At 38.5% G+C, this 288,358-nt stretch overlaps 2 protein-coding genes and 1 pseudogene across 4 annotated transcripts; 1 reads left to right on the forward strand and 2 right to left on the reverse strand.

The window, feature by feature from the left end:
- The first annotated feature begins 44,166 nt into the window (after positions 1-44,166).
- Positions 44,167-182,387, forward strand: PHIP (pleckstrin homology domain interacting protein). Of its 3 annotated transcripts, none has more exons than XM_056108720.1 (40): positions 44,167-44,221; positions 44,364-44,422; positions 44,546-44,575; positions 44,764-44,823; positions 64,248-64,398; positions 64,492-64,590; positions 78,764-78,924; positions 97,763-97,984; positions 98,240-98,340; positions 101,503-101,573; positions 103,257-103,357; positions 103,445-103,485; positions 104,348-104,446; positions 105,201-105,354; positions 105,854-105,988; positions 117,873-118,001; positions 119,452-119,677; positions 122,622-122,759; positions 124,507-124,690; positions 127,832-127,949; positions 131,891-132,031; positions 135,865-135,941; positions 138,721-138,949; positions 142,519-142,638; positions 146,067-146,174; positions 147,459-147,583; positions 147,710-147,792; positions 151,518-151,629; positions 151,813-151,874; positions 155,136-155,291; positions 158,271-158,391; positions 160,776-160,901; positions 165,176-165,245; positions 165,570-165,620; positions 165,856-166,005; positions 172,652-172,804; positions 173,633-173,796; positions 174,242-174,501; positions 175,181-175,378; positions 177,146-182,387. In XM_056108720.1, the coding sequence occupies exons 1-40, from the start codon at positions 44,182-44,184 to the stop codon at positions 177,778-177,780; spliced, it is 5,460 nt and encodes a 1,819-aa protein (XP_055964695.1). In that variant the 5' UTR covers positions 44,167-44,181; the 3' UTR covers positions 177,781-182,387. The 3 variants fall into 3 exon arrangements, with proteins under 3 accessions (XP_055964695.1, XP_055964704.1, XP_055964708.1); XM_056108729.1 differs by having other exon boundaries at positions 127,835-127,949; XM_056108733.1 differs by lacking the exons at positions 174,242-174,501; positions 175,181-175,378; positions 177,146-182,387 and adding an exon at positions 173,902-173,972.
- Positions 60,770-61,467, reverse strand: LOC130019297 (glyceraldehyde-3-phosphate dehydrogenase-like; annotated as a pseudogene).
- A 16,709-nt stretch (positions 182,388-199,096) lies between the features above and the next one.
- On the reverse strand, positions 199,097-206,690 carry IRAK1BP1 (interleukin 1 receptor associated kinase 1 binding protein 1). The gene is made up of 4 exons (XM_056109919.1): positions 206,373-206,690; positions 201,952-202,017; positions 199,664-199,794; positions 199,097-199,562 (listed from the first exon to the last, which is right to left on the reverse strand). Exons 1-4 carry the CDS (start codon positions 206,688-206,690, stop codon positions 199,292-199,294), a joined length of 786 nt encoding a protein of 261 aa, XP_055965894.1. The 3' UTR covers positions 199,097-199,291.
- Positions 206,691-288,358: the final 81,668 nt, after the last annotated feature.

Here is a 288,358-nt window from a genome sequence, read left to right on the forward strand (position 1 = left end):
CTTGTTCCACGTCACATTTCTTGCTCCCTTATCAAAGATTTAAGATATTTATTAAATTTAGAGAAAAGTAAATGAATAGTTGCGCGGCCACAGGCCGCGCGCTCCCGGGAGCTTGTTGTGATAATCTCTGGATCCTGGCCTTTGTTGGGGTTACACGGCAGTTGGAGGGTGTAACTGTCTAGTTACTGACAGGTCCAGTCCCAAACCGTGCAGGCTTGGAGATCTCAGCCCCGGGTCCCACACACCTGGGTTCCTCTGCCAGTGTTGTTATGTCTGAGGCTTATCCAAGTGTGTGGAGAGTGGCACCAGTAAGGCCTTGGTTGGGGCCTGCAGGTCTTCAGCTGTTGGGCCCTGGCGAGGATAGTCAGACACAGGGTAGGAGACTCTGCCTTGTGCTCTCCCGGGAGCTTGTTGTGATAATCTCTGGATCCTGGCCTTTGTTGGGGTTACACGGCAGTTGGAGGGTGTAACTGTCTAGTTACTGACAGGTCCAGTCCCAAACCGTGCAGGCTTGGAGCTCTCAACGGAACCACCATCTCCGAATGCAACAGTTATATATACCTAGGTCGAGAAATCAACATGATGAATGACCTGGCACCTGAGTTGCGCAGGAGGAAGAGAGCGGCTTGGAATGCCTTCAAGAGCATTGAAGAAATAACTAAAAGGACAAAGAACCTCCAGCTACGAGCACATCTCTTTGATTTCACTATTCTTCCTGCATTAACATATGCCTCAGAGACCTGGACCCTACGAAAACAGGATGAGAACGCTATTCGGGTCTCTCAAAGAGGAATCGAAAGAACTATGCTTGGAATATCACGATTCACTCAAATGAGAGATAGAATCCGGAGTTCTGATCTTCGTCAACGCTCAAGAATCAGGGACGCTGTCTCATTTGCCAAAACATCAAAAATCAGATGGGCTGGACACGTAATGAGGTTTACAGACAACCGCTGGACTAGAGCCATTACTGATTGGATTCCACGAGACATCAAAAGATCACGTGGACGCCCACCTATAAGATGGTCAGACTTCTTCGTCAAGACCCTAAATGATCGGTTTGAGGCTCTACATGTTCCTAAAACGAACAGATACCATTGGGCTACGCTAGCACGCAACCGGGATGAATGGAGACGTTACTGGCACCCGCTCGAATAAATCGATGAATAACGGGGATTAAGTGATTAAGTGATTAAGTGATTATCAAAGATTAGATGTTCATACATTTGGGGTTGCGTAAAGGGATATTCCATCCTGTTCCATTGGTCTGCACCTCTGCCTTTGTTCCAGTACCATGCTGTTTTAATTGTTACCACTTTGTAGTAGAGTTTGAGGTTGGGGAGGGTGATGCCTCCCATTGTCTATTTCCCAAGAATTGCTTTAGCTATTTGTGGGCATTTGTTGTTCCATATGAATTTCAGGAGTGCTTGGTCCGTTTCTTTGAAGAATTTCATGGGCATCCTTAGGTGAACATATTTCTGATCTTTCCAGTGCTAACTTATGTAAATAAAATATTGTTGAAATTGAGGGACTCTACGAAGCTTACCTTGCATTCAACCAGTCGAGGTTTGATTCGTAAACCTCGTACGGTCTCTTGAGCCCCACCAGGAGTGATCTCTGAGCACAGAGTTAGGAATAAGCCTTGAACACAACCAGTGTGACAAAAAACAAACACACACACACACACACAAATATTTCTGAAATCTTATGATCCATTTGCTGAATTTGTGGGTGTGGAGTGAAAGTACAATTATATTTTATATGCATAGTTAATAATTTCATGACTTTACTGAATAAGAAAAAGTGAAATATTTTACTATCCCCATCAATCATTCAAAAGATCATACTCTGATTATTTGTTATTATGATAATAATTTTTATAAAGATCAAGTATGAGTAACCTAAAAAAAAAAAAAGAACTGAAGCTGTTTCTAAGGGCATAACATTTAGAAACAGCATATGGTTCTTGTAGTCAAGAATAAGTTCCTTAAATTAGCCAAAGACATTCGCAGAGAAATGATTTAAAGGAAATAGGACCATGGACAAGAAGAAAAAATTTTCATCTCTCTTTATACTTTCTCATTTTTTTTTGCCTGATTGAATGTAACTCTCATTTTACATGCAGTTATAGATGTAAAACTTTCTCTCATTTGAGTGAAACGTGATATTCCAAGCATAGCTCTTTCTATTCTTCTTTGGGAGACCTGAATGGCGTTCTCATCTTGTTTGCGTAGGGCCCAGGTCTCTGAGGCATATGTTAATGCAGGAAGAACAGTGGAATCAAAGAGATGTGCCCGGAGCCGGAGGTTCTTCTTCCTCTTAGCTATTTCTTCGACGTTTTGAAGGCGTTCCAAGCCACTCTCTTCCTCCTGCGCAGCTCGGGTGCCAAGTCATTTGTCATGTTGACTTCTCGACCTAGGTACACATAGCTGTTGCATTCGGAGATGGTCGTTCCATTGAGAGCGAATGGGGCGTCAGGAACAAGGCTGTTTCTCATAAACATTGTCTTCGTAAGATTCAGCTGTAGTCCTACCTTTCCACACTCACGGTCAAAGTCGGCCAGCATTTGTGCCGCTTGGCTGATGTTTGGTGTTATTAAAACAATGTCATCAGCAAAGCGGAGGTGGTGTAATTGCCGACCATCTATCTTCACTCCCATTCCTTCCCATTCCAGTCGTCGCATGATGTTCTCAAGGGTGGCACTGAAGAGTTTTGGTGAAATGGTATCACCCTGCCGCACCCCTCTCTTGACATCAACGATCACTTCTTTGTAGAATGGTGAGATCCTGGTAGTGAATCCGCAATACAGCTCACGGAGGATCCTGATGTATTGGGCTTGAATGCCCTGATTGGCTAGGGCTTCAATGACCGCTTCCGTCTCAACAGAATCAAAGGCCTTCTTTAAATCAATGAACGTTAAGCAGAGCGGCATCTTGAACTCCCGAGAAACCTCAATGAGCTTGGTTACCGTGTGGATATGGTCGATGGTGCTGAATCCTTTGCGGAACCCTGCTTGCTCGCATGGTTGTCCTTCATCTAGTGTTCTGCCGATCCTATTCAGGATGACTCGAGTGAACAGCTTGTAGATGACAGACAATAGGCAGATCGGGCGATAGTTGCCAATGTCATGGATGTCTCCCTTCTTGAACAGTAGTATGGTCCTGCTGGTTTTCCATTGGGACGGAACCTTGCATTCAGACAGGTAGCGAGTGAAGAGCCGAGCCAGTGTATTGATGAGTACTGACGGCAGGTTCTTCAGGTGTTCTGGTCTGACCTTGTCTGGGCCGGGTGCTGTTTGTTTCTTTACCGACGAAATGGCGTGTCGGATTTCGGAGGGGAGAACGTTGGGAACAACATACCCATCCTGTGGAATTTGGTATGTCGGCAAGTGGACATGGCTATCGAAGAGATTTGAGTAGAAGTCATGGATAATCTTCTCCATTGCCGTTCTGGAGGATGTGATGGATCCATCAGGACGTCGGAGGGCAGTCATCTTGGTCTTATAGTTGGCGAAGGACAGGCGGGCCTTACGAATACTTTTCCCGGCTTCTGCCGCATCTACCAGTACTTCTGCTCTTCTCTCTTTGAGGTCTTCCTTGATCGCATCTCTGCACTGCTTTGCAAGCTCGGACGTTAGCTTGCGGTTGCCTGAGGCATGCGCCAAACCACGCTGGCGAATTAGCTCAAGAGTTTTCGAAGATAGGCGACTTTTTGTGGCTATCTCTCTCTTGGCGTTCCTCGCACATTCATGGAGGTGCTGAACCAGTCGATCGTATTCCTCGTCAATGTTGTCAACAATGGCATCTTCCCATGTTGCCGCAATAGTACCAAAGAGTTCCCAGTTGGTGGTCATTCTGGGAGTTCTCTTTTTGAACTTTGCAGCCCTTTCTCCCCGCTCTGTGAAGTAGAATTTTGCATGAAGGAGACGGTGGTCCGATCTCGTTCGAAATTTTGGGACAACAGCGACATCGGTCAGGCAAAACCGTCGATTGAATATGATGTGGTCTATTTCGTTGTGGAATCGTCCACCGGGAGACTCCCATGTCCATCGTTTAGATTCTGCTTTCTGGAACTGTGAGTTACCATGGATGGTCTTGGTCGACATGATGAACTCTGAAAGTCTCTCACCCTGTTCGTTCCATTCTAGGCCATGGGTCCCGATGTGAAGTTCTTCAGCTGATCTTCTCGGTCCTATCTTGGCATTAAAATCACCCACAATGATCTTGTAGAAGGTGTGGTCTTCTTTATAGAAGGGCTATGCTTGGAATATCACGTTTCACTCAAATGAGAGAAAGAATCCGGAGTTCTGAGATCCGTCGACGATCAAGGATCGGGGACGCTGTCTCATTTGCCAAGGTGTCGAAAATCAGATGGGCTGGTCACTTAATGAGATTTAAAGACGACCGTTGGACTAGAGCTGTTACTGATTGGATTCCACGGGATGTCAAGAGACCGCGTGGCCGCCCACCTACCAGATGGTCAGACTTCTTCGTCAAGATCATGAATGATCGGTTTGAGGCCCTTCATGTTCCCGGAGCGAACAGATGCCATTGGGCTACACTAGCACGCGACAGGGACAAATGGAGACGTTACTGGCGCCCGCTCGAGCAAATCGACGACTAACGGGAAGTTAAGTGATTAAGTGATAGATGTAAAAATAAAACAAGTGGTTGTCTCATGATGCAAGGTTTTTAAATGCACTCACATTTTAGTTACTATTTTACAATTTATAAAAAATAGTGTATACCGTATCATAATATGTAAAAAGTAAAGTAAAGGCCCTCCCGTTGATCATCGATTTGCTCGAGCGGGCCCAGTAACGTCTCCATTGGAGACTTTGTTGTTACTGTGTCTGGCATATCGAATATGTCCCGGGGAGCTTGCCAGGCTCTGCCATGCGGGCGATATACTCTCGGTAGCTTACCAGGCTCTCCGAGAGGGGCGAAGGAATCGAACTCGGGTCGGCCATGTTGGCTGCGTGCAAGGCAAAAGCCCTACCGCTGTGCTATCGCTCCAGCCCTATCATAATATGTAAAAATTGCATAAATTTGTTCAATTGCTATTAACTGGATACCTTCCTTGTGCCTGTGTTAGGTCCTAAATTACAACATGTACTCTCAATTTACCATTATAATCTAATTATACAAAAGATAGCTTTAATCTGAATCTGTTGAGCTGTTGCATTCTCTAATCTCATTTTTTTTACTTTCAAGAATACTTTATTCAGCTAAGTTATCATTCCTATTTGAACCAATGACTCAGAACTTCATGGACAAGCATCTTTTCAGTATACAGAACAACTGTGAAGAATTTTACCTGCTGAAAATTCATCAGTGACATTTTGTGTTAATCGAATGAAATCCAAACTGATTACTTTGTCTTATTTATTTAGTTCTTATTCAGTCCTATGTTATTATGCCTCTACCTCTCTAATCTCAGATCTTACATTTGTCTTGCTGCTTCCTGTTTTAGGATTTTATGTCTTTTCTCTTTTTATATATGGTCTTTAGGAACATTTTCTCTGCTGTCTGGCTTTTTATCTGTCTCTGTCTCTGTCTCTATTTCTCTCCCTCTCCTTTCTCTCTGTCACTCTCTCTTTCTCTCTCTCTCTGTCTCTCTCTCTCACACACACACACGTGCATACACAAGCACACACATTCACACAGTATAACATGCTCTTCATACTTCAAGTTAAATATCACCTCCCAAAATCCACATATGAAATAAATTACTTTGATATGTTCTCTTATTACTTATTATTTTGTTCATTGAAGTTATTACAAATGTACGTTTTCATTTTATTGCATACTTTACTATATATGGTATAAAACCATTTACAGCAGCTTTCCAACTACACTCCACTTCTCTCATACAACCTCTCCATGTTAGTATCTCCAAACAATACTACATGTGTTACAATTCATGAATCAAGACTGACAATTACAACATAGTCACCCAAAGTACATTGTTTATATTTAGGATTCACTCATGGGTTCTACATATTTCTTCATTTATCATGTTCTGTTTCTTCCATTAAATTACATATGCTAGGAAGGCAGTGATATTAAGCAGTGTCATACTAGACCATGGCAGGTATTAATGAATATTGTAGAATGAACGAGTAGATAATGAATAAAACAATTAGTAAATATCTGCAGACCAGACTTTATACAAGCACATGACTGTCCTAATGCTAGATACAGACTCTGAAAAAAGGTTGAACATAACGGAATAGAATTTTCAGTATGATCTTTCAGCAGAAGTGAAACAATGTAAGCTGGCAGAGCTTTTATTTCCCAGACAATTTTATTCATTGTACTCAGTAAAATAAAAGTAAAAAAGAAGGTCCATCATGACCACACCCTATAATACACAAGAGATGAAGTAGCCTTAGCTCTGTACTAAGTACTACACGTAGGCTGGGGTAATTACTTGATTTGGGGAAGAACAAGCTATTTCTTAAGTGATTTAAGTAGAATAGCTGACTAGTCTCATTCTCTTCACAAATATAATAATTACCTAATGTTTCTGAGTAGTTATCATGTGATTTATAGAAAAAGAAATCATTTTTTCATCAGTCTAGCTAGAGGTTAAACAATTTTCTCATTTTTAAAAGAATTATTTCTTTATTTTATATTTTTAAATATTTTCTCTTTTCTCTTATTATTTTTGCTCTTAACTATTATTTTCTTCTTTATTGTTTTGAATGAAATTTATTCTTCCTAGTTTAAGATATCAATTTTGAAACTTTTCCCTTTTTTGATGGTTAGTTTCAATTTGATGATTTGCACTTTTTTTTCTTTTTCTCTGGTTGCTTTTGAATTAATGTACTATTCTTTTTCTCCATCAGTGGCTTGTACTTATGATTTTAAATAATTTTAGAGGATTTCCTGAAGGTTTACATTGTCCACTTAAACTTACCATAAGTTTTCCTTATATTATGCTTCATTTGTATAGTGTAAGAAATTTGCAACTTGCTTAGAATTCCTTCTTTCTTCCTTTTATTTCCATCACTCTTTACATATTATATACCACAATGCAATACATTTTGTGTCTATTTTGGGTCTAACTGTCAATTTAAAATTTAAAATAGGGTGTATCTTTTAAATTTACTATTAACTTTTCTGGAACTTTAAATTCTTGTCATAGATAAATGTTTCTGCATAATATTTTCTCCTGCATTAATAACTTTCCTTAACAATTCTTATAGCACAAGTCTCTTGGTAAAACTTTATTTTTTTCTAGGGATAAAATTTTAATTTTATTTTTTGAACGTCTTTAAGTTTTGAAGGTCTTATTTTCTGGATTTAAAATCCCAGGTAGATAGGATGTTTTTTCGATAGTTTAAGGATGTCTTTTATTTCTTCAGCCTTACATAGTTTCTAATGAAATTTTTTATTTTTTATTATTTGTAGTCCTCTGAATAATACATGATTTTTATTGTTAGCCCCCCAAATTATTTTTCATTTTGGCCTTTTAAAATTTTTTATTAAAGATCCATGATTTATGAAATTACTGATAGTTGGGTTTTAGGAATACAATAATTCAAAACCAATCCCTCCACAACTATCAACTTCTCCCTACTGGTATTCCCCAAATCTCTCCCAACTGCACCCCTCCAGCCCTGCTACTGCACCAATGCCTATCAATTTGACAAGCATATAACAGTTCAGTGGTTGCACTGAGATCTCATGTTTTCAGTTATGTTGAAACTGTGTTTTGTCCATAAGGCTATACCTCTCAGTTATATCACTAAATAAGATGTAAGGAGTTCTCAATTTGTATACTTTAGGACTATTTTTTTCTTAAATTTTTATTAGTGAAACACCATGAGGTATACAGTTGTAGACTTACAAATTTTTGTGCTTGGGTTTCAGTTATACAATGATCGAATACCCATCCCTCCACCAGTGCCCATTCCCCACCACCACCAGTCCCAGTATCCCTCCCTTCCCCCATCTACCCACCCCACCCTACCTCTGTGGCAGGGCATTCCCTTTTGTTATCTTTCTCCTTTTGAGTGCAGTGGTTTGCAACAGAGACATTGAGTGGCAATCTTGTTCAGTCTATAGTCTACTTTCATCACGCATTTCACTTTAGGACTGTTTTATATACCCTGAGATTTTGATATCTTTGTCTTCTTTAACTAATTATGACCATTATCTTTCCAAGCTGTATTTTCCCCGTTATTACAATTTTTCCCCTTTTTCAATTTCAATTGCATGTTTGTTAGACTACTTTTATATTGCAACACAGTTTGGGGATGCTCTGAGGTTTTCTTTGCTGTTGTTTTCACTTTTTTCTGTGTTTTAATCTAGTTAGTTTTTTTATTCAATTCTTTGTTTGATGTTGTTGTTGTTGTTGTCACATTCCTCAGTGCTCAGGACTTCCTCCTGGTTCTGCACACAGGAATCACTCCTGGAAGGTTTGGGGAACCATATGGAGTACCAGAGATTGATCTCGCAGCTGACACAGGCAAGTGCTCTGCCCACTGTACTATCTCTCCAGCCTGCATTCAAATATTTTCAAGTTCACAGATTTTTACTGTATCAAGGGAAATGAGAGACATCTAAGACCTTTTTATCCAAATTGCTTTATTATTTTGAGTATTTTCTTAGTATATTTTGGTGGGTATTTTTCTCTGCTAATAGTCTTCAAGTGTCTATATATGTTGCCCACATATTCAAGTACAAGCTTAATTTATTATTAATTTATAAAATTAATTTATTATTAATTAAAATTTTTTTCTGCCAGATTTTCAACCTCTACATCATCTCTAAATCAGATCCTGTAATTGCTTTCTGTTCTGACAGTCAATTGACTTATATTTCTATGTATCTGGTGATTTTTACTGAACATGAAACAGTCTATGCTCTATGGTAGAAAAGGAGTTAGGTATTATTTATATGTGGAATTAAGCATGCCTCTTGTAGACTCTGAGCTTCGGATGTTGTTGAATCAATTTAGACAGAAGTTGAACTGGGTTTTGCTTTTGTTTATTCTGATTACAATTATCCACAGTTTCGATTTCCTCTAGCTTGGCTAAAGGTTTCCAAACTTATTTGGCCTACCTTTCGCTTTTTCATGAAAGAAATGCCATTCATGCATCCGCCCCTGGAAAGCCACCTTCTTTAAGTGAACAAACTGAAAGTGCCCACAAATCGTACCACCTTCCACCTCCTGTACCATTCCAGTATCCTCACCCCCCATCGCCCCTCAGGAGAGCTGTCAGGACTTTGGGAAACCTCTCAGTCCTCCGTTGTAGTTAGGGATGGGAGTGCCGTGCTGGGTATTCCCCACCACCACTGCCACTGTGTTCTTGACAGAGCCTTTACCTTTGCTGTGCAACTATGCCACACTGAAGATCTTTCTCTGCAATCTTACCCTCCACCCAGTGATAGCCTACTGTTCAGGCCTTTATCTCCGGGTAAGGGTCAGAAAGGTTCTGTTATCTGGTCCAACTTAGTCTTATCTGGAATTTTCTCTGTGTGTTTTTAGACATTATGCTGCCCCTTCTCCTAGCAGCAGCCAAACTTCACTTTGCGTGTTTAAAGGGTCTTGTCCCAGGGTTCTCTTCCTCTCCTCTCCCAACAATAGAAGACCTCTAGTCAAACGGAGTTAGTCTGTGTCTAAAATAACTGGCAGTAGTACTTGCACTGTATTCTCGAAAAACCAGAAAGTATTCTTTTGGAGCTCCAAGGAAGTTGTTGCTTATTTAATGTTAGGTTGTTTTTAATTGTCTCACAAGTTATTAATTTTCCAATTCATCGATTTTTGTGCTCCAATTTTGATCGTTTCTATTGTTAAGTCATCAAGTTCACCAATTTTTTTTTCTATCTTCAGTGTGTAATGTTGCTCATCTCATTGGGTTGCTTTTCATTTCACATCATGTACTTTTTCTTGGGGGTGGTAGAGAAGGCAGGGGGACTTTCAAGCTTGCATGCTCAAGGATTGTAATATTCAACCAACCAGGCTGGATGGTTCAATGCAAGGGCCTGGAGATACAGTGTTGCTCAGGTCAGCAATGCTTAGAGACACCAGAAACATCCAGTGGTGGCTGGAAATCACCAGGGTCAGATATGGTGGCGCTCAGGGACCTTCAGGACTGCTTATCAGCAGTACTGGGTGGGACCACACAGTCTCGAGAATTGCAACTGGGAGTCTAAAATATACAAGGCAGGAGCCTCTGACCTCTGATCTAGCTCCCCCAGATCATGCATTTTTCATACCTAAAGTAAAAGTAAAGTAAAGGCCCTCCCGTTGATCGTATATTTGCTCGAGCGGGCCCAGTGACGTCTCCATTGGAGACTTTGTTGTTACTGTGTCTGGCATATCGAATACTCTCAGTAGCTTGCCGGGCTCTCCGAGAGGGGCGGAGGAATCGAACTCGGGTCGGCCATGTTGGCCGCATGCAAGGCAGACGCCCTACCCGCTGTGCTATCGCTCCAGCCCTAGGGATACATTTTTAAAAATACTTTCTATTTTTCTAATCTTTATAAACATGCTTTCCCCTACCTTCTTAAACAGAATGATCTTTTTTTGGGGGGGGGGTCACACCCGGTGATGCTCAGGGGTTACTCCTGGCTCATGCACTCAGGAATTACTCCTGGTGGTGCTCGGAGGACCATATGGGATGCTGGGAATCGAACCTGGGTCGGCCATGTTGGCTGCGTGCAAGGCAAACGCCCTACCCGCTGTGCTATCGCTCCAGCCCCATTAAACAGAATGATCATTTTTAACATCCTCTTTAGCTATTTATATTATTTGTCTTATCACTGGGTCTGTATTTCTTTAATTTTTCTTCTGGTTATGACTTGCACTTTTACACTTTCTATGCTTGGGAATATTTGATTAATATTGAAATTATTAATTTTCCTTTTGGGGGTTAGGGGGTGGGAGAGGGCTCATTCAGCTGTGCTCAGGCATGAAGCCAACCAGGATTCACATATGGTCCCTCGAGTACCACCAAGAGTGATTCATGAGTGCAGAGCAAGGAGTAAACCCTGAGCATCACCAGATGTGATTCCCCACACACACCCAGAAGAGACCTAACTCTTCTATTTCTATGGCACCTAATTTTTCTAAATTATTTTTGCTTTTCATTTTGGTTATTTTGGGCCACATCCAGTGGTGTTCCCGGCTTCTTCCTGCTCTGTGCTCAGGGCTCACTCCTGGTGGACTTCGGGGACATATGGGGTGTTGAGAATCAAACCTGGGTTTGCCATATGTAAGGTAAGCACCCTACCCCCTTCATTGCTCCTAAATTTAATTGTTAAATGTTAGATCTCCAGCTCCATTGCTCCTAATTTTAATGGTTAAATGTTAGATTGAATTTTAAGTACACAATTAAATTTTGATATGCTTTGTTACTTAAGTCCCTTTGATTCAATATTCTTTGGATGTTTGTTTTTAAACTTTGTGAAACATATTTGAAATACAATGTCTAAGCTAATATGTCTTTTTATAGAAGTATTATCCTCCTGAGAATTCTACTAAATTCCCCTGTATTAAGAGGTTGTTACACTCTGGCTAGTTGGAACATATACTAAAGTTCGCCTGTTTGAGTCCAAGAGTTGTTAGCTTAATTTTTCTTGTAAGTTTTTGTCTTCAACCCAAGCACCTCATTTATTGAAGATCGATGTCCAGTCTCAAGACTTGAGGAGTATCTCTAAACTCACATTTTAGTATTTGATTTTAGAAATCCTAGTTTTCTTCATCTTTCTGAATTCCAATATTTGTCTCTTCAACTGAGCAGGACAGCCAGGTTTTATGTGCTTTTCTCTAAGTTTGCTAGGACTTGGAAATTCATTCCAGAGGGTAAACTGGGACAAAGAAAGAGTCCACTTAATCTCTTTTCTCTAGAGTCAATTGCACTGACTACTGTTTAAATGCATAAAACTTGTTTTGTTCACTTTCTAATTATATGAAGCAAGAAGATAAATATACTCTTATTTACTCTGTCACATCTAGAAGTGAATGTAACCAACTCAGGATTTTTAGGAATAGATAACATGGTAAACTTTATGAGTTAGTTACTTTGAGTGAGAAAGAAAATACTCAGCTGAAAGAAAATTAGACTGAAGGACAACTGAGATTAAGATGCTGATAGCCCCAGCAGTGAACATCAAGAGTATAACTTCTTAGTAGTAGACATTGGCATTCTTATCTAAGAAATCAATAGGTATAATAAATAGAGCAGTAGGGTATAGTGACTGATTGAACCTGGAAAAAATCAAATGAGACAAACTCAACCATTTCAAATATATATTAAACATTTCTTGAATGACTTAAAAATGTAAATCAGATAGAGTACCAGGTCTAAATTAATTTTTGAAATTATAAATATAATTATGAAACAGCACAGAGGCTGCCATAATGAAAGTACAAGCAGGGTGCTGAATTACACAATATCAGAGCGATAGAGCCTGGAGCAATAGTATGGTGGGTAAGTCACTTGCCTTGCACACAACCAATCTGGGTTCAATCCTTGGCATCCCATGTGGTTACCAGAGCACCTTTAGGAGTGATCCTCGAGCAAAGACCCAGGAGTAAGTCCCGAGCACCAACATGAGTGGGCCAAAACAAGCTAAAATGGAGCAATAACAGCAAAGAGAAATAAAAGAAGTTCCATCTGGATAGTTCTTGAAAGGTAAGTGGAGATGTTTCTGGCAGATATGGTAAAAGACATTCTAGTCAAAGAATAATCAAAAGCACAGTAGTTTCTAAGAACAGATAGTTTCACTGTCAAAAGAATATGTTGGATATTAAAAAAGCAGAGGATTTGGGCCAAGTCAGCAATGCTCAGGATTTGGGTCTGTGCTCCCAAGCACATTTGTAGTACTGGGGATCAAACCAGGCCTGAGTGTGAGTATAAGTCTCACTCCCTGTACTATCTCTTGGCACCACTCAAGTTCTTTGGAGCATATTTGCAAGTGCAAATGAGTTTCTTTGATAAGCTTTCTTTTCTCCTCCTCCTCCTCCTCCTCCATTTTTTAGTTTTGTTTTGTTCTGTTTTCTTATTATCTTATTATATTATTATGACATCTTATTATCTCATTCCTACTTGGACAAACTCGCAGGCTACCGAATGTAACCTGCCCACACAGCAGAGTCTGGCAAACTACCCGTGGCGTACCCAATATGTCAAATACCAGTAACAATGATGGGTCTTATTCTCCTAAAGAGCCTTGAATATAGCACTTTCTTAAAAATCTCAGGGTTGGGATGAAGGAGACATTACTGGGGCCTGCTCGAGGCAATCGACGAATAACAGGATGGTCATGATTCGTGAAAAAAGCATATATACCGAAAAATAACATTTTAAAGGCAAGATACTTTCATTGCATCTGCAAGGAATTCCCACCCGCCCCCCCCCCCCAAATATATAGATCTATCATGGGAAATCAGTAAATAGGTTTTGATGATGCCATGATACTAAGAGTAGATTTGGCCATAAGTTTTATAGAGGAGATAAAATCAATATTTCTACCTCTTTCCCATTCAGGAACAACAAATACAATTACTCTAAAGTGTCTGCATTCATGTACCAAGATAATGTTCAAACAATCCATACACTTTAAATGAAATAGAAATAAATATTTGATGTAGTTCTGAGAAATAAAGAACATTTCATGTCAACCACCTTTATTTTTAAATTCCCTTCCTATAATCAAGTTCCACTGTTTGTCATTGCTGCGCATCAAAATAGTAGGTTTTTTTCCCCTTATTTCCTCTAAATCCCTAAGAAACTTAGTAGTATTCCTTCTTACTATCGTTTAGGGATTCTAATGCTAATTTTGATTCCATCTAAAACTGTTTTTTATTTGGTATCCCCCTTCTCAAATGTGTTTGTTTTCTTGCCATCCTCAAATGTGTTTGTTTTCTTGTCAAGATGCTCTGTTTGATCCCTCTCCAGAAAATAAAACTTCCCATCAGTTGTTTGGTCATAGAAAGATCCTAACTTGCAGTGCAGAGTGGTAAAAGTGTCTGTGAGTGTGAAGTTGCTCCTCAAACAAACCTTCCAGGGTCTGTCACTGCCCAGCATTTACTTCCTCTTCAAGAGGTGCCAGACACCAAGGGGAGCTGTCATTCCTGAGGAATCACAGGTGGGGGTGGGGTGGGATCATCGGTGGGATCCCAGTGTAAATCAGCTATAGTTCTCCTGCTCTTCTGGGTCTCAAAAGTTAGTCTCCATTCTTTCCTCTTTTCAGCTTCTGAGGTTCTAGTGCTATGGCTTTATTCTTTTTTGCTTTGTTCCTATAGTTCAATTTTAAAAATTCATTTAATATCATTTTAACCTTTGCAAGTCGAATGACTTTCTGAACCTTTAAAAGTAAGTATTGTGGAGCAAAATTTAAATATGTGTAGAAAAACAACTATTGCAGTACTTTAATTTCTCGAATGCTATAGGAGTTAGGTACGCTAACTACTATAATGCCAGATTTTCCCACTTAGCATGTTTCAAAGTCTTCACAAGTTTAAGCAATGTGTGAACTTTGTTTTTGTTATATCAGGGACATATGGAATTTTCTCATAATACATGTGCCAATTTAATTCTCCTTTTACCTTAGCATGGCAAAAGTGACATTTATTTTACATTATCCAACTAGTAATAAACACTACAATCAAGGGTTACCAGATTAAGAATGACTTTTAGATGATATGTTTAGCTAAATAGGTCAAATAAAAAAATGTAGAGTAGGAAGAAAACTCAAGGTGAAAATAATATTAAACTGGCAAGAGAGAAAAAAAATCTTGCAGTCTGGAAAAGTATAGGAACTTTATTTACTGAATATTAAAGAGTACAAAATCAGAATCAGCACTGTCCTATTAAAAGACCAGTCAAGGAAGCTATCCGACCACTACCTTAGCTTCTATAGGGACTGTGTGAAATTATTTGATGGTTGTCATTGATTTTATTATAATTATTGCTCACTTTAGCATAGCTTCAAATCTTGACATCTTCCAATGTATTCCCACTGTCATAATTTTTATTAGCTTATATATTGGGGACAGGAGACTGCGCTGTTCTCTTCTGGGAGCTGGGTTTTATAGTCTCTGGGTCTTGGCTGTTGATGGGATTACATGGCACCAGGGGGCCAGTTGGTGGGTGTGACCCCCGCCTACTGGAAGATGGAGGATCTGGGTGAAGGATGTTCAGCCCCGATCGGAACAGGCTTGGAGATCTCAGCCTTGGGACCCGCATGCCTTTGTTCCTCTGCCGGTACCTTCATGCATGTGGACAGTGGTCTTAGCATGGTGGTGGCTGGTTCTGGAGGTCTTCGGCAGCCGGAGCCCGGTCGGAGGCGGGGGCGGGCACCAACTGGCCCCCTGGAGCCGTGTAATCCCATCAATGGCCAAGACCCAGAGACTATAAAATCCAGCTCCCGGAAGCGCGCATGACATCTTATTATCTCATTCTTACTTTGGACAACCTGGCAGGCTACCGAATGCAACCTTCCCACATGAGAGAGTCTGGCAAACTCCCCGTGGCATACCCAATATGCCAAATACCAGTAACAATGATGGGTCTCATTCTCCTAACTTTGAAAGAGCCTTGAATATGGCACTTTTTAAAAAATCTCAGGGCTAGGATGAAGGAGACGTTACTGGGGCCTGCTTGAGGCAATCGACAAACAACAGGATGGTCGTGATCGTAATATATTGGGGAGAGGGTAAACAATGTAGGCAATCAGACCAGAGCCTCACATATACAAGGCAGGATAAAGACTCAGCACTGAGCCCCATCTCAGATTCCACAGTCACAATATTTAAAAGTGTTACAGAAAAACAGAAGGAAGCTTTGAGGACTCAGACTGATATGTAAAGTAGAAAAGGAAGAATTTGAAATAAACTACATTTTTTCCTCTATGGTAAAATGTCTAATTAATATGTCTAAAGTTAAAATATCGGGGGCTGGAGCGATAGCACAGCGGGTAGGGCATTTGCCTTGCACGCGGCAGACCCGGATTCGATTCCCAGCATCCCAGGTGGTCCCCTGAGCACTGCCAGAAGTAATTCCTGAGTGCAGAGCCAGGAGTAACCCCTGTGCATTGCCGGGTGTGACCCAAAAAGGAAAAATAAAATAAAATAAAATAGAGTTTACCCAAACAGTGAGTGCAGGGAAAACAATGATCCCACAACGTACTTAGAAATTATGTCAAATCTTAAGATACTAAGGATGTCAGGGTTTGAGTCACCATGATATTATCTATAACTGAAAATTAGAGACTTAGATATTAGTTGTTCAGAAGATGTGTTCTTCAAAGTCAGTTAGAATGAGAGAAACAGACTCAGAATGATCTCTCTCATATGTGGGATATAAAGAATGTTCAAAGGGGGCTATTAAATGCTCAAAGGCAATAGGATTGAAGAGCAGAATTGATCTTCAGTAGGAAGCATAGTACTGGGGTGGGGGCATAAGTTAGAGGAAGTTGTGGAGAAGACAATGGTGAAAGGGAAAATGAATGTCACAAGGCTGACCAGGGTTGGAAGGAAGGAAGGGACATGGTTGGAGGGTAGGGGACACTGGTGAAGGGACAGGTATTGGAACACTTTACCCGGAAACTCTATCCTGAGTATCTTTGTGACTTTGTAACTCAACTTGATTCAATTTTTAAAAAGAGTTAAAAATAGAGCTACTCTCTATAGACCGAACACGATTGCCACCCAATGTCTCTTCTGCAGACCACAGCACCCAAAAGGAGAGATAGAACAAAAGGGGCAGAGTGGGATGGGGGATGGGGGGTAGGAGGGATACTGGGATTGGTGGGGGTGGAGAATGGGCACTGGTGGTGGGATGGGTACTCGATCATTGCATAACTGAAACCCAAGCACAACAACTTGTAAGTCTACAACTGTACCTCATGGTGTTTCACTAATAAAACAAAAAAATATAATTGAAATTATTTTTGATAATAAAAATAAAAAGGAACTTAAAGTAGTCACCACAAGTCCTAAACAAAATAGAGCTACTCTCCATATGGCTTTTTTGCTATAAGGAAAAATCTAAGTGACTATATAGAGGAAAGAATATTATTGGAAAGTTAAATTAAATTTTGTTTAATATATTTTACCCCCTTGACAATTTCTGTTATTAGAGGAGATCTCTCAAAATTGTTTCAAGTAGTGAAGCACCTTGGGTATGATCCTTGACATCACAAAAATAGGAGCCAGAGCAATAATACAGTGGGGAGGGCACTTGCCTGGCATGAGGCCCCCCCAGCTTCAATCATTGGCATTCCATAGGGTCCCTAGAGTCCCATCAGGACAGACTCCTGAGCACCTCCAGATGTGACCCAAAAATGCGAAAAAAAAAAAAATTACCAGGAGTGACATTACAAAAATAAAAGGTTGTAGTTTATGGTTACAACTGAGGGATCTGTATTTTTTTTCTTTGCTTCTCACATATTGCTCTTTCTAGGTTAAAGGTCTTTTATCCATGCATTTCAAACAAATGTGGCTAGATTAAATACACTCTGGTCCTTTATTCTCTAAGACTTTTAGGACATGGTTAGTTAATACACATTGTAGCTTGAAGGTTCTCTAAGATTTTACTACTATATTTAAATTTTTCATCTTTTTGAGGGGTTGAGCAGATCATCAACCATAAGCAAGGTACTTGCCCCACTTCTGGATTATTCTATTCTCAGTGATGCATATTATCTCCTAACTCCACCAGGAGTGAGACCCTAAACATAGAGCCAGGCATACGCCCTGAGCACTGTTGGGTGTGACCCACAAATCCAAAAATTTTAATAAAAAATTTACCTTTTAAAAAAATTCTTTAAGGTATTTATTGAGAGGTTTCTAGGAGGAAGTCTATAAAAACATTTTTGATGATTTTTTTTTTTTTTGCTTTTTGGGTCATACCCGGGGATGCTCAGGGGTTACTCCTGGCTTTGCATTCAGGAATCACTCCTGGCGGTGCTTGGGGGACCATATGGGATGCTGGGAATCGAACCCGGGTCAGCCGCATGCAAAGCAAACGCCCTACCTGCTGTGCTATTGCTCCAGCCCCCTTGATGATTCTTTTTAAACGGTCACAAAGATTAGTATTTAATAAGGATTTAAATAAGAAATCTTCAATTTAAAAATATTGAATGACCTGGCTTAAAAATATTAAATTACACTTTGAGGCCATTGAGAGTTGAGATGGGAACATCATTATTAAGATAGATAGTAAATACAGCAAGCCATATATTGTTACTAAAGTATATCAATTGACTTGACCTTTGCTTTCTTGTGATGTCAGTTGACCTGACTAAGAACTTTGGGAGTAATCTTTGCCTATGAATTGCAATAGTATTGCATTTTGCATATTAAAATCTCTCATTTAATTGAATGGTATAACTAAAATTTGTATTTTATATCAATAATATACAACTTCTGTGGATCTTTTCTATTTCTGTGATATGAATAAGCATGTCAGGATATATTAATATCAATATTACTTTAATATTTTAAGTAATTGAATGTCTTTATCAGAACCCCAGTAAAAAAAAAGCAGTGTGGAATAAGTGTAGCTTGACACTAAGTGATCATATTTAGTTCCTTTATTATCTACTTAAATTTCCACAGAGATGGATCCTAAAATAGTTTCCTTATCACTCTTATCACTTATTACAACTTATCAGATATTACAACTTGTCACTTTTACCACCTGTGCTACCAGCTGTCTACATTGTTCAAGGGAAGCCACATATAAGAATGGCCAGACTTTATCACATTTACTACTGCTATTGTCCATAGATTAATATTAGAATAATTTCCTACAATCATATGCTACTTTTGAAGTTACACTTTTTGGCATGAAGTTTGGTTTTTTGTTGAATACTGACACATCAATGTTGCATTGATCAATGATCATTTCTACGTGGGGAGAAAAAGACAGTACCCAAAATAATGGGTGGGCTGGAAAATTTTAAGTAAAACTTTAGAGATATTCATAAGGGATGGGCTTTCATAAGACTTGCTGTTCTTAAAGTCGCTCTTATAAACATAAAAAAATGCAGTTCTTACTTTTAAAAAAAGTAGAAAAACTCAGACTCACTACTCTGTAAAATAACTGGCAAGTCACACACATCCCTAAGTATAAATAATGCAGGAAAATACTTCAGTAATAATAAATACCTCCCTATTAAAATATTTTTATTTTGATATATTACTGACTTCATTGTGGAAGGAACTTTTTATAAATAGATATCGTTTCATTCTGGACTGATGAGATAAAAAGGCAAAGTGTCAAAAGGACAAATGTGAAAATGGCATGAAAAGCAAATAATATGAAAAAATCATGGAAATATTTTGAATGATGAATTTATCATCATCATTCTTTTCATCAACAAAGCATTTCCACGAATGAAAAGTAAAATCAAACCACCGGAAGTTCTAGATAAATTGGTGAAACTTGGTAAGAATTACTTAAAAATAAGTTGGTGGGCAGCCTGAAAGATAGTACAGCAGGAGGGTTCCTGCCTTCTACACAGGTGTCCTGAATTTGATTTCCAGAACCAGATGTGGCCTTCTGAACCCACCAGACATGATTTCTGAGTACAGAACCAGGAGAAAGCCCTAAACATAGTCAGGAGTCGCCCCCAAACAAAATAAAAGCAAACAAACAAACAAACAAAATGAGGTGGACCTTTTCATTGACAGAAACTGTGTTAGTGACTCTGGTTTGTTAGTAATGATAGAAATAATAACACTTTTCCTTATGTAAATTATGATGAATGAAGTGTAGAATGATTAAAATTACTGATCTAATTTAGAAATACAGTTCTACTTCAGTGGAAGAAGAAAAGTAGACAGATATGTTTTACATGAAAAACAAATGTGACTTAAAAATCAATTAAGTCTTGATATATAATATAATCAGTCTTATCAAATGGGCTCTATGATTTAGTATGGTAAATTTTACATTAACAATTAACACTTTTTTGTTTTTACATGAAAAACTGACCAGGCAAGTGGCTAAGTTTATTTTTTAGTGCCAGCTTTCTAGAAATATTTTACATTCTTAAATAAAAACTCCAGCTGAATACATATATTTATGATTTTATGACTTTTAGAAAAGAGGAAAAATAAAAACCAGATATAGTAGTTATATTTTTAAGGCCCCCAAAGACCTGGTTGTCCTTAATGTTAAACTGTCAGCTATAATTTGGGATCACGTGTATCACTGGTCATCCCATTGCTCATCCATCTGCTTGAGCAGGTAACGGTAACTACTCCATTCATCCCTGTCGCGAGCTAGTATAGCCCAATGGTATCTGCTCACTCCAGGAACATGAAGAGGCTCAAACTGCTCTTTTAGGGTCTTTTTTTTTTTTTTTGCTTTCTGGGTCACACCCCGCAATGCACAGGGGTTACTCCTGGCTCATGCACTCAGGAATTACTCCTAGCGGTGCTCAGGGGACCATATGGGATGCTGGTGATCGAACCCTGGTCGGCCACGTACAAGGCAAACACCCTACCCACTGTGCTATCACTCCAGCCCCATCGTTTAGGGTCTTGACAAAGAAGTCTGACCATTTTGTAGATGGGCTGCCAGGCGTTCTTTTGATGTCCCGTGGAATCCAGTTGGTAACAGCTCTAGTCCAGCCGTCGTGTTTGAATCGCATTACGTGTCCAGTCCATCTGATTTTCGATGCCTTGGAAAATGAGACAGTGTCCCTGATTCTCGATCATTGATGGAGGTCGGAACTCCAGATTCCTTCTCTCACTTGGGTGAGACGTGATATTCCGAGCATAGCTCTTTCAATTTCTCTTTGGCAGACCCGAATAGCATTCCCATCCTGTTTTTGTAGGGCCCAGGTCTCTGAGGCGTATGTTAATGCAGGAAGAAAAGATGTGCCCAGAGCCGGAGGTTCTTCCTCCTCTTAACATCTTCTTTGACATTCTTGAAGGTGTTCCATGCCGCACTCTTCCTCCTGCGCAACTCAGGTGCCAGGTCGTTCATTATGTTGAGTTCTCAACCTAGGTACACATAACTGTTGCATTCAGAGATGTTTGTTCCATTGAGAGTGAATGGAATGTCAGGGACTATTCCGTTTCTCAAGAACATTGTCTTCATGAGATTCAGCTGCAGTTCAACCTTTCCACATTCACAGTCGAAGTTGGCCAGCATTTGAGCCACTTGGCTAATGTTTGATGTTATTAGAATGATGCCATCAGTGAAGCAGAGGTGGTGTAGTTGCTGACTGTCTATCTTCACACTCCCATTTCTTCCCATTCCAGTCATCGCATGATGTTCTCGAGGATGGCACTGAAGAGTTTTAGTGAAATGGTATCACCCTACCAAAACCCTCTCTTTACGTTGATGATCACTTCCCTGTAGAATGGTGAGATCCTGGTGGTGAGTCTGTAAGACAGCTCGCAGAGGATCCTGATGTACTGAGTTTGAACACCCTGTTTGGCTAGGGCTTCGATGACCACTTCAGTCTCAATAGAATCAAAGGATTCAGCGCAATAGATCGTATCTACATGGTGACCAAACTCACTGAGGTTTCGCAAAAGCTCATGATGCCACTCTGTCTAACGTTCATTGATTGATTTGATTAATTTGGGATATTGCAGGAAATTCTTGGGATATGGCAAGTCACTTGAATAATCTATATTTCTAATTTGTATGCAAGGATATTTTTTAATGGGTCAATCACTGCACAATATCTGATAATAGGACTTTGTTCTTTTGCTCTGTTTTGCAAAGTTCTGTATGAAGAAATTGTCTATTTTTTGAGGTTTGAAATCTCTTTTGAAGCATAAAGTAAAAGCCATACATAGATTTCTTGTACAGAAAATATGAATATGATCACAAACACCTATGTACAATTTCAAGATGTTTACAGATTATTCAATGATTCTGTGTACTTAATCCCAGATGAATAAATAATTTTATAATGTCAATGAGTTAGGAAGTAGCTGTGTATCATTGAAGTTTATATAACTTCCATGATGTGATATTATTGCATGTCAATATGTAGAATGTTTGCTAGAAGAGCAAGGAGAAGAGTTTTGCCCATGGTAAATGCTAAAAGGATAAATCAGCACATGAAGGAATGAATAGTCCTTCTGCATTAGAGCATCTATCATCAATGACATCTCCAAAGAAGTCAAACCTAAAATTTGTCTGATGTTCATATTTTAGTTCTTGAATTTATGGTACATTTGATGATGAATGTCTTACTTAAGTAATTATAGAAAAATTCCTATTTTTTTCTATTCTAAATGACTAACAAATACATCTTTATGATGTTCTAACCCCAGTGGCAGAAAAAAATGAATTATAGCTACTTTACAAGCTTTTCTGCAATGAATAGTGAAGTGGTGAAGAAGAATTAGGCACTGCAGCTATATCTCTTTCTTAGATTCTTTCTACAATTAGGGGATGTATTCATCATATAAAGTCTACTGTCAAATTGATCCCAATAACTTATACTAAAAACCTTTTTAATGTTGATGGGTGAAAATTATATGAGTCATGCATCAACATGAACACAGCAGTGAAAATAACTTTTTACCCTTAGGGAAAAAAATCACATTTTTTTAGAGTGTCAGTCTTAAAATATTAATAAAGAAACAGAGTGAGAAATATAAGCTAATAAAATTTGAGTGATATAAACATTTCATTTTATTTTTATAACAGTTTTTATTGAGGTTCCAGGATTTACAATATTCTTAGCTTTACTTTTCATAGATACATCATTCTAACACAAACCCTTAACTCAAGAGCCCACTTCCTTCCACCAGTGTCCCAAGGGCTTCTCACTATCTTCTTGTAAGGTTAGTTCTATAGACAAAATTTTCAATTTGATGACTTTGACCATTTGTTATTCCTATTACATTTACATTTATTGGAACAATAGCACAGCGGTAGGGCGTTTGCCTTGCATGCAGCCAGCCTGGCTGAGCAGGGTTCGATTTCTCCGCCCCTCTCGGAGAGCCCGGCAAGCTACCGAGAGTATCTCGCCCGCACGGCAAAGCCTGGCAAGCTATCCGTGACGTATTCAATATGCCAAACACAGTAACAACAAGTCTCAAAATGGAGACTTTACTGGGCCCGCTCAAGCAAATGGATGAACAATGGGAGGACAGTACTACCATGCTACAGTTTGAGATAAAAATTTTTAAAAGTGTAAAAGTTGAGACTAGAGAGATAGTACAGTAGTAAGGTGTTTGCTTTGCCCAGGTTTGATCCCTGGCACTGCATATAGTCCCTAGTCCCCTGGGCCCCACTAGGAGTGATCCCTGAGTGCAGAACCAGAGTAAGCCCTGAACAAAGCCGGCAAGGTACCCAAGAACAAAAAAAAATTAAAACTTTTTAAAAGTTGAAGAATGAATTTTGATTCCATACAAGATGAAATAGCAGGTATTGAATTTAATCTCCTGCCTGAAACAATGTTTTAATGAATAAAACACATAAATGGTTGGTTTCTAAGAAACAAGACATCAGGAAATGCATAGTAGTTATCCTAAGAAACAGGTGACAAACTCGATGAGAACCAGAATTGTCTTAGCTTACTGCTACAAAGTGTTCCTAGGCAGAAAGTGAAGGCTAAGTGGTCTCTCTGAGCTTTGGAAGCATGCATAGCTGAAGGAAAGGAGGTGAAGGTCACTGGAGTTTGCAGAACATGCAGGAAAGAATGTATAAAAGGATATCATCCATGTACTAACAAAATTCATGCAAGAAAAAAAGATTATTTTAATAGCTGAATAGCAATTGAATTAACTTCATCTTTAGTTAAAATTATTTCTGAAGAGGATATACCAAAGTCCTTATGATTCCATGGTGAATTCTAACAAGTGTTTAATAATATAAAAGCATTTCAAAACTTCCGCAAGAATATTAAGATAAAAAAATTATTCCCAATTTTATTCTGGAGCTAGCTTACAAAAACCAGGTACAAAAACCTGACCAACACTTTTTAGAGAGAAAACTACAGCCTAAAATTATCGTAAATATAGATGCCAAATTTTTTTGTTCTTTTTGGGTCACACCTTGCGATGCACAGGGGTTTCTCCTGGCTCTGCACTCAGGAGTTACTCCTGGTGGTGCTCAGGGGATCATATGGGATGCTGGGAATTGAACCCAGGTCGGCTGTGTGCAAGGCAAACGCCCTACCCGCTGTGCTATCTCTCCAGCCCCTAGATGCCAAAATTTCAATTGAATTTTTTATAAAGTAGATTCCAAGTGAAGCTCTCCTCAGGAATGCAAGGTTGGTTTACCATTTTAAAATCTATCAATTTAGGGGCTGGAGCGATAGTACAATGGGGAGGGCATTTGCCTTACATGTGGCCAACCCGGATTCAATCCCCAGCATCCCGTATGGTTTCCCAAGTACCGTCAGGAGTAATTCCTGAGCACAGAGAGAGCCAGGAGGAACTCCTGCGCATCACTGGGTGTGACCCCCCCCCCAAAAAAAATCTATCAATTTAATTAATCAGACTAGAAAAGAAAACTATCCACTAGTGCAGAAAATACTTTACATTGAATACAATTTACATCCATTTTTGGTTTTGGACCGCTCCTGGCTGGAATCATTCCTGGTGGGTTGGGGGTGGGGGGCAGAACCCGGGACGCCCAGTGCAAGGCAAGCATCTGACTCGCTGCATTACCGACTCGCTGCATTACCGCTCCGGCCCTCAAAGGCTAATTTTTTTTGCTTTTTGGGTCACACCCAGCAATGCACAGGGGTTACTCCTGGCTTTGCACTCAGGAATTCCTCCTGGTGGTGCTCGGGAGACCATATGGGATGCTGGGAATCGAACCCGGGTCGACCACGTGCAAGGCAAACGCCCTCCCCGATGTGCTATCGCTCCCGCCCTTTACATCGATTTTTGATAAAAACTCACAGCACTTAGGTGTTGGGCATGTAGTACTATAAGTACAAACAATAATATTGGTGCTGATACAGCAGGAATGGAAGGGTGGATGTCAGGTGAATTTAGTCAGTTTAAATCTCGCCCGTCATAAGATATCCAATCAAAATAGATAATGGGATAACTGGGGTGGGGTCTAACAACAGATAAAAGGAATCCCAAGCTAGACTCTCTTTTTTATACTCACATCATCAACTGCAGGCTCATGTAGGGCTTCTGTGCCCACACAGACTGTTGAACACAGGCAAGACTCAGAGGCCTGTACTAGCAGCAAAATCAGGCAGGGCAGGGTTCAAACACCCAGACAATGACAAGCTATTGATCACAGGAGTCTCACCCACAAGCATGGCCAGAGGCTAGCAGAGGGCGTGAGATAGGAATTTGGAAGTTGGACACTGTTTGGAGTATTGTGAGACAGGACGAGTGACTTATATGGATAAAAGGAAATGCCTGGACACTGGGGAAGGACCCAAACTTACCTATCCGAACTATAATAAACTTAACTTCTTAGGTATCTGAGTTTCAGATGCAAAAATTTCAAACAATTCTCAAGAATTTGGAACTGTACAAGAAAATCCACCTCCATGGTATCAGTACTGTTATAAAATAAAACATAGTATTTTAATTAAAGGAAGAAACAAAGCAAGGGAACAGACAAAGCCAAATGAAACCACCTGCATTTGGGTTACGCGACTGAGATTAACAAAGGGAAGGGTGTGGGGTTTTTTCTGTGTTCACTGCAACACTGTTCACAATAGCCAAAATCTGGAAAGAACCCAAGTGTCCAAGCACAGTTGATTGGATAAAGATACAAGGGTGTATGTACACACACACACACACCTACACACACACACACACACACACACAGATATACTACTTGTCTTTAAGAAAATGGAAGTATGCAATTCGCCGCTATTGTGGGGAGCTTGGTAAGGCGGGGAGCAAGGAAGGAGGAAAACTCAAGAAAAGAGTTTCTTCCACCTCTTTACTCAAGCCACTTCAACTACCAGCACTCAGGGAAACACCTGGTTTGGGTTCAGTACCCGTGAAGTTGTCTGTAAGCACCTACACCACACAGACATTCAAAGTCCTCCAGCCCTACAATGCAGAGACCAACATTGCACCTGGAGTCCATTTGTTCTGGGATATGACCTCTTTAAAAAAAAATCCCTGCCACCCAATTACTCTGGGAACCATGGACTCAGGCTGGAGCAAGAAATTGCTTGTTAGGAAAGGAAAGTCAGTTCTAACCTTGGCACAAGTATTTTGGGTTCGTTGCCTTTCGTCCCAGAAAAGTATTTCGGAAGAAGGGGAAATAGTGAAGCAAGATAGTTTTTATTGAAAGAAAAACACTTAGATATATTTGAGGGGGGAGAAGGAAAAGAAATAAAATCTTCAAGAGAGAACATGAACTTGAAGAGCAAGTAAAGAGACAGAAAAGTAAGCCAGTTATGTGTTCAAGGAAGAATGCAGGCTTGAGAAGGCAAGCACCAGATGGTTTTCAGGAGGGTTTATACAATTCCTCCAAATGAGATTTTGGGTTTTTTTTTTTAGTTTTCTTATACATGTAAATTAATCTGGGGACTTTCATAGGGAAAGCCTTGCACTATTGATAAATTTTACATAATTGCATCCTTGCCTTGTTGATAGTCTTTTCATAATTGCATGGATTCTTCTGCAGCTTCTTCTTCTCAGGGATCAATCATTCTTGGAAGGTTTGGGGGGTGATGCCTGAGATTGAAGTTGGGTCGGCCACTTGCAAGGCAACATTGATGGTGGATATAGTAATACCATACCCTAAAACATGAACAAATATAGTCTTCTAAAAAAAAAAAGTGTAAAATGTTCACTACCTTAAAAAAAAATTCAGCAAGCTAAAAAGTGTTCCACTATCTGTTAAAGAACATTTATGAAAAACCGACAGCTAACATCAGACTTCATAATGAAAGATAAAACGTTTTTCACCTAATGTCAGAATAAGGCAAATATATAAGCTCTCATTGTTTTTTTACTGGAAGTTAAGGAAATAAAGAGAAAAACAAAGAAGAGAGAATAAAAGGCATAGAGATTATTAGAGAGTAAAACTGCCTTTTACTCACGTTACTCACAGGTAACATGGTTTCTTAGCTGGAAAATATTGTAGAATCACATAAAAGCTACTAAAACAATGATTTGGAAAACTAGAAAATAGATCAATTTATAAAAGTATGTGAAATACTCCATTAAATTGTTACACTGAAATATATTAGAAAAAAATTTTGATTTGAATATATGAAGTACAGCCAGTAGAATTATCAAAATTAGCAGCAAAAATGAGGAAACTTTCATCTTGATAGTATATCAACTAGATAGATATATATAAAATATTTATTAATATAAAATATAGTCAGTATAGTTATATTTGCCTATGAATACTATATTTGTTATTTTATAAGCTACTATTGAGTTTTTATATCCTATTTGTAGTTTCACTTTTCTCTGTTACCCCTAAATTATGACAACATAATAACTAGGGGAAACAAATGAGCAGAATTTAATTTATTGTGGATCATGTTTATGGAACATTTTATTACTGAGGAGAGGCATCATTTTGTATGCTGGAACTACACAACACTCCAATTCTAAAGATTACTTCAGGGATGGGGAACGTGCACCCTGAAGACCCCACAAGACCTGTGAAATCATGTGATCTGGTCCTGCTGCATGAGGCAGACGTTTCTTGCTGACTTTCAGACACCTAACTATCTGTGTTGTATGGCCCAGCATGAATGATGTAATATTACATGAATGATGCAATAAATACATGAATTGATTTAATAAATATCCAAATGGCATTCAGAATATCCACCTTTGTATGACTCATTACCACTGGAAAAGTGAGAAATAAGGAATTGTTCTCTATGAACTTTGTTATAATCACATTTCCAGAGAAATGGAAGACTAAGTAAACCCGAACTTTAAAACTAAAGGAAACATGGGCAACAGTGTTAATGACTGAAAATGATTATGCTCAAAACATGCCTATAAATTTCATAAAGCTTTCTCAAAGACCCATTTCAGACCTAGGAATTATATGACCCCTTTGCTTTATATATATAAACATATGTATGTGTATACACATATATGTATATATGCTTCAGATTTATTCTCATAGTCTGTGATTTCCTTTCTTTCTTGATGATTTCTCTTGATGAACAGGAGTTAGATAAAATTGAATTTATATTGTATATCATAGTATTTTCTGTGCATGAATTTCTTGCTTCTTCATTTTTTATGAAGACATCTCCTACATTAAGTTTACATCTTTCTTTTATATGTATATTTAATAACCTCTAGAAAATAATTTTTTATTCAAAAATATCTTCAGGCCAGCACCATTTATTGTGGATGACTTCTTTCCTCCATTGAATTCTTGGCACCAGTGTTGACAGTCTCGTGACTATATGTGTAGGTCTATTTTCTGGGTTCTCTTTTATACACTGACTTAGTGTTAACTTTGTGATCAATTTTTAAATAAGTCTCTCAATTTTTATTTTATTCTTTATTGGTTTTGGGCTGGAACGATAGCACAGTGGGTAGGGCATTTGCCTTGCACGCGGTCAACCTGGCCAACCCAGGTTCCATTCCTCCACCGTTCTCGGAGAGGCCAGCAAGCCACCGGAGAGTACCTCGCCCACAGGGCAAAACCTGGCAAGCTACCCATGATGAATTCGATATGCCAAACACAGTAACAAGTTTCACAATGGAGACGTTACTGGGCCCGCTTGAGCAAATTGATGTACAACGGGAGGACAGTGACAGTGATTGATGTCTTAAATACTATAGGTTTTTAGTACTTTTGCACATTTTAGAATAGACTCATTAATTTCTTTCTAGTCTACACAGCAATTAGAATGTACAATCTCAGACCCCTGAAAACATAAAAGATGGTCAAGGATGTGGAGTAATACTCTCATTTTCTGCTGTTGGGAATGCAAAATAGATCAGTCACTTTGGCAGAGTTTGAAGGGTCTTTATGAAACTAAACATACACTAACTCTATGATCCAACAATTGTGCCATTAGACACTTATGTAAAGAGTTTTTTTAAAAAAAATCCTACACATGGATGTTCATAAGCATGGCTATTGCTAAAATTTGAAGGCAAATAAATGCCTTTTCGTAGGTGAGTGCACAAACGGAGTGATATATCCCAATAATGAATATTATTCAGAGATTGAAAAAAAAAGAGTCACCAAACCAAAATGTCATGGAGAAAACTTAAATGCACAGAACCAAAAGAAATAAATCAATCTTAAAAAATCTATATGTTACATGAATTCAATTATTGATAGTCTTAAAAAGGAAAACCGATGGCACTGTAATATGATCAGTGGTTGATAGGGCCTGGAGACGGTGGAATAAGGAATGAATAGGGGGAAAACTGAGTATATTTAAATAGTTTCGCTTCATGTTCTCATGCGCCGTGTCAGTGCTAATCATACATGTTTACTTTGTTGCTCTGTCACAATGGGTCATCTTCAGATCCATATAACACATTAGAAATTCCCATCTAATTTAAATTCTTGATAACTGTTTTTGTGGTATAAGGTCCCAAGACTTAATTGCCGACATACATAAAAGTTCCAAGGATCTGCAGGTAATATTTCCAGTAGACCACGATTGTTCATCACCGCTCATCATCCACCTGTAAAAACTGCACAAGTATTCTTTAAAAGGTTTGTTTACACAGATTGATATCTGGCTACAAGATAGATCTTAAACCACCTGGAATGATTACCTGTTGTGTCTTATTTTATAGGGTAATTATTTCAATCAATTCACAATGTGACCTCAGAAACTATCTAAAACAAGCAGGGCTGGCTTTAGTCTTTCTTTTATTTTGTTTAATTTTATTTATTTATTTTTATTAGTGAAATACAATGAGGTACAGTTGTAGACTTACAAATTTTTGTGCTTGGGTTTCAATTATACAATGTATGAGTACCCATCCCTCCACCAGTGCTCATTTTCCACCACCACGGATCTCAGTATCCCTCCCATCCCCCAAACCCTATCCCACCCTGCCTCCCACTGTGGCAGGGCATTCCCTTTTGTTCTCTCTCTCCTTTTGGGTGCTGTGGTTTGCAAAAGAGGCAGTGAGTGGAAAAAACCTGAGTGCCCGAGAACAGATGACTGGTTAAAGAAACTTTGGTACATCTACACAATGGATTACTATGTAGCTGTTAGAAAAGATGAAGTCATGAAATTTACATACAAGTGCTACTACATGGAAAGTATCATGCTAAGTGAAATGAGTCAGAAAGAGATGGTCAGAGATAGAAAGATTGCATCCATCTGGGGAACATAAGGTAACAAAATAGGAGACTAACACCCAAGAATAGCCGAGATAAGTACTAGGAGGTTTATTCCATGGCTTGGAGGCCAGCCACACATGCTAGGGGAAAAGGCAGATCAGATAGAGAAGGGAGCACCAAATAAAGGGTGTTGGCTTTAGTCTTTCACTGGCAGTAGTGTATAGTTTAGTGAGCACGGGAAGGCAACATGACTTACTCATGGTAGCCTCTACCCATTAGCCCTGTTGCACCTATGATTCTTCATTGGGTTGTATGACAATTTCATTAGTACTGCAGTGCTCTGTGAGTCAGCTTTCAGAAATACACTGACAATGCATGTGCATGGAGAATTCTAGGCTAGGGCTCTCAGTGTGTGAGAAGACAAATATACATCCATATGCCACTGGCAAATATATTGCTGCTGTGTTTATCTTTTAAATGGCATGACAAATAGAATTATACCATGTGACAATTACATGAGAAAAGCTTATGAAACAGTTTTGAGTCTAAAAAAAATACAACAACAACCAAAAAACCAATGAGATGTGACTACTATGTGGTTAAATATGGTATAACAACATGGAATATATATGCAATCACTTTTATTTATGCATGTGGACAATACTTCTTTAAGAAATTCATGACCTACATAAAGAAGGTATCTCCAGAATAGTAGTGTTGGTCTAAATTCTCTCTGCACCCAAATTTAGTGCTAATTTTATCAGTTCATATTATCATGAACACTTCTGCAAGTAAATTTGCTTAGATAGTGTGAAAAAATTAGTAATTATGTCATCAGTGTTGTTCCTCATATGGGATATTGCAAAGTTAAAGAAATATGTTATCAAGATCACTACAGATATAGGTAGTTTGGAATTAGCCTATCTTGACTTATATATTCCCTCTTCTCTCAAAGACGTAAAACTCTCTTCAAAAGACACACTGAAAGGAGAACTTAGAATAAATATTGCAAATGCCTAAATGATTGAGATTTGGTTATGTGAAAGAGGAAAATTAGAAAGCCATTTTTAGTCTCATTATTATAGCATCATCAGCATTCTTTTCTTGAAAGCAATGTCAAGAAACCTCCATAGACAGACAATATAGTCCCTATGGTATTACCTACCAAAAATCAACAAAATTATTCTGAAACATCTGTTATTTTATTAAATTTACATTTTATGAATTTTAAGATCTTTTGTTTGAGATCTTTTGAACCAAAATTACTTCCCTGTCTTCTACTGGAAATAACAAATATTCTTTGAGGATGTGGTAGTAGCATATGCAAAATTTAGGGTTTGATGTGTCCTAAATTGCTGCTTCTTAAGCTTTAAAAGGTGATTACAGAACACAAAATTACCATTCCAGTATTTTTGAGAAAAAATACATTTTTTAAATCTGAGGGAACAATAAAAAACATCAAAATTAAGTATTATTCTGCAAGAGAATTTTCTGGATGGAGTTTGGGCACATGTACTAAGTTTAGGGAGACTAGAGAATTAAGTGAAATAGATAAAACATAAGATATCTGACTCTAGACCAAAAAGAACTTAATGGAGTAAGAAAGGAAAGAAGGGAAAGTTCTCAAGGACATTTTTGAGACAACTGAGAAAAGTTTACAGGTATTACATATTGACACATAATTAATATGAATTTAATGGTGTTTATGGTAAAGGTAATGTATCAAGATTAGTAATTGATACAAAACTAGTAATGTATCAAGATCCTGCAATTCTTCCTCTTGTGATACCTGTTTTGAAATATTCAAGGGCTAATCAGAGCAACAAAACACTTATTGATTCTTGCATTGTAGAGTATGATGAATAGTTTTATATTCATTTTATCTACCTTTATTCTATTTAATCACATATCTATTTTGGGTTTTGAAAGGCTTTAATATTTAGTCCATTTTCTGGCATTCAGCTTTCCATATCTTTATGTCATTCTTATTGCCTTTCTTTAGAAGACTTTCTAGCCTTATTGTCTTAAGTCTTTGTTGAGGTACAGTGATTATTAAGATCAAATTTTACATGTTTTCTGCTCTTCCTGTAACATTCTGCATTAATTTTTGGCATGAAGATTTTCAGGATAATCTTTTATAGAAAATAATCTAAAATGACTATAGATCCCTATATGGCAATTCATCTTAGGATTCTGCTGTGCTTGGCCCTTTTCTCCCCAATAAGTATAGCTTATTGTCAAAAGAAAATTAATAACTTTTAATTGACATTTGCATTTTATATCATGCTTTATTGTTTGCCATTGAAATAATTTATATTTTCCAATAGTCCCCTTATACTTTATATAGACACTGTGGTTTACAAACTTGCTCATGGTTTTTGTTACTGGCATTCAATATTCCAAATCCAATCCCAACACTATGCCTTACCATTTTCTCCAATTTTCCCAACCACCCCGAAAGCCTGCCCCCATAGCAGACCTTCAATAATTTATTTAATATTGCTTGTTATAAATAATTTGCTAAGATAATGATAAAAAATGTCTCCTTAGAATGAAGTTAGTGAAGAATGTTGTATCTCACCTTGAAGTCATTAAGGCCTTGTATAAGAGGATACTAAAATATTGTTACATGGTAAGCCTCGTGTTTATATTTTGTTAACCGAGATTGCTTGCCTACTATTATATCCCATTCAATCTGGCGTGCTGCTACCAATTTATCAGGGTTGTAGAGTTTGAGGTGGTGCACAACCATGAATGTGGCCTTGTGCTCTAGAAAGTTCAAAATTTTTAATGGGGTGATAAAGCTGGAGTTAGATTTTTTTAACTGGATGTTGGCTTTGGGGTTTATGTGTGACTGTTGGGGCTTCCAGAAGTACAGGGAGATGGTGGGAGAGGTAGCCCATCCCAACTCCGTGAAAGCCTGGGGATTTCAGTCACTAAACCCACATACCAGAGTTTTTCAACAGATTAATCTCTGAAGGAGGCTTGTCCTGAGCAATGGTTGGCTGCTTGGCATCCGGTAGAATCTTCTGGAACTTGTTGATCTCTTTTGAGGTTTATTTATGAGCCTCTCTTATAATGCTTTAAAACATGAAATTTTGCAGATTCCACAGCTGACTTTATGGCCGACAATAATCAGCATAATTTCTTCTGAAACTCATTGAATTTTTTTTCCTACGCTACTTTTAAATTCTTCACTAAAGTTTGCTCATGTATAAACATTATATGAAGCAAAACAATAACATTATATGAATTTGGACATGTGCTATGTTTTAAGTACATAATTACTCGTGTATATCTAGGTATATCTATTTGGATATAAAAAAATATCAAATGACAGTGTGACTCGAAAGAAGAATGCGTGGTAGAATTGTAATAAAAAGAACATGGGCTTTGGTTTTAGATGATATTCCCCGAACACCAGTTCTGATCTATAATGGGTTCTAACCATAGTTGAACCAAAGGGTTTTTTCTAGGCTGGTTATAAAAAAAATAGCTCTTACTTAAAGTATGTAGATAGTCAATATTAAATCTCCATTTCTTATTTCTCCCGAGAAAGTATAAAACTAGTAAGATTGAAGATTGACTGTAACAGTCCAGAAACACCTTTTCAACTTCAATACCATCTTTGTAAAAAAATCTAGTTTAATGACTTAAGAAAAGTTATTCATACCAACTTACCCACACCTCTTCATGTGGGCTTATGAGGATAAATGAGCTAGTATTAAAACACTCGGAATAGTGCCTGACATATATTAAGTACATAATAATAGTCTATAATAGAAAACAACATATTATCTCATTCAACCCTTGCAATTACCACAGTGAGTTAGGGAGAATCATATTTACATATAATCTGTTGGCAAATAATTACCAGCAAGCTAAATTAATTTGCCCAATAACACTATAAAAAAATGAAACCTCCAAATTTGGATTTTATTCTTGTCTATGTAATCAACTACTCAAATATTTCTGGGCCAGATAAATAGTACAAGTGGGTAGGGTGCTTATCTTAGATGAGGTTGTCTGGGTTTGATCCTCAGCACTCCATATGGTCCCCAAAATTCTGCCAGGAGTGATCCCTGAACACAGAGTCAGGAGAACCCCTAAGCACTGCCTGATGTGACCCCAAAACAAAAATATCAAAGGAAGTTTCTCATTTCTTTCCAAGCCAAAATCATGTTGACTGCTCTTATTAAATTATTTGCCTTTAATACTTCAGCTAATTTACTCTCACAAATAGCCACAGAAAGATCTCAGGGTTGATTAAAATTTGGAAAGGGGAATGTTGTCTTAAATGAATCATTTAACCTCTCCGAAAAGGGAGTTAGATGAGATAATCTCTAGGAACCTGTTCAACTCTAATATCCTTTGATCATGTGTGTAGTTATGAATATAAAGATCCAGATTCTCTTTCACTTGTTTTAGGGGTCCTGATGATGTACCATTCCATTTATCTGATAGTCTATTTACCTTTGTGTTATTCCTTATTCTTTAGGAATATGATATCATACAGAGATTTAAAATTCATAAAAGAAAAAAATGTATTAAAATGACATGTCAAAGTCAAGGGCAAATTCAAATTTAAGGGAAGGAGGGAAAATTTGAAGTTATCTACTTAGCTAGACTTCCTTATTTAAACCATTATTTTGGTGCTCTGTGATTTTTTTCTGGTGACAAAATTCCTTGATTTTTATTCAAATAATACTCTAGTGGGAATACTGAAGAAGAAAAAATCCAATTTAATGTCAGCTGATATTGTGATATTTCTTTTATGTACAAAATGTAATTTTGTACATAAAATTTTCTTTCAGTTGAAGAACTATCAATGGCTACACGTGCAGCTGTTAATCCCGAAAATATGTTAAAATGTAGTCATTAATGGGATTTACCTCAATGTACCTCCAGAAATTACTACAGTTTGGAAAATTCACAGGAAAAAACACTAAACCTGGTTATCCTGTATGTATTCTGGATTATTGCATATACTGGGATACAGAAATTCAAATTTCAGACTGTCCTAATAATATTTCTTAGTGAGTCCAAACATTTGATAACTGTGCTCCAACAGAGACAATAAGAAGGAACTCCAGAAGCACAAAGTCTGAACACATGGCCTCTTATTTGTTTGCTTGATCGTTTTCTGGGAGAAGCATGCATGGTTTGTAAAAGTAATGATGTCTTGGCGGTGTCTTAAAAAGTGCACAATAATTCGATGTAGAGACGAAGATTTCAGAAAGAGGGATAAGCATGTGCAAATAAAAAAAAGACTCTTAGAAAAATTTTCCTGTAGGATGAGTTAAAAGTACTTATGGTCCAAGTGAGTAAAGTTTGGGGAAGTCAAAGTGGGCAGATTATAAGGAACCTCACTCAGAGACTAGGGATTGAGCAACATTAAAGGGGTTTGAACAGTTGTGTGATTACTATGATTTGTGGGCAGTTCATATTTTTTATTGTAAGAGAACTTCTCAAAAAGGGATTCTTATGCCTTTGTACAGTGAATCAATCTCTAGGGCTTAATACAGTGCCGAGAACGTGATAGATTTTATATAAGTGCTAAATAGATGAGGCAATAAATAAACAAATCAATACATCAATGAAAGAACTAAGCTAGTTAGCATTTTCTATAGACTATAAACCAAATTATTTACAGAGGTAAGAATGGGACTGACTTTAAATATTTAGTAAACAGAAGTAGTTAGAGATTGTCCACATGTGGTTAATGATAAGTACTGGCAATCGTGTACCTAGAGTATCATATTTTTCTCTTTGAATATTTTCAGAACAATGATGTTTCCCAGATAAAGGTTTTAGAAATTGCTCCTGAGTTAAGGATACTTAATTTCTGGATTCAAAATGTCAATGTGAAGGATAAATATCTTAATTAAAAAATAAACTTTTAGGGAATGCTTTATTTTTAATAAAGAAAATAAACAGAAAGGGAAAACTTTGAACACTATAACATTTCTTGAGTCTTAATGCAACTCTTACCTCTGTTTTTGAAAAATTTCAATTTTTCTGACCACCTACTTGTGGGCAGAAAAGTTCTTGATTCAAACCTCTTATAATTTACATTACAGATCTACATTAATTTATTAAATATTTACTTATTTCTTTGAAATATGGAAATACTACCCTTCAAAAGAATATTTTAGAAAAAAATGCTTTCACATTAATCTAGATCACATTCAATTATTTCACAAAAAATTTGTTTCTGTATGCTTACTAAAAACTTGTTCAAATTTATTGGTTTGCATTTATAACATGTATCTATATAGAGAGTATTTAAAGAAATTAGGGTGAGAGAGAAATATAGACTATATATGTAAGCGTATCATTGTTTCAGAGAAAGTTTTATAGTTAAACTTGAATAGTATGTAGCCACTGATTCATCTCTCTTGCAGCTCGTTCAATAAATTGATATTGCTGCTAAATTAGGCTTTAATAATTGATAATTTCCGGAAATTCACCAAAATGAAACTTTCACTTTCCAAATGTAGTCTTTTGAGGAGGTTTCAGCTGCTACAGATTAGGCTTCCCAACTGCAATCAGTCTCTAGTGAACTGAGCATTTGCACATGTTGGGTTAAAGTGCACAGTGAAGGCCAAACTTTCAGCCAGTGTTTTAATGGTTTCTTCAGCTGATGCATGAAAAGAAAGCAAAAAGGCTGCAATGTGGATACCATGGAAGTGGGAACGCCATGTTGAAGAAAGGGAAAGTTATTAAAGGTTAGTGTGGGTCCTTTTTTTTTTTTTATCAATTCAGATAATTTCATCTAGAAAAGAAGCATTGCTGGGGCCAGAGAGATAGTACAGAGGTTAGATATTATAGAGGAATTTTCTTTACATCTGGCTGACTCTGATTTGATCCCCAGCAACACCAGGAGTGAGTGATCTCTGAGCACAGAGCCAGGAGTAAGCCCTGGGTGCTGCAGGGTTTGGGCCCACCTCTTCACAGCCACACAAAGCTTCGCAGTAATAGTTTAGAACTTATGATGGAAGCTGTTAGTCATTTTCTTTTTAATATTTTAAAAATAAATTTCTATAAAAATATTCTTTTAGTGATAAAAAAAAAACGGCCGCATGGGAAATGATCTGATAGGGTAAATTACTTTAGTAAGTATTGTTAAGAATTCTGTGCTAAGAGATCTTAGGGGGAAAACATCATTACCGTGCTACTGAAATTTTCATTGTGTGTCCAACAAGAATTCTTCTAAAAATATTTTTGGGTTATTTTGTGGTTAAAACTTAAAAGAGCTTCCCATCTTTGTATCTCAAGAGGTTAACCTAAGCAAGTGGTCTGACGTCACTGTCATAGACTGGAAACTTTAAAAGTAAGACTGAAAGATGCGTTAGTTTACTCTGAAATTAATCATTTTTGTTTTGAGGCCACACTTGACAGTCTCAGGGCTTACTCCCAGCTGTGCTCCAGGGATGAAACCGTGTCAGTTACATTTAAGGCAGAAGTATGATAACTTCTGCACTCTCTCTGGGGCACTTCAAAATTAATTTAACCAATCAGTAAGAGCTCAATAAATTATAAATCAGATTTAGCACGATGCTGATGCATATGTATATACACAGTATATATGGATATATGTACTACATATATGTAGTATCACAAACAGAAATACTGCTTTGCATCATTTCCTATGGAAGGAAGAAGCTACTCCCCCCCTTTTTTTAAATATCAGTCATGTACAGTTTTTTTTGTGTGTGTAATAAGCTGAAAATAACATATTACTATTGCTTCAGTCTTAACTATAAGAAACAAAATAGATTTATCTTTGTATTTCTAGAACTCTTAGGATATAGAATATATTTGGATTAAATTTCGTAATTCCCATATGATTTACCTGTGAAAACTATAGTTTCAGTGATGAAGAAGAAAAATCTTATATAGACATTGAAAAAAGGGAAATATAGGAAGACCAGAGAAAGATGAAAATCTCATACATACACCAAAAAAAATAAAAATTGAAAACACCGAATGACAAGAACAAGTATAAAGGTATGAAGTATAAAGTATTCAAACTAGAGAGGAGGACAGCAAGGCACAAAGGTGATGTTACTTCCTCAAGATATCATTTATTAAATATTCCTAAGAAAGATGATCCCTGATGATGTTTCTTGATGTAACTTTTGGTAGCTGTTCAGAGGAAATAACCCATGTCCTGACCACGAGATTATATTTTTAAAGTCCAGTTTTTCTAAAAAGCATTGTCCGTAAGTTTTGATGAGCATTTAAAAGATCCACTCTCACCATTTCATCTGCATTTAAGTTTTTTTACGTTTAAATATAAGCATAAAATTTATTACCGCAATGGGATATGTAATCTGAACATCCAATTATAAGCTTCTCTGAAATTCTGAAGACATCTCAGTTGACAGATCCATGTGCTATCAGTTTTATTTTAAATTTTGTAACAATGTAATAGAATATACTGTATGAATTAGTGAGGGAGTCACAATTTCAACAAATAACATTTATAAGTCAAGGTGATCTTCAATAAGTATATACATAAGAAAAACAAAGGCGATTTACATCTGTGGTCATACAACTAAGACAACTTCCCTACTGGAGTTCAGAAAATGGATTGCCATTTTTGATTAAGACATTTTGAATGTAAATTGGCTGCATCCTGATCTTTGAGTTTGGTCTCACTTTCCTATATTTCTTAGTCTACTATTTTAATCTCAAGTCAGATATGTGGGCACTCTGAAAATCAGATGACATTCTTTTCACCAACTATTTGGTGTTCTTGATTCTATTTTTATAACGTAGAGATTTCTAACTTGTCAGATAAACCTCCTTTTTTCTTCCCCCATGAATAAAATATTTTTCCCTTGGGGTTCTCAAAGTTGAAGAATTCAGGCACATGTAAAGGCAAGCAACTACATAACTCCTCTCCTCAAATTCCATCTTAAAATCACACCGATAATCACATGCTTTGTAGTACTGAACCACCAGCAACTTTCAAGTCTCTGCATCCCTGCCCTTCCCTGGTATCTACCTACTCTTCTTCCACAGTTCTTGTTCAGTGGAGCCCACTGCTGATGCACCAGATATCTTCATAGGATAGACCCCGCCTACAGAGTTCTCCTTTAAGTTTCCTGCCATCTGGAACAGCTTTTTCGACTTCATCCCACTGCGCTGCCCCAAAATCTTGGGGGAATATGTTCTAAAATCGTTTTTTTTTTCCCTTTAATCTTTGTAATTGTACTGTTGGTAGTGATGTTTTAAAAAATGCTGAAATCCAGGCAGACATGCATTTCTTGTGCAAACTAAACCATATAAAAATAATTTAACTGGTGGGATTATTTGATTTGTAGTGGGAAAAAAATGAGTAGTAAATTACTAGTGATCTTTAAATAGATGAGACTACTTAATTGTGGCTAACCAGTTATTATTTTGCTACAGATTAAAGAAACTATGCTCTAATTTAAATAAAAATTTCTCAGTGAGATGTGAACAGAGGCAATGCAAATTGTTAAATAATGGGTTGACTTGTTGAAGTTGCTTATCTGTTTTTTCCTGTAGCAGCAAAATAGCATAACCGTTCCTTTATTTTTCATACGTATTTAACCTTAGTGAAGAAAAAAAGAAATGTATATTGAGAAAGCAAAAGCAGACAAAGACAAAAACATACAACATTGTAAAGCAAGCCAAAATAGGAATGGGATGGGTATGTTAAAACAAGATTCTTGACAGCTGCATTTTTTTATTAGTGCAGATGAGCATTAGAAGTGATTTTTTTTTTACTTTTACATTTCTACACTTTATAGGGTAAAGTTTTTTCTATTAAAAGAAGCCTAACATCAAAATAACACCAAGATTTAACATGATTAAAAAAACTGTATGAAGACTTTTAAGATATACGATTCTAGTATTTTGCCATACTAGCAGAGAAAAACATTCATAAATGTGGTGAAATTTTTTAATTTATAACTGTCATCTCATTTTGTTCAAAAAAGATACTTGAATGGCAGGATCTGATTATTTCATTTGAACGATAGTCTAACAAGACCAACATAAACCCTTAAGTTTTATTTCATGTGGAGCCCAGGTTGAATTTTACAGAAACTTTAACATTTCAAGAAAATGTAAAAGAAAAAATGTAAAAAGAAAAATTCGTATTTTTCTTGAAAGGGTTACAGAAAATACTAGCTGTTGACTTTCCAAACGTTTACTATTTTTGTGAGCTTTCTTATCTAACACTGATGGAACTCTTTTCATATTTCTATTGGCACTTTATTTTTAAATAAAGTCCATAGAAAGGTGTAAGTAAACAGAAAGGGATGTAAATGAAAACTCCCCTATCCTTACATGCAAACATTAGCTGAGAAAACTGCCTTGGCACTTAACATTACAGATTGCAAAAAGATTTTCTTTCTATTTGATGTGTCATTTGTATACATATGCTCAATACCTAACTTAATAAACACCAGGGTTCATTTGTTAGCCAGGATCTGAAATGTTCTAACGTTTAAAGATAATAAAATGTTACATATAATAGATAAAGAAATCAGTATAATTTAACACCTATTTTAAAAAGAACCTTGAATTTTCAGTAGCTGATCTATATTTTCTCATAACCGTATGATGGTTATGAAATTTGTTCAATGGCAGAAGTTAAAACGATCTGCAATGTGGTCTTTAAGAAGCAGCCAGCATTGTCAAAGGTTAGTCAAAATGACAGGAGCATCGTGTTCAGAAAACTTGGCAAATTTTCCTGAAAAAAAAATGTGAAGAGCTCAGCACTAGTAGGATAACTGAAAAGCTTTTGTAGCTCTTAAAGAGTAAGCACACATAATATAATCATACTAGCCTTCCATGTTTACACAACTCTCAAGAAATATACATAGAAAATTTTACCAAGAGTAGTTTTATACCCCATGTAACAATTTGTTTTATTTCCCTTCACAGGATAAACTACTAGTAAGAAAAAGACTGAAAGGAAACGTTCCAAAGCAAAGATTTCAATTGCAGTCGTCCTATTTTAGAATCTTTATTGATAGAACATCATGATGATGCCAAATATCACAATTATTCGAAGAATCGAATACTTTCAAGAGTTAAAATAGAAAACATCTGTCATAAAAGGAAATAAGAATTCGGGTGGAGGAAAGCTACGAAACGCACAGAAGCATGCAAAAAAACGAGTCCCTTCACCTAGGCCAGGATGGAATGACTGTGCCTAAAAATGCAAATATTTTCAGCATTTGGAGGACAGCCATTTCCATAAATAAAGTTACTCCTGATAACTAGGCTACAAATAGGACGAGTCCCAGTCACATCTCGTTTCCATCTGATTAGGACTGTGTCATATAAAAGGCTATTTTTTTTTAATATCCTAGCATTCCAAAGAGTATATCATGAGGCTTTATTTCTTTATTTCCTCGTGATGTCCCCCGATTTCTGGAGGCTTGAGGGTCGGGTATGACACCGGTGCAGCCTTGCAGGGCAGCCCAAGGCAGCAGCAGCAGCAAAAGCAGCAGCAGCAACAAAGTATTTCCCAGAAGGAATGTGAGCAGCTAGCGAGCTAGCGAGCTAGGAGCTAGGGGGGTCCCAGGCTGGAGGAAACAAATCCACGAAACCACAATTCCCCTGCTCGGTCCTTTTCCTGCAAATAACCTCTTTAGACAACATCCATAAAAGAAAGCGAACCGTCTGAAAATTTTAAGCATCTTTTGTTGCATGGTAACAAAAGAATGACTATCCTTAATGCTCCTTAAAAAAAAAATGCAGTCCTGATAAAAAAAAAAAGAAAAGAAGAAGAAAAGGAATCCAACTCTCCGGTCTCTTTTGGAAAGTGCTTAGATCATCTGGAGATAAATATCACTTGGTGTCCTTGTTTTCTAACAAATGGCTTTCCCCCCCATTGTTTCCATTAATTTCACCCATATTCGTTCTTTTTTTTTTTTCTTAAAAAAAAAAAACAACAAACAAGGCCCTTCGCCTCATCAGCACAACGCTTTAGCATATTAAACCGGTCATTACATACCAATCTACTAAAAGATTTAATTTTTTTTCCCCCTCTCTTTTCGGCAGTTTTCAAGAAGTCTTCCCGTGATTAACTGCAAACAAGAAAATGGTTTACACCTCGAATTAGAAGCCATTAATTAGCATGACGACGAAGTCAACTGCAAGACACACAGACAATTCAAATTATTTCATCGCCAACCCTCTTGGCTAAACTGTCGCCTACTCCTCTCTCTCTCTCTCAATATCCTTCGGTGGGTTATCGATCTGCCAGCCAATTACCTCCAGACCAGTTAAGAGATTAAATATGAGCATGCTTTCCTTTCTCTCGGGTTTGCATTAATTCCTTCTGCTCAACACTTTAACAACAACAACAAAAAAAAAGCTTTAAGGTTCTTGCATCCCAAATCCCTCATTAGCCCTCATTAAGCCTTTTCGTAATCAGGAAAGGAGGAAGAAGAAGAAGAAGAAGAGGGAAAAAAAGAGAGAGTATCTTCAATACAGATCAGGAGTTCGCTTCGCCCATATAATCATCATCATCATCATCATCATCACAATCGGGGTAGTAGGAATAAGGCATTCAAAAATGCACGCTCGAGGCGCTGGCAGCAATCAAAGCTCGGTGCAGAGACGTGGCTCCCAGCAAATAACGGGCTGGCCAGGCACAAGGGCTTCACAAAAAAAAAAAAAAAAGGCGCCCCGACCTCCCTCTCGGTCGCGATCCACGCCGCGCTAGGTCGAGCAGACCCACACCCAGACCCTCGGGCACACGGGCTTGCAGGAGAGAGACTCGCCCCGCTGCCCCTCCGCAGCAGCCCGGAGAGGATCAACGCAGGCACATGGCAAAGCGAGACCGAGCGGGAGCAAACACGCTGCTCATTCAACTCGGGCCCGGGGCAGAGCGATGCCGAGTTTGCAGAGTGTTCTCGGCGCATGTGTCTGTGTGTGTGTGTGCGCGCGCGCGTTGAGAGTGAGTGAGTGAGTGAGTGAGTGAGACCCGCCGTGGAGGCATTTCCCTCCTCTCTCTCTCTCTCTCTCGCTCTCTGGGCAGTTTTGGCTTCATTTGTTTCCGATGCCTGCGACACCGAAGAAAACTAACTTGCACCGCGGCCCCAGCCAGCGCCGCCTGAATAGCGCGAGAGCCTGTGTGCTGCGGCCCCGTGTGCGTCAGATCCCTCCGCGGGGCCGGGCCCCGCCCCCTCCGTCCCTCCCTCCCTCCCTCCCTCCTCCTCCTCCTCCTCCTCCTCGTCCCTCCTCCCTCCTCCCTCCCCCGAGCGGCCTCCACAGAGAAAGCGCCTGCACCCACCGCGCGCGCCGACATCTTCTCCGGCTGCAAATCAATAAACTAAGTCGCGCCTCCGCGGGCCCGAGCGGTCGCGGCTGGGTTTAGGGGCTTGGGGGGTGGGGGTGGGGGTTGGAAAAGTCCGGCCGCCCCGGGTTGCGGAAGGAAAAGGCGCGAGATTCCAGGCACTTTTTTTTTTTTAAATATTTTTTTTTTCTTCCTTCTTTTTCCCCCTCTCCACCTCCCGGCGCCGGCGGGCGGGAGCGCGCGGGCTGGGCCACGGCGCCAGGGGGTATAGCCGAGCCCGAGCCCGGGGCCGCGAAGGCGGCGGCGGCCGGACGGACTCCTTTCTGCGGCGGAGGGATCCGCGGCGGAAGAGGCGGCGGAGGAGGCGGCGGCGGCCGTAGCGGCGGCGGCGGCCGTAGCCGTCGCCGTCGCCGTAGCGGCTGCCTGGCCTGAGAGTTGTTGTTTCCTCCTCCTCCTCCTCCTCCTCCTCCTCCTCCACCTCCTCCTCCTCCTCCTCTTCCTCCGCCTCCGCCTCCACCGCCACCGCCGCCGCGGCTTGAATGGTGGAGCCCGGGCTCGGCTCGCCAGCCACACAGTGACAGCTCCCGGGCGGGCGAGCGGGCGAGCGGGCGGGCGGGCGGGCGGCGGCGCCGCCTGGTCCTTCCCCCGCTGGCCTCGGGCGGGCTGGCGGGCGTCCCCCCCGCCGAGCGAGCGGCCCCCCGAGTGACCCCGAGCCATGGCTTGCGAGAGGAAGGGCCTCTCGGAGCTGCGATCGGGTAAGTCGGGGGGCTGAGGGGGGCGGCGAGCCCGACCCCCGCCCGCGCCCCCCCCACGCACCTCCCGGGCCGGCCGCTCAGCCTCTCTCTCTGTGTGTCTCTCTTCTCCTCTTTTTTTCCCCCCTTCTTCTCTCCCGCGCAGAGCTCTACTTCCTCATCGCCCGCTTTCTGGAGGATGGACCGTGTCAGCAGGCGGCTCAGGTACGCGGCGGCGGCGCGCGGGCGCTCGCGGCCGGGCGGCCGGGCGGGCGGGCGGGCGTGGGGGGAGGGCGGCGGCGGCGGCGGCCCCGGAGCTCAGCCCGGCCCGCTTTGTTGTTGTTGCAGGTGCTGATCCGCGAGGTGGCCGAGAAGGAGGTGAGGGCGGCGGCGGCGGCGGCGGCGGCGAACGGGCGGGCGGGCGCGTGCGGCCTCGGCGCGGGCGCTTCTGGGCCGCGGCGGCCGGGGAAGGGGGGGGGAGGGCCCGGCGGGGGCGGCCGGGCGGGCCCGGGGCTTGGGGGGGGTCCCGACTTCACTGGGTGTCGTTTGCTCCCCCTCCACGGCAGCTGCTGCCCCGGCGCACCGACTGGACGGGCAAGGAGCACCCCCGGACCTACCAGAATCTGGTGAGCTGTGCCCCGCGCCGCCGAGCCAAGAAACTTTTCTTTCCTTTTTTTTTTTTTTTTTTCCCCTTTCCCTACCCGAGTCGAATAAAAATTGAATTTCCCGCAATTTTTTTTTTTTTTTGAGAGACCAAAAAAAAAAAAAAAAGCTTGGCCCTAGAGCATGATCGCGGCAAAAGGCTGGGTGGGTGGGTGGGTGGATGGGGGGGGAGGGTGGGCGCGGGGGCTCCGGGGTGGGGGCGTGCAGGGGGTGCAGGGGGCAGTGGCCCGGGCGGCGGGCACCCCGGGGCGGCCGCCGGTTTCTCGGCGAGGTTGGGTTCGTGTGCGAGAAATACAGATACGTCATGAGTGTTGTGCAGTGCTCAGGCCCCGAGGAGGAGGGGCCGGCGCGCGCGGCCGCGTGCGGGCGCGGGCCCGGGAGCGGGAGCGGGCGCGGGCGCGGGCGCGCGCGCCAGGCGGCAGCGCGGGGACACGGGGGCGCGCTCGCTGCTGCTCCCGGCTCGCGGCGGCGGGCGCTGGCTTGGCTGGGCTCGGCTCGGCTCGGCTCGGCTCCGCCGGCTCTCTGGCTGCACACAATAGCGGGCGACTCACTGCTCCGAGGGGCATTAGCATTTCCCGGACTGGCTCTGGGAAGGCTGCTGGCCCTTTGCGGGAGAAGATGGAGATTTTTTTTCTTAGCCGATCTTCTTTTTTTTTTTTTTTTTAATTTTCCTCGACGTTCCGAACTCGGTGGGATTTTTGTTGTTGTTGTTGGAGAGGTGCAAGCATCTGATGGGAGTTGACCTGCCCTGTGTCTTGCTTTTAGCAGACATGCTTGCAGACGTGCAAAAGGAGCTTGTGACGTCCTTATTTTTAAAAAAAAAAATTTTTTTTTTTGATTGATGCCAGTCTCCCCCTGTTGAAGTAGTATAGGAAGGAGGAGGTCACTGCAGTTTTCTTGGCCTCTGTATCTGCCCTGGGACGGAGTGTCCGGTAAAGTTCTCCAGTTTTAGATCTAGATGCATTTTTCTTTTTCTTTTTTTTTTTTTTTTTGTCCCGTGACTTGGAGGATTTCGTGTGTCTGAATTTTGTGGGAGTTTTTCAGAGAGTTTCGTTTCTCAAAAGTTGGCTTGCTGTGAAGTGGACCCATCCCAGGCTGTGCATGAAAACGTCAGGGACCTTGGCTTTGGGAGCTGTCTCTTATCCCCACTGCAAGAACATGGGTCCTGGGGATGTGTGTGTTGGGCACTAAAATAGTCCACCCCCCCCCCCCCCCCCCCCCCCCCCCCCCCCCCGCCCAGGGCGGATCAAGCCTTTGAAAGCTGCGCGGTGCATCGGGTTCCCGAGACACGTTTGCAGTTGATGGTTTTTTTTTTTCCAGAGTCGACTACTGGTGAACGTTAACTTCACCATGGCTTCTGCAACGGTTAGGGAGTTTGAGTTCACGTAGAGTTGCGTGTCTTCTGGGATAGAGAACAGCCAACATTATCAGCGTTGTATGTAGTCTCGTGATTTAGTGTCGGGGCTGGAAAGCGCACACAGCTGTTGAATAAGCGAGGGTACTTTGTTCCAGTGAATGAAACGGAGACTGAAACTGGGTTTTCCTCCCTTGGTTAGTGTTCAAGTAGTTGTTCCGGCTGGTTTTACCAGGGAGTGGAGCTTGAAGTAAACTCCAAGAGAGAGTAACGGAATTGTGTGTTTACTTCCATAAATATTGGACAGCACCTTCAAGCATTTTCATTGTGGATTTGCGTGTGTTCTTTGCAAAACATAAATAAGAGTTCTGTTTTTAAAATTAGGCAGATTTAACAAAACTTGCTCTTGCATCTTGTGCAAATCTGAACCTCAAGTCTGAATTGCTGTGTTTTCTTAACTTTCAGGCTATTGGTAAGACATTTTCAAGTGAAGCAGCTAATGCCTTCTTGTCAAGTTAGGGAAATACAGTTTATTTTTTCTACTAACAGCAGACAATGTTGATTTTTAATTTTTGAGAGGGGGTTTCTCATACTACATTGTGGATAATCTTTATGACATTTGAAAATCCACCGATTTTACACAGGTATTGTTTTCCTAGGAATATTTTTTTCCTTTTTAAGTTAGCTGTAGAAATCATTTTGGAACACCAAATATCTAGCACATTCTTTTTTAGTATTAACATCTTGGAATTTTATATCTAGGTGAGCATATGTGAAGATCCCTTGTGTTCTTTATTTGGCTAGTGTACTCTTAGGACTTTAAAACGGTGAGTTTTAAAAGTTTTGCCTCGCTGCCTGCCTATCAAATAGAATATTGTTGTCGAGAAGCCAAAGTATTAAATGTTTGTGATTTCAGTATTGTCTACCTCTGTGTGGAAATTTGTGGCTATGTTAACGGAAAGGATTGAGTAATATAAGTGGATTTTTATTAGTAAGTTAGATTGAACTCTCCCCAAAACCTCAAATCGCAACTATTCTGGATGGGAGATGTTTTTGCTTGTGTGCTGCAAAATAGGCCTAGGTCAACGTTTTCAGTGAGCTTAAAGAGCCTGAGTTTTGACCAAGAGGAAAATGGGATTTTAAGATAAGATTAAAAAGTTCATAGGTTAAAATATTATTCAAAGAGATTCCTTCATTTTCAGATGCATGGTTAACACTGTGCAACATGATTGTGAATATTACCAGTCTACCTTCGGATTTAAAACATTTTAAACAGTGAGTGGTATATGAAACGGAATTTGCAAGAAGTGAAGGGCACTGTTCTTTTTGCTGGGGAGGAGTGGAGGGCAGGCAGGAGGCTCCAGTGTAGTTCAGTCATATACACATATACTTTGATGTTGGGGTCGGGGAAACTCCCCTAGCAGTGCTTAGAGTTGGGGTCACTTGTCTTGGTACTGGACCTAGTGGTATGGACTGTCAATTTAGTGCTCAGAGAGGCAGTGTCCTGTTGCTCGGGGCCATCCAGGTGGTGCCAAACAGGTGGTCGGATGCTGGGGATCCAACCTCGAACCTTGTTCAGTATGCGCCATCCTTCTGAGAGAACCAGTGTTAAGTGTTCCTGAAATGATGCTACTTTACTAGAAGTCTTTTTATCCGGGTAAAATGATTGGGAATCAGAAGATGTGGATTGTGGTCTTAATATATCTTAACCTGTAGGTTACCCTGGACAAGTCTTGGAATTTCTCTGGCTTCTGTTGCCTCATTTGTAAAAGAAATGAATGAAAAATTTTCTAACATGAGAATCTCACTTTAAATTAGAAATATCAGTGCACTGTTCTAAGAACTCAACTGCTCTAATCTTGGAGTTTGATATAAAAAAAAGTAGATTTAAAGAAATCATGAATATTAGAAAATTTGCATAGATTTTCCTTAATGCTATTCTTATAGTGTAATTTTTTTATGTGAAGATAAAAGGTTTTTTGAGAAGCTACATCACAGACTGTGCCTTTATTCTAATTAGCATGTGATTGATTCACTGTTAACAGTTTTCATCAATAAAATCTGAGATGATTAGGAACCATTGAAAGGATTTACTTTAAGGTTTATATCTTTATGTGTTTAATTTAGAGTATGGTGACTAATGTTAGGTATCAAGTGGAAGAGAGAAGTTTTAAGAAAAAGATGAAACATGTTTTTGAAATAGAGATTCCCATTCTAAGTGAGTGAGAAGGTATCAAGTGTAGGAGAGAAGTTTTAAGAAAAAGTGAAACATGTTTTTGAAGCAGAGAGTCCCATCCTAAAGATATGTTTTCAAAACTTACCCCGTATAATTTTGATTAGCGCAGTGGCACATAATGAAATATATGTGTGGCAGTTTACTACTGTCTTTTTCTCATGGAGCAACAGTGAAAAACAAAGGTTTTCTTGGTAGTCTCTAAAGCCAGGATTTTACTACTTCGTAATTTTTATAATTCATAGTAAAATGTTAGATGAGAAGGGGATAATACTTGTTGAAGGCCTGAAATGGGCAAAACTCCATTCTTTACAAAATTTGAGGTATTCCCAAACTTTTAAAATAAAAGACATAATTTTGCATAATTGTAAAATGTCTTAAACACCTAGGGAGAACCGTATTTAAGAACTGTTCAGAATAATGCCAAGAGAACAAGAATCTGTTTCTCAGACTATAACATGGGCTAATATGGCTCCTACTTGGTAAGATTCTGTGATTGAAAGGTACACTCAAGTTTTATAGAAAGGGTTTTGTTTGCTGTTGGGACTTTAGGAATCATAGTAAAAGTTTATATTCTTGTAGTGTATTAAAGTTAAGAAAGGCAGTTTTATTCCAAAAATAAGTATCAGTACTTTTCTGAACATAGGCAGCCACAGTATTAAAAAGTCACTTTAAAACTTCAGGAGATATCATCCTTATTAATTGCTTTGTATGTTCAGGATGAGATAAATAAGCTCAAGAGAAAGCATAATGAATATCAGGTTCTAAGCGTTGAGGGGAGAGTGCTAGACAAGTTTTGTCAAACTGTATAGTGATTAAGAGAGGTTGTGTAGCAGTTAACATTTAGAAATGTTTGAGTGGTTAAAATATAAAGAATGAAATCTCTGGTGTTCAGGTGACACTTAGGAATATCTAACGAGAGCTTAGATATCTGGCTTTTGCACCAGGAGTTGTGATTTAAAAAACAAAAAAAAAGTCCATACATGAGTTGTGTTATTTTGGGGAGTTGGTACAGTTTCTAGATTCTGTCAGTCTGGACCAGGAAGGTGGCTCAGGTGGCTGGTGCAGATGCTATGCATGTGGGAGACCTGGGTAAGATCTCTGGCACTTTATGGGACCCCTAAGAATGGCAGGAAACGCCCCCTGAGCCAGGCTTAGTTCCTGGGCACCGTAGGGTGTGGCCCCCCCACACACACCCTGCTCCCGAAAGATAGGTTTTAAGCAGAATTTACTAGTGATTTGGAAAAATTAGTCCTTAGATGAACTTTAGGCCAAATGTATGTCAACTTTTTGATCATTTTCAGAATTTTTTTGTGAGGTAGGCCACAGTTCTTCTATCTTTTGCTTAGAAAATTTTTAAGCCACTGCAGCTGTTCTTTCTTTTTCTAAATTTTGTGGTCGTCTGACACATCACAATAGGAGTTCGGTAAATAAAATTGTATTCTGCACAGATTATTCTTGACAAGCAATGGCAAACAGATTAGTTTCTTAGTGTCAGTTCTTTCAGAAATCTGGACAAATGCTTAGTACTAAGCTAAGTGACTTTTGTTGGTAGTACTAAGCATATCCATTTAGAATTACTTCCTATTTTAATGTACTTCTTAGTGGCTTCAGGGAAGTCAAACATTAAAATTAGTACTAGGGGAAAAGGCAATCTTTAAAGAATATTTAAATTTCTTTTGTATTTCTATCTAGAAATAGCTAGGCACCTGAAAGGTGAATAATACATATTGAGGTTAAAGTTAATTTAATTTTAAATAAAGTTTATATTGTGGGTTGTATTGGTGAAAAATTAATTACTCTGAAACGTAAGTGCATTTGGGATATATGTAATATTTGAACATATAAGTATTTGAGCAAAGTTCTATTTTTTTTTCTTTATGAAATTTGAGTAGGGTGACTAGATTGTTAGTATAATTGTTTAATTCTTAAATTATTCAAGAATTTTCCATCTCTAAGTTAATAGATAAGAACTTTTGAACTATCACAGATTGAATTTTAAATATCTTTTCTTTTTTAGTTGTAGGGCATATGTTGTTCCACTTGAACCAGGCTCCCTGTTCTACATTTGAATTCTGTTTACTTTTGGATTTTTGGGCCCTACCTGCCTTTGCTCAGGACTTATTCCTGGCGCTGTGCCTCTCAGGGATCACTCCTGGTGGGCATGAGGACCACATGGGATGCCAGTGATTGAACTTGGGCATCAAGACAAATGCCCTACCCCTTGTACTATTGCTCTGGCCCCTACATTTGAGTTCCAAACTCTTACCTTACTACCTTGTATTTAAAATGTTCCTTATTACCTAAAATTAGTTTAGCAAATGTGAATTAATTTAAATAAAACTTCAAAATTTGTAGTTTTTAAAAGTTAAGCTTTCCATTTTGTTGCAGTTTTTTTATAGAGCCCCCTTTGTAGTTTATAGAGACCTTAATTCTGGATAGTATTTTCCTAGAAGAATATATTCAGATTGTGAAGAATGAAGTTTAAAAGTGGTATTATAATGGGGCTGGAGTGATAGCACAGCAGGTAGAGCGTTTGCCTCGCAAGCGGCTGACCCGGGTTCGATTCCCAGCATCCCATGTGGTCCCCTGAGCATTGCTGGGTGTGACCCCAAAAGCAAAATAATAATAATAAAAAAATAAAAGTGGTATTACAAAAAAATTGTATGAATAATTGTATTGGTAATACTCGGTTGACCTAAATTCTGGTATGGTTGACTAAATTGTAAATATAAAACGATTGGGCGAATTTATTTACATTTAAGAGCAAAAAGTGAATCTAGGTTAATTCATTGTTTAGTAGACTGTTCATTTTATTACATCGCTAATTACAAAGAAAAGGATAAGCATGTACTCTTTTGATCATAGTTTATACAATTATTTTTTCAACTTTTATTTCAGCATTGTGCCTTATAGTACTGTTAATAACAGTATTTCAGGCATACACTATTTTAAGTTCATACGTACCACCAGTGTCATTGTCCTGCTATCAGTGTACCAAGCTATCTCTTAAGCACCCCTTTTTCCTTCAGACTGCTCCTTCATTTTATTTTTTTAATGAAACACAAGCTCAATTTAATTTCTATAGTACATATAATTTTTTCTATATCTGTGAGTTTATACAAACTTTTATGCATGTGACTTGAAAAACAATCATGGATTCTGTTAAGTTAAAATCATAAAGCAGGTATGGCAATGGTAAGGGAGCTTAAAATTTTATAGGAAAACTAATATAACGAAATATTTTAAAATAGAAGGGATGTAGAGATAGTTCAGAGGACTTGTGCATTTTCCTTCTATGCTGGAGGCCTGGGTTTGATTCCCAGTACCATAGTGACAGTTTTTTAAAAAGAAAAAAAAAAGGTAACAATAAACTTTGAATCAGAAGATTCCAAGTATTAAACTTTAAATATTTGGCTTTGCGTTTAGAAAGTAATCTCTTCTACTTTCTAAATGTATATAGCTTTGGACAATAAGCTTGAAGCTCAGTTTTCTTTACCTGCAAAAAGGGGGGAAACTTAACTTTCTTGTGAAAGTTAAAAATATTGAGAACACTTGGCAAAGAAAGCACTTTGTATTTTCTTATGTAGAGAAGTTATTTAGATTAAGAAAGGTACAGAAAATATAAACTTCAAAGATTAAAGACATAATTTAATGATAACAGTTACAGACGTTTGTCAGTTGTAAGAATTTTAGGAACATAGCTTTAATAATAGGAATTATTAAGTGGTTAAATAGTGAACAATTATTTTAATTGGGTTATTTCTTTATATTGGTGGGGGTGGCACCCACATGGGCTTATTCCTGGCTCTGTATTCAGGGTTCACTCCCGGTGGCAAGTGGGGAACTGTATGAAATGCTTTGGATCTCGCCCAGGTTGGACTCATGCAAGGCAAGTGTCCTGCTCACTGTGCCCTAACTCTAGGCTCTAACTTGGTGATTTTTTTTAAGTTGATTATTTTGTTTATGTTAAAATAATAAAAGTAGAACCTTTATTTCATTAAACTCAACTTTTGGATGCAAAAGTAGGGAACTCGAGAAGTAGAGTAACTGATTTAGATATAACTGAAAACAGATATGAAAAAAGGTGACATTTAAGTTTTTAATTTTTGTTTTCGGGCCACTCCCAGTGAGGCTCTGCACTCAAGGGATCACTCCTTGTAATGCTTAAGGAACCATATGGGATAGTGGGGATTGAATCCGGGTGAACTCCTTGCAAGGCAAAATGCTCTCCCTGCTGTAGTATTGCTCTGGTCCCCCCAAAATTGACATTTTAAAACCAATTGTATACAAGTTAGAGGTATGAAGTAGTCAAATTGGATCATTCTTATTCCAGAAATTAGGTGGCTTTTACTTTCATTGGTATTTAATATTTGTTTAGAAGGGCAATTCTTTTTAGATCTTTACAGATAAATCTGCTGGAGCTATAGCACAGCTGGTAGAGTTCGATTCCTCTGTCCCTCTCCGAGAGCCTGGCAAGCTACGGATAGTATCCCACCCACAGGGCAGAGCCTGGCAAGCTCCCTGTGGTGTATTCGATATGCCAAAAACAGTAACAAGTCTCACAATGGAGACCTTACTGGTGCCTGCTTGAGCAAATCGATGAACAACGAGAGGACAGTGCTACAGTGCTACTGATAAATCAGAATGACTATATTGATCTTGCATTGCTTTGAAAAGATTATTTTAAAAAGAGATATATATATATATATTTAGATCTAGAAAAGTTTTTTCAGTATTAAAAGTCAACAGGTGATATGTAACGTGGAGTAAAAATAACTGCAAGCTCTTATGTCAAATACTGTCACTATCATCCAAGGTCATGATTATTGATTGTAGTCCAGTCTTTGCATGAGGACATGGAGATGAGTAAATTTCTATCCTAACCTCAGCAAGCTTAAACCTAGACTAGTTGCCTTTATTTTTTATTTATTTTTATTTTTTTGCCTTTAGATACTTTAAATTCATTATGAACATTGTTGCAATCCATTTTGCCTCAACAATGATAAAAATAAAATTATTTTTAAAGTTGAAAATTTAATAATTGTGTGTATTGGAATAGTGACTTCCTGTTTATAGTTACACTGATAACACTTTATAACAATACCTTCCAGTCATAATGGCAATTTTTTTTTTTTATTTTGCTTTTTGGGTCATGACTGGCGATGCACAGGAGTTACTCCTGGTTCGTGCACTCAGGAATTACTCCTGGCGGTGCTTGGGAGACCATATGGGATGCTGGGAATCAAACCTGGGTCGGCTGTGTGCAAGGAAAACACCCTACCTGCTCTGCTATTGCTCCAGTCCCAATAATGGCAATTTTTTTCTTGACTGGCAAGTACTGGTCTATACTGAAGTAGCAACCAAGCAAATACAAAAGTCGCAGAAAAACAAAGTGCTCGACTCTTTATTCTTTCCTTGCTGCAGTTCACTTTCTCAGATGATATTGCTGTTGAAATCACAATTGATGATTCTAAAATTATATGTGCAGTCTGAGAAAGGAATGATGAAGGTTTATGGTTTGGCTCAGAATGGACAAAGGATCAGAATTCCCTGTTTCACATGATTATGTTGTTTCTGCTTCTGACAAGTAGTGAGAACTAAGGATTGTTACTTAGATTGGGAGGGTAAACTGATGCTGCTGTTAAATTGTGCAGGAAACCTATTTTTATGGTGTCCTCAAACCTAAAACTATGTTTTTAAAGAGTAATTTGAAAACACGTGTATATAAAATGCATGTCTATAAAATACGGTGCCTCCGCCAAAGTCTAAAATATTTGTTGAACCATACAGAAAATGTTTGCTGATCTTTGTTAATATGTTATTTACAAGAAATATAGCTTTGTTGAGTTGAGATTCTAACCATTAATTACAGTTAACCAAATTACTGTTACCATATTTTACCAGTTGTTACCAATTACTGTTACCATACCAAATGTTTCTCAGTTGGGTTTGAAGAAATGGGGATATGAAAAGATTGAGAAATCTCTGAATAACCAACTGATCAGGGATTGAGTGAATCACAATTTGGACAGTATCAGTACTGCATCCATAAAGTGTATTCATGTATACGCTTGAATATGTCTGAATATTCATACTGGTAGGAGAGGAAATTAGCTCTTCATCCAAAAGGCTGTGGATTTTAAAAAGTTGAATACCGCTGATATACTTGCATTTTTCCCTTTTATGTGCTATTGAGATCAAACCCTGTCCCTCATACAAGGAAAGCATGTGCTCTGCTGTGAGCTACATTTCAAGTCCAAATGTGCATTTTTAAATTCTTAATTTTCACTTATAAAGTATTAGCTTTTTAGTTTTATGTTGATACTTTGCTTCTAATTTTGAAGCTTTTAAAATGTTGACCTTACTGATATTGAGAAGAGTAGGGTAGATTGCAGTGGATTTCTTTCACCAATTTGGGAGAGAGTATTGAAGGGTCCTCACTGTATTGTAATTTTATGTATCTTTTTTTGCTCTTCTGTCCTGAGATTGTTGTTCTTCCTATACCAGCACGAATTTCGCTTTGTGCTAGACTGTTTAATTGTGAAAGTGAAGGTTAGAGCTTTTCTCTTGGAGTCTGTTTAATGCTTGTGTAGAAAATTGTTCGAAATACTTAGTTTAATAGTTTACTTATCCATTGATAAACATTTGAGACCATTGGTAATTTGCAGAGCAATATGATCGAGTGCTTTGGAGTTAGCCTGTATTGGTTTAGCACTCCTCTCTTCCATCTTCTAGAAGCGTGTGCTTTTGGAAAGTTTGTTTTATCTCTTTGAGCCGTAATGTTTTTTTTCTTTCCCTGTTGGATACCCAGAATTAGGGCAGTCAGGATTGCCTCTGTCTGTCTATGGCACTGAGCCATACCAAAGTAACATCCGTGCTCAGGCACTTGGGACCCTTTCTTGGTGGGAATCCTCATTAGCAGAGCTGAGAGGATTGCCTTAACTGGGATTTGAACTTGAACTTGCATTTGTCACCCACTTCAAGCCACTCAGCCACCTTCCATGCTCTCTTATCCCGGGGAGCACTAGCAGCAGAGTTGTCCTGATGAACCCAGCATATGCAGTGGCACTCGAGTTTGAACTCCTGACCCTGCGCTTCTCAGGCAACTGCTTTAAGCCTTTGAGCCATCTGGCCATCGCCTCCCTAGCCGCCCTAGCCGCAATTCCTTATGGGAATAATAATGTTACACGTAAAGTCTTTAGGGGCCAAGTCGTAGTACAGGGGGTAGGACATTTGCCTTATATTCAGCCAACCTGGGTTAAATTTCTGGCTGCCTGTGAGGTCCTCTGAACCACACCAGAAGTGAGTGCTGCGCACAGCTAGTGCTCGCAAAGCTCTGCGCTCTGAGCACTGTTGGGTGTTGCCTTCAAACCAAAACAGGGACAGTGACTCAAGATTTTACATGTAAAATTTGCCACATTTATCTTAAGGTCTAGCTAATACATGTATTTGTTTTGTTAGAGTTCCAAGTACTTCAGAACCCATTTTAAAAAATGTGTTAAGTACCTGAAGAGCTTGAAAGTAGCTCTTTCTGGTCAAGGAAAGTAATAAGGATATTAGGATTGAGGATGTCAGGTTTTGTCTTTTCCCCCCCAGATAATAGTATACAGGCAGTCACTCAGAATCCAAATACAAACATTTTGGATCATGAATTTTATGATATAGTTTCAGCCGTTCCTTTTAATTCCTGGTCAATAAAGTGAATTCAGATGAAAAAGCTGCATTTTATTAAAGGCACTGAAGGTCTTACTAATATGAAAATATGTACAGTCGTGAGGTACTCTTGTTTTTGCTTTTGGGGCACACTGAGTGATGCTCGAGATTCACTTCTGGCTCTGTGGTCAGAGCTCACTCCTGGTGGGCTTGAGGGACCCTGTAGGGTGCCGGGGACTGAACCCTGGCCATGTGCAAGGCAAATGCCTCCCTGCTGTGTAACTGCTCCGACCCCCATGAACTATTCTTTTGATTTTTAATTTAAAATTATTTCATGTTTAAAGTATTGGCCATAGGGACTGGCACCACATGTATCTTTCAGTCCAGTACTGCTGGGCAGACTCTAGTGTGTTAGCACCCCAGCTCTGAGTGCTCAGTGCTCAGGTAGGGCACTGAACCCTCAAGCCTTAACCACTTCCAAGTATCATTGAAAGTGTTCTTCATATTTCATTAAAAAAAAAAACGACCAATGTATGACATGGATTAATAGTCATGAAGAATACCAGGGAAAAATCATTTTTTAAAAAAATAAGTGGTGTGTGTAAGAACAGAGTGTTGGAAGTAAAAAGAGATGACAGAATAGTGAAGAAAAGCATGAAACTGCTGATATACTTTCAAATGTGTGATCTTGAGTAAGAGAAATTCTGAAATTGTGTATCCAAGATAATGGACTAAATAGGATAAAAGAAAACTAAAGAAGCTTTGTTGCAGGGAAGATCTAAGTACAAAGAATAGCCTGGGTAAAAAGGATAAGAGAAAATGTGTATAGTATGTATACCGCATAGGTAGCATGTGTACCACATGGGAAAAGGCCTGATAGGAGAGAGCCCAGGGCAGAGAGCTTTTATAGAACTTTTATAAAAACTTCCATAGCTGAGTTTTGGATGCTGGAGGGTCTAGCACTAGGAATATGCCAGATGAAATAGGAATGAACCGTGAATGAACATACATACATTAGAAGACTCATAGATTAGGTTAAGCATGTAGAAAAAAATAGGAAAAGTGAGGTGAGCCTCTGAATGTTAATTAGTAGGGCTAACTTGATCAGATGTTTCGAAATGCATATTTAATTTAGAAAATAGCTTTGAATGTGTAGAAGATACAAGTGAATGTGGGATGGTTGCTGTTTATTGCAAAGATAATTTGAAATTAGAGGTAAATGGATGTGAGGGTAGAAAGAAGAATCTCTGGTGAGTTCTGGGCCTCTGGGAATGAGGTAAGAAGGAGGAAAGGACATAGTGAAAGTATGTGACTTTGACTGGCTTATGGATGGTGCTGGCAGTAACCAAGGTGTGGGGCATTTTGTTAGCTGTGAGGATCATGAGTTCAGTTTCGTATTGAGTTGAGGCGTTGGGACTTAAGACTAAGCTGTGAACATAACTTGAGTATCATTGACAAGGGAGTTGTCCAGAGTAATTAGAGTATGGGCATAAGGTCTGGAACTGGGTTCCTAAAGCTCATATAATTTCACCATTTAATGGCAAGAAAAGGAAAGTTTAGAATTTTCTGCATATTTTTATATATTAAACTAATGACTTAAACACTTAAATCTTAATTATCACATGGGCTGTTAATTTTACAGATAAAGGATATTTACTCTCCTATCATCTTATGTAAGATATAGGCAAGTAAATCAGTAATTTCATATAGGGTAGGGGCTTATGAACGCCTTGGGCAGGGCAAGATTGTACTAGGGTTTTAGGGCAGAAGAGGAATCTTTCTTAGTCTAAGTAATCAAAAGATAGTAAGTCAGATGGATGTAAGTACCATAGGGACCTGGAGGGAGGGTGGTTTAAGGTAAAGGGACATACTGAAGGAGTATTATATGCTTTCGAAACAAAATCCGATAAAAAAGTGACAGAGTTGGTATAACCGACCATGCAGTGAAACTTAGATTGAGACTTGAGAGGTAGGTGGGTAAATAAAAAATTTCAGAGGAATACACTTTTATAAATTCTCAAAGCAGGAGGAGTGCAACCACAGAAAGTAATTTTTTGTAGCTGTAACATGGAAATTAAATTTGAAAGCTTGAAAATAGACTAAATCAAAGATAATTAAGTCCAATAAAGTAGATCTATATTGTCTTAAAAGGTGCAGATATTTTTAATAAAGATTTCCAGGTTCAGTACCTAAATGTGTTTTGCAAGGAAACTTTAAAATAGTACCATAATTAAGTTAATAAGTAATGAGCTTTATTAAAGTAAAATTTCCAAAAGAAAATTTGATCAATTTAAACAAAATTATGAGAATAATTATATACAAGTTGAGAACTGGAAGAGACTCTAAATATGCTACTCCTTTTTTTTTTAAAGTTTTATTTATATTTCGAGGGCCTCCCAAGTGCTCTGGCCAAGCAGGCCTGAGGTTCAATTCCTTGGTTGGGTGGTATTGTAGGCCATGAGGCTTACACCCAGCAGTGTTTGGGAGATGATATGTAGTGCCAGGGTTTTAACCTGGGTCACTGACTGCCGAGCTATGACTGTGTTCCTTGGTTTCATTTTAAGTAAATTATTTTGGGAAAAATTAAAGTTTAAATACAATTGAAGGGGGCTGAAGCAATAGCACAGTGGGTAGGGCATTTGCCTTGCACGCGCTGACCTGAGTTCGATTCCCAGCATCCCATATGGCCTGAGCACCGCCAGGAGTAATTCCTGAGTGCAGAGCCAGGAATAGCACCTGTGCATTGCCGGGTGTGACCCAAAAAGCAAAAAAAAAAAAAAGAAAAAGAAAAAATGCAATAGAAAATTTTTATATTTTGCAAACCTTTTTCTACCTTTTTTTCTTCCTTTAAAAAGTTAAGTTTTGAGTGAAGTAGCACTGTAATACTGTCCTCCCCTTGTTCATCGATTTGCTCGAGCAGGCACCAATAATGTCTCCATTGTGAGACTTGTTACTGTTTTTGGCATATCAAATACGCCATGGGGAGCTTCCCAGGCTCTGCAGTGTGGGCGGGATACTCTCCTAGCTTGCTGGGCTCTCAGAGAGGGATGGAGGAATCAAACGAGGTGGGCTCTCAGAGGGACCGAGGAACCTGGGTCGGCCGCGTGCAAGGCCCGCTGTGCTATTGCTCCAACCTTTTACTAAGTAAATAAGTAAAAGGTTATTTTGACTCGAGATGAACTTAGAATTTCATTTTACATTTGAGTGAAGTAGGTGAAATTATTAGGGAACAACAGCCTATGGTTAAATTAGTTTGGGGAAGGTGTTGTATCTTAAGCAGAATTTAATAGAATTATCTCAGGATTGTTTATATTTAACAGTGTGTTTTGTAAATCTTGAAACTGATGGTGGTAGCATGTGTATGTTAGAAACTCTTCCGTGAAATATTAAATTCTGCCTGTATTTTCTGACCATCTATTGAATGCCAGATTCTGTTGTTTTAAAATATCAAAATGTGACACAATGATCTGAGTTGTCTACATGGTTATTCTTCATTAACCTAGTTAAGTTACCTTAAAGAAATAATCACTGATGATCTTATGCCATTAGAGTCATTAGAGTGAAGCAGATACTGCAACATGGAATGAAGTGATTAAACTGCTTACTTTCCCCCAAATTAATCTTACAAGTAAAGCTGCTGTCGGTAAAAAAATAGCAGTTTCTTTATATGAACTTTGATCTTCGTAATTGGCTCTAAAAATTAAATCAGAAACATAACATACCTAAATAAATTCATATTCTTTGTGGAAATAGGTATTAAATTTTTTTTGGTGGGACTTTTTATTTCTGACTTAGTATGACAGATTCTGTCTGTTGCTGCATTCATTCTGTGACATGTATCGTGTCTTTTCTGGAAAACGATAGTCAGGGAAGAGAATGAAAATAGTACGTTTTATTTGCTCCCGTTTTCTTCAGAATACTGTTTAGATATTATATACTAAACAACTTCAGGATGGATTTTTAAAAAGTAGCACATCATAGTTTGGTTTTAGAGTCCAGCATAATTAAGCAGTATTTTTGAAATTATTCCCAAAGTGTTCAAATTTTGTGTTGTATATAGTCAAAAATTGTTTTAGGGTTAGAGAGATAGTTACAGTAGATAGGACATTTGCCTTACACACAGCTGACCCAGGTTCAGTCCCTTGCATGCATATAGCATCCCATCCTGTCACCTCATCTCCCTCTCTGAGTACAGAGCCAGGAGTAAGTCCTGAAAGCCGCTGGTGTGGCCTCAATGCCTGACTCTCCTGAGCCCTTCCCCATAATAATCTTTGAATTAGCAGTTGGAATTTAGCTTTTCTCTTAAGATTTTGGCAAATTGCAAAATCAGCATAGATGTTATATACATGTTTTAAAATTCTGTAATGATAATACAAGCTCCAAGCTCTGATTCTTAAAAATTTTAGAAGCATTTAAATGTATATTTGATATATAACTTTATATCATCTGATATATAATTACATCAGAGTTAAATATTTGATTAGGGAAGTTTTTATTTTTATTTGGGGGATGGTGCAGTATACTTTATTGATGGTACATGACAAGATAGGGCTTCCTAAGTAAGGCCTCCTTCAGGGGTTTTAGGAAGGAAACTACTGGGTCATGAGATTTTCAGCATGTTGAAAGAGTTGGGGAAGGATTCCTCAGTTCCCGAAACCCTTATTTTTTATGGCGCTGGTGGTCCTGGGGGCATGTACACCCTGGAAGACAAGTGGATCATCAGGCTCATGATCCTCTTGCTGTAGGGAAACTCACTGCTTGACATAGTGGTCTTGCTAGCCCTGGCATTGAAGGTGGAGGAGTGGGTGTTACTGTTAACGTTACAGGAAACAGTCTGGTGCTCATTGTAGCCCAGGATACCATTGAGGGACACGTATGATGCCTGTTTTACCATCTTCATGACATATTTGATAGCTTTTTCCATTCTGCAGGTCAGATCCATGACTGGCATATTGAGTGTGGGGATGTGAAAGGCCATGCTTGCCAGCTTCCTGTTCACCTCCAGAATGACCTTACCGATAGCCTTGGCAGTGCCAGTGGCAAAGAGATGATGTTCTGAATCACCCCTTGGCCATCGTGCCAGTTTCCATGGTCTTCTGGATAACAGTGATGATGTGGACTCTGGTCATGATCCTATCCATGATGTCAGAGTTGCAGATGACTTTGGCTATGGAGGTTGAGCAGTTGGTACATAAGTTGTCGTTGACAATTTTGAGGGAGTTGTACTTCTCCTCGTTCATGCCTACCACAAACATGGGGGTGTTGGCAGAAGGGACAGAGCTAACTAACGATCCTTTTGGCCCCACCCTTCAAGTGAGCCCCAGCTTTCTCCATTGTAGTGAGGACATCAGTGGACTCTGTCATTTATCACCAGTGTCATCCCTTAGCTTTTGGCAGAATCTTGTTCCTTGTAGACAGACTTTTTGTTCTTGACTTTGACTGAATGAGCTTGGTTTGGATGAACTTGTACTGGAACATGTAGACTGTGTTGTTGAAGTCAAGAGAAGGGAAGTTGATGGCCACAGTTACCATTTTGCCAGTTGATGGTGTTTCTGGTACCAGGAGCCCAATATAGGAAAATCCCTTCACTCTGACCTTTATTTTTGTGTCTCAGGGATATGGTTGGTGCTGTGTATGCACTGTAGCACTGTCCTGTTGTTCATCGATATGCCCAAGCAGGCACCAGTAACGTCTCTATTGTGAGACCTGTTCCTGTGTTTGGCATATCGAATACATCACAGGTAGCTTGCCAGGCTCTGCCGTGTAGGCGAGATACTCTTGGTAGCTTGCCAGGCTCTCTGAGAGGGACGGAAGAATCGAATCTGGGTCGACTGCATGCAGGGCAAACACCCTCCCCGCTGTGCTATCACTCCAGCCAGTGCTGTGTAAGAGTCTTCTAAAATTTTTTTTAGCATTTTATTGTTTTTAAATTTTCCCTCTAATTGAGAATACTTGGTTGGTAGGCTAGAGAGAGAACGTAGAGGGTTGCATACAGCCAGCCCTGGTTCAGTTCTGGCACCACAGATTGTCCCTGAGCACCACCAGGAGTCACTCCTGAGGCCAGACCTAGGCATAGCCTCTGAGCCCTGAGAGGTCATGGCCCTAAACCCTCTGAACCCTCCCCGTAGAAAAGCAAAACAAACAATAGGCAGGAGGAAGCAACTGCTTGTGTTTATGCACAGCCACATATGCACACAATACTTTTTACTCTGTTTCATTGTTTAAAGATAAGCTGATTTGGCCACATGCTAATTAAATTGGTTGCGACTGACTTAATAAATGGGGCATGTATTAGTATTTCTACCAACTTTTATTTCATGACCCTAATGTTGCAGGATGCCCTATAGGTAGTAGTCATTCAACAAATATTTACACATATATTCTGTATCACAAGTTAAATTAAGTCTGCATCTGTTCATTCGTTACTTGGCTTGCCATATCCTTAACATACAAAAAAAGGCAGATTGATTAATGCCAATGTGGCACAACTTTAGCGGAGTTCCTTTTCTCTTAAAACTGACGTGTGGGAGATAGCTGAAGGGAATAGAGCCTGTGCTTTGCCTTGTGCAAAGTACCTGTTTCAGTCCCCAGCACCACGTGCCCACCCTCACTCCCAGACCTGCACCACTGGTTGTAGCCTGCTCCCAGTAGTGCTGCAGCATTAAATTCTCTGCACACACAACTGGGCCAAGTATTGACATGTATGTGCCTTGGCACTACTGGAAAATCTCTATATATAGCTTAACTAGGATAAATGTATATATATTATACATATATATTGCCATATCTGGCAGTGTTCAGGGGTCACTCTTAGCACAGTGTCTTTTTTTTGTTTGTTTAGTTTTTTTTACTGGATGAGGTGGGACTCCTGGGTGCTCAGGAGACTTAAGCTGTTTCACAAATGCCCTGTGATCTTGAAATCATCTCATACAAAGTGATATCACTGCTTAAAGGGGAATTATACTGCATACACCAAATAAAATCTTATCCTATTCATGCAACTTAGTTATGTTGCACTATGAATACGTCTAAAAGCTAATCACTATTCAGACTGAAGCCTCATATGTATTTACATGTAATTCCCACCTCATCTAGGACTAAGACTCAACTTACCTAGATCAGTGGTCTTCAGCTCACCATGCTGTCCATGCTGTAGGTGTAGAAAGAATGTAAACTACTGTTCTGCTGCCTTGGGTTTACTGCCAGTTTGTGGACATTAAGCAGTACAGGTGTTGGTCCTCACATGTGAAAGGGGTGAAGTATACTGATGTTGATCAGTTTTTCCCAAAGTGGGTGATTCTATCTATCCCTCTGGAATGGGTCTGGAGATTATTAGTAGCTTCGGATACTCTGTGTGTGTGTGTGTGTGTGTTTGGGTGTAGATGTGGGGGATGGGAGGTGTGTTTGTTCCCGTATTTTTATTCTTCTGTATTTGGGGGTCACACCCAGTGGTACTCGGGAAGCTCCTGGCAGGATGGGGGTGGGTATGTATGGGTGAGGGGAGTGGTGGGGAAGGCGGGCACACAGGGTGCTGGAGACTGAAACCAGGTTGACAGAAACTGGGTTGGCTGCAGTGCAGGCCACATACCCACTGTATTATTGCTCCAGCCTGTTACTTTAAAAGAGGAAGATTTTTTAAGGCCTGAAGAGTGATTATTTTTTCCTGAAAAGGGAGTAGGCCACATAAGCTTGGGAACCTCTGCTTTAGTTATTCATAATGCTGAGAATCATAATTTGATTAAATTTTGTTGGAGAGCGTTATAATCTGACTTGGGTCTTGGGAGGTGACTGCAAGTGATAAAGCACCTGCTCACATTCAAGGTCCTGAGTTTGCGCACATTAGGGGCCATGCAGGTAGTGTCAGGGATTAACTTGGACCCCTTCGGGGTAAAACCTACTTCTTAGCTGTTTGAGCGATTTACGCAGCTCTTGTATTAATTCTTAACATTTTTCCTTAGTGGATTAAAATGATGTTTGGGGTAACTATTTCATTGTTTGAATAAAGTAATTTCACAGAATGAAAGGCAAATCATTCAAGAACTGATTAGTAGAACAAAATACTATTTTTTAAAAAATGCTTTATTTACTATATGGGATTATGTCACTTGAGCAAATATTTTCTTTTTTCTAACCCCCCAAAATAGGTGAAGTATTACAGACATTTAGCACCTGATCATTTGCTGCAAATATGTCATCGATTAGGACCGCTTCTTGAACAAGAAATTCCCCAGAGTGTTCCTGGAGTACAAACTTTGTTAGGAGCTGGAAGGCAGTCCTTGCTTCGCACAAATAAAAGTATGAAAACTTCTAAATGGAATGTAGACTCTTTTTCACACTTTTTGTCTTTATGTCCAGTCTTCGTATTCATAACACACTTTTGTTTAATAGGTTGCAAACATGTTGTGTGGAAAGGATCTGCTCTTGCTGCATTACATTGTGGAAGGCCACCTGAGTCACCAATTAACTATGGTAGCCCACCTAGCATTGGTGAGTTGTTTGAATTCTTTTCCATGTTGTTAACCTTTCCCAAAGTGCTTCAGAAAATACAAATGGTTTTAGTTACATGAAATTAAAAAGTCATATTGTGCACACTATCATTTGAGGGAAAAAACTCAAAATTTCATTGTATGCATTTGCCTTATTGCCCAGTTAAAATTTTCATTTTATTTTTTTGTGTTTTAGGCTGTACTTGCGATGCTCAAAAGTTAATCCTGACTACATTTAGGATCCACTTTTGACATTGCTCAGTGAACCATGTGGGATGCTGGGGATTAAACCCCTGTTGGCTGCATGCAAAGCAAGCGCCTTAACCCCCTGTACTCTTTATCACTCAAGGCCCCCCCCCTCAAATTTTATTTTTTAAATTTTATTTGAGGCACCTTGATCTATAGCAAGTTTAATTATGGGATTTCATGTATACAGCATTCCAACACTACAGACTCAGATTGTTTGGTTAATCCTAATAGTAAAGAAGTCATTATGTATAATTCTGTATGTATTATACATAATGCAGGTTAATTAGTTGTTGGCAGGTTGATTCTAGTGCATCTGTTAAAATGTGTATCATTTACAGTGATGAGAAACAAAAATACTTGGTTACATATTTTTAAAGCTTTGTGCATTTTACTGCCTTTAAAATTTCACTGTTTTCTTGTCCCACCTTGCCTTTAAAATTTTAAAGAGGGAAAATTGATGTTGGTAGATCTTACTCTTGAAATGCCTTCCAGTCTTACACCTATACTGCCAGCAGACCATCTACCTGAATCCTTATAACATCACCCAAATTAGTTTTCTAGTGTAAGATTTATTATTTGATTTAATGTTTTTTTTTTTATTGGAATTGAAAAGTCTTCATTTTTTAGAAGTATGTTTTCTTTGGAATTGTAATTTAACATATGCTGTCCTATTTTTATCTTTATTATAATCTCTTTTTTAGTATTACGGGTTTGTTTTGGGGTATTTCATACCTTTCTTGTGTGTATCTCGTGTGTATTCTGGATTATTTTGAACTCTTTTCCTGAGTAATCTTTAGTTATATTTTGTGATGTGTCCACACAAATATCACCCATACAAAAATCATTTATGAATTGCATGTGGGAAGGGGGTGTGCTTGGCGGAGTGACTAAGGACCTATTCTGGATAATACTTTATCTGATGGTGTTGCTCAGGTTTGGGCTAGCCTTCTCTGCTGTGTGCTGCTGGGCCCAGATTTGGTGGTCATTCAGCTCTTGGTGTCGGAGGCCTGTAGTCTACCCTTTTAAACTTTTGCCCAATCCCTTTTTTTATTTTAACTTATAGTTATTCTGGTTCTTGGCCGTTGATGGGATTACACGGCGCCAGGGGGCCAGGTGGTGGGTGTGACCCCCGCCTACTGGAATTTGGAGGATCTGGGTGGAAGATGCTCGACTCCAATTCGAGTAGGCTTGGAGGTCTCGGCCCCGGAACCCGCGTGACTTTGTCCCTCTGCCACTACCTTCATGTGTGCGGAGAGTGGTCTCAGCATGGCGGTGGCTGGTCCTGGAGGTCTTCTGCTGCCGGAGCCCTGGTTGGGGCGGGGAGGAAAGCTCAACCCGCTCCCCTCCAAGGGACCCCGGCGAGGAACAGCCAGGCGCAGGGGCAGGAGACGGCCAAGACTCAGAGACTATAAAATCCAGCTCCCGGACGAGACCAGTGCAGTCTCAGAGGTCCTCAACTTAGCCGCCTCTTTGGAGAAAAAAAAACAACAGAGTTGTTGTGCTTCCTCTTCCTCTCTCCCAGAAATCTACTTTCTTTGGGTGCACCAACAGAAGTTCTGTCTACACCTCATTCTCCAACTGCCCCTCTGCTGCCTCTCATTTCAGTGTTCCCTCACCCCCAGGAGTGGTTTTGCCTACAATGGGTAACACAAGTAACACTGGACAGAATTATACTTCTAGCTTTTCACTGAAAATATGTTCATTTACCTTGTTTTTTTCTGAAGAATAGTTAGCTCCTGAAGGGTTTTATTTTATTTCTTTTTATTTATTTTCTTTTTTTTGAAGAATAAAATGTAGTTTATTCTTACTCAGAATTAGACATACAGAGTCTTACTCAATTCTAAGTATCAGTAAATATTAAATGAACAGGCAGTAGGTTACTGATAAAATTGTAAACTGAAACAAATTTAGAATGAAATGATACCTACATTTTCAGTTATCACTGGTTTTTTTTCCTTCACTTCAGATTTCCCCTGTTTCTACAACTCTCTCAGTTCTTGTTTTGCCTTCTAAGAACAGGTAATGCAGAGATACAGTATCTGAGTTAAGCTGCTTGTCTTGCATCTAGCTGACCCATTTTGATCCCCATCTTCTCCTGATCCCTGGAGTACAGAGCTGGAAATAGTCTCTGAACACCACCACGTGTGTCCCAAATCACAGGCTTCAGGCCCCAGCCTCAGCCCCACCCCAAATAAAAAAAAAAGAAAAAAGAAAAAAGGTAGTAATGAGTGAATGACTCCAAAGATGTGTTTGTATTTCCTCCAACTCCTGGGGCAAGTAAAGCCGAAGTATGAAAGACATTATGTATGTATTTTTTTCCTTTGCTTATTTTTTTAAAAAATTATAAATGACGTTAAAGATAGGGGAAACTGACAATTTCCTTAGTCTAGTTTAGATTGTTGCTCTTGTGTATGTGTTCCATTTTCTTTTGTCAGTAGATTAACTTTGGTTTTAGGGGTTAAGTGTGATGAGAGAGAAGTATCCCTTTCCCCTTTGTCATGTGTCTGGCAAGCAGTTCCAGTGACAATTAGGAAGCACTGGTTTTTATTCATTTCTCTCTATAATTTGGATCATGTGTATTTCCAGATTGATTAATGGGTTTTATGTTGATTTCATATGTATGTATTTGAAGTGAAGCAAGTAAACTTTTTCTACATAAAGTCTGACTTATTACCAGTTTGGACCTGAATCTTGAGCATTTTCCTAAACATACTAACTGGGCAGTTCATAATCAGCTGCATAGATCCTTAATGTAAACAGAGCAGCAGTTTATTCAATTCTTTAAGGAAGAAGGATGCAGAAGAGACATGACCTCAAGGAAATAAACACTCGAAAAGCTTTTAGGGGGGAGGGGCAGGTTGTATGTAGTTAGGTCATACCCAGTGTTGCCCAGGGCTTAATCCTGGCTCTCTGTTCAGAGATTACATCTGGTAGTGCTCAGGGGGTAGTATGTAATATTGAGGATTCAGTCGGGGTTGGCTGCATGTAAGGCAAGCGCCTTAACCCCTGTGCCATCTCTTGGAACCTAGACTCAAAAATCTTTAAAAAACCCCTGTGCCATCTCTTGGAACCTAGACTCAAAAATCTTTAAAAAAAAGACAAGATTGTTCAGTAAGATTTACTTTTGCAGCATATGTGCATTTGATTGTTTAAGAGCAGTTTAGATGCTAATGTATAATGTCTTTGCATTTACAACACATTGTAAAGAGGAAACTAAAAATTAGTAGAGGTAGTAATTTGTTCAGTTATTTACCTGATTATTTTGTTTTTGATCTTACGCACTTTGTATCACATCCAGTACCTTTTTTTGCCTTTGCTGCAATTGCTTATGCCCTAGTCTTCTACCACCTGTACCATTTATTGATTTGAGTACAGGAGTCTTTGAATTTGAAGTTTTTGTGTACTGTCAGATAACATACTTCCATTGAATGAGAGCATTAAATGATTTGAGGAAGCTTTACGAATCTAATTGGCAAACTGATATTGTTTCCTGAAATGAAATTTTGTCTTTTGGGTCCAGATTTCTTTTGAAATACTAGCTTTTGCTTCAGTTTAATGTCTTACATATTTCTCACTATAATAAAGAGATAAAACTGCAATTATTATGTAGTTTATTAATCTCTTTTTCATTAAAAATCCCTTCATTTTATATCTAAAATGTAAAATGCCTGACATAACTAAGAAAGAACTCTGTAGTCTGAGTCCTAACTTCTCATTGTCTTTTGTTTTACATGTTACCCTCTCTGCCCTGTGTATTAATAGTATGCTACATGTTCAGGTTTGGATGTTTTGTCTTTCTAGCCTCAGACCAGCATACATGCCCTTCTCTCATCTCTCCAGCCTTCTCTGGCTACTGATTTTTCAGGTCTTAGTTTAAATGTCAGCTTTCCAAAGACATCAGCCCGACGTCATGATAATCCACCCCCCTATGTTTAGGATTCTTTGCCATGTATTTCAGGAATTTCTGTACTTCAGTATTGTCTTTCTCTCATGTCTTTCCTCTAGGCTGTAATTTTTCTTAATGTAAGAAATATCTGTCTTGTCTTTTTTTCTGTACATCATTTAGCCCATATTTGGTGCATACAGGTTCTCTTCTAGTAAAGTCCACTCAAAGTAATTTTTTTTTTAAAAAAAATTCCTCTTAAAATTACTAAAAAATGTTTACTACTTTAGGCTCAAAATAATGTCAGTGTCTCTTCTGTTTGAAGAAGCATCATCTAGTTACCAGGAAAGAGGAGGCATAATACAAATGTCGTGATTGTGTAATTCTTGTAAATTATCATGCTCTTGTCTTTTTTTTAATTGTCTCTTGTTAGGTCCTTGGTTCATGAAACTTTTGCATAATTCTTAGGAATTAGCACTATTTTCAGTATTTGATTTCATTTATTTGAGTTTGTTATCAGACTTTTGTTTTTGTGACGTAAAACCGTAAAAAACAGTATTTTTCAACAGGAAGTATAAACAAACATCAGCCATAAATCTGTAGATATTTGGAGATTTAGTTACTCTTCACCCTAATCTGTTGAAGTGAGGGATGTGCTCATGGAAGTTGTGATTGCAGTGATTGTTTCCTTTTGTTCTTCTACTCTGTCTTGCTCTCCAACCCCCCCCCCCTTTTCCCTGTGGATGTAAAAAATATGATTACAAGATTACCTTTGAAAGTTACAGACCTGTTAAAAATTGGAACTTTTATTGTTACAGTGATTTGTTTTGTTCAGTATCTAATTACTGGTACAGGATAATATGGAGACTAACTGGTATTATAGAAATTAACCAACCTTGTGTTAAATCATTTCTCAAATTATATCTGGCCCTCAAGTTACACATATTTGGTTGTTCATATTCTACTAATAGCAGTAAACTCAGAATTGGGGTAACTGTCTCTTAAGGGAATTACATGTTAAAAGTTCCTCTTTATACAGTCCTGTTAAAATTGGACATGAACTACACCTTTTGGCCTTATTTCTCTTAAAGTCTCTAAAAATAAGATTCAGGAGAAAAACTGACAGTTCTTTATCGCTTTTGTATCATCAAAGCAGAGGTGACTTCTTTGTGAAATACCAATTTAGTGTCATATAGAGTGGTTATTTTCTATGTATAGTGTATATATACTTTATTCTGCAGTCTCAGGATTTTTATATAATTAAATATATTTGAATTGTGTGCAGTCTTAGTCCTTGGGCCTACTTTTCTTAATCTTTGTATTGAAAATAATTTCTTCAGATCATTTAGATTACCTTAATGTTAATTTCTTGAGGCAGACTGAGCTATACTTTAATTAAAATTTTAATCTGAGTGAATAATATATGCTTAGTGGAGAAAGCTTGGAAAAGCAGGAAGATCTGAAATCGTTCTCACTGATTATTTTTTCTGAACAACTTTGCAAATTCCCTTTAGTCATTTTTCCTGACATTTGTGTACTTGAGCGGCAGCATGTGTTAAGAATGCACTCTTTGGAATTAGACCTATTAAGATCTAGATTCTGGAAAAGTTACTTTTTATCCTTCAGGTTTTTTTTTTTCTTTTTTTGATAAGAAGTGTCTCTCAGCGTCCTCTTCAAGCCCATGTTCTTCCTTGGGGATGTATCTTGCTTGTCTCTGTTTCTTGGTTTACTTTTACTGTGTTTCCTCTTGCACACCTTATTTCTTGTCTTCTCTTTTCACCCCTCCCTCCCTCCCTCCCTCCCTTCCCCTCCCCTCCCCTCTGAGGCTTGAAGAACAAGCTTCTCACATCTTTCTAAGCACATTTCATTCAATAAATACTACCTTGCTTAAAAAAAAAAAAGGTTTGTCTTTCATTGCAGGTGGTGGTGATACCCACTTTATAAAGATGATGAGGATTAAGTTAGATTTTATGTAAAGTGCCTTGAATAGTCTCTAGAATGTAACAAAGTATTTAATTAGTACCTGCCACTATTTTCAAAACCTGCCAACCTCCATGATAGTGTTTTATTGCCTTGTTTCCTACCAGTCTTTTTGGTAAGAACCTCTCAAACATCAACCATGGTATTTTTCTACTCTTTCTTTATAGCCTTTTATTTATTTATTTACTTATTCGGTGTTTGATGCCTCAGTTTACTACATAGTTTTTCAAAGTGGGTGATACCACCTACAGAGGGCCCTGAAACAATTCAGGGTGTTGCTAGTAACGTTGGGTACAGTTAGGGGCCCCTTTCTATTTACTTATAGGAGGTACTAGAGGGATGGTGACTGAATTTTTTCCTGAAAATTCAGGGGACATGTGACTCGATAAGTTTGAGAACCTCTGCTTTAGTATAACTTTTAGAAAATGACATAATTATTTCTGATGTCTACCTACAGTCATACCTCCTTTTCTATACACTTAAAAGTAAATATTATTTTGCACCTTAAGTATTTTATACCTACCACATATTAGATTTGTCTATTAGTAATCACTAGTGTAATTTTGAAACAGTTCTTTAGAGTAGGGATAAACAAAGTCATGTTTATAGAACGGTCACGGTCCTCCCGTTGATCATCGATTTGCTCGAGCGGGCCCAGTAACGTGTCCATTGGAGACTTTGTTGTTACTGTGTTTGGCATATCGAACACGTCTCGGGGAGCTTGGGGGCTTGTCAGGCTCTGCCGTGCGGGCGAGGTACTCTCGGTAGCTTGCTGGGCTCTCTGAGAGGGGCGGAGGAATCGAACCCGGGTTGGCCATGTTGGCCGCTTATAAGGCAAACGCCCTACTGCTGTGCTATAGAAATGGTTCTAATTATCTGGTCACTGATTATACTAATTATTGATAAAAGTGAGTGATATCTTATCTGAAGGGGTAGATAATTTCAAATATTTTTCATATGGTCTTACATGTTTATCACTTTGTAATTTCATAAATTTTCAAATTCTTGTAATTTTGAGTTGCTAAGCTTACTTTTGGAAGATCTCTATTAATAATGAAGAGGAAATGTTTGTACTGATGACTCAGAATTCATTTGTCTTTTGGAAAATCTTTAAATTTTTTTCTATTGCTTGAGGTGAGGTACTGTGATTTACAGTATTGTTAATGAGGTTTTATGTGTACATTATTCCAGCACCACACCCACTACCAGTATACCCACCACCCTCCACCAAAGTCCCTTTAACCACCCCCAGTTGCCCAAAACCTAGTTCTGTGGATCAGTTCTCCCACTGTGTTGCCTTTTTTCTCTTTGCTCTTACCTTGCCTGTATCTTTATGGCCCACCTATGTGAGATCATTCTATATCTTTTTCCTTCTAATTGACTTAACTCAGCATGGTGTCCTATTGTTCCACCAGCAAATTGCATAATCTTTGTCCTTTGTAAGAGCTGCATAGTAGAATTCACTCGCTTTGTTATTTTAATTTAGTTACTATCTTTGTGGTTATTTATTATAATTGAGAAGTACAGTGGTACTTTTACTTTCAATGCCACTGGGAGTTTTCCAAGCGTTTCCTTTGTCCCAAACCACAGAATAAAATTAGTCAAAATCTTGTAAAATGAATTTTATAAATATTCTCTTAAATAATGTTGTGAAATGCTCATGATGATGATTCTTTCTTGCCTACACATTTCTTAGTCAAGAAAGGGTCTACGTTATACTGAGTGATCTTCTGAATTATATCTTTTTTTTTCTTCTGATTTTATTAATATCACAGAATTTGATTCTTTAGGTTTTGGTAAGTAAAAAAACCTAATGCTTTTCCAGCAGGGTTTTCTAATTATGAGACCCTCTAGTTCAGAATTTAAAAATAACATCTATAAATGTATAGGTTTCATAACCTTTTTATTGAGGTATCAGGGAACATCTTATTTACATCAGAACAGACATTACCGGCATTGCATAACGTGTTGTATGTTCTTAGTATCTTTTTAAAAAGTATGAAATTACAAACTCAAACTAAATATAGATTTTCCTCATTGAGTTTTTTTTTAAGCACTTAATTTTCATCTTAATTAGTTGTAGTTGTGCTTTGTGTTTTCTTGTCTTCTTTCCAAAGTATTAGCAGAGATAAATAATCCAAAATGTTTCAGAAGAAGTTGACAGTTCTACTGCCTTGATTTTCGATTTCTAGGGTTTTATGTATTTTTTAATGTAAAAATACAATTATAAGGTTTTTCCGTTGCCTCTTTTGGGTTTTGTTTTGTCTTTGTATATTTTTGATTCTTAGCTGGTAAGTGCTCAGGGATTTCCCCCTCGCTGTGTTCAGGGTCCAGCACCACTTACAGGACCAAATGAGGTTTCCAGGATCAAATTGGGATTGGCTGTGTACAAGGCACCTTAACCGCATACTATTTATCTGCCCCCTGTCAGGTTACTCTTACTCTCAAAAATAAAATTGTTAAGTCTTTTGTGTCATCTCTCCATTTTTCTCCATGAAACTTGGTTGAAATACTATGGATTTATATAGTGAAAAAAAATTTTTATTGTAATCATCTGTGTTGAAAATTTGGGTCCAGCTATAGGAAGAAAGCACCATGTCACTGAATAGAAAGATTTTCTATGCTCATCATCATGAGCATTTTCTGTGATTGCAAATAAAAATGTATTTTGAATAAGTTGATTTGAAATTATGGTACTGACAACAAACATGTGTTCCACTGACCTAGTAAAGTAATAGCTAATGTGATCAAACTTTAATGGGGAGAAAAAACAAGTATAAAGATAGAAGCCAAATGAGTGAATATTTGTGGAGAATGATCTCTTAAGATATTTTATATATATAAACGCCAGATATATTAAGGAGTTAAGTAAGAAACTTAAACTGCAAAAGTGGAAAAAAATGTGGGAGTCGGAGTGATAGTACAGGAGATGGGTCTCTTTCTTTCATGTGGCTGACCTGATTCTATCCCTGGTACGCCACATGGTCCCTGAATCCCACTGGAAGTGATGACTGAGCATAGAGCTGTGTGAATAATAATCTTGGAGCAGAGTCAGGTCTGTCCCAGAAACCAAGGGAAAAAAGGGGGGGGGATGCATGTAGATATTTATTGTACTGTTCGCTGATTGGAGGATTCTTTAAAGCAGTAAAGGAAATCATGAAGGAAAACAATATTAATAAAATTTACTGAGATGTCAAAGCATTATATGAAAGTGTATTGTGAAAAAAATTTCCAGCAATATAATAAAGAAATTAAAGTTGAGTGAAACTAATTTGCTTACTATCTCTACCATGTCAGTATGAACATAAATGTCAGTTGAATTTAAAAACGTAGATCCCGGGGCTGGAGCAATAGCACAGCGGGTAGGGCATTTGCCTTGCACGAAGCTGATCCGGGTTCGATTCCCAGCATCCTATATGGTCCCCTGAGCACTGCCAGGGTTAATTAATTCCTGAGTGCAGAGCCAGGAGTAACCCTTGTGCATCGCTGTGTGTGACCCAAAAAGCAATCAGCCAGTCAATCAATAAAAAACCGTAGAACCCTTATGATGCTGTGCACATTAAGGAATACATCATGTTTCAAAGTATGTATAAAAATTTTCTTATGATGTATATGAGAAAGATTGCTTTAGTTGATGCTGTTTTCTACATTGGATGCAAATTAGTATTATTATTTGACAAATAAAACAATCCTTGAAAAATGACTGTATGTGAACTAGAGAAAGGTGACCTGTAGGTGAATACGATGTATCATATTTAGATTAGTAGTAGATAAGAAATTATTGACTAAATAGTGAAAAGATACACTCAGCAGTATTTGGGAAATGCGAATGAAAACTACAATGAAGGACTGGAGAGCTAGCATGAGGGTTTGGGACCCCCATTCAGTTGCTAGCCTCCCAAGCACCATCGGCACCCCAAAAAACAAAAGCTTCTGGTATTTTGCTCAGCTCCTGTTACTCTGGTGGTCAGTGCTTCTATTGAGTTTTTCATACTGCCTGCGTTGCTCTTCATTTCTGCTTGTCGTTTCCTTATTTTGGCTCTCATATTTTCTTGGTTTGCTGACTGCCTGTGCCATCGCTTCTTTGAGTTAATCAGACACCCTTAATCATCCTCACCATGGTGTCACTGAAGTCATTGAGGATATACTAGACTTCTACTTGTTTTCCCATTGTTTGCTGTGTTTCTGCTGTGCTGAGGGTGAATCTTTGCAGGAATCCCCATGAGGTTCTCGGAGGAGTGAGGCTGGGAATTGCTCTTTTCCTTCCTGCCTCTCTTCACCTAGTGGTAGGAAGTATAACTGAGCAGTGTAAAATCTGATGAAACACTATGAAAATATCACATAGAGAACTTACTCCTTGTGATGCCATATCTTTAACAGTTCTTGTTCTGGTTTAGTATAAAAGTTCCTGTCATTCTAGAGACGTTTTCTTTTTCTTCAAAAATAAAATTAGTCTCTTCATTTCTTTACAGTGTGAATATTTGTCTTTGCCATAGAGCAGACTTAGTCGAATATCTTGTATATCTTATTATTAACTAAAATTAATTTATTTAAAAACTATACTTGGTTATGGGACATGAATATGAGGGAATGTCTGCCCATTAGGATCTTAAGTTAGCATCTGGTAGTGGAGATAAAAATATATAAGTGATAGGCTAAATTAACATGTGATACTGAAAGGGAATCATAGAGCTTGTCTCATGATTCTGTTACTAAAGTCATTATGTGAGGATTTACTGAGCTGTGGTGCTAGTTGAGCCTTCTGTGCTGTTGTTACTGCTGATTGAGCTCAGTGGGCCTCCATGTAACTTTCTTGTCTTAATTTCCTTTTGTTCTGCTGGGCTGTTGGTACTGTGAAATTGGAGATGTTACTCAAGGAGCTGTGGACCTGGGCCTTCCAGCAGGGTGGGAGTTTCTTTCCAAAGAAAGCTCTAGAGATCTGTGCCTGGAGACTGGCCTACCTGGGTCAGCTCAGCTGCAGACTCTGTCCTATCTGTTGTGAAGCTGGGTTGTTCATATGCCAATGGAAGTCTTGTGTAGGTGGCTCTTCCCAGCCAGAGAAGACTCCAGAGATCTGACCTGGAGACTGGCCTACTTGGGTTGGTTCTCTGCAGTGTCTACTTAATATTGTTTTCAATAATGAAGAATTATTCTTTGGTCTTCATTTGGACGGGCTGGAGTGATAGCACAGCGGTAGGGCGTTCGCCTTACAAGCGGCCAACATGGCCGACCCAGGTTCGATTCCTCCGCCCCTCTCAGAGAGCCCGGCAAGCTACCGAGAGTATTCGATATGCCAGACACAGTAACAACAAAGTCTCCAATGGAGACGTTACTGGGCCCACTCGAGCAAATCGACGATCAACGGGAGGGCCTTTACCTTCATTTGGACATCATTTGAAATATCAGACTTAAGAGTACTCAAGAATTGTTGGTTGACACAAAGTAGAAGTTACTGCCTCCTTTTTGTGTGTCTGTGAGGAGTTAAGAGTGTGATTGGCTCTGCAGTACTTAGGGCTTACGCCTGGCTGGGTATTAAGTGCTCAGGGCTGACTCCTGGCTGTGTACTCAGGAAATCTTATGCTGAGGTTGCTTTGAACCAGGTCCATTATATGCAAAACAGGCTAGTGCCTTAAAGGCATTTCTTTAGTCCCTGGTCCAATTTTAAGTACCCTTTAATTTATCTCATAGATTTTTTTTTTTTTGACTTTTTGGGTCACACCCGGTGATGCTCAGGGCTGACTCCTGGCTCTGCACTCAGGAATCACTCCTGGCGGTGCTCAGGGGACCAAACGGGATGTTGGGAATCAAACCCGGGTCGACTGCGTGCAAGGCAGATGCTCTACCGGCTGTGCTATCGCTCTAGCCCCTCAGATATTTTTGAAAAAAAAAAAAGAAAGAAATATATATATCATTCAAAATGATTATTATTTTTAGAGCACTAGCTGTAGAGTAAGGAGGTCTGAATTTTAATCCTAGATTTATGCCTTACATTGTGATTTTTATTAAATTATTTTTTAGCAATAAATATATGTGGTAGACAGTTTAGACTTTAAGCTTGAGGCTGTTAGCCCCCCTGACTCCACGCTTTTCTCTCTTTATTTTTATCTTGTTCGTTAGTTTCTGGGCCACACCTAGCTCTGTTATGAGCGATCACTCCTCATGGTGCTCAGGGGACCATATGGGGTTCTTGGATCCATCCCAGTTCACTGTGTGCAAGGCAAGCACCTTGCCCGCTATACTATTGCTCCAGCCTTCTCTCTCTCTCTCTCTCTCTCTCTGCTCTCCTTCCTCCCTCCATCCTTTCTTCCCTCCCTCGCTCCTTTTGGGGACTGGTTTGCAATACAGGTACTAAGAGGTCATCATGTTTGTGCAGGGCATTCAGTATTTTTATCAGAAAGGCACAGCTGGAGGTTTTTTAGCTGGCTGTTGGCTTTGGAGTGTGAACATGACTGCTGGCTCTTTGGGAAGTACAGGGAGGTTGGGGGGGAGGGGGAGATTGCCTATGGAAGCCTGTAGATTTCAGCCACAAAATCCACATATATGAATTTTCAGCAGATTAATATTTCAGTGAGGTATGTCCTGAGATGGTGGAATCTGGCTGGAGCATGGTGGCAATTTTGGATTGTGGAAGCAAGTGGCTGCTGTGGCTGTATTTGGGCAGACACCAGGCTAACACCTCCTTCTTCCCCTCCTCCCCCATCTACCCCAGTCTGTTCGTCTTCTATAGGTCCAAGATTAACTGCAGCTTTTGATCTCTTTTGAGACATATTTATGCATTTCTGAAGCAAGGCAGATAAATGAGCTTATATGGCCGAGCCAGATGTGTTTTGTGAGTGTGACTCCCACATGTCTAACTTTAAGCAGTTTAATTTCTTTGGAAACTAAGTCCTGAGTAGTTGGAATCCTGTCAGGGAAACAGCAGTGATTTTGGGGTATCAGGAAGTCTGGAGGCACCATCAGGCAGCTGGTGCATTTACCCTGTGGGCCCAGGTTAACCTGCTAGCATTACTGCAACCCCTAGACTCCAGAAGTAGAGGCAGCAGGGGCCTTGGCAGGGACCAGGACCAGGTCCAGAGCTGCTACCGTTCTCCGTCTTGGCACTGCACCAACAGGGCCTGAGCTCATCCTGGGTCTACAGTTAGTTGGCGCTCAGGGAAGTATTCTTCCACAGTACGTTGAGGATAGCGTGGCGTGTTGCAGGGAAAAGAAGTTGCAGGTCTGCCCTGGTGGTGTCTGAGCCATGGGTGCGACAGTGGCTTTTAGTCCTGGCACAGCTTCTGCAAGTTTCTGGGGCCATTCAGCTGCACAAGCCACTCTTGCTCATGGTGGAAGCTTGGGGCACCACAGCAATTCCAGGTGCCAATCTGGCCTTGAAAAGTGCCTTTTAAAAGAATTGTCACTTAACATTTATTCCTGCAAATTACGTAGTGGCTGTGCCCTTGTGCGCCCCAGTTCAACATTCCAAGAGCCACCACTGCTCCAACTGTCTTGGTCACCTGCATCCGCACTGCTGCTATCTTCCAGAATGATCATTTCTAACTCCTATTGTCGTGCTGGTCCCTTCTCTTTCCTAACTATCCTAATATCCAAGACCAGAAAAAAACAGGGGCCAAAGGGACTGGTCAATGATTGGAAGTAGGTGGAGGCAGTTAATTTTAAATTTTATTTTTAATTTTTAGGGTTTGGGGCCATACCCAGTGGGTACTCTAAACTCCGGCATCAGTCCCTGCCTGAGGGGACTTTAGAGAGTGCCTGGGACTGAATCCTGGGTCGGCTGGGTGCAAGACGAGCACCCTACCTGTTGTACTATCTCTCTAGCACCTACATTGTGGTTTTTATACAGGTTCTTTAACTGAATTTTCTTGTATGATGAATGAGGAAAACTGCCTAGCTTAGGTAAAATAAGGTGTTCTTATTGATCAGAAGATGTTTAGCTAGTAGTTATATGTAGGAGAATTTTTAAATTTTTGCTAACAAATGAGAAATTGGTACATGTACATTGTTGAAAGATGACAAGGAAATTAATTTCTGCATTATAATTTTTTATCCTTTTTCTTGGTAGCTGATACTTTGTTTTCAAGGAAGTTGAATGGGAAATACAGGCTTGAGAGACTTGTCCCAACTGCAGTATATCAGCACATGAAAATGCATAAAAGAATTCTAGGACACTTATCATCTGTGTACTGTGTAACTTTTGATCGAACTGGCAGACGGATATTTACTGTAAGTAGCTTTTAAAATCTTAATTCATATATGATACATTGCATATAGTAGAACATGTAACCAAATTAATGTTTGTTCTTTTAATAACAAATTAAAAATTAAGGCAAAACAGTTGATTATAACAAAAGATTTTACTTTGGAAAGAGCTTTGTCCTAATTTGGAAAGTTCCTGGAAGACATGTATGTAGCCTTGTAACAGTTAATATAGCAGGAGTTATTGTAGTTTTCACATATTATATTAAATACAGAATATTTTTCACCAAACAGTGTGACGTGAGAAACCATTCTTAATAATAATTTTAAAGCCAAGTATTTTGAAAATTTGTTCAGCCAATTTTAGGGTATTGTAGGGTATTATTAAATGTCTTGACATTAACTATATGGTTATGGAAAAATTATGGAAATTTCGCATTAAGTAGTGGTAGAGGTGCTGGAGTGATAGATAGCACAGTGGGTAGGGCTTTGGCCTTGCACGCGACTGACCCGGGTTTGATCCCCAGCATCCCATATGGTTCCCCGAGCACTGCCAGGAGTAATTCCTGATCACAGAGCCAGGAGTCACCCCTGTGCATCAATGGGTGTGACCCAAAAAGAAAAAAAATGTGGTAGGAAGTTTTGAGCATATCACTCTTTCTTACTTACTCAAGTCCTCAGCATCTCCTTCTACTGGTATCTGATGTATTCTTCTTGAGCTTACTTTTTTATTAATATAAAGATATAATAGCATTCACTATTGTTAATGTTAGGAAACATTTTTATTTTAATATGCTTTGACTTTCATATCCTCTAGCGTAATACTACACAGTTTTGGTTGTATTTAAATAATGGTCTGTGAGCTGAAGGTATGCATTCATTCACAAGATTGTAAATTTTATTCAGATTTTTAAGAAAGTGGGGCATGGAACTGACAGTTCTTATTCTTGTCATTGAAGAAAGCAGCTGCTAATTTTGTTTTACATTCTGACAATTAGAAATTCCTCTTTTAAGTAAATAAGCTTGTAAACAGTTTTTAAATTTACTTTTCTATCTGTATACTCAGTTATCTGTAGAACACCAAACAGTGTGATGTGAGAAACCATTTATTTTTCCTCTTAGTGATTTTTTTTATTTATTTTTTTTTCTTTTTTCCCCCTTTATTTTTTTTTACAGTTGTAGATTTACAATTTTTTGTGCTTTGGTTTCAATTATACAATGATCAGATACCCATCCCTCCACCAGTGCCCATTTTCCACCACCATGGATAATATCCCTCCCACCCCCATCCCCCCATCCCCCCTGTCTCTGTGGCAGGGCAATCCCCTGTGTTCTCTCTCTCCTTTTGGGTGTTGTGGTCTGTAAAAGAGGCATTGAGTGGCAAACATGTTCAGTCCATAGTCTACTTTCGACATGCATCTCCCCTCCTGGGAGGATCCTCCAAACATCCTGTATTTGGTGCTCCCTTCTCTATCTGAACTGCCCTTTCCTCTAGGATACCCGGCTGGCCTCTAAGTTATGGAGTAATCCTCCTGGTGCTGATCTCAGCTATTCTTGGGTATTAATCTCATACTTTGTTACTTTATATCCCCCAGATGAATGCAATCTTTCTATGTCTATCCCTCTCTTTCTGACTCATTTCGCTTAGCATGATACTTTCCATATTGTACCACTTGTATATAAATTTCATGACTTCATCTTTTCTAACAGCTACATAGTACTCCATTGTGTAGATGTACCAAAGTTTCTTTAACCAGTCATCTGTTCTTGGGCATTCAGGTTTCTTCCAGTTTCTGGCTATTGTAAAGAGTGCTGCAATGAACAAACAAGTGCAGATGTCACTTCGACTATACATTTTTGCCTCTCTGGGATATATTCCCAGGAGTGGTATTGCTGGGTCAAATGGGAGCTCAATTTCTAATTTTTTGAGAATCGTCCATACTGTTTTCCAGAAGGGCTGAACCAGTGGACATTCCCACCAACAGTGGAGAAACCATTCTTAAACATAACTTTTAACTGACTTGAATTCATTCTAAGCATTTGTAGACCTTTAATATTCTCCCCTCTCACCTTTTCATTTATTTTCATAATATTCTCCCCTTTCACCTTCTTATATATTCCCATTGATCTTTATGAGGCAAAATAAAAGAATTTTTAAAATACTTTATTGAGAGGTTACTGCATTTTGAGAGTAGTGAATAGACCTATTTGCTTAAGTGCTTGATAGCCCATTAATAGTCTTTATTTCTCAAATATTGAAATTTATTTACATTTAGCCATTTCAGATTTATTACACTAACATTCAGATTCAACTCTCAAATAAGTTTAGGATTTCAGTTAAAAAAAATTCTTTCAAATGTGGTCACCGTCCTCCCGTTGTTCATCGATTTGCTCGAGCGGGCCCAGTAACGTCTCCATTGGAGACTTTGTTGTTACTGTGTTTGGCATATTGAATACATCACGGGGAGCTTGCCAGGCTCTGCCAGGCTCTCTGAGAGGGGCGGAGGAATCAAACTTGGGTCAGCCCTGTTGGCTGCGTGCAAGGCAAACGCCCTACCACTGTGCTAATGTGGTAGTAAACCGAAATAATGAGAAAAGACTTGGTGCTTTCTACTTTATTTTGGGTCAGTATAGTTAACTCACCCTGAACTAAGAAATATATAAAAAAAAAATTAAAAAAAATGAAATATATGAGGTCAGAGAATAGCTAGATGTACTGAGTATATGATTTGTTTACTGGAATCCTGGTTTAATTCCCTGCACTGTATAGTTTTCTAAGAACCTGAAGAAGGGATCTTCAAGCACCATCGAGTTTGACCCCCAAACCAAAAGTAAATAAATATGTTATGCAGTTTTTATGTTTTTTGTAAGAATTGCTTTTTTTTTTTTAAATAATAGGGATAACGGTAAGCTTCTGTTGTTCTTAAAACATTGTGGTTTGATTTAAATTGAATGTGTAATCTCAGATGTTTGAGGGAAAATACTATTGATGTAGGAATTTAGTTGAATCGTAGATATGAGTTAGAAAAGCAACACTCTTGAAGAAGGAATTAGGAAATTTTTGACCTTTAAGTGAATTAAATTTCAAAATTTTTGTGAATTAAAATTGATTCCACCCATGCTTACTCAGTTGTTTGTTTATTAAAGCAGAGTAGAGTGTGGAGGGGAATATATGGCTTATAAGCTATAGATAACTGTCTTTTTGTTGATGCTTTTGTTTTGGGTTGGTTTCTCTGTTGGTGGTGGTGGTTGGGGAAGGGAGTTGGTAAAGTTCTAGGGAATAAACCCAGGACCTCAGACAGCATGTGAGTTGCAGCTGTGATTATTTCCTGTTTGCCAGGGACTGAGGGGGATGGGATATAATTCTGCTTAAGTGAAGAAGAAGCTATTTTAGATCATTTTTTTTGGTTGTCAACATAAACAGAAGGAACTTGTCACTGTACTTTTCTTGGTGGTCTTGTCAGAAGTCTTTAAAGTAGGTGTCATAATTCATTACTTACTCCAAATTCATAGTCTCCCACTTTTTTTGTTGTTGCTCAAGCCCAGCCATGCTTTGGAACAATGGTGGTGTTTGGGGGGACATGAGGTGCTGGGAATTGAACTCAGGGCATACAATACATTGCTCATGTGGGCTGCCATTTTGAACCTCTAGTCCTCATTTCTAGTTTCTAAAGGTGATTTTCAGATACACATTTTGACATGTTACTTTGTGATAAATTCATAGATAAGCAAGCACTGTTCTTTAATTTTTCCTTGTATTGTCATCAGAGGTTTCAATAGAATACATAATTTCTTTCTGTCTTTTTTTTTTTTTTTTTTTTTTTTTTTTGCTGTTTTGAGTCACACCCTGCAATGCTCAGAGGTTACTCCTGACTCTACAATCAGGAACTGCTCCTGGTGGTGTGCGGGGTGCCATATGGGATGCTGGGGATTGAACTCAGGTCAGCCACGTGCAAGGCAAACACCCAACCTGTTGTACTATTACTCCTGCCCTGGGATACATAATTTTCGCTGTTCATATTATTTTAAAAAGTAGCTTGCTGGTTGGCCTTCCCTCATCTGACTGGGAACACGCTAGCTGCTAATGTTTTGAGAATCAGACTTAAAATTGATAGGAAAAAGCATTATTATAGATCATTATTGACTGGTGAAAGGTTTCTGTGAGAGAACACACTGTTGTTAATTAATGAAATAATTCAGCAATAGATCATTCAGTACTTTCTGCATTTGGTATTTTAAGACCTTGTACTTTAATTATTAAAGTTTTTATGTAGGTGTATTTGATACCTTTATTCCAAGGAACTGCTTATCTTTATTCCTTTCTATATGGGACACAGGCACAGTAGCCTTGATCAGGAAAGCATCAGTTTTGGGAAACAGAAATATGACTAAGTGGTAGAGTATGCATGACATGTCTTTTAATAGCCATTTTTTGAACACTGTTGGGTATGATACCAAACTTTTAAGCTTACACTATCAATTAAGCTTGACTTCTGTTTGGTTCAACTCACAACTCACAACTTTACCAGTTATTAGCATCACAATTTGAATCGTTGACGCCACCCATTGATTTCAAGTCTTTATTTGTTTTTAAAGGAGCAGAATAGATAAAAAGTACCAATTCCACAGGATTTCTGTGGGAGTATTTGATAAACATATAAGTACTATAGTACACATAGAGTACACAGTAAGCAGTCATTACATTGTAGCACTATTAAATTTATAAATTTAAATTTTGCCCTTATTTAGTTAAATATTTGCTTGAGCGGGCCCAGTAACGTCTCCGTTGGAGACTTTGTTGTTACTGTGTCTGGCATATCGAATACTCTCGGTAGCTTGCCGGGCTCTCCGAGAGGGGTGGAGGAATCGAACTCGGGTCGGCCATGTTGGCCGCGTGCAAGGCAGACGCCCTACCCGCTGTGCTATCGCTCCAGCCTCCTTACCTTAGTTAAATATTATTTATGAGTGCTATGAAAGGCTTCGACCAAACTAATTATAATTGATCGTGGAATTATGTATCAGAAAATTGTGTCAATATTTTGTATTAGAATATCATGATGATGTGTTTCCAGTAGAATAAATAATGAGGAGAATTCAGGGAGTGAGGTGGCCTAGTTACTATGTTAGATCTCCCTGATTCTCTTCAGTGTTTAATTTTTTTTAAAGATGAGTACAGAAACATGGCCTTTACAGTACTTATTCAAGAAAAGCAAAGTCAGAGCCACAAAGATGACTTAAAGGGCTGAAGCATGTTCTTTGCGTGTAGGAGCCTGCATTTGTTTCTAGCCGCTTCATAGTTTCCCTAGCACCACTGGAAACAGCCTCTATGCACCGTGCTACAAAAACAAGTAATGTATTCTTTCAGTATTAAGCAGATTGCTGAAAATACAGAAGAATTTTAAAGACCATATTTTTTTGCAGAAGCATTTTTCCAATAAAGCAAAAGAGTACGTTTATTTCCAAAATACACTTTATTGATCCCGTTAATGAACTTAAATGTTTTATAAGGGACTGGAGCCATAGCACAGCTGGTATGGCATTTGCCTTGCGTGCGGCCAACCCGTGCGGCCAACCCGGTGTTTGATTCCCAGTGTTCTGTATGGTCCCTTGAGCATCACCAGGGTTAATTCCAAGTGCAGAGCCAGGAGTAATCCCTGTGCATCGCTGGTGTGACCCCAAAAAACAAACAAAAAACAAAAACCAAAAAAAAATGTTGTATGAGCCACACCTGTTTCCTGAAAAGTTCACGGATGGTTAACAGTATTGATAGTATTAAGTATTAAGAAGCTTAGTAGAGGGTGAATAAAGTAGACTGAGGGATCATAAGAAAGATGCACCTATACCACTTTGTAGAAGAAGATACAAAAATATTACTAGAGATGGAAAATCTCATTGAGTTGATATCTGTGTAGTACAGACTAGGGCAAACTTTGGGAAACTTAATGGTGCAGCTGTGTATTGTTGTACAGGCCTAGAATAAGTATAGGTCAACATTATGCTGCAAGAGGGCTGGAGCAATAGCACAGCGGGTAGGGCGTTTGCCTTGCATGCAGCCAACATGGCCAACCCGAGTTCGATTCCTCCGCCCCTCTCGGAGAGCCCAGCAAGCTACCGAGAGTATCTTGCCCGCACGGCAGAGCCTGGCAAGCTCCCCGTGACGTATCCGATATGCCAAACAACAAGTAACAACAAGTCTCATGATAGAGACGTTACTGGGCCTGCTCGAGCAAATCAATGAACAACGGGAGGACCGTGATGCTGCAAGAATGAGTGTTGGTACAGGACAAAAATCATGAATGTCTTTTTGTGAAAATCTAAAGTGTAGGTTTCCCAAGGTGGTTCGGTGGCTGCCATCCTCCAGAGGCCATTGGACAGTCAGGTTTGGGCCCTCAGTGACAAGACATGTGGGGCCTCACGGAATGGGGTGTAGCCGGCCCTTTCCTCCCCACGCCAATGAGACCCCGAGTTGATGAACAGCCTGTCTGGCTCCTGATCAAGCTGCTTAACGGCCATGATCCCAGAGACTCAGAAACAAATCTTGGAACCCAGCGGCTTTTGGCAGAAATGTGTCCAGACTCCGCAGAAGGTTACTATCGCCAGGCCACTCCAGGGGGAAAGGGGTGTTGTCCCTCTGCCTGCTCCCCCTAGGCGGCTCAGTGGCCGCCATCCTCCAGAGGCCACTGGGGAGTCAGGTTTGGGCCCACAGTGATGAGACACACAGGGCCTTACAGGATGGGGGTGAAGCTGGCCCTTTCCTCCCCGTCCCCACGAGACCCCAAGTCACTGCCCATGAACGGCCTCTCTGGCTCCTGGTCAAGCTGCTTAACAGCCATGATCCCAGAGACTCAGGAACAAATCTTGGAACCCAGCAGGTTTTGGCAGAAATCCCTCCAGATTTAAGTGTTAAAATTTTGGAATTTCAAAATCACGTTGCCACTACTGCAGCCACGTGACATTATATGTTATTCATAAGCAGCAATAGAAAACAAATTGTCTACTGTTGCCTTCTCAGCAGATCTGAGTGTTGGGGTAAAATCTCAAATAAAAATGGTGGGTCTGGTGTCAAAATATTGAATGTGATCAAAGTAGCGAGAGAGTAATGTGGGAAATCATCTGCCCCACAGGTAGGGGGAGGGTGTGAGATGGGGAATACTGGGTTCTTGCGGGTGGAGAATAGGGACTGGTGGAAGGTATGGGTGTTTCATTGTATGACTGAGACTTAGACCCGAAAGCTTTGTAACTGCTCTCCCGGTGATTCAATAAATAAAATTATAAAAAATGAAAAAAAAAGTAAGCTGGGGTTTATGCCCAATTCAATCAGCTAATCAGTGTCTGAATAAATAGCAATACTTGTACATAAAAAAATAAAGTGTAGGTTTCCCAAAGATAATGAAGAGAATATGAGTGAGTAGAATGTATATTTTTAATGACTCCTTTGGCATCGTAATAGAAGGTTGGTTGATAAAGAATTTTGGCTTTGCTCCTTTAAAGAGATCATAGGGACTTTTTATATAGTAACACTGAAAGTGGAGTGGAGTTTACAGATTATGAAAAGAACCCTGAAAAGAACCAATAAGGAATAGAGAAGAAAATATAGGTAGACACATTTTAAATTAGTATGACTGATTATAAAGTTCTGTTATTCACTGGAAGAATGGATCTGGTGGAAGTTTGTGAAGGGGATTGTTGAATTTTTGGTCTTTATGTATGTAGCCACATAGTAATAATGCTCAACAGGTAGTGGAAGCTCAGGAAAGCTTGGAATTTAGAAGACTGAGCGTGGGACTCATTGAATGGGGAAATTAATTATATACTCTTATATGTGTCACATGTAAGAAGACTTAAAATTTAAACTCTGGAAGATTCGAAACAGCTGCTTCAAGCTATAGGAGACATTTGTAAATCAAATAGCTTCACAGAGACTCTAGAAAAATTTGTAAATTTTTTGTTTGCCTTTGGGGCTGGGATTCAACCCAGATTCATGCGTGCAAGGCAAGTGCTTTATTACTACTAAGCCACATTACCCAGCAGATAGGAAGAGGATCTTAAAAAAAATTAAAGGATCACTGTTTAATGAAAGGTGAAAACCTCAGGTCTAACTAGAATGGAAGATAGTTTTTTGCCTTTGACAACATCTTTCAACAATTTTTGCAACAAGTTATGTTTCGGCATTACAGATAAGAGGGAGGTTGTAATGCACTCAGATGGAAATAGAAAAAAAGAGATTTGACATAGACTTTCTGACTGTGGAGTACGGTGTATACCAATTCTGTTTTTCTACTCTGTTGCAGTGAATTATTTTGTGTCTGCTAAACTGTGAGCTTTTTAATAGCAATGGCTTTTTCTCAAGCTTTTGTGAAAATCTATAGTGTATTACAGAACGTTTATATAATAGGCATTCAGTATGAATAATGTTCTGTGTTGCAAGATACTTGGAATCTAGAAGACACAGAGATGTTTCCAAGACAATTTTTTGGCTTCTTTGTGTATGCTCCATTTGCTGATATTTTTTGTGTACTTCAGATTTGTAAAAGCTCATTATGGTATTTTGCCTGGGATTGTTTTCTGCAAATATAGTACTTAGCTTGGGATTTTTTTCTGCAAATATATCCCTGTGTCTTCACATACGATGTTCTTAGAAATTTTTTTCTTGATTACATTCCTTTCCCATTGTCTGTCACTTTACTTTGCTAAATTTTCCTTAAAATATGCATGCTTGTCAACTTTTTTTTTTGATTTGAGGCTTTTTGGATCATCTTAACAAACAAAGTGTAGACAGAAAGGGACCTGGACTTTTCTGAGCCTTGACTAAAATAGGGATCTATGAACTTAAACTCATTGAAGAAGTGAATGTGGTGGGTGTGGGGAAACTCATCTTTACAGTATAATACAATAGCTGATTGTCGAGGAAATAAGTTGTCAACCATCACAGTGCTGATTGACTTGTGTCCTCAACTGAAGCTAAGCCTAATAGAGGATCTTGGTTTGAAGTACATTCTCAAAATATTAATGCGTTAAACTAGGGTGCAGGGAGGGGAGTCGTTAGTGAAACTTTGGAAATACTGAAATTGCAGATTTAGCTTTACTCATGGGATAGAGAGACATTATGTGTCTTTTGAAGTGCTACACTGAGAAAATCACATGGTCTCTATGGGATTCTTGCCAAAATTACGGCCTAGATGTGATTATGAAGATACATTAGGCAGACTTATATAAGAAGACAGTAAAAGTAAACTCCAGCGTTCTTGTTTGTGGGATTTAGGCAAACAGAATTTGAATGTTGCCTATAGACTGGATGACAATTTTCTTAATGCTTCTGTTTCAATTTACGTAGAAGAGTGTCTTTGTTTTAAAGAAAAAATACACAGGAAAAGGTATCAACTTCTGCAACCTCCCCTTAAATACAACAAAAGAAGACTAGTGGTAGTGAGTTGGTCCTGACCGTTTGTGTATGATAGGGAGTGGAAAAGAGAAGTGAAGAGAAAGCCGATTGAGAAAGGTGGGGATGGGGAAAATGCAGTGTATTAGTCGTTGGTGAATCTGTAAGATGTTAATAAGACAGACACTGGTACTATCATATAGGTGTGTCACATGTGTATAACTTAAAAGTTATCGAAGTTTAAACATCAAAAAATTGTTTTAGAGTAATGGGGAGTAGAAACAGTAGCTTTGATAGTAATGGAGAAGAGAGCTATAATAGGAAGGTAAATTTGTGAAGAACTATGGGTGAAGGGGAGCAGTTGGGAAAATGAGAGTATAATTAATAGGTACTGGGCTTCAAGAACAGATGAAGATGTGAAAAGAAGTTTATTTGGTCTAGAAAGATAATTAGGTTCACAATGGAACATACTCTGTTTTTAGTACAAAGAGTAGTGGTTAGGAAATGGGACTAATTTGTCTGCCAACAGGAAAAAATTACGAATTAGGGACCACTTAGAACCAAAAGGGTTGCTAATTAGCCCCTCAAATAAATAAGATCTTCCTGAATTTATGATGTGCTTATCCTCTTTTCCTTCATGATACCTGACATTTTGGAGCAGAATCAGAAAAAGTGATGATTAGGTGATGCAAAATAAATCATGGGTGGGGTAGGTGAATAAAGGAGTGGAAAAACAGTTGACACAGGTTTAGAGTAATTTGTAAGGAAAATGTCCTTAGATTGGTAAGAAAGAAAATCCGATCTCTTGAAAGAAACATTGAACTAAATTTACGTCATTTGCAGTTCTTAGCTTCCTGAAGAGCAAGCCACTTTTTGTTTTTGTTTTGGGGCCATACCCCACAATGCTCAGGGCTTAGTCCTGGTTCTGTACTCAGAGCTCACTTCCGTCAGGATTTAGGAGATTATATAGGGAGCTGGAGATTGACTGGGCTGACTGTATGTGAGGCAAATCCCCTACCCACTGTACTACTGCTCCTACCCACAAGCCTCTTTAAATGATAAAAGTAACGTAGTAGTATTCCTCACAACAAGAATGTGTTTAACATTCTCTTTAAATTACATCAGTATGAAATTAGACTCATAAAGCTATGTAGTAGCAACAAAAGAAGTTAGAATTTATTGATTCTGCCAAGGAATGCCAGATTTTTAAAATAAGTTTAAATATTTTCATATCAGAGTAATATTCTTTGGTTAGTAAGATTGATGCTTGGCTTTTAGGAGGGAAAGGTTTATTCATTTGCTTTCTAATTTGAAGTTGTCAGAGAAGTAACGTGGTGTACAGTTTCCAATTTTACGCTATTTTATGTACATAGATCGATGTCAACCATGATCATTTACTATTCTGTCATGTAAATTAGTTTATATTGAATATTTCGCATAGCTGTCACCTAGTTTTCTTGTTTCTAGTTTAAATAAATGCATAAAAGTTTAATACTTAAAAAACATCTTGCGGGAAAAAGAGTATACAGGGCGGGTTTAAAATGTCTGCCTTGCACACAGCTATTGCTGGTTTCATCCCAAGCACCATGCGTGGTGCCCCTGAGTATCACCAGGAATAATCCCCTGAACATAGCTAATTATGCCTCAGTGCCCTTTTTCTAACCCTCCTCTACCCAGAAGTCATCTAGAAACTCTTAAATTGGGCAAGTATAGACTTGTCTAAAGTTCTTCATCTTATTATCTTGTCTAAAGTTGACATCTTATTATCTCATTCCTACTTTGGACAAACTTGCAGGCTATCGAATGTAGCCTGCCCACAGGGCAGAGTCTGGCAAACTCCCCGTGGCCTACCAAATATGCCAAATACCAGTAACAATGATGGGTCTCATTCTCCTAAAGAGCCGTGAATATAATCTCAGGGCTAGGATGAAAGAGACGTTACTGGGGCCTGCTCGAGGCAATCGACGATTAACAGGATGATGAAATGAAAATGAAATGAAAGTTCTTCATGAATTTTTTATATTATTAGGTGGGACATTTTTCCTAAGTTTTAACAAGAAAAGGGGCTGGAGCGATAGCACAGCGGTAGGGCATTTGCCTTGCACGCAGCCAACAAGAATTTCAGTGCTCAGATATACGTGGCAGAGTAGAAAGCCAGATATCACAGAGGCCTGTGTAATTAATACCCAAATATCAAGCCAGATCTATACCAGAATTTGCTTAGGGTTTATACATGGAGTAAAGTAAAAGTAAGTAAAGGCCCTCCCGTAGATCATCGATTTGCTCCAGCGGGCCCAGTAACGTCTCCATTGGAGATTTTGTTGTTACTGTGTTACATGGAGAATGTTTGTATTTGTTTTTATCTGAAGTTTGCCTCGCAAAACATGATTTGGAACAAACTTTTTCAATGTCCAAAAGGGCCACAAAATATTTGAATAGACAGATTCTATCTGTGGTGTAAAAGATCCAGTTGCATGCTGGAAATATGGTGGCATCACTGTCTTCATTTACTTGGATTTTTTTTTTAAGTAACTGATTTTGGAGCAGTATAATTCAGATTTTTATTTCTTTCAGTAATGTAAGCTTCAGAGTGTATTGATTGTTTTAAAGGTACATGATTTTATCTTTCTATACATGGCTTTTGTTGACAGTGAACCAAACAGTTACTACTTATTTTAAGCTATGTCTATACATTTAGGCAAATCTAAGTTTTTGTTTTAATCTAACTTTTTGTTATCTAGTCTTTTCACAAATATCTACACTGTATTTGTTTTTTGGATTAAGGTAAGATACCCTTTTTGTTCTCTTGGCTTTTTTATCCTTGGACTGACAGAAAATCTTGACATAAAATGTGTGAGTTTATTTTTGGAGGGGGTGGGGAGCTAGTTTGCTAGATCACGCAGCACATTTTTTGGTTGTTGCTGAGTTTTTGTTTTGTTTTCACACCACATCTGATGATGCTCAGAAATCACTCCTGGTTCTATGCTTAGGAATCCTCTTGGTGGTACTCAGGAGACCATATGTGATGCAGAGATTAATTCAAGGTTGTCCACATGCAAAGCAGGCACCTTATTTTCTATATTGTTTCTCTGCCCCACACTGCATATTCTGGATTTTTTTTTTCTGTCATCAGCTGGATCATACATTCTTGTGATTTGTTTTAACATTTGTGCTAGGTTTGATGTTAATTAACACATATTAATACTCATGCATAGTAATTATAACAATTGTACATTATTGAAAATAAAACTAATGATTCACTATTGCCTTATGTTTTTTATTTTGATTTTTTGTGCGACACTTGGTGGTACTCAGGACTTACTCCTGGCTCTGTTCTCAGGGATCATTCCTAGAGGTACCTTACATGATATGGGGATCAAATGCCTTAACCATTAACTCTTTACCCTGCCCTATGTTTGTTAAACACTAGCTTAATACTGTAATTTGATTTAAAAATAACTTTAAGGGAGCATTTTAAATTTTGCACCTAGTTCATATTTCAAAACTCATATGGGCTAAAAACATTAGAGCAACTATGTTTAATCTATGTAAAAAAAAACTTTATCTTAGGCATTAGGAAATAGTGCAGCAATTAGAATACATGCCAGTTGATCTCTGGCATCACATGACCTCCCAAGCATCTCAGGATTGGTGGTGGAGGTCCCACAGTATCTCTGGGGTATGGTCCTGGTTGTCCCCCAGCACTGGGGGCAGGCAGCATGGTACCGCAGGCTCTAGTATTCTCCACTGATCCAGTTGACTGGGTCTTCCTAGGAGTGGTCCTTGGATTTCCTGAGCTCTGCCTTGGAAGCCTACAAAGTGTAAATGAAATAGTGAAATAAAACAAAATCTTTAATAACTATCCAGCCAGTTTAAATTCCAAATTCCTTTAGTCATTCATTAAATAGATAAAAACCTTTCAAGCCTAATTTCTTGTTTTTCCCACTTAGATTATGTACTAGCAACTTTTGTTACCTTGCCAAACCCCAGCCCTAGCAACAACTAAAGGTGACTGAAAATATATGACTTGTTTCTCCATAGGCATTGGAGCTTTGCTGAAAACTTGTCAGTTGTGTTTTCCCCAAAACCACAAATTAATATTGTAATTTTAGCAAGAGTTCCATTAATGTGATAGATTCTTTTTCCTGTTTTGGTGTCATTGTGTTTAAACTCCTTTTTCTCTTTGGTTTCTTTTGCTTTTCCTTCTCTTTTAGGAAAAAACGATTCTCTGTTCATTTATTTATTTAGTGGACACACCTGGCGAGTGCTCAGGGCTTTCTCCTGGTTTTGCACTATCTGGTTTTGCTCACTATCTGTTGCTCCCGCCTCAGCTTTAACATTTATATTTCTGAGTACCATGCGCATCTGAACCTGGTTTGTTTGTTCCTAGGCATTGTGCAGGGTCCCCTGAACGCATAGCCAGGAGTAAGTCCTCAGCACAGCCAGGTATAGGGGAAAATAATTACCCAAGTATTAAAATTTCTGTTTCTGTTAGAACTCTTCTGAATCTCCTCACATTAGAAGTTTTTGTATTCCTTCTGGCAAGGCCAGCCCATCATTCCTGTGTGGTTGATCTCGCATCCCTTTCTCATTTATGATGTTTCCACCACAAATGTCTGTAATTCTTCAGAGGTACAAGGGATGTGCCCGGGTTGCAACCCCAGACTTCATACTTGCATGGTATGTGCTTTCCCACTGAGCAGTGTTCCTGCCCCTTGTCCATAATTCTTTTTTTTAAGCATGCTTGAAAGATAAGTTTTATATACTTTTTGGTTTATTTTTGGTTTATTACTGATCTTACTAACATTTAAGGTATGCATATAGAAAGGAACTTGGCTTAATCTGCCTTACATTTTGGTTTACTTGTTTTTTTATAGTAACACTGTGATAGAAATAGAGGTGAAAACAAGGCACAGTAAACATGAACAATTTGCCCAAGGTCAAACATTTATGATCATGTTATATCATTACCCTGGGCATTTGCCTATGCATACTAAGTTACTGTATCTTATTACCTCTCTCATTATCTTACTACTCGGCAGAGTCTGGCAAACTCCCCGTGGCATACCCAATATGCCAAATACCAGTAACAATGATGGGTCTCATTCTCCTAAAGAGCCTTGAATATAATCTCAGGGCTAGGATGAAGGAGACGTTACTGGGGCCTGCTCGAGGCAATCGATGAATAACAGTTGGTCGTGATTCGTGATTACCTCTCTATACATAAAGCTCTAGCCCAGACATTGTGAGTCTTGCATTCCTTTCCAGAATCTTTCAACATTTAATAAAACCAAACTGCTTTCTTGCTTGGAGCTCTGATGACTGGTAGGATAGCACTTGGGACATACTGCTTTTATACTCTTCTGCTTTGTTTCATAAGGACAGGAATTTTGTTTCTTTGTATCTTGGGTGTCTGGCACATAATCACAAAATAGATGGATAAGTGAATGCACAAACAATCAAAATTTTGGTTTTGGGGCCCTACCCGGCTATGCTCAAGGCTTACTCTTTTGGTGGGCTGGGATACTATGTATGGTACTGTAGGATAACATTGCTTTGTCCTTCTTCCACAAGAAGCTTAGCTTTATTCTGGTTACACCCACCACAGTGCTCCTGAGGCACTTCCATTCCATTGTGTTTATCTGTAAGCAGTCTTCCCTATGCTCTTCTCCCCACCTAGTTAATCAGCTTTCCCCCTAATCAGACTCTGTTAATTTGTAAGGTTAGATTCCTCAGAAATCTATGATTTTATATGTATGAGTGAAATATTGCCTTTCTCCTCTCCTTATGCCTTATGAACATTTTACCTTAAAGCAATATCCTTTTTGTATAGATACAGGAAGACGTTAACATTATGCTTTGTAATTTAGGATTTAATTGGAATTAAGGGGATCAGAAGGATGAGAAGGAGGATGAAGGGGGATGGAGAAGGAGAATGAAGTAGCATGGGGGAGGAAGAAGGGAGCAGAGGAAGAGAAGGGAGACTGGTGTAGATGGAGAGAGGATAGGAATAAACTGTGACTAATACCAACTAGCCTGGCCCTCGTTTCCTTCCTCTGCCTGACCATCGCCATTGACCTCCCCGGGTTGGGAGAAGGGTGAGACTACCGAACGCGGGCGGCGGGAGAGATAGAGCCACTACCGCTGTGTGCTGTGCCCCTTTCGTGAGTTTACACATGGTACCAGAGATCAAACCTCCGTCAGCTGCATGCAAGTCAAGTTCCCTACCCACTGTACTATCAGTCTGGTCCTTGAATAATTAAATTTTAAAGGTGAAGGAAATCTTAGAGATCATCCATTCTGTTAAACGCCTTTTACAGATATGCGAGATTATGTATATGTGTGTCAAATTTGAAAATTAATTATTCAAAATGGATAAAGACTAACAAGCTTTATTAGTCCATTTAATTTGCCGCAGATCTCAGTCAGGTGCTGGAAAGACAGAGCGAAGGACTGGAGCCTTTCATGTCCACGCAGCAAATTCTGTTACCAACACTGTATTATCCCCTTTCAAAACCTCCACCCCACAGAGCTGCCAGGTGTGCTACTGTGCCCAAGCAGCACTGTATTGCGGAGCCAAATATTGCTAGAAGTGGTCTTTGAGTCCCCTGACCACTACTTAAGAGATGTCTCCCCTCTTCCCTGCCCTTGCCCCCCAAAAAAACTCAATAAAAAAAAGTGGTTACTTGAGTTCTCTATATCACATTGGCAGTTTGATTCAGGGTGTAGCATTTTTCCTGATCTTGAAGTACTGTGTGTTTATATATGTTATATCTTGTGTCATTATGAAACAGATAAATGTCTGTACGAATTACCTTCATAGTAGATACCCTGAGTAATTTATGATCTGTAAGTGGGCGGGTCATCCCTCCCTCCCTCCCTCTCTCCCTCCCTCTCCTCTTCTTCCTTCCTCTCTTCTTTTCTTCCCTTCCTCCCTCCCTCTGATGGTACTCAGGGATCACTTCTGCAGTGCCTGAGGTACCATAATGGGCTGTTGGGTATCAAAACCAGGTTGGCTGTATGCATATCAGGCACCACTGTACCATCACTCTGACCCCAGTTTATTTTGTTTTTGTTTGTAAAAGCGATTTGTTATGTCATTTGCATTCTGTTTGCATTGCATGTATTTGTTTCCTACTTGGACTTTATTGAATGACTAGAAAGTATAGCAAAAGTATTAGTGTTTTGGATCAAGAAGATTGTCAGATAGGATAGACAGTGGTAGACTTTCAGCTGTAAAATAAAGAAAATGAAATAAGAGAAAATGAAATAAGTTCTGTGCTGTACTAAGGATATATAAAATTGAACTGCTTATTTGTAAATATAAGTTCACAGGAAAGTTTATTCTTTATAGATATTTTCTGCATGTTATTGTAGAAGAGTAAATAAGTAATTTGTTCTATTTTATTGACTTTATAAATTAACTAATTTTTATGGCTGATTTTTGGTGGTTTTGTAATATGATTAGCTTGAAGATCAGTGATTGGGTACTCATAGTTACAGTTTTAGCTGCTCAACAGAAAATACCCCAAATTAACTTAATTTTATTTTCTGAATTTAATTTTTTCCCTTTCCTTCTCTTCTATTGTTGCCATGGCTGGGCATTTGGTTGTGGTGCTTGTCGGGGGTTGTATATCCACTTGGGAGTGTGGTATATCTGGATTTAGTACTTACACAGGTGGCCGATAGAGTTGGCTGGGTCACATACTTCTAGTTGCACATGCACAAGTTTTCTGGGTGTTCACACTCCTGGGTTGCATTCCTGGCTACAGTGCTCACATGTCTTTAATTTGTGCTAAGAACATGGTATTTGCCAGCGGTTGCTACATTGTAGTTTCCATGTTTGCACATATCTGGCTGCAATACTTAAGAGGTCAAACATTCGGTTGCAGTCCCAGGAATTCTAAACAGTTGCCAGTACCACACTTGGCATATGTGGACAACATCAGGGATAGAACTCATGACCTCATCCTTGTAAGGTGGATGCTTTTGCCACCGCACCATTACCTGGGTTTCCATTTTTATGTAACAGCACAAAAAAAGGAGATAGGATTAGTTATTGGAAACATTTAGTTTTGCGGTTACGGTTTGTTATTTAAAATTTAAAAAATTTTACAGTATTCCAAATGATGGTCTGTAAGTAAGGGGCCACAGGTAAATATTAGTTACTGCAGATATTTTGGATCACCAGTTGGACGGTGGGCACAGCTATATGTAGTTCTGTTTTTCTGAGAGTGGCTCCTGCTCAGTGTGAGGGACAAGAACGCAGTGCTGCCATGGCTCCAAAGTGCAAGGGATTCCCTAGACCATCTTGATGGTGCTCTGGGCCCTCGAGAGTCACACCTGGCAATGCTCAGGGGCAGTGTGGTATCAGTGTGGTATCAGATAGGATTAAGCTGTATGTGTGGAATGCCCTTTAACTCCAGTACTGGTCTCTCTGACCCCACAGTCATATTTATAATAAATAATTTTATATTGTCAGAAGAAAATTTTAAATAATCACTTAATCCCCGTTAATCATCGATTTACTCGAGCGGGTGCCAGTAACATCTCCATTCATCCCGGTTGCGTGCTAGCATAGCCCAATGGCATCTGTTTGTTCTAGGAACATGCAGAGCCTCAAACCGATCTTTCAGGGTCTTGACGAAGAAGTCTGACCATCTTGTAGGTGGGCGTCCATGCAATCTTTTGACGTCCCGTGGAACCCAGTCAGTAATGGCTCTAGTCCAGCGGTTGTCTGTAAACCTCATTACGTGTCCAGCCTATCTGATTTTTGATGTCTTGGCAAATGAGACAGCGTCCCTGATTCTTGAGCGTTTGACGAAGATCAGAACTCCGGATTCTATCTCTCATTTGAGTGAATTGTGATATTCCAAGCATAGCTCTTTCGATTCCTCTTTGAGAGACCCGAATAGCGTTCTCATCCTGTTTTCGTAGGGTCCAGGTCTCTGAGGCGTATGTTAATGCAGGAAGAACAGTGGAATTGAAGAGATGTGCTCGTAGCTGGAGGTTCTTTGTCCTCTTAGTTATTTCTTCAACGCTCTTGAAGGCGTTCCAAGCCGCTCTCTTCCTCCTGCACAACTCAGGTGCCAGGTCATTCATCATGTTGATTTCTTGACCTAGGTATATATAACTGTTGCATTCGGAGATGGTGGTTCCGTTGAGAGCAAATGGAGCGTCAGGAACAAGGCTGTTTCTCATAAATATTTAATACCTTTATTATTTATAAATATGTTGATGGCTAGCTGTGTGGCTTCAGTGGTTGAGTATCTTGCACTCACAACCCACCGAGCATTGTCATGTGTGACCCTGGTGCCTGTTCTTTCCAGCCTGAACACCACTGGTGTGCTCCACACAAGAGGAAAATATAGACGTATGTGTATAGATGTACTTGAAAGTGGGCAAAAACAGATAAGATTTCCTTATTTATGTTCAGAATTCAAGGTAGCATTTATAGTTCATTTTAATGCCCATTTTTATTTTAAGGGTTCTGATGACTGTCTTGTAAAAATCTGGGCAACAGATGATGGGAGATTATTAGCTACTTTAAGAGGACATGCTGCCGAAATATCAGACATGGCAGTGAACTATGAGAATACCATGATCGCAGCTGGAAGTTGTGATAAAATGATCAGAGTGTGGTGTCTTCGAACATGTGCGCCTTTGGCTGTTCTTCAGGGCCACAGTGCATCTATAACTTCACTTCAGGTAATTGTTTCCATCTTTGTAAAGTCCTTTACAATTATAATTTAAAGTTAACTTTTAAGAAGTTCCTTTGATAATTTATTTGTGCAATCAACTATAATAGAAAAAAATTTCTTTATAACTATATGACTTAAGGTAGTTACGAAAGTCCTTGCAGGTTGTTTTCTGGTAATATTAATTACTGTTTATATGGTCAAAAACGATTTTATTATTTGGACTGTGTAATTCATCTTGTAAGATAATGTTTTTGTTTTTCAGTTCTCACCATTGTGCAGTGGCTCAAAGAGATACCTATCCTCTACTGGAGCAGATGGCACTATTTGTTTTTGGCTCTGGGATGCAGGAACCCTTAAAATAAAGTCAGTTCCTCTTTTATAGAGTAAATTTATTTAATGGTTACTCTTATAATTATTTTTGCCTTACATATACACACTTTAAGGTATGTAATAGATCGGGGTAGTTCAGGAAAGTGGAACCATTACATTTTTGCTAACGTGTGTATGGGTAGCTATGCTCCATCTCTTATGCCCCATATTAGAATCTTACGTTTGTGCTTTCACCAAAATCAGCATCTTGGTTTATCAGCATAAGCTGGCAGGTGTATACTGTCTTTGGATTGAGAAGGCAAGGTTCAAATGTTACCATAGTTTAAAGGCTTTTAAGAATTAGCAAGTTCAGGACTAACTTCTCTGCTGTCTATACTATGTGAACATTCAAATGAATGTAGTGGGAGGAGTGGTGCTGGATTCATCCCATTAACAGGTTATGAAGAGCTACGTGCATGTGATGATTTTAGTTTTGAAATGACCATCTCTGTGCTCTTACGTTATAATTTAGACTAGAGGGTATATTTTAATAGTGACCTCTCACTTTAATTCAAGTTGAATTACTTAAGAAAATAATTTTTAGACATTTATATCATTTTAAGATAGTGGTACCTAGGTAATTCTTTGTAATACAAGGAATCTTTGTGTGCTTAATACTTACAGTCATTTCTGAATGATCCCTCACTTTGGGGCATTTTAAGTCATTGTACCATCTTAAGTAATATTATAAAATTATTAAAATCTATTGTAATTAGAAACATGGTTCTTTGGAGAAAGTAAATTAATTTCACTTCAGTTGCATTCTGATTTTTGTTTTGCAAGTATAGAGGCCAGATTTTATGCTGAAAGGCATGTTCTTTAAATTGAACCACTAGTTTTTTATATGCTTTTTGAATATTCAAAATAGTAAAGACTTTCTAGATAAAAATCGAAACATTTTGCTACTTTGCATAAACAGTAACAATAATTGCTCTTTTGAGTATTTTTCACTTGTGTGTATGGATCTGATTAGAATACCTTTTTCTGTCTTGTTTTCTCAGGGGAAAAAAGTGATTAGTAATTTTTTAACTAGCATAGAATTGTTTTACAAAATTAAACTCATTAGCAAATTATTTTGTTAAAAATATTTATTGGGTTCTTGAGAAGTAAGTTACTACATCTAAATGATTTTTCAAAAACCAGTACATAGAATTAACACTACACACACTAATATTTTGCACAATTTTTAATGTAAATATAAGTATGGGGCTTTATGATTTTTGTTTTTTTAAAAATTATTTTTAGGGGCTTGAGCAGTAGCACAGTGGGTCAGGCGTTTACCTTGCACGTGGCCAACCTGGGTTCGATTCCCAGCATCCCATATGGTCCCCTGAGCATCACCAGGGGTAATTCCTGAGTGCAGAGCCAGGAGTAACCCCTGTGCATTGCCAGGTGTGACCCCCCCAAAAAAAATTATTTTTAGTAATTTTAGTCATTAAAGTATGTTTTAGTGGGTTCCATACTTTACAGAAATTTTTCTATTTGGGGCTTTTCATTCTTTAGTAAATAAATAATTTTCTCTATTATTACAGCTTTCTTTTAAAGTTTTTAAGCAAAAGTCAGGCATAAAAATGAGGGTAATTTTTCCTTCAGTGTACACTTTGGTACAACTGGTTTCCTTTCTTTATTTGCACATAAAAGGTATTATCTTGCTCCACTGGGAGGGGAAAAAAGGAACTCTTAAGTAGCTCTTGTGTTTCTAAACTATAATTTTTGAAGCCGTATAGATAGTTCAGTGAGTGAAGCGCTTGTCTGGCACATAGCTGACCTGGGTTCAATCCCCAGTAACCCCATAAAGTCCCCAGAGCACTGCCAGGTGTGATCCCTAAGTGGAGAACAAGGAGTAAGTCCTGGACATCACCATGTGTACTTCCTCCCCCACCAAAAAAAAAAAAAAATCCTATCATTTTCAGCTATATCTGAATACTAAGCTCTTGTCAATTTTTACAAATATCTTTACACTTTTTTTTTTACTTTTACTAAGCAGGTACTCTGTGTTATTAAAAAAGAAATATATATATATTTTTTGTGGTGAGGAGAACCACACCCAGCAGTGCTCAGAGCTCACTCCTGGCTCTCTGTTATGGTTCACTCCTGGCAGTGCTCTAGGGACCATTTGTGATACCAGGCATTGAACCCGGGTCAGCTGTGTGCAAGGCAAAGTGCCTTCCCTGCTGTATTATATCTCTGTTCCCAAGAAAACGTTATTGCTGCTTAAAATACATACCTGGTCAGTAGTACTCTCTTTCCTCTAAATAATTACAAGACTGAAATCACAGAACCTCAGTCAATAAGAAAAATAGTAAAATAAATAAAACATAAATGATTACAGGAGTGAAACTATATTGCTATGTCTTCTGAAAATTATGCATTAAACTCTCCATTGTAGACTCTTATTTCTGGGAGCTTTTTCATTATTGTCAGAAAGGGTAGGTCAAAATGTATATTAGGGAGTAGGTTTTAAATACAGTAGTATATAACTGGTAATTGTGAAAATAATGTTGGCTATTAAAGTGTTATGAAATCAAATTAAGTCTTCTCTATGGCTCATTTATATTAAATATTTTATGTTAGTAGTAGTAATGGAAGGCATACCATCTGTAACATAATTAATTTAAGTGTGACTTGTAGTTTTGTGCACAACACTTTTGGATGAACTTTATAGTTGAAATAAGATTCAAACCATATTCAGATCTTTAACACATGGTATCAATTTTATTTCGTAGTCTTAAAAGCTTACATTTTCTCATTAGGAGGCACACAGAGGGTGTTGTATGACACCATTGTTGATTACACCATTGTTTAGTTATTGATGGTGTGCAGTAATTTGCCTTATGTATGTGTGCTTTGCTATTTTACTATGTGAATATTTCTAATATGATTAGAAGTCTTACCATGTATGGTATAACACTAAAAACAATAAGTGGGATTATGTACTGTAGGAATTGTATAATCAGGGACTGGGAAATACCTATTTAGAGTTTCCAAAAGATAGGCTAGTCATGATACACCATTTCAGCTTGTTTTTAGGAAAGGAGCCATCTGTTGCTTCTTAATTAATTTTGTCCTTCTGTAATTACTTTGAACAGTTTAGTTTTGGTGTTTCTAGTCTATTTAGGATATTTTTAATTGTCAGGTTTGCTTTTTGTATTGTAGTCCAAGACCTACAAAATTTACAGAGCGCCCTCGACCTGGAGTTCAAATGATCTGTTCTTCTTTCAGTGCTGGTAAGACTTTAATTCTTTTTAGTCTTCCATTTTATGTTGTACATTAAAAAGCTTTAAATGGAACAAGTAAAAAGTTCTAAAATATTTACTGTTGTGACATAAATTTCAGTCTTATATAAACCCCAGGGAATGATCATAAATTGATTGAGAAACATTTGAACTTTCCCAGAATTTAATTTATATACTCACATGACTAATAAGTTATTACAGTTATGTTCTGATAAGAGAGAATAGTTTAAAAATTGACTCTGCTAAATCATTAATCTTGGACTAGTTGCCCCCTCCCCCGGGCTGGGGCAGTAGCACAGCGGGTAGGGCATTTGCCTTGCATGTGCCCGACCTAGGTTTGATTTGTTCTTCCCTCTTGGAGCGCCTGGCAAGCTACTGAGAGTATCTGGCCTGCACAGCAGAGCCTGGCAAGCTCCCTGTGACATACTCGATATGCCAAAAACAGTAACAAGTCTCACAATAGAGACGTTACTGGTGTCCACTTGAGCAAATCGATGAACAATGGGAGGACAGTGCTACAGCGCTACGATGCCCCTCTGAAATAAAAGTATTGTGTAAATCTGTTGCATAATTGCATAAATTGGGGGTGGTTCATAAATAAAATGGATTTTATATGTCCTTTTTACTCTGCTCCAAACCAAATTGTTTGCTCTTTGTTAATTATGTGTGTAGTAACGCAAATACTCAGATTGTGTTTAAGGTAATGCAGGTAAAATACTGTTTTATAGAATTCCAATTTTTTAATTCATAACATTTTCATGATATTAAGAGTTTTTAAAAGACGATGTAGAGAGTACAGGTGAATTGAGACAATAATTAGATTTAATATTCAGTGATTCTAATACCAGTTTCTGCCAAATTTATTTTAGTTTTACTCTTATTTTTTCATTTCCTAATTGTGGCTAACAATAGTTCCTACCTGAGAATAATTTAACTAGTGACATTAATCTATTTTTCTCATAATACCCAACATTCTTAATTTCTAATTTCATTATTTCTACAACTGCTGGAGAAGCTGCTTTATTTCCAGATTTAACACAAATAGGGTCACCTATGTGTGCATTAAAAATATTTTGAATGCATATTATTTAAGACTTGGGGGAGAAATTCAATCAGCCTAATAAGTGGCTGAGTAAATTTTTTTCCAATGTAGGCAGTACTCCTACATTGGGGGAAAAAAAAGACTTGGTAGGGTATTTATTCCAGAGTGAGAGAATAAATTGCATATAAGGTGAAATGAAAGTGCAAGACAGTCTCATTACTGTCCAGTTCCAAGGAGAACAATCCCTTTTGATTGCAGTTTGTATGGGCAGTTTACTTAGGAGAGTTATACTTTGAAAGTTTGATAGAATATTAACTGGTGAAAATAGAACACAAGAGGGATTTCAGCAGTTAAAGTCTTGATTTCCAGGAAGTTTGATTCATTATTAGACAATTATCTGATCACTCAATAAAGGGGTTCCAAAGGAAAACTTTGTTTCTCTTTAAATACTGAAAATTTAATCCTTCTAATAAATCAGGTTAGATACATAGACTGGAGATAAATAATAGTACTACAATAAAATAGTGTATATTCTGCTCATAACATGCTGTGTAATGATGCTTGCATTTTTGTCACCTAATTTTTATGTAATTTGAAATTTTATCTAATAAATGTTCACTATTTTTCCTCAGGTGGAATGTTTCTGGCCACAGGAAGCACAGATCATATTATTAGGGTTTATTTTTTTGGTGCAGGTCAACCAGAAAAAATATCAGAATTGGAATTTCATACTGTAAGTATTAGTGAAAAGAGTTAGAAGAGGAGTACAATTTAAGTCTAACAGTTTGTATTCAGAATCATCCTTTTTTTCTTTCTGTAGGACAAAGTTGACAGTATCCAGTTTTCCAACACAAGTAACAGGTAAAATACTGTTTTATAGAATTCCAGTTTTTTAATTCATAAATACGATTCTAGTAGTAAAGTTTTAATTAGAATCTATTCAATTTTGTCACCCAAGTTAAGATTTTTGATTATATTATACCTAATAATAACCCTGGCATGGACAAGACATATCCTTTTATTTTCTAATGTTAGTTTATTTGGTCACTATTAGTATGATATGTACTTATTTGTACTTAGAGCAAGAAAAATACCCAAAGCGTTGTGAGGTATAGCCAGATCTCACCTAGTATAAAAATAATAACAACATGAACTTTATCTACCTAACGTATACCTATACATAGCAGAGTGCAAGGAAACTTTAAGTAGATACATTGGACATGTATCACAATGTGCTTTTGGAGCAAAGCTATTTATTGATGATAAACTTACTAGATGGCATCTAAAGTTTCCTTTTTTTTTTAATGAAAGCTATATTTCTAGACACTTTAGAAATTCAAGTTTTAATATTGATAGGAAATCTGTATTTTTCAGTTAGGAAACATTTAATTTGCTTGTCTAATCATCGTTCTTCCTGGTAATCAAGACCTTAATTGTCCAGTTAGAGAGTAAAATAAGTGGTCTAAATCACTGCCCAATTTTAGTTTTGAGAACTGGCTTTCACATTTGAGCTTTTTTCCTAAGTTTTAGAAATCCGTATCTCAAAATTCGAAATTCTTAGATTTCTTGAGAATATTTAATAGAGAAAGCTCTCTTACAGTAATGTGTAAATAAATGATGAGTGCTCTCCTTTTTTTTGTATGTAAAAAATTCTAGGAAAATATGTTTAGTGAAGTTGTATGATTTTTTTTATTGAGGTGTGTGGTTGAACTCTTTAATACAGGTTTGTAAGTGGGAGTCGTGACGGAACTGCACGTATTTGGCATTTTAAACGAAGAGAATGGAAGAGCATTTTGTTGGATATGGCTACTCGTCCAGCAGGGTAAGATAAAAGATCAAGCTCATTACATAAATTAAAAATGCATTTTTAAAGTGTACTTCTTTTGGGCGAGGAGTTCCGGATTTAAGCCACTCCTGGCTGTGCTTACGATTTACTCCTGGCTTTGTGCTCAGGGACCTCCTGATGGTGGTAGCTGTAACCATATTTGGTGATAGATCAAACAGATACATGCATGGCAAGCACCTTAACCTCCTGTTCTAAATCTCTGGACCCTAAAGTGTACTTTTTTCCTAGTTTAGTTTTGTCAAGGGTCTGATAATACAACAGTATTTTTTGGCAGTTTTATTAGTTTTTCCAGAAAGTGCAATGTAAAATGTTTTATATATCTGAATATTAATGTGGTGCAGCTAGTCATTTTTCCAGCCTTTAGATTATAACTTGTTCTGCTTTGGGTAGTTTATAATATTATTCATTTATATTTATTTGTAATTTTCTCTGTTGGGAAAGCAGACCAGTGATGAGAGCATAAAAAGCAACAGGAAAAGATGAAGAGTGGGCAGCATTGTACAGTCTTGATCCAGATAGTGATATTTATCCCAGTGGCCTGGGAATATCTGAATCCTGGATATTTCTCCCTCTTGATATGGCTTTTGCTAAAATTTTTTTGGTTGTTTCATACTGTTCTTGATGACTGTTAAGTATCGTTTTTCATGTTAATGAACATAAGCCTAAATTAAAAGAAAATACATTTTGGTTTTTGTCAATGCCAGTAAACAATTACTGCCTCCATTTTCAGCCAAAACCTTCAAGGAATAGAAGATAAGATCACAAAAATGAAAGTCACAATGGTAGCATGGGATCGACATGACAATACAGTTATCACTGCAGTTAATAACATGACTCTGAAAGTTTGGAATTCTTATACCGGTCAACTAATTCATGTCCTGATGGTGAGGAAAAAAACACTGGTTATTTTAATGTATAAGCAAAACTTACTATAGAATGAGAGATATTTTAACCGATAGTAATTAGTTAGATGAACTAGCCACACCTTGCCATTGCTCAGGGATCACTCTTGGTTCTGTGCTCAAGGATCACACCTGGTGATACCAGCGCTTCATTCAGTCTTGGTCGACTGCATGCAAGACAGAGCAAGCATCTTATTCACTGTACTATCTCTTTGACCCAGAAAATAATTTTAAAATGTAGATAAAACAAATTTAGCTTTAAAATAGAAATTCTTGCTTGATTGTAGAAGGTTGGACTACAAGTAGTCTTAGGTTTCACCAAATAATAATTCAGTTTCGTTGTTGTATAAATACATCTAAAGGCATTTTACCACTTAATAACTTAATAGAAACTCATTCTCGAAATGTAACCATCTTGGTGTATGATTGAATTTATTTTTTTTTTATTTATTTCTAATTTTGCAATTCAAAAATATTTCAGGGTCATGAAGATGAGGTATTTGTTCTTGAGCCACATCCATTTGATCCAAGAGTTCTCTTTTCTGCTGGTCATGATGGAAATGTTATTGTGTGGGATCTCGCAAGAGGAGTCAAAATTCGATCTTATTTCAACATGGTAATTATCAATCTCTTTATTTTATGATTGTTAAAGATTTGGAAACTTTAATTACAGGTGTTCTGCATATCACAAAGGAAATCCATTTAAAAATTGTATATTTTGACTTAAAAATTTAAAGGTGTTATTTATTCCACACTTAGTGAGATGCTAAATTTAAAAGAAAATTAATTGTATGTTTTATCATACCTGTGTATGAAAATGACTAGATTTTTAAAATAATAGTGAAAGCTTGAAAACTGACAATATCAAGATAGTTTTAAAAAATTGTTTGCAAAGCCATATAAGGAAATAAAATTTTTTTTAACAGTAACTATTTCATCAGCAGTTCTCTAGTGCACCAGAGTTTGATTTAAATATGCTCATTTCAAGATTAAAACCAAAGAATAGGTAAACTTGCCTTTTATCAAATTACAATATACCGAATAATTTGGGAAATCAAAGTCCTTTCCCATCCATATTTTACTTACTATGTAGAATTTAGAGGATTATTGAGGATTCAAATTACAGTGGTTTTATACCACAGACAGCCTATTGTTTCCATTGCCTTATATCTGCTGCCTGAAGTAAAATGGGTATCTCAGACTACTTACTTTATATAGTCATTTTCTAACAAAATCAACTTCCTATATGTAATATACCTTTAAATGAAGAAAAAAAGGAAAAATGTTTCTCAGCTATTTTGGCATTTTTAGATATTTAAAAAGTCAAGTCACAGAAACTTAGGGCAATACATATTGCATACTATGAAACAATACAGGTAGTAGTGTGTGTCTTGTCAGTTATTTTATAAAAAATATTAAATGTAGTTTGGAAAAATTTTATTAGTGACAAATCATCTTTCTATATCTAATGCCTTATTGTATATAAAATACAAAAAATACTACTTGTGACATTTTTAGTTTTCTAAAGTTAGTGATGGATTTCCTTAGTGATTATGTACATTTTTCCAATATTAATTTAAATAGATTTTTTAAATGGAGAAAAATTTTTAAAGATGCATTCTTAAATAAGCAGATATAGAACCTTTTCTTTACTCTTTTCAAGCCTGTGTTTCTGGTTTGCTCTTTTTGAACTTCTCTGTTAAATAAGGACATAAGTCATATTTAAATCTGTCTCATACCTCTCAAAAGAGTACAATTAGTATATCTTACAGGTAATAGTGACCCTATTTAGCAATATAGTATTTTTAAAGGGTATTGAGTAGAGTGTAGGGAAAGTTTCTCTGAACTTGAATAATGTTTCACCTTCTAGAAAGGTGACATTTCTTCATCAGGTAAGTTAGTCACACTAATAATCTACCACCTTATCAACAGATGAAAAAAATGGATTTGCTCATTACAAATTAGTTACTAAATTAGGAGAGGTCAACCATCATTACAGGTACACTATTTGAAATTAACTGAGGAAGTTTTTTACATCAGTGCCTTGCCATTCATTAAGCAGAGGTAAGGACTTTTTTTTTCAATGAAAGATTTTTCAAAAGTCCAAAGGCAAGAAGTAATAACTTATATAACAAGTTGGAGAATGATATATAAATTCTTCATACTAAGACCCAAAAAAGGATTTAAAAGGATTTTAAAAATTTATACTTTATTAAAAATGAAAGCAAAATGAGGCTTTGATGTGTTAATAAAGACACTTAATTTTTTTTTTTTTACATAGCTTTTAATTAGCTTCTACTTATTACCTCATTTGTGTCCAGTGAAACGTAATAAATCAGGGTCGTTTTATTACCATTTTTAAAAATTAAATATCATTATTTTTATGAATGGAGAAACTGCATAACAGAAGTGAAGTGCTTTGTCTGGTTTACCTAGGTTAGGTCATGCGTATTATGAAGAAACTTGGGGATTTAAACCCATGTTTATACTGCACATGGCTGTTGCTATTGTGTTAGGGCTAATTCTAGTTATGCTTGGTCATTGCACAAGTAAATACAACTTTCAGCTAGTAGTCAAAATGTCAAATAGGTTATGTTTTATAATGGTATTAACTGAGTAGATTTTCTGAGGTCATGTTACAGAGTTCAAAGATTTTTTTTTCTATCTCAATTTAAAGTTATTTAATAACCCTAACTTCTTTACAGTCCCCACTCTTCGTTTCATTGTTTATAAGAGAAACTGGAAAGTAATATGCCCAGCCTGACTATTAAGGGAACAGAAAAACAATTTGAGGGAGAAGTAGAAGCTTGTGTTCACTATTGCTATCATGAATCTGAGTTTTTAACTCTGATTTTAACTATTTGTCCTTATGTTGCAAAGTTCTTGAATTACTGAAATGTCCAAAAAGTTAATTAGCACAAATTTAATTGCTGATAATAAATAATTCAACTTGGTGAATATTTTTGATTACCACATAAAGAGACTAATTTTAGTGCTCCAGAGGGTTAAAAATTAATAACACTCTTGCAGTATTCCATTTTTACACTTGAAATGTTTAATATTTACATAAAATTTTAATAAGATCCAGTAATATTCATGAATTTTAAAACAAACTTCTAAGTAAATTCATCATTATCTTCAACATGCAAGCAAGAAATGCAAATTGTGTCTTTAAAAGGAAAAATAATTTGGGGGCTGGACCAAATAATATAGTAAGTGGGGCACCTGCCTTGCATTTGACCAGCCTGGGATCAGTCACCAGCATTTCATATGGTCCCCTGAGCCCTACCAGTAGTTGTCCCTGAGTACAAAGCAAGGAGTAAGCCCTGAGCACAGCCAGTATGATTCCCCCCCCCCCCAATTTTTTTAATATACAAGTCCTTCAAAAGTGAAGTCTTAATCCAGTTTATTTGGTGAATGATGCTTAAGATTTCTTTAATTGAATTTTTCACTTTAGATTCACAGTACCTTTGCAAGAGATATTGTAAATCATGTAATAACTATATTAATTAGCATTTTATAAATAGTTTTTAGGTGTTACAACATTTTGACATTTAAGTGGTATAGTCAAAAATCCTATATTAGATATTTCATTCCTTTTAATGCTGTTTTAATGTTTTAAAATTAGATTAATATTTAGCTTGATGATACTAATCAAATATTTTAGAATAACTTTTTTCAACCATGACTTAATCTTTCGAAAATCTTATTCTTTAGTTTGGGACCTCCTAAATTTATAAACAAATTAAAAGATTTGAACTTGAGAAATGAGATAAAGATATTTAATTCCCATGTGCTTGTATAATCTCCTAATTTATTCAAGAATCTTAAATTATTACCTGCCTACTCACATCTAGAAAAGCTGAAATCAGTTTTCCCCATTTTTATTTGTAGCTTTTCTCTTAATAGAGGATCAGAATGTAAGAAGTAATTGGGGACTGGGTGCACTTTTTGTCGTTGTTGTTGTTATAAGAAGTATATGACAACTGAGATAATGTAATACAGGACATGAAGTACAACAGACTGTACATGTCTTTGTGTGCACCACCTCCCCAAGTTAAAGTACCAAAAATCAAAAAAGTTTGTAAATCCGCTTTCAAAAGCATTCACTGGGAAAGCATAATAAGTAAAGTTTCAGCCTCTTAAATATTTACTTGTTACGTAGCCTCTTAAATATTTGTTACAGAATGAACCCAAAGCAACTGTAGAGGTGATCACAAACATTGAATAACTTCAGGGCCAGAGAGATAGCGCACTGTGTCAAGAGTGCATGCTTTGCATGCAGGAGGCATGCACCCGAGCACCGCAAGCTCCCCTGAGCACTTGCAGCTGGGAGTAGCCACTGATCACTGCTAGGTGTGCCCCTCCTCCACCAAAAGAAAAAGAAATGCTCTGGTTTATTCTCTCTCTCTTTTTATAAACTTCTCTAGGTTCATCTAAAAACTCCATTTTATTCTTGTTTCAGTCCTTATATTTCCTGAGTATCTGGGGCGGGGGGAACACTGTTATTTGCTTATTAGGAATTGCTTATTAAGGATATTCTAAATAATTCAGATTGAGTTTAGCAGGTCCACATATTTTTGACAGTGACAGGAATAGATCATAATGCAGCTTTGTCTTTACTGGAGGTGTTTAAAGTTTTGAAATTCCAATTGTGTGATAAAAGGGAGATAAACTATTCCAGAAATAATGAAAAATGTGTGCCGACTCAGAATTGAAGTTGGGGGAGTGTTATAGTATTGGCTTCCCTGAAAGGGCTAGACAGATTTAGAAATTCAATGTAAACATAAACACAAAGTTCTTTTACCGCTTTTCTCCTATTCAATTACTACAGTTTAGAGAAATTTTGACTACAAGTTTAAGTGAATGTTAAATTTATCAAAAGAAACTTCCAAATTTTTTAGCAGACCAATTGATGGATTAGTAGATTGCAAATAAAACGAGTTTAGAGTGGAGTTTGTAGGACCTATGTCAGCTCTGTGTCTGGCACTTTGGCTTTCTCTTTCTTGCTCTTTTTCTCTATCATTCCAGCTTTGTCTGTGACCCTCATATTCCATACCTTTTCTATTTCTGTCAAGTTTCAAAGCTCTAGTTTGTTGTTGCCTATTTGTTTTTAATTTTAATTTACAAATATATAATGTCTCTTGCTAAAAAGCAATTATATTGTTTTTGATTTTTACTTTTGTTGTTTTATAGGTAAATTCCAAATAACTATTTTCATTTATTTTTTTCTTATTTTTTAAATTGTTCTCTTAACCTTTCTTTTACTTAAGAGATTAAAAAAAATGTTCCAGTGTCCACTAATCCAGAACAGTATATTTCTCCTTGCAACGTTCCAAATCAGCAGAGGCTGCCAATCCACCACTCAGAATTTTTGCACTTGCATACTTCTGACATTGACATGTTCTCAGTGTGACCGCTATTTTAGCTTTAGACAATTGTAGCCGCGTGTATTCAGTTAAGGGAAAAAGAAGCTGAAAGTAGGTGTATTTAATACTGCACTCTTTATTATGTAGCATCATTTTGATCTTTCTTTTTTTCTTCATCCTTTCTCAGTCTATCTTCCATCATTTATCAGAATCAAATTAGATGAAGTGTGTAAATTGTATTTATAGGATTCTTGAATATTTTCATTTTCTTTTAGCATCTCTGGTTAAGAACTCAAGTCTTCCAATTAGAAACTTGTCATTGTCATTTTCTTACTGGTTTATGGACTTCTGTCTCTTTTTTTCATTTAGATCTTGGTATTACAGAATGTGCCTTACAAATTATTGCCATGAATAGGAGTTTCTTTAGCTTGTTGCAGTTATTGGATAAGTAACTTTTACTTTTTCTAGGCATTTTCCATGAATTGTTATCAGAAAAGTATTAGAGATTTGAGAGTTACATGGAAAAAGTAGAAATGACATAGATTGGAAACATGCAGGTTATGGTATTTTTGATTAGCAATATTGCAAATATTAGAGTGCTTATACAACATCTGAGGATCACAAGGAAGAGTTGAGACAGCATCAGGTAAACCTAGTTTGTAATGAAGTTGGGAAGACGAAGGGTACCTAAAAGGATAAGTCTTAATAGGTTATAAGGCATATGAGAAAAAGATGATTTTTGGATCTGTAGGAATCACTTCCGGGTAGAAGGTCATAATCTGTTGAGAGGAAAGAATTGGAGCTCTCTTAAAAGATAAATAAAAATTCAGTAAGAAAAATCATTTGCTGGAAAGATAGTAAAAGGGTTAAGTCACCTTCTTTGCATGAGTCTGACCTAGATTTAATTCCTATCACCACATATGCCTGTAGTAATTTCTGAGCACAGAGCCAGGAGTAAGTCCTAAGAGCAGCTGGGTGTGACCCAGCCCCTCCCCCTTGCCCCCTCTCCCAAAAAAGAAAAATTTTGTAAGCAAGATTATAGATAATATATGTTCAAGGTAAGTTAGTTAATCTGGAATAAAATTTGCAGAGTGGATAATAATATTTGAAAACCTTAAATGGAAATAGATAATTGACCTCAAATTAATCTCTTAATCATAAATATGCTTATATAGTAAATATAGTATCACAGTGCCAGAGAGGATAGTGGTTAGAGCATTTAATGTTATATGCCGTAACTTTAGTAAAAATAGGCCCAGAGAGTTAGTATAGTGCTTAGGATGTTGAATGTTGTGTGCGGCAGACCTCTTCTCTGTCCCTAGCATCACTTATGGCTCCTGAGCCCTGCCAGGAGTAAGACATGTGTATTGTTGGGTGTGAGTTGTAAAACATTAATAAAAATCAGAACACAACAAAGTCAGTATGGGGGGAAGTTATTTTGTGTTTCAGGAACTTTTTCATCAGAAAAATCTTAACAGAAAAGTTCCAGGAGTAGGTAGATAAGAAATTGGTGGGGGGTGCGGATGGGAGGAGATACTGGACTTGGTGGTTTTTGACTGGTTGAATAAAAGATTTAGGACTGTAGTGTGTATTGATAACAGGATGTATTGAGCAAATAGAGCCTAAGTGATTTGACAGCAATGGTATTCTTAATGGAGGTAAGAAAAATTTAAAATACAACTGATGTTTTAAATTTTGTACTTGTTTTGGGGCTGAACTGTTGAATTATGGAAATGAAAATGGCCAGCCAGCACTTGGAGAGCAAAGGTTAGAAGTGAAGGGAAGGAAGTTGTAAAGTCTTCCAGGCAGAATCATAGAGACTCTTCATGGAGGCATAGCAGCATAGAGAATTTATTTAATGTTAGAAATAGTTACATTTAGGAGAATAGAGGAGCAAGCACAGTCTGTAATTGAGGAGAGAAAGTTAGGAGGAGGCCGTGTTAATGGGTCCTAGATCCCAAAGGAGAATAAATTTCAAGAAGGGCTTGGTTATAGAATATTGGTAAATGTTAGTAAATTTGCAGTTACTGCTTATTTTGCTGAAGAGTCTCTCTCTTTGGGTAAAGTCTACAGTGGGACTAGAAAGATAAAACTCAAAAGGACTTGGAGAGCATACTTTGTGTAGTGGAGCCTCAGATTCAATTCTCAGCACTGTGTAGTTCCCGGAACACAGTCCTGTCTGGCACCTCTTAACCCCTCCTTTATTTATTTTTAAGTCTCTGGCTCCAAGTATGTGGCTTGGTAGTAGAGTGCATGCTTTATGTGTGAGGCCCTGGGTTTGATCTCTGGTATGGGTAGGGGTAACATGTATAATTGATTTTATCAGTTCAGTTATTAGTTTCCTTTTTTCATTCTTATGTAAATCTGGCATTATTTAATTTGGAAGAAATTTCCAATTTTACTTTAAAAATACAACAAATGTTGAAATGGTCAGATCTCCTAAGATTTATCAATATCTGTTTTTTTAATCTCTTGATTTGTTGTTGTCACATAGTTGACACCTGTAAATATTTCTGAAAGATGTAGCTGAAGATAAACAAGAAAAAACTGCTTTTAAACTTGGAGCAATAATTCCAACATTGATCTTTCAGTATAGGAAAGGCTCTTAGAGTAATCTTATATCTAGACTTCTTCCCTTAAGAGATGTCATTGTTTACATGATAACTAGGCTTCCAAGGTTTACTTATTTATGATAGCACACATTTTTAATCATTTATTTTCTCCAAAATTGATATAAAATATTTTTTATATTTGATATTTTTAAGTTAAAGTAACATTGTATTTACATACTGTGTATGTAGAAGAACCAGTTTATACTTCATTTCAAATGTGTTACGGCAGTATAACCACCACCACAATGATAATAACCCTCCATCACAGCATGTTGAACCACTTATATCCTTTGCACACCCATAAATGCAGTTTTGTACTTACAGTCCAATGGTTTTGTTTTGCCTCTACCTTTCTTTAGCGATATTTTACATTTTTCCTCTGACTTTGTTTACCCTGATCCTCTCTGTAATGCCATCCATGTTCTAATGGCAAGATCTTTTTTCCTATAGCTGACTTGTATTTCATTCTTTAAAGAAGCAGATGCTTTGTATTTTTTTGTTCAGTCAAATCAGTAAATTTTACCTTATCCTACCACTAAGACTCACATTCTGAGGGTAATGATTGGCCCAAATTTAGTTTTCTTAGCTATACTTTGATGTTGTATTGTAAACTTAAAATAATTTTTAAAAATTAATAATTACTAGGTAATGTGCTCCATTCTAATAAGTGGTATATGGGGGTGGGGGGAGAATGAATGAGAGACAATTTTGTCATAGACTTAGAATATTTTAAAAGTGTGGTTCTGCTTAAGTAGTTCATGCTTTTAACCTTCCTCATTTGTGTCAAATTTCTCTAGGAGCGTCTTCTTTTATATTGATAGGTATTTGTAATCCCCTTGAATCAATATGATTTTCTGACTGTAACTTTAGTCTTCATTCTAGTGCCTTTAGCATCTCTCATTTCCAGAATTGTCTAGTTCTTAAAAATATTTCTGAGCATTTGATTTTAGAATTTTTAAAACTAGGTAAGTTAGTAATAATTCTTTAAGCTACTCTGTCATTTCACAGAGAAATTGGATCGTATGCACATTGCAAGAGGGTCTTTAGTTCTCAGGCCTCATTTCTCGGTCTCCTTTGGTTTCTCATCTGTCCCCCCGCACACAAATTAAAGAAGTTGTGGATAGGGTTTAGGCCTTGTTACAGGTACTCGATTCTTTAAGGATGACAGCTCTTTTGTCATACCTCTCAACCAATTGTATCTTTTTTTGAGTCAAATCTAAGTTGACAAGATTGTATTACTACATTTCCTGGAAAATTTTCTTCAGTTGATCTGAGAGCTTTTCTACAAGTCATTTAATCTCTTTCATCTTTCTTGTTTAAAAGTGAATTATCTAAAGTGAATTCTTTAACATCTCTATTATATTTTCTTGTTAACTCTTGGAGTTCTTACAATTATTAATAAACTTTTCTCAGTTTATTGTGAATTCATGTGTATGAGTTTTATTTGTTCTTTATGTATGTCCTAAATAATGGCATACTGAATTTCACTAGATAAATTGATCATCTAAAAATAACTTATTTAAAAATTTGTCACTACCATTTATTTGTTTTGTAATTTAGTACAGCACGCAATGGTTACTATCGTACTATCTATTCTGATATTAAAATTTGTTAACTTACAAGTAAAACATGTGATTTCTATCATATACCTATTGATTTAATATTGAGAAGATATTCCTTTGGTTTTTGAAGATGTCAGTACTTTGTAGTTACACATGAACATTCAATAGTGTCTTTGCTATTAAATTTAATCTTTGAGAGTATTTAGGCATAAATACTTCCACCCCAGTTTAAGAAGATTAAATCCGGTAGGAATTGGCTTATAGTTTAACTTATGAAAAGTTGGAGAATATTTAATGTAGTGAAAGTAAATATTTTGCAATATATATCAGTTGGAAAGCCAAGTATCGTTTATATAGATATTTATTACTTGAGGAACTATTTCAAAAGAAAAACAGAATTTTAGGTGGTCAGAGAGAAGGGACAGGGATTAAGTCATTTACTTGCCTTGTACATGGCAGACTTCCTTTCAGTCCACAGTACTGCATCTTATCCCCTGGAACTTCAGGAGTGATCCCTGAGCATAGAGCCAGGAGTGATCGAGCCTTGAGCACAGCCAAATGTGGTCCACAACAAAAAAATTTAGGACAATTGTGAGCATCATTTCCAGTTAGTGAGTAAAGCAGATGTGCAGTACTTTCTTTAAAGAGTAACAGTTAATCCATGTAGGATGATTTTCCTTTCTCTCTCTTTTTTTTAAATATACTTTCATTTTTTCATCGTAAAGTTCTTTGAAGTAAAACCCATGCCTTACACTGAAACCATTAGTGCCATACTGTCATATTCACAGTGGCTTGTGTTTTGAGTATCCTTGAATGGGATTTCTTTCTTTACTTTGCCTTTTTTTTTTTTTTTAAATGTAGCTTTGAAAGTTTCACCTCAAGAATTCTTGCAAGAGCTTTTTGACCATCTGTAAAAGTGACAACACTGATACATATCATTGATACAGTCTTTGAGGAATATAAGCTCCCCCCTTCCAAAAAATATAAGGGGGCTGAAATGATAGTACAGCCCCTCGGGTGCTTACCTTGCACGCGCCCAAACCGGGTTTCGTCTCTAGCATTCCGTGTGGCATGCTGAGCCCACCAGGAGCGATCTCTGAGTAAGCAGAGCCAGGAGTAAGCCCTGACCACTGCTGGGTATAGCAAAAGGGGGGAAAAGGCAATAAAACCCACAGGGATCAAGATTGCCTAAACATCACATGAAAGATGCTCTTCATAGATATATTGTCAGTACACTATGGTACTTTTGAGTCAGGTGTCTTTCAAATCTCCTGTTCTATTGTATACTTACAACTCTAAACTTATAAAAAAAAAGAGACACTTGCTTCTTTTTTGTTTTTCTTTTTTGTGAAATTTTGAGTGAACTGAGATGAATAATAAATAGCACATGACCAAGGTAATTTTAATTCTTAGTGTTGGCTTTTATGTGAAATTCTATTTAGAGATAGCTTATTCATGTAGTTACTGAAAACAGTTCATATAAAGCTTAGAAAACTTTGACAAATAGCGATTTGAATTCTGGCAGAAACTTCTTTCATTTTTAGCAAATAGTTATATTGGTAGTATTCTATCTGGAAAGTTAGTTTTATTCTTTCTTGATTTTGAGTAGTAATAGAATTGAATTGTACTCCATCGTCTCCATTCTGAAATACTCATTTTTTAAAGAATACTAGACGTTAGATACGTTCACCAAATTTCTTTAATTTTTTTTAAGTTTTTCTCATTTCTTGTATTATATCACCATTTAAAATAGCACTGATAAACACCAATGTACTTACTCCTTTTTAGCAACCCAAAGAAAAAGCTTTTCTTTTCGAGGCTAACTCTTTTGTTCTTAAACAGAATCCTTCTTTTTCGAGCAGTATTTTCTCTTGAGCAAAATGCTAGCCTTCCTTGAGAAATCAACTATTCTTCAAATTTTAATTTTTCTTCTATATTTGGCAATGAACTGTACATCCATTCCTCTCCCATATTTTAAACACTAAAGAAAGAAAAATACCACTTCTCTTTTTCCAGCATTTTCTGGGGTTTGGGTTTATTACTAATGAAAATCAGTTTGTTCTAGATCAGTGGATACCGGAACAGAGAGGAGGTATTTTCTTACCTGATAATGTATGTGTGTTCCGATTCTGCTAATCCAGAAATCCAATTGCATTTGTTGGAATCATCCTTAGTTGTTATTTGTTAGGGAGTCAACTCCCTCTTTCAGTTGTTTTCTGAAATTCAGTCCCTAGATGTGCTTTAGATAGGGTAGAATTTTTACCTCTTTCAGAGCACTGCTAAGAAGTTTTCAACTGGAACATAGTCTGAAGAAGCACTGAGAGCAAAAAAATTCAGAGTGGTGATTGGCCACCTCTGTTTGATTGACAGGTTGCAGGGAGAAACCCATTCGTTCTGGATTAATGGAACTGGAAAACAGAAAACAATTATCAGGTAAAAAAAACCTTTTCTTTAACCTTTGAAATTCACCATTTAAAAGATGAGTCAATCAAGGGATTTTATTACCAAGAAGAAAAAAATTTAGTGTCTTGTGAGCAGTGATCTCTGGCTACTACTTCCAAGAGTTAGCAAAACATCACTACCATTACTACACATTCTTGGCCTTTGTTGAAAGGGCTTGATTAAATGCAAATGAATGGGATATGAATGAGGTGCTATTACGTTTTAAATCTGGGGTAAAGATGTGAAGCAGAATTCTGTGGGTGGGGGATATTGGTGTTGCTTTATTTCCTGAGTTGTTCCTGGTTTCTGGATAAAGAGAACACTTTTTGTTTTTCCAGGTTATTAATCTGGCACTTTTCATGACTATTACTTTGTTACTGTATGCTGTTTGTTATATCTAACTTTACTTCATTAGGATGTCTTTTATAAATCTTTTATTATAAATTTTAATGACTATATCGACCAACTCTGTATTTTATTGACAGTTTTCTGACTGTTGATTAAAAACATTTCAGATTGAAGGCCAAGGACATGGTGCAGTATTTGACTGCAAATGCTCTCCTGATGGTCAGCATTTTGCATGCACAGACTCACATGGACATCTTTTAATTTTTGGATTTGGCTCCAGTAGTAAATATGATAAGGTAGAGTATTATGACATATTCTCTGTAGAGTTTTTTGTTTGTCTTTTTCTTACTGAATGGTAGGATTGTATTTGGGTATATAAAGGTGGTGGTAAGCTTAACATAAATCTTGTTAAATCCTTTGAAATCATTTGGGATGGCCAGAGAGATAATACAAGATTTACAGCACTTGCTTGAATGCATCCTACTCTGGTTTGGTTCGCAGCCCCATAGTATGGCCCCCTGAGCACAGCTTTGTGTGACCCCAGAATGCAATAACTTGGAAGCATGTCTACGAGAAGAGGTTGAAGATAGTTGTTGAATCTCTTTACATATGTAATAATTAGACCTTAATGAGTATATTTCAGAAGTAATGAGTTTACTTTGTTTAATAGAATGATCTAGATCAGGGCTCTTAAATACTGATCTATAAGCTGGGAATGGGAGATATCCAGAGAGGGAATCTTTGAAATTATCTAAAATATTTTGCTTATATGGATAGTGTACTTTATTCTGGGCCACAGATATGTGGCTTTCTGTGGTTCTTGAGGCTTATATGAACTGTTTATGGTAGCTAGTGTTGAATATTAAAGAAAGCTGTATCTGAGATTACTGCCTAAAAGGTTTGAATGGTTAATTTGCTGTATTCATAAAGTCAAAAGTTTGCAAATTCACAGATAAGTTTAAAGAAATTTCAAATTAACCAGTAAAATTCTATTTTAGGTATATCAGGCATGAATTCACATCAGTGATTTTGCTTTGGGACAGTTAAAAAAACTTAGAAAGTTTTGTCATGTTAATTTTAAATATGCTTAAGAAGTATCTTAAATTGTAAATTTAAAGAATTTATTTCAAATCATAATTGTATGGCTTAGCAAAATGCTGACAAATCATTTTTAGTAATTAAGAAAGATAAAACACGTAGCTCTGTAAGTAAAAGTTTAACTGATTAGTGAGTGGACTGGAGGGATATAGCACAGCAGGTAGGGCGTTTGCCTTGCACGCGGCCGACCAGGGCAACCCTGGTTCAATTCCTCCTCCCCTCTCAGAGAGCCTGCCAAGCTACTGACAGTATCTCGCCCACACGGCACAACCTGGCAAGCTACCTGTTACGTATTCGTTATGCCAAACATAGTAACTAGTGTCACAATGGAGACATGACTAGGTCTGCTTGAGCAAAATCAATAAACAACAGGAGGACAGTTAACAGTGATTTAATGTTAATTTTCTTTTGTATAAAACTTCCTGACTGAGGGAGAAAATTCAACTACTTTTCTGTTCATTAAATTTAATGTAAAAACTACAAGATTTATTTAAAATCGCTTCAAGAAAAGAATGAATTAAGAAACCTGTGATATTCTTTTACTGGTTTATCTTAATGCCATGTCTTATATAGAAGTGTTAGCCCTCTCTTAGAAGTCTCTGATGATAAACTTTAATATTTCTGTTCTTTTTAATGACCTTTCTACAGATAGCGGACCAGATGTTCTTTCATAGTGATTATCGGCCCCTTATTCGTGATGCCAATAATTTTGTATTAGATGAACAGACTCAACAAGCACCTCATCTCATGCCCCCTCCTTTTTTGGTTGATGTTGATGGTAACCCTCATCCATCAAGATATCAAAGACTAGTTCCTGGTCGGGAAAATTGCAGAGAGGAGCAACTCATCCCTCAGATGGGAGTAACTTCCTCAGGTATGTGCTCATTTTAATCAACAGATTTCTCTTTTTCCTTCTAATTTCTTAGAAAGTTATTAATTTTGTAATACCTAATTTGATACCAGATGAATGAACTTGTTTATATATTCATACAGCAACTTAATGTTGGGTATCTTTGTCCCTGATACCTGTTAACCTGTACAATAGTGCTTTTTAACTAGATAGGATCTGTGCTTTCACAGGTGAATTAGATGAGTAAAAATGATAGTTACAGGTTGATAAATAGTTAAAAATTGTGACTTTGAAAGTAGAGTAATAGTATGATGTGAGAAAGAATTAGCACTAGCTTACCTATTAACATTGAAGAATATTTTTAGATGTAATTAACTTTTATGTTGATAAGACAGGAATGAACAATGTTGAGATGTGAAGCATGGAGGAAGATTGAATATGGGACTTAAAATGGGGACAGTTCTGCAGACTTCTTTCCCCGTTTTCAGATTTGTGCGTTATTATGTTAAGTAGAAATTTGGGGAGTCCTTCTATAAAGAAGACTTAATCATGGGGGTATGGTGCCACCCGCAGGTCAATCTATACCTGTGAGGCGAGTGCATCAGCAGCCTGATGGCGCCTTCAGACTTACATATACCCCAAAATTGCTGCTGTGCCTTTGGCCAGACCCCAAAAACTTGGGGCAAAGTTTACCAAGAAAGTAAACGGCCAAAAGTTAAGTATGGCCAAAAGTTAGACACACCTACAAATAACCTCCGACTCAGCTATATAATTGGAGGCAAAGCCTCTCTGGTTTCTGATCAAACTGCTTAATGGCCATCACCCCAGAGACTCGGAAATAAATCTCAAAACCCAATGGATTTTGGCAGAAATGCGTCCGGTCCCTGCAGTAGGTTACCGGTGGCTCTCATCCTCCAGAGGCTACTGGATGGTCAGGTTTGGGCCCACAGTGATGAGACACGTGTGGCCTCCAGGGATGGGGGTGGAGCCGGCCCTTTCCTCTCCACCCCAACGAGACCCCGGATGAATGGCCTCTCTGACTCCTGACCAAGCTACTTAACTAAGGCCATGATCCCAGAGACTCAGAAATAGATCTTGGAACCCAGCGGCTTTTGGCAGAAATGTGACCAGACCCCGCAGTAGGTTACTGTCACCAGGCCACCCCAGGGGGGAAAGGGTACTGTCCCTCCACCTGCTCCCCCTTGGCGGTTCGGTGGCTGCCCCCAGTGATGAGACACTCGGAACCTCAAGGGATGGGGGTGGAGCTGGCCCTTTCCTCCCCGTCGCAACAAGACCCCAAGTCACCACCCACAAACGGCCTCTCTGCCTCCTGATCAAGCTGTTTAACGGCCATGATCCCAGAGACGGAACAAATCTTGGAACCCAGCAGGTTTTGGCAAGAAATCTCTTCAGAATTAATTGTTAAAATTTCGATATTTCAAATTCACGCGGCTACTACTGCAGCAACATGACATCATATGTTATTCGTAACCAGCAATAGAAAGCATATTGTCTACTGTTGCCTTTTCGGCAGATCTGAGTGTTGGGGTAAAATCCCAAATAATAATGGTGGGTCTAGTGTAGAAAATATTGGATGTGATCAAAGTAGAGAGAAAGTAATATGGAAGTCATCTGCTTCACAGGTAGGGGGAGGGTGTGGGATGGGGTTTAATGGGGGTTTTGGTGGTGGAGAATGGGCACTCGTGAAGGTACGGGTGTTTCATCGTATGACCGAGACTTAAACCCGAAAGCTTTGTAACTGCTCTCATGGTGATTTAGTAAATAAGATTATAAAAAATGGGGGAAAATAATAAAGCAAGGAACATAGGGGGGAAAAGGACAATCAGCTTTGTAATTAGTCTTCCAATTTTACTTGTTTTTTTTTGTGTTTTTTTTTTTTTTTAAGCTACATTCAGCGGTGCTCTTGGTTTATTTCTGACTCTGATTCTGGGGTCATTACTGGTGGGGCTCTGGGATTGAACTCAGGACAGGTGTCTGTGTGCAAAGCAAGCACCAACCTGCTGTACTGTATCTCTTGAACCAAGTTTTATTTTAGACCAGAAAAATTATGAAAATTTTTCTCAAATCTTTGGGCTTTTATTTATATTGCTTGTTCCAACATGTTGTGCCTGCCAACTGGGCTTGAAGGTAGGTAGGAAACTGGGAACAATGGTGGAGGAATGTTCACACTGGTGATGGGATGAACTCCTTGTTCTGTCACTCGGGGATCACTTCATTTGGGTCTTGGGGGATATATGGGCGACTGGGTATTGAATCGGTCTAATATGTGCAAGGCAAACACCCTATCCGTGGTACTGTCGGTCTGGCTGGCCCCATGTTAGCATGGTTCTTAAAACAAAGGGTTTTAATAATTTGTTGAATAAAAGTAACTATTGTAAGGCATTGGAGATGTTGTGGGGGTTTTTTTCCATATTTTATTTCATTAAAGCAGTACGATTTACAAAGTTATTCTTACTTGGGATTTAGACATAAAATACTGATCCCAGCACCACTGTTTCCCTCCACCATTGTTCCCAAGTTCCCTGTCTGAACAGGCAGCTATTAAAGTTCCGTTATTAAAGTTTCAGTCTCATGATTTCAGTGTGACTGACTCTGGTTTGATGGTTTTAACCTTTGTTGTTTAACCTGTGAACCAGTACTCCATCTGTAAAGTGGAATTGATAAACACCATTGCTATTTGAATTAATATGACTCACTCAGTGCCTAAATTCTGGTAAATACCTAGCAATTACAATTTCGATAATTTAACAAAGATTGAAGGAGCCATGTGTTTCCTTTAACTCCCATCATATACACTTGATCATTTTACATCTTTTTTACATTTTTTTATCATTTTACATCTTTTTGATCATTTTATATCTTTTTTACATCTTTTTTTTTTACATTTTACATCTTTTTTAATCAAGAAAAATTTAATTCTGGTTTAAAATGGACTGGTTTCTTATAGGACTGAACCAAGTTTTAAGTCAGCAAGCAAACCAGGAGATTAGCCCACTGGACACCATGATTCAACGACTACAACAGGAGCAAGACTTAAGACGTTCTGGTGAAGCAGGTATCAGTAATCCCAGCCGTTTAAGTAGAGGTAAGCATCGATTCTTTCAGTAAAATGTTAAAAAGTTGAAACAATCTACACTTCTGACAGAAGTGGTTAAATAAGTTCTGATTTATTCGGTGAATATTAGGCTGCGATATTAATGTTTTCGAGGAATGACAAAATGTTTTCAAGATTTCAGACTGAACAGTGAGGTTTTTTAATGTTTTATTCTTCCAGATTTTCTTTTAAAAAATGGAACTAGTTTAAAGAAAAAAAAACAAAAAATCTTTGTAGTAAATTTAAGAGCTAAAGCAAATATCGTTTGGGTTGTTCTGCTTGGATGGGTAGCTCAGACGCCAGTAGTCAAATTGGGAAGCTTACCAGCAAAGCAAGCTCCCAACCCATTACCTTATGTCTAGCTTCGGATTTGTCTGTTTTGGTTAATGGTGTAGTTTTCAAAGCTTTGTTTGTTGTTTATTTTTAATCAGTTTGTGTCTTTGTTGCTTACAGTCAGTAATCAAAATCACTAGTTTTTTAAGGTAATATTGATTCACTGTGAGTTACAGAGTTATTCGTTGAGTTTTTAGGTATACCATAAACAACAGTTCTTCTGCCATTGTCCATTTCTCTCTACCAAGGTACCCAGTGACCCTCTCTCCCCCCAGCTTAACTGTAGGGTAGGCACTTTTATGCCTTCTTTCAGCACTTTGTTGTCCTAGAGTGACCGCTTCCCTTCACTAATGCTGTATTGTGCTCTTCCCTGACTGTTGCCTTTGGGCCTGTTGGTCCCCTACTATGTTCCTTTATCTCCCACACAGGAGAGAGATCATTCTGTGTCTGCCTCTCTCCCTCTAACTTCTCTCAGCATGATACTTTCCAGGTCCATCCATGGAGCAGGACATTATATAATTTCATCTTTGAATACTGCTAAAGTTTTGTATATTTGCCATAGTTTCTTTATCCAGTCATCTATCTGTTCTTGAATACTTGGATAGCATCAGATTTTAACTTTTGTGAATAGTGCTGCAATGAACATAGGAATGCAGATGTCTTTTTTTATATTATTTTTGAGCCTCTGGAGTCTATCCTAAGAAGCGGAATTGATGGGTTATATGGAAGCTCAATTCGTAGTTACTTGAGGAATGTCCATATTGTTTTCCCAAAAGGCTGGACCGGGCTGAGCCTCTTCAGCTCAGTGTTTGTACCTCTCAACTGCCAGGAGATCTCTAGGTGAATCAGCTGGTTGGTGTTGTCTTTGGTCTGTCCAAGCTCTCCAACCCAGATTGTTGTTCTTGTTTAGGTTTTCTTAACTGTGGTCGCAGAGGGCACTATATTCTGTGTTGGGTGCATAGGAAGGATTTTTTTTTTTCTTTTTGCAGCTACTGGCATAGCTGAGTTGGTTTTCTGGTGCATTGTTGCTGGTCTCTGCGACACCAGTCACCCTTCTGAAGTTGTTACTGGCTGCCTCTGCGTGACAAACCTGGCTGTTGTCACACATCTGCCCAGTTTAATTTTTTTTTGACCTGACAGGCCTAACTTTATTGGTTCCCCAGCCCTACAGAGAAGTGGGCAACTACTCTGTGGCTTGTGCCAGTCATCGCTGTGATTCATTATTTATATAACCACTTGACTAGCCTGTTTTATTTGCACTGAACTCTTTCCTAGTTCCTGTACTGTAGTTTAGTTCTTTACTCTGTGTGAAGTTAATGTGGAAAATCGTATAGGCTTTTGATTTTAGAAGCCATTGGAGAAATGTTCTTAAATAGAACTCCCTATGTTAATTTTCTTCATATAGGCTCTGTAAGTTCTACCTCAGAGGTTCATTCACCACCAAATGTAGGACTTAGGCGTAGTGGACAAATTGAAGGTGTGCGACAAATGCACAGCAATGCACCAAGAAGTGAAATAGCCACAGAACGAGATCTAGTAGCTTGGAGTCGAAGAGTGGTAGTGCCTGAACTATCAGCTGGTGTAGCCAGGTAAGAAGAGTTGTAAAATTTTATATACAACAGTTTTTTTTTGTGGAAAGTCCTTTATTGTCTCATAATTTAGCATTTTTCATGACCAGGGAAAATTTGATTTTCAAAATAATTTTCTTAATGATATAAATGATGCAAAAGGAGGATATGTACGTGGGAAATGATCATAGATATACATGTGATCGGATTTGATATGTACTTGGAGATTTGAATGACTATCACATCTCAAATATACACAGATTCTCTTAATAAAAAGTAATTTCATAGTTTATTTTTACTGGATTTTTTTTCCACTTTAACTCTTAAGAGTCGATTTGAAGAGGGTACAGTAAATACCCATCTTGTAAAAAGTCTATTTCAAAGATTTTGAAAAATAATAGATTAAGAAATAAAAAATATGCAATAGGATTGTCTTTTCTTAAATTGAAATAGTTTCGGTGAATTTTTTTTTTCCTGCATGAAAGCATTGCCTTTACAATGAATCCCAGATGCATGTAACACTGACCCAATATTGTCCCTTTGTAGACAACTGGGTTCTTTGACATGTAAGGGGAGAACTTATACATTATGAAGAAGGACATAGGACTTAATTTATTTCCTTTCAAAATGCATTAAGTTAAATAATTCACTGTTAATGACGTAAGGAGAAGAATAAGGAGATGAAAAGAGGCTATTCAGTAATGGGTTGTAAACTGGTAGTGAAGGCCCTGCTTATGAGAAAGGAACATGAAGAGTGGGGTAGATGTGTTTCTCTAAATAATATTTCATTGAACCTGTGGTCAAATGAGACTATGGACATTAAACTTTCTGAAACTTTACCTGCAGAATAGTAAGTACTATTCTTTTAAAATGTTTTTGGGTTTATTCACTTTTGTTTCACAGTTTATAACTTAGCCCAGGAATTCCTTAAAGTTGTCTAGTACTTGGTTAAAATTACTTCGATCTCATAGTCAACCTCTGGGCTACTAGCCATATAAGAACTCTGAAGGTCATTAGTAAAAGTAATCATAAAATGAGAAAAGATTTTGTATAGACATTCTCTCGAAGATAAATAGATAAGCATATAAACACATGAAAAGATTCTCAAGTGATACCAGTAGTAGGGAAATGCAAATTAAAATCCCAGTGAAATCATTTGTATAGTACTTAATAGAATGACTAGTAGACAGTGACAGTACCAAATACTAAAAAGGATTTAGAGAAATTCGTGCACTTGTGACAATAAAGAAACGATACAGCCACTTTCCTAAAATGGCATTTTCTTCATAAACTTTACATGAGAGTAGGGTAGGGATGTGGTTCATGTAGGTGTACTCATCCACACCGCATGGTTCCTTGACTGGATCTTGTTGGTCTTCTTTTTGCCATCCTTCCAGCAACAACAAAAACCAGAACATTTAACTTCTGTGTCTTCCGGTGATTGTGATTGTGGGGATTTGTCAGAGGAATGGAAAGCTTATGTTCACACAAAATCCTAAATACAAACGGATCATGGCTTTATTTGCAACCTGGAAAATCTAGAAACAACGCCAGTATCTTTAAATTGAGTATAAGACTAAACAAACTGATATTTCCACACCATGGAAATAATAAGTAACAGCTAATCAATTTAATAATTTAGCAGAATCTTGACGGATAAGCCTCAGAGGTTATAAGTATATCCTTCCTCTTAAGGATGATATGAAATGACAAAAATAGAAATAAGAGAACATATTAATGGTTGCTTGATTTGGAACAGGGAAGGGGCAAGGAAGAGAAGGGGAGGGAAGGTAGGTATGATAGGGAGCAGCATAATGGATGTTCGAGGTGATGGAATGGTTCTGTACCTTGACTAGATACGTAAGTTAGACATGTGAAAGACGTGAATAGCACCAAATATCCATGTATTAAATATCCACTGCATTAAAGTAAAATGGGAATACTGTATAAGAATAGGGGTTTGTATCAACATTAATACCCCAGTTGTGATGGTATTTTTTTATAGTTTTGGGAAATGCAACAATAATGAGAAACTGGATATAGGATATAAGGATCTAATACGATTATATGTGATTCTATAATTATCACAAAAACTTTAGGAAAAAATATCCCTAAATTTTTATAAAGAAATTAAATCAACATTTTTTTTCAAAAATTTGAAGTCATCATCTTATTTCCATGTAGATTTATGATCAGCTACAATAGAGTAAAATGACATTAAGCATAAGTAATATTACAAAGCTGCTCCTAGTTTGAATATTTACTCCTTTCCAATTCTGAAGTCTCTAGGAAATAATTAAAGTTCAAAATTGGTATGTTTGTGATTCAGAAGCTTTACTGTTGGAAGGAATTAAAATGTCAAATTTGCCTGTCTGTCTGAGTTCAAATTTTATGAAACTAAAGTTCAAAAGTAATGTTTCTCTCAGTTGAGTCTAACGCCTGAATATAGTTGCAGTTTATTCGGCTGATGTCTGACTGGCCTTGCACTGGAAAGAATGTAGTTCTTTCAAAGTCTCAGGAATTAATTCAGCTTCAAGGTTCTGTTCAGCCTTTTAAAAAAATTCGTTGTCAGACAATTCAGATCCTCACTATGAAATCATGCACTGAGTTGAGGATGGGGGTTGCAAACCCATGGGTCCACCGTGCAGTGCATATTCCGGAGGTCTGGGTTCCTCTTCCATTGATTCTTGGCTACCTGGACTGGTGGTTCAATACATGATCCCCAGGTTATTTTGTTGCTCTCTTCCTTTAGTGCCGGGGATTGTACTCAGGGCCTCCAGGGCTGCATTGTGATATTTCCTGGGGGTATGTGGTGTCTTGAGCATCAGATAAGAGTTGGTCACTTGGAAGGCAAGTACCTTAACCTCTGTACTATCTCTAGCCACACACTGACTTTTTTATCAAGTCAATTTTTTAATCCTTGGAACAATAACTTTGGGAATAATCAAGAATCTAACAGCAGTTGAGTTGAGTTCATATACATAGTCTGGTCATTCGATACCTCAGTTCAGAGTGTACAGTCTAAATTTAGATTCAGATGAATCACAGATTTCCATCTGTAAATACTGAGAGTCACAGTCACTTTCTGCCACCTTATGTTCCTCTTGGAATCAGTTGTAAAAGTTACAGAGTAATAGGTGTGACTTTCAATTTTCTTTTCAGTAGGCAAGAAGAATGGAGAACTGCAAAGGGAGAAGAAGAAGTGAAGACATATAGGTCAGAAGAAAAAAGAAAACACTTTACTATTCCAAAAGAGAATAAAATACCCACTGTTTCGAAGGTGAATATTAATAACTTAATCAAAGTTATGGTGAAATCAGTATTTTAAATGCATTAAGTAAATACTAAACTAACATTTGCATCATAAGTGTTATAACTGTTTGTATTTTTAAAAGTGATAACATTGTAAGTAGGATACTTAGTGAAATAAAATTAATATGGTTAATTCTTAATATGATTAATCCTTAGGATATACTTTCCCACAGTTGGAAGAATTCCCCAAACTTTTAGAAAGAAAAGCACTGTAAATGGATAGACATTTGTGCTTGCACTTACATGTCTATGTTTATGGTATCCTTGTGATAAAATCTGGAATAGTTGTAATATCTATTGGTAGAAGAAGGATAAGAGGTCATAACATCTATGTATACATAGAATATTATATAGCTCTCTAAGGAAACACGTTAGAGCTCATTCCATTGCATTGAGAAGAGTTTATGATTTAGTATGTGAAAAAGTACTAGAACAGTAGTGTTTATAATACCTCATTTTACTGAAAGATTTGAAGACATAACTTTCAGGCTTTTAATAACAGTAATCACAAGTGTACGAATTATGAGGTAATATTTCACAATTGCAGTTTTTTTCACCTAGTAAAGGTACTTAATATTGCTTCTGAGTATAAATTAATACCTAAACAGTTTGAAGTAACTTTGTATTAGCATACCTTTCAAGTTTGCATCAAATCAGTATTTTAAATATATTAAACACTAAAAGCCCTGTTTCATTTTTCACCATACATTTAGTCCTATTTAGTCACCTTTTTTTATCTTCCAGTCCTTCTGGCAGCCACTTACTTGGTTTTATAGTATAAATGTTTACTTTTGTTTATCTGGTTTATTATTTCAGTCATGCAATATGTAAACAAAAACTATGTGAAAGCAGCTGTAAAGTAGGTTTTTGGCAGTAGGTTTGATCCTCACATTAGAGTGAATGAAAGGCATACAAGGGAGAATTGTATGCCTCTATCATGTAAATTTACTCCAGACCTGGTATGATGCCCCTGGAGTTGAAAATAGCTCTTAGATGTTGAAAGATAGAACAGGGGCTAAGGAACTTGCCTAGCACATGGTTAACCCTGGTGTGATCACCAGCATCAAATCTGTTCCCCTAAACACCTTTGTGTGGCACCCCACCAACCCCCAATGGGGGGAAAAAGAAGAAAGAAAATAGATATTCTCTCAAGTGTCTGGTCTTCTTGTGTGTGGACCAAGGTGTCATTATTGAGGATCGTAGAATGGAAAATCAAATCAATGTAAAAGATAGTAGGGGGCACATATGTTTTTCTGAAAAGGTGTGTTTGATGTGTTCTTAAGTATTGTGTGTATATGAAAAGGGAGAGGGGTAAGTTGCATCAAAAAATGAAGAAAAGATAAAAGCTGATGTGAAAAATAAGAAACTAGAATTCCAACTGAACAAGTAGTGTGCTAAAAAAGAATGCACGAGGAGAAAAAGAACTTAAAAACTTAAGCTTTGACTCTGAAGAAGTAGTGTAGAATATAAGGGGCTTGCGTTACATGCAGCTAATTTTGGATTTAGTTCAGCTTTTCTTTTTTTAAAACTTCAGGTACATGTAGTGATCCTTTATTGTTACTATTTTGTTGTTTTATTTTGGTTTGGTTTGGCTTTTTTGGTTTTAATTTCGGGGACTCTATCTGGCCTTGCTTAGGCCTTGTGCTCAGGGATTATTTGTGGTGGTGCCCATGAGATCATATTCAGTGTCAGGAATAGGACCCAGGTCGACTGCATACAAGGCAAGTGATCACTTCACCTACTGTTCTGTCTCTCTGTCCTTTATGATCAGCTGTTAAATATAGATTGTCTCAGGGAAGATAGGCCTCCCTTGATAAAAGGTAATTGGTCTAGAGAAGAGAACCAGATATAATCTGGAAGAGAAGAGATTTTTTTTTCATTGTAACTCTAATGTTTTTAAATTTTTAACTGAACTAACATTACCAGTAAAAACAAAGTCGTTTAAAGATTGAGAGTGTAGATTGGGAAAGTTTCTGAAGAGAAAATGAGAATTACTACAAAATTAATATGAATTTGTTAGATTTTTATATTAATTAAATTGATTCACTACATTACCAGAATGATCATTAAAGAATCAGGACCCACATTAGCAAAATTGGCGGCAACCCCGATATATATAATAATATTTGTGTTGCTTTCCGGTTAGAATAGTGATTAGAGTGTCAGAGCCACTTGCTATTAAGCTATGCTTCGAGGGAAATAAAATTACTTTGTAAAACTCTTAGTTGTGTGGGTGGAAAGAGATAGCATAGGGATTAAAGTGCTTGCCTTGAACAGTGTTTGATCTCGAGGCATTACTGGATGCAGTTCCACCAGGTATGACCCCGGAGGCTCCCAGAGCACTGCTAGAGAAGTCTGTATTAATTCCTGACACCACAGTCAGATCATCCTTTGGTACTTACATTGAACCTAGGTTTAATTGGCCACAAATCATTATGGGTCCTCTGGGACTCTTGATACCACTTAAGGCCTGCTTCTCCCTCGAAATATTAAGCCCATGGAATCATGATGTTTAAGGCTCTGGATTGTATCCTCCCCTCAACTTACCCCGTTGGCAAACCCTGCTCTCTAGGAATCCTGCAAATTTGGTAGTGGTAGTACTGTCCTTGTGGACCAAGTAGTGACTGGTGTTTTCATATATCTAGTACAGTGTTCACTTTCTGCTTGCCATTACAACTGAAGTAAATCTCTTGAGATGCACAGTGAAACTAGGTTTGAAGCTTTTCTTGGGGAAATTTTAAATTTGGATATCAAGAGTGTATTTTTCAAAGATACTTACTCATCATCCAAAACAAGGAGTCAGTCCATTAACTGATGAATGCATAAGAAACTAGTAATTTATGCTACTCTAAAAAACTGTAGCATTTTTATTCTATATGTAGTATTTTCATGCTACACAATAGTATTATGGAATAATAGTATTATGGAATACTACTTTTTTGTCTAAAAATGTGAAATCATGCTGTTTGGGACAAAATATGTTCAGAATTATTTCTTGTTTTGTGCTTAGGGATCACACCCTAGCAGTGTTCAGGGAAACATACACGGTACCAGAGACCAAACTGGGCTTATTCATGTGTGAGATTTACTGCATAGAACCCTGTACTATTTTCCTGCCCACTTAATAGAATATGTTTTAGGGTGAAGATATAATTACTAATTCAAAAGGATAAGGATATTAGAACTTCAGTTATTTTCTGTCAGTCCTTTCCTTTATAGATTATTCTTTGACATGTTATGATTTATGTGATACATTGCATGCATAGTACAAAGCTACTAGGTAATTTTTGTAACTTTCCCTTTATTTTTCTATAATACCTTTTTTCCCCTAGATGTGAATTATTATTTTAATCATAAAGTTTAATCATGGTTTATACAACTGGATTGGATAACTAACTCTAAAAAAATATATTGACTTCATGTACTCAGTTCCTGTGTTTCTTGAGTTCATTATCTGTTACCATCTATTTTGTCATACTTTTTTAAAATAAGTGCTATTTATAGTCTCGTCTGCCACACAATATTTTTCTAACATTCATCTATAGAAGGGAGCTACTTGGTGTTCTAAAATATTACTAACAGTTGGTTCATGATCACCATTTTGGTTTCCAGTTTGCTTGTGCAAATATATCTCACAGCATATCTCTTCTGTTGGACATGGTTACAGAGACTTCAGTGTTTGATTTAATCTGTATTAGTATAAATCCTTAGATCTGTATCACTAGTCAGAAGGAAAGTTTTTGCTACTCATCTGTCAGCATGTAAATTAACATACAAACCCATAAATTGAGCTGACACAGTATTCCACTTGTATTTTATAACAGTGAATGAGATAATAGTTAAAATACATACTTTTCTTACTACAAAGCTTGACCTCTTAGCAAACTAAATAAATTTACTTTTTTCTAGAATCATGTTCATGAGAATTTTCTGGATCTTGGAGAATCCAAAAAGCAACAGGCAAACCAGCACAATTACCGTACAAGATCTGCGTTGGAAGAGACTCTCAGACCTTCAGAAGAGATAGAAAATGGCACCAGCTCTTCAGATGTAAGATTCATTATAGTAATAAATTCATTTTTATTAAGTCTGGCAAGCTCCCCGTGACATATTCGATGTGCCAAACACAGTAACAAGAAGTCTCACAATGGAGACGTTACTGCGCCCGCTCGAGCAGATTGATGAACAATGGGAGGACAAGTGCTACAGTTTGATTTTAGCATCATCACACTTACTGACATTCAAATGCTCAAATCATGTATTTTTAGATCCTACAATGAATGATACGATGTGCTGTTTATATTCTAGACATGGCACACATACATGTATTCACAATCTGAGTTTTATACAACAAATGCAGATGACTTAAATATTTGCGTTTTCTGTTGGTCTGTATTACACAGTTATCTAATTTTTAAATTGTAGGCAGGGATTATACCTGGATTCCTATTACTTTAAAGCTGAGGCTTTAAAAGCTGAAGTAATAATATCATAAAAGTTCTGTTCTATGGTGATTAAAATAAATCAGCAAACATTTGTCAAATTTGGTTTGTTTACAATCTATGCTGATTTATAGCTTTTCCCAGTATAGATTTGTTTGGTGGGGTGGTGAGGAAGCACTCTTAGTGGTGTTTAAGACTTACTCCTGGCTCTACTCAGGATCTCTCTTGGAGGGGTTCAGGGGATCCTGTAGGGTGTCTGGGATCCACCGTAGATCAGCTGCTAGCTGTGTACAAGGGAAGCCACCTTCCCCACTGTACTATCTCTCTGACTCTATCTCTAATATAAATTTTAAAATACTCTTGTTATCATCTCTGTAAATATCATTGTCCCTACTCAATTACATATTCTTTCCTCAAAGTTAGTTTGCAATCACAAATTAATCTTTCACAGCACTCAACACCTTCTCCCATCCTCTGATTAATTCAGAGCCTCTGTGATCTTAAATGTTAACTGCTATACAGTTTTTAAAGCCATCTCGTGTTTGCAGTGCTAAACATAGATGGAATTCTTTGAGTAGATTATCTGTGAACAAGGCAAAATTATTTTACAACCATTTCAAAAGGTATTCTCCAGTAGCTTTAGTTTTAAATTCAAAATAATGTGTCCAGTCTGGAAAAATACGCCGATTGACATACGTTCATTTAGATATGTACAAAAAATACAAGATGTATGCTCCAGGACACTTTCCAGACACTCAGGCCGAGACTCACACACGAGTGAAGCCCCACAGAGTGAGGGAAGCGGAACTCTGTGACCGCGGACTCCAGGCTCAACCGACCAGGAGCAGAGATCCTCTGCGTGCTCCCAGCAGCCCGGCAGACCTCTATTACCTCCACTACCTCCACTACTCAGCTGTCGACAAGCTACAGGACGCTTTCCAGACTGCACGGCCACGCGACACATAAAACACTTAATACAAGATTACCACACCATGTTTGATTGCGTTGAAATATGGTTTGAACCATGGGAACACCTGCAAGGATGATTAGAGCCCTCTCTAAAATGGCAAGCTACCGAGAATATCCCGCCCACGTGGCAGAGCCTGGCAAGTTATCTGTGGTTTGTTCGATATGCCAAAACCAGTAAATGCAATGGGTCTCATTCCCCTGACCCTTAAAGCACCACCAATAGGGCAGTGTTAAGAAGGACGAGGAAGGAGAGGCTGATAAAATCTCAAGGCCTAACTAGGCTGGCAAAACGAAGAAGGGCAAAAATGACTGTCTACTTTCAATGCACGTATGCTGACATCAGATGCATCCATTGAGGACCTGATGGTGTAAGCGTGAAAGATCGAGTATGACATCATTGTTCTGACTGAGACAAGAAGGCATCAATCACATCACACCATTTTTGACACTGGGGAAGAACTGTTCCTCAGGATATGTGACAAAAGAGGCATGGCCATGAGCTTTGATTCATTCGAATCCCTAACAACCTGAATCGGACATTTACACTTGAATAGATGTGGCTCACTGCCAGCAGTTTCTATCTTCATTGTCTACGCACCAACATCCAGTTATGACGAAGGAAAAAATGAGAAGTTCTACATTGAGCTGGAGAAATGCTATAAAGAAGACCACACCTTTTACAACATCGTTGTCAGTGATTTTAATGCCAAGAAAGGACCGAGAAGATAAGCTGAAGAACACCACAGTGGGACCCATGGCCTAGAATGGAACGAACAGGGTGAGAGACTGAGTTCATCATGTTGACCAAGACCGTCCGTGGTAACTCAATTCCAGAAGGCTGAATCTAAATGTTGGACATGGGAGTCTCCCGGTGGACGGTTCCACAACGAAATTGACCACATCATATTCCATGGATGGTCTTGCCTGACCAGTGTCACTGTTGTCCCAAAATTCCAAATGGGATTGGACTACCGTCTCTCCTTCATGCAAAATTCTACTTCACAGAGTGGGAAGAAAAGGCTGCAAAGTTTTAAGAAGAGAACTCCCAGAACGACCACCATTTGGGAGCTTTTTGGCACTATTGGGGCAATATGGGAAGAGGCCTTCATTGACAGCATTGAAGAGAAATACGATCGGCTGTTTCAGTACCTCCAAGATTGTGCAAAGAACGCTGAGAAAAAGATAGCCACAAAACCTGCGTAATGGGATATCAAGTGTCAAGTTTGTGGGCTGCTTATTCACAAATACTTTATATTTTTAAAATTTATATAGTTACTTTAAAATGTTTTAGTGAAATAATTTGTTTTAATTGGATTCCTATTATATGTGAAAGGTTTTTGAAGTCATTCGTGTTAAAAAATAATTTGTTACTGCTTTAACATCCTTTTAGTGTGGTTGAATAAATTTTTACAAAGGCAGTGAGAGCACTGTATAGTCTCTGGCTCTGTGTGTGTATGTGTACACAATTTTTTCTTTTATGTTTGGGACACAACTAAGTAATGGACAGAATTCTTTTTAATGCAAATGTTTTGTACTTTAGTCACGTTCTGGGCTGTTTGGTCTTTATTGTTTTTCGAAAGTAAAGTGTATTTCTTCTTTCCCTTCAAATAAGTGCACAAAATCTGGGAATGATCAGATTCAGATAAGATGTTATGTTGAGCAGAGATTAAGTTTTCTAAATAAAATATACTAGTTTATTTCCAGAAGAGATTTATATAGTACTTTATTAGCACGTCTCCCCTTCTCCCGTTGTTTTGGTCTAGAGAGATAGTACATTTGGCCCAGTGCTTTCCTTGCACACAGCTGACCTCAGTTTGATCTCCAGTACTGTCTGTGTTTCCCTGAATCCACCGCCAGGAGTTTTTCCTGAGCATGGAGCCAGGAATAAGCCTTGAGCACCACTGAGTATGGCGCCAAAACAGTAAAAAAAGAAGTTATGACTTAACAGGGTAATATCTTACAATGATAAGTGAATATTTTCTAAAGAGAAACAGTGCAGATAATTTCTCATCGTCTGCCATTTGGATGAAATATTAACCAGAGTTTTTAAGTTTTTGTGTATGCTAAGGTTATTTTAACAGTAATAGTCACTATATATTAATAAGAATGGTCTCGGTTTTAGCTTTTTTAGGATAACTTTCGAAGACTAAAAGTTGTAGGCTTCTTCCCAATTGATTTCAGTTGTTAACCATGGAATTTATTGCATTCAATCTAGAAAACAGACAGTGATTCTTAAATAGCGAAATATGTTCATTTTCTCATAGGTTGCTCTAAATAGAACTTTGATGATCAGAGTTGCACCTTGTACATATTAATAATTATATTTGGTGTTTTTTCAGTGAGAATACTAGACCTGTACTTTACAACTTATTTAAGTGTAGCTTTTGTTACGTATCATACATTGTTGGGTGGTTTTTGTAATCAAAAAATTTAGTTTGTAAAATACTATAAAATTTCTATTTACTTTTTCAGGAAGGTGAAGTTGTTGCTGTCAGTGGTGGAACATCAGAAGAGGAAGAGAGAGCTTGGCATAGTGATGGCAGTTCTAGGTAACTTCATGCATTTTTATTTCTTCAAATATAATACAGAAGTTTTAGGAAACTTTGGAAGGACTGGCGAGACTGTACAGCAAGTAAGGTGCTTGCCTTTGCAAACTGACCCAAGTTTGATATCCAGCATCTCATATGTCTCCTGAACACACCTCCAGGAGTCATTCCTGAGTATAGAGCCAGGAGTAAGCCTTGAGCATCTCTGGGTGTAGCTCTAAAACAACAAAAACTTTTTTAGAATTCCTTATAAAAGGGGTCCTTATCAGCATTATATTTCATGATTTCTTTGAGTTTAAAGTTAATCCTCCTTTAAATTTTTTTTGTAGTTGCAATTTTCTAACATTAAGATTTCCTTTTCATACTGTTGTTTGATATTTATTAAAAGGGTGCATGGAAAGTCTTAGTAGCAAGAAAAGTGTCACTTTGAGGGAATGGTAATCATGTTTTAGCATTATTATACTTCAGTCCTCTGCTGGCAGTAGCTCTTAAAATTGTCAGAAGAAACTTATGAGTTAGCGTCTATAGGAAGACCTAGAGCCAAATTTAGAATTAAGAGCTAATATTTCAGTAGCACAGTGAAATAGTGGTCTGGGGTTATATCTGGTAGTTCTGTTTATTTAGAAGAGTAAAGAAGGAAAGCTCAATCTTCTGGCTCAGTAATAAAGAGCATCTGATATTATGAGACAGCAGTGAGATTGTTTTGGAGGAACAGAGGTGACTTCAGCACTTGGGGGAAATTGCTATAGAGAACCTGGACTAGGTTTTGGAGGTTGACCTTGATGTTAGTAGATTTTTAAGAAGTGAGTGATCCAGAGAGTATGTGGCAGTTGCCGTTTTTAATCATTATTTCTGGGATCGGGGGGGATCCGATCCCAGAAATAAAGGGCTGGAGTGATAGCACAGTGGGTAGGGCGTTTGCCTTGCACGCAGCCAACATGGCCGACCTGAGTTCGATTCCTCTGCCCCTCTCGGAGAGCCCGGCAAGCTACCGAGAGTATTCGATATGCCAGACACAGTAACAACAAAGTCTCCAATGGAGACGTTACTGGACCCGCTCGAGCAAATCGATGATCAACGGGAGGGCCTTTACTTACTTTACTTATTTCTGGGATCAGTTTTAATATTTTGAATAGGTCTTTTCTCTGCATTTGCATTCCCATGCATTAGACCTAGTGCCGGAACATTTTTTTCTTTCTTTTTTTTTTTTTTTCAATTTTCAATTTTATTGCTATTTTGGTGGGGAATCGGTGGTATTTGGGGCTACAAAGGGGAATGACGAGGACTTGCATTTGTGCTCTGGGAATTACTCTTGACAGTCCTTGGGATCAAACTTTGTTCAGCCTCAAGTACCACAGGGGCCTGGTCTACTGTATTGTCTATAGTTTATATATGGTAATAGTTTTTGTTTCTGGGCCACATCCAGTCTTGCTCAGGGCTTGCTCCTGGCTCTGTGCTCAGTGATCACTCCTGGCAAGCTCAGGGATACTATATAAAGTGCCAGGAATTGAACCCAGTTTGGCTGTGTGCAAGGTAAGTACCCTGCCTGCTGTATAGTATTACTCTTGCCCTAATACAGTGTATTCTAAAATATTTTCAAACATTTGTATATATAAAACTGTAAAATTATGTAGTCTTACACACTGAGATGTAAACAGAAGATTGCATAACCAGATTCTCTGCAGCATTGATTTAGTAAAGCTACCAAGAGTATAGCACAGCGGGTAGGGCGTTCGCCTTACAAGCGGCCAACATGGCCGACCCGAGTTCGATTCCTCCGCCCCTCTCGGAGAGCCCGGCAAGCTACCGAGAGTATTCGATATGCCAGACACAGTAACAACAAAGTCTCCAATGGAGACGTTACTGGGCCCGCTCGAGCAAATCGACGATCAACGGGAGGGCCTTTACCTTTTACCTTTACCAAGAGTAAAATGGAAAGAATTAGAAAATGTGATGATATGGCTTTTATATAAATACTAAAACCTCTGTTTTCTGAATCACAGGTGTACTTGCAAACTTTATTTATCATCTACAGAAGCTGTAGGTCTACCTTAGACCTCAGGCGTGTGTAGATGGCTGGGTAAAGTTTACCAGTACACCCTCCACTGGACAGGAAGCACTTCTGATTTTACCTGTGCAGTATCAGTCAGCATGAAGGCATCAGTGATCCCCAGTGAGAGTTCACTCGGTCAAGAGTCCCTACTTCCCAAGAAAAGTAATCGCTGTACTTCCTCCTTAGTATTGTTACTTCATGTGTTATATGTGTTTTGCAGGGCGGTTCTTTTTGATGTTGCAGAATTCAGGACTGTGACAGTTTGCTCCTTGTTTCATATTCCTAAAATGTTTCTAACATATTTCAAGCACCAGAAATTAGTATTTTTTTAACAGAAATAATACATAATTATGATTCATTGAATTTGTTTTTAATAAGGGTTTTTATATCGTGTTTTTTAAAAAAATCTTTTAGCTATTTTAGTTACACCTACAAAATTTTAATAAAGTAGATGACCAGGACTTGAGTGAGTACAGCAGGTAGGACACTTGCCTTGCAGTGACTGACCCAGATCCCCGTCATTGCCTGTAGCTCCCCCCTCCCCCCCAGCTTCATCTAGAGTGATCCTGAGTCTAGCGTGTGACCCATAAACAACAGCAAAAAGTAGTTGATGAGTTGAAAGTTAGGGAAAGATTTTTAGTAAATTTCTTTACTAAAGTATGTACTGATCTAAAATCTTTCCCTATAACAATTTTATATATATATCTTATGTGTGTAATTAAATTCTAGTGACTACTCCAGTGATTATTCTGACTGGACAGCAGATGCAGGAATTAACTTGCAGCCACCAAAGAAAGTTCCTAAGCATAAAACCAAGAAAACAGAAAGCAGTTCAGATGAAGAAGATGATGAAAAACAGAAGCAAAAACATATTAAGAAAGAAAGGAAAAAAATTAATGAAGAAAAAGATGGACCAGTATCACCAAAGAAAAAGAAGCCCAAAGAAAGAAAACAGAAGGTGATTCTTGTGTGTGTGTGTTGCTGTTATCAATATAAATGAGTATCTAATTCTGTTTAAAAAGATGGGGTGGGGGGGTTCCCAGTTGGTGCTTAGGAGGCCTCAGCGCCCCCTTCAGTGTGCTTGATACCTGGACTAGTGGTTCAGTACGAGGGTACAAGGATGTGATGCTTCTTGTGTTGTGCTGGAGATTATCTGGCCACCATCAGTGCTAGCAGCTTTCAGTGCCACACCCAGCAGTACCTGGCAGAGGCTTCAGGGACTTTGTAGTACAGGAAATTAAACCTCAGGTTGAACACACGGTAGGCATGTACCCTAACTACTAATCTCCTGATTCTTAAATTAATGTTTTGTGCGAAAACAAAGCATACATTTAACAAATACAGTTGATGATAAGTAAACATTGTTGAGCTTAGCAATGGGTAGTAAGAGGAAAAACTGAGGAGTGCACAGTAGTTACCAAGTATGCCATAATATTCAAGTTTTATGTGATAGCCATTTGAGAATATTGAGTATTTAATCCATTGAGCAGATTTTTCTTGGAAATCTGGTAGGATTTATGCATAAAAGCATAGTATGATGAAATAATAATTACTTCTTAGTCATTCTTATTGTTAGTGCTGAAAATAAAAAGAATGCATTTGGGAAACATCACTTCTAATAAAGTAGGAAAAATTTGTCATGATATTATCACAAGAATATGCATACAAACGTACTACTATTGTAGCTAACCTTCATTAATTTATAGAGCGTATATATGATTTATAATCAGTTGATCTTTTATTTTTTGCTTTCTGGGTCACACCTGGTGATGCACAGGAGTTACTCCTGGCTCTGCACTCAGGAATTACTCCTGGCAGTGTTCGCATATGGGATGCTGGGAATCAAACCCGGGTCCGTCGCGTGCAAGGCAAACGCCCTCTGTGCTACCGCTCCAGCCCCCCTGCATCTACTTTTAAGTAAAATACGTGAACATAATTTATTTCTGTTGTCCAAAAGGTTCTGTTGTCCCATTTCAATGGGAAGAATGTTTGATTAAGTGAAAGGAAGCTTTTATTTTTTGATGTTGCCACTTTTAGTATTAAATGTTCTCATGAATAGAATTAAGTACCAGGGAGACTCTGTTGTCTTCGTCCCCAGTTAGATTTGCAAAAATAAAGAATACCTTGGTCTTAAGTGTTGAGTTCATCATTTGAACTCTTGTTTTATCTTCATGATTGAGAACTGCTCTTTGTCTTGGGGGTTGGCACCACACCCACCAGTGCTCCTAAATGGTATTCGAGGGCCACTCCTCAAGGTACTTTGCAGCCAGGCAGGCGCTTGCACTCCAATCCTGGGAGCTATTAGCCCTAATTATGAATTCTTTTCATTTGAATCCGCAGCCTGTTTTTCTTGTCAGCACCTTTGCTTTCATCTAGAAAAAATTAACCAAAGAGAGTACTACATGTACATACCCACAACATTTCTGTTCTGCCTTTTACTGATGATATTTCTAGGTTGACATTTATGTTTTGTGGTAGACAGAGTAGTTAAAACTCATTTAGCCATTTTTTGTTGTTGTTTAAGAAGATAATTTATCTTTAAATGTCAAGACAGTTTTAAACGTTAAAGTTCTGATGGTGTCATCAAGAGAAAAATCTTTCTTCCCAAGAGTGCAGTTTGATGCATCTAATTCACTGTGATTTGATAATTATCCACAAGCTAACCTTGAACTTCTTTATACGGTGCCGCATTTGATTCTGCTACTACTGTTTGGCATGTTTTTGTTTCACTGTGTTAAAGTAATGTGTCTAGCTCTTTTCTGCCTTTAAATTTACCTGGGAGGGAATTTTTACTTAAGATTAAGTTACTGCAGAATATTCCTTTAAGTTTATATTTTGCTTACATAATTTGATGTTAGCCAACCAATAGAAATAGAAGTAGAGAAAATTTTCTGAATCTTCTTGTTGTCTGAAGGAAACACTGTTTATGTGATTAAACATCATTAATTGTTATTTTCACTTTTCCATATGTACAACATCATTTGATCTAATACACTTTAAAATAGTATAACATTTTTCAGACTTTTATTAAGTGATTTAAATTCTCTCTTACACATTCGAAACTTATTTCATAAGTTTTTTCCTCAAACTCCTTTTACTCTGGCAGTCCTTGTCCCAGATGACTATCCTGACAGTTGTTCCATCAACCCTAAGCTACCGAGAGTTTTCCTTATCTGCCTTTTCTCTCATGTTCCACATCTGGTCATCAGGAAATTTTTGTAGTTCTGTTTTCTAAATATGTTCAACATACGTCTTTATTTTGCTATCATAATCATATGAAGTAGCATGCTTTCATTTAAACATATAGCCTTCTTTTTGTCTTTCTGCTCTACCCTTTTCTTCTGTTCTAAAGCAACTATGGATCTTCTTTTTCTATAGAGGACCAGCTACTCTTGCAGGGTAATTCGAAAACAGACAGTCAAGAAAGCAAATAACTATGTTCCAAGAAAGAAACTAATAGACTGGACTTGGGCCATGACCCATAATTTACAGTTTCCTCCTCTGATACATCCAGAATAATCCTTTTATAATGTCAGATCTTGGGGCTGGAGCAATAGCACAGCGGCTGGGCGTTTGCCTTGCACGCGGCCGACCCGGGTTCGATTCCCAGCATCCCATATGGTCCCCTGAGCACCACCAGTAGTAACTCCTGAGTGCAGAGCCAGGAGTAACCCCTGTGCATCGCCAGGTGTGACCCAAAAACTAAAAAAAAAAGAAAATGTCAGATCTTACCTACTCTTTCTGAAATTCTCCAATGGCACGTTTATAAACACACACACACACACACACACACACACACACTTTTATGTAGATAGAGAGAAAGATAACAAAGTTTTATATACTACTCTCCAATAAGAGTCATCTTTCTGTGTTTGAGAATTAGCAAGAAACAGTTAATTGCAAGAAGAAAATGAATGTTGCTGCAAATTGTCCCTAATGTCAGGTGTGACATTGCTTCTTGAGCAGGTTGACATTGGCATGTCAGTTTGTTTCAATTAAGGCATTCAAGTATAAGCTGTTGGTTGTATGTGCCAGTGTCAACATGTTAAGTGAATTTATGTTAACTCAAAATGGTGACTATTTTATGGAGGCAAATAAAGAATAAAGTTTAGGGTTTAATGCTCAAACATTGAACCAAAACTTTGTTTTTGAACTAGACCCAGACTGAATTTTAGGCTAACTTTTATATGTCTTGGTTTAGTACATAAAATGTTAATGAACTGATAGAATTTTTAGCAAAGAATTATATACAGATTTTATATGGGGTTGAATTTATGGAAATATATTGACATCTTTGTTGTGGACTTCGTAGGGTTTTGGTATTAAAATATTTTTTATGCAGTGATTTGAAAAGATTGAATAACTTCAGTCACCGCCAATGCCATCTACTCAGAATAAGGTTTTAGGAACATTTCTGTGCAAAGAACTCTCCCTCCTGTTTATTTTAACTATATTTAGAGTTAAAGGACAGATTGATCGATGAATACTTACACGATGATAATGTTTTATAATGTTCTGAACTCTTAGAGACTGGCTGTAGGAGAACTAACAGAAAATGGCTTGACACTAGAAGAATGGTTACCTTCAACTTGGATCACAGATACTATTCCCCGAAGATGCCCGTTTGTGCCACAGATGGGTGATGAGGTACTTTTAATTTTTTTTAAATATCCTGTCTTTATATCTTCCAATTAGCCTTAAATATTTTTTAATAGATCTTGAGGCGGAATTTAAGAAATTGTAATGCACTTTCAAACTTAAAAAGAAAACTTGTATTTATTCTTCTACCTAACCGTAAACATTTTTCAATAGTTCTTGAAGCAGAACTTTAGAAAATTGCAACTATTACATTCATTCAAGTTATAGTTAGGAGATAAATCCAAGTATGAGAAAAGCTCTTTTTTTTTTTTTTGAGACTACTGTAAATTTGCTAGAAATATTAGAAGTAAATTCAACTATTTAAAATAGAAGTAAATTCAACTATTAGAAGTAAGTACAACTATTTAAGTGGATTGCTAGCTGACGTGGGCTAGAGCCGTAGCACAGCGGATAGGGTGTTTGCCTTGCACACAGCCGACCCGGGTTCAATTCCTCTGTCCCTCTCGGAGAGCCCAGCAAGCTACTGAGAGTATCTCGCCCGCAAGGCAGAGCCTGGCAAGCTCCCCGTGATGTATTCGATATGCCAGACACAGTAACAGCAAGTCTCACAATGGAGACGTTACTGGTGCCTGCTCAAGCAAATCGATGAACAGTGGGAGGACGGGGCTACAGTGCTACTGTAAGTATTGTAGTAGCAATTACATAAGAATGGAAAAAATCTTCAGCATTTTAATACCTAGAATTTTTTCTCTCTTTAAATAAGGTTTAGACTTCCAGCAGTGTTAAGGGGACCCAAGGACCACTTCTGGAGATATTATGTCTAGTAAGCCTCATGGTACTGGTCCCAAAGCAGTACACTTCTGAGAGCCCAGCTAGTCATGTCCAGTGTATTGCTGACTAGGTACTGCCAAGAATCAGATTTAAAGCCGTGCTAATCCCAGACATGTGCCTTACTACTTGAGTTATTTTCATGGCTATAGGGTGGATTTGTTTGGGGGTTTTTTGTTTGTTTGCGGGTTTGTTTGTACCCCTAACCTGTCAGCGCCCAGGGCCTACTCCTGACTCTCCACTTAGGGATCACTCCTGGAGAGAATCAGGAGAGACTCTATGTGATGCCAGGGCTCAAATTGGGGTCAGCTGTATATAAGAAAGCACCTGCCCTACCTGTTCTGTAGTTCTTTCTGGCCCCAGGATGTATTTTAATGAGGCTTTTATTGCCAGTTTCATTTTCTAAATTACAGTACACATTTTTTCTTAACTGCAGGCTTAAATAAAATTGAGCTTGGCATTTTAGGTTCCTTCTATTTCATGAAAGTTGTTTAAATATCTGCAGATGTTAATTAGAGCTTTTTTGAAAAAGCCTATTATCTTAGAATAAGAAATTATTTTTTTGAAAGTCTGCTCATGATTTTATAGAGTGTACCTAGAAATTTAAAAACCTTTTACTCGAGAGGTTCACATCTCCTTGTTTGGTGTTTAAATGTTAGGAGACAGGGATTATATGGTGTCTTAGCGATTAGTATTTATAAATTAGAAATTAAATTAGACACCTTTTAAGTAATGCACACTAATTAGCCTTAAAAAGTAGCAGGTGGCAGATGACAGTAAAAAAAATGGAAACAAAAAGATTACATTGCAAGAGAGCTGTAAAAAACAGTTTGAAATAATTTATTTACATAATACTTATCTAAGAAGATTGAAAGAGCCCACAGGATTACCACATTGTTCCAGTTCAGTGCAGAGATGGAATCTGACATTGAATAATGAGATATTTGATAGAATTATATGTAATTTATTATGTCAGGATGGAATGGTGTAAAAGTGTGCAATTCGTTTTGAATAATTTCTCTTCATGGCGTGGAGGGGTTGGCTATACTCAGCGATGTTCAGGGGTTACTCCTGGCTCTGCACTCAGCAGTTAATCCTGGTGATGCTTGGGGGACCAGAAACCATATGGGATGCTAGGGATTGAACTTGGGTTCGCCATGTGCAAGGTAAATGCCCTACCTGCTGTACCTGCTGGCCTGAAGAATTTCCTTCCAGAATGTAAATTCTTCTAGCTGTTCATGCTTAAACAAGTAAGTTCTCATTTTTTAGTGTTTATCTTACATCTAACGATTCATGCACTTGGAGTTATGGCACGCTAAGAATTAAAATAAAAATAAGTAGAATGAGGGATATATGTATACACATATGTGTATATATATGTATATATGATACCAAGAACTTGTAGGTACCACTAAAAACCTTCCCTAAATTTTGTTTTAAAAAGCCATTGTCAGACTCAACACCAAGTCTCACACCAAGGTTCAAGTCTCAGTTACATAGAATATGTGTCGGGTTCAAATGTCAGTCATAGAATATTTCTTAATTGGGGGTCATTTAAACTTGACCTTTATAAAATGAGGATATATTCTTTGTTATCTTTATAAGGATAAAATAGCACTGTAGTACTGTCCTCCCGTTGTTCATCGACTTGCTCGAGTGGACACCAGTAACGTCTCACTACAAATTGTGAGACTTGTCACTGTTACCATTTTGTAAAGATAAAATAGATGGATTATATGCATTTTTTACTTTTTTTTTATTTTTAAGTAAAACAGATTTTATTTGGAGGTTTTGAAGGGAAGAAGGGAGAAAGCAGGCTTCTCCAAGGGCAGAGAGAGCCCACACGTCCCAGCACTATAGCAATGTCCTGCCATTGTTCATCGATTTGCTCGAGCGGGCCCAGTAGTGTCACCATTGTGACACTTGTTGTTACTGTGTTTGGCATATCGGATACGTCACTGGTAGCTTGCCAGGCTTTGCCATGCCGGTGAGATAACTCTCAGTAGCTTGCCGGGCTCTCTGAGAGAGGCAGAGGAATCAAATCCGGGTCGGCCACGTGCAAGGCAACCGCCCTACCTTCTGTGCTATTGCTCCAGGGAAAGTTAGAATATTATTTGGAATATTTTGGGGGATTTTATATGCTTTTTGAATCAAAATCATACCGAGTATTGCTGGTAACTAATACAGCTCTGCTTAAGAGAATTGGTGTTGCTGGGTATGGTATCACATATAATGGCAGACAATGCAAAGCATGTGTGAGAGCATGCAGTTAGGCTCTCTCAGACCCTAATATTTTGGCAGTTATTTGTACAGGGAGTTGGGGAGAGTGGAGAGAACTTTGGAGGAAAAGGGAAAAGATAATAGAATTTATTTGAGTTCAGAGGACTTTAAATGATCTGTGGTTTTAAGTGATTCTTTTTTAATTTAGTTTGAAAGAAGCATCTTCAAGCCTTTTTATTTTTTATATTTTGATTTTATGGCTTCTCCCAGTGGTGCACAGGGATCACTCCTGGTTGGACTTGGGAAACCACATAGGTTGCCAGGGATTCAACTCAAGTAGGCCCTGTGCAAGGCAATCACCCTATTCTCTTGTACTCTCTGGTCCCATCTTCAAGCTTTTTTAAATATGATGTTGTTTTTTTTTTCAGGTTTATTATTTCCGACAAGGACATGAAGCATATGTTGAAATGGCCCGGAAAAATAAAATTTACAGTATCAATCCCAAAAAACAGCCATGGCATAAAATGGAACTACGGGTATTATGTTCATTGTCTAATAGTCCAGTTATGGTAGGGTTTGGAGAAAGTTATATTTACTGTTAATATTTCTTCTATAACTACTATACCATTTGCAATTTATTCAAATATCCAATTGTGTTTTACATCTGAAATTAAATTAATGTGCATGTCAGTTATACTCCAGTGGGAAGAAAACCTGTATCATGATGATAAATTGTTTTAATTAAAGCAGTTCTAAGGAATATAAGGTATCAATTTTTAAAGAAACAGCATATATAGTACAAAATTAAAGTTGGATACAAGTGTAATTCATAGTAAAAACTGGAGAAATACTATAAGATAAACTTTTTGTTGTTTTAGCTTGCATGTAATAACAATATTTTATATTTTAAATTAGAGTATGTCTAGATTTACTAGGAATAGTTCAAATACATTTATCTGTAACTGTTGGAAAAATTATAAAACTTTCCTTATTTTTCCCTTTTTCCTTCGCTTTTTGGGTCACACCTGGCAGTGCACAGGGGTTTCTCCTGGCTCTCCACTCGGGAATTACTCCTGGTGGTGCTCAGGGGACCATATGGGATGCTGGGAATCGAACCCGGGTCGGCCACATGCAAGGCAAACACCCTGCCCGCTGTGCTATTGCTCCACCCCCTTCCTTATTTTGTTTTTAATTTTTGTGGGGCTTTATTTTATTTGCGGGTTTTTGTTATTGTTATTTCTCTCTTTTTTTTCCCTTTGGTTTTGAGGCTGGAGTGATAGCACAGCAGTAGGGCGTTTGCCTTGCACGAGGCCGGCAGGTCCGACCCGCATTCGATTCTTCCGCCCCTCTCACAGAGCTTGGCAAGCTACTGAGAGTATCTCGCCCACACGGCAAAGCCTCGCAAGCTACCACCCATGACGTATTCGATATGCCAAACATAGTAACAAGTCTCACGATGGAGACGTTACTAGACCCACTTGAGCAAATCGATGAATAACGGGAGGACTGTGCTACAGTGGTTTTGAGGCCGCAATTTGTGGTGTGCCCTGGCGGGGCTCTTACATGGTACCAGGGATCAAAGCTGGGTCTGCCCAGTGCAAGGCAAAGCACCCTGTCTGCTGAATTGTCTGTGTTTCCCCTCTTTATTATTCTTTTTCATTTTATTGAGCTATGACTTATTTCCATATGCACAAAGCTTAAGTACAAAGCTCAGTGATTGTTCACATATATACTGTAATCACCTGCTTAAATCTATAACAATTATTTTCTTGGTTATGCATAGCATTTTATTGGTTTCTCATTTTATGTATCTTCCTCAGGAACAAGAATTGATGAAGATAGTTGGCATAAAATACGAAGTGGGATTGCCTACTCTCTGCTGCCTTAAACTTGCTTTTCTAGATCCTGATACTGGTAAACTGACAGGCGGATCATTTACCATGAAGTAAGGACTGTTGAGACAATGGTGTCTTATTATTGTAGATTGTTTTTCAAGATTCAGATAAATTTGAGCGTCTTTTAAATGGTTATAGGTATGTGGCCTAATCACTGTGTTTCTGTTTGTAAATAGATACCATGATATGCCTGATGTTATAGATTTCCTAGTCTTGAGACAACAATTTGACGACGCAAAATATAGGCGGTGGAATATAGGTGGGTAACTTACTTAGAAGCCAGAGATGTTTGTTAATTTTAAATACAAGTGACTTACTGTTGGTACCTTAGGAAACGATAACAGGGAAAGTATTTAGTCATTTTGGGAAAAGTTAATAGCAAAGTAAGATACTGTGTCAGGTGTTTTTCCAGAGTTGTTTTAAAGACTGAAAACACTTTTAATCTCATTCATACTGGAATTCCAACATATTTTTCTGCATTTGGTTACTGTTATAAGGAGTGTTTATTAATTATTTTCTCTAGCCTTCTGCGTGCTAAGTAAAAATTTTATCCCGAAGTGTTCATAATTCAAATTTGAAGCAGTCTTTTTTGTGAATATTTTCAATTTTTTAGTTTGTTCGTTTGTTTTTTGTTTATGATCCATACCCATTGGTGCTTAGAATTTACTCCCGTGTCTGCATTCGGGACTTACTCCTCACAGGCTCAGAGAACCATATAGGATACCAGGGATAGAACCTGAGTTGGCAGCATGCAAGGCAAGCCCCCTACCAACACTAGCATTCTGGCCCCACATTTTCAATAATTTGGACTGAGGATAATTTACTAGATTTTAATTCATTTTTTGTTAATTCAGTCAAGTCTCAAACTTTAAGATCTTGGTCAGTTTCTGGCATTCGACTGCATATGGATATATTAGAATACTGATTTTTCAAAGTTCAGAGGGTCAGTCTTTGTCATCTTGGAGTGGGATGTTGAGCATATGTCATCGGTTTGAGAACGCCCATCAATTGGTAGTGCTGATCTATTCTGCCTGCAGAGTCACTAGAAAGTATTAGAATAACATGATGATTTGTCTTCTCTTGGTTTTCCTTAGCTTAAACATGTACATGTTTGCTCTAAAAACACAAAATGAGGACAGGATGAGGGGAGGAATAGTACAGGAATAACGTGCTAGACTTGCATGCAACTGACCCTGGTTCCATTCCTGGCACCATATGTTCCCTAAGTACTGCCAGGAACGATCTCTCAGCATAGAAGGAAGAATGAGCAAACCCGGAGGGGATGGCCCAAGACTCCTTTCCGAAGAAAAGAAAAAAGACAAATGGGGAAATTTAGCAACATGAGTATTAATCACCAGAAGTATTCATCTGTCATAGGCTAAACAGAGTTCATTAAGAGCAGCATGTAGCATCTACTTGGGAGGTATGGAAAGCAACTAATCCTAAAGACTGCACTCTTTAGTGAAGTGCTCGTTGAACTGGTGAGAAATAGATAAAATGGGAGTTACATTATCTAGCATCTTTAACTTTTTGAGAAATTTTAATGGGGTATTTTATAGTTTGAGCTCTTAGAGACTGAGGGAAGATTTCTTTTTAAGTCTTAAATTACAAAGTCAGGAGAGCCTTAAAAAAGATTTCTTTTTCTTTAGAAAAGGAAAGACAAAATTAATAATAAAAAAATAGTGGTGAGTTCTGTAGGAAATAGTAGAAATACTTGTTAGAGTAGAAAATTTGATTATGGAGAAAGTAAAATGTATATATCTTTTATGTACAGCTGTTTGGAAAGAGCATCAATACTTAATTTTTAAAATTGAAGAAATAGCTATATACTCTTTAGAAATATAAGTAAATTCAAGAAGAAATGCTTAAAAGTGTTTCTCTTGGTTTGGCTTATAAGCCTTTGGTACATTTTTTTTAAGTTATTAGCACTATATCTGATAATATAAATTTTATTTTTTTAAGGATATACATCTGCCAATAAATTGCAGAACAGTTATTAGCAGTCAGAGTCCAGGAATTTTCCAGAATTGAACTGATAACAACCTAGGCCAACAAATATGACAAGCGTTGGACAAATCAAAGAGATATTTCAAAATGGATGTACAGAAATTTCTCATTTGGATTTTACAGTTTTTAATCTATAAGTTAATAGATTTATATTTTAACGTTAGTACTAGTTGCTCTTTTATTTCTCAAGATACATGTTATCTGCCTGCCCTACCTCCTTTTAAAAAAAGGAGTTATTACATTAGCAATAACTTAACCTGCTAAGTAATATTTAGGCTTACTCTGAATAGTGAAATCTTTTCTTAGCTTGATATCATTTTGTAGTATCATTCATTGTGGTTAGGCACAATTTGAATTCTTCTGAATAGCTCTACAAAACTCACTGAATTTATTCTCAGGTTGTTTCGGTCTCAAAAATTCTCTCTATTTATAACTTCTCAAGACTTGTGTCACTGGTAGCACATATGAGAAGCAGTTAAGAGATTTGAAATTTAACCCAAAAAAAAGAGATTTGAGATGTAGTAATGAATACCTTCTTGTCATGGCTGCTTGTATACTTGCACCTGACTTAAATTAATATTCCTTTTTTTTCTTTTTCCTTTTTGGGTAACACCCAGCGATGCACAGGGGTCACTCCTGGCTCTGCACTCAGGAATTTCCCCTGGCAGTGCTCAGGGGACCATATGGGATGCTGGGAATCGAACCCGGGTCGGCCACGTGCAAGGCAAACGCCCAACCCGCTGTGCTATTGCTTCAGCCCCAATATTTCTTAATAATGGCTGTTTGATACTTGTATATGAACTTGAGTTCAGATATTTACCCACTCCAAGTGTTGTCTCTGTGTGGCACTTACCTGCGTGTACAATTATTTTTATTGACTTCTGGTTCAAACTTCTTTAATAACTAAGTTTATTTTGTTTGATTTTTAACTTGCTCTATGCCTTTATACTTTTTAAAATTATTTTTTGTACAAATGAGGACATATGAATATTGTTCTCTTTACATTTTTTTGAAATAAAACAGTGAGCTCTGCTGTAAATTTTTGAACGATCAGTAACAAATTTGAAGAATTAGTAACAAATAACTTGCATAATCTCTGAAGCCTTCCTTACTCTACCCTAAATGAGCCAGGATAAAAATTATTAAGTAGAGTTAAAAACAGGAAGAAAAAGCATTACAGAAAGGAAGAAAGTAGTTCAATTTTCAAGACAGGGAGGCTAAAACAAATAACTTGTTCAGGATTTTTGGAGAAAGCAGTTTCATTAATAGATACTATCTAAATGCCTTTGGCTGTTTGATACTTGTGTCTGAACTTGAGTTCAGATATTTACCCACTCCAGGTGTTGTCCCTGTGTGGCACTTACCTCCATGTACAATTATTTTTATTGACTAAGAGTAAGAAGAATGAGCACACATGAAGTCCTGTTTTTACAAAGTTTAGGTGAGGTTTTTTTTTGTTTTTTTTTTTTTTGTTTTTTTGATAAGGAAAAGGAGTGTATATGAGTGTTATAGAATTGATGCAAAGGAAAACAGGTTAGAATATTTTTGTTATTTGTAGATGGAGTCTTGTTTGTTGGGGAGACTTTTGCAGAAAGTAAGAAATGAAAGAGACTAAATATTTGTTGAATATGAATTATCTATTTTCATTTGAGTGAAAAGTTTGAGCCTAGTCCTGATGATGTATTGTAAACGCTAGATTGCTTTATAAAACAGTTAAGGTAAGAGTGAATTTCTCTTTATCCTAATGTAAGTAATCGCCCTAAAATGGATAAATGACTTCAGATGTACTTACTAAATATCATCTCCCACAGTTTTTCTGGGTTTACTTAGTTTAGAGTGACTGTAGGTCACTCTTAATCTGTCTTCTGAAATCATATGTGCAGTTCCAAGAATTTAAGAGGTAGACATTGGATAAAGGGAATAACAGTTAGCAGCAGTGCATTTCAGAGTAATAAGGTGATTTTTGTTCTTGTACAGGCGACCGTTTCAGATCAGTCATAGATGATGCCTGGTGGTTTGGAACAATTGAAAGCCAGGAACCTCTTCAACCTGAGTATCCTGATAGTTTGTTTCAGTGCTATAATGTTTGGTGAGTAAATATTTGTTTTATTTTTACTTTAACCTTGACTGGCTTTGAGTCTTTTTCCCATCTATTACTAAAATGATAAAAAAATTTTTAAAGACACTGATTATTTTTGTAATACAATTTTTTAAAAAAAATTGTAGTGCAATATTTAGATTTTCTTAATATAAAGATTTTTCTTCCTTTAAGCTGGGACAATGGAGATACAGAAAAGATGAGTCCTTGGGATATGGAGCTTATACCTAATAATGGTAAGTGTGTATTGGATTTTGTGATTCATTTCTTAAAATCTGAATTGCTACTAGAGTAAATTTCCAGGAAACTCAAATGGAAAATAGTCATTCTGCAAATAATTGTTATTGCATACCTGCTATTAGTAGAGTGTGGCAGGACTGGCATAACCATAAACAGGAATAAATCTGTCCTTTCCCACTTCTAATTTTCTTTTTGGTGCTACCAGTGACCAAATAAGGATCATGTAAAATTCATAGTCTAATAGATTGAAATTATAGCAAAACGTGAATGTGTTTTACTAAAATTATTCACTCCTAGAAGATGAGCAGTCAGAAACCACAATATTTTGGTAGCTCCAACACAGTATTTTGAGCAGTATTATATAAGAATTTGTGCTTCTGCTTTGTGAGCTGGAGGAAAAGGCAGCTGGGATAGAGAAGGGATCACTAAGTCAATTATGTTTGGAAGAAATGCCAGGATGGGAGATGTGTGCTGAAAGTAGATAAAGGACCAAACATGATGGCCTTTCAGTGTCTGCTTGGAAACCATAATGCCCAAAAGTAGACTAAGAAGGAAATTGTCTGCCATAGAAGCAAGAGGATGGTTGGGATGAGGGGGAATACTGGGAACATTGGTGTTAGAAAATGAACAATGATGGAGCGATGGGTGTTATATCATTATATGACTGAAACTCAAACATGAAAGCCTTATAACTGTATTTCACAGTGATTCAATAGAATAAAAAATAATACAAAAAAAATGAATTTGTGCTTCTGTAGGGACTGGAATGATAGTACAGCAGGTAAAGCACTTATCTTGCATGGGGCTGATCCGGGTTCAATCAGCAGTTCCCCATATTGTCGTCCGAGCCTACCAGGAGTGATCCTGAGCTCTGCTGGGTGTAGCCCCAAGACAAAACTAAATGAAGAAAAAAATAATAATTTCGAGTACCGGTTGAGATAGATATATATCCTAAGTCTGTCATCATCTGCTAATGTCTTCTTGGCAGTTGACTTAAAATGTCAAAACCCCTGATTTTAAGACTACTCTTACAGTGCTGCTGTGTAAGCTAAATGATATTTTATGTGTAATGTGCTTATTTTTTTTTTTAGACACATAAAACTTCATTGGGGAGGGAGTTAAAATCAGTAATAATATTCCCTTGCATGTAATTTTGTCTTAGCATTTGTTAGTTAAGTATGGTTTAACTTATGCAGTGAAGTATGGCTGAAACCTGATGAATATTTTCTGATTGCCATTTTTGTTTCAGTTCCTAAAATAGCATTAACACAAGCTAGGGATTCAGTTCAAAGCCACATTCGTTTCAAAAGGTATGAAGCCGTGGCTTATATCCTGGCGTCACTTAACCCTTGAGTACTACTTGGGGTTCCTCAGAAGCCCATTCATACTCCCTACAACAGCAATCTAAGCACAAAATAAAATATAGAAATAGAATACATGCAACTGCAGGATAGTTATAAAGATTGTTTCCTGCATAATTCATAATTATGTATTTATGTATATTTTTTGGGTTTTGGGTCACACCTGGCAGTGCACAGGGATTACTCCTGGCCGTGCTCAGAGGACTGTAAGGGATGCTGGCAATCAAACCTGGGTTGGCCACATGCAAGGCAAATGTCCTGCCCACTGTGCTAAGGCTTCAGCCCCTCATAATTATTATAAAGGGTAGTAATGGGATGAGTACTTGTACAAATTATTTACATTTTTTTAAACAATATATAACCTTCTAAGATCTTTAAGAGGGCCAAAGAGATAGTAGAATGCAAGGCACTTGCCTTGGGCACAGCTGATCCCGATTCAGTTTTCAGCACCTCCAGGAGTAATTGCTCAGTGTAAGCATTGAACACAGCTGGGTATATCATACACAAAGAAAAATTAAAAATGAAAAGATCTGAAAGATAATCAGATATTTTATAGAACGCCTTTCACCTGTTTTATAGAATCTTTTTCTAGAAAATAGAAATTAACTTTCACCATGATCGAAATAATCGTTATAAAGAATAGAAAACTTGGAAAAAGTAAATCCAATATGGCAAATCTTAGGAGTGAAAATATAGTCATGCTTAGGTTTTATAAAACCAGCATTTTCTAGAAGTCATCACTGAAAATTTATCACTAATAAAATACATTTTTTATTAATGTTATTTTTGTCTCTGCTAAATTGGAGGTGTCTGAAACTCAGAGATGTTTTAACTTGTACTCTTGATTTATCTTTTATTTCTTTTGTATCATTTGACCTCATATTGCCCTGTTGTGTATGTGGCAGGTGACACACGAATGTACTATTTGTTTCTTATCCTGATATATATGGTGGTTTTTATATTTCTTGTTCTGCTTTTTTATTATGCACTCATTGAGTTTAATCACATTTAGGGAAGAGGAAAAATTACCTGACATCTTTGTAGATTGTCAGTTCCACCATGATTTTCTTGAATAGAGGTTTCAACATTGAACAAGCAGAAAGCATACCCTCATCAAGCTTAAGTTTCATCTATCAATTTTCTATTTCTATAATTTCGCTTTGCTTTGTTTTGAACTACAATAGTGCTTAGGGCATAAATCCTGAATCTGTGCTCAGCTATCACTACCGGTGGTACCTTCTGGGCCCTTTCTGCATTTTTTAAAAGTGAAAATGAGGGATCAGAGAGATAACTACAGGGGTTGAAGAGCTTGCCTTGCACTTGGCCAACCTCAGCACTATAAAGGGATTATATAATTATACAGAAAATATAAATTTGTATCATTTCATGGATATACTTTTTCTTTTACCATATTTGATAATGGGCTAGTGAGATGATTTTTTTAAAAGTATTTTGCATATTTATCCATAGAATTGTTTATAAAGTTATTTTTCAGTTAAGTTATAATGATCCCAGAAAACATGCTTTCTACTTGTGAAAATAAAAGGAATACTTGACAAATATTTACAAAGTTATCTTTTAATTCTGTGATAATAAAGTTCTGCTTTTTATTTTGAGAGTACTGGTCTCTCCAAGCAGTATTCCTGGATTCCTTCAATACTTAGCCTCTGTATGCCCAATATTTCAATGCTTTGCCTCACTGATGCGGTGCTACTTGGACCCTGTAGTACTGGGGGCCATGCAGTCAGTACCTTGAGGTGCTCAGGACCATGCAGTGGGGACAGGGATATTGGGGGGAGTTGAAGATGAATTCCAACTCTGCTTTTTAAAGGTAACCTAAATATTAATTTCCATCTATTTTAACTAAACGTGCTTTTTTTTTTCTGTGTATTTCAGCTGTATTTCCTGAGGAACTAGGTACCAGTGTTCCCTTAACTGATGTAGAATGTAGATCATTGATCTATAAGCCTCTTGATGGAGAATGGGGGTCCAGTCCTAGGGATGAAGAATGTGAAAGAATTGTCACAGGAATAAACCAATTGATGACATTAGGTAAATAATAATAGTAACATGGGTATAAGCAAAAGCTCTTAGAAAGCAGAGAAAAAATATTGTTGATCAATTAAAAAAATACATAAAACTATCCTATCACTAATTTTCGCACTTGCTTAATTTTTTAAATGTAGTTTAATCAGTTTAAAATACGCTAAGGTTTATAGTTCTGATGTACAAAGTCATTGCACTTCTACTACCACCAAAGTGACCAGTAACCTTGACCACTGTCCTTATGTCACTTCTAGTCCACTTCTTTCTTTTCCTCCCACCCCTCCAAGCACCCTAACCCCCTTGCCTGTCTCTATGGCAGGCACCTCTCATCCATCTCTCTCTCTCTCTCTCTCTCTCTCTCATTTTAGGCATTATGGTTTGCAATATAGACATTAAAAGTCTATCATGAGTATCCCTTTACCTACTTTGAACACTTAGTTCCTGTCCAGTGTTCATTTCCCACGGATGTCATAATGGATCCTTCTTTGTCTTAGCTACCTTCCACCCCCCACACCCTTCTGGTGCTTTCAGTCATTGTCTGATCCCATCTTGAGGTCTGTCACGTAGTTTGAATTAACCGTTCTGTATGGTGTGAGGAAAGGATCTCATTTTGTTTTCAGTATGGCTCTCCAGTTTTGCTAGCACTGTTGTAGAGGGCTTTGCTTGCTCCAATTCATGCACACAGTTCTTAGATTAACTGTCCATAGATATGAGGGCTTTATCCCTAGGCTCTTGAGTTCATTGGTCTGAATCTATCTTTATTTTAACACAACAGAATTTTGACTGTTAACTTTGTAGTATGATTTAAAATTAGGGTATGCAGTGACCCTCATCTCTTTTCTCCGAATTACTTTGGCTATTTGGGGGAGTTTTATAATTCCATACAAATTTTAGTAATATTTGTTCTGAATCCTTGAAGAATTTCACCAGAATTACTATGATGGGGATTGTGTTTGGTAGGGACAATTTAAATTTTTTTTTAAAATTTTTTGATTAAGGTAATTTATAATACTTTTTTGTAAACTCTTCTGCCAGTTTATTTTTTATTTATTTATTTATTTTGCCTCTTTGGGTCACACCCAGTGATGCGCAGGGGTCACTCCTGGCTCTGAACTCAGGAATTACTCCTGGCGGTGCTAATACTTTTAATGATGGTTTCACATGTATATAATTCCAACATCATACCAAGATGGGGATTTTAGAATAGATGTTTTTTTAATGATGTCTTTTTTTTTTAGTTGATTTTTTTCATTTTTTAAAATTGAATCACAGTATACACATTTACAAAGTTGTTTATGATTGGATTTCAGTCATATAGTGTTCCAGTACCCACTTCCTCGCTTGTGTACTTTTCCCACCACCAATGGTTCAAGTTTCCTTACCACCTCCCCTATTCCACAGCCTGCCATTATTCTCTCTCTCTCTCTCTCTCTCTTCCCCCCATCCCCGCCTCCACACACTCACACACTTGTAGCAAGCTTCCAACCATTGACCTGTCTTCCTGGCCTCTGTTTACTCTCATCTTGGGTATTTGTCTCAGTGTGTGTGTGTGTGTGTGTGTGTGTGTGTGTGTGTGTGTGTACAGTGCAGGAATGATAGCATAGAAGATAGGGTGTTTGCCTTGCACAACCGACCCGGGTTCAGTTCCTCCGTCCCTCTCAGAGAACCTGGCAAGCTGCCGAGAACCTAGAGTATCCTGCCCGCACAGCAGAGCCTGGCAAGCTCCCGTGGCATATTTGATATGCCAAAAACAGTAACAACAGTCTCACAGTGGAGACATTACTGGTGCCCACTCAAGCAAATCCATGAGATATAGGCGGACAGTGGTATATCTCTATCCCACAAATGAGTACAATCATTCTATACCTGTCCCTCTCCTTCTGATTCATTTCTCTCAACATGATACTCTCTTTGTCATTCCATTTATAAGCAGATTTCATGACTTCATTCTTCCTAACAGCTGTGTAGTATTCCATTGCGTAGACATATTATAGTTTCTTTATTCAGTCATCTGTACTTGAGCACTCAGGTTGTTTGCAGATTCTGGCTATTGGAATAGTGCTGCAGTGAACATCAAAGTGCAGATGACGATTCTGCCGTGTGTTTTTGGGCCCCTAGGGTACTGCTGGGTCAAATGGGATTTCTATTTCTAATTTTTTTGGGAATGTCCATATTGTTTTCCAAAATAGCTGGACAAGTCAGCATTCCCACCAACAATGAGTCCCTTTCTCCCTGAATCCACTCCAGCTCTTAAATAGGACTTAAATAAAGTAATTACACATGGGATTACAGTCACAGAATTTCAAAGTGAGGCCTCCCAGAAATATTAAGCCTGCCTCTGAAAAATATAAATCCTCCAAAACTTAATTTGAATAAGAATTTGAGGCAAACTGCATGACACTTTTATCTGAACTCTTTTGCAAAAATTTTCTTACGTTATTTTAAATGATTTTAGTAGTATTTTACAATACAAAGTTGCCTTCAACTGTTTGAGTGGGCAAACTAGGATCAGGGTTTTGCTGTACTAGTATGTGGATTCATTCCCAGATTTATTTTTTCCTTTTTGGTTGCCTTCTTCACGAGAAAGTCTTAAGTTTTGAGAACTCAGCAGTTTAACAAGTATAGTGAGTTATAGTGTTGTGATCAAATGCCAATCAAATTCATGACACAGATTTAGGAATAGCCAGGTTTTAATTGCATAAACATGCATATGTTCTTAATAGGTCAGGTTCATTTTTTACATTACCTGTTGACTCTTCTGAGGAACCTGAACATAGAATTTTGCATTATACAGTTTATACAAAATATACAATTTTGACATTGTAAATGTCAACTCTAAGCTAAGCTCTATGTATTTTGTGTGAAAGGACAGGTGCTTATTAGTAATGTGAATTAAAACTTAAGTCTTATTTCAAGCCTTAATTCAATTGTTTATGACTTTAAGCAGCAAAAAAGTTAATTTACATACGTGTTGATTTCTCTTAGATATCGCGTCAGCATTTGTCGCCCCTGTGGATCTGCAAGCCTACCCCATGTATTGCACTGTGGTAGCATATCCAACAGATTTAAGTACGATTAAACAAAGACTGGAAAACAGATTTTACAGGTTCGAATCATTTGATGTTGCAGTTACCGTAAGACAGTGAAATGCTCCTCTTACCCACCCTTTTACTGATCTTATACTTTAGTGTGCCTCCTAATCACTGGGATATTTTTAAATGCCGAAGCTGATACAGTAGATTTATAGTCGTCGTACCTGGGATTCGGTTTATCAAGTCCTCAGTGAAGCTGGTGTTGCTGACGGCACTTGGAAAGAATATCTGAAGATAGGCTTTTCTTTTAAAAATCATTAATGTGAATTGATATTCTTCCTCTAGTATTTTACAAAGCAAACCACAGTATTTCATTTTCTGTGTGTAGCATCTTAAGTGTGTGTGTGTTTATAGATTTTTTTTTCTAGAATATCACCACATTGTATTCTTTTTCTTATTTTGCTATGTTCTGCTTATGAGTACTTAAGAGCAATGATACTAGAGGAGCTCAGGATATTTTTTATTAGTTGTAGTTTAGTTTAAAATACAGCTTTTTTTTTAAAGCTCATTGTAATTACTTTGAATATATTTTTTAACACTTGATAACTGTTGAATGCTAATCTGGAACTGACTTTTTAAGTTCATATCAAGTGACTTGCAATATAATGAGTTATAGTTGTCACCTAATTCAGTATTTTTAACTTCCCTGTTTCTTACATGTCTTCCCTTTTTCTTATCAAGCCAAACCGCATTTTAATTTAAACATTAATGCATTAAAACAACACATTTTGCTTGAAGTTGGAAACTTCTTCGTTGAGAGGCGTTTTATTATACCTCTGTCTTGTGGGTGCTAGTATAGCCATTATCTAGTTTTGAAAACAAAGAAAAATACCTCGTCACCCATAGCTAAAATCAGAACATGTAACCCCAGATATTAAATATCTTAATATTTATAAGACTTATGAGACTTAATATCTCTGATCTTAAGTGTTTCTGCTGATGCTTCATTTGTCAAAAGCAAAAAGATAGGAAGAAATCACCTATTCCATGTATGCGCTATGCCATCTTGTTATCAGTGTGCTCCTCTTTATTTTTCAGCATAGCATGTTCTGATTCAAAGACATGGAGAAGAAATCTGTAACTATATTCATCTTTATCCCTAGACCCATAAGTTGTTCAGTCTTAGTTGATCATAGTGATTCAGAAAAAAATGACAAGACATGGCAAGATGAGAGGAAGCGAAGAGTTGCTCCTCTACACTCGTGTAGTATAGAAAGATAAACTTAGGGCATGTTCCACGATATTGTAAATATTCATTTATAGAAATACTGTTCAGCATAATTGCTGAAGTTGAACTATATTTCAAACTACTTACCAGATGCCAAAGGTGGGGTACTTGCCTTGCGTGTGGCCGGTGCAGATGCAATTCCCAATACCCCATATAGTCCCCTGAACTCCACTAGGAATGATCCCTGAGCACAGGCCCAAGAGTAAGACTCAAGAACCTCTGGGTATGGCCAAAAAAAGTTTTCATAAATTAATATAAAAATACAGCTTAAATAGGTTCTTCGGAATTGATATTGTTTGGTGAACAATTCAGAGAAATAGTGTTTTGAAACACTATAAATTAGAAACTGTTTCCAACCTGATAATACAGTTATAGGTCCGATTTGCATTCTTATTTAATACAATGGCATCTTATTGTGCTGTTTCACTGTTTACATCTTTATTTTTTGCTGACCTCTTTACCTGTTGGTTTCTAATTTAATGGCGGTGTATATGATTTTCCTCTCATAATTCTAGTACGGTTTCTTGTTAAATGCCCATTTGCCTTCCCAGCATTAATCATATGAAGAAGTTTTCTTCAAATTTTACTTCCAGAAATACAGTAATCAAATAAAAATGTATTGTCCAGTTCACTGTTAAATAATTTTATTTACTTGGTAATCTAGCCTGTTCATCATGTTTTTATATTTTCATAAATCGGCTCTCAATTAGCTTTTTATTTATACGTGCCATTTGAGGTCCAGTAATCTAATTAAGTTAAAAGTGCTCATTCTTTTTTATATTGATTTTTTTTGTTACTGTTTTCTTTTTATAAAATTTAGATATACTTAATTACAAATATTGACAACGTGCATAATAGGAATGTGTAGAACAGAAGCTAAAATTCCCATTTTTATTTTTCTTTTGCTCTTATTGGTCATGCTGTATTGGAAAGAGGCACTGTTAATTGTTGTAGTATGTTAATCCAAATGTTTTCTAAGTAAATGCATAATATTGTTGCCTAACAGAAGTGAGGCTATATATATATATAAATTTTTGGAAATGACTTTTTTTAAGGTGCGTGTACTTGAGCTGATTTAAGGCTAAATTGCAGAAGTTAAAATGTATTGGTATTAAGTTGTGTGCATATAGTTTTAAATATAATAAAGATTTGTATATTACTTTTTCAAAGGCGTGTTTCTTCCCTTATGTGGGAAGTTCGATACATAGAGCATAATACACGAACATTTAATGAGCCTGGAAGCCCTATTGTGAAGTCGGCCAAATTTGTGACTGATCTTCTTCTGCATTTTATAAAGTGAGTGATTTTTCCCTATTTAATTATAATTTTCCTACTTAATTATAACTAATGTAATTATGTCAATATCGTATAGTACATTTTAAAATATAAAATGCAGTCTTTGCATTTTTTTTCATTTAATATTACATGAACATTTTAAAACCTTTATCAATTGAAATAGGAAAGTGCCCTGTTACCTAAAGCAGTAACTGGTTAATACCAACTTTGAAATCATTAATGTCTTAACACCTACAGTTGTGGCTATGCCTGCAGTTGGCACTGTAGCACCATCCTCTCTCTGTTCATCGATTTGCTTGAGCAGGCACCAGTAACGTCTCCTTTGTGAGACTTGTTACTGTGTTTGGCTTATCAAATACGCCCCCGGGGAGCTTGCCGGGCTCTCCAAGGGGGACGGAGGAATCAAACCTGGGTGGGCCTCATGCAAGGCAAACGCCCTACCCGCTGTGCTATGGATCCAGCCCTCAGCTACAATTAACATGAAAAATAGTTTCTTATCTGAAACCAAGTTGTTGAACATGTAATTATTTATCTTAAATTCTCGTATGCCAAATAATAATCTTAAGATTATTAACAATTAGACATTATTTGGAAGTTACAAAAAAACAGTTTTTTGAAATAAAATTGTTTAAATTTTACGTTAATGTCTGCCTTCTGATATACTTTTTGTGTTAACATGTTGTCAGATTTCCAACTTCCTTATAATTATACTTCCTTTTTTCATTAAATGTATGCATACCAAGAATAATAACTTTTAATTTTATTATTTTTTTATTGATTCTCAGGGAATTAGTTTTTTATGACTGATTTTCTCCTTTTTAGGCATTCAGTGTTCCAACACCAGTCCCTCCACTAATGTCCCGTTTCTCTCCCACCCTCCTTCCTGCCTTTATGACTTGTCTTTTTTTTTTTTTTCCACCATTGTCTTAGTGTTCCCATCCTTGTTCAATCCCCTTTAAAAGCTTCCTGCTGAAGACCAGTTATCATTGGGGTATATTCCAACTATGGAATTGCTGGGTCATGTGGAAACTAAATTCCTTTTTTTTTTTTCCCTTTTTTTTTTTTTTGAGGAATGTATGTATTGTTTTCCAAAAGGGTGGACCAGTTGACATTCCCACCACCCACCAGCAGTAAATGAAGGTCCCTTTTTCTTTGTAACCGTGCCAACACTAATTATTATTCTTTTTCATGTGTACCAGTCTCTCTCATGCTAAGTGATGTTGTTGCTTGGTTCTGTATTTCTCTGATGGTTAGTGATGAGGAACATTTTTTTATTCCCTTCTGTCCATAACTTAATCTTCATTTTACTAAACTTTTAACCTCCACAAGTCCTGTATTTTCCTCACTTAAGGATTTTATGCAGCTATAGAATGAGCCTTTGCAAATTAAGCCAGAGGAATAGGTTATATCTTATAAAATGCTTGTCTGAGTTCTTTTTAAGATTACTGCTTTTGTTTAGTAATTTTTTCAAGTTAAGAAATAATAGTAAGCTTAAACATTTCACTGCTATCAACTTTCATTTTTACATGAAAGAATAAAAAATTTCCAGCTTCAGACTGGGTAGGCAGATGATAATATAGGAACAGTACCGCACTAGCCTTGTATGCACTTAGAATAGCTGCAATCCTTCTTCAAGTCCCCAGCACCACATACCGTTCCCTGAGCACTGCCAGGGGTCATTCCTCTACACAGAAACAGGCCCTGAGCACTGCTGGGTATGCTCCCCAAAACAAAACAAACGTCTTCAACTTGATTCTTTCTAGTCAGTATAGTCATATGCATATTTTCCTGATTCAGTTGGTGCGTAGTTTTTTTGTTGTTGTTGTTTGTTTGTTTGTTTTTTTCCTTTTTGGGTCACACCTGGCAATGCACAGGCGTTACTCCTGGCTTTTCACTCAGGAATTAGCCCTGGCGGTGCTGGGAATCGAACCTGGGTTGGTCGTGTGCAAAGCAAATGCCCTACCCACTGTGATACTGCTCCAGCCCCCTGGTGGGTGTTTTGTTTTTGCTTTTCCTAAAGATTGTACATAAATTCAATATTAAATAATGAATCAGTGAGATAGACTTCATGGCCTTTCTCTTCCTGGTTCTCTTAAGGAATTTGTCCCTTCCAAATGGTTTACCTCCGCACTTCTGTTTCTTTAGAGTAAAATTGATAATCAAAATTGAGTATTCATGTGAACAGGAATGTAACATGTTCAGTGGTAATTACAAGTACATGCTTCACAAGTTTGATTCCTGACACCGAAATTTTTATATATATAAACAAATACTCAAGCTTCTTCCTGTTTGAAAAAAACTTTTTTATACTCTAACTTTCCTAGGATAGGTATGAATTTTATTGTAGGGTTGCACCCTGGGTTGCTCAGGTCTTTTTTCTGACTCTTTTTGCTCAGAGATAATTGCTGGCAATACTTGGGATATCAGATGTGTTACAAGGATTCGAACTTGAGCCGGCCGTGTGAAACACATATTCCATACCGACTGTACTATTTCTGTGGCCCCAAGCATAAATTTTTAAGAAAACTTCAAGAATATTCCAAGTCCAGTTCTATTAGTTGGAAATGCTTGGAGGTATATATATCTATATACATGTATATAGATATATATCTCAGAGTAACTATATATGTGTATATATATGTTCATTTTCATTTCATTTCATCATCCTGTTATTCGTCGATTGCCTCGAGCAGGCCCCAGTAACGTCTCTTTCATCCTAGCCCTGAGATTATATTCAAGGCTATTTAGGGCTGGAGTGATAGCACAGCGGGTAGGGCGTTCGCCTTACAAGCGGCCAACATGGCCGCCCCGAGTTCGATTCCTCTGCCCCTCTCGGAGAGCCCGGCAAGCTACCGAGAGTATTGGATATGCCAGACACAGTAACAACAAAGTCTCCAATGGAGACGTTACTGGGCCCGCTCGAGCAAATCGACGATCAACGGGAGGGCCTTACCCTTACCCTTAGGGGAATGAGACCCCTCATTGTTACTGGTATTTGGCATATTTGGTATGCCACAGGGAGTTTGCATACATATATATGTATGTACGTAGTTTTGTAAAAGGATATAACAACAGAAACACTATATAGTAAATTCCTATTTTGAAATCATTTTTTACTTCTGAAATAGTCTGTGAAAATGGGTTTTTATGAACTCTATGGGCAGAGCAGTGTTATAGAGAGTAGGATGCTTGCCTTGCATACTTGTGGCCCCTGGTTGAATCCCAAGCGTTTCATAGGGTACTCCAAGCCCCACCAGGAGTGACCCCTGAGCACTGCTAGGTCTGGCCCAAAAATTAAAGGGAAGAAAATGTATTTCTTTTGCATAGGCATTTTTAAATGACTTATAGCCGCATTAATATAATTAAAGCGTTTATATTGTATACATATAAAAGTTAATTCCTAGCTTTGTTGGGGGTGTCCTCCCCAGCAGAGCTTGGGGCGACTCAGGGATACTTGGAGCATGGTTCTGATAGCCTGGTGCTTGAACCCCGTGATATGGTGCTACTCAGGCCAGACCAGCAGTGCTGGGAACCATAAGGCTACCTATTCACACATTGTAATTAAGCACTCCAGTCCTTTGAATTATATCTCCAGTAAACCGTTTTCCACATCGGACTTTCAAATTGTTTAGGGCCTGCGGATATATCAGGTACAGTGCTTGCCTTGCACACGACTGACTCAGCACCACATATGGTCAGCTCGGAGAAATCCCTTGAATACAGAGCCAGCAATAAGCCCTGAATGCCACCTGGCATTCCTCCAAAAGCAAATAAATTGAGTTATTTGAAATGCAAAATTTCAAGCAAGAGGTGTACACACAATAGGTACTTAGAAATATTTGCTTCATGATACAGTTGTATGCGGTAAATCTCTAACATGAGGAGAAAAAGAGTTGTTAGCAGTAGTTGAGTATTTTCATTTCAATTAAGCATTTTGTACTTAATTGGCACACAATATGATTAATTAGCTTTCTTCAGTCTTTTAAAAGTGTATTTCAAGGACAGCTACTCCCCAAAAAGACTGGGAAGTGAAAATAAAGTTGATGGTATAAAAGATGCAGGAGTGGAAGCTTGGGCAACTGTGCATATAGTAGAAGGGGTAGGGTATGATGCCTGTGTATCTTACCCTGCCCTTTCACTGGGTTTTGTAACGAGTCAAATCAAAAAAAACTTCAGCTTCAAGTTTTACTTAAATTCTGGATTTCTTTATTAACGAATTAAATGGAGAAAAGAATTGTCGTGGCTCTCATATTCTAACCTTTCTTGCTGTTTAGGGATCAGACAAGTTATAACATCATTCCACTCTACAATTCAATGAAGAAGAAAGTTTTATCTGACTCTGAGGTACTTGGTGCTTTATTATTATTATTATTATTATTATTATTATTATATTGGTCTTATTTTGCATATAAAAAGAAATGTATATATTGGAATTTTGAGACCGAAAGCATTATTAGTACTACTTTCTCCTAATGCTGTAGTTTGCTTTTTAAAAAATATGCAGAATATTTTTAATGTTTTTTTTTTCTAATGTGGGTTGCAGAGTTGTTTTGAGTCAGTTTTGTTCTCTTTCATGTACCTTAAAGAATTGTAAAAGTGTTTAAAAAACTATAGCAGAGAGTAAAATGTATTATATTTTATCAATCTGATAAATTCTTGCTTCAAAAGGAAGAAGAGAAAGATGCTGATGTTCCAGGAACTTCTACCAGAAAAAGAAAGGTAATAAGATTTTTGTTTTGTGCTTGATATGAATTAAAATACAGTAAGAACATTTTTCAATATTAATGTTTTTAACAATAGATTAGTTATGAGTCTATGTCTGTCATATCAGATATTACATGGTTTCTAGAACTCTGATGTCTTTTATTTGAATCACTATTTTCTGCCTGCATTAAACACATAGAATAGTTGTGTAGTATTATTTAATAAATATATTTAAATATCCTGACTTTAGGACCATCAGCCTAGAAGGAGATTACGTAATAGAGCACAGTCTTACGATATTCAGGCATGGAAAAAACAATGTCAAGAATTGTTAAATCTCATCTTTCAATGTGAGGATTCTGAACCTTTCCGCCAACCTGTAGATCTGCTTGAATATCCAGTGAGTATTTTTGAAAATACTTAATTTACCTCTCAGTTTTCTGTATTATACATGACTTTCTGCTTAGGTCTTTTATGTTGTGATTTTCTTTCTTATTTCCTTTGTTTCCATTTGTTTAATTACGAAGTGCAGCATTTCTTGTGGGTTGCCAGGATATTTCATGGAGGTGTAAATCACATACATAGTAGGACGTGGCAAGAGATTAGGGACTCACATGACGGAAACAAGGTCCGTAGGGGGCCATGATCACAGAAACATTGAGAAATATACTGTGCATGCAAGTAAGATAGTATGATAAATGAGAAAAAGCCCCAAACTAAGATTCCAAATAATTGGGTTATGGGCTCGACTCTTGTATCTTACCAGTTATGCATACGCCTTTAAATGAATCATGTGAAGTTTTAAAATTATTTTCTTCCCCACATCAATTTTATAATTTTATTTTGGTAAATCATTAAGAAATGATACTTAACTTTCCTGTAAGAAGGAATAAAGTCAAGATGGAACACCGTAAATTACTTCATTTTGTTTTGGGACTACAGCCAACAAGACTCAGGGCATCCTCCTGGCTCTGTTCTGGGATCACTCCTGACAGTTCTGGGGAGTGAGCCTGTGATGGTTGTAAGTCATGTGCCTTTTCTGCAGTAGTAGTTTCCATCCTCTACTATAATCTTAAGCTTAAAGTACTATAATCAAATATAAGGAGGCTTTATTTATTTAAACACTATGCCTTACAAAACTTGGTTTTTTGGTTTGTTCTTTGCTCCTGGTCTGGCAGCAGCCGACTTACAAAACTTTTATTTATTTTTTTTATATATCATCTTAGCCTTTATTAACTTTGTCAAATTCTCAAAGTGAAGATCATAGTTTAGGATCTTCTGAAGTCCAGTGAAGTTTCCGTTCATTTTAATCACGTAGTCTCTCCTTTTTTTTTATTAGTGAGACACCATGAGGTACAGTTCAAGACTTACAAACTTTCGTGTTTGGATTTCAGTTATACAATGATCAAGTACCCATCCCTCCACCAGTGCCCATTCTCTACCACCAATGAACCCAGTAGCCCTCCCACCCCACCCCACCTCTATGTCAGGGCATTCCCTTTTGCTCTCTCTTTCCTTTGTGGTTTGCAATAGAGGTATTGAGTGGCCATTGTGTTCGGTCTATAATCTACTTTGAGCATACATCTCGCATCCCGAGCTAGTCCTCCAAACACCCTTTACTTGGTGTTTTCTACTCTATCTGAACTGCCTTTTCCCCCAGTATGTGCTGTCAGCTTCCAAGCCGTGGAGCAGACCTCCTGCTACCTCAACTATTCTTGGGTGTTCATCTCCCATTCTATTACTTTACATTCTCCAGATGAGTGCAGTCTTTCTATGTCTATAACCCTCTTCCTGACTCATTTCGCTTAGCATGCTACTTTCCATGTAGTATCACTTGTATGTAAATTTTATGACTTCATCTTTTCTAACAGCTGCATAGTACTCCATTGTGTAGGTTTGCCAGCGTTTCTTTAACCAGTCGTCTGTTCTTGGGCCCTCGGGTTTTTTTCTAAATTTTGGCTATCATGAATAGTGCAGCAATGAACATAGAAGTGCAAGTGTCATTTTGACTGTACTTTTTTGCCTCACCGGGATATATTCCCAGGAGTGGTATTGCTGGGTCAAATGGGAGCTCAATTTCTAATTTTTGGAGAATCGTCCATACTGTTTTCCAAAACGGTTGAACCAGTCAGCATTCCTACCAGCAATGGAGGAGGTTCCTTTCTCGCTACATCCGTGCCAACACTGGTTGCTTTTGTTCTTTTGTATGTGGGCCAGTCTCTGGTGTGAGATGATATCTCATTGTTGTTTTGATCTGCATCTCCCTGATGATTAGTGATGTAGAGCATTTTCTCATGTGCCTTTTAGCTATTTGGATTTCTTCTTTGAGAAAATTTCAGTTCATTTCATCACCTCATTTTTTGATGGGGTTTGATGTTTTCTTCTTGTGGGGTTCAACCAGTGCTTTGTATATCCTTGATGTCAACCCCTTGTCGGATGGGTATTGGGTGAATATCCTTTCCCATTCTGTCGACTGTCTTTGTATTTTGGTCACTGTTTCTTTTGAGGTGCAGAAGCTTCTTAGTTTAATATAGTCCTATTTATTTAACTCTGTTTCCACTTGTTTAGTCAGTGGCGTGTCATCTTTGGAGATACCATTAGCCTCAATATCGTGGAGGGTTTTGCCGACCTTGTCTTTAGTGTACCTTATTGATTCTGGTCTGATGTTGAGGTCTTTAATCCATTTTGATCTGACTTTCGTGCCTGGTGTTAAGTTGAGGCCTAAGTCCATTATTTTTGCATGTGGTTGTCCAGTTATGCCACCATCATTTGTTAAAGAGCCTTTCCTTGCTCCACTTCACATTTCTTGCTCCCTTATCAAAGATTAGATGTTCATACATTTGGGGTTGTGTGTAGGGCTTTTAATAAAAATTTTGGGTATTCACTGTCCCAGCTCTAAATTCACCACCAGTGCCAGTGTCCTTCCACTTAGTGACCCAAGATTTCCTCCCTCTCCTCATTCTCTTAAGGAGACATTGTTGTATATGTCACCGTCTTTAGAGAATTCATAATGAAAGGTTTAGAAAATACCGAGGTATTTGTTTCTGCATATTGTCTTAATCTAGATTTTACTTAACGTTATTTTTTTACTCCCCAAGCTAAAGTATTTTGTAATGTGCTGATAACATTTATGGTTTCACGTGACTATAAATTAAGTATTATATAAAAGCCCAGGATCTGGTTAGGTATAGTAGATCTGGTTTTCACGTGCAGTTTAAGTTGTAATGATGAAAATTAAGAAACCTGGGGCCAGAGGGAAGTCAATGCTTACCTTGTATGCGGACTTCCCAGGTTGGATCCCTGGCATCCTGTATGATCCCTAAACTCCGCTAGGAATAAGCCACGAGCACAGAACCAGGAGTAAGCCCTGACCACCGCTGGCTATGACCTCACCTCCCTACCACCACCCTTCAAAAAAGAAAATTAAGAAACATGAAATCTTAATTCTGTTAATGTTATAAACTTGGCTAATTTGAAACCTACCTTCCAAAGTACTCTCATAAGAGTTTTAGCCTATGCTCATTTTTACTGCTGTGTTGAAAACATGTGAGGTTTTTGTTTCTCAACTCTGACCACATATTTAGAAAACTTAATTTATTAAATTCCATGTGTTCGTCTTGTGCACTTTCCCCCCAGAAGCACGTAGCACTGTCCTCCTATTGTTCATCGATTCACTCAAGCGGGCCCAGTAACGTCTCCATTGTGAGACTTTTTGTTACTGTGTCTGGCATATCGAATATGTCACGGGGAACTTGCCAGGCTTTGCCACGCGGGCGAGATACTCGATTCCCCGGCCCCTCTTGGAGAGCCCTGCAAGCTCCCAAGAGTATCTCAGATACCATGCCAGGATCAAATTCAGGGTCTCTTGCATGTTAGTGATGTGTTCTAGCCCTGAGAGCTTCATTTCCAGCCTCAGTGTTTGTATTCAATCACTATAATATGCTTCATGAGGCCATGTGAGCCAGGAGGAAGGAAATTAGAGACCAGGACTTGAATAATTTCATTGCCAATGAAAAGAACAGAAATATATTTTCCCCACAGAAAGGGTATCTCTGATCCTCTGGTGTAAGAGAAGAGAAATCTCTTAAGCTTTCCCTAGACCTTGATACAAGAATCCAAGTATGGGTTCCTAAGCAGGTAGGGTGCTTTTCCTTGCTCATGGCCTACCTGGGTTCAATCCAACATCCCGTATTATACCATTAGCCCACCAGGAATGATCCGTGCGTTCAGAGCCAGGAGTAATCTCTGATCGCCACAGGGTGTGACCCAAAAACTGGGGTGGGGAGGTGGGTAAAGGGAATCCTTCCTGAAGAGGAGTCATTGATGTAGAAAAATATCAAGCTGGGGGGGATGATCCATCACGTATCTTGACAAGAGAAATGATAAAATGGGAATATTAGCATTCTTCCCCTCAAAACATGAGGTAGTAGGCAATTCCAAGATAATAGATTGAAATGCAAAGCATCATTCATTGTGAGATGCCATGTGTACCATAAAAATGAAAAACAGGTGTTCACGAAACCTCCATTGATGATTTGGTTATAGAGAAAAAAGCTAAACGTATAAAGAAAAAAAATAACCTTATTTCTGTAGGAAATGGGATGATTATTTTTAATGTAAATAGAGTTTCTGAAATGAAATATAAAATCACTAAAATTGAACTCATTGAATCACCTAAATTCTCTGAAAGAAAGCTGTTGTAGCCAATGGAATAAAATAAGGAAATGAAATAAAAGGCACAGAAATTGTTAAGGAAAATTTTAATTGTCCCTGGCACTGGTGCAATAGCAGGTAGAGTGCTTGCCTTTCGTGTGGTCCAACCGGCTTTGATCCCTGCCATCATATTATGGTTCCCCACCCCCCCAACCCAGTCAGGAAGTGGTCCCTGAGTACAGAGCCCTGAACACCTCCAGGTATGACTCAAAAACCAATTTTTTAAATAAAATTAATCTCCCCTAATTGTAAAATGCAATGTTACCTGCTCTATACTCAAATATATTTAAGTATAATCTACATTTTCTAGTGTAAGGCCAAGCATATTTTTACAAATAGGACTCAGGAGATCTGGAAAAGGAAGTGTAGTATTTTTTGTCCCTCCCAAAAGCAACCATGTTTTGATACTGCTTTGGTATTCTGCAGTTGTCTTTTTTCACGGCTTTTTTTTTTTTTTTTTGGTTTCACCTTGAGGATATACAGTTAGAAGTTGTTTATGATTGGGTTTCAGTCATACAATGTTCCAGCACCCAAACCTTCACCAGTATCTATTTCCTACCACCAGTGTACCCAGTTTCCCTCCCCCAACCTCCTCTCCTCCTCCTGCCTCTGTGGCAGAGATGAAATACAGGTACCTCCTTGCAGCACTCATTTGTTGTCCGGAATGATCATTTCCAACTCAATGTCATAGTGGACCCTTCTATGTCCTAACTTCGTTCCTCCCCTCCCCTCCCCCCCCCCCCCCCCCCCCCCCACACACACACACACAAACACACACACTTTTGTCCAGTTCTCAATCATGGACCAGACCAGTCCTCCTGGCCCTTGTTTTGGCTGTCTTTGGGTATTAGTCTCATACTATCACTGTCACTGTCCTCCCGTTGTTCATCGATTTGCTCGAGCGGGCCCAGTAACATCGTGAGACTTGTTACTGTGTTTGGCATATCGAATACGTCACGGGGAGCTTGCCAGGCTCTGCCGTGCGGGCGAGATACTCTCGATAGCTTGCCGGGCTCTCTGAGAGGGGCGGAGGAATCGAACTCGGGTTGGCCATGTTGGCTGCGTGCAAGGCAAACGCCCTACTGCTGTGCTATCCTTCCAGCCCTGTTCCAGTGTCATACTATATCATTCCAGTTTCATACTATATTATTTTAATATTCCGAAGTTAATGTACTCATTCTTTGTCCCGATCACTCTGACATTTCACTCAGCAGAATACTCTCCATGTCCATCCATGTATAAACAGATTTCATAACTTCATTTTTTGTGTGTGTCAGTGGCTGCGTAGTATTCCCATTATGTAGATGTACCATGGTTGCTTTATCTGGTCATCTGTTCTCGGGCACTCAGGTTGTTTCCAGATTCTGGCTGTGTGAATAGAGCTGCACAGAACATATAAGTGCAGATGGTTTTTCTGCATTATGTTTTTGGGCCCCCTAAAGTGCTATTGCTGATGGAAACTCAATTTCCAGTTTTTTGAGAATGCCCATTTGGTTTTCCAAAAAGGATTCCCACCAGTAATGAATGAAAAATTCAGTGGAAGCCCTCAACAGTAGAGTAACAGCAGCTTTTTATTGCTTTTATAGTAGTGCATATTTTATATACACAGTTGAGTAGGAGACTTATGAATGATTGTTTTCTGGAAGTAAATTTAGAATTCATAGTTCTTGATTATTGTGAAAAATTCCCAGTAGAATTTCTAGAGTTGAGTCAGGATTCCACATACATGAGATATTAGCTTAATACCGTTGCTTTTTAATTTTAATCTCGTTTTAATATGAAAATTACTTCCATGAGTCCACAACCTTTAGAGTTTATATGTAGATTAGTGTTACAAATTTTATAGCAAATGTATATTTTGTAGTTCAAGACTTTTTTTTTACTACTTTGTTCCTTTTCCCAGCATAGCTTTGTGCTTTACCTGTTCCCCAAGTAACTTGTCCCAAGCAGAATTACATGTTGTTTAAATAAAACAGTCATGCTAATTGAAATAGAGAGCATAAAATAATAATTGCCGGAGCCAGAGAGATCATGGATTAGGGCACTTGGCTTGCATGCAGATCCTATATGGTCCTCCAAGCATGCCAGGAGAAATCCTGACTCTAGAGTCAGAAGTAACCCCTGAGCTTGGCAGGGTGTGCCTGCCTCTGCAGGAACAGACAGTTGCTAGGGGGAAAAGTGACCCTTCATGAAGGAAGCTAGGAACAATTCTTGTTTTACCATTTGAATTTATCACCAAAACTGTGAATCCATATATGAGCAAGTAATTCTTCGTGGTACTAATATTAACAATAACCACAACAACAATAATACCACTGTTTTCCTTCTCTTAGGACTACAGAGACATCATTGATACTCCAATGGATTTTGCTACTGTTAGAGAAACTTTAGAGGCTGGAAATTATGAGTCTCCGATGGAGTTATGTAAAGATGTCAGACTTATTTTCAGTAATTCCAAAGCATATACACCAAGCAAAAGATCTCGGGTATGTATACACAGACACACACACACACATAGTTAGAAAGAGTTAGTTTTCTTTAGTGTTAAAATTAAAAGTGAAGCTATAAGGAAAGTGGGGGCCAGAGAGATATTTCCATGAGCAGCCCACCAGGAGTGAATCCCTGAGCACCACCAGGTGTCACCCAGAACCAAAATATAAAAAATAAAAAGTATGTCAAGTAGCAAAATGATGTTTGTTTTACTTAAAATTTAGAAACAAAATAGTGTTGTATTATGTTCTGGATGGTGGTATTCTACTGGGAAAATAAAGAATGTCTTTTTACGTTGTTTCTTCAGTGATGTCACTTAGGTTACTTCTCTTGTTTAAATAAGACATACTTTGTGTTTTAGGACTAAAACTTTTCTAGCTACTTCCCATATTAAGGTAAAGGAACATGTTTGTGAATTATTTATAAAAATGAGTGCAGTTACAGATATTGTTCTTACTTTTTAGATAAGACATTGGAAAGAGCTCATATTGGGAGAAAGGATAGATTCTAGCTTTACCTCTGTAGTGGAAAATAATTTTAAACCTTACGAAATAGTATCAGTTAATAGAGTTCACTAGAATTTTGTTTATATGGGCTATCTGAATTCATAGCTGGGCTTTTCCTTCTGAATATCAAAACTTGAAAGATTTCCTAATATATTCTAATGAAAAAATGAAAAGATATTTGTTAAAAGATTAGGGGAAGCATTTTTTTTGCAGTCTGACAAATTTTTGCTAGAAAAATATTTAAATACTGTCAATATTTGCTAAGCATGCGGTTTCTTTTTGAAAAAATGTTTGAACGGTGTTTTATTCTTACCTTAGATATACAGCATGAGTTTGCGCTTATCTGCTTTCTTTGAAGAACACATTAGTTCAGTTTTATCAGACTATAAATCTGCTCTTCGTTTTCATAAAAGAAATACAATAACCAAAAGGAGGAAAAAAAGAAACAGAAGCAGTTCTATTTCTAGCAGTGCAACATCCAGGTATTTGATCTCTTTCTCATAGCATCGACTGATCTATAACTTTGTCAGCTAAATGATAGAACTTGGTGGTTTTTAATACTTCCTTTACTATTCCCTATATTGCAGAATGATATAATTGACATGCAAGTTCCTATGATGTGGAGGATTTTTAATCTTTTAACTAAAGCTTTACTAGTGTAAGTGCTTAAATTCAAACTGCTAAATCTCTACAGTAAAACAGCATTTCTAGGATAGTGATGGCATCATGCTTTCTATCATATAACTATAGCATTTATGGCGATCCTTCACTAAATGTTCACTTTTCAAAGGCTCACACCCATATGAAATCCACTACAAATCTCATATTTTAACATACTTCATAATAGCACCAATATTGAATCCAGTGGTATTAAAAAACATTCATACATGGCGATCTTTATGACTAATAATTTTATTTTATTTACAGCCCTGAAAGGAAAAAAAGAATATTAAAACCCCAAGTAAAGTCAGATACGTCTACCTCTCCATTCTCTGCACCTGCACGCTCAATACCACCGAGGCACAATGCCACTCAGATAAATGGCAAAACAGAATCCAGTTCTGTAGTTCGAACCAGAAGCAACCGAGTAGCTGTAGACCCAGTTGCCACTGAACAACCATCTACTTCTTCGGCCGCAAAGACTTTTATTTCTAAAACGAATACTTCTGCAGTGCCGGGAAAAACAAGTAAGCATCAGCAAGAATTTTTATTTACTTATCACGGGGCGGAGAGGTCTCTCTGAGCAGTGCTTAGGACGTCCAGGGGCAGCTTTCTGCAGTACTTAAGCCACTTGGCTGGATGGATCCCTGCTTGGGTACAGTGATGGAGTGCTGCTAAGGGGCGTGTGGCTACACCCAGCAATCTCACAAGCCAGGTGGATCTCTGGTGGGGTAGGGGAAAAGGCAGTGCAGTGCAGTGCCAGAGATCCAAGTCGAGGCATGTGATATGTCCAGCTGCTTAGTACCATTTTAGTTTGAGACATACATAGTAACTTTTTAGCTGAACTTTTATTTACAAAATGAAGTAGCTGAATATTGGTTACATTCCCACCCACAACTTCTTTTTGCTTTTTTTTTGTAAGTGTGTTACAAGGAAAGGGGGGCTAGAGCGGTTCATTGGTTCTGTGTGCATATGTGTTTCTCCTGTTTGAAAATGGATTTCCTTGATCTTGTGTTCAAGTGTGAGACCCTCCGTTCTGTTCCCACAACATATACGTGCAAACTATGTATTTCCTTAGATACTTCTAAGAACTCTGCATCTTTTTTCCCTTTGGCAAAGTCATAGTTTGGGTTAGAAAGAATTTCAGCCTTGCTTATTTTAGGATTAAATAAAGTTCAGCTTATAATGTCTCATGTTGTGTTTTAGTTCTAGAGAATTCTTTGAAACATTCCAAATCCTTGAATACTCTTCCAAGCCCTGGTCAATCCAATTTTAGTCATGGCACTAGGAATAATTCTGCCAAAGAAAATACAGAAAAGGAAAAGCCAGTTAAGCGTAAAATGAAGTCATCTGTACTCCCAAAGATGGCTAATCTTACAAAATCATCAGCTGTCATTGAGCAAGGTAAGGTGCTGCTTGTTTTTTACATAGTCCTGTAAGTCGTTGTTGAAAATGGTGGTTTTTGTTGAAGTGCGCTTTTATATTTGCTCTCCAGGGTGGCAGAGGTGGGGGAGCTGATAGGCCTTAGAGTTTGAGCCACACTCAGCGGTGCTGGGGAGCTACTTCTCTGCACACAGATCACTCCTGGTGGTGTGCTGCTCATGGGATCATAACAGTGTTGCGGACCAAACCAAGTTTACCCACTTACAGCGCAAGTGCCTTAATAGCTGTATATTGTCTCTCTGGCCCTGTGTCTATTACTGGGCTCGAGCGATAGCACAGCAGGTAGGGAGTTTGCCTTGCACGTGTCAGACCCGGGTTCGATTCCTCCATCCTTATCAGAGAGCCCGGCAAGCTACCGAGAATATCCCGTCCGCATGGCAAGGCCGGACAAGCTCCCCGTGACGTATTCAGTATGCCAAAAACAGTAACAACAAGTCTCACAGTGGAGATGTTACTGGTTCCCGCTCGAGCAAATCGATGAACAACGGGAGGCCAGTGCTACAGTGCTAAATCAAAATAAATTCAGAATTTAGAAGAAAGTCTGTGTGTGGCTTCCCCTTTCTCCTGCCACAGGAAGGGTCCAGGAGAGATTTTTGACCAATAAAGATAATTTATTGTAACTTTAATAATTTCTCTCTATTTAGAATTTGATTTTCAGCCTTTTAATGTTTTGTTTTGGTTTTTACTGTTTTATAAAAAATTAATGATCTTTATACTGGAGTCTGTTAAAACGGATTTTTTATTTGATAGTAGTAGCATACTTAATGAACTTAGGAACAAGTGCAGTTTTAGTGACGAGGTAAATGAAGAGCATCAAATCCATGGTATAAATAAATGATACAAAGTATTTCAGTGGATGTACATACTAACTTCTTACATGAAACAGTTTGAAGAGGATATCCTTTTATTTCTTAGGAGCACAGTACACTATAAACTTTTTGATATCAGAAAGATTATAATCAAAACCGAAATGGGATCTTATGAATCACTCCAGTCTTGATAATTCCTTTTCCCTCCACATTTGAGATAGGCTTGTTTATTCATATTTTCAAGTTACAAAGACATGATATTTATGTTAATGTTGATTATTTTCAGTAATTGAAATACTTGAAGGTAGGAATAGAGAAAAATTTTTATTTAATGAAGTAAATAATTAACGGGGGATCAAGTGAAGTAAATAATTGCTCTAAGCTGTTACAAGAAGGTGGTTTTTGGTCATGAAAATAATGCTGACGTTTTGAACGTATAGTAAAGATTTAAGTATGAAGCCTGATCTAATTCCTTGACTATAGGTTCATAATTTAAAGTCTTAGTTTAGAAAAGTTCTTTATTGATTAGGCTTTGTTTCCAATACATGAGGTCATAAAAAGTTTATTAAAAAGTCTGCTTTTTGAATTTTAAGTAGAATATAATTACTATTGTGTGTATATTATGTTTGTTTTCTCATTTTCACTATTTTTGGGGGGGGGGGGGTCACACCTGACAATGCACGGGGGTTACTCCTGGCTCTACACTCAGGAATTACTCCTGGCGGTGCTCAGGGGACCGTTTGGGATGCTGGAAATCGAATCCGGGTCAGCCATACGCAAGGCAAATGCCCTACCTGCTGTGCTGTCACTCCAGGCATTTTCACTTTTAAAATGTCATATAGAAATAAAACACGGTTGAATATTTTGAAAGTTGGGCTTTTAAGACTTAAATATTAAATGTATTGTTCTTTTTCTGCAGATTGTAAAAATAATGCTCTTGTACCAGGAAGCATTCAAGTAAATGGCCATGGAGGGCAGCCGTCTAAATTTGTGAAGAGAGGACCTGGGAGGAAGCCCAAGGTAGAAGCTAATACTAACAGTGGCGAAGTTATACAAAAAAAGAGGGGTAGAAAACCCAAAAAACTTCAGTATGTAAAGCCGGAAAACTTAGAACAAAATAATGTGCATCCCATCAGAGATGAAGTAGTTCCTTCTTCAACATGCAACTTTCTTTCTGAAAGTAACATCGTAAAGGAAGATTTGTTACAGAAGAAGAGTCGCGGCGGCAGAAAACCCAAAAGAAAGATGAAGACACAAAAACTAGATTCAGATCTTCTCGTTCCTACCAGTGTAAAAATGCTAAGGAGAAGTAACCGCAAAAAGACTGATGATCCTATGGATGAAGAAGAAGAATTTGAGGAACTGAAAGGCTCTGAGACCCACATGAGAACTAGAAACCAAGGTCGAAGGACAGCTTTCTATAACGAGGACGACTCTGAAGAGGAGCAGAGGCAGCTGTTGTTTGAAGACACTTCTTTGACTTTTGGAACTTCGAGTAGAGGACGAGTCCGAAAGTTGACTGAAAAAGCAAAAGCTAATTTAATTGGTTGGTAACTTGTACCAGAATATTTTGTTTCACGATCTTGAACGCAGGTACAGTTAAGGAATATGTAGAACTTAAGGCTTCTGCTTCCTTGCTGCTATGGTGGGTTAGGGAGTGTTACGGTTTGGTTTGCAGAAAAACAAACAAATACAAGACACTTCACTTCTTAAATGAATATATATATAAATATATACATATATATTTTAAATGTTTCCTATTTATTGCCCTTAGGTAGGTTATGCATTTCAACATTCATTTCGTTCACTGTTTGAAACAAAAGACATTGTGGACCTGTAATAAATTCCAAGTTTGTCTCTGGAAAGACAGTTCTGCTACACACACGAGGAGCCTAGGAATCCTAAGATATTAGAGCTTTCGTGTCCAAATGAATTATTTTTAGCCTAGTCAGATGCATTTCTATTAATGAAGAACTCATCCCCCTAGGAAGACAGAAGTTACCAGAGTAGCAGGAAATTTTAGAAATGTGTTTCCTCTGAAGGTAAATACAAGATTCCCATCGTTTGATACTCTAAAATAAACTTGTAATTGTAGAATGCTCATTCACCAAGACTCCAGAGGACGCTTTTGCTCTCTTCCATTTCTGCCAAACTTAGAGAAAGTGTGCTGATGAAAGGAAACATATCCACATTGGAAAACATTTGACTGTCTAATTTTTCAGACCTTGATTCTTATATCAATCACTCGATCTCTGTTTATTGTGCCAAAGACTGAGAATCAGTGCAGTGGAAAGCCCGTTCTTGACTGTCAGGACAGCATACACTTTTCAATTTTGGAAAGGAATATTATTCTAAAGAGCAAGTTACTGGAAAAGCTACACTGAGGTGTCTCTTTTCTTTTTTGGTACTAGTAGAAAATAATGCACTGGTGGGTCCTTTGACAGAGATGTGTTAGGGGAACTGTTTAAGTGGTTAAAGGATTCAAGGAAAATACAGGAAAAAAGGAATGGGATTTGATGTTTACTTACTGATCTGGAATAATGTCATTTCTAAACTTTAGACATGTCTAATAGGCGAGACAGACTTACAAAGAAATATGTCTGTGTGTGTATGTGTATATATTGATAAATGGGTATAAATAAATATATATACAAACACATACTTATATACTATTACCCAGGTATAAATTCTTTTTTCAGGATTTTTTAGATAGTAGTAGAATAAAAATAATTTTAAAATGTCATACTTTATAGTTTAATTTTAAGGGGAAGATTGGTTATTTTCAACTATTAAAGGTTAAAATAGGCCAAATCACTTTTTATGCAATCATGTTTTATACAGTGGTCTCATTGCACATTGTGTTTTTTCTGCACTTTTTACGGTATCCTTATCACGCTGGTATGTCAATATACACCCTAAAGAAAAATTCCATTTAATGATTGTGCCTTGTATTCTATTATTTTTTGCATCATTAGTAAAATTAAGTTGTCTATTGTAAATGATAACTATATGACTTAGGAGAATGTATTGCTATATGTACTGCTATGGAAAAGGAAAGCAGTTATTTATTTGTTTATGGTACAGTTAGTTATTTTATACCTTAAAATCTGACATAAATACCATTTCTATTGTTTAAAATTATTGTCCATTTTTTTAAATGAAGAATGTAGTATTTTCTGAGGACTGGTATGGTACAAAAAATGTAACCAAAATTTTCAAATACTACATTTTTAAAAACGTGAGGATGGGGAAAATATGTATCAGCATGACCCTGATGTAGAAAAAATAAAGTCTTAAATTGAACCTTGGCAAAATATACAATACAATTATTTCTTTACTTACTTCTGCTAGGGCCTATGTTAGCTGTGATTTAATTGTCTTGACAAATGGAAAGTGGTGCATTTGGACTTTTTAGATTGTTTATAACTAAATTTGTACAAAAATACTCCTGTGAAATTAAGTAAACCATTTTCCAGATTCTTCTTGGATTGCTGTGATTTTGCAGTTGGAAGATAATTTCAGATTTTTCAGGTTTTTTGTATATTTTTTCTAACAATTATAACTATACTTAAAATTCAGTAGATAAACTCTTCATCATGCAGAAATGGATAACTTGGTTGTACAGTAAAATGAGTTTTTCAGTTACACCATGTTGAAAATAAGTGTGTATGTTTGAAATTTAAGTCACTGATGTGTTGCTTTTGAAGGCAATCTATTTGAAACATGTAATTTCCTGATCTTATCTGCATCTTGTTAGAAAAAATATGACTAAAATTCATTTTTGTAAAATGTACGTGTATAGTTTTAAGGTGTGCGCAGAAAAAGGAAGAGCATACACAGTCTTAGGGTAGAATATATCCTCCAACAAAATGAGTATTTTACATCTTACCTTCAACTATTATTTTCTCATGTTGTGAAGACACTGTATATTTATGACATTTGGACTTTCTTAGACACTGGTTTCTTAGTAAAATAAAAGTTACTTGGGTCAGGTTCTTGGCAGTTGAAATACATAAAGTATACTAATTATTCAGATGCTTTTATATTTTTATAATTTAGCTTCTATGCATCGCAAAAATTTGAGAAATTGAAGCCACCACCATTCTGTTTTGTTTCATTATCTGGAAAAATAGCCTGTTTGAGACAGTGATACCATGTTTTTACTTGTTTAAGAGCCAAAGGAAATGTTGGCAGTTCTTTTAGGTGAGCAATAAAAAAAAAACAAAAAACTCATCCGAGAAATATATCTTACTACAAGCACGGAAAATAGAAATCAATTTACATATTTTCATGTACTTAACTTGAATAATCTCTCCTTCTACTCCAGCATTGGATCCCAATTCAAATTATATACACACGCAGTTTAGACATTGATCTTCATTTATTCTCACACCTCTGGGCAACAGATAATATACCTTCTGAAAATACTGCCCTTAGCCATCTCTTACAACATTTAACTACTTTCTGCATATATTCATAAACTAGATCTTGTTTCCATTGTTTTTATTCCTGCATAGCTTCATCACAATCTTGACGATATTTGATGACATTACAACAGTATTTTCTTTGAATTTTTAATGGAACACTTTGAAACTTCATTAGGTCACATCTGAAACATGGGTTTTTACTGAATCTAATGCCACTGGGAAATGAACTTCAAAGCATCCTCAAGCGGCATCTGTATCAACACCTCAAGCACTCTGGCCAGCAGTGATTTACTACATGAACACTTGTAGCTTTTGAGGTGTGGCCTCATTTATATGACATTATATAAATTTCTCAAAGTAGTTTAATTCTAGCATTCCATTTATACATACCTGTAGATCTCAAATGCTAACTGGAAACAATTTTGAGTTTCAGTTTTTTTTATCTAATAAAAGCAAATTGTTACTCTAAGTGGTTTTGTTCACCTGAAATTTATTTTTGAGTTGGTTGAAAGGACCAAAAGACGATGTTTGTTTCAAGGGCTCTAAATATTCTCCTTATATGCAGGAATTAAGTGATTTTAAGAGTCATAATGGGGGAAGTACTTTTATGGGCTGTAAATTGTTCCCATACAGACAAAGTATTTTTTACATAATGGGTTGTGAAGTGGCTTAGTTACATATAGGTGAGAATTTAGTTTCCTACTAAAATTGGAAGAATAAACTTAATATTCACTCTTTTCTCCTTGCACTTGCCCTCCGTTTCTCAAACTCCCAAGTGATTTGAATTCAGTTCAGATTTACTAAGAAATTATTTTTGTTTTGGTTACACTAAGCACTCCAAATGGAAAGTTATTTTGTACTATGTACAATAGGAAGAAGTCAGAAGACTGTAGGTACCGCCTTGGACGCTCTGGAGTTATACCTTGTACACACTGCAGTGAACCAATTGGTAAATTTTGTGAGCTATAAATATTTTTAGTTTTGATAGCTCTGAAATTTTTTTGTATGCAGATAAAATCATCAGGAAATTAACCTTAAATGGCACAAACCAAATACATGCAAGTGGTAGCTGAGTTTTACATTTAAGGATCTAAGAGCATAGATTTGAGATGATAATACAGGACACACGTATATGATGCATATGCAAACATCTGATTTAAGATTGTGCAAGTTGATTAGTCACAATGTCAAAGCATAACTTGCCACGAAGTACAGTTACATTTTGGACCATATTAAAACTACAAGAAGACAGGGTCTTACTAAAGATCTTCTAGAAAATTTTTAAATCCTGTCACACTAGACATGTAGAATGTAGCTCAATTTTTTTTTTTTAAGTAACTGACCTAGAGGGTGAAAGTTGAAACTGACATTTTCAAATTAAAATTATGCTTATTTTGTACAGAAAACTGTTAAGCAAATTTGTTGTATGTAATAAATAACAGAGTTTTAAAACAAATTATTTAGCTTTATTGAAGTTTTGTTCCTTTCTTTCTTGAAACTTGGAGTATCATGTTATAAATGGCAGTCTCACATCCGAATAGCAGTGCCCTTTCTTTTTTGTACATAATGATTGGACCTTTCATTACTGTTATGTGGACACTTTCTATGTTAGTTTTGATGCATAATTCTTTGAATCCTTTTATACGAACTAGAATGTATGTGTAAGAATTCCTGTCCCTGCAATGTAGTAACTACAAACTTATTTTTAAATAAATAGAAAACTTGTTTTTCTAAGCTATTTTGTAGAGGCTCTTGATTTCTTGGTTTTTGAATTTTTTTTTTTTTTGGTTACAGTATTTAGCACATATTTCAACACAGCCTGTATTACATGAGTGTTAGTGTGCTAGAATTTCCAGCACTGTTTTCTGTAATGTAAAATTAGCCAATTAAAGGATCCTGGATATCCTACTGTAACTTAATTTTCTAAGTAAGAGTTTTTAAAATTACTTCTTAATATCTGTTCTTCTAAACAAGTTTGTTGATTGTTGCTCTGTGTAAATCAACTCTACTAGTGATACATACTTTGATATTCAAATGATTATGTAAGGTATGTTTCAAAGGAGCACTTTGCACAGATACTTTTTCAAAAATGGGAAATAAAGTTTCTGAGGGGAAATTTTAATGGAATGATGAAAATGCAATTGTTAGGCAGTTATACAAATACTGATTTATTAAGTTATTGCTGCTTTTATTAAAATTCATTTCATTTGACACGTTTTATGAACCCTGAGACTTGGAGTCTTAAAATTAGAACAAGAAACTTTTTAGTAACTGCAATGACAGTTCAAGTTAAGCATCTGAATTTGTGCTCTTGGTCATTTCTCAATATTTTTGTATAATTGACTACACAAAACAAATTTCGAGTCCAGAGAGCAAGTAAACATTCCTGGGCACACTTCTAAAGTTTCTTAATACTATCTAGGTGCAAAGAAATTTATTCTTGGCAACCACTTCCACTGACTTTTCTCTTTTAATTACATCAACTTCCATGTTGTAGCCTTAGTTTTCTCATTAATGACAGAATTAAAAACCAAAGCACAAAACATTCATTGTAATATAGTAATTTATAATCTCTTGCGCTTAACATTTATTATGTTGGTTATTTTTATGAATAATGGAAAGAAATACCTTTTAATTAGCTAAGTACTGTTAGCAGCATAGTGTAATGGAATGAGCTAGACCTGGAGTTATTTCATCACTTTGAAGTTTATTTTCCTCATCTGTAAAGTTAAAAATGACAAATCTGCAAGTAAGTGCACTTTTTTCCTCTGTACTCCTCACTCAGTCTTGAATTTTTTAGTACCTAAAGTGCACTATTTAATAAGCAAGTTGCGTCTTGCGCCTACGGCCCAGTTGTAATAGTGGGAAATCTCATTCCTTAGAAGAAAGGAATTTTTCACTGCATTTTGGCAATACTGTTATTCAGAGTTAAATTGAAATCTGTTTACTACTGAAAAAAAATACTAGTAGTTTATTTCTAGAAGACATGAATAATTCCGCTTCAGTGTTAAAAAGCATGCTGAAAAGTTTTAGTTCAGTCTTGGGAAAATAAAAGCTTTAAGGAGATTTGTAATCATTGGTTCAGCTAAGATTATGGGTGCCTGAGATGAAAATTGGTTTCCCATTTGCCAAAAATGAAATATTTACAATTAAGTGTAGAATCTAACCGTTTTAAAGGGAACATCTTTCACAAGTGGGATCTTATATATTTTTTAAATTTAAGGTCATGGACATTTAAAGTAAATCATGTCTTGATGAGAAGGAAAATCTGAGAGGATTACACGGAAAATAAAGAGCAGCTCGGTCTTTCCAGCAATAACCTCCCTCCACTTTCCTCTGCCATACCTTTTTAGAAACCAAATTCTACTTCTTTTCTAACTGCAGTGATCACCGCACTGGCTCTTCTACTTCTTTTCTAACTGCAGTGATCACTGCACTGGCTCTTCTCACATACTTTTTTTTTTTTTGTCTTAGCTATCTGTACAAGACACCTGTTCTAATGTATTAATTCATACTGATAGTATTTTGGTTAATATGTACTAATTGGGCTGGAGTGATCGCAAAGCGGGTAGGGCATTTGCCTTGCACGCGGTCGACCCGGTTTCGATTCCTCCGTCCCTCTCGGAGAACCCGGCAAACTACTGAGAAAAAGCTGCTTTCCCGCACGGCAAAGCCTGGCAAGCTGCCCCGACATTCAGTATGCCCAGAACAGTAATAAGTCTCACAATGGAAATGTTACTGGTGCCCTCTCGAGCAAATTAATGAACAACGGGAGGACAGTGTTACATTGCTACTTATACTAATTAAATTCTGCCAAGCAACAGAATAATCTCTCTCTCTCTCTCTCTCTCTCTCTCTCTCTCTCTCTCTCTCTCTCTCTCTCTCTCTCTCTCTCTCTCTCTCTCTCTCTCTCTCTTTCTCTCCTCTCTGTCATACTGACATTCCTGATGGGTTCATGTGTCTTGAGGGGTTAAACTCTGGCCTCGTGAAAGGCACTTCAGTCCATTGAGCCATACCTCTAATTCATTTCTCCTAGTAATTTATTTAAACTGCATACTAACTTTAGAAATTAGGTGTGATTACTATTTCCATCATTCATTAAAGCAGTTTCTCAAGCAGGGACCATAAGCCCCCAACCATTTCCATGGGCCCCTAAGATACTCAAGAGCAGACACTGATGAAAGCTGAATAAATAGGGCAGCGGCACAAGACGAGGTCTTGTGATAAAATGATAAAATGGGGGCAACAGGAAGGAAATCAGGTGGGAACGCGTCCATAGTTGGAAATCAAAACAGACTTAGGTCCCAACTGAGGGACTGGATTAGTGAATGAGTTCTCTATGTTATTGACAGTGTTGGCCCTAAAACCAAATCTTTCTGTGCTGATTTTTATAAATTACCTAGATATAAACCACCAAGAAGTTCTTTTTTCACTGCTGTGATGATTGAGGTGAGTATGGATGGTCACCACAGCCTGCTGATGCTCAGGGACTACTACTGTCATTTTTGGAGGGAATCGTGTGGTGCCAAGGGTTGAATTGGGTTAGCCACACGTTAATAAGCAAGTGCCTTAACCCTGTGTACTATCTCTCCAGTACCAATAACTTTTTTTTAAATCTAGATAGTATGTAATAAATTTCATTAATATGACAGATCATGTTTTTTTTTTTTTTTTCGCTTAAGGAGCTATATAGCACAGCGGGTAGCGTGTTTGCCTTGCACATGACAGGCCCGGGTTTGATTCCTCCTTCCTTCTCAGAGAGCCTGGCAAGCTACCGAGAGTATCGCGCCCGCACAGCAGAACCTGGCAAGCTCCCCGTGACGTATTCGATATACCAAAAACAGTAACAAGTCTCACAATGGAGACGTTACTGGTGTTACTGGTGCTCGCTCGAGCAAATCGATGAACAATGGAAGGACAGTTAGCTACAGTGCTACAATTCCAATAATGCATTTTCTATACATGTGTTCTGGTTCCTCTAGTCAACCTGGAAATTAACAAGGATTTTAATAAAGCGATGTCTTTTTAAAAAAAAAAATCTCTGGGACTGGAGCGATAGCACAGTGGGTAGGGCGTTTGCCTTGCATGCGGTCAACCCAGGTTCAATTCCCAGCATCCCATATGGTCCCCTGAGCACCGCCAGGAGTAATTCCTGAGTGTAGAGCCAGGAGTAACCCTTGAGCATCCCTGGGTATGATCCAAAAAGAAAAAAAATAAATAAATTTGGAATGGGTGAGGCCGAGGATCAGAAAAGACTGGAAAATCCATCAGAGCAATCCCAAATGAAGTGATACTCAGTCCTGAGTGAAGGAAGGAGGGAAGCAAGACTGAATAACGAAGTAGAGGTGTGGCTCAGTGATAAAGTTTGTTTGAGGATCCTTGACACAAGAGCAGGAGAGGAAAGGAACTGAGCTAGGAAAGAGGAAGGAAAAGGGGGAGGGAGAGGAGGAGGGAATTGAAAGGAGGAGAGGAAGTGAGAGAGGAAGAAATCCTTGTCTTGATCCTTGGTTCAAGAATTCTATGTGCATGGAATTTTTGCGAGGCATGTTTTTTTTTTTCAAGTTTTGGGCTTTAACTTCTGATTAAAAATTGTTACCTTGTTAGAAATGCTGATTCACAGTCCTAGTCTTAAAGTTGAGCATAATTATGCAACAAAGTATAGGAGATTCACAGAATGGCCAAGGAGATCACATTTTAAGCATGATGACATCTGCCAACAATTCCTAAATTGTAGAAGTATAACATTAATGTGAATGGGCACCCCCAAACCCAATTCAGCTCATTAAACTGTCACAGTAATTTAATAAGGCAGTTGTTTCCTCATCACATATAGACAATGGAAGGTTTATTGGAAATCTGTGAGCAATTCTGTGTATTATGTATTTCACCAAGAGCTTTGAAATTGTTTTATTGCTTTGAAATAGTATCTTTAACTTGAATGAGAAAGGTAGGGACTGAAAAAAAAAAGGAATTTAGATGGAGTACCTCCACCGAACATAAAACACAAATGTCAGTTTCCAGCTGACCACCTAAGAAACTATATTTTTTCCTCTCATACAGTTTTCTCCTCCTGTCTACCAGTCATCCTGGTGTGCAAAAGCAAGACAATTTATTTTGAAAATAAATTGATTTGCAACTTTAAAAGTTACAATGTGGATTAGACTTCATAATTTTTGTCATTTGAAAGATAATTCAAAGAGACACCTTTTCCCTTGCATCTTAATTTTCAGTGTTCTTGAGTTTGGGTTTCCGATGTTGTATTTTCCAATGTTCAACACGTTGTTGGAATTTTTAAGAAGTTAATAAAATCATTTAATACCTCATTGAAACAAGCTTCTTTAAATTGAGAGAAATGGTCAAAATGATGTATTTAATGAAAGTTTATTTTCGAACACTTCATGGGACTCAGCCATTTTGGCTTAAGACAGTATTGTGGGGACCAGAGAACTATTTCAGCAGGCAGGAGAGTGCATGCTTTCTATATGCTGGGACCTAAGTTTGCACCACATAGCCTCCAGAGCTTCAGGTACATGGAGATGCTCAAGCATTGACATTGAGGCCCTGGTGGTCCCTGGTACCACAGGGCCCAAGCAACCCCACATTCTTGTGGCCCAATATTGAGCAACCAGCTCAGATGACCAAATATAGATTATTGACTCTATATGACTCTCGAGAGGGTTCCCCTGATGTAAATAGGATATTTCAATGATGCAGATTCTAAATTCTGTCATCCTGTGTTGAGTAGGAAGCAGCAAGAACATGAAGGAGTCCAGGAATATATTTATTTTTTCCTAATTTGCTTAATACTCTATCCAAACCCTAGAAATCCCAAGCCAATCGTTTTTCTATTCCTCTGTTGAAAACAGCTGACACATTGGGCCTGTGGTGATAGTACAGTGAATGGCATGCTTGCGTTGCAAGCCACTGACCCAGGTTAGGTTTCTGCGCCCCATTTGGTTCACTGAGCACTGCGAAGAGTGATCCCTGTGAGCAGAGAGTCAGAAGTAAGCCCTGAGCACTGCCAGGTGTGGCCAAAAAAACAAAAGCTGACATAGGAGCCTGGGAGATAGCATAGGAGGTAAGACACATGCTTTGCATTCCACTGACACTGGTTAAATCACTGGCGGTACATGGTTCCTCCCTAAACCCCCCAAGCATCACTGACTGTGGCCCTCGTGGCCCAGGTGCTCTTCAGTTCCACAGAGTCTGAGCAGCCTCGCAGCCTTGTGCTCCCACTGGGACCCACCGGCAAGGTTGCTCAGGAATTCAGAGAAGGGTCTTTGGGCCTCTCAGCAATGCTTGGAATGTTCCCCCCAATAAGTGAAATAGTACAAGTTGTGAATTTCATTAAATGTCTTTTAATTTGTATTCATTTGTTCTCATCACATTTTTGTCTTTTTTTCCCATATGTTTTTGTTTTAATTGGAAAATAAAAATTGAATGTATGGTGCACAATATGATGCTTTGATGTATTCATTATTAAATTATTGCTCCAATTAAGGTAATTACTATATCTTTTACCTTACATAGTTACTTTTTGTAGTGAGAACAGTTAAGAGCTACACTGAGCAAATTTAAGTATACAATAGAGTATTATTAACGTGAGTCACCAAGACGCATATCAGAAACCCAGAAGTTACTTGTCCCATAATTCTGACTGTTACTCTTTTACTTAAAGTTTTCAATTTGATGGCTTGGCATAACTGCCTAGAAAATATTCCAGATGTTCTAAAATGAAGTCAAGATAACTATAGCAATTCAAACAACTCCTTTTTCAGGCTATACAACAAAACAGAGATGATGCAAAGTGACTTTGTTTCTTTTCCCTTTTTATTAGCATAAACTGCCGTTGTCCTGGTCTGCTTTATGCTCTGATACTACAGATACTCTGAATCTGTTCAGAAGTGAAAATAAACCTTAACACTAATGTTTTGTAGGAAAAATATAAACTTATAGGAAGTTGTACCGAAAAAGTTAAATGTGATTTAAGAAGCCTGGGAAGAGTTTTATGTCCTGAGTCTTCAAGCATGACCCTGACATGCATAATTATCAACTCACTTGTATTTCTGGCTCTCTCTCTAAAGTTTTTTTTCTTTGTTTAAGGGGTCCATTATTCCCAAGAGGCCTGTCCTTCAGAGTGGGGTAGAGAATCAAAACCTACTATGTCCTGGTGCCTGTCGCAGAGGCTGAAAGAGTTTAGGAAATTTGGTTCAGATGCAGCCCTTCTTATTTAAACAAACCAAATAGTCTCCAGTGAACGTATTTGTGCAAGTCTCTAGTCTGTGAGGAACACCTTCGATTGCATCTCTGGGCCTGGCACAGTGATTGGGACATAGTAGGTATTTGTGTGACACACACATGCTAGGGGTAATAGGTTAGTAGTGTAATCTGTGCAATTGAAATTACTTTTGCCTTATACGCGTCACAGCCTCTCAGAGAGCCCGACAAGCTACCGAAAGTATCCCGCCCGCACAACAGGGCCTGGCAAGCTACCTGTGGCATATTCGATATGCCAAAAACAGTAACAAGGACGGGTCTCATTCCGCTGACCCTGAAAGAGCCTCTAATACGGTGGCAACGTTGGGAAAGACGAGTAAGGAGAGGCTAATAAAATCTCAAATGAAGACGTTACTAGTGCCACAGGAGTAAATCGATGAACAACTGGATGACAGTGATACAGTGATACCGTGTAAGGCAACCGAGGATTACCCGCTTGTTTCTGTGACTGGCCTGGAGAACTAGATGAGTTAATGCTGGCAGTCAGGTAGGAAGAACAGTGCTCCTTCCTCTGCTGGAAGAAAAGACGCCAGGGTGGAGACGGCTGTCCCTGGAGGTTGTGACTCGAAGTTGAGATTTCACAGGGAGATCCATCAGCCTGACATCCAGGGAGGCGGCGAGAAATCTTGGAGGGTTGAATTTGGTTCTGGAGCGAGTGGGCTGGGACGAACCAGTAGAATTTTGTCCTGCAAAACAACTGGACCTTCCAGCCGCCAGACATCCGGGCCCACGAAGGGCTCTCGCCAGGAAAAGTGTGACCCGGGTCTCTCTATCCTGGCGTGAATTGGAGACTGGAGTGGGGCTGGCCTGGCGTTGGGAGTAGGAAGAGGAACCGAGCGGGGACTCGAAAGAAAGGCAGAGAGTTAGGGCGATCTTGGATCTTGCCCCTGACACTCACAGGCACAGGAAGAAGGTGCTGTGACCCAGGGAAGAACTTCACTGACCAGTTGGACAAAATTCAGACCACCAAAAGGCAAGAAGTGTTTTCACCCTGCTCCCAGGGTGTCTTAGCCCTGCGAGGGGTGCCCGGCCACGTTTTCCATGGCAACCAAGGCTGGGAACTCTGGGGCTGCTGGACCTGGGAGGATGGGGCGCTGAGTGATTCTCTTTTTTTTGGGGGGGGTCACACCCGGCGATGCACAGGGGTTACTCCTGGCTCTGCACTCAGGAATCACTCCTGGCAGTGCTCAGGGGACCAGATGGGATGCTGGGAATTGAACCCAGGTCGGCGGCATGCAAGGCAGATGCCCTACTTGCTGTGCTATTGCTCCAGCCCCCCTTTTTTAAAATTTTTGTTAGTGAAACACCATGAGGTACAGTTGAAGATTTACAAATTTTTGTGCTTGGGTTTCAGTTATACCATGATCAAACACCCATCCCTCCACCGGTGCCCATTTTCCACCACCACGGTTCCCAGTATCCCTCCCACCCCCCATCCCTCCCATCCCACCCTGCCTCTGTGGCAAGGTATTCCCTTTTGTGAGAGAGTGATTCTTACCTCTACTCTCCCGGTCTCTCCCGAGGTGAGTGAGGGGTGTGCGGAGAGGGGAGCTCTGGCAGTGGCCTTGGCTTCCATAGGTCTAATCTCGGGGTCCTGGATCTTCTAGTCTAGGTCCCCCAGATGCTCTGCCCCGTCTGCCCCCTTCTTCTAGCCCACTCTTTCCTGGGACGAGGTCTCCCGTGTGCTGCTGCTCCAGCCTCTACGGCGGGTAGTAGGGGTCCGGCTGTAGGGGTGGGCTTGCAGAGACCTCATCTGTGTGGCTGTGTGGCTGAAGCGGTGACATTGCAGGCAGAGCTGAGGTTACAGGGGTGAGGCTGCAGGCAGAGATGAGACTGCAGGGGTGAGGGTGAAGGCAGGGATGAGTCTGCAGGGATGAGTCTGTAGGCAGGGAGGGTGGCTGTGTGCTCACTCACATCTCTGCCTGGGGACTGTGGGCCAGGTGAAAGACCTGCACACCTGGATTCCTGACAGGGAGCAGAATCCAGGAGCAACCTGCTGTTTTGGGGACTTGGAAAAGAAAGGAGCTGGGAGCTGGGACTAGGTGCAATTTATTGCAATTATTTTAGGATCTAGGGGAGCGGAAGGGCTTGGTTTTCGTCTGTGAGGTGAAATTTGATTTTGTTTGGTTTTTGTTCTCTGCGTTTCTTTTAGTTGCTTTGGTTTTTGTTCTCTGCATTTCTCTCTTTTAGCTGCTTTTCTCTCCTTGAGTTGCTTTTTTCTCTCTCTGAGTTGCTTTGGTTTTTGTTCTCTGCGTTTCTCTCTTTTCGTTTCATTTCTCTCTTTCAGTTGCTGTGCCCTCCCATCGTCACAGACCATTCCTTGACATGTTTTATTTTTCCATTAGGATCCTGTTAGAACCTGCTGTGCGGACTGAGCTGGGGCTCCCTCCAAGGGAGGGGCTGCAGGTGATGGCCAAGCACGGGAATGTGGCTGGGATGGGAACGGACTTGAACCCTGGACAGTGTGTTTGCCACGCGAGTAATTGAAGGCTCCCAGCTCTCTTCCAGGATCCCATTCCTCCGTTTACCTGCCTCTCATCTATATAGTTCTTCACACAGTGATTCCTGACTCTACTGGACATGGATTTTTTTTCTGAAAAAATATTACCTCTAAGCTAATACTTCCCACCAGCAGTTTACTTGATCATTCTTTGTGTTTATTCCTTAGCTAAAATCTCATTAATATTTTCGTGTGCTCCGTATTGTAGACTTTCTATATATTCTGGAAGATTGATCACACTTTTATGCGGGGAGAAACCCAGTAACCTCTTCTCATTACTCTCTGTCCTTGGAAGATATTGGTTAATGTATTAACAAATTATCATTCTTCCCTTTTAGTTTAGTATAATGCGTTTCAACAAAAGTTGAACGCCTCAAAGTTGTGATCAGCTGTAAGAAGCAAGTGGAAATTTTCTTGAAGTAGTGTTAAGAACTTGAGCAGTGATGGGCAAAAGGAGAATGTTGGGGAAAAACTCACTATCTTAGTGACAATGTATTTTCTAAAATGTATTTATTTTTTATTCTGAGGGGCAATGGATAAGTGATCTTTTTGTATTTCTACTTTCTTTTCTCTCTACTTTCCTTTATCTATAATTTTCCTTGTTAGAAAATAAACTAGTATTCAGGAAATAATAAAAAATAAATAAAAAACTTGATCTTCCATATATACCTGACATTTGTTTATGCTAGCATACATATAATCTTATATTCAGCTTTTTGTTGGTACTTAGACTCTGGGGAAAAGAAATCACTAGCACTAACTTATTCTGTTTCAGACACTCTGTGTCCAATCTGATCTGGATTTTATCTCATTAAATTTATAGTTTTGTGAATTCTTGGGACAGTATAGAAACATAACTAAACCATGTGGTGTTACCAATTGATTGTAGGACCTACAAGACCTTTGAGCCATCTTTCTGGCTCTGGCTATAAGTTTGTAGAGATTTCAACTACCTTGATCATATTGGTCACTTTGCATAGTACCTCAATATGTATAACTGAATCTTAATCCTTTTATGAATAGGTATAACGAAGATAAATTTATGCCTACTCTTCATAAATTAAGTCAATAAAACTCTGATATTTTAGTAATAATTTTGGAGGCTGGAGAGATAATACAGGGGTTAAGGAGCATCACTGGGAATGATCATTGAACACAGAGCCAGGAATAAGTCCCAATAACAGGCAGGTGTGACACTCCCCCCTCCCACACACACACACGCAAAAAATCCAAGCTCCAAATATATTTTATTCTTAATTTTGTTGACATTCAATAAATAGACTCTGAATTAATTACACTTCAGTCTTATTCAAATACAGCATATATCACACTGACCTTTTTAGGATAGTTTTAGCATAAGCTAAAATTTTTTTCTTTTGATGCTATTTGCTTTCTTGAGCAAAAGTAAATTTACTCAATTTGTTACACTAATTCTGTTAAAAGTGGAATTACAATAAATATGACTAATTCAATAAGATAAAATATACTTTCTGTATGAGCTATAAATTTATTATTGCTATCAAGTCCAAAGATAATTTTCTGAAATAGGCTCTGAAAGTAAAATAAAGCTAATGGAAACAAATTCAATTTAAACATCTCTTTATTAAGTTATAACTGAATTTGTTAGATGCAATTTCATAGTAGTTTCTACCAGAATTTGAAGAATAACTTTATCTAGGCAATGTGTGGTCCTCTATTTTGTTCTGTGTTGGTTGAGGGCCGTTCACAGCAGTCCTCAGGGGCGATCCCTGTGTCAGGGATCATTCTTGGCAGTGGAGACCATATGTAGTGCCAGGGATCGAACTAGGATTGACTGCATGCAAGGCAAGTTGCCCTGTACTTGCCCGATGTTACCTCCCCAACCCATTAGCCTGTTGTTTAGGAATGGGCAACGCACGTGATAATCAGTGGTCGAGGGGCTAGTTTGATGCTTGCTTAGAGATTATCCCAAAACTTAAAACTGAAATAGATTCTGAAACAATTTGAGACAGTTTATATATGTAAAAAGATGTATTTTGTATAACCAAAGTCATCTTTGTTGAGAAAACTAAGATCTGTCGAAATAAAAGCATTCCTATTAAGACATGCAATGTGCAGGCAGCTTGAATATACATTCTGGAATTAATGCCCCACAGTTTCTTTCCCCCTTGCTTTTCTGAGCACTTAATGTTCTAGTCAAATGCTCTCCCCACAGCGTACCCAATATGCCAAATACCAGTAACAATGATGGGTCTCATTCTCCTAAAGAGCCGTGAATATAATCTCAGGGCTAGGATGAAGGAGACGTTACTGGGGCCTGCTCGAGGCAATCGACGAATAACAGGATGGTCGTGATTCGTGAATATTCTAGTACTCTGCCATAAAAGTTGATTTTGGACTAGAACAGTGTATCTGATAGCCAGTATTCCCTCTTTGGAGCCCTTTTTTTAATTAGTCAGACACTTAGAAATATTTTATATGTAGGCCTAACTCATAAGAAATTCATACTCAGGTATGCAAAGAAAAAATAAAAGGATGTCATCGCACATCAGGTGGGGTGCTTACCTTGTGGCTGATCTGAGTTCGATTTTCAGCACTTTATATGGTTTCCTGAGTGATCCCTGAGGGCAGAGCCAGAAGTGGTAAGCCCTAAGCACCTCCAGGTGTGGCCCCAAACCAAAAACACAAATATTTTAGGGGGGGGTGGTGTCTCACAGGGTTGATGCACAGGGTTATTCCTGGCTCTGCACTTCAGGAACTACTCCTGGTGGTACTCAGGGGACCATATGGGATGCTGGGAATTTAACCCGGATAGGCTGTGTGCAAGACAAATGTCCTACCCGCCGTACTATCACTCCAGCCCCACATTTTTTTTGAAGTATGTATTATCGCCAATGTAAAACAAATGTGTATGATGTACTGAAACAAAGTATTTGCCTAGTTTTTACCTTTTCCCCCTCAAAATTGTAGAAATCAAGGAGCAGACAATAGGCGACATCTTTTTTTTTTAAATCCATAGATGGTGTCACATGGTATTTAAATTTAGTGATGATTCACCTGTTTGAGGATCTTTTGATTAGCACCAATGGACCTAATACAACTCTGACCAGAGCATCCATCCATCAGCCTGGACAGAGCATCCCTGGGAGAGGACCTGACAATTGGCCCCAGCACTACTAGGTGTAATCACCAATAAAACTAGACTACTAGCATGGGGGTTGGAGAGTACAGTGGAAAGGGTGCTTGCTTTGTGGCCAAACCGATACCAGGGAGCACACCATGTGATCCCTGGAGCACTGTCAGGCTTGACCCTGAGCACACAACCAGGAATAAGCCGAGAACCCCTAGGAGAGCCCCCCAAAGCAAAAAATAAATAAAAAATAGGCTATCACTATCACTATTTTCCCATTGTTCATCGATTCGCTAGAGCGGGCCCAGTAACATTGTGAAACTTGTTACTGTGTTTGGCATACCGCTTTTAATGGACAGCTAGACATCTTATTTCATGTGAAAACTAACCTTGGTTTTAGTTCACTAGTACTGCTGTTAATATTTGTGTATGAGAAACACCAATAAACAACAGTGCTGGGGCCACCAGGGGAACATTGCTTTGGGAGTCATGAAAGCTACACTTGGGCTCCAAGGAACTGATCTCGTGGTCTTGCAACATGCTTGGCTTGTCCTCTACCACTGGAACTGTCTCCCTGGTCCAGGTGCACACTTTTTGGTACACCTGTGGTGCTCAAGGCTTAGTCCCGACTCTGCACTCAGGGATCAGTCCCCATGGGGCTCAGGGCACCATGTATGGTGGTGGGGATGGGACCTGGGCTGGCTGTGTGCAAAGTAAATTCCCTACACACTATGTCTATAGCTCCCTCCTCCGATTTTTGAAAGATTCTTCTACTAACAAAAGAATCACAGGATGGGTCATTTTATATATATATATATATATATATATATATATATATATATATGATAAAGGCCCTCCCGTTGATCATCGATTTGCTCGAGCGGGTCCAGTAACGTCTCCATTGGAGACTTTGTCGTTACTGTGTCTGGCATATCGAATACGTCACGGGGAGCTTGCCAGGCTCTGCCGTGCGGGCGAGATACTCTCGGTAGCTTGCCGGGCTCTCCGAGAGGGGCCGAGGAATCGAACTCGGGTTGGTCATGTTGGCTGCGTGCAAGGCAAAACGCCCTACCGCTGTGCTATATATATATATATATATATATATATATATATATATATATATATCTCAAGATCGGGGCTGGAGCGATAGCACAGAGGGTAGGGCATTTGCCTTGCATATGGCCGACCCAGGTTCGATTCCCAGAATCCCACATGGTCCCCCGAGCACTAGGATTCCTGAGGGCAGAGCCAAGCAGTAACCTCTGTGCATCTCCAGGTGTGACCACGCCCCCTCCAAAAATATCAGGGCATTTAAAAATTCTTGCAAATTCCAAAGTTCTAAAAAATCTTTTTAAAGTATTTTATGTTGTTAAAAAAATATTTGTAGGGCTGAAGCAATAATGCAGCAGGTTGGGTGTTTGCCTTGCATGAAGCTGACCCGGGGTTCCATTGATCCCTGGCATTCCATATGCTGCCCCTCCCCCCCAGCAGTAATTCCTGAGTGCAAAGCCAGGATGAACCTCTGAGCATTGCCGGGCGTGACCCAAAAAGCCAACAACAACAACAACAAAAAGTACTGGGGACATTGGTGGTGGGGAATGTGCACTGGTGGAGGGATGGGTGTTTGATCATTGTGTGATTGTAACCCAAACATGAAAACTTGTAACTATCTCACAGTTACTCAATAAAATTTAAAAAAAGAATCTTTGCAAAATCTTTTCAGAATCAGAATTGTTTTTCCAGTAAAGAATAAACCTAATTACATTTTTTGAGAATAAACATTTTCTTAATGCATATTTCAATTTTTTTTTAGAATTTTTCTTTCTAAAAATGTTTTTGAAATTCTATGGTTTGCAATAATGGCTTCTCTTGCACATAGTTCCAACACCACATCCTTACCAGTGTACCTGTCTCCTTTTCCCAAGGACCCCCAACATCCCTCCCTTTCAAACCTTGCCCCTCCCCCATCTCAATTGTGTGGATCAATTCTCTCATTCTGTTCCCTTTGGCCAGTTATATTTTTCAACCTGTCTGGATGTATGAAGACTAGGATATGATTGAACATCGATTTTTTTGGGGGGGAGGGGAGCCTACTTGGGGCCACACTCTCTCTTCAGATCTGAATGCTTTTTAGAAATTTAAAAAATCAGTATGTCTTAGGCTGACTTTTGATAGCTTTATTTAAACATTTATCTTAAGAAGAGTGGGGAAGCCAATTTTATTTCTCACTTTTTTCAAATAAAAATTTATTAAAGGCATTGTGATTTACAAAGATACTTTTCTTTTGGGCTTTTTTGGGTCACACCAGGTGATGCTCAGGGGTTACTCCTGGCTCTGTACTCAAAAAGTACTCCTGGCGGTGCTTGGAGGACCATATGGGATGCTGGGAATCGAACCTGGTTCGGCCACTTTCAAGGCAAACACCCTACCCACAGCACTGTCCCTCCGGTCTCTGATTTACAAAGATTTTTACAGTTAAGTTTCGGGCACACGATGTTCTGGAACCCAAACCAGAACTTTCTTCCACCAGAGTGTGTCACACCTCGCCCCACCCTGCCCCAACGTGCCTTCTTGACAGTTACAGTTTAAGTTTGGTTGTTGAAACTGGGTTCTCATGAGAAAGCCATTTTTTTCCCCCCTTAAATTTTTATTAGTGAAACACCATGAGGTACAGTTGTAGACTTACAAATTTTTGTGCTTGGCGTTATAGTTATACAATGAGTACCCATCCCTCCACCAGTGCCCATTCCCCACCACCACCAATCCCAGTATCCCTCCCCCCGCCCCCACCTCTGTGGCAGGGCGCTCCCTTTTGGTTGCTGTGGTTTGCAAAAGAGACATTGAGTGGCAATCATGTTCGGTCCATAGTCTAAAGTTTAATGGACTGACAAGGATCAAAGAACAAATTGATATAACAGCAGCCCTTCACCAAGTTATTGCTATAGTACTTGGCTTTAGTCTCTTGGTTCTATATTTATCAACTATAGCCCTCCTAGTTATACTTCAAGCTAGTTATTTCTAGCCTCATCTTATTGATAAGGAAAGAGCGGCTTATAGAGGGTAAAAGTGCCTCACCAAGTTTTTTCAGCTGATGAAATTTGGCTAGCATATCTTGGAAAGCCTTATGTTGGCCCTGACACTGCTGGCCTTGAAAGGACAGCTGTGAATGAGAGAAAAAAAAAGTCTCTGTTTTCAAGTAGTTTACATTCTAGGGGTAAGTGTGGATTTGAATGTCACTGCTGAACTCTCAATAGTTTTTGTCAGAGCTTCCAAACTCCCTCCTGCTAAGGACACTACAAAAGAGATGGGTGAAACTGGTTCAGTGTCGGTAAAGAAGATGTGTGATGAAACAATCCACATAAGGAATACGTTATAAGACAGAAATAGGTGAGTATCATTAAGACATATGAACGGAGAACCCAGATGTATGACAGGGAATAGAAAACCTATGCTACACAAACATAAGGTCAGCTATAGAAAAATATTAATGTCAATAGCTGTTACAGATAAACTTAAAGATCAGTATAACCCTGATGGTCTTTAGCTGGTGATGGTACTTCAAGTACTTGAAATGTGTCTAGTGCACTGAAGAAATGTATTTAAAATTCTTTGGAAAAAAAAACACAACTGACAATCCAGTCACTAGTTTCTTTTTGCATGCTTGGAACAATCTGGGTGTGTGAACGAAGTTACTTTATGCCAACGTAAATTTTAGGAAATTCATAGATAAAATAAATACTGATTAAAACTCAGAATCTGAACTGAGATGTCCTACAATACACACACATATGCGCACACACACACACACACACACACACTCACACGTGGTTCTGAAGATGGTAGAAAACCAATAAAGTCATAGTCATTTCTGAAATACTGATTATAGGCTGAATTGACATTTTGTAGATATTCTGGGTAATATAAAATGTTATTAAATTTAAACTTTTAAATATTTTACTTTGTTATATATTTAATGGGATATTTTAAATTACATATATAGTTTGTATCATATTTGTGTTGAATGGTGCTGGGACAGGAACCTTACCTAACAGTCTGGTTCATAGATACTTTTTCTGATTTTTGGCATCAAAATAATTTTCTAGCATACCTTATTACCTTTTTTTTTCTTTCTGATTTTTGTGTCTCATTTCCTAGCATACCTCATTACTTTTTCATTTTTTTTTTCTGGCTTTGATCAGGGATTACCCCTGCCTCTGTGCTCCAGGATCACTTCTGGCTGTGCTCTGGGGCCTACATAGGGTACCATGTCAGTCATCGTATGCAAGGCAAAAACTTTACTCGAATTACTATCTCTGTGGTCCTGACTGATTACCTTTATTGTCAAAAGCTATATATAGCTGATTATCTTTCTATTGATATTAAAAGTCATGCAATAAAACCGTGTTAATATTTTTGTAGTAGAAATATAAAAATTGGTTTTGCACATGTTAAAATAATTATATTAACAGTTGGTAAACAAGATATGTAGACAAATATAACATATTTATTTCCGAAGAATATTTTCCAGGGTAAGATTTTTTTAAATAGCCAGTAAAATATAAGTATTCTGTGGGATGATATTCAAGGACTGACAGGTTTTGGGGAAAGAACATTTTATATGTACATAGATATGTGTACATATGCATACACACATACATATGTGTATACATGTATACGTTACACTTTAGAACAACAGCATTATAAAAAGTATAAAAACAGAAAAAAGACAAACATTACATTTTGTTTAGAATTTCAGAGTTGCTTTCTTTTCTTCTCTTTTCCCTTTACTTCAAAAGTTATAAATACTTTTGATGCAGCATGTATAGTCGCACTCTTGATTTTCTGTTGTAGAGTTAATGAACTTGAGGGTCTGGACGACGGGTGGTCATCTATTTGGCCTTCCCATTCCTTCACTTCTTCTTCCTTGATTAATAAAGGCTTTCCTAGGGTCTGACCAACAAGGGTACAGACTTCTTGAGCTTTGCGCCGGGCATTCTCAACAGCAACGAGGCAGGCTCGCCGTCTTAGGAATTGAATGCAAAGGTTATTATTGCAACATTTAATAAGAAGTATCATTTTACCGATCTTAATTTACTGGTCACTTTAAAGATGTGTTCAACTCACCGAAGATTCTCAACAGAATCTGGAGTGTGATAGAACTGGGGTTCACTGATGATAACAGAGCTATCTAGCTTTTCAACAAGGAAGTTGCAAATATTTTGCATTTTTCCAAATTCAGTAAATACAATACACACCTGTAAATAAAATGGCATTCAAAATTATTTTCATGTATAATGCATTATTTCAAAGTTTCTGTAGATATAAAAAAGTGTCACTTTCTAGAATGCATAAATAGCTTGATACTTTATACTTGATACTTTGTACTTGACAGTACCCGATACTTTAACCATCTTTTCCACTAAATTTAATATTTTGCTAATATACTGTATAATTATATAATACTAATAAGCATTTAAAGTGCATTTTATTTATTTTATTGTAGTTTAGGTAACATTTTTACCATGTATTAACATTTTTTAACATTAACTTTTTTATATACAATTACTGCACCTCACCACCACCAAATTTTATTTTACTTTTTTGTGTTTTTATTTAAAAAATTTTTTAGTAGTGAATCACCCTGAGGTACTGTTTCATACTTACAAACGTTCATACTTGCATTTCAGTCATACAATGATTGGTTGCCCAACCCTCCACCAGTGCCCATTTTCCACCACTAATGATCTCAGTATCCCTCCCCTCTCTCTCTCCCCCCCTCGCCTCTGTGGCAGGGCATTCCCTTTTGCCCTCTCTCTCCTTTTGGGTATTGACCACGACCAAATTTTAAACACACATAAAAGTACAAGGAACTTTCTGATAGCAATACTCTGCCTTCAAGAATGATCACTCCATGGCAAGGAGAACACACCCATTAGGGTCTTAAACAGTGACCTTCTTGCAAGAGCAAGAGAGCAAGAGAGAGAGAGGAGAGACAGAGAGCACAAGAGAGTGTTATCTTGTTCAATTCTTCTTCTAAGGGTATTCATCTTGTCACATGGGTCCCAACCTCATGATCTAATCAAAAACCTAATGGCTTCCTACAGGACCTGCCTCAAAAGATCACACTGGGAACTAGGGCTTCAAAATAAAACTTCTGGGGAGAGAGACTTTCTTTCAGGCCTTAATACTTTAAATATGATGAAATTTCAGTTACTGTGCTTACCATCTAGCATTCTTTAACATATCTAACTATCCATGAGAACAGTGTTATATCTAAGGCAGCAGGAATTGTCTAATACTTATCCATCGTATAAAGTCACACAATGTTCTTTACGCAGAGGCTTGCATTCTCTGTACCTCGGGATCCCACAGCTCTCGTCTGACTGTTCATGCTGAGTATAGATGAGATAAGCTGTAACTTCCGGCTACTAGGGAGCTCTCTACAAAACTTCATTCGACACTCTCTTAAGAGGTCTGAATACAAGCGATTTATCTGTTTGCTTTTTGTTTTGGGACCATACCCAGCAGTGCTCTAGGTTTATTCCTGGCTCTGTGCTCACAGATCACTCCCGGCAGTGCTTGGGGAGCCATACGGAAGGCTGAACGGATTTTCCACCTCTAGATTCTTGATTAGATGGACAAGATTCTATTTTAATCTTATTCCTGGATGTTTACTGTGGTAAGGAGGATGGACCAAGTACAGACCACAAAATGCTCAGGATCATAACCCGCAGTCCAATAACCTAGTATTAATTACAACATACTCAGATTTTATAAAACGCCAATCACAAAAATCTTTAAAGACGAGCTAAAAGTATAGGACGTTGTAGGAACTAAGTATCATTGGCTGAGTAGAAATATATATTATTTGTTTTAATTTGTGCAAAGGTTAGTTTTTACTTTACTGTAAACCTAACAAAACATAAAGCATGAATCATACTTTAGCACTGTCCTCCTGTGGTTCATCGATTTGCTCGAGCTGGCCCAGTAACGCCTCCATTGTGAGACCTGTTACTGTGTCTGGCATACTGAATACGTCACTACGATAAAATTTTCTTATGAAACTAACAAGTTGAAAGTTGATGTTAATATTATTTTCTTTTTATTTGACATTTCCTGTAGTGTTTCCTGCCCATCAGATGATAACATAACAAAACTTCTATCCAAGTGGCAACTAAGAAATGGTCCTTGTAACTTTTGTTACATTTCAAAACAGCATTTACCTTAATCTTACTAAATTTTTTAAGAGCCCAGAGAGATTTATAACACCAAAAGGATTTTGAGAAAAAGAAGCTTTAGTAGACATCATAAGAGCATTTCCCCCATAAGTTTCGATTCACACATAAAAATAAATGTAAACAGTCCACACGAAATCAGACAATTTCTGATTATTTGCTAAGATAACGACCTACTTCTGCTTCCATGTGATAGGCATTTTCCACTCTTCTGAAATCCTTAGTCACAGTTACATTTTCTGCCTGAAAGAGAATATTTTCAAGACTATGATTAGAAAGTGTTTAGCTACTAAATGAAATCACTCTAAGACATAAGGTAGAAACCCGAGCTTATTAAAATCAGAGTGCTATTAATTCATGCATAAAGAACTGCTTTCCCGATACTTTAAAAGTTCCTAAAGATAACATAAAACACAGAATTCTAAAATATTTCCTGAAAACATAGCAATTGCCATTCCATTTGTAGAAATTTTTAAATTAGCTTTTACAACAGAGTATGAACTGAAGATGGTATATATAGAAGGCATTCTTTTTATAGAAAGCCTTTCAAATGTTCTGAGTATTTGAGTTTTAACAGTACATGCAACTTTTAGTTGCATGCAACTCAATTTCTTCAGCCTTAATTTCCCTATTTATAAATTTGGGCTAGACCATGATACCACACTGAACTCTTCTGATTTAACAAGTTGTATGTTAAAGTGTTTAATGGCAGAATGCACATTCAGTAAATGTAGACTATATCTTAGCAACTGCATATTAGACAGCAAAATTAAGATTATTAAGTTTCCCCCAGCACTACTAATGTAAAACAAAAAAAGTTTTTTTCATTTTCCAAATTTTATCAGTATAAAACTGACATGTAACACTGTGCATGTTTAAGGACTATAACATCATAATTTGATACATACATATACTGTAAAATGATTACAATAGTGCAAATTTTACATAAGAGATTAGAATTTAGGACCAAAATGAAGAAATAAGACGTGACATTTATGTGTATATATATATATATTCATACATATAAACATATACACATATATTATGCACTGTAGCACCGTTCTCCCATTGTTCACCGATCTGCTCGAGCGGGCCCAGTAATGTCTCGGTCGTGAGACTTTGTTGTTACTGTGTTTGGCATATCGAATACGTCACGGGGAGCTTGCCAGGCTTTGCGGTGCGGGCGAGATACTCTGGGTAGCTTGCCGGGCTCTCCGAGAGGGGCGGAGGAATCGAACCCAGCTCGGCTGGGCTGGCTGCATGCAAGGCAAACGCCCTACCACTGTGCTATCGCTCCAGCCCTTTTATATTTTATAGTTTTTTAAAAAGAAAACCATGTCATTTATAATCTGATGAACCCTCATGAACCCTGAGGGTAGTGAAATAAGTCAAGAGGAAAGACAAACATCATATGATTTTATCCACATGTGGAATACAGAGGAAACAAATGAAACAAAAACAAACTTTTAGAATACAAGGGCAATTAGTGGTTACCAGAAGAAAAGGCGGCGGGGGAACAGTGGGTGTGTTGAGAAAAAAATAGAACAACTGTATGGTGAAGGACAGACCTGAATTTTTAGTGGCGAACTTAATGTCTTATGAACATATATGCACATATGCACATTCTTAATAACGACACTTACTATATATTACCTTCATCTAATACTATGAAACTTGCATACTGTTATAATACTGTTTCTTCCTTTAAAATAGAAAAGAAACTGTACAACTTTTCCAAAATGATTGCGTCGTCTCACAACCTTACAGCAATGATTTCTACTGCTCTGGATTCCCGACTTCATTTTCTATTACCAGAAATATTGCATTTTTTGAAATTTGCCTATAAGTGGACTTGGAGAATACCCTGCTGAGTGAAATGAGTCAGATGGAAAGAGACAGAGATAGAATGACTGCGTTTATTTGTGGAATAAAAAACAAAACAAAACAAAACAAAACAGCATGAAACTAATTTCCAATGATGTTCTAGGGAAAACAGGCAGGAGGGCTGGTCAAGCAGCATGAAACTAATATCCAAGGCCAAGGAAAACAGACCAGGAGGACTGGCCAATGGTGGTTGGTCCATGGTGTGGGAAATGGAGGGTAGTTAAGACAGAGGAGGACCCACGATGACTGAATTACTTGGAAATGATCACTCTGGACAAGAACTGAATGTTGAAAGCAGGCAAAGGGAGAGACACGGTAACCTTTTGAGCATCTGTATCACAAACCATAATGCCTGAAATGAGAGAGAGAGAGAGAGAGAGAGAGAGAGAGAGAGAAGAGAAGAGAGATGCCTGCTACAGAGGCAGACTGGGGTGGAGGGTGGCTTGAAGGGGTGGGAGGGAAACGGGAAACTGGTGCAGGAAAATTACACTGGTGAAGGGATGGGTGTTGGAACACTGGATGACTGGAACGCAATCATGAGCAATTTTTTAATTTTATTAAATCTCACGGTGGTTTAATAAAAATAAAAAAACCCCCAAAAATTGAAAGAAAAGAAATACTGGATTTTAGCTGCTATAATGGGTAAATATTATTCTCTCACTGGAGTTTAATTTGCATTCCCTTGATAACAAAAAACTGGTCATTTTTTTCATGTCTTTATATGCATACAAAACCCCTTAACTACATTTTATATTAAGTCCCATTTAAAAATTAAAAGTGATGGGAAATGCTTAATAAATGTCTGATGGTTGAATGAAGAGCGCTTTGAACTTCAAAATACTTTTCCATGAAAACGCACGCTCATAAGCCTACAGATGATCTCTAAACACCCCTAAGCTGAGTTTATTCGATTTAGTGCTTCGTTCACTTTTTCCCCTTGTATTCATCAACAATGATGTTCTACGTAAACTAGTTAAGCAGGGGAGAGAGATAACTGAAGACGACGCCGAAGACTACGTTCCGTCTACTACTCAAAGGCAAAGAAACTCTGAATGTGAGGCGTCCTTTGAAAGGACAAGTGAGAGTGACAGTCTAGTGGGCTGGGGTGAAAGTACAGCGGGCAGGGTGCTTGTCTGCACACCGCGAATCTGGGTTTGATCCCTGATATCCTGTATCGTCCCCCTCAGACCACCAGGGGTGATTCCTGAGGGCAAAACCAGGAGCAAGCCCTGAGTACAGATAGACGTGGCCCCCAAATAAACAAAATACAACCAAAGAAGTAGTGCTTTTTATAAAACCTAAACTTCAAAAGTTCAAAACGAGTAATATGAAAAGATATATATATATATAATTCATTCTGAAAAGTAACACAAATGATTTGGGGGGAGCACATGCTAAAAAAATACAGAAATATTTTTGTAGTCTTGGGCATGGACACATTGTTTACAAGACTGCTTGCAGAAGAAGGAAGGAAGAAGGAGGAGGAGGAAGAGGGAGAGGGAGAGGAGGAGGGGGAGGAGGAGGAGGAGGGAGGAGGAGGGGGAGGAGAAAAGGGGGGAGAGGAGGAGGAGGACAGGGAGGAGGAGGAGGACGAGGAGGAGGGAGGAGGGAAGGAGGAGGGAGGAGGAGGAGGAGCAGGAAGAGGACGAGGAGGAGGGAGGAGGGAGGAGGGAAGGAGGGAGGAGGAGGAGCAGGAAGAGGATGAGGAGGTGGAGGAGGAGGGAGGAGGAGGAGGGAGGGAAGGAGGAGGGAGGAGGAGGAGCAGGAGGAGGACGAGGAGGAGGGAGGAGGGAAGAGGGGAGGAGGAGGGAGGAGGAGGAGCAGGAAGAGGATGAGGAGGTGGAGGAGGGAGGAGGAGGGAGGAGGGAGGAGGGAGGAGGAGGGAGGAGGGAGGAGGAGGAGGAAGAGGATGAGGAGGTGGAGGAGGAGGGAGGAGGAGGAGGAAGAGCAGGAGGAGCAGGAGGAGGGAGGAGGGAGGAGCAGGAGGAGGAGGAGGAGGATGCCCAGGAGGAGCAGGAGGAGGAGGAGGAGGAGGAGGAGGATGCCCAGGAGGAGGAGGGAGGAGGACAGGAAGGAGAGGAGGAGGGAGGAGGAGGAGCAGGAGGAGGAGGAGGAGGATGCCCAGGAGGAGGAGGAGGAGGAGGGAGGAGGACAGGAAAGAGAGGAGGAGGGAGGAGGGAGAAGGAGGAGCAGGAGGAGGAGGAGGAGGATGCCCAGGAGGAGGAGGAGGAGGAGGAGGAGGAGGGAGGAGGCCAGGAAGGAGGAGGGAGGAGGGAGCAGGAGGAGCAGGAGGAGGGAGGAGGGAGGAGCAGGAGGAGGAGGAGGAGGATGCCCAGGAGGAGCAGGAGGAGGAGGAGGAGGAGGGAGGAGGCCAGGAAGGAGGAGGGAGGAGGGAGCAGGAGGAGCAGGAGGAGGAGGATGTCCAGGAGGAGGAAGAGGAGGATGCCCAGGAGGACGAGGAGGAGGAGGAGGATGCCCAGGAGGAGGAGGAGGAGGAGGAGGGAGGAGGCCAGGAAGGAGGAGGAGGGAGGAGGGAGCAGGAGGAGCAGGAGGAGGAGGAGGAGGAGGGAGGAGGCCAGGAAGGAGGAGGAGGGAGGAGGGAGCAGGATGCCCAGGAGGAGTTAGAGGAGGATGCCCAGGAGGAGGAGGAGGAGGAGGAGGCGGAGGGCGATCAGCTCACGGGACGGGGCGTCCGTCCCCCGCCGCGCCCTCACCGGCAGCCCCCGCTGCCGCAGGCTCTGCGCGATGTAGTCGAGGCGGCGGCCCACGCTCCTCCTGGCCTCGGCCGCCGCCTCCTTGGTGCTGGCCACGCGCACGGCCACCTGCGCGCGGTCGGGCGTCGCCGACACCTCGGCGCTGCCGCCCACGTGCACCTCGCGGGTCAAGGGCTGCGCCGCGGCCGGCGGCGGGGCGAGGAGGCGGGCGCCGGGCGGCGACTCCCCGGCCGGGCCCGGGCCGAGCTCCCGCGCCCGCCCGGCCCAGGGCACGAGCTCCACCAGCAGCCGCGACGGGGGCGCCGGCGGCCGCGCCATCATCATGGCGGCCGCGTTCCCATAGCGACCGCGGGGGGGGGCGGGGGGGACGGACGGCGGCCGCCGGGGTCCAAGCGCCGCGCAGGCGCAGCGAGCGTGGCGCAAAGCCTGTCGGGACGGGGCGGGCGCGCTGGCGGAGGGGAGGCGCCGCGCGGAGCTCGGGGCGTCGGCGTCGTGTGTGGCTGAGGGACTGTCGGTGCCACGCCGGGTCCGGAAACTTTTGAAAACCACCGTGCAGGGGCCGGAGCGACAGCACAGCGGGGTTGGGCGTCTGCCTTGCCGCGTGCAAGGCAAACGCCCTGGGTTCGGTTCCCAGCACCCCGTATGGTCCCCTGCGCACCGCCAGGGGTAATCCCTGAGGGAAGAGCCAGGAGTTAGCCCTGTGCGTCGCCGGGTGTGACCCCAAAACAAAAAGAAATAAGAAAGCAAGCTCCTCTTGGGACTGGAGGAACAATAGCACAGCTGTACTATTTGCCTTGCACGTGGCCGACCCGGGTTCGATTCCCAGCAGCATCCCACAGGGTCCCCTGAGCACCGCCAGGGGTGACTCCTGACTGAAGAGCCAGGAGTAACTCCTGTGCATCGCGGGCTGTGACCCAAAAAGCAAAAAGCAAACAAAAAAACATTTTAGCGGCCCGAGTTCTACTACAGCAGAACTTTGCCTCGCAAGCGGCGGACCTGGGTTCGACTCCTGGCGGCCCATTTGGCGCCTTGGACAACCACCCGCAGCGATTCCTGAGTGCAGAGCTGGGGGGTGCAAGCCTCGAGCTCCTTCGGGTGTGGCCCACCCTGTCTGTTGCCCCCAGCAAAGAAGAACAAAACTCGCCGTGGGGAGCGCCCGCTGCCTCCCCCAGCAGCGCCTTCCAGTCAGCGCGACCTGGTTTGCCTTTGTCTCCAGTTTCTGTCTGTCATGACCGACCAGGCTGTTCTACCTCAGTTGATGATGATGATGATGATGATGAGGTGGAGGAGAGAGGCGGCCTCAGACTGACTGTCCCGGCTCGTGAGGGACTTCGGTTCGAATGCACAGCTTTTATTTATTATTTATTTATTTCCCAGTTTCACATCTTAGGCAGTTTTGATCCTTTTTTTAAAAATAGTATTTATTTTATTTTACTTTTTTTTTTATTAGTGGAACACTATGAGGTACAATTCTAGACTTACAAACTTTCGTGCTTGTGTTTCAGTCATACAATGATCGAGTACCCATCCCTCCACCAGTGGCCATTCTCCACCACCACTGATCCCAGTATCCCTCCTGCCCCCCATCCCCCCCCATCCAACCTTGCCTCTGTTGATCCTTTTTGACCCTTGTCATGGTCCCCAAATGCCTGGCATGAGCACATTCCACCTCAGCCGGTGTTGGTGAGGTGCCCATCGTGTATGGAGCATGATTGCTAGGGGTAGGCAGAGAGAAAATCAAGGAGGACTTGCAGCTAGAGGAGGAAAGGTGTATCTTCCCTCCCTTCAGCCGGGCTTGGAGAGACTGAGCCCACTCAAAGCTTAGACCTGACTAAAACCATGTCACTTAGAACACGACCCCAGATCCAGGTTCTACTCTGAACACCTTTAAGTAGTTTTTCTTCTTACTCGAAAGCACTAAGTAGTGATTCATGGAAAAACAGCCTTCCAGTTTCATGGGAAAGGAAGAAACTGGATTTCCACTCCATCCCCCTGATTTTTAAAGGATTGTTCCATTTTAAAAGGAACCAGAAAAGCAGCTGGTGGGACTGGAGCACTAATGCAGCCCATAGGGCGCTTGCCTTGAAAGAAAACCACCTGGGGTAGACCCCTGGGACCCCATTTGGTCCTTGGAGCTCCCTAGGAGTAATTCCTGAACAGAGCCAAGAGTAACTCCTGAGCATCACCAGGTGTGGTCCAAAACCCTAAAAGCAAAACAACAGCAACAATGACGACAAAAACAGAAAAGCGGCTGGCATTGTTCATATCCTCTACCATATTTTCCTTTTTGATTAGCAAGATATTTTTTAAAAAATCATTTTTGTTAAAACACCCTGATTTATAAAGTTGTTCATAATACGTTTGTTTTAGGGATTCAAGCATACAGTGTTCCAACACCGATCCCACCACCACCAGTGTGACCTTGCCTCCACCAATGTACCCAGTTTTCCTCCCTCTCCCCCATAGACTCTCTTAACAGGCCCATAACAAATTTAGTTAATACTGTGATTAGGAAGATAATTAAACAAGATGGCGCCTTCTCCTTTACCTACGGTTTAAATTATTTCAAAATAGAATAGATCTATTTTGGTGTTATGTGACAGTCTTGCCCGCTTTGCAAACCCTGGCAAGCTACCTGTGATGTATTCGATATGCCAAAAACAGTAACAACAAGTCTCACGATGGAGATGTTACTGGGCCCGCTCGAGCAAATTGATGAACAATGGGAGGACAGTGCTATGCTACAGTGCTATGTGACAGTAATTTGCAAATTAACTTTAAAAACATTTTCTCTATAATTTTTACAGCTAAGAACATCCAAAATAGTATTTCTTGATTTGTGTGGAAATTCTATTTTCCTTATGAAAAATGTGGAACAATATAATCCTTGAATTGCTGAATGAGTGAAAGTCATAAGCAAAAAGCATCAGGTTTTAATTTTTGGGATTTGATGTTTTTGGTTTTTGAGCCACACCTGGCTGTGCTCAGGTGTTATTTTTGGTCCTGCGTTCAGGGATCACGTGGTACTCCAGGTACCATGTAGGGGTCCTGGGATAGAACCCGGGTGGTAAGCAAGCTTCTTTCCGCTATTTTATCTTTCCAGCTGGTGTTTTTAAATTTGATTTGTAATTGATTCACAGTATTATGGAATTTCAAGAGTTTAAGTTCACACATACCTGTTATCATACAACACTCCCCACTAAAGTTCTAGTATCATCCCACCACTAAAAAGATCCCTCTACTTCCCTCCTGTGCCAAGCTTTCTTTCTGACCCATGATCACCATAGCTTTTACCAATTCTAGGGAGTTATTTTTTGTTTTAATTTTGCCAGTTTGTTTAAAAGCAACTGGAGTCTTGGGCACATACTGTTTTTTTTTTTTTTTAGTACATAATAAAAACAGAAGTCAAGTAAGTGTGAATTAGTGACGTAGAGCCAATTGGTAAGGGCTGGACCAATAGCACAGTGGGTAGGACATTTTCCTTGCACGCAGCCGACCTAGGTTGGTTTCTGCGTCCTTCTCGGAGAGCCCAGAAAGCTACCAAGAATATCCCAAGCACACGGCAGAGCCTGGCAAGCTCCCCATGGAGTATTCGATATGCCAATAACAGTAACAACAAATCTCACAATGGAGACGTTACTGGAGCCCTCTCGAGCAAATCGATGAACAACGGGAACAACAGGAGGACAGTGCTACAGTACTACCATTTGCACATAATAAATGGCTCATATTTTCCCCAATTAATTTTTCCCATCACCTTTTTTATTTTGACTTAACAGACTGAAATTGACTTAAATGAAGCTAAAGTTTTCAAAGCTTTTCTTAAAGCTGCTTCTTTTGAAATTATGCAGAGAAAGGCCCTCCTACACCTAATTTTTTTAATTCATCTACATTTTTTTGAAATATTATCTGAATTTTATTTTCACTATGTAACATATACATCCGTTTTTTAAAATTACTCATTAAAATTGGTTTATGTTGTGAGTTAGTGGTTAAAAATAGAAACTAGGGATAGAGCAATAGTACAGCCAGTAGAGTGCTTGCCAACTTGGGTTCAACCCTTGGCATCCCATATGGTACCACCCCCCCCCCCCCCCCACCAGCACCACCAGGACTAATTCCTGATTACAAAGCCAGGAGTAACCCCAGAGCATCACTGGGTGTGGCCAAAAAACAAAACAAAAAAAAATTGGAAACTAAAAACATGGAATAGAGACTTGCATTTGATTAAAGCAACTTAAGGTTGATGTTTTGTTCAGAACTACTAAGAGATATTTAATTATTTTCAACATTGTTATAACATAAGTTAATTGCCTATTGAAAATTGTAATAAGTAAATGAAGAAATAAAGGATGTCCTAAAGTGGTAGAATGAAAATTAATGTAATTTTGTTGAACCACAGCATACAAAATTTTCTAAAAGGAAAAGATTATTAACAATGTCTAATGATAGGTGGAAAAAGTGGGGCCAGATTGATTGTACAGCGGGTAGGGTGCTTTCCTTGCATGCAGCCAACATAGATTAGGTCTCCACATATGATTCCCCCAAGCCCTGTGGAATGAGCACTGGGAGAAAAGCCAGGTCTGAGCACCATTGGGTGTGATCCCCAAACTAAGGATGTTGAATATAACTAAGATCTGTTGAATATAACTTTAGAAAATTTTCAGTGGACTTTAACGAATGATTTAATTGGAATCTGGATGACAAATTGGTGACTTAATAAGAAAGATGATCATTTGTTAATATTGTCTGAAGTGAAGTTTTGATTTGTTTTGGGGCCACACCTGGCAGTGCTCAGGGTTTACTCCTGGCTCTGCACTCAGAAATTACTCCTGGTAGATGCTCCCAGGATGAGAGATGTATGCTGAAAGTAGACTATAGACTGAACATGATTGCCACTCAATGCCTCTTTTGCAAACCACAGCACCCAAAAGGAGAGAGAGAACAAAAGGGAATGCCCTGCCACAGAGGTAGGGTGGGATGGGGTAAGGGGAGTGGGAGGGATACTGGGACTGGTCGTAGTGGAGAATGGGCACTGGTGGAGGAATGGGTACTCAATTATTGTATAACTGAAACCCAAGCACAAAAATTTGTAAGTCTACAACTGTACCTCATGGTGTTTCACTATAAAAATTAAAAAGAAAAAGAAATTACTCCTGGTAGTGCTCAGGGGGCTATATGGGATGCCAGGGATTCAACATAGGTCTGCCACGTGTAAGGCAATCACCCTACCTGCTGTATTATTTATTTCTCTGACTCCTGAAGTGATTTTTTTTAAATGAGAAAAAGTAATTGAATTCAGGCTTTACAGATATGAAAGGAGATAATATCCTACCTTGTCTAACAAATATCACAGACACTGGACATAGCTATTCTTTTCGTGTCTTTCTCATTATTTCTATGTTTATTTCTTCTTTGCTTACAACTTGCGGATACTTATCTTCTGCTATCTTAAGTGATATAGGTAAAAAAGCCTAGTGGTCCCAGGAGGTCCTGTGTCCACAGGTCCTTTGTTTTGGGGGGGTGTCACACCCAGCAATTCTCAGGGGTTGCTCCTGACTCTGCATTCAGGAATTACTCCTGGCAGTGCTTGGGGGACCCAGATGGGCCACGTGCAAGGCAAGTGCCCTACCAGCTGTACTATCACTCCGGCCCCCATATGTTCTTTTGCATTCAGTTCATTTATGTATCTCCTCTGCTCACCTGACACATAGTCTGATGACTATAATTTTATTTTGAAAGTTACAGACTTATCCAGAAAAAAACACTTATATAAGTATATTTCTGTTCCTGAGGGAATAAAAATAAGATCGCCTCCCACCATAATTAGCTTACCTAATTTAATTTTGTCACCAGGCTTGGCTGCTCTATATTTTGTTGCTGAATTGGAAACTATCTGACACCGTGTTCATGCTTGACTGACCTCTTGAGAAATTTTATTTTCCAGGTAAGCTTTTGGTTTAAATCTTTGGTCCCTTTAGTTAAAACCCCTACCCCAGAATACATTTTACGTACCACTATTTATTTTCTTCTTTCTTTCTTTTTTTTGTGAGGGGGGTGGGGTTAAGTCATACCCAGAATTGCTAGAAGCTAATCCCAGTTTGGTGCTTGAGGTTGCCTTCTGGGGTCCGGGTACCATTTGTTGCCAAAGATGGAACCAGGTCCTCCTAGCTATACAGCACGTGCTCCAGCCCTTTGGCCAACCCCATATCAGAGGTTTTATTTAATATTATCTGGCATATTATTCTTGGTTCTCATATATTAGACTCCATAATATAATTAACATTTTACTTGTTCCTGCAGTGTTGGATTTCTTATTTAATTAGAGGTGGAGTAATATTTTATAGACATGATTTCCTATAGTCATAGTAACAGTTAATAGTTGTAATTAGCTTACCTAATTTAATGTTTGTATTCAGAAGAATAAGAAATATTTGACAATTTGTTTGCAAATTTAAGTTATAATGCTCTCACTTAGGCAAAGATTGCTTCTTTATTTCTTTGAGAGAACTTGATTAGATATAGCGTTACCATTTTAGCCCCCTAACATGTATATAATTCCAAATTCTAATAATTTACAAATTAATAGAATATGGCCCATGCATAAGTCCCTGGGGAGGAAATCTTATTTGTGTGTATATCAATAAATTGCAGTATATGCAGCAACATTGCGGAACTATCAGGCAATGAGTACAAAATAAGAATAAGGTAAATGACTGGTTTTGTTTCTTTTTATTACCATGGTTATCCTTCTAAGAAGTTTTTCTGTTTACTTCCAGACAGTTTCAGCAGAACCAAGTATAGTTCATTGACCACACAAAAACCTTTGAGCACATATATCAGCATCTGAGACTAATTTAGAGAGCAAGAATTTCAAACCAAATTCGAATTTCAAATCTGTGAATTTCAAGTCTTCTGAATTGTAACACTTTTTACTTAGCTAAAATTTTTATGTGTCTTGAATTTTGTCTTATTTCTAAATTCTTACTGATTTTCACATACACGTAACAACTTTATATACATTTCACAGTCAATTCACTAGTCATCTGCCTATGAGGAAAATGATCCACTTTCATCTAATCACTTCATGTTTTTTACTTTGCTTGAATGCATTTGATTTCTGTTTGTTCACAAATATTAGAGAATGTAATGATTCTAAATAGATGAACAAATTTTATATAAGAAGCTGATTTTACATAAGAAGCCTACATGAACTAGCAAACCTTAAATGAGTTATTTAATAAAAATCATCAATAATAATATTAAACTAAAGAGAATAATACCTTAATATTCAGGATAAACTTTAAAATTTTTGAGTGACCTAGGTTCACTGATACAAACAAGAATTGTTATTCAATAGTACTGCATAAATAAATCTGGTTCTTGGTTGATTTTGGATTCTGACTAAATAAGACAGTCTCACCTTCAGATTGAAAATATATTTTGGTCTTTTTTTTTTCAATAGTGGATGAAAAATTTTAATTTGTCCTGAGCTCAGATCCAGTAGTAATCCCTGAGCATCACCAGGTATGCCCTCCCAATGTTATTGATACATTCTAGTATAAAATAATGCTGAAGGATGATTTTGTGGTTGCAATGTTATTACACCAAGATTTCCATGGTGTTTTAAGAATATTCAACCTTTGTTCTATGGTTCCCTGGTCCCATGGTCCCATCTCCAACCTCGTCAGTTTCTAGTTTGGTTGATCAGGTCTCAGTGTCTCAGAGTTGGTTTAAATTGGGGGTTGTATAAACCCTTCTTCTGTTTATACTTTTTTCTTTCACACATTTTTAAAATTAAAGCACTGTGATTTACTAAGTTTTTATAATTGAGTTTTAGGTTTTAGACATATAAGATTATAGGTCTACTGTTCCCTTGATCAATAGGTAATGTCCATCTCTGTCTCTAGTTACTTTCTTTAGATTGAATGCAATTTGGTCCCAGTTTTTTTTGTTTGTTTGTTTTCTATTGGCTTGTATAACTGTTTTCCATCCATTTACTCAGATTCTGTGTCTCTCCTGTAATTTTTAGATGTGTTTCCTGTAAACTGCTAAACTGCTATTTTGTTTCCTAATCCACTCTCTGCCTTTTGATGGTAGAGTTTATCCAATGATGTTCAGGGACATTATTGATATTAAGGTCTGTGTTGCTAAGTATGGGGTTGCAACTTCTACAATTGGCTATTTGGTTTATTTATATAAGTGGCCAAGACACAGAGACTATAAAATCCAGCTCCCGGAAGAGAAAAGCGGAGTCTCTTGCCCCTGCGTCTGGGTGTCCTCACCGGAGCCCCTTGGAGGGGGGCGGGCTGAGTTTCCCTCCCTGCCTCGAGCAGAGCCCTGGCAACCGAAGACCTCCGGAACCAGCCACAACCATGCTGAGACCACTCTCCACATGCATGAAGGTACTAGCAGAGGAACAAAGGCATGCGCGTCCTGGGGCTGAGATCTCCAAGCCTGCTTGGATCAGGGCTGAGTATCCTCCACCCAGATCCTCCATTTCCAGTAGGCAGAGGTCACACCAACCAACTGACCCCCTGCCGCCGTGTAATCCTATAAACAGCCAAGACCCAGAGACTACAAAACCGAGCTCCTGGCAGGGCGCGGCCGCATTTGCGGCTATGCAACATCTTATTATCTCATTCTTGCTTAGGACCACCTGGCAGGCTACCGAATGTAAACTGCCCATATGGCAGAGTCTGGCAAACTCCCCGTGGCGTACCCAATATGCCAAATACCAGTAACTGTGATGGCTCTCATTCTCCTAAACCTGAAAGAGCCTTGAATGTGGCACTTTTTAGAATCTCAGAGCTAGGACGAAGGAGATGTTACTGGTTCCTGCTCGAGGCATTTGACGAACAACAGGATGATCGTGATCGTGATTGTGATATAAGTGGTATTTCAGTAGTTCATTCAGGGTCAGTTTGTTTATCACAAAATGTCAGCAGCTCTTGTTTATCTGAGAATGTTTTTATTTTTCCTCCCAACTAAATGAAAGCTTTGCTGGGTAGTCTCTAGGTTGAAAGTTTCTTTAATTCAGTAATTTGAATATATCATTTCATTCTTTTCTTTCCTCTACCGTTACCTATGGTAGATCTGTTGGGATCTTTATATATTAAGATTATAAATATATAAAACCTTACATTTAAGGTTTTTCTTCTCTCTTGCTGCTTTAAGAAGTTTATCTCTTACTTTTGCTAGTTTGATCACTGTATGTCTTAGTGTTCTCTTTGGGTCTGTTTTGCTTGCTACTCTTCTGGCTTCTTGAATCTTTGCAGTTGCCTCCCTACAGAGTGGGAAAGTTCTCAGTTATTATCTCTCTCACATTTCCCCTTTTACTCACCTTCTTGTATTCCAGTAATTTGGAGATTACTCTTCCTGTCTTTTTCCATTAAGTACTTTATTCTCTTCTTTTGTTTCTCTCTTTCTTTTCTAATTCTTTATCAATCCTGGCCTGTATCTTGTCTTCAGATTCATCCCAATAGTTCTTCCCTTGTGAGATTCTGCTACTATTGTTTGCTAGTGTGTTCTTTAGCTCCTTCATTTCCATTTGTATGGAATCTCTCTTTTTCTGGAAAAGTTCATCTTTTAGTTGGTTAACTTTATCATTTAGTGATTGCTTAATATCACACTGGCAAGTGCTTGTGGTGAGTGTTGATTTTAGGTCTTCATGGACCAGGCTCAAGTATTTTGGACCAGGCTCAAGTGGGCTTGGGGGCTTGCCTAGGTTTTTTTAAAATTATTATTATTATTTTTGCTTTTTTGGGTGACACCCGGCAATTCTCAGGAGTTACTCCTGGTTCTGCACTCAAGAATTATTCCTGGCGGTGCTCAGGGGACCATACGGGATGCCAAACTCTGGTGGGCCGCATACAGGGCAAACGCCCTACCCGCTGTACTATTGCTCCAGCCCCTTGCCTAGGTTTCTATCCCTGTCTTTGACTGCAGCAGGTATCTTTAGGTTCTCTATCAAGGTGTTAATTTAAATTCAAGGTGTTAATTTAAATTCCCAGTTACTTGATAAAGCGTCTGTTAGGTTGTTAATACCAGGAAACTACCAATACTACATCTGCTGTTTAGGTTATTTTTCTTATCCTGTAATGTTGTTAGAGTATATGCCCCCACCCCGCCCTGCCCAATTGTCAGCTAGTTTTTCATTTAAGTTAACTAACATCTAAGTGTAGAGTTTGTGACATAGAAATGCCCCTCCTTGCCACCTCCAGTATCAGACATATATGAAGTAATTTCTTCTGCTCTCTTTTGAGTTTAGAGGTTAGAGGGACACAATGAGGGACCAGCGCCTGGCAAGGGAATGAGGGCTGGGGGCAAAAGACTGCAGAATCCAATCCCAGGGCCTGCCTTTGTGTTAATTTTGGTGTTTTCTTACTAATCCTGTTGGATTGATCATTAATAGCACTGTAGCACTGTCCTCCCGTTGTTCATCGATTTGCTCGAGCGGGCCCAGTAAGGTCTCCATTTTGAGACTTGTTACTGTGTTTGGCATATTGAATACGTCATGGGTAGCTTGCCAGGCTCTCCAAGAGGCATATATTTATATATTTCTTTCTGTGATTTGTTGCCTACTGTCTGAACCCCATCAGATATGGCGTAGTAATTGTGGTAAATGAGTAGGAAGTGTCTTATAATGTGATATGCGGCCGCAAAGCGGCCTGGAGCATGGTGGTGGTTGGGTACTGGAGGTTGGCTCACCCGCCCCACAGCCTGGTGCAGAGTCCGGTGGAATGGTTCTGGGAGCCTCCTTTTATACCCCCGTCTGGGAGGAGCATCCTGAGTTCTGGAGGGTGGCCGATGAGATTATCTGGTGCTGGCAGGGTGTGGTTTATGGGTGTGATCCCTGAGTCACCTGAGACTGAGGGAAGCAGGTAGAGGATCTCTGTTCCAGGTCCCTTTGAATCCAGAGTCCATGGTCATGAAGTTTGGCTTTATCTGGGTTCTGTGGGACTTCATTCATGCATGAGGCTTGGCCTAAGCATCCAGAAAGTGGCCTGGAGAGTGATGGTGGTTAGGTAGTGGAGGTTGGCTGCAGGGCTGGGTCCCTTGGGGTGGGGAGGGCTCTTACCCACCCCACAGCCTGGTGTGGACTCCCATCTTTTACATGTAGAAGAATAAAATTGTAAGTTACAGATGTCAGAGATTCTCCCAAGTGACCAGAATGGTGGAATTGGAGCAGACAGGACTGACTTCTTGCTATTAGTCTTATCCTTAAATTACTTTTCCGTTCTTTGGAAGTCTGTATCTGAGATATTTAATCTCATTATTGGCCTGTTAATTTGATTATGTATAATTCTTGCATATGATATGCTAATTTAAGTCATATTCCAATACTTACCAATACAATACCAATCCAGGAGAAAGAGACTAGAATAGTGCTACTCAATAAAAATACAATCCAAGTCCTATACATAAATTAAAAAATTGATAGTTGTTACACTAAAAAAGGGTCTTTATGTGAAAACTCAGGTAAATTTAATTTTAATTATTTCTGATTTATTGGAGCAATATCACAGCGGGTAGGGCGTTTGCCTTGCACACAGCCAACATGGCCAACCCAAGTTCGATTCCTCCGCTCCTCTCGGAGAACCCTGCAAGCTACTGAGAGTATCTCGCCTGCATGGCAAAGCCTGGCAAGCTACCCATGACGTATTCGATATGCCAAACACAATAACAACTCTCACAATGTTACTGGGCCACTTCGAGCAAATCGATGAATGTTGGGATGACAGTGACAGTGACAGTATTCTAGCACTGTAGCATTGTCGTCCCAGTAATGTCTCCACTGTAAGACTTGTTACTGCTTTTGGCATATTGAATATGCCACAGAGAGCTTACCAGGCTTTGCCATGATGGCGGGATACTCTCGGGAGCTTGCTGGGTTCTCCAAGAGGGACAGAGGAGTAGAGCCAGGGTCGGCTGCATGTAAGGCAAACGTCCTATCTGCTGTGTCTGATTTATTCTCACATAACAAAAATTTAATATTCAACTGTAATCAATATTGTTGCATTTTTCCAAGTTGATTCTTTGAAATAAGTGTGTATTTTATATTGATCGCACATTTTATTGCAATTTATTGTTTAAATAAAAGCACAGTCTTAATTTGAAATGCTCAGTAGCTATGCTTGTAGAATGGCTTTCAAATCAGATATCTCAGGAACAGGAAAAGTTCTATTAACATGTCAAAATAAAACCCCTTTAAAGTCATTTGCTAAATTTGCTTTGTATGTGGACAAAATATTTTGATTGGTCTGGGAAAATAAACACGGAGGGGAAACATTTAAATCACAGTTTCAGGAGATGAACATTTAACTTATGAGTTGTTGTTCATCTAGAGATACAAGTCTGGAACCGCTATTTTAGCTTTACTATCTAGAAAGCTCTTAGTGAGAGTTTTCCATGTAGATAATCAGTGGTCATAAAATTATATGCTCAATCTTCATAAATTTATAATAAAAATGTTTATAACTCCGATTTAAAAACTAACATTTTGAGTGCATATGCCTAAAATGCCATATGGGAATATAAAATTCAATAAGCTAAAAGTCTACTCTAGCACTAAAAATGTATTTTAGTTTAGAAAAAAGAATTTCCCTGTCTCCGTTTTCAAAGGAAATTAAACTTCTTTGTATAAAACATAGACTTCAGAATTCATTGCTGTATATTGAAACACACATCAGTCCTTGTTGCAATTTTCAATGAAAGCATAGAAACCAGTTATGTTACAGTATATGAAAGGAAAAGCAGTTTAGTTCAAAGACTTTGGATTTATCATAGTAAACAATGTTTGAATAGTATGATTACTTTAAAGATGACTGGCAGTCACTCCTAGAAGGAAATAATATGTTCCAAGTTTGAAAGAAAATGGATTATTCAAGATGTCATTTCATGAAAAGGAAACACTGTCTTTGATATTCAAAGCACCAAGAGAATTTAACACACTGCTAGAGAAAAAGCAGGGATATCTTTGATGACTGAAAAAAAACAGGATCTTAAAGGGAAGAAAACACACCTTGTTTTCCTTTTCCATCTTAGAAAGGATAGTCAGCATATGAAACAAATTTGAATCATTGGTGGGAAAAGTAGCATTTAAAAATCAGAGGATATAAAGAAAAATTAATATATTTAAATGCACAATTTTTACAAATGACACTGGAGACAGATGTTTTTCTAATAACATTTTTAAACAGTAACCATCAAAGTGTTTAATATTAATTGCATAGTTCTTATTTGTGTTATAATTTTAGTTGAAATAAGAGTGTGGGAATATAAGTGGTAGGGATGAAAATTGGTGCAGCCATTAATATTTTTACCTTTAAATTTTATTTAAAAATTGCTTTAAAAATTGAGTCACTGTGAATTACAGTTACAAAGATATTTATGACTGAGTATCAGACATATGATGTTCCAACACCAATCCCTTTACCAGTATCTCTACCCTCCAGCCACTGTCCTCATTTTCCTTCCCACCTCCAGTCTCTAATTTTTCTTAAAAGATTAAAATATACAAAAATTTTAAAGAAAAAAATCCAAATGGAACTATCATTAAATTCACGAATTCTGGTTCTGGCCACATATTTGAAGGAAAGGCAGTTTATATATAAAAGAGATGTTCGCACCCCCTGTTTACTCATTATGGCCAAGACATGGAAACAGCTAAAATGTCTGTCAACTTGCGAGTGGCTAAAAATATGTATGTGTGTATACACATAGATACCTGAACACATAGTGGAACATTATTCAGTCGCAAGAAGGAATTCTATTATTTGGACAACATGGATGAACTCTGAGGGCAATATGTTAAGTGAAATACGTTAGGCTGAGATGAAAGATAGTGTATTATATTTATATGTGGAATATGGATAAGCAGAACTCATAAAAAAAGGAAAAAAAGATGGTGGTTGCAAGGACTGGAAAGTGGACACAATTAGATGTTGATCAAAGGGCTAAAACTTATTATATGGGCTGGAGAGAGAGTACAATGGATATGTGCTTACCCTGCACACTGCAGACCTGGGTTCCATCCTCGGCACCGCACATGGTCCGTGAGACTTAACAGAAGTGATCTCTGACTACAGAGCTCGGAGTAATTACTAAGCATCACTGGGTGTGGCTCCAAAGCTCCCTCCCTAAGTGTTCCAACAAAAAACTTACTGTAGTGTAAGTACAGCATGTTGATTATAATTAGCAATATGCCATTAGATACTTAAAGTGTACTGAAAGATCTTAAATGATCTCTACTTACACACAAAAAATACAGGACACACAAAATATTCCAGATAAAGGCATCCCATAAAAAGAAACTATAGAGCAATGTATCTGACGAATATAGATACAAAAAATTCCTAACAAAATACGTGCAAATTAAATTCAGTCGTGCATTAAAAAATCATGACTGTGCGTTTATTGCAGAGCAGGTTCAGGATAGGAAAATCAGTCAGTGTTTTAGTAGGTTTGTATTTTTATTTAAAATATGAAATGGAAATGCTTTTTATTATATGCAGATGAAGAATAAGATCTAAAAACTTTTCCCAAAATTCTGAAACAAGTTAAAAGTGAGATCCATTATTATCATTACTTTTAAAATAGTTTTGAAAGTTCTAACTAGAGAAATTAAGCAAGGGAAAATAAAGGAATTCATATTGGAAAAAAAAGGGTAAGCTATCAACATTTATGGATGACATGACACTGTACATAGAAAACCCTAAGTCTTCCACCCAGGATTATAATAAATAATGAGATAAGTATAGTTTTAGGATACAAAATTAATACAGATAAATATCTTCCATATCTATGCACAGAGATATCTAATTGTTTTTCATATCTTTTTCATATCTTCCATATCTAATTGTTTTTCACAGCAGAGCCTGGCAAGCTACCGTGGCATATTTGATATGCCAAAAACACTAACAATAACAGGTGTCATTCCCCTGACCCTGAAAGAGCCTCTAATACAGAAGCGTTGGTAAAGATGAATAAGGAGAGGCTACTAAAATCTCAGGGCTGGGATGAATTGGAGACATTACTGGCACCCACTCGAGTAAATCAATGAACAATGGGATGATAGTGATATAGTGATACAGTGTTCTATGCACAGAAAATGAAGTGGAGGAAAGGGAAATTAGAAGTAAGAAAAATATAAAATTGTATAGAAATTATAAGTGATAAAATTAAAAAAGGAGATGAGAGAAAATAGTAAAAGACAAAAAAAATGGAAAGGCATCCTGTGCTAATAGAATGGAATAATAGCATTATTTTTATTTATTTATTTATTTATTTTTTGGTCACACTCGGTGATGCACAGGGGTTACTCCTGGTTCTGTACTCAGCAGTTACTGCTGGCGGTGCTCAGGGGACCATATGGGATACTGCAAATCAAACCCGGGTTAGCCACGTGCAAGGCAAACGCCCTACCCACTGTGCTATCGCTTCAGCCCCGAATAACAGCATTATTAAAATGATCAAACCTATCAAATTACCAATAGATTTTTCAAATAAATAGAGAAAAAAATCCTCAAAATGGAATCAAAATTGTATTGAAATAAAAGACCCTGGATAGTCAAAGCAATTTTGAGAGAAAAGAAAAAATGCAGGTACCATGATCCTTAACTTCAAACTCTTCTTCAAAATAATATAGCACTGGAACAAAAACCGGTGCACAATCCAGTTGTGAAAAAAAGTCTGCAAGAAATGGTTTTGGGAAACTCAGTAGCTACATGCAAATATTGAAGCCTGGTCACTTTAACACCATACATAAAAATTATTAGATACTTAGGTCTTAGGCCTTAAAAACCATAACATGCAAAGGAGAAAACACAGTTGATACATTCCAGGATCTCAACATCAAAAATGTTCTGGAGACTCAAATTCATGGGCCAGGGAAACAAAGGCATAGATAAACATTGAAGTATACCAAATTACAAAGCTTCTATACAAAACACTACCAAAAACTGAAAAAAAAAAAACACTACCAAGAAATGAAAAGACAGTTGACAAGTTTGTAGAAGGTATTTACTCATACATTTGGAAAGGAGTTGGTAATTCAATTAGTTATAAATAACTCACAACAAAAAGAATCAACCCAATAAAAATAATAAAGAAGACCTAAAAAGACCTAGGATTTTCTCTAAAGAAGGTAAACAGACGGCTCACAGACACATCAGAAATAATGTAAACATTGTTTATTAGAAAAATGCAAGTAAAACTCATAAGATACCACCTCACACCTGTAAGAAGAGTTACTGTCCAATAGGTTAGAAACAACATAAATTGGTGAGAATGTGGTTACAATACTGCTGTTGAAAATGTAAATTAATGCACTATTCATGGAAATTGGCATGGAGACTCCTTAAGAAAATAAAAATGCCGATATATGATTCTGCATAGCTATTCCTAGGCGTTTTTTTCCCCATTCGGAATGCAGGCACTAGCTAATTATTGATACTCCTTTATTTATAGCAGCATCATTCACACTAGTAAAATCATGTAGTGAAATGAAATGTCTGTTGATAGTATCTGAATAAAAAGGCAGTGGCATATGTATAAGCACAATTAATTACCACTGTGTGGTTAAAAAGATTAAATTGTGCCCAGAGAGTCAAAATGACCTATATTTATTTTCTGAATTAAATAAGTGGAAGACCTTTGTCAGATGGTTTGATGCATATGAATCATAAATAATTAGAGCGGCGGTATGGTGCTGCCAGCACGGCAACCTGTACCCGCGGGGCAAGTGCATCAGTAGCCTGATGGTGCCGTCAGACTTTCTGATAACTCAAAATTGCTGCTGTGCCTTTGGCCAGATCCCAACAACTTGGGCCCAGGTTTACCAAGAAATTAAACGGCCAAAAGTTCGGTATATAGGAGGCACACTGACAAACCACCTCTGGCTCAGCTGTACTAGCCCATTTATTGGCCTTATTTCAGAGACCCATAAATGCCCAAAGAGTTCAAAAGCTTCAGTAAGGGCCAATGGGGCATTGTCCCCTACAGGGTATAAGCCAATAGTTTATTTCTCTGGAAAAGATGGAAACAAGGGCCATGATCCAGAGACACACAAAAGAATCTCTGAACCAAGCAGCTTGCTGCAGAGATGCCTCAAGACTTTAAGCCAGGCTGACTTCACTGGGGTGCCTCAGACGGGGGCAGGCATTGTCCCTCCACTTGCCCCCTGAGAACCCCAGCAGCTGCCAATATCCAGAACCCAATGAGAAATGCAGGTTCCTTGGGTCCAGTGATGGCAAACTCCAAGATTCAAGGGATAGGGGATGGCCTGGTCCTTCTCAACTCGTTGTTCCCATGGGCTCTGGAGGTCAAACTCATGGACTGCCTCCAGCTGCTACTTAAGCTCCTTAATGGCCATTATCTAGAGACACACAAAAGAATCTCTGAACCAAGCAGCTCTTGCAGAGATTCTTCCAGACCATAACCATCTAAAATTTTAGAACTCCAGGATAGCGCAGCCATAACATCTTATGCTATTCATAATAAGCAATACAAAAAAGAATATGGGAGAGATTTCTGCCATTAGAGGCAAGGGGAGGGGTGGGATGAGGGGATACTGGGAACCTTGGTGGTGGGAAATGTGCACTGGTGGAGGGTTTGGTCATCGATCATTCTATGACTGAAATTCAAACAGGGAAGCTTTATAACTGTGTCTCATGGGGATAAAACAAATTTTTTCATTCATTCATTCATCATCCTGTTATTTGTCGATTGCCTCGAGCAGGCCCCAGTAACGTCTCTTTCATCCTAGCCCTGAGATTATATTCAAGGCTATTTAGGAGAATGAGACCCATCATTGTTACTGGTATTTGGCATATTTGGTAGGCCATGGGGAGTTTGCCAGACTCTGCCCTGTGGGCAGGCTACATTCGATAGCCTGCAAGTTTGTCCAAAGTAGGAATGAGATAATAAGATGTCATAAAAAAATGTCCTGATAAGATGTCGCACGGCCGTGAATGCGGCCGCGCGGTTCCGGGGGCTGGATTTTATAGTCTCTGAGTCTTGGCTGCTGATGGGATTACACGGCGCCAGGGGTCCAGGTGGTGGGTGTGACCCCCGCCTACTGGAATTTGGAGGATCTGGGTGGAGGATGCTCAGCCCCAATCCGAGTAGGCCTGGAGGTCTTGGCCCCGGAACCCGCGTGGCTTTGTCCCTCTGCCAGTACCTTCATGTGTGCGGAGAGTGGTCTCAGCATGGCGGTGGCTGGTCCTGGAGGTCTTCGGCTGCCGGAGCCCTGGTCGGGGCGGGGAGGAAAGCTCAACTCGCTCCCCTCCAAGGGACCCCGGCGAGGAACAGCCAGGCGCAGGGGCAGGAGACTGCACTGGTCTCGTCCGGGGGCTGGATGGGGATAAAACAAATAATAATAAAAAAATAATAAAATAATAAATAAAAATAATAATAATAAAACATTCTGAAAAAGAAGTAATGTGAAGTTCATGCTCAATTCAATCAGCTTAATCAGTGGCTGAATAAATAGTAGTACTCCCACATTATTAATAAATAAAGAAATAATGAGAGCAAACTAACTGCAAACAACAAGAACCCAATTTACCTAGACTCTGAAAACCCTGGTGCTCATTAGAGGAAGAGGCAAGGATGCTGGAGGACTATGGATGTATTGGGAATCTCTTTTTTTTTTTTTTTGTAGGGGAGTCATGGCACTGCATCTTTATTCGTGGGTGTAGTGAGTTTTATACACATATTGAGGGTTGATATTGAAATGATGTAATATTTTAAGCCAATTATTAAAATTAAAACAAACTACCAACTCAGGTCCAGAGAGGTCGTACAGGAGGCAAGTTGCTTGCATTGTGTGAGATTGATCCTTATTCAACCACTAGCACCACATATGGTCCCCCAACCACACGCATGGGTCATTTCTGGGCATAGAAGCAAGAGTAGCTTCTTAACACCATTCTATGTGTCCCTCTGCCCAGCCCAGGACTATAACGCGGCAGCACCTCACACCTGTGAGAGTAGCCATCATCAAAGGAACAAAGTGTGATACAGGCTATGGAGAAAAAGGGACTTTCATGTACTGTTGGTGGAAGTGTAAACTGGCACATTCATTTTGGAAAGTGGAGCTTCTTCAAGACGCTAGAGCTACCATATAATCTAATATTCCCATTTTTGGTTATCTTTCAGAAAAGTATGGGGATATTAAAAGAGTTATGTTTATCCCAATGTTAATTGCCATGTTGTTTATAAGTAATTGAAACGTAAAAGCAACACAAGTTCCATTGACAAGTGATTGAACAAAGATGTGGTACATTTAGACAATGAAGTACTCTTCAGGTATTTAAAAAAGGATGAAATTTTGCTTTTAACCACAAAGTGGAAGGAACTTATGTGAATTAGACTGAACAAAATAAGAAAGGAAAAGACAAGTATTGGATTATTTTACCTGTTGTGCAAAATAAGGCTTCAACATTTTTGAAACGACAGAACAAATTAAAAAGATACCAATAAGCATGATTATAGAACTAAGGTAACCTGAGATGATACCTATATGTTGATGTTCCCAATGGTATTTACACTAATTTAATCATATAGTTTCCTAAATTCACATTCTAGTGAGGCAAAAAAAGTGATTATGATAAAATGTGGTATGCGTATGCTGCTGGAAACATTATTTTTAATGTTTCCAATTATTAAGAACATTAAAAATGACTCTTTTTTTTAAACTTTCACTTTTATTTATTATAAATTAAAGTATAATTACAGTTTAAACGTGAACATTGTAGCTTATCTAAGTTGGTTTAAAATAAACATAGTGGTTTTAAAGCGGACATTATGCCTCTAGATAGCCATAGCATTGAGTCGCAATTTTATTAAAATCCGAGAATGTTGCCTTACTCCTGCCCAGCCAAAAAATGACTCTCTTAAGGAGTCATTTATGCAATGAGCATGAAAAGCATATGTATTATTTTAAAATTTAGGAAAATACAAATTTTAAAAGCTTTTTTTCTCAAACACTTTAAATTGAATCATGCATAGAAAACACACACACACACACACACACACACACACATATATATATATACATATATATATATATATATATATATATATATATATATCTCCTCACCATGCTGTTTAGAAACCTTCAGATTGTCTAGTGACTTCAGATGCTTTCAAATAACATTTTTGTTTGTTTTGTTTTGGACTTCATGGGGTGGTTACTCAGGACTTACTCATAATAGGTTCAGGGAACCATATGGGGTCCTGGGGATCAAATACTGGTTAGCTGTGTGCAAGGAAAATGAATAATTTTGTAATCAAAGGTGACAAAAAAATAAAAGAGTCACAGATAATCTGCTGTTAAAACATGATATAGTATTCTTCAGAGAAAAAACTCCAGTCTTGCTAAATAATATGATTTTGTGAATTGGGGGCTAATTTTTAATTATAAAAGGAATTTGAAAACTGTGACTTTGTAGATTACATTATACCTCTTGTTTAAAGAAAAAGATGGGAGCCTTAGATGGTCATTTAACACCATTATGTTTCACTAACCTCTACTTTAGCTTATAATTGCCTGGGTCTAACATGCTCACTTAACTTTTGTTCTTGTAAATATGGGATTAGGTCATAGACTATTAAACTACGCTATGGTAAACTCAAGTTGAAAAGTATTACAGAGAAAGGGTTGGAGGTGACTCCATTAATTAAAGTTATGAAGAAATGGGCAGTGGCTAGATGAAGTTACTCTCTGGACCATAGTAATATTTATTACTAAATACAAGTTAATATTTACTGAGAGTTTACTTTGGGTCACACATTGCTTCACCAACATTCCAAATCTTTTTATCCACATGTTCATCTTATAAACAGAGTCATATTGAGACTTATAATTGCAGTAAGCACCAAAAAGATGATGGTGCTTTCTCACTACTCTCTTAGGGCAAGCATACACCAAGTAAATTTTAATAGTATTGATTGATTAGGTTGTAAATTCACTACTTTAAGGGGTACTTTGAAGCAGGAATTAATGAAATGAGGACAAAAAAATTGTTTAGTATATATGTCAAGCAACATGACACACCGTATCAATAAAAGAACAATAAAAATCACATGATTATATTAATAGCCGCAGAGAAAGCATTTCACAAGATCCAGCACCCATTGATGATAAAACTCAGCAAAATGGGAATTGAAGAAATTTTCCTCAACATACATAGTCAAAGCTATTTGCCACAAACCCACAGCAGACATTATACTCAATGGGAAAAAACAGGCACAAGACAAGGTTGCTCTCTCTCACCACTTCTCTTCTATATGGTGCTGGAAGTACTTGCCATAGCAATTAGGCAAGAGAAAGGTATTAAGGGATTTCAGATAGGAAAGGATGAAGTCAAGTTCTCATTATTGGTACATGACATTAGAATATACTTAGAAAATCCTAAAGACTCTACCAAAAGCTCCTAGAAACAATACACTTGTGAAGTGGCTGGTACAAAATTAATATGCCAAAGTCCATGCCTTTCCTGTATGAAAATAATAAAAGAGAAAAAAAGAGGTATTTAAAAAAAATCCGTTTAAAAGTGTGCCTCAGAAAATCAAGTACCTCATAATTAGCAAACTAAAGAGGTAAAAGACTTATACAAAGAAAATAACAAAACACTACTTGAAGAAACAAAAGAGGACACAAGGAAATGAAAATATATATCTGCTCATGGATTGGGAGGATTAATCTTGTCAATATGGCAGTACTCCCCAAAATATTGTAACAGATTCAATGAAATCCCTATTATGATACCCATACCATTTTTCAAAGAACTACATAAAGTATTCTCGAAATTCATACGGAGCAAAAAGTCTCCCTGAATAGCTAAAGCATTTCTTGGGAAAAAGAGGATGGGAGTTATCACTTTTCCCAACTTCAAACTGTACTACAAAGCATTAGTAATTTAAACAACATGGTACTGGAGTAAAGACAGACTCTTGAATTAGTGGAATAGAGTTGAATATCTGGAAACAGACCCTGAAGTATATGATCATTTAATCTTTGACAAAGGAACAAAAAGTATGAATTGGAGCAAGGAAATCCTTTTCAAGAAATGGCATTGGGAAAACTGGTCAGCTACATGAAAAAACCCCACAAACTAACTCTTTGTAGGGGCTGGAGCAATAGTACAGTGGGTAGGGTGTTTTGCCTTGCACGCGGCTGACCCGGGTTCGATTTCCAACATCCCATATGGTCCCTCGAGCACCGCCAGGAGTAATTCCTGAGTGCAGAGCCAGAAGTAACCCCTGAGCATCACCGGGTGTAACCCAAAAAAGAAAAAAAAAACAACAACATAACTCTTTTTAATACCATACACTACAGTCATATCAAAATGGATTAAAGACTTTGATATCAGACCTAAATCCATAAAGTACACAAAGAAAAATGTAGGTAAAACTCTCCATGCATTGATGCTAAAGACATTTTCAAGGATGAAACACCATTGACTAAGCCAGTGGAAGCAAAGGTAAACGGATGGGGCTACTTTAACTCAGAAGCTTCTGCACCTCCAAGAAAATGATGGCAAGAATAAAAAGACAGCTCATGGAATGGGAAAAATTATTTACCCAATACTTTTCTGATAAGCAGTTATTAACTTATATATTAATAATTTATATATAAATCATATTATGCACTGGTAGAGCTTTACAAAAAATATATCCAACCCCATCAAAAATTGGGAAGAAGAGATACAAAGAAATTTCCCCAAAGAAGTACAAATGACCAAAAGACACATGAAAAAATGCTCTACATCACTAATCCTCAGGGATATGCAAATCAAAACCACAATGAGGTATCATCTTACACTACAGAGACTGGCACACATCAAAAACAAGAACAACCAGTGCTGGTGCTGATGCAAGGAGAGGGCAATCTCATTCATTATTTGTGGGAATTTCAAATGGTAAGCCTTTTTGGGAAAACAATGGTGTTCTTCAAAACGCTGGAAATTGTGCCTCCATTTGTACCTCTTGGGAATATACCCCAGGGAACCAAAAACACAGTACAGAAAGGACATTTGCACTCCTAATGGTCATTGCAGTACTATTTACAATAGCTAGACTCTGGAAACAGCCCAGGTGCTCGAGAACAGATAACTGGATCAAGAAACTATGGTGCATCTATACAATGAAGTATTATGCAGCCATAAGGAAAAATGAGGTCATGAATTTGCTTATAGATGGATGCACATGGACTGTCCAATGCTGAGTAAAATGAGTCAGAGAGAGAGAGCGTGACGGACTTAGAATGATCACATTCATTTGTGGGATTTAAAAAAATACTATGAGAATAATACCCAAAGACAGTAAAAATAAGGGCCAGAAGAACTGGTCCAAGATAGGAAGCTTGCCACGATGATGGTGGGGCAGGGGTAGTGCAGTTAGGACCTAGAAGGGACCACTATGACACTGATAATTGGAAACGATCATTCTGGACAAGAACTGTCTTCTGACAGGAGATAATGTGGTATGCATGCTATCCCTCCTGTAACAGTATTGCAAACTACAGAGCCTAAAAGGAAAGGAGTTGAAAAGAGAGCAAGAGTGAAGAAAAATATCTATCATAGAGGCAGGCAAGGGTGTGGGATCAGAGGGAAACTGAGACCTTGGTAGCAGGAAAAGTACACTGGTGAAGGGATGGGTGTTGGAACATTGTGTGTCTGAAACTCAATCACCAACAGCTTTGTAACCTTGTATCTTTTTTTTTTTTTAAATTTTTTTCCCTTTATTTTATTTTATTTTTTTTAAAGTTGTAGATTTACAATTTTTTGTGCTTTGGTTTCAATTATACAATGATCAGATAGATACCCATCCCTCCACCAGTGCCCATTTTCCACCACCATGGATAATATCCCTCCCACCCCCATCCCCCCATCCCCCCTGTCTCTGTGGCAGGGCAATCCCCTGTGTTCTCTCTCTCCTTTTGGGTGTTGTGGTCTGCAAAAGAGGCATTGAGTGGCAAACATGTTCAGTCCATAGTCTACTTTCGACATGCATCTCCCCTCCTGGGAGGATCCTCCAAACATCCTTTATTTGGTGCTCCCTTCTCTATCTGAACTGCCCTTTCCTCTAGGATACCCGGCTGGCCTCTAAGTTATGGAGTAATCCTCCTGGTGCTGATCTCAGCTATTCTTGGGTATTAATCTCATACTTTGTTACTTTATATCCCCCAGATGAATGCAATCTTTCTATGTCTATCCCTCTCTTTCTGACTCATTTCGCTTAGCATGATACTTTCCATATTGTACCACTTGTATGTAAATTTCATGACTTCATCTTTTCTAAGAGCTACATAGTACTCCATTGTGTAGATGTACCAAAGTTTCTTTAACCAGTCATCTGTTCTTGGGCATTCAGCTTTCTTCCAGTTTCTGGCTATTGTAAAGAGTGCTGCAATGAACAAACAAGTGCAGATGTCACTTCGACTATACATTTTTGCCTCTCTGGGATATATTCCCAGGAGTGGTATTGCTGGGTCAAATGGGAGCTCAATTTCTAATTTTTTGAGAATCGTCCATACTGTTTTCCAGAAGGGCTGAACCAGTGGACATTCCCACCAACAGTGAAGGAGTGTCCCTTTCTCGCCACATCCACGCCAGCATCGGTTGCTTTTGTTCTTTTGAATGTGGGCCAGTCTCTGAGGTGTGAGATGGTATCTCATTGTGGTTTTGATCTGCATCTCCCTGATGATTAATGATGTAGAGCATTTTCTCATGTGCTTTTTTGCCATTCGGATTTCTTCTTTGAGAAAGTTTCTGTTCATTTCATTGCCCCATTTTTGGATGGGGTTGGATGTTTTCTTCTTGTGGAGTTTAACCAGTATTTTGTATATTCTGGATATCAACCCCTTGTCAGATGTGTATTCGGTGAATATCCTTTCCCATTCTGTAGACTGTCTTTGTATTTTGGTCACTGTTTCTTTGGAGGTGCAGAAGCTTCTTAGTTTAAGATAGTCCCATTTATCTATCTCTGTTTTCACTTGCTCAGTCAGTGGCGTGGCATCTTTGAAGATACCATTAGCTTCAATGTCATGGAGGGTTTTGCCAACTTTATCTTCAATGTACCTTATGGTTTCTGGTCTGATGTTGAGGTCTTTAATCCATTTTGATCTTACTTTTGTACATGGTGTTAGGCAGAGTTCTGAGCCTATTTTTTTGCATGTAGCCGTCCAGTGATGCCAACACAATTTATTAAAGAGGCTTTCCTTACTCCACTTCACATTACTTGCACCTTTATCAAAGATTAGATGAGCATATGATTGAGGAGAGATGTCAGTGTATTCAACCCTGTTCCATTGGTCTGCAGTTCTGCCTTTGTTCCAGTACCATGCTGTTTTAATTATTACTGCTTTATAGTACAGTTTGAAGTTCGGGAGGTTGATTCCTCCCATTTTCTTTTTCCCAAGAATTGCTTTAGCTATTCGTGGGGGCTTATTGTTCCATATAAATTTCAAGAGTGTTTGCTCCATTTCTTTGAAGAATGTCATGGGTATCCTTATAGGGATTGCATTGAATTTATACAATGCTTTCGGTAGTATTGCCATTTTGACAATGTTAAGTCTCCCGACCCATGAGCAGGGGATATCTTTCCATTTCCTCATGTCCTCTTTTATTTCCTGAAGTAGCGTTTTGTAGTTTTCTTTGTACAGGTCCTTTACTTCCTTAGTTAAGCTGATTCCTAGTTACTTGATTTTCTGGGGCACAATTGTGAACGGGATTGTTTTTTTCATGTTGCTTTCTTCTCTCTCACTGTTTGCGTATAGGAAAGCCATGGACTTTTGGGTATTGATTTTATAACCTGCAACTTTACTATACGAGTCTATTGTTTCTAGGAGTTTTTTGGTGGAAGTTATTGGGTTCTCTAAGTAGAGTATCATATCATCTGCGAATAGTGAGAGCTTGATTTCTTCCTTTCCTACCTGAATGCCCTTAATATCTTTTTCCTGCCTAATCGCTATTGCAAGTACTTCCAGTACTATATTGAACAGCAGTGGAGAGAGTGGGCATCCCTATCTCGTCCCTGATCTTAGAGGGAAGGCTCTCAGTTTTTCCCCATTGAGGATGATGCTTGCTGTAGGCTTGTGGTAGATGGCTTTAATTATGTTGAGGAAGGTCCCCTCTATACCCATTTTGGCTAGGGTTTTCATCATAAAGGGGTGCTGGATCTTATCAAATGCTTTCTCTGCATCTATTGATATGATCATATGCTTTTTATCTTTTCTTTTGTTGATATGGTGGATTATGTTGATTGATTTCCGAATGTTAAACCATCCTTGCATCCCTGGGATGAATCCTACTTGGTCATGGTGTATGATCTTTTTAATGAGTAGTTGGATTCTATTTGCTAGTAGTTTGTTGAGGATCTTTGCATCTGTGTTCATCAGGGATACCGGCCTGAGGCGAATTGAAAAGCTCAGTGGAAGGCCTCAGCAGCAGAGTAAGAGCGGCTGAGAACAGAATCAGTGAGCTCGAAGATGAACTTCAGAGACTCTCCAGAAAAGAGCAGAAAATGGAAAAGAGACTCACAATTCGGGAACAGATGGCAAGAGAAGATCGTGATGAAGCCAAGAGGGGTAACATAAGAATTATTGGAGTCCCAGAGGGACAGGAAGAAAACCTCGATGAAGAAGAAACTGTCAAAGACATCATTGCTACAACATTTCCAGAGCTGAAGAAAACTTGTGACCACATTCAGGAGGCCCGAAGGGTACCAGCTAGAAGAAATCCGAATAAAAATACCCCAAGACACATTCTGATCAAAATGACCAAAACCTTAGACAGAGACAAAATTCTGAAAGCAGCAAGATCGAAGAAAGAAATCTCTTACAAAGGAGCATCCTTAAAATTCACAGCTGATTTTTCTGATGAAACCCTCATGGCCCGAAAACAGTGGTGGGACATAGTAAAAAAACTCAATGAAATAAATGCCTCCCCCAAAATACTTTTCCCAGCAAGACTCTCATTCATAATAGAAGGAACAACACACAGTTTCACAGACAAACAACAGCTCAGGAACTTCATAGACTCAAAACCATGGTTACAAGAACAACTAAATGGGCTACTTTAAGGCAAGAAAGGCCCCTCAAATACACCAAATTTTAACAGAACAATGGGACAAAATCCCATAACAATAATCTCTCTCAATGTCAATGGGCTAAACGCACCAATTAAAAGACATAGAGTGGCAGGATGGATTAGAAAATTGAACCCAACATTCTGCTGCCTGCAAGAAACGCATCTCAATAGTCAAAGGCTGGAAAACAATCCTACAGGCAAACAGCTCCCATAAAAAAGCTGGGGTAGCCATCCTTATATCAGACCACATCGATTTCAGAGTGAGGAAGGTCATAAGAGACAGTGAAGGCCATTTCTTATTGATCAGAGGATCTGTACAACAGGAAGAACTTACAATAATAAATGTATATGCACCTAATGAGAGACCAGCAAAGTACTTAAAACAACTACTCATAGATTTGGAAAAAGACATCAATAGCAACACAATACTAGTGGGAGACTTTAACACTGCTTTGTCACCTCTTGATAGATCAACCAGACTCAAGCTTAGCAAGGACATACTTCATTTGAGGGAAACAATGGAAGAAAGGGACTTAGTAGATATATACAGGACACTTCATCCACAAAAAGCTGAATACACATTCTTCTCAAGCGTACATGGAACATTCTCCAAGATAGACCACATGCTGAGCCACAAAACATGCCTCCATAAAATTAAGAAGGTAGAGATTGTATCAACAATCTTCTCAGACCATAATGCTCTGAAATTAGAAGTAAATCACACACAAAAACAGAAAACTAAATCAAACACCTGGAAATTAAACAGTGCACTATTGAACAACGAGTGGATTAGACAGGAAATCAAAGAGGAAATCAAAAGATTCCTAGAAACGAATGAAAATGAGAACACGAGTTACCAAAACTTATGGGACACAGCAAAGGCTGTGTTAAGAGGAAAGTTTATAGCTCTACAAGCATTCCTCAGGAAGGAGGAGCGAGCACACATAAGTAACCTAACCTCACAGCTTAAGAGCTTGGAGAAGGACCAAAAAAAGGAGCACAACCCGAACAGGAGAAAGGAAATAATAAAACTCAGAGCAGAGATTAACGAGATGGAAACCCAAAAAACAATCCGAAAGATCAATGAAACCAAGAGCTGGTTCTTCGAGAAAATTAACAAGATCGATAAGCCTCTAGCAAAACTCACAAAGAAAGGGAGAGAGAAAACCCTAATAAACCGAATCAGAAATGAAAAGGGGGTCATTACAACAGAAACCACAGAAATTCAGAGGATCCTCAGGGAGTACTTTGAGAAGCTTTATGCCACGGAACATCAAAACCTCGAGGAAATGGATAAATTCCTAGACTCCTACAGACTCCCAAGGCTGAACCAAGAAGACCTGGAATACCTGAACAGACCTATCACCATCAAGGAAATTGAAATGGTAATAAAAAGTCTCCCCAAGCACAAAAGTCCTGGCCCGGATGGATTCACTAGTGAATTCTTCCAAATCTTTAAAGAGGACTTACTCCCAATGCTCTTTAAGCTTTTCCACGAAATTGAAATATCAAAAACACTTCCAAACAGTTTCTACGAAGCAAATATCACACTGATACCAAAAGCAGACAGAGATACCACAAAGAAAGAGAGTAACCTTGTATCTTACATGATTCAATTGTAGCATGTAGCACCGTCCTCCCGGTTGTTCATTGATTCACTCCAGCGGGCCCACTAACTCTCCATTGTGAGACTTGTTGTTACTGTGTTTGGCATATGAATATCTCACAGGGAGCTTGCCAGGCTTTGCTGAGGGGGCGAGATACTGTCGGTAGCTTGCCCAGCTCTCTGAGAGGGGTGGAGGAAATGATTCAATTGAAAACAAGAAGGTAAAGGTAAGGTAAAGGCCCTCCCGTTGATCGTCGATTTGCTCGAGCGGGCCCTGTAACGTCTCCATTGGAGACTTGATTGTTACTGTGTCTGGCATATCGAATACTCTCGGTAGCTTGCCGGGCTCTCCGAGAGGGGCGGAGGAATCGAACTCGGGTCGGCCATGTTGGCCGCTTGTAAGGCGAACGCCCTACCCGCTGTGCTATCGCTCCAGCTGAAAACAAGAAAAGAAAAGAAAAAAATCTCAGGCAAAAACATGCTACAAATGAAAAAATCTTAAGAATCCCAGGTTTTCACATACAAAAAATGGGCTTAGATCTCCACTTAACACCATGCACAAAAGTCATATCAAAATGGATTAAAGATCTCAACATCAGGCCCAAATCCATAAGTTACACTGAAGACAAGGTCAGCAAAACCCTCCACGATATTTTTTTTGTTAATTTAATCATTTTTTTATTAGTGAAACACCATGAAGTACATTTATAGACTTATAAATTTTTGTGCTTGGGTTTCAGTTATACAATGATCAAGTGCCCATCCCTCTACCAGTGCCTATCCTCCCCCACCACGGGTCCTAGCATCCCTCCCACCCCCCATTCCCCCCCCCCCCCCGTCCCACCCTGCCGCTGTGGCAGGGCATTCCCCCTTATTCTCTCTCTCTCTTCTTTTGGGTACTGTGTTTTGCCAGAGAGGCATTGAGTGGCAATCATGTTTGGTCTATAGACTACTTTTAGCATGTCTCTCCCACCCTGGGAGGGTCTTCACAACACCCTTTATTTGGTGCTCTCTTCTCTATCTGAGCTTCCTTTTCACCTAGCACATGTGGCTGGCCTTCAAGTCATGGAGCAAAATTCCTGGTACTAATCTGAGCCATTCCTGGGTGTTAGTCTCCCGTTTTGTTGCTTTATGTTCCCCAGATGAATGCAATCTTTCTGTGTCTATCCCGCTCTTTCTGACTCATTTCGCTTAACATGATACTTTCCATGTAGTACCACTTGTATGTAAATTTCATAACTTCATCTTTTCTACCAGCTACATAGTACTCCATTGTGTAAATGTACCAAAGTTTCTTTAACCAGTCATCTGTTCTCGGGCACTCAGGTTTTTTCCAGATTCTGGCTATTGTAAAGAGTGCTGCAATGAACAAACAATTGCAGATGTCACTTCGACTATAATTTTTAGCCTCTCTGGGATATATTCCCAGGAGTGCTATAGCTGGGTCAAATGGGAGATCAAATTCTAATTTTTTGAGAATCGTCCATACTGTTTTCCAAAAGGGTTGGACCAGTCTGCATTCCCAACAGCAGTGAAGGAGGGTCCCTTTCTCGCCGCATCCACGCCAGCACCTGTTGCTTTTGTTCTTGTGGATGTGGGCCAGTCTCTGTGGTGTGAAATGATATCTCATTGTTGTTTTGATCTGCATCTCTCTGATGATTAGTGATGTAGAGCATTTTCTCATGTGCCTTTTTGCCATTCGGATTTCTTCTTTGCGAAAGTTTCTGTTCATTTCCTTGCCCCATTTTTTGATGGGGTTGGGTGATTTCTTCTTCTGTAGTTTAACCAGTACCTTGTATATCCTTGATATCAACCCCTTGTCGGATGTGTATTTGGTGAATATTCTTTCCCATTCTGTAGGCTGTCTTTGTATTTTGGTCACTGTTTCTTTTGAGGTGCAGAAGCTTCTTAGTTTAAGATAGTCCCATTTGTCTATCTCTGTTTTCACTTGCTCGGCAAGTGGCGTGACATCTTTGAAGATACCACTAACTTCAATATCATGGAGAGTTTTGCCAACTTTGTCTTCAATAAACATTATGGATTCCGGTCTGATGTTGAGGTCATAAATCCATTTCGATCTTACTTTTGTGCATGGCATTAGGCAGAGATCTGAGTCCACTTTTTGGCATGTAGTCGTCCAGTTTTGCAAGCACAATTTATTAAAGAGGATTTCCCTGCTCCATTTCACTTTTCTTGCCCCCTTATCGAAGATTAGATGATTATATGTTTGGGAGGAGATGTCAGTATATTCAACTCTGTTCCATTGGTCTGCAACTCTGCCTTTGTTACAGTACCGTGCTGTTTTGATTATTACTGCTTTGTAGTAGAGCTTGAAATTAGGTAGGTTGATTCCTCCCATTTTCTTTTTCCCAAGAATTGCTTTAGCTATTCGTGGGGGCTTATTGTTCCATATGAATTTCAGGAGTGTTTGCTCCATTTCTTTGAAGAATGTCGTGGGTATCCTTATAGGGATTGCATTGAATTTGTACAGTGCTTTGGGAAGTATTGCCATTTTGACAATGTTGATTCTCCCCATCCATGAACAGGGGATATTTTTCCATTTCCTCATGTCCTCTTTTATTTCCCGAAGTAGCGTTTTGTAGTTTTCTTTGTATAGATCCTTTACTTCCTTAGTTATGGCGATTCCTAGGTACTTGATTTTCTGGGGCACAATTGTGAATGGAATTGTTTTCTTGATGTCACTTTCTTCTCTTTCACTATTTGCATATAGGAAAGCCATGGATTTTTGGGTATTTATTTTATAGCCTGCCACTTTACTATACAAGCCTATTGTTTCTAGGAGTTTCTTGGTAGAGGTTTTAGGGTTCTCTAAGTATAGTATCATGTCATCTGCGAATAGTGAGAGCTTAATTTCTTCTTTCCCTATCTGGATGCCCTTAATATCTTTTTCTTGCCTAATCGCTATTGCAAGTACTTCCAGTACTATATTGAACAGCAGTGGAGAGAGTAGGCATCCTTGTTTCGTCCCTGACCTTAGGGGGAAGGCTCATAGTTTTTCCCCATTGAGGATGATGTTTGCTGTAGGTTTGTGGTAGATGGCTTTAACTATATTGAGGAAAGTCCCCTCTATCCCCATTTTGGCAAGGGTTTTCATCATGAATGGGTGCTGGATCTGTCAAATGCTTTTTCTGCATCTATTGATATGATCATATGATTTTTATCTTTTCTTTGTTGATATGATGGATTATGTTGATTGATTTCCAAATGTTGAACCATCCTTGCATCCCTGGGATGAATCCTACTTGGTCATGATGTATGATCTTTTTGATGAGTTGTTGAATTCTATTGGCTAGTATTTTGTTGAGAATCTTCACATCCATGTTCATCAGGGATATTGGCCTGTAGTTTTCTTTTCTTGTGGTGTCTTTGTTTCCTTTTGGTATTAGAGAGATACGGGCTTCATAGAAACTGTTTGGGAGAGTTTCCATTTTTTCAATTTCCTGGAAAAGCTTGAGAAGAACTGACAATAGGTCCTCTTTAAATGTTTGGAAAAATTCGCTAGTAAATCCATCTGGACCTGGGCTTTTGTTTTTGGGAAGACTTTTGATTACAGTTTCAATTTCCTTGATGTGAATAGGTCTATTCAGGTACTCTATATCTTCTTGCTTCACTTTGGGAGATGATAGGAATCCAGGAATTTATCCATTTCTTCTAGGTTCTCTTGTTTCGTGGCATACAGACTTTCAAAGTAGTCTCTGATGATCTCTTGAATTTCTTTAGTTTCTGTTGTGATATCCCCATTCTTATTTCTGATTCGATTTATTAAGGCTCTCTCTTTCTGTTTCTTTGTGAGTGTTGCTAGTGGTTTATCTATCTTATTTATTTTCTCGAAGAAACAGCTCTTGGTTTTATTGATCTTTTGGATTGTTTCTTTGTTTTCCATGTCGTTGATTTCTGCTCTAAGTTTTATGATCTCTTTCCTTCTGCCTGATTTAGGCTCTTTCTGTTGATCCTTTTCCCTCCACGATATTGAGGCTAACGGTACCTTCAAAGACGACACTCCACTGACCAACCAAGTGGAAACAGAGATTAAAAAAATTGGACTATCTTAAGTCAAGGAGCTTCTGCACCTCAAAAGATACAGTGAACAGAATACAAAGACAATCTACAGAATGGGAAAGGATATTTATCCAATACCCATCTGATAAGGGGTTGATATCAAGGATATACAAAGCACTGGTTGTACTCTACAAGAAGAAAACATCTAAACACATCAAAAAATGGGGTGATGAAATGAACAGAAACTTTTCCAAAGAAGAAATCCGATTGGCTAAAAGGCACATGAGAAAATGCTCTACATCACTAATCATCAGGGAGATGCAGATCAAAACAACAATGAGATATCATCTCATACCACAGAGACTGGCCTACATCCAAAAGAACAAAAGCAACCTGTGTTGGTATGGATGTGGCGAGAAAGGGACTCCCCTTCACTGCTGGTGGGAATGACGACTGGTTCAGCCCTTTTGGAAAACAGTATGGACGATTCTCAAAAAATTAGAAATTGAGCTCCCATTTGACCCAGCAATATCACTTCTGGGAATATATCCTGGAGAGGCCAAAAAGTATAGTCAAAATGACATCTGCACTTTTATGTTCATTGCTGCACTATTCACAATAGCCAAAATCTGGAAAAAAACTGAGTGCCCGAGAACAGATGACTGGTTAACGAAACTTTGGTACATCTATACAATGGAGTACTATGCAGCTGTTAGAAAAGATGAAGTCATGAAATTTACATACAAGTGGTACTACATGGAAAGTATCATGCTAAGTGAAATGAGTGAGAAAGAGAGGGACAGACATAGAAAGATTGCATTCATCTGGGGAATATAAAGTAACAAAATGGGAGACTAACACCCAAGAATAGCTGAGATAAGTACCAGGAGGTTCACTCCATGGCTTGGAGGCCAGCCTTTCCTAGGGGGAAAGGCAGCTCAGATAGAGAAGGGAGCACCAAATAAAGGGTGTTGGGAGGAGCCTCCCAGGATGGGAGAAGCATGTTGAAAGTAGACTATAGACCAAACATGATTGCCATTGAATGCCTCTTTTGCAGACCACAGCACCCAAAAGGAGAGAGAACAAACAGGAATGCCCTGCCACAGGGGTGGGGTGGGATGGGGGGTTGGAGGGGTGGGAGGGATACTGGGAGCATTGGAGGTGGGGAATGGGCACTGGTGGAGGGATGGGTACTCGATCATTGTATAACTGAAACCCAAGCACAAAAAATTGTAAGTCTACAACTGTACCTCATGGCGTTTCACTAATAAAAATTAAAAAAATTAATGAAAAGGGAATCCCAGGTTTAGAAAACCAAGAATCTCCATACAGTCCATTAAAATTTATTAAGCCTTCAAGGTAATTTTAATTTCATTTTTCAATTTAAATGAGCAGAAATTTTGGACATCAATACTTCCAAGTCATGGCACACCTGAAGTACTTGTTACTGACTAGTCGCACTGGTGAATGCTATTCATTGAGGCCCAAAGAGCCTCTTTCCTTGTTTGCAGCTGTATTCATCCTGGTTAGGGTTTCCCTGTAAGGAGTGAGTTTAGGCCCATAATCAGTCTGACTGTTCCTTTCCCACTATGACTGTTCATCTTTCCCACTATGAATTTTGGGTTTTGAATAATTGATGGTGGAGTAGGGAACTTTTTCCTGTAATTCATGTCATGAAATAAGAATTCTGCATTATCTTTTCACTTTAAGCTATTAGGGAAGCATTAGATAAGAGTATCTAAAACACAAACACGTGACTATATTATTTATGTTTTTTTTAATCAATGAACTTCAGACATCATTTTGTATTAGAATCAACTGGAGGACTTATTAAAACATGATTGCTTTATCTGTATTAATTCGATATGGGTTTGTTTGAAAAATTGCATTTTTAACAAGTTTTCAGGATACGAATTTTTCTTTCTCTATATATTATAGTAATATTTATTTATAGAAACATTACTATAATGTTTTTGCTAAAAAGAATTTCGTGAAGGAGTCTAAAAAATTGGTGGAGGGATATGGTGTAGTGCTATGCAACTATAAAATAACTTCTTTAGTAATATTATAAACTATGATATCTCAATAAAGATCTAAAAAGGCACCTAAATTTTTAAATTGTATTTAGCTGTGTTTAAAAACTAATAATTTGGGGGAAAAGCTGGTAGTCTGATTATAGGTAATTTGACATTCAGGAATCTCCTATAAGTCAGTAGCATAATACATATGGATGTATGTGACTGGAAGATGTAATTGTATGATACTCTTGGATATGCAGCATTCTGTCTTCTGGCACTGATCCTGATGAATCCTATGAATCCAGCCACATTATTCAACACATATCTCGGATTTTTCATGTGCTTTTTATTCTATGAATATTTTACCATCTATTTTAATACCTCTGTAGTTAGATACTATCTTTGAGTACATTTTATAAAAATAAAAGGGAAAATGCTCAAATCATCAGATTATTTTTTTTAAAAAAGGAAATCGAGGACTGAAGTTATATTTCTTGCATCTGATGCATGTATTTATTTTGGTTTATATCTTAATAGGTTGGTTTTATTTCTAATTATAAGAAGTTAGTTGTTATAATAACCTTATTCTGTTATGTTTTTACTTTTTTAATTTTTATAAAACACTCTACATGTAGTATCCTAAAATGTCTGATATGATACGAGTTGACAAATGCTTATTTTTCTTCCTGAAGCAAAAGTCCATTAACACTTCATAAGTTTTCAAACTATAAGATTCCCATTACTTCAAAAATCTTCTCTCATTTATATTGACAGGTTTCCCACTTCAATAAAAACTGGGAAAAGAAAATGTTCTTCCCAAAAGTATAAAACAAAGTTTAAAACAGTTCATATTATATAAGGTTTATTCCCAATGTAGGAATAAATATATTAAGAAAATTGCATTGTATGTTCTTTTTGTACTCAATTTATTCATAATGGCCACATTTATTGTGGGTTTACTACGTGTGAAACATGGATGCTTCAAGAATCAACCTATCTTTTATAACATATGGGTTTTGTGTGTGTGTATGTGTGTGTGTGTGTGTGTGTGTGTGTGTGTGTTGTGTGGGGGGATCTTTGGCCAATACTCATATGCTCAGAGTTTTCTCCTGGGTCTTTGCTGAAGGAACTATATATGGCACCAGGTACCAGAGCAAGCACCTTAACCCCATCCTTCTGGAAGATAGATTTTTACTTTGACTTGATTAATAGCTATTTAGATATACTAATCAGGATAAAATTAAAATTTATTAAAGTAGCTTGAGATAATTTTCAACAGTCAGCAACATAGTTTCATATGTATTTACTTTCTTTTAAAAGTATCATTATTATTTCTAAAAAATTTGAGAATAATATAAATAACATTAGTTTTCACTTGTCATTCTTCTTAACACACATGCCAATTTCATAAGCACTGTTATCAACATTATCACCAACAATTTGATGTCTGAATGTAGTTTACATTTCATAGCTTCTAAAATTTATTGATGAATTTAAATGATATAAAGAAAAGTCATTATCATCATAATGTATAATGAATGTCTTCACCATCATCTTTTTTATGTAAAAGGCAGAAAAAAATAAAGAGGAAGACTGCGTTTTCTCAAAAACAAACACTACCTTAGAAAGAATAAATCAGAACAATCTTTTCTCTGACTCTGAAAATTTAGTCTAGATGAATTTCAAATACTGTTACTGTTAGAAAATACTGCAATGATTTAAATATTGACATAGGTTAAATGTCTTTTTCTGGAGTTATATTTATTTAAACTTCATTCATTGAGATAAGCTAATTTGTTTAAAGTATATAATATGAGTTATGATTTGATGCACATACTAATTATGAAATGTTTGCTAGAGTAAGGTAAACTAATGCATTCTTCACTTCAACAGTTTTAATTAATATTTGGTTTTGAATACCATACCTAATGATGCTCAGAGGGCCAGCGCTCAAGGGTCATTTCTGGTATCGTTCAGGCAATCATCATGGTCACGGTCACGGTCCTCCCATTGTTCATCGATTTACTCCAGCGAGCCCAGTAACGTCTCCATCGTGAGACTTGTTGTTACTGTGTTTGGCATATCGAATAGGTCACTGGTGGCTTGCCAGGCTTTGCTGTGCGTGCGAGATACTCTCGGTAGCTTGCTGGGCTCTCCAAGAGGGGCGGAGGAATTGAACCCTGCCAGGCCGGCTGTGTGCAAGGCAAATGCCCTACCGCTGTGCTATCGCTCCAGCCCAGGCAACCATATAGTGCTGGAAATCAAGTCCAGGTCTTCCACATGCAAAACATGTACTTCATTTCAACAAAGCATCTTTCTGACCCTTCACAGTTATAATTTGTCTTGTTTTGTTTTGTTTTGGGACCCACTATGCTATCGCTATATTATATAGTATTAGTGCTATAAAAGTATTCTGGATAAGCAGGATAAAGAGTATAATCATAAGATAATAATTGAAAAGGATAACTGACCCATATCAAAAAAGTTGAAAAAATGTCACTGTTCCGGTTCACTATCTTACTTTTATTTATTTATTTATTTATTTAATCTTTTTGCGTCACATACTCCTGGCTCTGAACTCAGGAATTACCCCTCCCTGTGCTCAGGGGACTATTTGGAATGCTGGGAATAGAACCCGGGCGGGCTGTGTGCACAGCAAACACCCTACCTGCTGTGCTATTGCTCCAGCCCCACTATCTTACTTTTAATACCCCATCATCTGTTTACATTTTGGTTTCTACTTACCTCTAAATCTCAGCACTGCAGAAGAAATAGCAGAGTCCTGTCTGATATTTCGCAGGCACTCAGATACAGACTAGCAGCTCTAGAATCTCACCACAGCTCTGCCTTTCCCTACTAAAACTGATGAATTTGCCATAATTTGAACTTACACTAGTTCAAAAATTAAAATGCTAGCAAAGAGTCAAGATAATTAAAACATGGTGATTATGAGCATAAATTAGGAGAGATAGTAGACCACTGAACTCTGTAAAACTGTTAACAGGGAAAATAATTTAGAAAAAAAGTTAAAAATTATTTTTAGAATAATATTATTAAATCATTAAAAATATCTGCTAAATGTGAAAATTTAATTATATAAACATTTTATTTGGATACTAAAGGAAATAGTATGAATATTTATGTGTGTATTTTATCATACAAATGTTTAGTATTTTGGATGATCTTCTTTTTTGTGGTGCTACTCATACATGGGCTGGAGCGATAGCAAAGCGGTAGGGCAGTTGCCTTGCACGCACGGTCCTCTGCCCCTCTCGGAAAGCCCGGTAAGCTACCGAGAGTTATCTTGCCTGTACCGCAAAGCCTGGCAAGCTCCCCGTGACGTATTCAATACGCCAAACACAGTAACAAGAAGTCTCAAAATGGAGATGTTACTGGGCCCACTTGAGAAAATCGATGAACAACGGGAGGACAGTGCTGCAGTGCAGAGTAGCCCCAGTCCCATTTAAGGTAAATTTTTCCCTCAAAATCCCCAAACTGTAACTAATTGCTTTGAATAGTAGAAGAAATAGTCATTCACAATATGTACCAAATGTAAAATCAAGAATACAAAAAGTAAATCTTTATTAAGTATAAGAAAGAAGGTAGTTTCTGAACTATTATCACTGCCTTGATTTTGCCATTTAATTTACAGCTTTTTTTAGAAAAGCATTTTTTATATCTTTACCCACAAATGTTAATTTCAGTCTCTCACTCTTATCTAGTCTCAATTTGCTGATTGTGAAGTTCTTCAGAAAGTTCGTAAAATTTCCCCTTCTGAAAGTTCTCCAAATTGTTCAGGCTGAAATAGGGTCACAGCGGGACTTCAGGTTACCATATGACCTGAATATGGATGAATACCTTGAGAAACTTTCATGAAGTTGATGTCAAGCATCTTTACTTTGAGACTGAGAACAAGTTCAAACAAGAGAGTGTTCATTCCATGTCCATTTTAAAAAAATTGAATCTCGTTTTCATACAGGTTTCAGGTCCTTCATTATACTATTTCTCGATTTATTACCTGACTCTTAAAAAGTAACCAGACAGTGAGAATTTTTGCTTTTGTTCGTTTGAATATTTCAGCATTCAGTTCCTTGGTTTCCTGGAACCTTGGCTACTGTAAATTGTCATCTTTGCATTCTAGGTTCATTTGTGTTCAGATAATTTCTTTATTTGTGTTTTAATTCTTTTTTTGTAGTTGATTTGTGACTTGGAACACAATCCTCTGTTTTTGATTCTTTCAACCTCAGTACTGTCATTTGCATTATGCGATGTATGGTATGCTTTTTGCTCGAGCGGGCCCAGTAACGTCTCCATCGTGAGACTCATTGTTACTGTGTCTGGCATATCGAATACGTCATGGGGAGCTTGCCAGGCCCTGCCGTGCAGGCGAGATACTCTCGGTAGCTTGCCGGGCTCTCCGAGAGGGGCGGGTAGGCCATGTTCGCTGGGTGCAAGGCAAACGCCCTACAGCGGTAGGGCGTTTGCCTTGCACGCGCCAACATGCTTTTTAATGCTTTCTTTTTATTAAAATCATCTAGTGACTTAGACTAAAAGTCATGGGTTCAATTTGTAAAGTTTCTCATGTAATCTATTTGTACTTAAAACATACTCTTTAAGAGATTCAAATTTGCAACTTCATTGAGAGGCACCAATTTTCCAGGTGTGGTTTTTGTTTCTGCAAGGTTTTTATTAGGTTTTCATCTCTAAATTCTAGTATTTCTGACCTTTAGCAGTTTTAGCAGAAAGGCATCAAAATAGAATTCCCTAAGCCTGTTGTCTGCATAGAATTTAGGAAACTTAGGCCACACAAGGAAAAATGAGTAGAGGAATGACTCAAATTATTTAGTTAATAATTCTGTTAGCTCTAGGAAACCATAGAAGCATTACGTGGCTCTAGGCCTAATTTGGTTTAAATTGACTTGATAATTAAAACTGATTTAACAGTGATTTGTATAGGTACTTTTTATCTTAGGAAACGAAGCTGAAAATTGATGTCACACATGTGTTTCTGCATATATCTTTGTCTCAGCAAGATGTGTTAAATAGTGCTATGATTGGAGTTTTTAATATTTTATGTCCTTATTGCTACTTGCAAAATGAAGATTATTTTATGTCCCTCTATAATTTTGCTCATCAGTTTTAATCACATTATTTGTTTCTATAAGGGCCACTTTCAGAGTAATCAGGGACCTGGTCCACTCTCATTGGTCCTCATGGGCCATCAGTTGTATACCCTGCAGTGTTGGTGGCCCTGCAGTGCCATTGGTCAGAATTAGGATATTGCATGTGCTAGACACTGTCTCCACTGAAACTATCTTCCCTATCTACTTCTTCACTGATTTTATGCTTTTACTTTGTTAGGAACCATCACATGATTATTTTTTAGAATCTATTTCTATATATGCTTTGTTTAACCTATTTCTCCACAGAAATGAAAATTAAAGAACTCATAGGTGATTATTTGGGACATTTAACAATTTCACATTTCTTTATCTCTGAAGTGATTAATAAAATATTACCATTCATAATTATTGCTAAAAATATTGCTAAAACTACTAATGGTTAAACATTTAAAAAATTGTCAGGGAGTGGGGTTTGAGCCACACTTGACTATGCTCAGAGGTCATTCCTGGCTTTGTGTCTTCATATACCACGTACGAGTGAAATCATCTGATATTTGTCTTCTTCTACCATATTTTGCTTACCACAACTCCCTCTTGTTTTATTCATGTCGTAGCAAAATGCAAAATATCATCTTTTTTTCCTAACTGATTAGTACTCCTGCGTGTGTGTGTGTGTGTGTGTGTGTGTGTGTGTGTGTAGTATACACCTTTATCTACTCATTTGTTTGGGGTCACGAGTTGTTTCTAGCAACTCAAGTTGTTGGTTACTCCTAGGTTGTTGGTTATTGTAAATGACACTATAAGTGAGCAGAGGTGTGCATGAATATTGGAATTAGTGTTTTGTTAAAGAGTTAATACTTTAATATTTGTCACTTAAATATTGAAGAACTTTTATTCTTAAATTTAATATGTTGATTAAACTTCATATATCCATTGAACTTTTATTCTTATTTATTTATCTACTACATTGATTTTTCTAGATTTTTGCATCAAAAGTAATTTATATTATATATTATGGTTGATATAGAATCTACCTTTTGCATTTATGGAAGGGTATTTTAAAATGTGGTACCAGGGATTGAACATACGTCTCAATGCAAGTAATTTACTGCTTGTTGAGCTACATACCAGGTCATGAAAGCCTTTTCTTTCTTACGAAAGAGAAGACCTTGAGAGACGTCCACATTTCTGGTTTTCTCTTTTTAGGAAACTGAGAAGGTTTATACAATTCCAGTTAGCCTTTCTATTTTCTTTTAAATTTTTTATTAGTGAATCACCGTGAGGTGCAGTTACAGATTTACATATTTTGGTGCTTGTATTTCAGTCATACAATGCTTGAGTACCCATCCCTCCACCAGTGCCCATTCTCCACCACGGATGATCCCAGTATCTCTCCTACCCCCCATACCTCCACCCCACACCGCCTCTATCACTCCAGTCCAAGATATTTCAAGAGATGAAGTTATTTGCTTAATAATTCCCCACTCCCTTCCCTCTGTTGTGGTGCCAGGGAGTTGCACATAACATTGGTTATGGGTATGGCGTTTGCACACTAGACTACAGTGCTTGCTGGGGGTTACATAGTTTAGTTGTTTGCAGACATGCTTATCAGTGGTTGCACTCTTTTAAGTTTTGAATCTGTGCATTCATCTTGTACTGTTCTCCAGGGGGGTGTATTCTTGGTTATAGTGCTGTTGGTCAGGTACCACGCATTTCAGGAGCAGTGCTTGCACGAACTTGTCTGCATGCCAAAGATCACAAGCTCTTGTTGTATAGTAGATTTCCAGATGACAGAGTTTCAGGGACCCTGTTCAGCACATGTTGATGGCTCTCGAGATTAAATGTATGGCTTTATTTTAAGACATACTTTTTTGCCTCTGAGCCAACCCTGAAAGAAAATAAACTTAAACATTCATCAGTGACCTTTATAAGATGAAATAAATCTATTTAATCTTGCACCTGTTACTGCTATTTCAACTACTGGGCAGACTTTGAAAAGTTCCTGGGGCTTTTAATTTTTCCTGAAACTCATTTATATTTGTGTAATTAGGACTAGACATAGTTTCTGAATGCAAAAAGGTGAATCAGTAGTATTCTAATAATCATTTGCATTTCTTTCCTGACCTCACATCTTTCAAAACTCAGCTGAGAATCGTTTTTAAGGATGGTTTCCTTGGCTGATGCCATTATCCGTTCATGTACATATATCTTTATGAGCATATTTTGGAGACTTATAAGGCTAGGGAGTATGTCTTTGCAATTTTTATTGTATGATCTCTGTCATGTATACTCTTACTCTCCAAAGTTCTGTTGGATTTTTCTTTCTCTGTAATTAAATGAATCATTTAGTATTTAAATTCCCTTTCTCTTGATAACATGTAAAATTGGATCTTGTATTTTTTCTTTAGTATTTTTTAGTAATTACCTTCGCTTGGCTGGAGTGATAGCACAGCAGGTAGGGCATTTTCCTTGCACGTGGTCGACCCAGGTTCTATTCCTCTATCCCTTTCGGAGTTTCCGGCAAACTACCGAGAGTATCCTGCCCTCACAGCAGAGCCTGGCAAGCTCACCATGGTGTATTTGATATGACAAAAACAGTAACAACAAGTCTCACAATGGAGACGTTATTGGTGCCTACTCGAACGAATCGATGAACAATGGGAGGACAGTGCTACAGTGCTACCTTCCCTTACTCATGAAGAGCTAGTATGGATTATTTTTAGTTTTGTTAATTTTTAAAGCTGAAAAAAAATAAGACATAGAACAAAACTCTTTTGGCTATTAATGGTAAGATATTACCTATGGACCCCTGGGGAATGCTTTTTAAAAAAACCACTTAATGTACCGTTCATGCTATTTCTTTGTAAATTTATTTGACAGCAGTCTTTTACAGCATTTATCTTCTGTGTGTCCCGGGATATGAAGGTGTCCCTTTGGGCAGACTAGAATATTACAGGATCAACCTCTTCTAAACCATTTCCATTACTTGTCAGGTTTTATTCTGCATTATTTGTGTGAGAATTTAGACTCCACATCTGTTGTGATACAGATCAGTTACTCTGATTTCATAGAAAAGACTGGATTGTCTCAGACACAATGAAAAATTAAACATCGCTTTTGTCAGTGAGGGTCCCTTTATTGGTGGGTGGTACTCTGATGAGCAGACTTCTCTGTCCATATCAGAACAAGGTCCTGCCTGTGCATTGAGCCTGACATGGTCTGTCACCTGGGCTTATTAATTACCTCTGTGATATCTGGATTTCAGTTCTTAAGCATGATTCTCTTTGTCTATGGTCTAAATACCTTCCGTACTTGCTTCAAGCTCAGCATGTATTTCTCCCCCACCCAACATTTTACCTGTAACTATTATGTATTTGGAATAGAGAGAAGGTTCTTTCTTCAAGTTAATGTGTATGTATACCAATCTTAATTATAGACCAATGTTAACTATTCCTCTGAGTACATAGTGTTTGTTTCTCCTATTGCTGAATCTCTTCCTTGTAATCTGCTAATTTTGTCCACAGTAACAGTATCAAACAGTACTTTTCTGCTATCATCCCTTGCAGCTAAAAATTGTCAAGTGAGGGGTAAGAGCAATAGTACAGCAGGTAAGGCACTTGCCTTGCATGCAGCCAACCTTCGTTCAATTCCTATCATTCCATAATGGTTGCCCGAGCACCATTAGGGGTAATTCCTGAGTGCAAAGCCAGTAATTCCTGAGCATAACCAGGTGTGGCTCAAAAACCAGAAAAAAAAAGTCAAGTGATATTTCTGGCTGTTAGTGCTACAGTCTAATAATAGTAATATGGAGATGGAGAAGGGCACCCTCTTTTTCATTTGGTTTCAATCTGGACACTGATTATTTGTCCGGAAGTAATATAACCATTTGTAGCTCTGAGATGACAAGCATGTAAGCATGAAGACAGAGGTCCACTTTAAAAAGATGGTGTAATGAATAGAAAACTAGAAAAAAAAATCTGTAATTTTGTTGAGAAATAAAATCAAGTCATACGTTCATACTTACAAGATTTATTTATTTACTTATTTTTACAAAGTTGTTCATGATGATTTGTTACAGACATTCAATATATCGATACCAATCCTACCATCATGGCACCTTCTCATCACCATTATCTCCAATTTACCCGACCGCCTCTGAAGTCTGTTATGTCTACCATGGAGGCATTAAGCCCTTGTGTAAGAGATTATGAAGATGTTTTACAGGTAAAGCCTTCTGTGTTTATATTTTGTTAATCAAGATTTGTTGGCTTCTACATTATTTCCCATACAATCTGATGAGATCTGACTCCTTGTTTATCAGTGTTTTAGAGTTTGGAATGTAGAGTGACCATGAATGTGGCCATGCACTCCAGGAAGTCCAAAATTTTTAATGGGGTCATATCTCTGGAGTTAAATATTTCAGTGGGTGGCTGCTTTAGGGCATGTGCATGATTGCTGGGGCTTTCAAAAGTACAGGGAGACGGGAGAAGGTAGCCTGTTCCCGACTCTTTGGAAACCTGGAGATTTCCATCACAAAACCAGCATACTTCAGGTTTTCAACAGATCAGTTTCTGGATGAGGCTCATCCCGAGCAGTGGAGTCTGACTGGAATTATAGTGGCAAATGTGGAGTGGTGGAGGCTTTGGGTTGCTGTGGCTCTGTTTGGGTAGTTGCTGGGCTCACCTGCCCGTGCCTACCTGCAGTGTGCCCTTGGTAACTGAGACTTGAGCGAGGTCCAGAAGAATCTCTGCAACTTTTTTTTCCCCACTGATTTATTTATTTATTTCAATATTAACTTATTTATTCTCTTTTTTTTATTAGTGAAACACCATGAGGTACAGTTGTAGATTTACAAATTTTTGTGCTTGGGTTTCGATTATACAATGATCAAGTACCCATCCCTCCACCAGTGCCCATTTTCCACCACCATGGATCCCAGTATCCCTCCCACCCCCCCCCCCCCCAATCCCACCCTGCTTCTGTGGCAGGGCATTCCCTTTTGTTCTCTCTCTCCTTTTGGGTGTTGTGGTCAGAATCTCTGCAACTTTTTGCTCTCTTTTGAGATTGACTTTAGTCTTTATATCATACTCAGTGAATGAGCTTACTTGGTTCTGGAGGTGGTTCATATTTCTGCTTGTGGAGACAAATTTTTTTTTAATGCCAAAGTTGTTGTTGGCATTTTGGATTTATTTATGGAGAAGCATATTTATAAATTATGTGTTTTAATAATTGTGGAATGTTGTTGTTAGAAAAATGGGAATGCGGAGTCTACTACTGGCTATTACATTGATTTATTTGCTTTTTAAAATAGTAATTGAGTAGTGACGTATTAAATGGGAATTGTTAGAAAAATTATTGCAAATTTTTCTACTTGTATTTTGATCTTTAAATTAAAATTCTAATATATGTACAGTTTACATATTGTTATCATACTATATAAAATTGATGATTATGACTTGGCTGTTTCAGGATTCAATTCTATAAGAAAGACATCTTTTGATTTAAATAATAGTACTATACTCTGCTTTTACCTATAGCTGTACATTTAACATTTTAGATTTTGTATTCTAATGCATCTACATAAGGTATAATGTGATATAGCACTATACATTATAATAAATTATATGCAAGCTAATAAATATGGTCAGAATAGAAAATTTAAGAAATTAATTAGAAAGGAGCAATAAATAATTTGCTTAATGATAAAACTAAAAATATACTTTTATAAATAATGGGAATAGAACAATAGACATTGACATTTAATATTTATGTGAGAAATGTGGATTGATATATAACTTTTAAAAATTGATGTTACTTTTCCATAGTGTATATTTCTCCTTTTGTATAGTGCAATGACAAGATATTACATAAGATGGCAGTAGGAGATTATAAATATTTTCTCTTATAGCAATGCATTCCAATGAATCAGTCAATAAAACATCATAAGCCCAATTATGTAATAACTCTTTCGGATGTTAAATTTTCTTGAATCATCACTATTCTCCTTTCTAATGGGAATCTTCTGATTTTGAGTTTGCATGTATTTTTAACGTGTTCATTTACAATTTTATATTTAGTTTACTTTATAAAGTAACCAGGTAAACCACAGTTTTTTAGAGTATTTTAGAAAAAATTAAAAGTAATTTATTGCCAGGTATATGCTCAAGTAAAATATTGTACTTCCAAAGACACACAGTTTTCTTATTTTTTTTTTTTATGGATTATGGGTTGTGTTCCTCTTTAGAGTGTACTATTATTTTGATTCTTAGATAATTCATCTGAGACAAACCAGTTTTTCCAGAATTTAACTTGTTATATGAAATTCACAATAACTTTTGTTCCTTCTCTAAAATGGAATAAATATATTACTTCGTACCTCACTGCATTTAGAAAGAAAATACAGCAATATGGTCTGGAAGTATTTTATATTTATACAGATTAAGGAAAAATCGAAAGTAAATTTTATAGTATTGCATTCATATTTTTCTGAAAATAATTTTTATATTATTTAACATGAGTTCATTCATAAGCACTAGGGAACTGTTTTAAAGTGGAAAGCCTTATAAATATTTGTCAACCTAGCTGGGAATAAAGACAATCGATTTAAGATCTATATATGAATTTGTTGTTACTCTGAAAGAATAGAGTCCATAAACCCATGAAAACATTACCATGTTACCAGAGAAACACTTCATCAATGACAAATGTAGTCTTGTTCAACTTGCTCTTTTTACATAAAGAATACTGAATTTTAGTTCTCCCACAGCAAGTTTCTTGGGTATGTCATGGGTAAATACATAAACTTTGAGGATTAGAGACATGGTTATTTTAAAAACTATTATTTTGAGAATGAAATAAAGAACATAATTTTGTTTAACTGCATTATGTGTCTTAATATGATATGCTGGCCAATAACACAAATACAAATTTAAAAGGAATGTTGCTTTGTTGTATTTTTGTGCCACATCTGGTAATGCTCAGAGCTTACACTTGGCCCTGCACTCTCGGACCGTTCCTGCTGGTTATAGGGACACTGAACTCAGGTCGGCTGCATTCAAGGCAAGTGCACAACCTGTGTACTATCTGTCTAATCCCAGAAAGACAGCTCTAAAATGTTATATAAATAGAAGTTTAAATGTTTATAAAAAGTTTATAATTATATTTAAATTTTATTATTTTTTATTAGAATAAAATTATGAATTTTTATTAGAGCATATTTAATTTCATAACAAAATTGAACAGAAGGTACAGAGAATTCCCATTTCCTCATTCTCACAAGTATAATCTCCCAATCCTGGTAACAAGTACCATAATAGTATATTTGTTACAGGTAACCAGCCTGTATCATCTTACAATAATCACCCAAAGTCCATTATTTATATTAGAATTCTCTCTTATCATATGGGATTTGTACTTTTGTAGAGTTTGGTTTTCGGGCCACACCTACCGGTGCTCAGTGCTTCGTCCTGACTCTGTACTGAGTGATTACTTCTGGCAGTGCTCAGGGCACTATAAGTGGTGCTAGGGATTAAACCTGTTCAGTTCCATGCAAATCAAGTGTCTTACCAGCTCTACTATTGCTTTGGCCCCTCTTCTATGCATCTTGGCAAAAGAATTAGGTATAATATGCATTTGTCTCTGTGTTAAGATGCACAGAGTCATTTCGATTCCCTAAAAATCCTGTTTTTTATATTCTTCACTTCTTTCCAACCTAAGGTAACCACAATAGTTTTATTGTCTTCATAGTTCTGTTTTCACTAGAATGTAGTAATTGTAGTCATATGCTTATTTTCAAAAGAAACTTACAAATCATTTTCCAGATTGGTGATATTAATTTGTATTCTATCTAGCTACGAATACAAAAATTCCACATCTTTATCAGCATTTTATATTTTCAGTGCTCTGTTTTTTTTTCCATTCTGAGGGAGTTGACACCTGCATATTAGTAGCTCTTAGAACATGTTAATAAGTACTATAAGTCATAAAATATTTAAGATGAAACTAGGGTATGATTGCTATTATTATTTTAGATCTGAATTTTGAGAACTTTAGTTGATTTTTTTTCTTGTCTTATATAAGGGACCACACCCAGCTGGGGGACAGGGGCATTAACTAGTTGGGGATATGATGTCTTTCATCTACTTTTTTTCATGAAAGTTTTGGTTACTTGGGGTCTTTTGTGGTTCTGTACAAATTTTAGTAATTTTTGTCCTATTTCATGGAAGAATGCTATTGGAATCCTGTCACATTGAATCTGTGTGATGCTATGGGTGGGGCGGTCATTTTAACATGTGGATTGTTCTAGTCTTTGAGCACAGAATATATTTACATTTTTGTGTTTTACTTCTCTTAACAACAGTTTAAAATTTTCGTTGTACATGTCAAATAAGCAACTTTGGTTAGTTTCTTTCTAGTACCTAATTCATGCAATTGTAAATGAGATTGTTTTCTTGATATTTTCTGTTTTAGTTTGCTATTTGCATGTTGAAAGGCAGCATATTTTTGATTATTGATTTTATTTACTACATTGTAATCATATGCTTATTTTAAAAAGAAACTTATTTATTTACTACATTGTAATCTGCTATTTACTACATTGATATATTATTGTTAGTAATTTTTAGTAGAGTCATTAGGGTTTTCTTGAATATTACCCTGTCATCTTACAATAGTGATAGTTGTACTTATTTTGTTAGTTGGTTCATTTAAATTTTTTGTGTGCCTAAGAGTGGAGGCTTTGATGTCCAATTCAGTGATGAGAGTGGGCAGGGTAGATACTAGGTCTTTAAGAATCAGCACAGGTTCAATGAAGGCTGGTCAGCACTCCTCGAAAGCTAAGATGCAATCAAACCAACCCTTGGAAAATGAGAACAAGCTTAGCAAATCAACTTGTCACTTAACTCTAGATCTCTTTGCTATTTAAAATAAGCTAAAGCCACTCCATCAGCTAATGGTTTGGTCACCAAAGACTCTTTTTATTTTACCTAAATATTTTTTGTTTTGAGATTACCGTGAAGTTTTGATCTAGAATTATAAAATTATATCTTATTTTAAAGTGAAAGCAAATAAACCCACATCTATTTATCATCATCACGACGACCATCACGACCACCCTGTTGTTCGTTGATTGCCTCGAGCAGGTGCCAGTAACGTCTTCTTCGTCCTAGCCCTGAGATTTTTTTTTTTAAGTGCCATATTCAAGGCTTTTTCAGGGTTAGGAGAATGAGACCCATCATTGTTACTGGTATTTGGCATATTGGGTATACCACGGGGAGTTTGCCAGACTCTGCCGTGTGGGCATGTTACATTTGGTAGCCTGCCAGTTTGGTAGCCTGCCTTCCGGGAGCTGAGTGTGATGATCTCTGGATCCTGGCCGTTGTTGGAGTTACACGGCAGTTGGTGGGTGTAACTGTCTAGTTACTGGCAGGTCCAGTCCCAAACTGTGCAGGCTTGGAGATCTCAGCCCCGGGTCCCACACACCTGGGTTCCTCTGTCAGTTCTTTTATGCGTGAGGCTCATCCAAGTGTGTGGAGAGTGGTCCCAGCATGGCCTTGGCTGGGCCTCGGTGGTCTTCAGCTGTTGGGCCCTGGTGGAGACAGTCAGGCATAGGGTAGGAGACTCTGCCTTGTTCTCTCCCAGGAGCTGAGTGTGATGATCTCTGGATCCTGGCCGTTGTTGGAGTTACACGGCAGTTGGTGGGTGTACCTGTCTAGTTACTGGCAGGTCCAGTCCCAAACTGTGCAGGCTTGGAGATCTCAGCCCCGATCTATTTATCATAGGCACCATTATTTCTCCCCTTTACATATTTCATGTTTTATAAGTATCTTGGTACTTCGAAGTGGGATTTCTTTGCTTTTTCAGAAAATCCTTCAATTTTATTACATAGCTGGTTTGGTTTTCAGTATTCATGATAAATACTGAAATTTTATGTTGATTGCTTTCTAATTATTTAAACCATATTAGCACTGTAGAACTGTCCTCCTGCTGTTCATCAATTTGCTCGAGCGGGCACCAGTAACTTCTCCATTGTGAGACATATTGTTACTGTTTTTGGCATATGAAACACGCCAGGGGGAGCTTGCCAACCTCTGCCATGTGGATGAGATACTCTCAGTAGCTTGCCAGGCTTTCTGAGAGGGGCAGAGGAATCGAACCTAGGTTGGCCGTGTGCAAGGAAAACATTCTACCCACTGTGCTATTGCTCCAGCCCTTAAACCATATTAACCAATTAAAATTGTAATAATGTAAAACAGGGGGGTATGGTGCCGCCAACAGATCAACCTGTACCTGCGGGGCGAGTGCATCAGCTGCCTGATGGTGCCTTCAGGCTTCCTGATACCCCCAAATTGCCACTATGCCTTTGGCCAGACCCCAACAACTACGGAACAAGTTTACCAAGAAATTAAATGGCCAAAAGTTAGGTCTGTGGGAGTCACACCCACAAACCACCTACGACTCAGCAATACAAGCTCACTCAGAGTTGGGTTGGGCTACCTCCCCCACTTCCCAATATACATGGAAGAAATGGCAGTTACCCCCACAAACCAACTCCAGCTCCATCCTGTAAGCTCTACTATTGGTTTTGCTTCAGAGACCCCCAAATAAATCTCAAAAGAGATCAAAAGCCACAGCTAAGCTTGGACCCATACATGGCTGAACAGTCTGGAGTAAATTGGAGGGGACGAGTTTGCCTGTGCCTGCCCAAGCAGAGTCCCCAGCAGCCACTTGCTTTCACAGTCCAAAATTGCTGCCATACCCCAAGCCTGACTCCATCATCTCAGGATGGACCTCATGAAGATATAATCTGCTGAAAATTTTGTAATGTGGATCTTAGCGTACCAACAGCCCTGGCCCAGAGACACAGATGCAGGTCCCGGAGGATACCACAGTGCTGGAGATCTCTCTGGGCCCCATACCAAGCCAATATCACTGGGGCACCCCAGATGGAGCAGGTGCAGTCTCCTTGCCTACTCCAGATGGAATCCCAGTGACCAAGAGTTTCCACAAGCAAGGCCCAGGTATGCAGGTTACAGGACTAAATCTCTAGGCGCATGGTGGCAGAGGACCTGGGCTGTCCCTCCCCGGGTCCCCGCCTGCCCAATTGCCATGCACACAATTAGCCTCCAGGCACCATTTTAGCACACCAACAGCCCTGGCTTAGAGACGCCCTGTTGAATCCCAAAATGCATTAGTGCCATACAGAGATGCCTCTGGAACCCAACCATTTACAATCTAGAAATTTACATTTACAATTGTGGCCTCATGAACTCTCGTGATATTTGAAATAAGCCATGGAAAATATATTATCTAGCATCTGCCCCTGACAGGTAGGTTTAAATGGTGGTGGGAAAATTTGAGCAAAATCAATGCCCAAAATTAGAGAGAGAGAGTATTGGGGAAATTGTCTGCCATAGAGGCAGGGTGAGGACTGCGTTGTGTATGAGTGTATGGGGTGGTGATACTTGGGTCATAGGTGGTGGAAAATGTGCACTGAGGTGAGGGATGGGTGTTCCATGATTACATGGCTGAATCTCAAACATGAAAACTTTTTAACTCTGTCTCATGGTGATACAATAAAATAAAAAAGTAATGTGGAGTTCATGCCCAATTCAATTAGCTTAATCAATGGCTGAACAAATAGAAGTACTCCTACATTATTTAAAAAAATATGTAAAACAGAGTTCTTCCCATGTCTAGTAGCTATTGCTTATTATTTCAAGTATACATACTAATATTTTATATTTTATTTTCCTAATTATTTAATTATTCTTTAAATATATTTTGGGTTCAAAACAAATCTTTATTTATTTGTTTTTTTTTTCTGGTGGTGGGACACACCTAGTGATGCTGAAGGCAGGTGGAGGGGTGATGCCTGCTCCCATCTGAGGCACTCAGTGAAATAGGCCTGGCTCAAGGTCTGGAGGCATCTCTGAAGGGAGCTGCTCAGTTCTGAGATTCATTTCTGAGTCTCTGGATCATTTAACACTTAGAAGTCTTTCAGCTCCCACCCCTACCCCTCTCTCCCCCATTCCTCCATTTAGAAGAGTCTTAGAATCTGTTTCAGAATGATCATTAAGTCCTTTGTAGGTGAGCTTAGGCATTCAAACTCAGAACTAGTGATTACTTTCTCCATAATTTTCTAACAAAAACAGCAATTTTCAAACAAAAATAGTAAGAATGAGCTCTAATTTTTTTCCTTAAAGACAAAAACAGTTCTGACACTAGTCAACTCTGTGGATTGAATAATTTTTTTTCCTCTGGCACTCTTATATAGTAATTGCACAAAAACTGAGAATTAATGTACCACTCCTGGGAATATATCCCAGAGAGGCAAAAAAGTCGAAGTGACGTCTGCACTTCTTTGTTCATTACAGCACTGTTTACAATAGCTAGAATCTAGAAAAAACCTGAATGCCCAAGAACAGATGGCTGGTTAAAGAAACTTTGGTACATCTACACAATGGAGTACTATGTAGCTGTTAGAAAGGATGAAGTCATGAAATTTACATACAAGTGGTACTACCTAGAAAGTATCATGCTAAGTGAAATGAGTCAGAAAGAGAGGGACAGACATAGAAAGATTGCATTCATCTGGGGAACATAAAGTAAAAAAATAGGAGACTAACACCTAAGAATAGCCGAGATAAGTACCAGGAGGTTCGCTCCATGACTTGGAGGCCAGCCACACATGTTAGGGGAAAGGGCAGCTCAGATAGAGAAGGGAGCACCAAATAAAGGGTGTTGGGAGGATCCTCCCAGGATGGGAGAAGCATTTTGAAAGTAGACTATAGACCGAACATGACTGCCACTCAATGCCTCTCTTGCAAACTACAACACCCAAAAGGAGAGAGAGAACAAAAGGGAATGCCCTGCCACAGAGGCAGGGTGGGATGGGGGGGGGAATAGGGAGTGGGAGGGATACTGGGACCTGTGGTGGTGGAAAATGGGCACTGGTGGAAGGATGGGTACTTAATCATTGTATAACTGAAACCTAAGCACAAAAATTTGTAAGTCTACAACTATACCTCATGGTGTTTCATTAATAAAAATATAAATAAAAGAAAGTACAATAAGCAAAATCATCCTCAAGTAATACATTTTAATAAATTACAGTGAGTAGAAAATAAAACTGAGAATTAATGAATTTAAAATCACTGAATGCAATTCCACTACTGAATAAGTACATATTGACCCTAATTATTTTATTAGTCAAAAATGCAGCCAAATGTCCTATTTTCAGAAACTACAAGCAGAAGTGTATACTACAAGATCTTATTTTTAAAAATAGCTTTTAGGCACATTTTGATCTTCAAAGCAGTGATAAAAGTACCAACTCAGAACGAAAACATCCCATTTAAAAATTTTGCTATGAAAAATGAGATAAAAGGGCTGGGTATGTAACTTCAGTGACGAAGTACTTGTTTTGCACGTGTGAAGTGTTGGTTTTGATACCCATCACTGTGAAATAGATAAATAAGTAAATAAACAAAATGTGTCAGAGTAGAAGTTGAAGCTGATAGGGATGTACTTAGTCTTTGTGCTCTCTATGCTCTAACAATACTGGTACAAACTGACATTGCTTCAATGAGAGACCATTCTCATAAAATCAAGTGAGCTGATGGGGGACATGGCATTATGTCCCTCATTAGTATTAGACAGGAACTGACCCATGGCCAGTTTAGATTTTACTCCCGTAGGTCCTTCAAAGTTCAGTCACATTCCCTAAATTCGTTTTTGATATAGAATGTTTAGACTTATGGGATTCTTGTCTTGTCAGTCAGAAAATACTGAGGGAACAGCATGATCTGAGTGCTGAACTCACTATGAGTAAATCACTGATACTGGACAGTTTCAGCAAACTAATTATGCTTTCATCTTTTTTCTGGCCTTAAAAAAGAACAGTTTCTCATACAACTGTGAAAAATCTAGAAATCATTTTGTTTTGAGGTCTGAACCTCAAATGCAGGCTAAGCTCTCAACCTTGAAAATGTGAAGTGATTAATGTGGCATTTCTACAGAGTTTTCTTAGGAAGTGGCCCTAGGACAGCCCATCTGAAAAGGGTAGTGATAAATTGGTAGTTTGGGGGAAATGGCTCAGTGGGTGCTAAACGCCACAAGCTAGATGTGAATATTGAGGTATGGAAAATTTCTTAGACTTTCAGTATTGTCAGAGTTCAGGATACCTATGATTTTTCAGCCCTCTACCAAAGAAATTTTATTTTCCCTTTGAGAGAGACCAACTCACAATAACATGAGCCATTTTTTATTGAGATCACAATAGTCATTTCTTTCGGACATTGGTTTTGCTCCAGAATGTCCCGTTGGAATACAATGTTTTATTTAGTTTCTGGTCATTTTGCTCTACATACCTGAGTGGAGTCAAAGGAAATGAGTTTCACCAGAGGGAAAAACCCAGTGTAATCAATAGACTTTAATTAAACTCAACAGTCATATTTGGGTACACGGCCTTGAAAGAGGAGGACATTTCAGGCATAGAAAGTAGAATAAAGAATAATTTAAAGATTTGAATGAAAGTTCTGTATTTGAACAATGTTAGATAATTTATTTATAATGTTGGCTTTGGAACCTTGGAGGAAGACTAGTAAAAGTGGAAAGATAGAATTCTAGGGCTCCAGAATAAAAAGACCTTTCATGCAAAATTATCTTTCAACTTAAAGACCTTACCAACTGTGTGTTCTTTTGTGTGTATTCCTTTTGACTCTTTGTAATTTCTTCCTGACAGTTTTATGTTGTCAGTAACTGAATGACTTTGATAATTCTGGCCTTCAGTGAAAGTCGTCATGGCTGGAACCTGTAACTCATGCCCATACTTGTCATTTTATTCTGTTCTTTCTCTTACTCTTTTCCATGTTTCCTCTTTTGCTTTAGAAATAATTGCTGGAGCTTCGCTGGCTTTCTTTTGTGGTGTCATGGTTTTTGAATTCTTTATAGTTCTTCTAACTTGCACTGGTGTCTCTGCATTTGAAAGAAAAGCTTGTGAAGCTATTTTTATAGGAGTGATAGCACAGCGGTAGGGCGTTTGCCTTGCATGCAGCCAACATGGCCGACCCGAGTTCGATTCCTCCACCCCTCTCGGAGAGCCCCGCAAGCTACCAAGAGTATCTCGCCCGCACGGCAGAGCCTGGCAAGCTACCCGTGTTGTATTCGATATGCCAAACACAGTAACAACAAAGTCTCCAATGGAGACGTTATTGGGCCCGCTCGAGCAAATCGATGAACAACGGGAAGACAGTTACAGTGACAGATCTCACAAGTAAATGCATTCTCTTACCAGTCCCAGATAGACAGAACTCTGTCCTGAACCATAGCTGAGTGGAACTTCTTCTGTACCTTCAGTTAGGACCACAGTCAGTGGACCTATCACTGCAGGATGTTACTGCTACTGTGCTGTCTCTGGATAGCTGGCAATTGATTAGACATGAAGCTTCTTTCACGTTCACTGTTTTATCTACTGTTCACTGGCCTATTATTGGAGCCACTGGTGGATATAACTCTTGCCAAGCCCGATCTTTATAGTACTTTATATATACTGGATATGGAACTTTGTCATTTGTATAATGTGTGAACATTTTCTCCTGTTCAATAGGTTGTGTTTTAATTTTATCTGTCATTTCTCGAACTGAAGGGTTTTTTTTTTGTTGTTGTTTGATAAATTTTTGTTTGTTTATTTTACTTTTGTTACCAATGGATCACCTAATTGAAGACTCTTTTGAAGTCAATATTATGGAGAGTTTTGCCTATCTTTTTCTCAGTGTGTTTTGTGGACATGTTCAGGTTTAAAGTAAAGGTCTGTAATACATTTTGAATTAATCTTTGTGTATGATGTGACATAGGGATCTAGTTTATTATTTATATGAGGTTAACCAATATTTTTCAACACCATTTTTGAAGTTTTTCTTTGTTCACTTAATATATCTATCCCTTTTGTCATTCGTGAATTGTCCATACATCTGTTGGTTAACCTTTCAACTCTGTTCTATGATCTGACAATTTTCCTTTATGCCAGTACCACACAATTTTGATTACTGTAGCTTTGGAGTATATATTAATATCAGGGGCTACTATGCTTCCCATCTTCTTTTCCCCTCAAAATTGCTCTATAATTCTGGGAGTTTTATGGTTCCAAAAATATTCTAGGTAGGCCTATCCTATATTCTTGAAGAATACCATGGGGATTTTGATGGGAATTGTGTTGACTCTAAGTTTATAACTTTCTTTGTGAAGGATGATTATTTTAACAGTATTAATCAGTATAATCCACGGATAGGAATAGGTTTAATTTCCTTATGTCTTGTTTTAATAGTGATTTATACTTTTCACTAAATGAGTCTTTTACTTCCTTTAATTTTGAGGAGAGGCACACCTAATATACTCAGGGTTGACTCCTGATTCACAGGTTCAGGGATCACTCCTTGTAGTGCTCAGGGGACCATATGTGGTTCTGGGGGTTTAAAATGGGTTGGCTAATGCAAGGCAAATCCCTTACCTGCTATGCTTTCGTGTTGGCACTCAGATCCTTTGTTAGACTTTTACATGGGTACTTGAATTTTATGGACATAATAATAAATAGAATTAAAATTTATTTATTTATTTTTCCTGCATCATCATACTTTGAATACAAGACTGCAACAAATTTTTGTGCATTAATTGTGTAGCCTGTTACTTTATAGACTTTTTGTTTGTGTGTGTGTGTGCACATATGTGTTTATGCATAATCTTTAGTGTTGTCTCTGTACAATATCATGCCATTTTTGAATACTGAGAATTTGACTTCTTTACCAATTTGTGCACTGTTTAATTATTTTTCTTGTTTTATTGCTGTAGCTAATATTTCCAGTAAAGTGTAGTATAATGATGGTGAATGTGGGAATACTTGCCTGTGTCAGAAATTAGATGATTGTCTTTCATTATTTTCACTATTAAATATGATGTTAATTGTGAGTTTGTAATATATGGCCTTCACTATTTTGAGGCAAATTCCTTCAATTTTTTTGTGAGTTTTTAAAAATATAACAAAAGCTTTTGTATCTTTTTCACTGTTTCCTCTGCATCTCTTTCTATGATCAGATGATTTTAAATGATTTTTTTTGAAAAAGATGTTAAGTATCCATTTGCACATATTCAACCATCTTGCATCCTTTTTAATAGTGGTAGACAATTCATTTAATATGTTGTATTTTTTCTAAGAGTTTGAGGATCTTTGCATCTATGTTAACTAGGGATATTGGTCTCTAACTTGCATTTGCTGATGTTTCTGTCTGCTTTGGTATCAAGGTAATTTTGTCTTCCTAGAAACTATTGAGAAGTATTCCTGGTTCTTCCACTTTCTGAAAGAGCTTGCTTGAGAAGTGTATGTGGTTGCCCCTCTGTGAAAGTTTGAAAGAATTCACAAATGAACCTGTCTAGAACTGGACTTCTGTTTAGAGATTTTTCTATTTATTTATTTATTTTTGCTTTTTGGGTCACACCTGGCGATGCACAGGGGTTACTCCTGGCTCTGCACTCAGAAATCACTCCTGGCGGTGCTCAGGGGAGCATATGGGATGCTGGGAATTGAACCTGGGTCGGCCGCGTGCAAGGCAAACGCCCTACCCGCTGTGCTATCGCTCCAGCCCCCTGGAGATTTTTCATTACTGTTGCAATTTCCATGTTAGTAATTGTTCTGTCCAGATTTTCTATTCCCTTCTGATTTAATGTTGGGAGGTTGTACAATTCTACAAATTTATTTATTTTTTCTATTAGAGATTAGTGTCAGAGCTTATATGGTGTCAGAGGCAATTCATGGGTGTGACTGCCAGGCTACCAGAAGCACAGCATAGGGGGAGGTTGCCCATTCCCGGAAGGAGTAATTTCTGTGCAGTCATTTTCTTGTTAAATTATGTGTTTACATCACCTGTATTAACTTAAATATGTGGCATGATTGCCAGAATACTAAAATTTTTTTCTTGTTTTAAAATTTAATTTAGATAAAACTCAACAATATTGTCTGCAAGTTCTTCTTGCGGGGCCCTTGCCACAACTAGAGATTAAAATCAGAAAATGTCTCATTAGGACCCACCATCACCCATTTATGCCTGGAACATTCAGTCTTCCTTGAAGCTATTTTGCTTACTAATGAAATGTGAGGGACTTTTGATATATGTATTAAACAAGAATGCCAGTAGCAATTTATATAATAAATACAGACCCTAGTATTAATTTATGTTCAATAAAATAGAAATGGAAATTCTAATTTTTTACACATTCCCAAAGGGTTCTATAGTTTGAATATTGATTCAAATATAAAAATACTATTTGAACACGGATTCAAATATAAAAATATTATTAATGCTCAGAGAGACAAAGGAGGGACTTGTAAAGTAAAAGTTAGTAGAACTAAACTAGTAGTCCTAAAAATAACTATAAATATAGTTAATGTTCTAAAAAACACAGAGAAAAGTTTAAATTGAACTAGCTCTTTGTGTTACTTTATATTTTAATCAGCCAGGTACTTCATTGTAGTATTTAATTCTTATTTCATATCTTTTGAATTGGTTGAGATTTATAGGCACTTTATGGAGTTAACAAAATGGGACACACCCCATTGATTCTCTCTTGATATTACTGGGCTGAGATTCGTTACTTGGTTCTGTGCACTAATGAGCCATGAAATATTATTCTTCTGCTTACTTAACTCAGGAAGACCATTGGGGATTTGTTTGAAAAATGGAAAGATGGAGTGCTTGGCTTACAAATTACTTGCTGGAATATGTGAGATTTAGTTGTCTTATAAAAAATTCTCAACAGCCAAAAAAGTTTTATGTAAAAAACTATTGTTTACTTTAAGTAGAGTTTTCAGATAGGTATTAGTATTTTGTCACTAGTTACTTAAAGAAGTGAACATGTGTCATGAAATAGTGAAATGGTATTTTCTCTGAAATTGTATGGTACTTACAGTTTTTCCCTTTATACCAAAATCTTACTCAAGATCTCACTGAATTTGGATACACCATAGCTATGCTGATGGATCTTGGGCTAGGCTGTTTCATTTGGGGCAACCCAGAGTGAGGCAGGTGAGGCCCCTTCCCACACTAAGGGAGCTACCCTGGCAGCAGAACTCAACCACCACCGTGTTCATGGCTGTCTCCACATGCTCGAACTGAACCTCACCCATGAGTGAAGGTATTCCTGGACCTCTCATACCTTACACCACCAATATACCAAGACTAGCATACCACATCTTTTTGGGTTTAAAGTAGAAAGGAACCAATCTTAGGGGGAAATATATTTATACAGATAAATAAGCACACAACGCTCAACCATTAACATGTTACTAATCTCTTAAAGAAGGATTTAATGGCTCCCGGATGAAATACAGTGATCTTTCCACATGCGCGCACGCGCGCACGCGCACACACACACACACACACACACACATACACACACACAAATTTCACTTAATTTGATGTTCTTCACTTTCCTTTATTGAAGACTGTCTTTTTATAGCTCAAGAAATTAGGTCCCAAATAATTAGTAGTTATGTAATTATTAAAATGTAAATAAGTGCTTTTTTTAATGTTTAGATAATAAGCAATGGAAAAGAGAATAAAATTGTGTATTTATTTATAAATGTATTTAATTATTTATTATTGAGATAAAATTCTATTATAAAATCATATGTTTAATGTATGCATAATTAAATGAATTAACGTAGTTCTTATTTTTATTAAAGAACTGGGCTGGAGCGATAGCACAGTGGTAGGGTGTTCGCCTTACAAGCGGCCAACATGCCAACTCGAGTTCGATTCCTCCGCCCCTCTCGGAGAGCCCGGCAAGCTACCAAGAGTATTTCGCCCACATGGCAGAGCCTGGCAAGCTCCCCGTGACGTATTCGATATGCCAAAAACAGTAACAACAAGTCTCGTGATGGAGACGTTACTGGGCCTGCTTGAGCAAATCGATGAACAACGGGAGGACCGTGTCTACCAACATTTGCCATACCATTTATTAAAGAACTGTGATTTAGGAAGTTATTGATAGTTGAGTTTTAGGAATATATTTCAACAATAGTCCCTCCACCAGTGTTCTCATATCCCCTCCAGCCCAATCCCCTCCCCATCCTAGTCTGTCAACTTAACAGGCACATTTCAAAGTTTCTGTGGTTGCAGTTTAGGAGAGCGGATGGTGTTTCTGTTGTGTGTTTTTGGGCCCCCAGGGTATATTCCCAGAAGTGGTATTGGTGGGTGAAATGGGAGCTCAATTTCTAGTTTTCTGAGAAATGTTCATATTGTTTTCCAAAAAGGCTTCACCAGTTGGTATTCCCACCAACAATGAAGGAGAGCCTTTTTTTCCCCTACATCCATTCCAACACTGGTTGCCTTTATTCTTTTGGATGTGTGCCCATCTCTGTGGCGTGAGATGATATCTCATCCTTGTTTTGATCTAAATATCCCTGACTCAGAGACTACAAGGATGATATCTCATCCTTGTTTTGATCTAAATATCCCTGACTCAGAGACTCCCGGACGAGACCAGTGCAGTCAGTCTCCTGCCCCTGCGCCTGGCTGTTCCTCGCCGGGGTCCCTTGGAGGGGAGCGGGTTGAGCTTTCCTCCCCACCCCGAACAGGGCTCCGGCAGCCGAAGACCTCCAGGACCAGCCACCACCGTGCTGAGACCACTCTCCGCACACATGAAGGTACTGGCAGAGGGACAAAGCCACGCGGGTTCCGGGGCCGAGATCTCCAAGCCTACTCGAATTGGAGTCGAGCATCCTCCACCCAGCTCCTCCAAATTCCAGTAGGCGGGGGTCACACCCACCACCTGGCCCCCTGGCGCCGTGTAATCCCATCAGCGGCCAAGACTCAGAGACTACAAAATGCAGCTCCCGGACGAGACCAGTGCAGTCAGTCTCCTGCCCCTGCACCTGGCTGTTCCTCGCCGGGGTCCCTTGGAGGGGAGCGGGTTGAGCTTTCCTCCCCACCCCGAACAGGGCTCCGGCAGCCGAAGACCTCCAGGACCAGCCACCACCGTGCTGAGACCACTCTCCGCACACATGAAGGTACTGGCAGAGGGACAAAGCCACGCGGGTTCCGGGGCCGAGATCTCCAAGCCTACTCGAATTGGAGTCGAGCATCCTCCACCCAGCTCCTCCAAATTCCAGTAGGCGGGGGTCACACCCACCACCTGGCCCCCTGGCGCCGTGTAATCCCATCAGCGGCCAAGACTCAGAGACTACAAAATGCAGCTCCCGGACGAGACCAGTGCAGTCAGTCTCCTGCCCCTGCGCCTGGCTGTTCCTCGCCGGGGTCCCTTGGAGGGGAGCGGGTTGAGCTTTCCTCCCCACCCCGACCAGGGCTCCGGCAGCCGAAGACCTCCAGGACCAGCCACCACCGTGCTGAGACCACTCTCCGCACACATGAAGGTACTGGCAGAGGGACAAAGCCACGCGGGTTCCGGGGCCGAGATCTCCAAGCCTACTCGAATTGGAGTCGAGCATCCTCCACCCAGCTCCTCCAAATTCCAGTAGGCGGGGGTCACACCCACCACCTGGCCCCCTGGCGCCGTGTAATCCCATCAGCGGCCAAGACTCAGAGACTACAAAATGCAGCTCCCGGAACCGCGCGGCCGCGCGACATCTTATCAAAACATCTTTTTATGATATCTCATTATCTCATTCCTACTCTGGACAAACTTGCAGGCTATCGAATATAGCCTGCCCACAGGGCAGAGTCTGGCAAACTCCCCGTGGCGCACCAAATATGCCAAATACCAGTAACAATGATGGGTCTCATTCTCCTAAAAAGCCTTGAATATAATCTCAGGGCTAGGATGAAAGAGACGTTACTGGGGCCGCTCGAGGCAATCGACGATTAACAGGATGATGAATGAATGATGAATGAATCCCTGATGATTAGTGATAAAGAGCATTTTTTTCATGTGCTCTTTGTCCATTCGAATTTCTTTGAGAAAGTTTCTGTTCATTTCATTGCCCCATTTCCACATGGGATTGAATGTTTTCCTCTTGTAGAGTTTAACCAGTGCTTGCATATATCTTTTATATTAACCCCGTATCATAAGGGTATTTGGTGAATATTCCTTCCCATTCCATAGGCTGTTAATGTCTTTCTTTAGGTTTGTGAGCAAAAACTTTATAAACTTCGATGAGCTTTCATTTTATGCATAAATATTGATAACAGTATTTCTGAATCTATTGTTCCCTTTCGAAGTTGCCTGTCTTTGAAAACTCTTGAGCTCATTTGCCAGCATGGCTTAGCACAAGTCTCAGGCAACCACAAGCTAATGTCTGAGCTTGCAAAACAGTGCAGAGAAGCGATAAAGGAAGACCTCAAAGAGAGAAGAGCAGCAGTGCTGGCAGATGTGGCAGAAGGCAAGAAGAGCATTTACAATGCTCACCTGTCCTTCGCCAACTACAAGACCAAGATGACTGCCCTCTGACATCCTGATGGATCTATCACGTCTTCCAGGACAATGGAGAAGATTATGCATGACTTCTACCCAGATCTCTTCAATAACCATGTCCAAGTGCCCACATACCAAATTCTGCAGGATAGATATGTCGTTCCCAACGTTCTACCTTCCGAAATCCGACATGCCATTTCATTGGTAAAGAAGCGAAGAGCACCCGGACTAGACAAGGTCAGACCCGAACACCTGAAGAATCTGCCTTCGGTACTTGTCAATATACTGGCTCGGCTCTTCACACACTACCTGTCTGAATGCAAGGTTCTGTCCCAGTGGAAAAAAAGCAGGACCGTTGTACTGTACAAGAAGGAAGACATCCACAACATTGGCAACTATCACCCGATCTGCCTGTTGTCTGTTGTAAACAAGCTGTTCACTCCAGTCTTCCTGAATAGGATTGGCAGAACACTAGATGAAGGACAACCATGCGAGCAAGCCGGGTTCCGCAAAGGATTCAGCACGATAGACCATATCCATACGATAACCAAGCTCATTGAGAATCCTCTGTGAGCTGTATTATGAATTTACCACCAGGATCTCACCATTCTACAAGGAAGTGATCATTGACATAAAGAGAGGGGTTCGGCAGGGCAATACCATTTTACCGAAACTCTTCAGTGCCACCCTCGAGAACATCATGTGACAACTGAAATGGGAAGAAATGGGAGTGAAGATAGACTGTCGGCAACTACACCACCTCCACTTCGCTGATGACATCGTCCCAATAACATTAACCATTAGCCAAGTGGCACAAATGCTAGCCAACTTGAACCGTGAGTGTGGAAAGAGCGGACTGCAGCTGAATCTCATGAAAACAATGTTTATGAAAAATGGACTAGTTCCTGATGTTCCATTCACTCTCAACAGAATGAACATCTCCGAATGCAGCAGTTATGTGTACCTAGGTCGAGAACTCAACATGACAAACTACCTGGCACCTGAGCTGCTCAGGAGGAAGGGAGCAGTATGGAACGCCTTCAAGAGCAACAAAGAAATAGCTAAGAGGATGAAGAACCTCTGGCTCCGGGCACATCTATTCAACTCTACCATTCTCCCTGCACTAATATACGACTCAGAGACCTGGGCCCTACAAAGACAGGATGGAACACTATTCGGGTCACCCAAAGAGGAATCAAAAGAGCTGTGCTTGGAGTATCACGCTTCACTCAAGTGAGAGATAGAATCCAGAGTTCTGACCTCCATCGATGGTCAAGAATCAGGGATGCTGTCTCGTTTGCCAAGGCGTCAAAAATCAGATGGGAGGGTCACGTAATGAGATTTGGAGATGACTGCTGGGCTAGGGTCATTACCGACTGGATTCCACGGGACATCAAAAGACAGCGTGGCCGTCCACCTACGAGATGGTCAGACTTCTTCGTCAAGACCCTGAACGATCAGTTTGAGGCTCTTCCTGTTCCTAGAACGAACAGATGGCATTGGGCTACATTAGCACGTGACAGGGACAAATGGAGACGTTACTGCTAGAGCAAATTGATGAGTAACGGGAAGTCAAGTGATCAAGTGAATGATCCCAGTATCCCTCCCGCCCCCATTCCCCCATCTCACCCTGCCTCTGTGGCAGGACATTCCCTTTTATTCTCTCTCTCCTTTTGGGTGTTGTGGTTTGCAAGAGAGGCATTGAGTGGCAATCATGTTTGGTCTGTAGTCTACTTTTTGCATGCATCTCCCATCCTGGGAGGATCCTCCCAACACCCTCTATTTGGTGCTCCCTTCTCTATCTGAGCTGCCCCAAAGCATTTTAAGAGTTCTCATTGGCAGGTTGTCAGACCTGAGGGAAGAGGATAGTAAAATTGAAAATATTTCTCTTTTTTCAAATGATACCTTGTTGAGCTTGTCTGTAGGAGGCACTGGGGGGAACGCAGGAGGAGAAAGTGTGCTTCTTTCACCAGGTTGTTACATGGTGAACAGTTTCTTTCACATCTTGCCCTTGTAGCATGTATGATTCTTAGAGTATTTTTGACTTCTCTAGCTCCTAGTTGCTAAGGACATAGCTTGTCCAATAGCACCACTAACTTCTCTAACAAACATTGTTTTTAATATGATGGATTCTTTGATGCCTGGCTTCTGTAGCATGAATACTATATAATCTATACCTGGATTATTTAACATGGATTCTCTATCTAACATGGAACCTGGGTTCTTCTCCATGGAAGCTTCAGCAGTGTGCATGGTCTTGCCATCACCAACTCCTAAATTATTTGACCTCTTCAGGCCCTAACTATTTTAATTTAATGATTCATCAGTACTAGTCTCCTAGAACATTTGTCAACAGCATTCAGAAACCAACACCTATCCTTGTTACCCTTTCACTGATTTGTCAGTGTAATGCCACCAGCTAAAACACTTCTTGAATGTCTTCTCTCAGTCTTTTGGAAAAATTTGCTGAATTCCCAAGCATAATATCTTTCTGTGGATAGTTTCCCCAGTACATTGGTAATTACCAAGTTCTGTTAGTGTTACGCTTAAATGATTTCAGTATATAGTGAGACACAGCCAAGTTTTGTTTTGTCCACCAACTTCTGCATTTTAATCCTAATGCAGTGTAATGGGAATTTCTCTTAATGTATCAGATGTGATGACTGGTACTAATTTTACCATTAATTTTTTTAGAACTCTCTTTTCATATACTAGCCAGATCTTCATTACCCAAATCCCCTTTGTTAATAATTATTTCTATTAAATATTTCCTGACAAAATTAATGCATGGATTCTGTCTATGAACTCTGATATATTTACTAAGATATGTCTTGGTGTTGATAGTTTTTTTATGAAGATTTTCCAGATGTGAGGTAATCTTTGAACTTGTATGTTGAAATCTTATTTTATTTCTGTAAAGATTTTTCGAGCAATACTTTTTTTGCTTGCTTTTGGGCAACAGCCAGTGATACAAGGAGTAACTCCTGGCTCTGCACTCATAAATCACTCCTAGTGGTGCTTGGGGGGCAGTACGGGGATCTGGGGATTGAATGTTGGTCAACTGCATGCAAAGCAAGCTTCCTACCGACTGTATTATTGCTCTAGTCCCCAAATGAACTGATTTTTGTATTTTCTTTGGCCACATCTGGCGATATTTAGGAGTTACTTTTGGCTCTGTTTCAGTAATTACTCCTATTGGTGCTTGGGGGACCAAATGGGTGTCATGAATTGAACCCAGGTTAGCCATGTGCAAGGCAAGTGCCTTATCCCCTGTACTATTGCTCCAATCCTTGAGAAATACTTTTAATAGTATCTATTCTCTTTATTTTCATTGTCTTGGAAATATCATTTATATTTACCAGAATTTATTTGTATTTTATGGATATTATTTTTCTATGTTATTTGTGGGCTGGAGCGATAGCACAGTGGTAGGACATTTGCCTTGCACGCAGTCAACATGGCCGACCTGAGTTCGATTCCTCCACCCCTCTTGGAGAGCCCGGCAAGCTACCGAGAGTATCTCGCCCGCACAGCAAAGCCTGGCAAGCTCCCCGTGACATATTCGATATGCCAAACACAGTAACAACAAGTCTCATGATGGAGATGTTACTGGGCCCACTCGAGCAAATTGATGAACAACGGGAGCACCGTGCTACCATGCCGTGCTATGTTATTTGTAATTTTCACATCATTTAAAAATATTACTTTAGGCCTCGCTCGCCCGCTCCTCTCTGGAAAGAAAGATGGCGGCCGCACGGGAGCCTTGTGGACAGCAGGTTTGAGCTGGGGGTGGTGGGAGCGGCAGGGACCTCATGGGAAGGGGGGCGTTCTGGGCTGTCCTCCACGCCCGACCGAGGTCGCCAGCTGCCCCCCACGAGCAGCTCTCCGGCACGGCCACGGCCCCGGAGGCACAAGGACTTAGCACAGAGAGCCACCCGCTTGGAGCAGAAAAGCAAATGGACCATGTGTTAAACCGCGCCAGCATGCCTGCCCGGAGGGGAAAGGGTGTTGCTCCATTCTTCCAATCCTCTCTGGAAAGAAAGATGGCGGCCGCATGGGAGCCTTGTGGACAGCAGGTTTGAGCCGGGGGTGGGGGGCGGCAGGGGCCTCATGGGAAGGGGGGCGTTCTGGGCCATCCTTCACGCCTGACCGAGGTCGCCAGCTGCCCCCCACGAGCAGCTCTCCGGCACGGCCACGACTCCAGAGCACAGAAACCACTCTCTTAACTATTTAACTTTTAATAGAAATTCTTCCAGGGTTAATAAGTAAAATAGCAGAAATCCAAAACCGCGCGGCTGCTATTGTGGCCGTGCGACATCATTTTATTCTTAAACCAAGTTGTAGAAAGCAAATCATTTCACAATGCTGTTTCAGCATGTCTCATTGGGGGGGGGTCGTAAACTCTAAACAATAATTGTGCATCTTCTATTGGAACAATGTATCTAGCCAAAGTAGATAGAGTATTAACTAGAACTAATCTGCCTCACAGGAATTGGGAGGGGTGGGAGGTGGGGTTCTATTGGGGTTCTTGGTTAAAAATAAGTATTTGTAAAGGGAAATGTGTTTGATATTTACATGACTGAGACCTAAACCCGAAAGCTCTGTAACTTTTCCCACAGTGATTCAATAAAGAAATAAATTATTAAAAAAATATTACTTTAGTACAGGTCTTCATGTACCCGCATATTTTTTAAAAATTATTTTTATTTTAATAAATCACCATGAGATACAATTACAGACTTACAAACTTTCATGATTTTGTTTCAGTAAAACAATTTTGAGTACCTATTCCTCCACCAGTGCCTATTCTCTACCACCAATGTACCCAGTATCCCTTCCCCCACCCCCATTCCTTCCCATCCCCTGCCTTCGTGGCAGGCACATTCCCTCTTACTCTCTCTCTCTCTCTCTCTCTCTCTCTCTCTCCTTTTGTTATCCGCATATTTTATCATGACTCTGTAGTCTTAATTTTTAAGATTCCTTTCTTTTTCTTTTTCAGTTCCTTTCTTGTTTTGCAAATTTACCTTTAGCTGTCACGGTCACTGTCCTCCTGTTGTTCATAGATTTGCTCAAGCAAGCCCAGTAACGGCTCCATTGTGAGACTTGTTACTGTGTCTGGCATATCAAATATGATTGCATCTTCCTTGATTTACATAATTGTGCTTTGAATTCCTACTTTATCGTGACTTGGTTTAATAAGCATTTTACTTTAATGTTTTATATTTGTTTAAAATTATCTATTGTATATGAATAATAATATAATTACTATTATTATTAATAATATAATTACTATTATTATTAATAATAATACTTTTTGTTTGTTTTGGGTCACACTCAGCAGTGCTTAGGGCTTACTCTTGGCTCTGCATTCAGAGATCACTCCTGGCTGGGCGTGAGGGGGTCCATATTGGATACTGGGCATTGAACCTGTCAGTCACATGCGAGGCAAGCACCCTATCTGCTGTACTGTTACTCTGGCCCTCAAGATGATTATTCTTCCCCTATCAGTTATTCTTAGTCTCTTATAGTAATATCACTGCCATCGCGTTGTTTATCAATTTGCTTGAGCGCGTGCCAGTAGTGTCTCCATTCATCCAAGTCTTGAGATTTAGCGTCCTCTCCTGACCTTGAAAGAGCCTCCAATATGGCAGCACTGGGAAAAATCAGTAAGAAGAAGCTGCTTATATCAATATATTAGATGAACTGAATTTTCCCCGCACCAGGAAGTTTTACTTAATTTCTTTATAAAAGAGGCTTGTGTGCATATGCCTTTTATTAACCTTTTTTTCCCCACTTGTGCCACAGAGCCAAGCAATTTTTTGTATTTGCATTCTTTCCTGAGTGTTTTTTTTTTTTACCTCATTGTGAAGTTGCTTTGTTTAAATAGTTAATCCCTCAGTTATTCTCCTGCATCTTTCTTTTCCATGGGTGTGCTGCTAACTTTGAACTAGTAATATTTTCCAACTTTTTGCAGAAATAAAAATGTTGCAGAAATAGATATTTCTTTTTACAAACTTCTCACATTTCACCTTATTTGTCACTGAAGTCGGCACCTGTTTCTCACATCAGAGTTGGAAATGTAGTATGCATTCTGTCTGTTGATCTAATTTTGAAAGGCTTCTATTTGTAATAAACTTGTTTTTGCTGTGATGTTGAATTCTAAAAATTTGGGGGGATTTTTTAAACTAAAAACTTTTCTGAGATAACCAACGATATAGTGACTATATTCAATCTCTGAAATGAGAGCATACAATTCAAGTTAATGTTGACATGCATTAATTTAAAAAATTAGTAAAGTAAGTAAAGTAAAGCAAAGGCCCTCCCGTTGATCATCGATTTGCTCGAAAGGGCCCAGTAACGTCTCCATTGGAGACTTTGTTGTTACTGTGTCTGGCATATCGAATACCTCACGGGGAGCTTGCCAGGCTCTGCCGTGCGGGCGAGAGACTCTCGGTAGCTTGCCGGGCTCTCCGAGAGGGGCGGAGGAATCGAACTCGGGTCGGCCATGTTGGCTGCGTGCAAGGCAGACGCCCTACCCGCTGTGCTATTTAAAAAAATACAAACATTTAATTTGAATACCATCTTCCAGTCTTTATAGAGGAAGCCCAAGGAACAGACTCCCTTCTGGTCTGTTTTCCAGGTCTTCTAATGAGTCTCTGTTATTCTGGTATCCTGTTTGATTCATTAGCATTTGTTGTGTACTTTCAGTGTTTGTATTTTCTCATTTTAGTTTTTCTGATTTTTTTGGCAGTCAGTATTCAAACTATAAGTTTTTCATTGATCAAAATGCATGCTGTTAAAAGGCTTTGCTTCTTTTTGATATGGTCTGAGAATTTCAGGCAGCTAAATCCCCTGCTCATGTAGAAATAGATTTTCTGACTTATTAGATCCTTTGGTTTTCTCTATAGTCTAAGTTTTCTTTGTCGTGATTCTTCCTTCCACCCTTAGTGGGTGTATTTTTGTGTTCTATCATGATCTGTCTTGTCTGCTACAATTAGGCCCCATGAGGGCTGCATTATTGAAAAGAATGTTTAAGTTTCTCCTAGTGGAAATAGCCACTTTCCATGTAGCTTATTACGGTAAAAATTGGATTTCCCTTCTTCTTACAATAAGGTATATAAATCCCTGAGATCTTTGACTACTTTTGAATATCTAACTGAAACCTAGAAACCATTTCTTAGGAAGAATTATTACCGTTTAACTATTTCTTGCTCAGTATTATAAGGTTGTGTTGCCTCTTACTGGTGTTAGTGGCATTTTAAGAGAATCATTCTGATGATAGTTCTTAGTACAAAGAATTTTTTCTAAAGGTTGAAATTTTGTAATTTTCACAAATTTGTGGTGGAATTATTTTGAGAAGTCTGCAGTTGTATTCCATTTTATTAAATAGACACTCAACCTCATTCATTTGTGAGTAAAAGGAACCAAGTTCAAAGGTTATGTATGTCATTTTCCACTTATAGTGACTGAGTGTGAATGAACTATTGTGGAATATTCTTCAGAGAAGAGAGTAAAATATAACACAGTAAGGAAAGGGTATGGAAAATCCAATGAATCTGTTCATTGTTGCCTGGCAGCAATAATACCATTTCTAGGAAACTCTAATACTTAGGCTTTATAACCTCCGAGAAGTGTTACAAAGGTAGAACATTGAGATGTAATTGAAAAGGCTATTTTAGAAATAGGTGATTTTTACCTGTTCTTTCAGATACCCGACACACAATGTAGATTTAATAAATAGTGTATAAAATGTTAACTCTAGGGAAAGATTAAATTTTAGACCTCCATTTTCCCTGGCACAGAACAGAATGAGAAGCTCAGATGAAAGAGATAAGAATTTATTCAGCACTCCCAGCTGTACATTTAACATGGTTCTGGAGTATTAAAAGTAAATGAATTCTGTTTGGGGGAAAATTAAAACAATCATCTCAGAGATTATATTTTAAAACTTTCGCCTGCATTGTTGAAGTTATTTAAAGGTCTAAGGCAATATAATGGGGGAACTGCTACACAATTGAGTTGGGGAGCCTGGGATGGAAGTGTCTTGGAGTCTTTGGGATAAGGAGGAGAATACGCTGGTGATGGGTGTGATTTTGGAATTATATTCATGAGAAACCATCATTTCTATTATTGTAAACCACAGAATCTCAACATTAAAAGTATTGTTAAACCACAGAATCTCAATCAAAATAAATAAATAATGTGATATTAGACCCGAAACTACAAAGAACATAGGAGAAAACAGATAAAACAATTCATGATATTGACTTAATCATATTCCTGGAGATTCAAGGGTAAGGGAAACAAAACCAAATGTAATTATCTCAAATTGAAGAGCTTCTGCATAGCAGAAGGAACTCTCTTGAAGATTCCCTGCTTTTTGGGAGAAAGTATATTTGACAAAGAAATGACTAAGATAAACAACTCACTGAACTCAGCAACAAAAAATTGAAACAGTTCCATCAAAAATGCATAGATGTACTGAATACAAACTTCACCAAGGAAGACAGACAGATAACTAACAGGCACAAAACCTGCTTATCATCATTGTTTATCAAATAAATGTAAATCAAAATTACAGTAAGATGTCACCTCATACTTGTGAGAATAGTTTATTTTAAAAAGCCACTTCCACCAGAAACGACACAAATACAAGTGCTGACGAGTATTTGAAAAAAGAACCCTGTGTACTATTTGTGGGGACATAAATTGATCCTGCGTCTGATGGATAACAATTGGAGTGATAATACAAAGGGAAGGTTCTTGCCTTGAATGTGTTTAACTCGTTTCTATTTCTGGCACCCCTTATGGTTCCCTGAGCACCACCAAAAGTGACTCCTGAGTACAGAGCCAGAAGTAAATTCCTGAGTACTGCTGGATGTGGCCCCCAAGCAAACAAAACACAGTTGGAGTAAGATGATATCTCATTGTTGTTTAGATCTGCATCTCCCTGATGATTAGTGATAAAGAGCTTTTTTTTTTTTTTATGTGCCTTTTGGCCAATTGGATATCTTCTTTGAGAAAGTTTCTGTTCATTTCATTGGTACATTTTCTGATGGGGTTGGATGTCGCCAACTGGTTCAGCCCTTTTGGAAAACAGTATGGACGATTCTCAAAAAATTAGAAATTGGGCGGGCGGCGGCGGCGGCCTCTGGGCAGTAGAGGGGACTCCGGGGCTGAGTCTATCTATCGTCGCTGGCCGCGGGAGCGGCACCATGGGCACTGGGTAGAGGTGCAAGTTGACCACCGCCGCCGCCGGGGGTGGTGGGAGAGCCTCTTTGGGGGAGGGGGCGGGTGGGGGAGGGAGGGGCGGGCAGCCTATTAGCCGCGGCACTTTTTTTTTAAAATTTTTTTTTGGGGGGGTGCCGCAGCGGCGACCCCTCGGCGCCGATGTCCCTGATTCCTGGAGCTACGACAGCTGCTGCCTAACCTGGAAAGTACAGCCCGCCCCCAAGGGCCTGGGTCCCTCTCTGGGCACGCGCAGCTAGAACCAGCCCCTAGAAAGCCGGTTTTCAACCCCTGATCTGCGTGGGACGCGCACAGAGGCCCAGCTCTGGGCAACAAAGCTGAACGGCTCCAATTCCAACAGGTACAGCCCGCCCCCAAGGGCCTGGGTCCCTCTCTGGGCATGCGCAGCTAGAAACAGCCCCTAGACAGCCGGTTTTCAACCCCTGATCTGCGTGGGACGCGCACAGAGGCCCAGCTCTGGGCAACAAAGCTGAAGGGCTCCAATTCCAACAGGTGCAGCCCGCCCCCAAGGGCCTGGGTCCCTCTCTGGGCACGCGCAGCTAGAAACAGCCCCTAGACAGCCGGTTTTCAACCCCTGATCTGCGTGGGACGGGCACAGAGACCCAGCTCTGGGCAACAAAGCTGAACGGCTCCAATTCCAAACAGGAGACCTTCCCAACTCCTCACCCAGTGCCAGGGACTCTTTCCGGAGCCGCAGCCGCTGACGCGGCCGCGAAATGTTTTCCCACTACATATGCCATAGGAACCATAAGCTACCTTCTTAGATGGAAACTTCTCTATTTTAGCTCAGCCACTAGAAACACAGTAGCCAATAACTCATAAGCCTATCTTAACTCACACTGCATATCAAGCAGAATAGTAACAGTGAACGTGAAGGACTAAACCACACCTCTTACAATGGTAAAGCAATGCAAAAGCCCACCAAACTTTCATATTGAAGAGTCTAGCCCAGATGACACCAACAGTACTGTAGTGTTAGACAACCTCTCTGACAAGGAATTCAGAAGGGAGCTACTTAGGATGATTAGGGAATTAAAAGAAACAATGGAAAGCAATGCCAATAGAAGACAAGAGGATCTGAAGGCAGAAATGAGGAAAATGCAATCAGAAATGTCAGACCTGAAAAATCTCGTAGGCAAATTGAAAAGCTCAGTGGAAGGCCTCAGCAGCAGAGTAAGAGCGGCTGAGAACAGAATCAGTGAGCTCGAAGATGAAGTTCAGAGACTCTCCAGAAAAGAGCAGAAAATGGAAAAGAGACTCACAATTCGGGAACAGATGGCAAGAGAAGATCGTGATGAAGCCAAGAGGGGTAACATAAGAATTATTGGAGTCCCAGAGGGACAGGAAGAAAACCTCGATGAAGAAGAAACTGTCAAAGAAATCATTGCTACAACATTTCCAGAGCTGAAGAAAACTTGTGACAACATTCAGGAGGCCCGAAGGGTACCAGCTAGAAGAAATCCGAATAAAAATACCCCAAGACACATTCTGATCAAAATGACCAAAACCTTAGACAGAGACAAAATTCTGAAAGCAGCAAGATCGAAGAAAGAAATCTCTTACAAAGGAGCATCCTTAAAATTCACAGCTGATTTTTCTGATGAAACCCTCAGGGCCCGAAAACAGTGGTGGGACATAGTAAAGAAGCTCAATGAAATAAATGCCTCCCCAAAAATACTTTTCCCAGCAAGACTCTCATTCATAATAGAAGGAACAACACACAGTTTCACAGACAAACAACAGCTCAGGAACTTCATAGACTCAAAACCATGGTTACAAGAACAACTAAATGGGCTAATTTAAGGCAACAAAGGCCCCTCAAATACACCAAATTTTAACAGAACAATGGGACAAAATCCCATAACAATAATCTTTCTCAATGTCAATGGGCTAAACGCACCAATTAAAAGACATAGAGTGGCAGGATGGATTAGAAAATTGAACCCAACATTCTGCTGCCTGCAAGAAAAGCATCTCAATAGTCAAAGCAAACACAGACTCAGAGTCAAAGGCTGGAAAACAATCCTACAGGCAAACAGCTCCCATAAAAAAGCTGGGGTAGCCATCCTTATATCAGACCACATCGATTTCAGAGTGAGGAAGGTCATAAGAGACAGTGAAGGCCATTTCTTATTGATCAGAGGATCTGTACAACAGTAAGAACTTACAATAATAAATGTATATGCACCTAATGAGAGACCAGCAAAGTACTTAAAACAACTACTCATAGATTTGGAAAAAGACATCAATAGCAACACAATACTAGTGGGAGACTTCAACACTGCTTTGTCACCTCTTGATAGATCAACCAGACTCAAGCTTAGCAAGGACATACTTCATTTGAGGGAAACAATGGAAGAAAGGGACTTAGTAGATATATACAGGACACTTCATCCACAAAAAGCTGAATACACATTCTTCTCAAGCGTACATGGAACATTCTCCAAGATAGACCACATGCTGAGCCACAAAACATGCCTCCATAAAATTAAGAAGGTAGAGATTGTATCAACAATCTTCTCAGACCATAATGCGCTGAAATTAGAAGTAAATCACACACAAAAACAGAAAACTAAATCAAACACCTGGAAATTAAACAGTGCACTATTGAACAATGAGTGGATTAGACAGGAAATCAAAGAGGAAATCAAAAGATTCCTAGAAACGAATGAAAATGAGAACACGAGTTACCAAAACTTATGGGACACAGCAAAGGCTGTGTTAAGAGGAAAGTTTATAGCTCTACAAGCATTCCTCAGGAAGGAGGAGCGAGCACACATAAGTAACCTAACCTCACAGCTTAAGAGCTTGGAGAAGGACCAAAAAAAGGAGCACAACTCGAACAGGAGAAAGGAAATAATAAAACTCAGAGCAGAGATTAACGAGATGGAAACCCAAAAAACAATCCGAAAGATCAATGAAACCAAAAGCTGGTTCTTCGAGAAAATTAACAAGATCGATAAGCCTCTAGCAAAACTCACAAAGAAAGGGAGAGAGAAAACCCTAATAAACCTGAAAAGGGGGTCATTACAACAGAAACCACGGAAATTCAGAGGATCCTCAGGGAGTACTTTGAGAAGCTTTATGCCACGGAACATCAAAACCTCGAGGAAATGGATGAATTCCTAGACTCCTACAGACTCCCAAGGCTGAACCAAGAAGACCTGAAATACCTGATCAGACCTATCACCATCAAGGAAATTGAAATGGTAATAAAAAGTCTCCCCAAGCACAAAAGTCCTGGCCCGGATGGATTCACTAGTGAATTCTTCCAAATCTTTAAAGAGGACTTACTCCCAATGCTCTTTAAGCTTTTCCACGAAATTGAAATATCAAAAACACTTCCGAACAGTTTCTACGAAGCAAATATCACACTGATACCAAAAGCAGACAGAGATACCACAAAGAAAGAGAATTACAGGCCGATATCCCTGATGAATACAGATGCAAAGATCCTCAACAAACTACTAGCAAATAGAATCCAACTACTCATCAAAAAGATCATACACCATGACCAAGTAGGATTCATCCCAGGGATGCAAGGATGGTTTAACATTCGGAAATCAATCAACATAATCCACCATATCAACAAAAGAAAAGATAAAAAGCATATGATCATATCAATAGATGCAGAGAAAGCATTTGATAAGATCCAGCACCCCTTTATGATGAAAACCCTAGCCAAAATGGGTATAGAGGGGACCTTCCTCAACATAATTAAAGCCATCTACCACAAGCCTACAGCAAGCATCATCCTCAATGGGGAAAAACTGAGAGCCTTCCCTCTAAGATCAGGGACGAGACAGGGATGCCCACTCTCTCCACTGCTGTTCAATATAGTACTGGAAGTACTTGCAATAGCGATTAGGCAGGAAAAAGATATTAAGGGCATTCAGGTAGGAAAGGAAGAAATCAAGCTCTCACTATTCGCAGATGATATGATACTCTACTTAGAGAACCCAATAACTTCCACCAAAAAACTCCTAGAAACAATAGACTCGTATAGTAAAGTTGCAGGTTATAAAATCAATACCCAAAAGTCCATGGCTTTCCTATACGCAAACAGTGAGAGAGAAGAAAGCAACATGAAAAAAACAATACCGTTCACAATTGTGCCCCAGAAAATCAAGTACCTAGGAATCAGCTTAACTAAGGAAGTAAAGGACCTGTACAAAGAAAACTACAAAACGCTACTTCAGGAAATAAAAGAGGACATGAGGAAATGGAAAGATATCCCCTGCTCATGGGTTGGGAGACTTAACATTGTCAAAACGGCAATACTACCGAAAGCATTGTATAAATTCAATGCAATCCCTATAAGGATACCCATGACATTCTTCAAAGAAATGGAGCAAACACTCCTGAAATTTATATGGAACAATAAGCCCCCACGAATAGCTAAAGCAATTCTTGGGAAAAAGAAAATGGGAGGAATCAACCTCCTGAACTTCAAACTGTACTACAAAGCAGTAATAATTAAAACAGCATGGTACTGGAACAAAGGCAGAACTGCAGACCAATGGAACAGGGTTGAATACACTGACATCTCCCCTCAATCATATGATCATCTAATCTTTGATAAAGGTGCAAGTAATGTGAAGTGGAGTAAGGAAAGCCTCTTTAATAAATTGTGTTGGCATCACTGGACGGCTACATGCAAAAAAATAGGCTCAGAACTCTGCCTAACACCATGTACAAAAGTAAGATCAAAATGGATTAAAGACCTCAACATCAGACCAGAAACCATAAGGTACATTGAAGATAAAGTTGGCAAAACCCTCCATGACATTGAAGCTAATGGTATCTTCAAAGATGCCACGCCACTGGCCGAGCAAGTGAAAACAGAGGTAGATAAATGGGACTATCTTAAACTAAGAAGCTTCTGCAACTCCAAAGAAACAGTGACCAAAATACAAAGACAGTCTACAGAATGGGAAAGGATATTCACCGAATACACATCTGACAAGGGGTTGATATCCAGGATATACAAAATACTGGCTAAACTCCACAAGAAGAAAACATCCAACCCCATCCAAAAATGGGGCAATGAAATGAACAGAAACTTTCTCAAAGAAGAAATCCGAATGGCAAAAAAGCACATGAGAAAATGCTCTACATCATTAATCATCAGGGAGATGCAGATCAAAACCACAATGAGATACCATCTCACACCTCAGAGACTGGCCCACATTCAAAAGAACAAAAGCAACCGATGCTGGCGCGGATGTGGCGAGAAATGGACACTCCTTCACTGTTGGTGGGAATGTCCACTGGTTCAGCCCTTCTGGAAAACAGTATGGACGATTCTCAAAAAATTAGAAATTGAGCTCCCATTTGACCCAGCAATACCACTCCTGGGAATATATCCCAGAGAGGCAAAAATGTATAGTCGAAGTGACATCTGCACTTGTTTGTTCATTGCAGCACTCTTTACAATAGCCAGAAACTGGAAGAAACCTGAATGCCCAAGAACAGATGACTGGTTAAAGAAACTTTGGTACATCTACACAATGGAGTACTATGTAGCTGTTAGAAAAGATGAAGTCATGAAATTTACATACAAGTGGTACAATATGGAAAGTATCATGCTAAGCGAAATGAGTCAGAAAGAGAGGGATAGACATAGAAAGATTGCATTCATCTGGGGGATATAAAGTAACAAAGTATGAGATTAATACCCAAGAATAGCTGAGATCAGCACCAGGAGGATTACTCCATAACTTAGAGGCCAGCCGGGTATCCTAGAGGAAAGGGCAGTTCAGATCGAGAAGGGAGCACCAAATAAAGGATGTTTGGAGGATCCTCCCAGGAGGGGAGATGCATGTCGAAAGTAGACTATGGACTGAACATGTTTGCCACTCAATGCCTCTTTTGCAGACCACAACACCCAAAAGGAGAGAGAGAACACAGGGGATTGCCCTGCCACAGAGAGAGGGGGGATGGGGGGATGGGGGTGGGAGGGATATTATCCATGGTGGTGGAAAATGGGCACTGGTGGAGGGATGGGTATCTGATCATTGTATAATTGAAACCAAAGCACAAAAAATTGTAAATCTACAACTTTAAAAAAAAAATAAAATAAAGATAAAAAAAATTAGAAATTGAGCTCCCATTTGACCCAGCTGGAGCGATAGCACAGCGGGTAGGGCATTCGCCTTCCAAGCGGCCAACATGGCCAACCCGAGTTCGATTCCTCCGCCCCTCTCGGAGATCCCGGCAAGCTACCGAGAGTATTCGATATGCCAGACACAGTAACAACAAAGTCTCCAATGGAGACGTTACTGGGCCCGCTCGAGCAAATCGACGATCAACGGGAGGGCCTTTACCTTTTACCTTTACCTTTGACCCAGCTATACCAATTTTGGGAATATATCCTGGAGAGGCAAAAAAGTATAGTAGAAATGACATCTGCACTTGCATGTTCATTGTTGCATTGTTTACAATAGCCAAAATCTGGAAAAAACCTGAGCGCCCAAGAACAGATGACTGGTTAAAGAAACTTTGGTACATCTGCACAATGGAATATTATGCAGCTTTTAGAAAAGATGAAGTCATGAAGTTTGCATATAAATGGATCAACATGGAAAGTATCATGTTGAGTGAAATGAGTCAGAAAGGGAGGGAGAGTCCTAGAAAGAATGCACTCATCTGTGGAATATAAAGTAACAGAATGGGAGACTAACACCCAAAAATAGTAGAGATAAGGACCAGGAAGTTTACTCCACATCTTGGAAGCCGACCTCAAACGTGGAAGGTGTGTGTGGGGGGGGAAAGCGGCTCAGATAGAGAAGGGAACACCAAGTAAAGGGTATTTGGAGGACCAGCTCGGGTTGGGAGATGTGAGCCAAATGTAGACTATACATCCAACACAATGGCCACTCAATGCCTCTAGTGCAAACTACAACACCCAAAAGGAAAGAGAGAACAAAAGGGAATGCCCTGCCACAGAGGTGGGATGGGGTTGGGAGAATGGGATGGGGGTGGTGGGAGGGATATTGGGGTCTTGGTGGTGGAGAATGCCACTGGTAGAGGGATGGGTACTCAATCATTGTATGACTGAAACGAAAGCACGAAAGTTTGTAAGTCTAACTGTACCCCATGGTGATTCACTAATAAATTTTTTTTTAAAAATAAGGGAGAGAGAAAAAGAAACAAAAACAAAAATAGAACAAAACAAAACAAACACAGTTGGATATTTCTCTAGATAGTAAAGATAGATCTAACACAGGATTCAGCAGTTTACCCTTTGGTATCTATCTGAAAACACAAAAACACTGATTGGAAGAGAGCATTTACTTAGGTTTACTTTATAATAGCCAAAAAAAAAAAAGAAAAAGGAAAAGAAAATTAAGTGTCTAATTGCAGATGCATGACTGCAGAAGATATGGTAGATATGCAGGTTGAATACTCACAGCTGTGAATAAATATGTAAATAAAAATCTTGCCTTTTGTGCCAGGATCAATAGATTGAAGGAATCTTATTCAAGCAAAATAATTAGATGGATAAAGACAAATATGAAGGAATCTTATTCAAGCAAAAGTAATTAGATGGATAAAGAAAAATATGAATGCTATCACTAATACATGCTATGTTAAGAAAACAAAGCAAAGGAAACATGGAACTCCAATGAAAAAGCCCTTCATAATGAATATAGAACTAAGGTTACTACTGAAGTGGGATGAAGTTGCTTAAAAGGATAACAGGGGTTCCAGTAGACTGTGGTGGAGAGGTATTGGCACTTTGGTGGTGGATATGGTTGACTAACATACATTTTTCAAGAACTGTGAAATTGTATCCTTAAAACATGGAATTGGTCTTGTAAAACAATATTATTTCTATAAAAATAAAATTATGGGGGTGGGAGAGATAGTACAGAGATTAAGGTACATTCTTTGTGTGTGGCTGATTGTGGTTTGATAGCTGGTGCCACATTAGTGGCATCTACAGGTGTGTCTTTAAGACCCCTGCATACTGTGAAGATGGTCAAGACAATCCCCGGATCCTTACAACTTGAGCAACTCAGCATCCTTGGGTCCTTGTATTGAATCTCCAGGCAAGTTGGCCAAGAGAATAGCCAGGACTCTAGGCTCACTTGATGCCACTTGGGAGGTTCCTCTTTTGCATGCGAAATAAAAAGGATGAGTGCTTTAAAATGTGGCTCAGTAAGGCACATACAGTTACTCTGGTGTCAATTCCCATAATTAAGTGGCCCATAGAGGTTATCTCCTCAGCACTGTATCTGGTCCCCTGAGCACCATCAGGAGTGATCCCTGACCAAAGAACCAAGAGTAAGTCCTGAGCACAGCTAGGCGTAGTCCCCAAACAAAACAAAAATTAATTCATTGATGCCTAGTTCAACAATAATGAATGAGGAAGCCTCAGTTTCCCCTTGTTTCCCTTTGCCAGCCTCTCTATTTTAGCTGTCCCTATCCTAAATTTCACCTAAATTTTAAATATTACTGAAAATTCCTGTGTTCTTTCTTAGAATGAAAAGTTTAGAATTTTTCCAGAACCATAAATTCTGCTAGATCTTGGGCTCACAGGAGATGAAGCAATAATAATAGCCAGGTGAATAATGGTCAAATAGATAACCCAAGTGCCCTCAACAAGCCAGTCACTTTAAGTATCTGTATTTCAAATCATAATGCCCAAAAGTATAGAGAAATTAAGGAAAGTACCTGCTACACAGTCTGGGGGGGGGGATGGTGTAGGGGTAGCTGAAGGGATACTGGGAACATTGGTGGTGGAAAATGCACACTGGTGGATGGATGGGTGCTTGATCATTGTATGACTGAAACTTAATTATGAAAGTTTATAACTGCATCTCACAGTGATTCAATAAAAAACATAAATAAATAAACAAGCCAGACCACTTGTTAACTGAATGAGAATCTTCCTATTCTTTGTAACAACCTTGTTACTTGGTAACTAACACAAAGACCCGGTTTTCCTGTAAAACCGCATAAAAGGAGCCATACTTAATCTTCTTCTATTCTAAGTTCCTCCCAGCCTAGTAAGTTTCTTCTTTTTTTCCCCAATAATCTTTTTCATCTTTCTAACTAGGAGTCTGTGCATCTTTATTATTTAACATTTCCATTCTTGAAAATATTGACTGTCCTGGGAACCATAGACAGAGAGAGCTGCCATACTGCTCCTGTATCACTTGATCACTTGATCACTTGACATCCCGTTACTCACCAAATTGCTCTAGGGGCACCAGTAATGTCTCCATTTGTCCCTGGTGAGTGCTAGTGTAGCCCAATAGCGTCTGCTTGTTCTAGGAACACGAAGGGCCTCAAACCAATCATTCAGGGTCTTGACGAAGAAGTCTGACCATCTCATACATGGGTGGCCACACGATCTTTTGACATCTTGTGGAATCCAGTCGGTAATGACTCTAGTCCAGAGGTCATCTCCAAATTTTATTACGTGTCCAGCTCATCTGATTTTTGATGCCTTGGCAAGTGAGACAGTGTCCCTGATTCTCGATTGTCGACGAAGTTCAGAACTCCGGATTCCATCTCTCATTTGAGTGAAGCGTGATACTCCAAGCATAGCTCTTTCGATTCCTCTTTGGGTTCCCCAAATAGCATTCTCATCCTGTTTTCGTAGGCCGAGGTCTCCGAGGTGTATGTTAATGAAGGAAGAACAGTGGAATCAGAGAGATTTGCCCAGAGCTGGAGGTTCTTCATCCTCTTAGTTATTTCTTCAACCATCTTGAAGGCATTCCACACTGCTCTTCCTCCTGCACAACTCAGGTGCCAGGTTATTTGTCAGATTGACTGCTTGACCTAGGTACACATAATTGTTGCATTTGGAGATGTTTGTTCCACTGAGAGTGAATGGAACATCAGGAATGAGACCGTTTCTCATAAACATTGTCTTCCTGAGATTCAGCTGTAGTCCAACCTTTCCACACTCATGGTCCAAGTTGGTCAGCATTTGTACCACTTGCTAATGTTTGATGTTATTAGAATGATGTCATCAGCAAAGTGGAGGTGGTTTAGTTGCTGACTGTCTATCTTCACTCCCATTCCTTCCCATTCCAGTGTCCCATGATGTTCTTGAGGGTGGCACTGAAGAGTTTTGGTGAAATGGTATCACCCTGCTGAACCCCTCTCTTTTTTATTTATTTATTTATTTTTTTTATTTTTAATTTTTATTAGTGAAACACCATGAGGTACAGTTGTAGACTTACAAATTTTTGTGCTTGGGTTCCAATTATACAATGATCAAATACCCATCCCTCCACCAGTGCCCATTTTCCACCACCACGGGTCCCAGTATCCCTCCCACCCCCATCCCCCCCATCCCACCCTGCCTCTGTGGCAGGGCATTCCCCCTTGTTCTCTCTCTCCTTTTGGGTGCTGTGGTTTGCAAAAGAGGCATTGAGTGGCAATCATGTTTGCTGAACCCCTCTCTTGATATGGATGATCACATCCTTGTAGAATG

Source organism: Sorex fumeus, unplaced genomic scaffold, assembly GCF_029834395.1.
Source record: "Sorex fumeus unplaced genomic scaffold, SorFum_2.1 ptg000008l, whole genome shotgun sequence".
Lineage (NCBI taxonomy): Eukaryota > Metazoa > Chordata > Mammalia > Eulipotyphla > Soricidae > Sorex > Sorex fumeus.

Coding starts and splice junctions, on each gene's coding strand:
- PHIP (XM_056108720.1), top strand. CDS start 44,182: ATGGCTTGCGAGAGGAAGGGCCTCTCGGAGCTGCGATCGG. Junction 104,447..105,200: donor ATGGCTACTCGTCCAGCAGG/GTAAGATAAAAG, acceptor CTCCATTTTCAG/CCAAAACCTTCAAGGAATAG. Junction 165,621..165,855: donor CTTCTACCAGAAAAAGAAAG/GTAATAAGATTT, acceptor TCCTGACTTTAG/GACCATCAGCCTAGAAGGAG.
- IRAK1BP1 (XM_056109919.1), bottom strand. CDS start 206,690: ATGGCGCGGCCGCCGGCGCCCCCGTCGCGGCTGCTGGTGGAGCTCGTG. Junction 202,018..206,372: donor TGCGGCAGCGGGGGCTGCCG/GTGAGGGCGCGG, acceptor ATTCTCTTTCAG/GCAGAAAATGTAACTGTGAC. Junction 199,795..201,951: donor CCTATCACATGGAAGCAGAA/GTAGGTCGTTAT, acceptor TTTTATTTACAG/GTGTGTATTGTATTTACTGA.